General features: G+C 38.1%; 3 protein-coding genes across 6 annotated transcripts; 1 reads left to right on the top strand and 2 right to left on the bottom strand.

Annotated features, from left to right (window-relative positions):
* Positions 1–42287: 42287 nt before the first annotated feature.
* Positions 42288–114106, bottom strand: chd7 (chromodomain helicase DNA binding protein 7). The gene is given in 42 exon segments (XM_030160250.1): positions 42288–45719; positions 46523–46703; positions 46840–46944; positions 47071–47211; positions 47311–47526; positions 47616–47849; positions 48355–48525; positions 49018–49272; positions 49717–49883; positions 50232–51227; positions 51341–51549; positions 51839–52259; positions 52568–52683; positions 53022–53151; positions 55620–55723; positions 57685–57774; positions 59644–59803; positions 60027–60226; positions 61840–62051; positions 63154–63264; positions 63388–63567; positions 64501–64668; positions 65167–65362; positions 65454–65670; positions 65767–65947; positions 66152–66250; positions 66355–66498; positions 66776–66952; positions 68297–68540; positions 69571–69584; positions 69586–69693; positions 71260–71397; positions 71490–71573; positions 71740–71854; positions 72342–72394; positions 73467–73532; positions 74573–74701; positions 75629–75773; positions 87077–87549; positions 92678–93012; positions 93648–95236; positions 113806–114106. Coding segments are annotated over 41 exon segments (9987 nt in total). The 5' UTR covers positions 95116–95236; positions 113806–114106; the 3' UTR covers positions 42288–44685.
* Positions 114107–135911: 21805 nt separating this feature from the next.
* rab2a (RAB2A, member RAS oncogene family) lies at positions 135912–167356 on the bottom strand. Of its 2 annotated transcripts, XM_030160253.1 has the most exons (8): positions 167143–167348; positions 154623–154694; positions 153996–154063; positions 150965–151047; positions 149669–149761; positions 147898–148009; positions 142396–142464; positions 135912–137816 (listed from the first exon to the last, which is right to left on the bottom strand). In XM_030160253.1, the coding sequence occupies exons 1-8, from the start codon at positions 167186–167188 to the stop codon at positions 137721–137723; spliced, it is 639 nt and encodes a 212-aa protein (XP_030016113.1). In that variant the 5' UTR covers positions 167189–167348; the 3' UTR covers positions 135912–137720. The 2 variants fall into 2 exon arrangements, with proteins under 2 accessions (XP_030016113.1, XP_030016111.1); XM_030160251.1 differs by lacking the exon at positions 135912–137816 and having other exon boundaries at positions 141943–142464; positions 167143–167356.
* Positions 167357–177215: 9859 nt separating this feature from the next.
* Positions 177216–220518, top strand: ca8 (carbonic anhydrase VIII). 3 transcript variants are annotated; one of them, XR_003938008.1, is made up of 9 exons: positions 177216–177526; positions 184716–184901; positions 185078–185202; positions 192434–192529; positions 193527–193589; positions 193729–193777; positions 197382–197494; positions 205656–205850; positions 218319–220518. XR_003938008.1 is itself a non-coding variant. In XM_030161411.1 (8 exons), exons 1-8 carry the CDS (start codon positions 177454–177456, stop codon positions 205788–205790), a joined length of 846 nt encoding a protein of 281 aa, XP_030017271.1. In that variant the 5' UTR covers positions 177216–177453; the 3' UTR covers positions 205791–205851. The 3 variants fall into 3 exon arrangements, 1 of the variants encoding a protein (XP_030017271.1); XR_003938007.1 differs by having other exon boundaries at positions 184710–184901; XM_030161411.1 differs by lacking the exon at positions 218319–220518 and having other exon boundaries at positions 184710–184901; positions 205656–205851.
* The last annotated feature ends 33497 nt before the right edge of the window (positions 220519–254015 follow it).

Raw genomic sequence — 254015 nt, 5'->3', positions numbered from 1 at the left:
AATGTATAGTATTCTGGATGGAGGCAGAAAAGCCAGGTGTAGATTACTGCACAAAGTGAGAATTTTATTTTCCTTGTTCAGGAATATGTACAATCAGCCCAGCTTGTATTTCCAAGGCTGACAATTAATACTGAACAAACAAGAACTCAAACTATGAATTATGAAAGAGCTGCAGCATCTGAAACTGACCACAATGAACATTTGACAGATAAACAGTACCACAGTGCTTCAGTTTCAGCTTCACAGTTTGTCGTGTCTTTTATGGATTGTGATTGTCTCTCTCAACTCACCATATATTGTTTATTAGTAATTTTTTTAAAAATTTTTTTATCAATTACAAGAAATTTCAGGTGACCCCACATGGGGTCTTGACCTCAAGGTTGAAAAACACTGGATTATACCATGTATTCTTAAATTTCTCTGACAAAAGCGTCACGCCCATCTTATCTGTGATTGGTTTACTCGGCGCCTGTTAGTCCCGCCTTCATATTTGGATTCAAGCCCTGTGATTCCAGACGGATTTCTCATTGAGAAAGACGGCTGGCTGGCCAGGCTTGTCCACCGTACGGCCAAAACCAGCCCACCAAAGGTTCCTATCTGGTCCACGGGATGAATTTTCTAAGTGCAGAAATTACACTGAGGATAAAAACAGTTAAAAATATGTTTAAACTCATTGTTGTTCAGGGGCCACATACAGTCAATTTGACCTCACGTGGGCTACACCAAATAATAGCATAGTAATCTATTAAAAAAAACCTCAACTCCAAATTCCAAACTCCAAAATGTTAACAATATTATGCCTGTTACTAAATGTTTTCTGCTTTTCTAGACCCACTGCAGTGTGTAAGTTGTAATACACATGTGAAAATGATAAGTTGAGGCACAGTATTGTTAAAATTGCACTTATTTTTCTAAAGAAATTTCAAGTGGTTCATGGTTGCCTTGGTTCACTTTTTTTTTGTTTATTCACTTTTTGTCAAAGGACAGTTTATAAATGTAAACATTTTCATAATTTATTCTTTTACCTTTTTCCCCCTAAACAAAAACAAATTTGGAGTGGTTGTTATATTTAAGTGATTATGCTATTATTTTCCTGGTCTGCCCCACTTGAGATGAAATTGGGCTGCATTTTGCCACTGAACTAAAATCAGTTACATACAACAGCCTATGACCAGTCGAACAAAACACAGCAGTTCTTATTTTTAAGTGACTACATACTAATGAAACCACATTATATTTCAGTTCTACAATTTGATCCTCCTAAATTCCTCTAAATCCCATACACTGGACCTTTAAATGCTGCATGGAGCTAAAGCCTGATGGTAATATTTTCTGTCCCTACACTGTTGTTTTATAGGATTCATATCAAACCACTCATCAGTGTAGATAAATAACTCTTTAGGTTCTTCTTCTGTTAAACTACCATATTACAATCCTTATTTTCTTTAGTCACAGCTTCAAGAATCCACAGCTGAATACCAGACGTGATGGAGTCTACTGTGTGAACACGTGTGCAGGAAGCTGTTGGACATAATCAGTTCAGTCATAAATCTTTTAAGGAGGTCCAGTTTGCATTTTAACTGATCTGGAATTAATATGTGAAAATAGAGGCAAATGTCAGGGTCACACTGATAGTATGTTGTTGTCTGGTGTGGTCACTCTTGGTGATTAAGATGACTGTGTGAAATATTTGTGGGCGAGTGTCAAAACTACTCCCACTGGCGCGGTGCAAGTTTGCGACAGTTGTGACACTTGTACAATAAAGTATTTGAATATATTCACAGCAGCCCTCCGGACAGAAATAGTAATAGATTCAGCATCACCTGGAGCCTCATCTGCAGCCTGTGAATCTGATCCAGTATCTCCTGTTCTTCTGGGTCCATGTCTAGTGTCCAGTGTTTATTCATATGACATCACATTACAAAAACTCCTCTCCATCCTCATATTTTAGTTGTTTGGTGATGCTGCTCCACACCTTGTCCTTCAAGTCATTATTTTTTTTATTTATGCGTTTCATATTAAAGAGTGCGGCTGGAAATAATCAGTTCCACGTCCAAAACAATTTCCTGCAAAGGATCAATAAAGTATCTATCTATCATTGTTGTCACATGAGAAAAATCAACCTTGTTCTGAAAAAACATTGTAATATTCATCCTCTATGTCACAGGTGTCAAACATGCAGCCCAGAGGCCAAATCCGGCCCCCCCAACAAGTTCAATCTGGCCCCTGAGTTGAATTTGTGAAATGCAAAAAGTACACTGAAGATATTAACAATCAAAGATGTTAAAATCATTTTAAGTCATTTCAGTCTAAAGTGGATCAGACCAGTAAAATACTATCACAATAACCTAGAAATAATGAAAACTGTAAATTTGTCTCTTTGTTTTACATTTACAGACTAGCCTTTTACAAAAAATGTGAATATCTGAAATGTCTTAAGAGAAGTATGTAGAATTTTAATAATATTCTCCCTGTTATTTATTGTATTGTGTATTTGTAGATCCATTGTGATCTCCAAGTTGTGATTCACATGTATAAATGATAAACTAAGGCATAATATTGTTAACATTGCACTTATTTTACTAAAGAATTTTCAGGTTGTCCATATTTGTTCATATTATGTTCAAGTACAATTCATAGATGTAAACATTTTCATTACGGAATTTACTTTTTTCACTCAAAAGTTCTTATCCTATTATTTATATTATTTTACTGGTCCGGTCCACTTTATATCATATTAGGCTGAATGTGGCCCCTGAACTAAAATGAGTTTGACACCCCTGCTCTATGTGAAAGTACTCATGATATACAGTTACAACATGAAAAACACCCCAATTTGTAAAGACCTTAAATGTTGCTTTGCACAGCTTTAACTCATGAGTTCGACCTTGAATATATGTTGTGATGCAGACTAATGCTATTGTGTAATGGACAATGTGCAGCCATGATGGACTAGAAGATGAAAAAAGATGCATATGAAATAACATACAAGATACTACGTACTGTATACTACATGCTACTTCCCACTGCAGCTTCAAGTACCATATGTGGTACTAGTACGACACCAGTAAAGTTTTCATTTAAATCTCTATGAAATCATCAACAGCTACCTAATATTAGCTTATTTATTAGTTACAGTTAGCTTATTTGACCATTTAAAAGAAGAAGAAAATTTTGTAGATCATAGTAAATTAGCCCATAGCACTTACACATTCTTTCTTTTTTGTTTGTATCATAGCAACTTGCAATTATGTATAAAAAGTAGAGAACTGCAGTGCATGGTGGGATGCAGAAAGGCAAAGCATCCTGAATCCTTTTGCTTAACAAGGTGCAGTTATTAATATTGCATGGATGGAAGTAAATTAATATGGTCTAAATACAATAATAATAAACTAATATTGTGTTGTTTTTTCGGGTAAGTACTCAGGGTGTGCATCTGTGTAAGATGATTTAATATACATATATGTACATGGAGCTGCAATACGATTCATGAACAATATGTTTACTACTACTGAACATTTGCTAATATTTTCATAGTGTAGACATTCATTTTTCATTATACAACAACATAATCCAATTTCATAGAAAGTGTCCTTATCTTTAAATTAGTGCTGTCAAACGATTCAAATTTTTAATCAGATAAATCACAGGGTAGCTGTGGATTAGTTTTGATTAATCACGATTAAATATCATTCATTTTTAATCTATATTAATCACATTTCATTTTGCATGAACAAACAAACTCTATAAATAAGGGAATATATAATGTGTTTGTCCAAAGCTGTTAGCCAAAGTGCCAGTAGAATTGCCATCTAACATATGCTTTGCGTTAATGTGGTATTTTAAGATGGAAGCGCTTTGTTAAAAAAAAAAAAAAAAAACTCTTTCCTGCAGAGTGTGTATAATATTTTATGTTGGTCAGCTGTTCCATCTTGGGGTGTTTTGTACTCATATTTCCATCCAAAGGGCCAGCGTGCTGTTTATCCAATCCAATTTTATTTGTAAAGCACTTTAAAACAACCGCAGTGGACCAAAGTGCTGTACAGAAGAATAAATACAACCAAAATACAAGAAAAGATTAAAAGTCATTGAACTGTACACAAGGTTGTATGGGTTGGCTCTGCTGCTGTCACTACCAGATCAACTGTCCATTTTTTCATGCATAACGCTAACTCTACGTGGACAAACTGCCCCAAATGTGTTGGCAGAGAGTCAGAGTCATTCTGTGCTGCAGATGAGTTAATTACGTTAATATTTTTAATCAGATTAATCATGATGATGAATTAATCTGCGTTACCATATTAATTTTGACCGCCCTAATTTAAATATACATCTCTTAAAAGGCCAGTGAATACTACATATACACGTTATTGTTTAATAGCATAATAATTTGCTGCATTTGTTGGAGAAATGCTGTTGACTTAGTATCTTGTAACTTGGATCTAATGTCACCATTTCACACAAACCCCACCTCCTAAATGAGCTGTAAGGTCTTACATCCTCAGCTATAAAATGCACTATAGATGCTGATCACACAGTCTTTGTCCTGTGTGTTCTTATCTGTACCAGCTGTATTCGATGCTGTTGTAACTTTCCCCGTTTCACCAGGTGAGTGAAGATCTGTTCTGCCACAAACACCCAGTGTTTTATCCACTTCATCCTCCTTACAAAACCCAAATCTCTTCCAAACTTTGAATTTAAGTCTTTTATGGTGCGATGTAGGCTGTGTCAGCACTGTAGGACACCACTATTCTACTCTAAGTTTATTGTTGTTACTCTTACAGAAAGTGAAAGATCATTGTAAATTGATACAACACTGAACAATGAAGCCAAGGCCAAAGTATTTTTATGCATTGGAGACAATGTGCAAAATTAGCAGCAATGCTTCAGATAACAGATCTACAACTTTAAAATGGTAAATTTAAATCAGTTCAGGAGTTTATGAACTGATGCACCTGTATTTTACTGTGGTTATTACCCCGCCTCCTGAAAGGGAGGCAAGGGGTATTGTTTTTGGTTCGGTTTGTTGGTCTGTTTGATTGATTGTTAACACTGTCACAGCAAAAGTATTGGTTGAATTCATACCAAATTGGGTTTATAGGTTGCCAGTGAGCCAGAAAAGATGTAATTACATTTTGGCAAAAGTAGGTCTAACCCCCCCCCCCCCGTTTCAAATCGCTATAAAAACGTCAATTTTAACTCAATTTACTTAAAATGTTGCAGAGATACAGAGATTAATTTTAGACATTACTCTACAAAATATCTAAGTGATGGCTTGTTTTTCAATTTTTTTGGATAAAATTTTACATCTTTTTCTTTTCCCATTCACTTACAACGGGTGAAATTTCAAATGTCTATAAAAACATCAATTCTGTTTCAATTTACTTCAAACTTGGCTCATATATAATTTTTATATTTAACAAATATTGAATATGGATGAAAGTGGATCAATGCCAAAATAAGCTATGAGAGGCAGGGTTTGTTGTGCCTGCCACCACTGTTATATGCTTCATTTTTCTGAGCCTTTTCCCTTGTTTAGATGTCTGTTTTTTAGGCAGAGATGAGCCTCAGACAAAGTAAATGTTCTGACCTGTGTGTTTGCAAATATTGTTTTAATACCAGAGTGGATGGCTCCAGCAGATACTAGGAACAACATCAGAGACCTCTATCCAAAAGAGCACAATCCTAGGAACAGCTAAGATCCTATGAAGAACCCTCTACCAGGCCTCCGGTAGAGGGTTTATATATACAGGGTGGGGAAGCAAAATTTACAATATTTTGAGGCAGGGATTGAAAGACAGTGTATGACCAATTAGTTTATTGAAAGTCATGAGAATTTATTTGCCACAAGAAAATTTACATAATAGAAAATGTTTTTATTCTATGTGTCCTCCTTTCTCAATAACTGCCTTCACACGCTTCCTGAAACTTGCGCAAGTGTTCCTCAAATATTCGGGTGACAACTTCTCCCATTCTTCTTTAATAGTATCTTCCAGACTTTCTCGTAATAGTTTTGCTCATAGTCATTCTCTTCTTTCCATTATAAACAGTCTTTATGGACACTCCAACCATTTTTGAAATCTCCTTTGGTGTGACGAGTGCATTTAGCAAATCACACACTCTTTGACGTTTGCTTTCCTGATTACTCATATGGGCAAAAGTTTCTGAAAAGTTATGGATAATAGTGTTAGGTATGATTATGACATCAATATATGTTTGGTTTCAAAACAATTGACGTAGTGCCTGCTGAGAAAAAACAACTAAATGTTCATTGTAAATTTTGCTTCCCCACCCTGTATGTGTATGTGTGTGTGTGTATGTATATACATATATACATATATACACATATATACATATACATATATACATAAATATATATATATATATATATATACATATATACATAAATATATATATATATACATATACATATACATATATATATATATACATATACATATACATATATATATATATACATATATACATATATATATATATATATATACATATACATATACATATATATATACATATACATATACATATATATATATATATATATATATATATATATATATATATATATATATATGTACACACACACACACACACAATAGATAAAAAAAAATCTTACTATGAAGACTTGAAACAAGTATATTCTGCTTAGTTTCATCATTCTCTAATACTTACATAGTCTTTTCTTTTTTTAAGAAAACTTGATAAGTGTAATTTTCTTACTGCACTGGCAGATAGTTTTACTTGAAATAAGACATTTTAACCCAATAATGAGTTACATTTTCTTATTTTTGTACAGTCCTCTTTTGCAGTGGGCGATCACATTCATTTGTCCTGTTGGACTGAATGGGACAGGATGGGTCACTGGTCTGGGACGGTGTTGAAACCCATGTGACACCGACTCTTCAGTGAAATGAACTCTTCATACTGTATATTTCTACATTAGTCAAATACTATTTTGGTCAGACTCAGTCAATCAGTAGGAGGTATGATGCCATTTTGACACAGCCAGAGTGTCATTTCCATTTAATCATTTGCTGTTTACTGATTTATTGGTTTACTGATTATTACTCATCACTTCTGCTGAAGCACTGATGGACTCATATGAGATGAACATATTATATTAATGAGATTAGCTCCATCTTCAGCTGTCCATCCGTCCGTCCATCTGTCCCTCCATACGTCTGTCTGGCCACTCATCTATCCGTCATCCCTCTGTCAGACAGCCAATCGATACCTGATGTCAGGATGAAGTAAGTGATGACTTCAGAGTCATTAAGCGATATGATAGGCTGACACGGTGCCATCAGCAGCCGCTGCTGGAAATGGATGGACCCCAGGCACCCTGGGTCATATTTCACCGCTCTCACCCTCTCAGTTACTGTCTCTCTGCCTGTAACACACACACACACACACACACACACACACACACACACACACACACACACACACAGTCCCACAGAGGATCTCGTATCTCCTGCCATAGAAATGGATTTTTCCCCTGCAGACCACACAGGGCTGATTCATATCTCTATTGATTTAGATGAGGAGATGAACTGAATGGAATGAAATGAGATTTGCGTCAGATATAAATTAGAAATTAATCAAACTAATCCGTCCGAGGTTCCACACGTAGAAATGTTGCATGTATCTAACATTCGCCGTTGTGACAGAGACACTGCGTTGTCCTGCAGCTTTAATCGGAGGTGAATTATGAGATAATGCTGCTGAAATTGTCATGAGTCACCCCAGTCATCTGAAGGTCGTCACAATGGAAGCATGTCCAGCAGAGCGCTCAGCTGTTTCACTGCTTCCACCGTCGAGTCTGACTGCACCGTTACTGGAATTTCTCACATCACCATGAATCAGGACAAGAAAACTCATAAACTGGATACGATTAGAGCAGGATGATGAGGACACCGTCTGAAACATAATCCCCTGAAGTCTGATATATGGGGTTCTGTTTTTATTTTAGCTTTTGCTTTATTTCATTTTAGAGATGCATAAATAGCTGTTTTTTTATTTATTTTGTGAATTTGACTAATTTTAGTTGAGTTTTTCAGACAGTTCAAAATTTAGTCATTAACCCTTTCATGTATGGTCTTATTTAAGCTTCAGTTAAAACTATATTTGTAATAATTACTCCATAGTAAAAAAAAAAACAAAATTTCTACCTGGATTGTCCAGTTAATTAACATTTTGTCTGCATGATCAGATAATTGGTAGTTCCACTTATGTGTAACATCAGCTGCAATTACATTTTAGATGAGGTTTTCCTAATTAAATCATTATGATATCTTTTGTAGATGCTTTTGGACACTATGCTAAACAATTTTTTTTTTTTAATCATGTATGGTGTGTTTAAGCAAATAGTCGACTGTAATACATGCATATCACTCAAAATAATCCAACTGGACCTGTTATTTATTTTAAAGTAATTCATGCATGAAAGACTTAATAAAAAACAGTGGTACGTCCTCATTCCTCTGCACTTAATATATATCAGATAACTTCCTGGTTGTATATTGGGTATGTAATCTGTGTTTTGTTTTTTTTTTTCCAACGTGATGTGTACCTGACATTTGTTCATATTCATTCCTATGTCTAAGTGTATATTATGGAAGTTGGTTTTCAGTGTTAGACACAACACTACACATTTAACATAAGGCTGGACAGAACACACCAATGCTGTGGTATTTCACAATTATTGCTCATTGCTCCTCAAAAAGCAGGGCTCAGACCCTTCTCTGCCATTGGCTGGCCTCATGCTCTCAGATATGGGCTGTGATATTGAAGCTGTGGCACCGTGACAGTGGAGGCATCGTCCACACAGACGGTCACAATCTGAACCCGACCTTCACATATGATGTTCTGCCATTTCACTGGAGTTTTGGAACGGCTTCACTTCAGTAGTCCGTCAGCATGAGGATATCGATTCATTTCACCAAAAACAGTGTTATTACCCCACCCTCTGAAGGGGAGGCAAGGGGTATTGTTTTTGGTTAGTTTTTTTTTTGTTTTATTGTTAACACTCTAGCAGCAAAACTCTTAGTTGAATTCATATGAAATTGGGTTTATAGATTGCCAGTGACCCAGAATAGATCTGATTACATTTTGGGAACAGTAGGTCAAAGTTAAAATTTTTTAGGAATTTTTAATTTTTTTTTTCCCCATTTACTTATAATGAGCGAAATTTCAGAGGTCAGTAGCAGCAAAACTATTGGTTGAATTCATACCAAATTGGGTTTATAGATTGCCAGTGACCCAAAATACCGTACTTTCCGGGCTATAAGCCACGCCTGAATATAAGCCGCACCCACCAAATTTTAAAAGAAAAAAATATTTGTACATATATAGGCCACACCTGACTATAAGCCACAGGTGTCCACATTGTAACGTGAGATATTTACACAGAAAGATGGTCAACAGAAAGATTATTTAAATATTTATTTACATACCTTAACTGCTTTTTTTCCAAACAGTGCCTGTAACACAACAGTGAAATGGCAGGAACACGACTGGTTAAAAAACCCAGAAAAGTCATTGATCTCTATCTTCATCTTCCTTCTGCTCATTGAAACCAGTGCAGTCGTCTTCTTCAGTGTCAGAGTTGAGCAGTCTCAGAAAGGCTCTGTCACACACCTTCTACGTCTCTCTTTCGTTGTCTCTCAATGTCACTTCCGTGCTGCAGCTCTATTTCCTTCTTGGACAGACACATCGATTGGTTTGAACTTAAAAGCTGCATCATATGCATTTCTTCGTGTGTTTTCCATGATGAGGGTTTGTGTATGACACGCAAAATGATTGTTAAATTTAAAACTTCTCTTTGCATCACCACTTCCACCTGTCTGTCTAACTTCTGCACTTCCTGCTCGATAGCCCCCTGGAGGCCGTTAGCCCGTAAAAATCTATACTTGAGCCGCATCGTTGTATAAGCCACAGGGTTCAAAGTGTGAGAAAAAAGTAGTGGCTTATAGTCCAGAAAGTACGGTAGATCTGATTACATTTTGGGAACAGTAGGTCAAAGTTCAAATTTTTAATGTATTTTTAAATTCTTTTTTTTCCATTTACTAATAATGGGTAAAATGTCAAGTGTCTATAAAAACATCAATTTTGTTTCAATTTACTTCAAACTTGTCACATATATAGAGGCAATTGACATGCTGACATCAGCTGGATCCATGTCAAAATAAGCTATACTACTTGCGAGGGGCGGGGTTTGTTGTGCCTGGCACCACTTGTTACTACTGTTTTGTAGTTTACAATATTTTGCTCGCATATATGTTGACAGGAACAGTAAAGTACAAAGTAAAAGAAACAGACATGAAGAAAATGTAAAATAAAAGGGCCTCCTGTCCTGGTGATCTCCGTTTTGTGTGTGATGAACTGAAGCAGGTTTTGTTAACCCACAGTTGAATATGTCCTCTAGAACATATAACAAACTCAATACCAGGCTCTACACTAAGAGATACACAACACCCTGGTTTAAGCCAAAATGCATAGACTTCTGTTGTGTCATTAACCCTGGTGTACTCATGTGTGCAGTCCTTTCTGTGAATATTGAAAACTAAATCAAGAGTCATTTTCTATAATTGTTTAATCTTCTTTAGAGTCATGGGGAGGTAGAGCCCATCACAGCTGACATTGGGTGAAGGTCTGGTACACCCTAGTCATGTTTTTATGTTGTTTCTTTATGTTTATATTCAGACATAAACCAAACAGAGTTAAAGCTTCTAAACAAGGTCTGTAATTTCACATTCAGTGTGACATTTACCTCCACCCAGAACTGAGGTAGAGGTGAGTCAAACCGCTGGGTAAAGTCTTCTCCATCACATCCCACAGATTTTTAACGGTGTTCAGGTCTGGACTCTGTGGTGGCCAATCCATCATGTCTCTGATGAATCCTGGTATTTTCATCTTGGAACATGTCTGTGTCATCAGAGAAGAAAAAACAGCCACTGTAGTTCAGTCTTGGTCATTCAGTACATTCAGGTTCAGCTGACCTCATTTTTTGGACACATAGCATTGAACCTAGACCTGACCAACTGAACCAACCCCAGATCATAACACTGCCCCCACAGGCTTGTACTGTAGGCACTAGGCATGATGGGTAATCACTTCATCCATTACTCTAGAACAGGGTCCTTCTGGACTCATCAGATCACATGAAACACAGTCCAGCCTTTATACTCTCCACCAAACTGATGGTTGATTAAGAAATAAGAAGCTACTCTTTGCATCAGTTAAAGTTAAAACATATTAATCACTGCAGTAATTATCAAATGGAAGGATATGAACTATTTACTGAGTTAAGTCCAGGAGGGACTTTCTTGTGACACATCAACACGTTTCTTATATTGTAAATGTATGTGTTACAGTGATTTTTATATAGCAAACCTATTTACTTGAATGCATATAGAGGTAAAGCTGAAGTACGATCTATGTGTTTTACACACACACATATATATATATATATATATATATATATATATATATATATATATATATATATATATATATATATATATATATATATATATATTTTTTTTTTTTTTTTTTTTTTTTTTTTTTTTTTTGATGGCCAAAAAACAAAACCTCCTATCTGAAAAAATCACTTTTTTCAGGAAGCAAAAAAAACCCTTTTAGTTTTATTATAGTATGGTCTTTGTTAAAGACATCCAAGCATATTCTACTGTTCTCAGACTCTCTTTCTATATTATGTGTTTACAATACATGCTAGGTATTTATGCCTCCCAAAGTGCAGTCCATTTAATGTGAAAACTCAAAATCTAAAAATTTGCAGATAGGAGGTTTTGTTTTTTGGCCATATATGTATGTAACATCTGCAGGTGTAAATATAATCAAAATAACAGAATCACTTCATGAAAAATCCTTAAAAGTCCTTGATAAAAACACTTTATAATATAGTATAATGTGCTGAGTTTTGAGAATTTGACATTTTTTAAATATGCCTGTTTTATTTACAAGGTGCCACATGGACTTGACCCTCCTCCCATGCCTAAGTTTCTTAAACCAACAGTGATGTCAGAACAGGGGTTTCCTCTAGAACAGGGGCGGCCAACCCTGGTCCTGGAGAGCCACTATCCTGCATGTTTCAGATGTATCCCTTTTCCAACACACCTGATTCAAATGATAAGCCTATCATCAAGCTCTGCAGAAGAGTGATAATGACCGTCAGGTGTAGTGGAAGAGGGAAACATCTAAAACATGCAGGATAGTAGCTCTCCAGGACCAGGGTTGGCCAGCCCTGCTCTAGAAGAACTACTTTTGGACAGAATAATAAAACAGTCTACAACACACAATAAGAAAATGCTCCACATATCCCACCTTCATAACTCAACTCAAACAGTGGCTAAACCAGCGGCGTTAGAATCATTTTAGTGTAGGGGCCGCATTCAGCCCAATATGACCAAAATATGATTGGCTCAGACCAGTAATCAGAATAACCTATAAATAATGACAACTCCAAACATACAGCCTGCTTACTGTATGTTTGACACCCATCGGCTAAAACCAAACCAGTCTTGTGATCGTTTTTCAACCTTTTATTGTGTTCTTTTTGTATGTTTTAATTGTGATATTTTTTGTTACCTGCAAAGGGACTATAAATTAGCATTTTTGCTCTAATCCTGTATATTTACATCTGATATTTTTAAATACAGATGTTCAATAATGTGCACTGTCCCTTCCAGGTAAACTAATAAACAAGTGGTGCCAGGCACAACAAACCCCACCCCTGGCACATATTGTAGTTTATTTTGGCATGGATCCAGCTGATGTCATCATGTCTATGCGTGTGCTGATGTCAGCATATCAATTGCCTCTATATATGTGCCAAGTCTGAAGTAAATCCAATCCAATTGTTTTTTGTTCTTATTTATCTATTTTATTTATGTATTTATTTTTGTTGTTTTTAATTGTATGACTTTTTAATCTATCTTGTATTTTATTCTTTTATTTGGGTTTTATTTATTCTTCTGTATAGCACTTTTTTTCTTTTTTGTACAGTTTCTATGTCTTTAAATCTATTCTGTATTTTATTCTTCTATTTTGGTTTTAATTATTCTTCTGTACAGCACTTTGGTCCACTGCAGTTGTTTTAAAGTGCTTTACAAATAAAGTTGGATTGGATTGAAAGAAATACTGCGTCTCAGATTTCCTCAACATTTTTACAGAAAAGTACTTCAGTATAAAAAGTTGTGACTTGTTTGGAAGCTTCATAAAAATGTTGAAAAAGTGACTGTGGCTTATCTGTTTTGCTACCTTTTACACAATGAAAGGTAAATCCTAAACAAAAGCATCAAAACCTTAACCCTTTCATACATGAATTGTGAGAACCTTAGTCAATATATTTTTCTTCAGTGAGTTTATTCCTCTTTAGGCATGAAAAAAGAAAAGCAATTGAAATTTTTTTATGAACCTATTTTTCATGGAGTTACAAAAATGTCCACTAAGCTGGACACCATGCATTTAATTTTTGAAGCAAAAAAAAAAAAAAAAAACGTATTTAAAACCATCATCAGAAAGTGATATACTGTGTGAAAACTAGGAAATAAAAACATTTTTAATGCTTAACATACTCTAATACTAGTTATTACTCACTTCATGGAGATATGAAAAAAACCTTTTTGTTTAAGAAAACTGTTAATTACAGTCTAACAGTTAGCAATGGATTTACAATATAACATGTTACTGCAGATCAGGTTTGTCAAGAACAGTAAAGTTACAGTAATGGTATGAATTGCAGTGTATGGGATGGTGTTTAAGGGTCCACTGTGTTGGCTGATATGGAACTAAAACAACAAAATCCATGAATATATAAGAGAACAGCTGGAGAATAGCTGTCCACTGTAGTGACCAGTATGTATGAAAGGGTTAAATTCTGTATTCTGTAGCTTCTATTAAGGGAGTAATGCTACAGAGTCTGCAGTTCTGTAGGACATTGTACTCTGTTTTTACATGAGACTTTTCGATCAATGGGGAAAATCCTCTTCACGAAAAGCAAAACACAGCTAACACTGGAAACACACACACAAGAAGCATGTGAGACAGTGAACTATGCAGGGTTTGACACGACACAAGGTGAAATTTTCCAGTTACTTTGCCAGGGATGACATTCTGTATGATGCGTGTGAATTGTTGTGTGGTCAGACCTGAACATGAGACAGATCCATAAACCATCCAGACCATCCTTTACATCCTCTTACACCGCTGCCCTTCTGTTTGTGTCCCTCAGAGTTTACAGTAACATACAGTATTGATTAATCTACTGGAACTCCCTTTTTCTATGAGGGCACCTTTTGGGCTTGCAGCAAAAAAAAAAAAATAGCTGTATATGTAATTTTTTTCTAAAGATTTTCTATTTTCTATTCATTGAAATGTGAGTAGCTGTTCTGAGCTGAAACTGCCCTTCTAAGTGCCTCAGACAAAAGAAAAGACATGGACAATGCACCACAGAGGAGATTTTTTTGTATGAGCTCTGTCAAACTATGCATGATTCTGTGCAAAAATATTGGAGTAATAAAAAAGTTGTCTCACTGTCATTTTGAAAACAAGGTGAGATGTTGCATTACATCGACTCCTGTTCACTGTGGAATGTGTTTTAACATTTTACTGATTACTTTTACATTTCTTCATGACATGACTTCACTGTTTATCTCAGAACTTCTCAACACTTATTCCCTTAAAGCCAAAACGTATTTATAATAATATTTTTAAAAAACCATTATTTGTGTTGTTACTGTCACACATTAATTTGAATATAGTACATGCTGTTTCAGATATGTTGCAATAAATGGATGTTTTTGGGTTTTTTTTTTAACTCTTTACACTTTCTATATTAACTGTTTTTAATTACACTTTTAGTCTTCTTCGTCTTCGTCTTCTTCTTATTATTATTATTCCACTGTGCTAGTTTTATTGTTAAGCACTTTGAGACCATTGTCTGTGAAAGGTACTACATAAATAAATCTTTTTTACTTAATAATAGTAATTAGCTTTTTTCTCACCCACTAATTTGTGCTAATTTTCACCTATTTACCAAACCACGTTCTAACACTTATAACTGAAGAAGCACAGGGCCAAAACTAATCAGGGACACCTCATTTGAAGGGTAATAATTTCTAGTTTTCCTTCTTCTGATTCCTTCTTTACCATGTGGCTAAAACACAAACTGAACAACATCAGGTTAAATTTAGCGGACAAAGTAAGTGAAGTTTATTTATTGAACACTTTTCACAGAAAGCATTCGCAGTAAAATCAGAAAAAAGTAGTGTAAAATGTTTCTTTTCCCTTTATTTTATCCTGGTGATTCTTTCACTAACTGTGTTCAGTTACTGAGAATCTAAGCTTTTCTTTAGGGTATATCATGCCTAGATTGCCAAGATTTTTACTGTAGAAACTTTGATGCATTTAATACAAAATGGCCACATTTGGAATGTAGAGGATAAGCCAAATTTCCAACCTCAGGTGTGTAGAAAGGTTATACAGTCTACTCTTGTTATACCGCCAACTTCCGTTCACGGCCAAATTGGCGGTATAGCGAAAATGGCGTTACAACGGGTTGCGTCCATAATGTGCATGTCTTTACTATATGATGTCTATGCTGCCTCCGTTAACCCGTTCTAATTGCGTTTCTAAATAAATCTTGATTCTGTTATGTTGTAAGGGATCATTTAAAGTGGGGAAACATTTTAAGCATTATTATACCGTGTCGGGAAATGACACCCCATCATCTTGAGGCTTTGGCTTAATCCCACTTCCTCTTCCCGACATCCTGACCTACTGAGTGTTCTGCGATAAATGAACGGTGGCCGTTCCGTAGACCTACTCGTAGCTTGTCGCGATCAGCGTCTGGCGCGTTTGTTTCAGTGCATTGTTAAAATTTATGTGTACTCGATGGCAATCACGCTGGCGGTATAACGGTCGGGAAATCAATGGTATAAGTGTTGTTTGTGCATGGAACTGGGCTGGCGGATGGCGATAGGCGGAAATGGCGGTAGCTAATGGAATAATGCATTGGGGATTTTTGTGCAATGGTTTTGGTCGGCGGTGAGCGAAAATGGCGGTATAACGGCGGGCGGTTTAACGAGAGTAGACTGTAATAGTATTGGATTTTTAATTATAGTTTAGTTTTATTTAGTTTTGACTTTTTTTCTCTCTAATTCCGTTAGTTTTAATTAGTTTTTAGAGCATGTTTGCTAGTTTTTATTAGTCATCGTTTTTTTCTGAATGCTTAGTTTTAGTTTAGTTTAGTTCAGTTTAGTTTTAGTATTAGTTTTAGTTATTTCATATATTTTATCTTCCTCACCATCCTATTCAAAGAAATTAGTGAGGCGCAGATCAGCGGGTTACCCTGGACACTTTATTTGGGGGTCAGGTTAGGGCGGCTCATTGACTGAGCAGAGACACAAACACATGTACAGTACGATGTATAAATTAATAAACTCTCCAACCTTCACCTGGATGCTTAGTTCAACACCTGCCTGACGCTGTCATTCAGTTCCGCTCTGACTCTGTCACTCACGCACACACACAGTGAGCAAAAAAAAAAAAAAAAAGAAGAAAACCCGACCCACACATCACTAAAGTAAATCCCAGACAGGACTGTGCTGCTGTGTCCCAGCTTTAGTCTGTATGTTCCAGGTAGAGTGGGGACCAGAAGACGACTGGAAACCACGGTGACCAGACATGACGGACTGTGAAGTGTCGTATGGTGCTGCTAGCTCAAATTGCTGGAGCAAAATAAATCAATTCGATATCAATCTGATATTGACAAAGACGAATACTAAGGGAATTTTATACAAAATTTTTATACGTTTTAGTTAGTTTTGTAAGCACACAATACAGTTTCAGTTAGTTATCGTGTTTTTCTTTTAATTAAAGTTTTTATTTATTTCAGTTAACGAAAATGTTTTTTCAATTTTAGTTGTCGTCATTTCGTTTGTTTTTGTTAACAATTATAACATTGGTGTGTAGATTATTCTAGTGATGCTGCCATTGATCAGTCAACAATCCAAACAAAACAAGGATGATCCAAAAATGAGTAGAATGTCATGGAACTGACCCATGAACAGGCCCGGACTGGCTAATCGGGAGGACCGGGACAATATCCGGTGGGCCGGTATAATATTTGGGCCGCGAGGGCCGGAGTTCACTTTAAATATGTATTTAATATTTTATTTATTTATTTTTTGGGGGCCGGTGTTCAGTCATAACACTGAGTTGATCACGTAATCTGCAGCCGCTGTTCCTGGGCCCCACCCCCTCTACTAGTAAACTGTTTGTTTTCTTCCTGTTTTTTTTTGCAGGCACATCGTGACCTGGCGTAGCATGTCCTTGCATACGGTTAGTAGCTCTATACTGTAGCTGTGGAGCATATGCCATCTGTGCTCTGTAGGCTGTGGATGGTCAGCTGTGTTTGCTGTTTGAAACATGGATAATAAAAAGAGCAAAGGTGGTGTGGAGAAGGCAAGAATTAAAAAGAGGAAAGCTCTGGAAGCAAACGCAGCCAAATGTGACAAAATCTGCAACTTTTTCACAAAAACGACCTCCGGTTGGAAACTAATAAGGACGATGAACCGGGTAAACCACCTTTCAAGTTAGTTAATTATCGAGTCAATGAATTGTGTGGCATTGTGACGTGGAACATAACGTTATGTCATTTAAATAATAGTATGATGCGACGCCACATAACTGGGAAACTTTGTCTTGTAGCTCCTCAGAGTCAGAAAGCAGATCCAGCAGCAGACACCAACCATGAGCCCACAAGTCCAGAGTGGGCAGGTAGGACTGCTCAGAGAGGGAAGATTATTAGAATAAATAGGCTCCAATGAAGAGTATGGTGTAGGCCTGTTCAATATGAAAGGTGCTCTGAGATGCTCCATGATTCAGCACTACATGAATGAAACTGACACCAAGGCTTTGAAAATAGAAGATTTGTGCTGAGAATTATGAGCATTTTTAAAATGTGATTTAGTGTCAGAAGCAGAGCCAGGAGCCAGTAGTGATGAGGGGATTGTTCCTGTCAGGATGGAAGGAAAAGGTGAGTGTTGGAACAGACTGTCTGAACAAGCATTAGTTCCAGTAAAACCACTTTCTAGATCCAAACCGTAGTCCTGACCGATTTTATTTTTTATTATTAAAAGTGAGACAGTAAATACACAAAGCCCACAACTGAAAGGCAATAGTATAAAGTAATATCAAATAAGCCTGCATATTTTGTCAATGTAAATATCTTAATTAGTTCAGTAAGTCAAAATGTCTGTAGATATTATTTTTTATTGCGATCCAGGTGCAGGTAAGTCTAGGGAAACTGGAGGAAGTGTGAAAGGGAGAGCAGAGTCTACTGATGACAGAGGAGCAGCTCAGCAGCACAACCCTGAACCACTAGGCACAAAGGAGACAGATGAAGAGGAGTCTGTTGGTAGCTTTGCTTGCTTTGCTCACCCTCAGTCACAGGATATACATATTTTTTTCTTATCATCCTCATCAAACCCCTAATATCACTGTACCAAAAGTTTTCAATAGCATCGATGGAACAAACCGCAAGTAAGTTGTGATGGAAATCTTTTGTTGCAGAGGATACAAAAATAATAGTTATTAGAAAGTGCAGCAAGCTTTATTTATTTATTTTTTTTTAATTTTTAATATTTTTATACTTTAATTTCATTTCAAACATTTTAAAGGTTTGAAAAATGTTAACACTTATAAGAACAAAAATATAGATTCTGTTATTGTTGTGTTGTGAGGAATAATAATGTTGGAGATGTCGATGTGCACTCACTTTTGAAATAAATCCACATTGTGAAGCAACCTTTACTTGTACTGAATTGGAAATATTTTAGAAAATACACTGAATTAGAAGGCTTTGCAGAACAGTGTGTAGACCTAACATGTGAGGTTATAATTCCATGATTTTAATAATAATCGGTCATGATCTAAAGTGGGCCGGTCTGAGGTATGAAACTCCAGGGCTGAAAATGAGTCTCAGTCTGGCCCTGCCCATGTACATCAGGGGTCATGTTGAACAGCTCCTCATCACAAAAACAGAAGAATATTGAGGCAAATTCTGCCTCAGTAAGACTCAGATCGAAATGCTTTAGGAGGTTCCACATTCAGAACTGAAAACACCTGCTCAACATCAGATCAATGGAGTCCGTGACTCATGTTAAACAGCCTTTAAATTCATTTGTGTAATTATTTTATCATGTTTCTTTGATTCTGTTTCCTTTTATTTTAATTGTCTATGATTCACTATGTTTATATTGTGTGGTATTTTATTTTGTAAAGCACCTGGAAACTCTCCTTCTTCTTTTTCTTCCATTTAAGTGTTTGTCTTAGGCCCTGTCCATACGAAGACGGCTTTGGTCATTTCCACAAAAGTTTTGTATCAGATAGGCCTTTAGTCCACACAAAACCAGCATCTTCAGTCACTGAAACCGCAACTTTTTGAAACCAGGTCCCAGAGTGGATTAACTTGAAAACGCTGGTTTCACATCTTCATCTGTGCGACCAAACCACAACTTTTCTAATCTTTCACCCTGGAAGCAAGACACCACTTCACAACAACAACAACAACAACAACGGTGTACTATAGAGTAGTGCTCGTACTATAACAGCTACTGAGGTTAGTGTAAAAACTGAATCAAAATCTTCAGCTACTCTTTCATTCCAATGAGTAACAAACGACCATAGCTAACAATATTCACTACACGCTCTTGGATCGACTGCAGAGAGGGGCAACCAGGAGGACATATTAGATCAGACCCGTTAGAACCACGTAAGCTTTATGCACATGATTCAGGTCTTCTTCATTTTTTTGTGGGACCATTACACCACATACAGGCCTGACCTTTGCAGTACATTGTTTTCAGTAGTTTTCCATAGTTTTGTGTGGACGCAGATATTTCCTGAAACGACACTGAGTTTACAGAGCACTTTTTTTGAAAACAACACAGAAAAAGATTGGAAAGGAAAAGATGCAGTTTGGTGTGGACAAGACCTAATTTGTGTTTCCAGCATTCACACACAAATTCCAAAACAAGAGGGGAAAGAATCACCTAAAACTCTGGTATCTGTATTTCACTGAGGTGGTGGGTTATCGTTGACTGATGAAGTGTGGAACTGTAATATTAAAAATGCAGGGGTTTGGAGGCTGGGCTTCTTTATTTAAGTCATTTGTCATTTTTTAAAAATTTCTACTGGGGTCGAGTATAGGTGCAGCATCATACACTAACTACCCTCCAGCAAAAGGGGCTTACGATGCAAATGATAAAACAAGTGGAGAATACAAATCTATATTTAATGTAAGATAGATATAGATATTTGTGTTAAATATAATTTGTAAAAGAAAAAGTTATCAGAAAAGTAAATGCTCAGGTAAAGTACAGACAACTGAAAACTCCCTGAGCTGTGTTTTGGACCTCTGCCCCTCATGTATTCATTCTGTTTTTCTATCATTTTGGATCAGTCAGCAGGTCAGGTGTGTTTAATCACTTTGAAAGCCCACGTTACATTTTCTTGGTCTGAGAATGTATAATTTTAGCGGAAAAAAGAGTGTTTTTAATGTGAACTCTGACAGAACCTTGTGCTTTTTATTAAGAAAGTCAGTGTTCCACATGATGTTTTTATCCACATAGATGACTTAAAACCATTTAGTCTAACATTATCATGGGTCTTTTTCATGGTATTTATTTGTGTTCATTAATTGACCATATATGAGCCTTAAAAGAGTTATATTATCAACTGAACAAATGCAAACAGTGACGCAAACCTTTTGCCATTAATTCTGCACATTCACTATAGAGCCTCTGAAGATCTAAATGAAACAAAAAGCAGATAAACTCCACTTTACACAGTATATGGAGAAGATGAGAGGTTCAATTATTAGTTTACAGTCAAACATAAGATCACTTCTGGCATTTGAGGCTTAATTACCCCGCCCTCCGAAGGGGAGGCAAGGGGTATTGTTTTTGGTTCGGTTTGTTTGTTTGTTTGTTCATGGGAACAATAGGTCAAAGTAAAAAAAAAAATTGTGAATTTTTAAACACCCCCTCCACACACACACACACACACACACACACACACACACCATTTACTTATAATAGGCGAAATTTCAAATGTCTGAAGTAGCAAAACTATTGGTTGAATTCATACCAAATTGGGTTTATTTCCTGTGACCCAGAATAGATCTGATTACCTTTTGGGAACAGTAGGTCAAAGTTCAAATGTTTTAGGAATTTTTTTAATCATTTTTTTCCTCCTATTTACTTATGCTGCGTTCCAGGCAACCCGTAATTCGTGTTTTTCCAACCTTCTACTAGTGAAAATGCACTGGAATGGCAGTCAAACCTGTGACTTTCCACCCGTGAACTCAAACTAGATCGATGTACTCCCAGTTCCGAGTTCTTACATCACATAGTAATGGCAGCCCCCGTGGATGCGGTGTTTATGCAAATTGTTTATTAAAACAAGGTATTGCTCTAACATTTATCTGCAAATGCTCTGCATAATCAGCAGCGACATTAGCTAGTTTTCAGTCCACTGAGTGCAAGAATAAATTTAAACAGTTTCTCTTGCCTTATGCACTGTTTTTACTCCTCTGTTTCCTTCAAATAAGCACGTTTGGTGATAGAAATGATTGTAAATGAGCATAACGTACGGTCCACCATGCTGGTTTGTTTACATCTAACTACCACAATTCCTTGCGCTCAGGCAGTTTGGTGTGACTTGCCTGGAACGTTACAAAGTCATGAGTCGTGTTTTGAAGTCGTGACTTGCGGGCTCAAAAAATGGCCTGGAACGCAGCACTATAATGGGTGACATTTCAAATGTCAATAAAAACAGCAGTTTTATTTGTTTCAATTTACTTCAAACTTGGCACATACATAGATGCAATTGATATAATAATTGATATAATCTTTCTCTTTGTGAACACAATTGCATTGTCCAATTTTTTAACCTGTCTTTAATTTTCCACTGTTTTATTGCTTGTTTTATACTCTCCTGTTTTATTGTTTTATTGTACGGTGTCCTTGAGTGCCAAGAAAGGCGCCTATAAATAAAATGTATTATTATTATTATTATTATTATTATTATTATTATTATTATTATTATTATTATTATCATCAGCACATGCATAGACATAATCACATCAGCTGGATCATGCCAAAATAAGCTACAATAAGGACTTGGGGGGTGGGGTGGGGGGTTGTTGTGTCTGGCACCACTTGTTTCATTAGATTTTATTTCAGTACAAAAACTTTTACATGTGTCTTTATAAACTTCATTCATTGCAGTTACTGTTTTCTGTTCTCATCAGTGTTTATCCAGTGTTGTGTATCTGATGTTTAATGGCTTTTGTTTGATGGCTGAAGGCAGAGTTTGGGGTGAATAGAGCACAGCAGTCAAATATACAGGTTAATTAGTGCTGTGCAAAAATGACACTGAAGACGTTTATGGTCAAGGTCAGCAGTGGTTAAACAGACAAACAAGTGTTCAGAGAACGCAAACCTCCGCCAAGCACCCCAAACGGTGTGCATGTGTGGGTCGACTATTTCTTTTTAAATTAAACAGTTTCAAGGTTGTTCCATACAGCAGAAAAAGTTGAAACTTGGTACCAGTCATGTGTATGTCAAATTAGATTAAATTCCAATCAGTATTTGTTGAGTTATAATGAAAAATGTGTCGTAAATGGGATTTTCAATGTTCAATTGAAATGTCCACAGAGTCCACATTCCACAGTGGATGTGGACAATTTTGTGCCAGATAAAAGTTATTGTTATAAGCTACGGGTGGATCAAATTGGAGGCTAATCGGAGTCGTTTTGAATTTTTTATGAATTTTCGAAAATTGCTCAATGATGAGAGATAGGAAAATTGTAGATTTTGTGACCTTGAACTTTGGCCTACTTGGACCAGAATTTAATGGGTTTGTCCCAGGGCCTAGGCCTATCTGTGGGTACAATTTGGTAAAAATTGTTGTAATAGTTTTCCCGTAAATTTGATAACAAACACACAAACACACAATCACACAAAGCAAAGTGACCACTATACTTCCTGGCAGAGGTAATTATAAACCCAACACACAACACATTAACATTCCTACACATTAACAGTGATTTACAGGTTAATTACATCACAAGTTGCTTTCTAAATAGTTTTCACAAGTTCTTTTTCTTACCTCGGTGGGACACCTGGCAGTCTGTGTTTTCAGGTCTGCTTTGTACTTCTGTTCAGTGTGTGTCCACAATAAGTGAAAGAGTGAAGTTTGACAAAGTAGGAAAAACAGTCTCCCATGTCTTTGTCCTGTTTCTCTTCCCATTCAGGAAGAAATGTCCTGTTTTCTTCTTCATATTGTCTCTTGGCTTTTCGTTTTCCTGACTCCTCAGGGTCCTGTCAGTAGTGCCTCTGCCAATCGCAGGTGTGCTTAGATGAAGAACACCTGCGCTTCCGCACTCGTTGTGTTTACCTAAGTGTTACCTTCACGAACTGTGGGAGATATCTACATTTTCACAGAATCGTAATTATTAGCCGATTAAGTATTGTATATCTGTGTCATATCATTTCATATCCACACAGATGTCTCAAAAATATTTATGAAATTGAAAAAAAAAACAAAAAAAAAAACATAACCTACATCCCAATATGATATCAAATTGGTCGGACCAGTAAAATAATAACACAATAACCTCTAATAACACCAAACTCCAACATTCTAACAATAATAAGTCTTTTACTAAAAAATTTGGTGTCTTTGAAGATCCACTGTGATCTGGAAGTTGTAATGCACATGTATACATGATAAACTGAGGCATAATATTGTTAAAATTGTACTTCTTTTTCTGAAGAAATTTCAGGATGTTTATGGATGTTTAGGTTTTTCACTTTTTTGTGAATGGATGGTTTGTAAATGTAAACTTTTTCATACTGCTTTTTTTTTTTTTTTTTTTTTTTTACTTTAAGAGAAAAATTTAGAGTTGTCACTGTTAATAGGTTATTATGTTGTTGTTTTACTGGTCCTGCCCATTTGAGATCATATTGAGTTGTATGTGACCCCTGAACTAAAATGAGTTTGACTCCCCTGGTCTAGAATTTTGGGGAACTGGAGTGTTCATTTCAGGAAATATGTCTCAGCAATCAAGAAAAACTGGAATTGTAACACCCCAAATGTCCAAATCAATGACAAAAGAGTTTACTTATCTTTCTGGTGGCTATGACAGGGGTGTCAGACTGATTCCAGTTCAGGGGCCAGATACAGCCCAGTTCATTCTCAAACAGGCTGGACTGTAAAAGGTGCGGGAGATTTTCGTGACTAATTTTTCATCAGATCTGTAAAACCTCAGTCATATCCTCAGTATCACGAATCTGGAAGTCTTTCTGTCATTACTCACCTGAATCTCTTGCATTACGGTGAACAATTTCTTAGTGCCATCCACCATAAACAAACCGTGTGTTTACAAACAGAGCCAGGAGGTCACTCGGGCATCTTCGGAATTTTGTCGTGACATGCCTTGTGGGAAACGGAGGCTCATGCAGCCACCTGCAGTGGCAGCGGCAGCACAATCATATGGTATTATATGGATGAAACAAACATGCGGAAATGTCTGAAACGCGGAAACGGCTGAAGGAATATGCAGGGAAGGGAGCTCCTGCTGTTTCCACGTCGTGTCTTTAGGTGGCTGCGCAAGCCTCCGTTTCCCACAATACACGTTGCGACAAAATTCTGAAGATGCCCGAGTTACCTCCCAGCTCTGTTTGTAAACATATGGTCTGTTTATGGTGAATGACACTTCGAAATTGTTCACCGTGATGCAAGAGATTCAGGTGAGTAATGACAGAAAGACTTACAGATTCGTGATACTGAGGCTATGACTGAGGGTTTACAGATTTGATGAAAAATTAGTCACGAAAGTCTCCCACACCTTTAAAATAACAGAATATGAACTTTAAAATAATGTCAACTCCAAACTTTTCTCAATGTTTTAGAGTGAAAAAAGGAAAAAAAAAAATACATTAGGAAGACATTTACACTTACAAACTATTCTTTAAAAAAGGTGAATAACATAAACAACCTGAAAGTGTAATTTTAACAATATTATGCCTCAACTTATCATTTATACATGTGCATTACAACTTACAGATCACATATACAAAGGCACAAAAACATTTAGTTACAGGCATAATACTGGAAAAATGTTGGAGTTTGGAGTTGTCATTATTTATAGGTTATTATGATAGTATTTTACTGGTTCTGCCTATTTGAGACCATATTGGATTGTATGTGGCCCCTGAAATAAAATGACTTTGACACTCTTGGCTTAGAGTTTTGAGAGTTTTGAATCGCTCAATTCAGGAAATATGTCTCAGCAATCGAGAAAAAATTATAATTTTTGACAAACATCCCAAACGTCTAAATCCATGAAGAAAGAGTTTATTTGTCCTTCCAAACTCATTACTACAGAAACATGCATCCTCCTCTCTGCTGGAGGAGGAAGTCAGGTTGAATGAACGCCATTATGTTGAATATGTGTGTGTGTGTGGGTGTGGGTGTATGTGTGTGTGTGTGTGTGTGTAGGTGTGTGTGCGTGTGTGTGTGTGTGTGTGTGGGCAATTGATGCACTGACTCTCAATGTCACGTTTCTACCATTTGTCTCCCTTGGAAACAGAGAGAGAGAGAGACTTAAAACCCCAGGGCAAACAGGAGGACATCTGGACTCCTCTGTCTCTCCTCCTCCTCCTCCTCTGTCTTCTCTCCTCCCTCCTTTATCCTCCTCCTTCTCCTCCTCCTCTGTGCCCTCCCTCCTCCCTTTTTATCATGTTCTCTCCCCTCTCTCTCTCTCTCTCTTTCTCTCTCTGTCACTCTCTTGGGGCTATCAATCACGGTTGCCGTGACGGCGGCCGGCCGTAGGTGGTCATGCCGACGGCAGATGGCTCTTTATCGCTGGAGCCCTGGCCTCTCCATGACAACCGCAGAGAGCAGGAAGTGACACATCCAGCCGAGTGGAGAGAGATTCATCTGGACAGGAGACATGCACACACACACACACACACACACACACACACACACACACCAGGGATGACGAGGATCAACAGAGCCTCCAGTGTCTCCACAACCAACGTCCTCCTTTATTCAGCTGTTAAGGTTTTCACATTAAAGCTCATTCACCTCAGTTTCACCTAAAGCCTCTTCAAACACTGATAAAACCGCCTCACATCTGTGGTCAGACAACCTCAAGAAACATTCATTTTAACCCATAAAGACCAACAAATATTTTTTTCACAACGTCTAAATGATTTTTCCTTCTTTCCCAAGTGATTTATCACCATTTATTATACGTTATTCTTTGTATTTTTGCATTTTTCAGTGTAAATTATGTATTTTCCTGTTTTTCATTCTCTGATCATGTAGATGATGGTAGGAGAGTAAATTCTGATAACAGCTAAAATTTGCTTAGAGGTCTTATTTATGTCTTTGTGCATAAGAAATCAATATAAGTGAATCCCCAAAGGAACTTTGTGTTGGTAAATGCAAGTTCTGCAAATTTACAGGATTTCAGTTCTGTTGCACCATGTTGATGGTCATATGAACTATGTTTTCAGCTCAAAAATGTCCAATTTCATCACAATTAATGCTATGTTTTCATGTCACAAATGGACAAGTTATATTTTAACTGAATTTAAAGTGTTTTAAGGTGTTTTACTTGTGGAAAGCACTTTGGGCTGTGAATAGCACTATGTTGTTTTTAAATGGCTTTAAATGGATTGGATTGGATAATAGTGTTTCCATGTTCAATATGGAGCCTCTGAACATTCAAATGTGTCAAATTCGGTGGCCATGACAAAGATGACAAACTGCATTTTACCTCAACTATGTACATGTATTGACAGGATTAATGGTTCAACACTTATTAAACATTTTAGATCAATACATGCATTTAATCATTACTAGATTTGAGTGTTTTGCAGCATATAACATGTATTTTGCGTGATGAAATATTATTTTTCTGTTCGTGGCTGCACATTTTCATTTTAACAGGTGGACAAATTAAGAGTAGCTTTAGGCCTACACCAGCGATAGCTAAACGTTCAAAGATAATTGTTATTCATTTTGACAAAACCACAGGGAGCCACTGCACAGAAGCTCAACAGCCACATCTGGCTCTGGTTCTGAAACCCCATGGTCTGAGAAGGGGGTGGGAGTAGAAGCTGAACTTCATCCCGCTCCTTTGTGAATATGTTTTCTTTTTATATTGTTTTTTCTTGTTGTATTTGTTTTAAATGTTGATATTCTAAATAATCAATCAATCAATCAATCAATTAATTAAGTAGTGACTCGTTGAAGTGCAATACTTAAGACATAAAGACCCAGTACTACTTTTATGGTAGTTCCCAAATGAATTATTCTCTTTATTTAATCTTGCTTCAGTGATTTATCACCATTTAATATAATATTATTCTCTGTATTTTGCATTTTTCCAGTGAAAATCAGGTTTTTTCCTATATTTAATTTAGTGATCATGAAGATGTCCATAAGAACTCAGATTAAAGTTGAGGGTTATTATATCAGAAAGAGAGAAAACAGAAGAAATAGTGACTTTTACAGCAAAGATATCAATGACTTAACATAAAAACAAGCATTTCCAATCACTATCATTAATGAAAATACATGGGTTTTACTGGTAAATCTGGGTTTAAGAGGGTGACGGTGATTCGACATTCACTACGAAGCCTCTGAATGTCCTAATGGGTCATATCTGATGACCATAAAAAGATGACAAACTGTATTTTACCTTAGTTATTTCATCATATTGACAGGTTTAGTGGTTCAGAGGACATTAAACATTTTACATCAGTAGATGGTTTTGGTTGCCAGTGGCTGTTTGGGTCTTTATGAGTTAAAAATAGGAAAGAGTCATGCAGGGCTGATGGGAACGTTCAACACAATGAGTAACTCCTTTCATTATACAGTGGTGGAAAAAAAGTTTTTGGACACCCCATGCATTTGTCATATATCACATTAGGAAACACTCTTAAGTCACTGAACCAGGGTAACAAGTATTGTTCCATTCTCCAACCCCTCATGCTCCCTTCTGCACACGCTCAGTTCCATCAAGGTCAAAACTGGACAACAACAACAGCAAGAGAATGAAACACATCCAGGACATGACATGATGAAACTGTTAAGAATTTAGTTTAGTTATTTTTTCTTGTATAAAAAAAAAAAAAAAAAAAAAAGAAAGAAATCATTAGTATTTTTTGTGTTTGCTGTGATGCAGCCACAGATTTTGAAATACAAAAATAATTTTTCTGCAAATATTTCATGATAATATTTGAGATTGTGTAAAATCTTAAGGGTGTCTGAAAATGTTTTTCCACTTCTGTAGATGTTCAAAGATTATTATATCAAAACAGCCAATGAAACCCATGTAGAAGAAGATGATGGTGTTTCCATGTTCATGACAGAGCCTCTGAACGTTCAAATGGGTCATATCTGATGACAATGAAAAGCTGAGAGACTGAATTTTACCTCAATTATATCAATATTTTGATAGAATTAGTGTAAAATTTTAAGGGTGAGTGATAATTCAGTGTTAATATAAAACATTGACTAGAGCAGTGGTTCCCAACCTTTTTTGGCTTGTGACCCCATTTTAACATCACAAATTTCTGGCGACCCCAGACATTCAAAACAGAGACATTTTCTAGCCAAAATTAATTTGTTTTTGATCATGTAATAGTTTGCTATACTATGTTGCAAATAAGCATTAATTGTAGACAACATTTAGTCTATATAATACGTATTATTATGGACGGAGGCAGAAAAGCCAGGTGTAGATTACTGCATAAAGTGAGAATTTTATTTTCCTTGGTCAGGATATGTACAGTCAGTCCAGCTTGGATTTACAAGGCTGACAATTAATACTGAACAAACAAGAACTCAAACTATGAATTATGAAAGAGCTGCAGCATCTGAAACCGACCACAATGAACATTTGAAAGATAAACAGAACCACAGTGCTTCAGTTTCAGCTTCAGAGTTTGTCATGTCTTTTATGGATTGGGATTGTCTCTGTCAACTCACCATAGATTTTTATTAGTAAGTTGTTTTTTTTTTCAATCAATTGCTAGAAATTTCAGGTGACCCCATTTGAATTCCAGGCGACCCCATGTGGGGTCCCGACCCCGAGGTTGAAAAACACTGGACTAGAGGGTGAATGTTAGATCTGTGTTATATTATGCTTAGCTTTCCAAATTAAAACTTTATATACACATATATATATATATATATATATATATATATATATATTATATTTACTGTTATATTCCATGTAAAACCCCGCAACAGTAAGAAAACCAGTACTGCCGTGCTGGTTCTGTAATATAAACACCAGGCTTATCATCAACATTATGTGCAGTACGTCAGAAAATAAGGCTTATCTGAAACATACGCTGGATATTCACTAATCTGGGCAAAGTCATTACAAGTTAGCTGGCAGAGTCCAGCCTGGCAACACAGCGAGCGACGGCGATGTATTGTAGACACAGAACGAGCGGCGGTGCCAGCAGAGCTGCTTCTGACTGGAGAGTCTTCAGAAACAAAGCCAGGCTTCGTCCCAACACGTCACACCACCACACTGACTGTTTGACACGGAGTCTGCTGGAGCTCCACTCGGCTGCTCAACACACTCAAATAATGTGGAGGAAACACAGCAGCGAGACTGAGGAGTGTGATTAGTCGACATTAATAAGCAGGGACTTCTGAATGACTAAAGAGGATTGTGTCATAAGTACAATTCTACTGTCTCAGATCATATGATATCATACTCATCTCATAACATCTCATGTGAAAGGGTTCAGGTAACGTTTCTACCTCTGCCCGGGAGGTTATGTGATCACTCCCATTAGCCTGTCCAGAGGATTACGCAAAAACGACAGCATCGATCTGCATGAAACTTGACAAACCCCTTTAGTTTTGGAGCAGATCTGTGACAAAGGGCCCAGGCTGGCAGTACTTTCACTTACATGACCGATGAGAGCGAAACGCTGAATTATGAGCAATAGATACATGATTTAGATCGACAAACTAAAACCATGACGTTTGTTACCATAGTTACAGTCAGTTGGTAATAGCAAAGGATGTAGTGGCAAAGAGGTGAAACTGATACAGCTTTAAGTCCAACATGGCGGAGGTGACGCTGAATTTGACTTTTCATTTTCAATAGAAGCTGTTCAGTACCAGTGACACAGATTAGAGGAGAAACTTAACACTAGCTGGGTTTCTATTACCCTCAGAGATAAGCAAAGTGTAAATTGTGAAATAGAAAACTGGTAAAGGAAACACCAAAATGTCACAAAACTGTCAAAGATTGCAAAAAACTTTTTATGCTCTTATGAGGTGGTTTTTGCAACATTTCGATGTAGAAGTGTAATGGAAGTGCAATGGAAACACATCTTGCACATTTTCACACATTTGTGCATGGTGGTTATGCTCAGGCCAAATGTCTGACCTTTGACCCTGTACTCAGAACAGGTTCTAGTTTGTTTTCGGCAATAGCCACTCGCTTCTGTGTAGGAACTGCTTCCTGAGGCCATGACAGGTCTGGTGCCATGAGAGGTTCAATAACGTCACAGTTCATTAAACATTGCCCAAGTCATTCAAAAATTCTGGATCCACAACTCAGTGAATTTCTGATGCACAATTCTCTCCCAGAAATCCATTCTGCGTGGTCGCTCCCATAAATAAGGACTTTGCCTTAGGACAAACATATGTTCCCTTCTTCTTTTGTTTAAGGCAGTCACAGCAATAGCAGTAGATGAACCGACACCACAGTACCAACACCGTGGAGGTTTGGCATGAAACTCAGTGTGTCCATCCTCGTTAAACGAGTGTCTTGCCAGAACTATACAGTATTTTATGAGAATTGCGACATGTTGCGAGATGGGACTAGAATCATGCATCAGAAGGCAAACACTCTTCACTGGAAACACCTACAAGTAGAAATTTTACTATGTCCAAATTGTAGAAATATCACTTTTATTTTGCTGAAAACTGTAAAGGAAACCCAGCTACTGATAGTTTTTAGGATCCACTCCCATGCCAAAAATCTTGGAAATATAGTTCTGTTGCTGCATGATTATATTGCAGTGGAACTGCAAACTGATCACTGGCAGGTCCAGTGGTAAAAAGTTAAATAATTTTGTTAAAATGGTGCCTTTCAGTGGCAGGACATGTTAGGCAGGAAATGAATATTGAGTCTATGAATGTGATGTGGAGGAAGAAGTAAAATGGGCAAATAAGTATCTGAGAAACTTTGACCAGGCGCAACGGGGACTTTTAGGTCTTTTTTTTTGTAGGTCTTTATAGTGTCTTCTTAGTCTGTGGTTCATTACCAAAAAATGTCTAAGGAGGGCCAAGCAAATTATGACCCAATTGAGCGTCTGAAGAGTTTGTTGGACCAATAGAATAGAACAGAATAGAACACAACAGAACAGAATAGAATAGAATAGAATAGAATAGAATAGAATAGAATAAAACACAACAGAACAGAATAGGTGTTTTATTGTCATTGTCTGGTAAAAAACAAAAACAAATAAACAAACAAAACAAAAAGATACACTTTAGCAGCTCCTCAGAGTTATTCTTAGACAATGTCGAACAGAACAGAGTGAATTATCATGGCACTAGTTGATAAAAAAAAAAAAAAAAAAACGATAAAACATAAGTCAGGTTTCCATCCAAAAAAAAAATTTTCAATGGCTAATTTCAACAAAACTTTCAGAAAACCTACAAAAGAAATCACTATTACATCAATGATGTTATGCAAATATTATAGGCTGTTTTGTTTTTTTCATTAATGTCATGAGCCAGTCACATACATGATGTATTAGAACACATGAACATACATGAACTGCTGACAGGATGCATTTTGGCAAAAATCTGAAGCTGAGGCTAAAAAGCTGACACCGTCGGCCTCCTGGACTGACCTTCTGTTGTTTCACACTCCTCCACCATTTGTCAAAACCTTTATCCAACATTTGTTTCTGCAGCTCTTTATATATGGTGGTTTTTCATAGTTGTTTCTATTATGACATGTTTTGTTTCTTTTATCAATTCAGTGATTCTTTTCTCATTAATCCACACATGCAGATGCAAAATAATTTACTAAATCTGTTTCCATTGCATGTACTCACATTTACCATTTACCAGGGCACCGACTTTTCTGCTTTTTGCAGTATTTGTATATGTAGTTTTCTTAATTTAAGATTTTTTACCGTACAAATTGAGAATGTGAATTAAACAGTTGGATGGAAACACATTCAGAGATGATCATTTGTGGTTTATTTGTGTTTTAATAATATTGTTTGATTAATAGAATGGATTCCAATGTGGAAACCTATGATCTACAATGAAATCTCAGCTCAATTCCATAGATTTGAATCAATCATAACGTCTACATATCTACATTTTTACAGTGACTTGGCAGAAATGTGATAAATTTGACTGTTTTTTCTTTTTCAAATTCCTGGAAGGAGAAAATGAGGGTAGAAGACAAGGCTGCACGCTGGGTTGCGTGGTTTAGTGTGTGTGTGGATGTGTGAGTGTGTGTGGGGCGGCTGGTGGATTTCACGTCCCACTTCCTCCAGCAAGGCGATTAGGCCAGACGTCTGTCACACACACACACACACACACACACACACACACACACCACCTCTCTCCAGTGTCTGCTAGAGTAAACACACCCTCGCTGATCGCACATTGCTGCTCATGTGAGGACGCTTTGTTCGCCATCATTTATCTCAAACTGACGACAACTTTTAATCATCGTGTAGGTTCCAAGTGGAAGTGTGTTGTTTATTCCCTCCATCAAGTTGGAAAAATGAAAACGGCTGAATCTACTAGTTGTTTTTTTTGTTCTGTCTGCAGGGTTACACAAAAACAACCACACTGATTTTGTGGAACCCGATGGAAGTGTAGAACAGATCCATAAAAGGAGGTGGAGGCTGGAATTGTACTATTTCAAAGCAGATTTGGCTTTTGATTGAATATTCAGTACTTGTTTGGCATCACAGCAAAAATTCCATAATAAGGTTTTTGCATTTTGTAATTGCAAACTGAAAATACCTTGGATAATCGCAAGTGTTTGTAGAATAGTAGGGGAGTTAAATATGTGATTGACGGCTGTATTTACCAATCAGAGTAAGAGTCAGTCAGAAACAAGATGGCAACTTCCATAGCTGGGATGTTTTAGCGTCATTGTTCAGGAAACATTGGGTACGGTTACATGGTGTTTTTTAAATCGATTTTTTCCGGAAGAAATTAATCCGGAACTAAAGTATTTGTTTGAACCCAAATAAGGGTTTATATGAGGAACGTTTATTTGGTTCTCGCAGCCCTTCTGTTAGCTTAGTCACTGCATTTCCATGGTCACACGTAGCCAGTTTTTTAAAGGTGATTTGTTGTCTTTTGTAAGCGATTTTTTGAAATCCGATTCTCCCTAATTATTTCTTTAGATCTGCGACTTACTGCACTCATACAATCTTGGGACTGTTGTGTTGACAGAAGTTGGAAAATCTTTTTGTAGGAAGGGATGCATGCGCTAAATTAGCTTTGCTTTACCGTTTTAGCTTTGCATTAGTTTTTATTTCTCAGGATTTTATTAGTGCAGTAAGTCACATGGCCATGATTTGAGCCTCAATTTGTGATCATATTGACCCCAGCGGACTAAAGGAATGATTAGGGAGAACTGAATTTCACAAAATCACTCGTAAAACACTACAAATCACCTATAAAAGCCTGGCTACGTCTGACCACATGAATGAAGCGATTATGCTAAACTAGGCTAAGCTAAGCTAACAGAGGGAACAAGACAATCGGTGCACTGCAGTGCAAACTGATTTACCCACTTATTGAACTCATTAGTGCATGACAAATTAATGAATAAAAAAAAAAAAAAACAAGTGTTGAACTATTCCTTCAGGGTTTTAGAGGCTGGTAGATCCCGTCAGAATAGCCCACTGGAACGGTTTGGGTTGACTAGACCGCATTGCATGTTCTTCAGAATGTGTGCGTCATCGCCACAGGACAAGACAATGAGCATGCGCAGAATGGAGGAATAAAGTCCAAACGGAATAAAGGGTTTACATGTCCGAGGAATAATTTAGACCGGATTCAAAAGTGGATTAAACCAGCGACTTTAATCAGGTGTAAATTTAATCCCAACTTCTCTTTTTCAACTGGAATAAGGTGTTTACATGGGCATCTGAAATAGGATCTAACCTTTAATCTGTTTAAACCAGGAATAAAAGTTGTCATGTAAACACACGGATTGTCATATCATCTATCTTTGCATTTAGGCCATGTCCACATGAAACTGCCTCTTTTCCTATCTGATCTTTTGTCATTTTCAAAGAAGTGCTCCGTAAACATGGAGTCGTTTCAGGAAATATCTGCATCCACACAAAACCACTTAAAACGATGTAGTGCAAATGCCAGGCCTGTGTGTGGCGTTGTAATGCTCTCACAAAAAAGGGAGAAGATGATGTGGAACATGTGCATAAAGCTTACTTGGTTCTAATCTAATATGTCCTCCTGGTTGCCCCTCTCTGCAGTAGATCCAAGAGCATGGAGTGAAAATTGTTAGCTATGGTTGTTTGTGGCTCATTGTAATGAAAGAGTAGCTGAAGATTTGGATTCAATATTTCCAATAAGCTGAATGGCTGTTATAGTACGAGCACTACTCAATAGTCCGCTGTTGTTGTGAAGTGGCGTCTTGCTTCTGGGGTGAAAGGTTAGAGAAGTGGGGCTATGACATCATTTTAGAAAACTTGCGGTTTGGTCGCACAGACGAAGACGTGAAACCGGCGTTTTTAAATTTGTCTACTTCTGGGACCCGGTTTCAAGAAGTTGCGGTTTCAGTGACAGAAAATGCTGGTTTCCTGTGGACGAAAGGTCTATCCGTGTTACGACCCATAGGTGGGACAGCGTGTCAATCTGTGGGTGTGTCCATTTAGCTGTGCATGAGTGGGTGATGTGTTACAGGTGTGGAGCCACAGCCCACGCACGGATTGGACCAGCCAGCCGGAGGTGGACCTATAAAGACGACGGAGCTGGGGCGGTCCTTGGTCGCTGTTCCTCCACTCCCAACCCCTTCATCATTCTGTCATTGTTCGTGGCTCAGCAGTAGGGGTGGGCTGCCCTTTTCTTTTGTCTGTTTTCTCCTCTGTTTTTGGGAAGGGATGTTAGATTTTGTCCTTTGGTTCCTTTTCTTTGTAGGTCAGCCTCATTTCTTGGTTTAGTAAAGTTTTGTTTGTTATTTTGGCCTGAGCCCACCCTGAAGTTTCAGCTGTTCTTTTCATTCGGTTTTCATTATCTGTATTGTGCACTTTGTAAATAAGTCACCTTTTTTGTTAACATGCACAACCCGCGTCCGGGGTTTTCTCTCTGGCTTGGGAGTGAGGAAAGGTGTCCACACATTTCATTTTATGCCCTTGGGTCCCCTAGCCGGGACATAACAATCCGATCCAAAACTTTCACTGATATGACAAAATCATCTTTATATTGACAGGGCTTTAGTCTTTCACTTTGGATTGGAGGAGATGGCTGGAGGTGTGAAAGGCTAAGTACAAAGGCTGAACCCAAAAGCAAGACCACAACGTACAAATAAAGTTGAGTGTTTTTATTAAACACTTTAACAGGTGAAATAATACAACACAGATAATATTAATTCTGTGATGCCACTGAGTCCAGGGATGAACGTCTGGGCTGCGGGTGGATACGGCTGACGACCGGCTTGGCCGAGCCGGGAAAACCCCAACAGAGGGACAAACAGAGGGTGGTCAAAAAACAAGCCAGGTCATACACGGGGAAGCAATCAAACAAGCAACGGTACATGGGGGACAGACAGAACTCACGGTCAGTAATCCAGGCGATGGTCGAAGCACAGGTAATCGGTGGAGGCTGAGGTATTAAAGGGAGAAGGCAGAGACAGAGTCGGGTACACGAACCAGGTCGTTGACGAGCAGGCAGGATAGGCACAGGCTGAATCAGTGGTTGAAGGACAAAAACAGCAGACAAACAAACGGGATCCAAAAACCGCTGGTGAGTGAGCACAACAAGTTGTAGAACACAAACTGGCAACTAGACAGGGGAAGACACAGGGTTTAAATACACAAGAGGGCGGGAAGACAATTGGACACAGGTGAAACACATCAGGGTGGAGCCAGGTAATCAGGGAAAAGGTGAACACGATCAGGGAGAGGAAGTAAAGACAACAGACAAGACACATGAGGGAAACTTAACAAAATAAAACAGGAAATGACAAACAAAACAGAAAAGACAGACACAGTCTGGGAGCAGACATGACAGGAGGAAAATACCTATTTCTAAATTCTAGTGTTTTTCCTATTGTTCTATCACACAATGAACTTCTAAAATTATAATAATACATTTCAGGTGGATGATCACAACAGTAGCCCCGGCAGACCTCACCCCTCCACTAGTTGAGAAGAAAAGTTCCTCAACAGTGGAAGGATTTATTATATCAAATGTATATAATAAGCATATCTGAACAGCCAAAACTGTCTTGTAGTTTGTAATCAGTATTTTAGATGAGGATTATACATTTATGAGGCTATAAAATACAAATATGGAAATTTCAAGGTCTTCTAATCCATCATAATAAAAGCACTAATGCCTTTTTCTACTCACAATTAGAGCTCAAGGCACAAGCACTGCACAACTCAAACCAAAATCACTGAGTATTTATGTAACTAAATAAAATACCTTACTGCTGCCTTTCTCAAACTTAGAGTTGGAACCCAAAATAGATCACTGAGCTGCTTTTATTGGGTCGGCAATTGTCAGAGTAAAGTACATAACAGTAATATAATATGAGAACTGATTTTCCACATTAAGAGTTGAGGAGAGTGTGATAAAGGGATGTAAAGGCTGAGAGAAAATGAAACAGAAAAACAACAAAATGTAAATGATGAAATTAGGGTAAAAAAAGATGAAACTAGATGAAAATGATGTAAAACAAACAAAAAAAGAAAACAAGATGTGAAAACAGTGAAAGTCATTAGAGGAAAATGACAAAGTAAAAAGATGCAATGAGATGTTTTAAAAGGAAAAACACAATATGTGAAATGAGACTTTCAGACATTGTTTTAGCAGTGGAGGACAATACAATATATCTTTCACAGTATACCAGAGTAAACATGAAGCTGTTCTTTTTCCTTATGGTAGTTTCTATTATCAAGTGTCAGAGGTCATGTTCAGATAAAAATGGATTTATCACTAGCAGACAGAGTTATTTTTGATTTCACTCTTTAACCCTTTCATGCATACTGGTCACCCCAGTGGACAGTTCTTCTCCAGCTGTTCTCTTGTATATTCATGGATTTTGTGGTTTTAGTTCCATATCAGCCAACACAGTGGAGCTTATGCACCATCCAAAACACTGACACTCATACCATTACGATAACTTTGCTGTTCTAGATAAACCTGTTCTGCACTAACGTGTTAATACTGATTTTAATGCTTAATGCTGACCATAAGTTTTCTTTTCTTGGCTCCTCACAACTGTTAGTTTGTAAGACACCTGTGTCCTTCAAAACATGAATGTTTCTCTCAGTCACCTTCTCAATTCTGCATATTGTAAACTACTGCATATTGTAAACTACTTTATCTCTAAAGATAGCACAATGTACAGTTTGACCTTTTAGCCCATAGCAGAGCATGAGCTCTCTCAGTTCTGGAATTCAACAAAGAGTTACTTTCCAAACTTCCCAGAATGACTCCAAGGTCTTACATTCTGTCCTGTGTCCATCTGACATTCTTTCTTTACTTAGCAACAGTATCATACGTCATATTAACCAATCCCATGTAAGCTTAGCACAGCCTCTATAAGTTACACTGATTTTCTTTATTAGGTAGAACTGACCCTTGAGAGAGGGCGAAGCTTCGTCTGTCAGTTTTCTCATTTGTGCACAAATAAACAGATTGCCTGATTGAAGCAAATCCATTCTCCACGAAGTCTTTGTTGTTTTCCAACCATCACACATGTTTGAGTGTAAATCAATTGCTAATTGTTATTAGACTGTAATTAACAGTTTTCTGAAACAAATTTTTGTTGTTGTTGTTGTTGTTTTTGCATATCCTCCTGAGACCCACCCAGCAATGCATTTTGTCCTCTATAGGGGACAAAAGTTTGACAGTTTAACTTAAATGCTGTCCATTGCAAAGGACATTCCATTAAAAAAAAAAAAAAAAAAATCAATAAATAAATAAAAATGATTTTTAAAATGTATCTAAAAAACTTGAATTACGCAGATCAAACCAATCAAAGCAATTTTTTAGTGTATAAAAGCTAAAATTGTTAATTTCCTGGGTCTCAGGAGGATATTATCTTCATGAAATGAGTAATAACTAGTAGCAGAGTATGATAAAATGTGAGAAAACATCAGATTAGCGGCATTAAAAATGTTTTTGTTTCATAGTTTTCAAACAGTATATCACTTTCTGATGATGAGTTTTAAATAAATGTTTCTTTGCTTCAAAAATTAAACGTATGGTGTCCAGCTGAGTGGACATTTTGTAACTCCACGAAAAATAGATTCATAAAAAGAATTTCAATTGCATTGTTTTTTTCATGCCTAAAGAGGAATAAAAACACTCAAGAAAAAATATTGACTAAGGTTCTCATAATTCATACATGAAAGGGTTAAAGGCCTCCATGTATGGATTAATTGTATGTAGAATTTATAAAACACTGTTTTATTCAACTGTAAATCAACCCTTTTCTGAAATTAATCATGACAATTTTCAACTGATCGTATGTAAAATGTTATTTAAGGCTTATGGAAGTAACCACACTGACAGTTACACACATACTTTATATGTTTATACATGTCTTTGAACACAACATACATAAAAGCTTTCAGTTGTGTAGTGAATAGAAAAGACCATCCGATGTCGACACACAGGGCGTTGTATGTTGTGTCTACCTCAGACACACACAGTGGGGTCTGGCTGTCAGTTTGTGTTTTGTCAGCAGCTCCAGTGGGAGAGAAGCCATTTCTGACGGCTGGCTGGAGTCGTCCACGTGCGCACGCGCACACACACACACACACACACACACACACACACACACACACACACACACACACTGGCAGGTTCCTGTTTTCATATTTCACCTCCATTTGACCTGAATTTTCGTTAAACTCAGTGTTTTCCTCTGTAATGCTGACACATACTGTTACATACTGTTTACTGGTGTATAAACATCACACCATATCTTTAACACCACACTCCTGGTTTTTGGTGCAAATAGTTGTAATATGCAGAGTGGTCTTTAGGGGCCGCTAGTGGACCAAAACCCACAGTATGAAAAGGCCTTCATACAGCCCAATGGGATCTGAGGAGGGTCAGAGCAGTGAAATACCATCATAATAACCTATAAATAATAACTATACATTATTTGTTTGTTTGTTTTACTGCAAAAAAGCAAAAGTGCAATTTTAACACTACTTTACTCCAGCTTATCATTTACACATATACATTCCAACTTACAGATCACAGTGGATCCACAGGGGGCTTTACACGGGCATCATGATGTTTTGCTTAAATATAGTTTTTTATTTTATTCTATTTAGTATTTTATTCTACAGTTTTCTTTTTCACTGGAGCACTTCAAGATTCTTTTGAATGAAAAGTGCTTAACCCTCCAGTATCCTGGTGCACCTTTTAGGCACACTTTGCACTTTGTGTCAAAAAACTTCAGATTATTTTTCACAATTTAAATAAGGTTCGAATTCAAAAGTTGTTCATTTTTGCATGATCTTTAAAATTCTGGCCACCAACTAAAATTTGCACATTGTAAACAAAAGAAAATTACAAGACTAGCATCTGTCTCCCAAGTGTGCCTAAAACGCACTGTTTCTTCCATTTGATATGTATGATTAGGGCTGACCTGGATTTACAAAAATAAAATAAAATTAGAGCAGAAAAATAAATCAGTATATAATATTTAATATTTTGATTTATAAGTGTACATTTTTGGCACACTTGGTGACAGATGCTAGTATTTTTGAACATTTGACCTAGCGCCAAAAATAACAATTCAAATTAACCAATGTTGCTGTTAATCATTAATATATGCCAGGCTGCAAAAATTAAATAATATGTGATCCACTTTTTATGTAGTGTATTGAAAAAAAAAATATTATTAGTGTTTTTTGCATCCAAAAAAATGGTTTGTTTACATTACAAACACAGCATTTAAAGGGTTAAAAAATGTGACAATTATTGAGTATTTGGTATTTTTATGTACGGCTCAAGTTGATGAAATAGAAAAAAGTGTAAAAGAATTAAAAACAAACTGTATGAAAAATTTTTTGACATGATTCCACAAGTGTGCGAAAAAGGCACACTTGGTGCTTAGTAAGGGCCTTGCTGGACGGGATACCAGAGGTTAATAAATGAATAAATGCAATTTATTATTATTATTATTATTATTATTATTATTATTATTATTATTATTATCTACAAAGACACAAAATATTTAGTAACAGGCATAATATTGTAAAAACTCCACTTATTTTTAAAAAATATCTTTCAGGTTCTTTATGCTTCTTTAGCTTTGTCACATTTTTTGTGAAAGAAAAGTTAGTAGTTTACAGCTGCCTTTCATTAGAGTAGGTTTTTTTTTTTTTCAGTTCTAATACCTGCACTGCAGCTCAGAAGTTTGATTTGACTGATTTAACATTCAGTTCTTAATTTTAGTCAAGACTGTTTTTATTAGCTGTTGTTTTAACTGTCTCTTATTCTTGTTTTAATTTTCTTCTCCATTTTTTTTAATCTTTTCTCTACTCTCCTCTTGTTTAATGGTTTATTCTCCATGATTTTAATGTCATTTTATGCCTTTGTAAAGCACTTTGAATTGTCTTGTGTATGAATGGTGCTGTATAAATAAGTTCGCCTTTCCTGGTAAATGTAAACTTTTTCATCATGTAATTTTACTTTTTCACACTAAAACCAAAACCACTCCAAACATGCAGGTGGTATGTTTTGTCCTCCTTTGCGCATAAAATGAAAGTGAAATTGGGGTTAAAATTGCACTTATTTTTCTGAAGAAATTTCAGGTTGTTCATGTGGCAGGTTATTCACATTTTTTGCAGAAGCATAGTTTGTAAACGCAAATTGTCCTTTTTTGCACTAAAACAGAAAAAACTGTATCCATCATCATTTATAGGTTATTCTATTATTGTACTGGTCTGATCCACTTGAAGCCAAACTGGTCTGTATTTGAACCCTTGACTGTTAATATCTTCAGTGTAACTTTCACATTTCAGTCTTCAGTTCCTTTTGGCCCACTGGCGGTCTGTTCGTCACTGCTGCTTTAGACAGTATTAGTCTAATATGAGCACCACATCTCTAGTATTCCAGTTGTTGGATCAGGGTGTGAGTGGAAGCAGAAGGTTTCTGAATCACCCTGGTAAACAGTGCTTCAGGGGCTGCTTTTATTTCAGAGCAGCACCATTTCTGTGCTGACACACAGCGCTCTGCACAGGAGTAGAGTTTGGTGGGTTGTTCATTCATTTCCAGTATGAAGGAATAAATAATCAAAAGGAAACATCGTGAACTATCCAGGTGAGGTTTCAGTCATTTTCAGTAAATGACAACAAAACGCAGCCTTTACTTTTAAGACTGGCCCAAAGAAAAGGAAGTAAAACACCAGAGGATTAGCCTTTACAACAACGGCTGATGATGTAACTCATCTTCAACCACCTGATCAGCACCAGTATGAGGTTTTTGGCTGTTAAATTTATCAAATGACCTTAAGGCACCTCTAGTATGTGACAAAATGGAACAAATTTTCACATGTAATAACACCAGCATTTTATAATATTTGGCAGCACTTAGTAAAACAGCACAATTCCCTTGCATTTAGTTATAACTTGTAACAGTGGCTATAAAATGCAGGATTTTTTTTAATTTTTTTTTTTTTTTTTGATGAAAGTCTAATACAGTCCATTACACAGTAAGCAGAATGGATATTTTCATCTGGATACTGTTAAGTGCTGAGTTTAATTATATATCAAATATTGATTGGACTAGTGTTATATATGTTTACCCTGATCCTTGTATACATGGACACAAAAGCTGTAAAACATATTTCTAGCAGGTTGCCAAGGCTCTGTGTGCTGCTCTCACAGATGTAGTAACTTATTACAAAATGTGGAAAAAGGTTGTATTCAGCCTGTTTATTACAAAATGCAAATGTTATTACAGTATTACAGTTATTACATAATGTACTGTTACATACCCTGTAGATTTTTAGGAGTGGGTTCTGATAAATTTGCATTTCTTGTACATTTTCACAAACATTTCACGTGTGAGCTTTAAAGTGAATAAAAGTCAAATAATGAGATGCAGCCTCAAGTTTGGTTTCCTAGGCGAATATCATGATTCACTTTTATTAAAAGCATCATAGCTACAATTCATCATACATGATGTCTCCAAAAAACAAAACAAAAAGACACACACCAAAAAAAGGAAAAAAAAAAACATTTACATGGTATGTCTGTAAACTTCAAGGCTAGATAAGAATTTTGAGGTAATGCTCTTCAGCTTGCTGGCTAAAAGTAACAAAAAGTCCATTTTTTTCAAGAAAAGTAGCTAAGTAATAAAGGTACCTGATTATTTTAACTCTTTAACACCAGTGCATCAACAGGAACAGAGTGAGACAAAATTGATTGCAGTACTTATTTGTCATCATTTACAGTTTTAGTTTTGTTTTTCTATTCATACGACACTTGTGGTTATTCATATAGTGTGTGTGTGTGTATGTGTGTGTGTGTGTGTTGGGTGAGTGATGTTGGAACATTCAAAAGCTGCCTTGGTTATTGCTGTCTCAGCATCAGAGAGGAGAACGAGGCTCTTTGACAGGGAAGGTGACTTCCACAGAGCTCCAACGTTCCACCAGCTCCCACAGACAGAACCGAGGCTCTGCAGTGGAAGCTGTGCCTGCTTTCTCTGCATGTGCTGGGCTGGCTGTGATAGCAAACGTTAATAAGACCTGGCCACAGTATGTGTGAATGTACTTTCAAATATTTGAACAACTCCAGGTGCTTGACTCATCTCAGACACGTGAACTGTCCTCAGGAATGGGCACAAAACAAATCAAGCACCACCAGCGCTTTTCAAGTATTTAAAACTGACTCCAGCGTTGAACTTCATATAGACAGAGAAACGTATGAATATGCAACTCTGTGGAAAATGTGTCTCAGTCCTGTTTTGGCCAGGCCTGGTGTCAGTGTGTTTGACTAGAGCAACAGTCTTTAAGAGAAGGTCACTAAGGAGCAGCACTTGGTCTGAAATTATTGGGATGTGAAGAAAAAAAAAAGTTCTTTAAATGTGGCAGCGACCGTGAAAATCATCTCATGTGCCCCATTTAAAGAATAAAAATCAACCTGAAGCATCACACCCCTGTGTGGACACTGCTCTAAATCCATTCACAGAGACCTCACATTGGGACAGCTGGCCTGGCCTGACCAACCACAAGGCCTGATTGGTGGAAGACCTGCCCACCTGCCAATCACAGGCCAAAACCAGCCACCTCTTAAGGAGAGACAGGATTTAGAAACAGCAGTGGAAAGACTCAAGACTGGTATTCAGACAGTGTGGGACTGGGTTCAACAGTATTGGGTTAGCGTGCATGCACACGCACAAGCGCACACACATACACTCACAGGAAAAGAGCTGCAGGGACGAGTGGGCCCGTACACCAGAAACAGTCACAGAGAGGGTGTCGGGGTTAGTGTGTATTGGGGGATAGCTGAATGTGTGTGCTGTGGTCGTCAGTGTGTGAGACTGAGTTGAGGCCAGTCTGGGTTCGTATTCCTCCTCAGAGTCTACCTGATCTGATATGTGAGAACTTAAAGAGAAAAAAAAAACAAAAACAAATACACCTGCTCTGATCAGAACAGTAAAATTATCTCAATTCCTTTTGCAGCAGCTTTGTCAGACAGACAGCCCCGGGTTAGCTGTAATGCCGTTTTTGAGAACCAATGATAGAAGGGCGCCACCGGCGGGCGTTTCATCCTTTAAATGAGATGCTGCCAGCAACCAACAACAAACAGTCCAGACGAAGAAGAAGGAAGCAAACTTAAAAATAACCACGGTCTGAGAGCTGAAAGCAGCAATAATAATAATAATAATAATAATAATAATAATAATAATAATAATAATAACAATAATAGTACTATTGGAACCTTGTGAAGTCCTACTTGAGGGATTGTGGGAGAGAAGTGTGTGCACTGCTCACAGTACACACAGGCCAACCAGAAAGAGAAACAGTCTTTGAACAGGAGCCGAACTCTGTGGTTGCGGCTGTGAGGATTTTCCCTGACTAAACTATCGATCAGAGGGATTTAACTTAACACACACCTGTCCTCTCTGACGCATAGTAAATATACCTGGCCAAAAAATAAACAAAGAGTGAGAAAAATCAACAATTTAAAGAAGAAAACAAAAAAAACCACAGGTCTTTAATAGTTTGGATATTTCTGTGGAGGTGTGTAAACGTGGTGGAGGGAGAGGTCAGAGGTGAAGAAATGTCCAAGGCCAGTCAGTCTGTGTTTAATTTCAGTCACTTTTGTCCTTCAGCGGAGACGCTTCTGCTGCTGCCTCCTCCTCCTCCTCTCCTCCCATCCCTCCGTCCTCCACAGCTGAGTCGTCTGCCTCGCCTCTCGCAACCTCCTCCTCCTCCGCTCCCCCCTCCTTCTCCTCAGCTAAGTCACTCTCTGTTCCCTGTGCCGCCTCCTCCTCGCCTGATTTTGCGCTCTCCTTCTTGTCCTCGTCTCTTGGGGGGTTTGTGGTCACAGCGCTACCACCCAGCGCTCCGACCATGGCGCTCTGCAGCTCAGCCAAGGTGGAGGCGGTGGGGAAGCCGGGCAGGCTGAGTCCCGCAAGGCCTGGAGGTAGGAACATGGAGGGGTAGAGGAGGCCAGGGGCCATGGTGGAGAGCAGGAAGGGGTTGAAGGCCAGAGAGTTGGCCGACATGCCGGCTGCAGCCAGCAGGGCGGCGGCATCTCCGTTGATGGATGTGTCTGCTGACGAATCTGCAGCTTGGATCTGTGGAGCTGCAGCATCATTTAGTGATTTCTCCACATTTTCTGCCGCTCCTTTGCCTTCCTTCTCCATCTTCCTCCGCTTCGCTTTCACAGCTCCTTCCTCATTTCCCTCAGCCTCCTCCTCTTCCTCTTCCTCTCCCATTTCTTCAACATCCTCCTCTTTTTGCTCTCCCTGTCTCTTCCTCTTTGCTGACACCATCTCATCGCTCTCTCCACCCTCTGTTGTTCCGTTGGTGTTCCCTGATGCAGTGGTGACTGTGGAGTTTGCGGCGGCGGCAGCAGCTGCAGCTGTTGCCAGGTTACCACCAAACAACCCGCCTAAGCTGAACATGTTGGGGAGGGCGGCGGCCATGTTGGGCAGGCCTCCCATGCCGGGCAGCATGAGGGGCAGCATGGAAGCGGCAGCGTTGGCAGCAGCCTGTTTGGGATCAGTGGGGGCCGGGAAGGCCATCAGACCAGCAGCCAACTGGAGAGACTGGAGGCTCTGCAGAGACGACAGGTCCATCCCTCCAAACAGACTGTTGAGCAGCAGAGGGTTGATACCTCCTGAGACAGAAGAGACAGAGTATTAGCAGGCACCTCAGTGACGCTTTCAGCACACACACCATTCATACTGATTCAAAATCAATTCTTTTTCACACTGTGGACTCAAAGAAATGAGAAGTATAAAACTGTGCAAAGGAACAAACAGTGAAATCATCAACTGGTTTGTGACGAAATGCTTTGAAGTCTCAAATTTGGCATTTTGATCATTGCCATTATCATTCTGGAGACAGAAGTGATCATATTTGGTCAAGAGGGTTAAGCTGCGGTATGCTGAGGGCTTAAACTCAAGCTATTTATTAGTGCTACTGCTTACATCAAGCACACCAACAGCTACATGCCAGCAAGTAATTTCAGCCATTAGCTGAATGATAATACACACAGTTGTCTTTGATAATTAAATTAAGTGTAGAAACAAACCAATTAGCAAGCTAGCCAACAGAAATTCTAATGCAATACTGATATAATGCTAACCACCTCATTAAGCTAAGCAGTTACTGTAAATTAAATTATTAATCCATCAGACATTTGTAGTAACAGTAGACTCAGCAGGTGAACAAAACGACAAAGTTCACTAGGCAGACTTATAAGCTTCTATTAGTCCTAAGACCATATTCACAAAGGAATAACTTAAAAAACAACCATCAGTACACCATTAGAGGTTCTAAATAAAGTGACTAAGAATATAATGATTCTTTGTTGTGAACTTTAAGAAAATCTTGTCAACACCATAAAACCCTAGTTGTGTCAAAATACTAGGAGTGGTTTAACTACATGACAGTTTTTCTGTATGTTTGTAAGTGTACCTGCAGATGACGCAGCTGTGGCCAGTGAAGCCTGAGCAGCCTGAGCTGCTGCCGCCGCCTGTGCGGCAGCCGCTGCCTTGGCAATCTCAGATTTGGGTCGTCGCCCTCGACGACGCACACCTTCTTCTCTAACAACAGGGCCAGTCAGAAGGCGGTCAAACATAGCTTCTGGGAGGAAACCCTGCATAAAGGAGAGTTTCAAGTTAGAGGGGAGTGTTCATTCTAGCAGTTTGAAATTATAGTGCTCAGCAACACCTGAGAGACTCGTGAACAATGACCAGTTACAGTAAATTCATGGCTGAAAACAGAATACTGACCGACTGTTTGACGATATCTGTCCAATCTGGGGCAATAGAAAATTCTGGGTTTTCTAGGAGCCATCTGGAGAGCTCCTTCATTGGTGGAGCCATGGCCCCACCCATCTAAAAAAAAAAAAAGGACAAAATGCATCTAGAGTGACTGCATTTCAGCAGTTAGGCGATAATCCTGATAATCTACACTATGGCTGCTGTGAACTGGTAGTCCACTGGTAGTCCACTTCAGCTCACCTTCCGTCCATTGCGTCTGTTCACTACAGGTACTCTTTCATCTCCAGTCAGGGTGTTGATGTCAATCTTGTTCGGGTTTCGACAGCGATGGCGCTTCTGCTTGGGCTTAGAGAACTGAGACAGCAGCAACTCATCGCTCTTCTGCCACAGAAAGTAAAGATATGAGGAGGGATTACTAAAACTGAACATGAGAAAGGTAACAGTTAAAGGTGAACAGAAGAAAGGGAGGACAGGTCGTACTGGTGTGAATCCAGACATGTCCATGGTGTACGTAGGGTGCTGCCTCAACCATTCTCCCAGCTCCTTGTTGGAAACTGCTGACTCTTCTTCCTCCAGGCTGCCAGAGGCCAGAGATCTGGCATTAGGGCTCTGATCAGGGACAGTGATTGGTCTGTTGGCAAGGACCGCTTCCTGAACCCCATCCATGCCTGGAACTTTTGATCCATCGGTATCGTCCTGAATGACAGAGAGAGAATTTAACGTGAATTCTAACGGATAGCTGACAACAGTACACCTGTTAGTGCCTATAACATGTGACTTCATACCCCTCCTGCTCTCTTGTTGCTCATAAACAGGAGCTCCAGACCCTCCACATTTTTCCTGCGACCACGCCTCCTCCTCATAATGGGCAGCTCAGCGTCCAATGAACCATTAGCTCTGTGTCCGGAAGGTGAGGCCTGCTGTAACAACTCCATCTGGGCCTTGAGAGAGGGGCTTGTCACCAGGGAACTGGGGAAGCCCGCCATTGAGGGAGAGGCCTTGTGGTGGTGGTGCATACCCTGAACAGCAAATCACATTTTAGGAGTTAATAACCCAGTTAGTTGGACATTCGAAGTTGTTAAAATGATGAAAGGTTTGGTGCCATTTAAGCTGTCTGGTTAACTTAGATTCACTTTCTACCAACACAAACCTAGTGCTACTATTGCTGGTTTAGAGGTGGTTCACCTTTCAAGCCACTGACCAGTCGAATATGTTTTCACTTTCAGCACAACCACCATGGCACACAGTCTCATCTTTTTATATGTTAAGTCTCTCCCCTGAATTTGTGACCTCACACTGGCAACCAAACACGACTGGTCTGATGTAATTAATAGCTTCGCTAGGTTTTTTTAAATGACAGTTGGTGATGTAAGAAGTTCTTTGTTCCTGATCACCTGACCAGTTAAGTGTTCATGTTGGTCTAAGTAGTTTTCCTCACCATCAAATCAAGATTAGGCATCAATTCTTGAATATTCTTGGTGAAAAGGGGATATTATTGGATTGAGTTTGTGGTAGCCCTAGTACCTTTGTCAGATCGATAGCCTGGCTCTGTGACTCGGCAGCAGCGTGACTCTCTCTCAGCTGAGCCACCATCTCCATCAGGTTGCGTCTCTTGGCTGCTCTCTCCGCCTCAATCTCAATCTTTCTCCTCCTCCTCCTTCTCTGTCGGGGCGCCGTCAGGCTCAGAGCATCCTCCTGCAACATTATATCAGTTGCACTTAACAGCAAGCTTTGAACAGCACTTTAGTAAAAGGGGCTGTCACATTTCATTTGTTTTACTAAGACTTCAGTATCCAGGATCAAGTGACAATTCAACAATAACAGTGGCAATGATGTTGAAGAAATGCGAGTTTAATCTTTTAGTGATGAAAATTGTTAATATACTTGGTAGTACTATTCAAGTCTGTAGTTAAGAGGCTACAGAATGCCATTGACAAAACGTAGAGTGAGCCAGGCACCTACACTGACAAAATTCAGTAATATGCTAAATAGTTCCATGTAAACATATCCCACATATTAGAAAAACCTGGACACACGTATAACACAATCATTATGACCAGCACTTGGATGAACAGCAACAATTAGGTACAGTGATGTCAGCATTGGTTCAGTTCAACACTTGAATGCTAATATGATGATATGTCCTATTCCCCTGTGTGTGCACAGTACATGTTCATTAACACTCACATGAACCTGAGGTGATAGTGTTGTATCTTCACTTCCACTGTAACCCGTATGCATGCCCGCCATCGCTAGCTCGGCCAAGCTCCGCCTCTGAAGCGGACTCTCAGTCGCCGTGGATACAGCCGGCGCAGCTACAGTGGAGCCGTGTCCTGGCAACAGGTTGCTGGGGAAGTCGAAGATGTGGCGTCTGTTGACAGGCCACTTGCCCTTCAGGACGGCTTCACAGATGTTATCCATCCTGTTGATCATCACTCGATCCTAAGGACAGGGAACGGAAAAGGAGACAAGATGATGGACTGTTCTCAAAGTTCAGTGCTAAAGTCATCTGCATAAAACCTGGTTCAGTCTGGGAGCAGCTGTTATTGATTCCTTGATTGTTTTGTAGTTTATTTTTTACAGTGTGATCAATCCAAATTCCTCCCAAAAACAGACTCAACTGAAACTTTAGAATGCCATAATGTAATCTTTACAGACCTGTCTTAATGTAAACAACATATCATACAGCCAAAAATTCAAATTATTAAATTTCAGACTTTTTAAAATTATAACGACCTGTGTAAACTTTGACAGTATTTCTAAGAGTCAAAATAAAACTAATGATAAAAAAAACTGAACTGGAGGAAAATGCTGAGTTTTCCACAGGACAGACTGTGGCACAGGTAGGGAGGTACGAATACCAGATGGCTAATATTCAATACTCACCTTAGGCCAAAATGAGAAGGCGAAAGTACGATCCTGTAAGACCTGCAGTGCAGAAGTTTCAGGTAGGTCATCTGGGCAAAAGCCATCTCTGGTTTCATCTCGGGCTGATGTGCTCAAAGATGCTATGCTTTCCTCATCAAAGTTCTTCTGCTCAGATGCAGCACTCGCTGTACAGGGAGAAAGAAAGTCACGTTGAAACTTAATTAAGAAGGGTTCCCAAATAGTTATCAAGGGATCCAAACTCATTTTATTCTCTCGCCCCTGGAACTAATACTCATTAAAACACTGCCAAGTCATGAGGGGAAACCCCAGAAATAGGCATAAGACCGAGTGAGGGTCAGCAAAGACACGGCCCGACAACCAGGACAGGTAAACAGGTTAAGAGAAGATATTGGGATAAAAAAATAAGGCACAATTAAAGCGAGGTGTAAGGGAAAGAATTGCCTTCGTATGTTGCAGAACTGACGAAGGGTTGAAACAAGTGAAGAAGGGTTGAAACAAGACTTCCACTTTACCTTCAGCCTGAGAGGATTTTTCTGATTTGTCGTCTTCATCCATCCTCTCCTCCTCTTCCTCCTCTGGGCTCTTCTCTATGTCAGCAGACTTTGGAGATTTAGGAGATTTGGCATTATCCCTCTCCTCTCCATCTTCCTCCTCTGGTGTCTTCAGGTCTGATTGTGCTTTCGGAGAGGAGTCAGGCTGCTCTTGGAGATCAGTGCTTGTCTCCTTTTGGTCCCCGAGAGAGTCAACAGGGGTCACGCTCTTCGGTTCTTTGTCTTGATCATTTGCCGAAGCTGGAGTCTTGTCTTGTCCTTCATTCTGCTCCTCTTTCAGCTCTTCCGTCTCAGCTTTTTCTACTTTGTGCTTGGCCTCCTCCTCAGCTTTGACCTCCATCCTTGGTGAAGCAGTGGTTTCATCTTTCCCTTCTCCAACCTCTTCCTCATTTTCCTTCTTTTCATCAGGGATTTCAGTCTTGGTACATGGAATGTCATTGGCTGCCTCAGTCTCCATCTTCACCTCCACCTCTGCTTTCGGTTCCTCAGTCTTCACCTCTGTAACTTCCGTCTCCTCCTTCTCTGCATTAATAGCATCTCTGGCAGCAGCTGCAGCACTTGCCAGCTCTGCAGGAGTGAGAACGGGTGCCGGAGTGCTTTCCATCACTGCTTTGGTGACGTCTCCCTGGGGTCCCATGGTGAAGCCTGCACCTCGTTGGCTGGTGAAACGCTGGTGGGATTCCAAAAAGGCTAAGGTGGGGTCGTTTAAGATGTGATAATCCGTTCGGCTCACACCATGCTTAGAAGCCCCCAAGAGGAGGTCTCGGTCATGGCGGCCACACTCCCACCACTCGGGGAGATCTGGTGAAGGCTGACAGAGCTTGAGGCGCTCAGAAAGCAGTGGATGGGGAAGGACTTGTTCACGGATGCGACGGAGCAGCTCAATGCGGTACAGTGTACGAGAGGCACGCTCCTCCGTGATAGGGTCGATGATCAGGGTCGGGTCTGGGAGTTCAGCTGAGGAACAAGGCAGAAATTAAGTCTTTCACAGAGCAACAAACTATTAAGATGGATAACCGACTAAAGAGTCAAACATGAGGTAATGAGTGTGTAGTGTTTACTTGACCTACCGGAATCGGTCTTGACCTGCATTCTGCACACTCGTTTACACATGGCAATGAAAGAGTAGTAATATTTCTCCAGGCTTTCATCTGTTTTCTTGTCCAGCCTGGCAAAAGCCCTGAACTGTGTCCAATCAAATTTCTGACGCTCTGTGTCAAAGACAACCCCAAAGGTCGACACAACACGGTAAAAGTCTGCTTCCTCACGACGAGTCCATCTGAAAAAAGAAAAGGCAAGGCTCAACTACCACAGAAAAAGGTGATAAAATATGACTAAAGTTTATGACTAAAGACATAAAACATTGACATCAGTGCTCATACATGATAAACAATTTTTTGTCGCATGATTTTGGTGCATGCTCTGATGACACAGTGATCAATTTCTATTCAAGTATCTGGGAAAAAGAAAATTAAGGAAAGGGAAATTAATGAGAAAACAAATCTCCCTCTGGAACAATAAAGAAAGAAGGTATGGCATTAAATTCTAGATTCTTTACACAGTCCTACCTTTGTCTTCGCTCCTTGTAGTACATTGCTCCATCAGCCATTAGAGAACTGGCCGTCATCACTGGTGACGCCTCAGGTATAAACTGACCACCTTTGGCAAAGTAAGCACTTCCCTTGGCCAAGTATGGGCTTCCTTCGGCCATGAAAACTCCTGCGCTATCTTGGATGTAAGCTGCTCCTCCACCTGCCTCAGTAACCATAGCGATGGAAGGCATGAAATCCCTGCGTCGACGGCGGCGGCCATCGGGTCGGTTAAGGGCCTCCTGGCGAAGCTGCTCTCTGCGGTTGGAGCGCTGGTACGCCGTGATGAGACGACGCAGACGGGCAGTCAACGCTGAGGCAGCGGGCCAATAGAGACGCTCATTGGGGCCAGATGCCCCACCCCCTGGGGCTGCACTTTGTCCATTTTCACCTGACTTAGCTGTAAGATGTAAGCAAAGATTGAGAATGGCAAGAATTGTAAACAGTTTAAAGCTAATAAGCCAAATTCCATTCCTCTATTGGATTTTTGTCTCGTTCTGATGGTTGCCTCACTGTAAACTGAATGTTTTTTAGTACAAATGTACAGACTGTATTTTTTATTTAAAAAAAAAAGCATTAAAAACATTTTTTTCTGGAGCAGCTTCTTTACAGAACCCTTCACACAATTATTTGTATGTCTAAATTAATTTTATCTTTTCTGTTGGACCTTGTGTCATTTTCCACATCCTCTTTCCTGTGTTAGTTTACCTTCAGCCTCGCCCTCTGCAGTGTCATCCTTGTCATCCAGAGGGGAGTTGGTAAAATCATCCATGTCATCTTTAAAAGGCATCCGGAGAGGTTTGTATTCTGGATCCTCATCCTCACTGTAGCAAGTTTAAGGACACAAGCAGAGGGGGAAAATTCTCATTTCACAGGGACATAAAATATTGACACCTAAACACTGTAAGGCCAAACAGTTTATATCTACATCAACATCACCAGATAAACATAGAAAGGTGAATTTGTATTTATTTATTTCAAATCTTTTATTTTTCCGTGGCTAGACTGCAAGTGCCAATTTAAAACATAACAGAAAGGAAAAATCAAGAATAAAGACAGGCAAAGTTGTCACAATCTGAGACCAGATTTAAAACAGAAATACTAAATGAGAGAAGGAGGAGTGGAAAAGCTGTTTTCTGGTCAGTGATGCTTGCTCTCTTACCCCTCGACGCCATCTGCCATCATGTCAGTGCCCCTCTGCTCAGCGGCGATAGCCTTGGCGTCCGGCATGCCCACCCGCTCCAAGAAACACAAGGCAGGGTCTGCTCGCATTGAGTTGTATTTCTCATAGCCTGGAGAGAAAGAGGAACTGAAATGTAAAGTGGGATCCAGTGCTGGGAGTCTAGAGATTATACTTGAATTTAATCCGAAACCAATTAGTGACTAGAGGGGAACTCAGAGAGCACAGACCTCTGCCAAGGTCAAGAGTCTGCTCTTCTTTTACCACAATGTTACTCAAACAAATTGTGACCTAGGTTTTCTTTCTTTGTCAGTTGGTGCCACTTTGAGAAAAATGAGAGTGATCATTACGTTGTGTCTGAAATCACTCACTACTCAAAATAGAGGCCAATATACAGATCAGTATTTTGCGACAATTTATTCTAGCCTTTACAGTCAATTGAAAGTAACCTACAAAATGTTGTGAATAGTGACTATGGAATGTACTCTAACATGTAAATCATTGCGTGACTCTACAGCTGACAGTTATGACAAAAAATGTTGAGTGCACCAAAACCCCATTTACTGCTCATGAGGATTGCACAATATATCACTGTAACAATGTGCTCATGTGCAACCGTCACACTGCACCATGTGTCCAAGTTCATCTGCCTTACTTGACATTGCACACACATTTTTAGGACCAATATACACAAGACATGTCTATCTTAAAAGGAAAATTATTTCCTCAGGATTCCCCAGACTTTGTTGTTATTGAGTCTATTATTTATTATTTAGTTTTCTATGCACATACACTCTCTCACAAAAATAACCCTTAACAATAAAGGATTGATTTGGGACATGACAATAATCCCTGGTGAAGCTGAGTAGTGAAGGTGACAGAAACCAAAGTACTGATGGTCAACACACGGCTCACAGCAAACTCCTAAAGAGAGGGCCTGGGAAAAAAAAAGTTGCGCTTTCTAGCTCACTCCTCGACAGAATTAATGGTATACAGTCCAACACACACGCATATGCGCGAACACACACACACACACGCATACACACAGCATCCATATTAAAATGAAGGGACAGACAAAAACAGCAGCAGAAGGGCAGACCCCAGGAGCCAGCTGCTGACAACACAGACAGTCTGTGTGTGTGTGTGTGTGTGTGTGTGTGTTTGTTTCTGTGTATGTATACTTGCCAGCGTTCAGCATGTGCGTGTAATAGTGTGTGCACGTCTATCCAAGTGAGCCTGCAGGTGCTCATTTGTGTCAGAGAGAGGGAGAGGATGGGGGGAAGCAAGAGAGGATGTGGAGGGAAAAGTGAGTGTGTCATGGCGTCCGTGAAAGTGAACTAGTGGGTGTGAGGAATTGTGTGTGTGTGTGTGTTTGTCCGTTAGAGGCATTCAGGCAGAACAGATTAGAATGTGCAGATCCTACTGAGACACATCGGGAAGGAGAAAAGGGGAAAATGGAAGAAATGAGAGGAAAATACAGAGAGCAGGTGAGATTAGGAGGGAGAAAGGAAGGCAAAAGGAAAAAAAAAAAAAAGCAGAGAGAAAAAGGGGAGGCAGGAGATGACAGGAGGGCCGCCATAACACAACCACAGCACCTTGTCTTCAACCTTTCATTCATCCCTTCCACCTTCTTCCTCTAAATCACATTTCAATTAGGAAAGATGTGACGCATTGTTCCTAACCTCCCGTGTCACACCCACTCATACACACCAGGCATCACACACAGCTCTGTGCCCGCAGCCAAACGTTAATCATCGAGGCCTTTATAGGCCATAACTCTTCTGTGTGTGACGCATTGTTTTGTGGGCCTGTGTGTGTCTGCAAGGCTGAGTGTGTGTGTGTGTGTGTTAGTCCCCCTCAAGGGCCTCCCAAGTGAATGAGGATTATGATTAACTATGGGTGAGCCCTTTTGTATTCCTCCATGTGTGTCTGTGTGTGTGTGTGTGTGTGTGTGTGTCCTAATTGAATCATAGAGGGTGGCATTGATGGAAAAATTATGACAATTAGGCCAAATTAATATGAATGAGGGTCTTCATCTGCAGCACACATGACGCCCGGCCCCGTCGGTCTGAGTCACATTCAGTCGCCCAGTGAGCACCCAAAGGTGGGTCACTCGGAGATTAAGGCAATTTACTAATTTTTTTAAATTGGGGATCCAAATAATGAGGTGAACAGCTAAAAGAAACAAGATTTTTGTTATTGTTATTCTAGCTTTGTTCATAACATTAACACCTGTAACACACCAACACAAACACACATACACACCAACCCCACCATCGCCAGCCATCAATCACACTTCCCCCAGCATGCCGAGCATCCCAGCTGCGTACCACGATCACCATAGCAACACCAATCAACTGGTGGCAGCAGAAGTAGGTGGGATGCGTTTGTGTGTGCACACTAACCCGGTCTGGTTGCGTTTGTGACTGTTTGCGTGCTGGAAGCTGCTGGAGTATAGCTGCGGGTGTAACATGTGTGAAGGTGCTGACATGTTATCTGTGTGATGTTCAGTTTTTGTATTCACTATAGCAGACATGTGTGACACAGTGTGTGCACTAGGAGCTGTGGTGTGTTTCTTACCGTGTTTGAAGACACCGATGAGCAGCGACTTGTCGGCTTCGCTGTCCCACCAGTCAGCTGGGACCTCAGCATGGAAGGGCTGGGGAATCCAGATATCCAGCTCACTGTGGGAGAAATAAATCACATATCAGTGATAAACTTAATGCTAATCGTTCTATTTCTGACTGGGCATTATATCCCTATGCCATCTGTTCTTTTGCTAAAATGAAAGTAGCCCTTATATATTCAACCAGAATTTTCATATAAAGGAAAAGTCTTCTAAGTATTCATCCTATGATGAAAAAGTTTAAGAAACACCAATGTAGACAACATCTTGGACAGTATAATGTTCAGTGAAATATCAGCATTACCAATTCAGCAATGACTATATTTAATATGACTTAAACTGATTTGATTTTTGGAAGCACTGATCCTTATCCTCACCATTACTCTAATAATTAGACAGGTCAATTACCATTTAATTTCAATAGTTAAACTGAACAATATGTATACATTTCTTAAGATGTTCCAGTCAGATTTCTAAATCTGGGGACCAGAGATTTGATTTAACATTGACTGATGCCTAATCACATGCATCCTTCCTTCTTACATCACATATTTGACTTTGTAAACTTCCTCTTTAAGTAACACCCTGAAGCTCTATTCTGAAGTGACACCAGAGTAACAAAATTTTAAGAAAAAGGAAGCAACAAAACTGAAATCTTCAAGTAGTTATGGAACCAAAGTTACCTTTCCCCCCACCCTTTTCACTGCACCTGAACCCAACTATCAGCTTGCTGGCATGACTGTAAAATGACAAGAGTCAATCTAAAACTAAGTATTTGGTTAAGAACAAAATTCTTCATGAATGTTAATGACAAATGGAAAATGGTTTCAACGAGAAATGTGTTTTTAGGCTGGATTTTAGGTTTTGGGACAAAAAAAAAGAGAAGTAAATCCTCCATTATGAAAAGAAGGAGGCAGAAATTGTGTTTGCAGCTAGTTATGGAGAGGAGAGTACAATGCACAATGGAAGCAGAGACAGAGGGTGACAGGAGGAGAGAAGGAACCAGGGAAACAGTCCCTTATCTCTGCAAACAGCAGCATGCCCGGCCTTGGCAACACACAGATACGCGTGCGCGCCAAGACTGGCATGCTAAATCCCCCTGGCATATGTTGGCACGATGGCACCCCGTATGCTCACGTCTGGCACGCGCTGACACACACACACACACACACACACAGGGGTCTGCCACAGTAGCCATTGAGTGGGGGGAGGGAGAAACTGGAGAGTGGATGGAGTGGGAGAGATCAGCATGAAGTGCACGTGCTGCACATTATAAATGCATTCACATCTGGGTGAAAGGGTGATGAGAGGGGGATGGGACATGAGAGACTAAAGTGCACTGTGGAGAGGGAGAGAGATGGACAGATGGCAAGAAAGTGTGGTGCGACGGAGGAAAAGGTGCTGTGAAGGAGTTGTCAGAAAGAGATGAAGGGGAGAGTCACGGTGAGCAGTATAGCTAAGGTTCAAACTGCTCTGTGGCGCCGTGTGCAAAATGCTAATAAGCAATAGCATGTCAAAATGTGAAAAAAAGGCTTCTAAATGGGTCAAAACTGCAATAAAAAGCTAATTTTCCCCAGATAATGTCATACCGCTGTGTGTTGTATCTGTCAGAATAGGAGAAAACCTGCCAAAGAGGCCAGTAGAACAGACAAAAATATACTCCAGTAATAATTCATGACATTCATAGAAATATCCATCTCTCAACACATGCTCATAAGTAATCCAGCTCATGAAAGCCTTTTCATTAACTACCATACACACCAAGAATCTTGTAGTCTACAAATGATGTTTATATCTTAAACTGGAGTCAGGCGTGAAGGTCTGACAAATCAATTCATATGAGGAAGTTATGGGATTAGCTAACAACTTGCAGAGCCAGAGGAAGCTTTACCAAAAAAATGACAGGAACCAACTCAGTTTGAGCAGCAACAGGTTTGGTTTGAAGCAAGGAGCTGACATTAGAACAGGTGGTCAACGATGAATTAAAATACAAACACAACAAATGCAGATTCCTCTAACCTGGAGTCAGCTCCTTCCAGGATGCGCTCAGCTTGGTCGCCTATGACCTCCTGTCTCAGATAGTAGAGCATCCTCACCCGCAGCAACACCCTGGGGAAACAGAAGGATGTTAGTGACATAGCTTGATACAGACAAGATTACAGCAAAGATATTCAGCATACTTTACCTCTTTCAATCATAATACACAACCAATATTTTGGATCTAACATTGGTTAAAATGGAAAACATGTTGGACTTTGCTTTTATGGTAACACTTTATTTGACAGGATTCGTCGAGTAGCAGCTCACAACACAAGAGTCATATCTGATCTCCTGACATTGGAAATACTGCTAACTGGGAGATCTGCTTCACTGTAAACATTTGTCACCAGATTTGTCACTGGGATTTAATGCCAATAACGCTGTTTGGAGCAGAAGATGGAGATGGAGGAGGAGGAGGAGAAGGGGGTTGGGGAGGAGGAGATGAGTGGGAGGAGCTGGGGGAAAAAGAATTGAAAAGAGAGTGAGCTGTGATGGAAGGGAGAGAACAGAAAGTTTGGAGAGGCAGAGAGAAAGATCGGGGGAGGGGTGGAAAGACAGTCATTTGCAACTCATTCGGCTGTGTGTGTGTGTGTGTGTGTGTGTGCATCAATGGCATCACAAGTTTTGGTGTGTGTGTGTTTGTTGGCAGACTGTGTGTGCTCATCCATCAATGTGCCAGGCCTGATTAGCCACACAACGCTGTGCTCCAGCCTAGCAGATGGCACCACATAATCACCCCCAAGTGTGTGTATGTGTGTTTGTGTGCGTCTTTCACCCACTTCCAACAGGTCTGCCTGCCTAGCACCTGGCCTGGCACACAGCCACACACACACATACACGCAAACAAACAAACCCCCCCCGCCCCTCCCCAAGATGATGAAAAAAAAATCTTGGAATTGAATCTAGAGGGCAAGGAAGCATATCTCCCTGACAACAGGACAGGGCTGACCACCGAGCTAAAGCACTGAGGAAGAGTGTGTTTGTGTGTTTGGAGGAAGAGTTGAATTAGATAGGGTTTACTGCCCTAAAGACACGGCTAGCTGTTCCTTTCATCATATATAATACACATTCAGACATGCTACAGGTCAAAAGTTTGGATAAACTCCTATTTTCTTGAACGGAAAAGAACTAAGGGTCATAATCATGTGTCTGTCACCGATAAATTTAAGACCTTTTTCAGACCATCATGAATGTAATTCAAGACCTGTTTTATGTCCAAAGTGATGAAAAATACAATACGAGTTTTCTTGCATTAGGTGAAACAGGTCTCTAATTTGCACACGTACCCATTTTAAAGTAATGTTAACAGGAGGAATGTCACTTCTAGAAGTAGATATTTTTAAGGAGAGGAAACACCAGATTTTCACCACAGCCCACACACAAACTGACCGCACAGTCTGCATTACTGCCTACTGGTTTCAAGTGGGTTTTGTGGTTAAAGTGTGATTGAACAGGTCAAATTTCTCCCAAAATACAGAAGTTAAGTGATCATAATAAGACTTGGCATCATATTTAAGACAGGTTGAAGTTGGATTGTTGGATTTTAGACTTGAGCACTTTCCGGACCACTGGAAAATCTTTTTATTTTTATTGCTGCCAGCATATATTTTAACCAAGATGTACTTCATTCTGTAGTGTAATATTGTCCAAATTATTCAGAGTGAAGTAATACAGTCTGCCAAATCAACCAGAGTCAGGACCCCTGTGTGAACTGTTTGCACCCATTTTCAAGGCTTCATTTACTTCCTTTGCTACAGAAAAGCTGCCACTACATAAATATGTTGAACTCTTAAATCTATACATTTGTTTTTTTAGAATTTTTTTTGCAAACAGAATATCAAAACAGCCAGATGTTTAACATAGAAATCATATGAACTTTAGAGGCATACAAAGGTCTGCAGATATCTGTGAGAGTGAAGAAGAGGAGAAAAGCCCTACTTGTTACAGTGATGTTTCAGATGTCTCTTGTAGCTATCCTCTTGCAGCAAGTGGTCAGGATTGCAGCTGGCCAGCCAATCAGCACGTGGGGTCTGTGGAGGAGGGGCTGGAAGCTTCCCCTTTTTGCCCTTCCTGCCTCGGGGGACTGGGGTAGAAAGACCTAGAGAGAGATGACAGGAGAGAGGTGTTTGGTTACCGCTGGTCAGGTGAATGTGTGAACAGGAACAATGTTTTTAAAGATTCACATTTTTTGTAATGATACATCCAAGGGTAACAGCCATATTCTCCATCCCCTCATCTCTATTATGAGTAGCATGGTGAACTGTATCTTCACTCAACGACATCATAGTTTCTTTTTCTTTCTGTGTTCTTGAGTGCAGTACCAGAGTGGTTGGTCAGTGTCTTGGTTGTCCCGTCTTCACTTGGGGTAATCAGGTCCCAGATGAAACTTTTGATGTTCTCGTCTCCACGGTAATGCAGCAGGCAGTAGGCCAGGAGGGCTCGGCAGATTGTTTCCACATCTGCCTCCTTCAGAGGGCGCTTGAAGCGACCATGAGACAGGATGTCACTCCACCTACCCCAACTGAAGAGAGACAGGCCTGTCAGTATTTGATAAACCCAACCTCTAACACAGAATACAGAATGAGTAGACTGCAATAAACTTTGTAAACACTCTGTTAAGTAGTTGAACATCTCTACTCCGCAAAAGACAGACAACATAAACATGAAAACATCTCCGGTTGGTCATGCGAGTACTTTAACATACAACATAGGTAACATGCATCTTTTCAGGTTGAAAACATTTTTTTTTTAATACCACAATGCAAGATTCACATGATATACTGACACAAATAGTCTTGTACATAGTTATATTTCTAGGGCTATTTATTGGCCAGAATCTGGAGATATGGTCTACACTATGATACACAAGTTATGATTCCGCATGATGCTATAAGCAAGGTGATATTTCTAATGAAATTTTAGGAAATACACTATCATGTACATAAAATTAGAGTCAAAACCCAACTTTAATGCCAGCAAAACTGAGGGATCTGCATATGCATTTATCTAGAGTTGGGGTCTAAAAACAGGGATGCACTGATTTACTGGCTAAACACAATACCGGCCATATTTAGACAGTCTTGTGGCCAATAAGATGACATTTCATCAGACAGTGGCTGATGTTTATCAGTTTTGTTATATCAAAGGCTGTTTCATAAATTTCTATGAATAATGTCATAAGAATGGGTACATTATCACAAAACATACCACAATACCAAAGTCTAATAAATGTCTTAAATCATGGGAGAATCTTAAATATGCTAAAATCTGCAATAGAGGAATCCCTCTTTGATTAAATGTGTAATTCTATGCTGCACTGTGCTCATGACCCCGATTCTTCATGAATATATACACAACCCCACATCATACCAACACCCATCACATACACACAGTAGTGAGTGCTGGTCTCATTATACACTTTACCAGTCTGATGACTTAACCGTTACTGGCATCCTAACGAGTGCCACACAGGCGCCCCTCTGTGTGGGTGTGTGTGTCCGTGGATCACAGCCAAACTCCCCCAACCCAGAGACCAAACTGCCCTCGAGGCTGATGTGGTGGGCAGCTTCCCTCAAACTGTCTTGTTCGTCACTCAGAATTTTCCACCACTGCTCCCCAATATTCACTCAACCATGTGAGAAAGTCTAAGGGTTCTCTTTTTCTTTTGATTGCAAAAGGGGTAGAATGGGTAAAATGGTGGGTGAGTGAGTAACAGAGAGCAATGGATGATGGGAAAAGACAACAGAGGACTGAACAGAGAGGACAGGCCCAGTCAGACAGTGTGTTTTTGTGTCCTACAGCCTCAGGCCACAAGACTAGACTGGAACAATAACAACGCTGACATCTCACTAGCACCACTGTTCTTTCTTACAGACACGCATACACACAGCCACGCCAAGTCAGCCATGAAAATGGACGAGCTTGGCCGATAATCACCAACTCTGGTAAGCGTGTCAGTTTGCCTCTGTGTGTTCAGCATTCTGTACGGTATTTGTGTCTTTAAAGGCTGTTTTATTTTTTTTTTTTTACAAGAGAAGTCTGACAATATTCCACTCAAATATGTTTTTTTAACAAATAAAAGCAGTTAGGGGCATCATTTGCTGTGTTTTTTTAAATGAGTGAATTGTGACTGACCCATAGACAAGAAGGTTCTTCTCCACTCTAAAGCACTCAGATCGGGGGTAGCCCTGGGTTTTGTCCTGGGGTCGTCGAGGTTTGGTTGAAGGTTTGCTGTGTTCATCTTCATCACTTTCCAGCTCAGAAAACTCCAGCATCTCATCCTCTTTGACGCTGCTGTAGTGGCGTGTCTGCTTTCTCACCCTAGGTGTGTCGATCACCAGTGTGTTCTGGAGAAAAACAATGAAAACACTGTACTCTTAAGAGTCTAAATGTTCTACCCTACTTTCATGTTTTTTCTCTTCACAACACCTGGTTTAATCTACAGATGGCCTAAAATCCACCAGCTAAAGCAACGTCTGTGTGAAACAATATGCAAAGCACCTTCTGCTTTAGTCATACAAAGAGGCTCATTTGTAGATTTCCTGCTTATTCTGACTTGGATGACTCCTGCAGACCCTGTGAATACATGGCATCTTAGGTACAAAATCTGATTAATTGGATATTTGGCCCCATGCTTCACTCCTGATGCTGAGAAAATTGCTGCCCAGCTCAAATATAAACTGGCATTAATTATGTTGTCTAATGAATTACATTTTTGTTCCATTAATTTGATTTTTTTGCTTGCAATCCCATTAATATGCGCAAACAGGGCAGTAGTTAGTTCCACAATTATCACAGAGAGCTGCAGTCATTTCCATTTTAACATCACACAATAAGAAATCCCAGGGGAGCTGCCTGAGTGGAGCGTATTCAAGCTCGTAGAGCTGGATTAAGTGTTCCAGTGGAGGGCTCTCCAAAGAGAGGCAGCCACAGAGGGGTGAGGAAGAAATCAGGAGGGACAAATACACAACAAGAGAGCAGAAAAAAGTGAGTGTGTAGAGGAGAGCTAGAAAATAAAGATGCCTGGTAGCAGAGCGCTCAGTGTGTGTGTGTGAAAACGTGTACAATGCCGATGACTTAGCTCATGTTTCTGTGTGTGTGAGCACTAGCCTAAGTGATATCTCTGTACCCTCCAGGCATCTGCGCTCTGTTAAGTGGAGCTAAGCAGCTTACTCTCCCTCGCTCAAACACACACACGAGAGCAGGGAAACATGGGTAATTAAGGAAGAGAGGAGATTCCCAACTGTCAATATTAATCTCTCTCTCTCCCCTTCCCTCCTGCTCTTTCTGTCTCTCTCTCAGTCTGTCTCACTTTCCTCTACCTAGCTGGTGCTGATGGCTTAGCTGGACTAATTACTACCGCTAGCAGTCAGTCCATAAGGGGACACAATCAACTGTGTGCAATAATATATTTGCTGTTTGTATGTACAACTGGTGTGTGGTTTGTACCCGTCCATTAATGGCGTCCAGGTCCAGTTCTGCCTTCTTTGCCCATTTCTGCCAGAAATCTGGATCCTCAAGAGAAATGTCTGTTCTGTTGCCTGTTGCAACAAAGCTAGCCTGCAGACAGAGAAGATTTAAGTAAACACCAGGTGATGATGTACCCAAATCTGCCTACACATATTATACAATAGTATGAAACTCAGCCACAGGTTTTCTTTAACATTTGAACTGAACTCTGACCTTTGCAAAGGTGGAGCCCTTGCCCTCAGACTCTATAGTGATGGTGTGAGTGCGTCTTTGGAGGATCTGGTCAATGTCTTCCTCACAGAACTTAGAGCCTTCGTCTTCTTCATCCATCAGTGCTCCGTACGCTCCCTTTCTCAGCAGGTCCTCGATCTCCTTCTTGGACAACTGTTGGACCTGCAACAGAAAAAGAAACAAAAAGGAATCAGAAGATTTCACTAGACAGACAGCAGCAAGCTCAACAAACTGTTTCTAAGATTGAATTAAAATATTGTGATTATTTTGATATGTATTGCAATGACGATATAAAGGCCTTCATTAAACAAAAGCGAAGCATATTTCATTGAATGTTGAGAATGATTTGTATGCCATCTCCAACACCACAACACTTCATTTATATAATACTCTGTATGTTGCAATTAACGCTGCACAATATATCGTTTGAGCATCATCATTGCAATGTACGTGTACGCAATAGTCACATCACAGGTCTTGCAATGTAGGAGGCAAATTAACTCGACGTGTTCTCATCTAATTTCAACCTGGGTATCTGACACACACTGTGCGCAGCAATCCACCAATCACAATCGTTCTTAATCAGTTTGCCAAAGCAGACCACGCCCCTGCACATGGAGTGAGTTGCTGGTAACAACATTGAAAAATGAGCAACGAACAAGAGAAAATCACCAAAAACAAAGACTTGGTGCCAAAAAGAAAAACGTCAATTATTTGGAATTATTTTGGCTACAAGAAAGATGATACTGAGGCACGTGTTCTGTGTCAACAATGTCTTGCACCTGTTGCCACAAAGAAAGGAAATAACTAATGTGTTTGACCATTTATGTCAGCACCACACAGCTATTATATCCTCTTGAGTAGTTTTTCAGATCGTAATATATATTGCAAGGTTAAAAAAAATTGCCAAGTCAGTTTTTTTCAATATCGTGCAGCCCTAGTTGCAATACATTTTATGTTCATCAAAATCACAACTCCTGCATTTGGACTTTGTCCTTGGCCTTACTGGATTTTTGATATTTCCATTAACTGTTCATCCATCTCTCAGTCCTTTTAATAGACAAATATCAAGCAGTGTCTTTGTGAATGTCTCACCCCACTGTTGGCGTTCTCTCGCCCACTCATGCTCTGCAGGACAGCCTTGTCGAGTCCGAGCTTCAGACTGGCTTTGTCAAACATCTCCCTCTCATAGCTGTTCCTGGTGATCAGACGGTAGATCTTCACTGCCTTGGACTGGCCAATACGATGACATCTCGCCTGAGCCTGGTGGAGGACAGATATAAATATTCAAAGCACTATCCCAAAGTAAATTCAGGCTCCTCTGACATTTATGTTCACTCTGTATATTCAGCTGGAGATGTGAGGTTACAACACTATATTATAGTCCAGTAAACCACAGCTAAATGTGGCAAGACGTCATTAAAACAAACATACTGAACGTTAACTGGGCCACCCTGAAGCTGGCAGAGATGCTCTTAACTTGGAGGCACTGTGCAGGTGAAGCATCGTGTGCCATGTTTTTAAAGTAATTTTAAAACAGCTGTGGTGCTTTGGGATATAATTCTGGTTTTGTCTCATCCATTGCAGCTTAGGTCTTTGTTATGCTTATAATTGATAATATAATGTTGAAGCTCCTAACCAAATAATTATGTAATCATTTCCTTAAGCATTTGGGCTAAATGCTTAGTTAAAGATAACATTAAATCTGAATTGCAATGTTTGTACTTTGCAATGGTGATAATTTCCTGGTGCACTGTGTACCTGCAGGTCGTTCTGAGGGTTCCAGTCTGAGTCAAAGATGATACAGGTGTCTGCTGCAGTCAGGTTGATACCGAGTCCTCCAGCTCTCGTACAAAGCAGGAAGACAAATCGGTCTGAGTCTGGTCTTGAGAACCGGTCAATGGCAGCCTGTCGCAGGTTACCACGGACTCTGCCATCTATTCGTTCGTAGGGATATCTAGAACACATTGTGGGAGGTCACATTTATAAATATCATATTGAATTTGCACCAGTTAGGGAAGCGTTGATGCCTTTTCATCTGCTCTCACCGTTTCTGGATGAGGTAGTCCTCCAAGATGTCGAGGCAGCGGACCATCTGACTGAATACCAGCACCCGGTGTCCGCCAGCCTTCAGTTTGGGCAGCAATTTGTCAATGAGTACCAGCTTACCGGCGGACTGGATCATTGCCTGGAGGGCCATGTCAGGCATGTCAGCTCCACCATTGTGGGCCTCTCTGAACTCCTCTGCAATCTTCTCTTCAGCTCCTGGATGAAGACAAATCAAATATCATCAGTGAACAAAATATGAACACATAGATAAACAATTAGTATGATGGATTTTGGAAAGATTTGTGTGAATACCAGTGATGAGGTAAGGGTGGTTGCAGCATTTCCTCAGTTCCATCATGGTGTTGAGGAGGTTCGGGACGCTGGCGCTCCCACCACCACCACCACCTCCTCCTGCACCTCCTTTGGAGAGGAAGGAGAAGTTCTTCTCCAGAATGGCCCGGTAGTATTTCTTCTGGATGTTGGTGAGCTCCACCTGCAACAAGAGCATGGAAAATGAGACTTTCTATACCATTCCTACAATTCCTGACAGAGCTTTTGTCTTGGTTATTTTTACATTTTACTAAAATGGGCCCAATAGGTGAAAAACTTACAATGACATCAATAAAAGTGACCCAGAGAGGCTGAAGATGAATGCATAATATTACAGAAGTAAACTTTAATAGAGAAACTGTCCCACCTCTATTATGGTCTCTTCCTTCGGAGCCAAGTTCTTCTCCACGTCCTCCTTCAATCTTCTCAGCATCATGGGTTTCAATATGCCCTGCAGTTTCTGAACCTGAAGTACAGAATGTATGCAGTGTTAATATTCAGAGTCTATGAATGCAAAGGTGAAAAGAAAACCTCAGGGTTGAGACTTTAAAGACATAAGTGGTAAATGACCTGTTCTTCAGTTTTAAGGTCTCCAAATTCAGTCATAAATGTCTGTTCTGATGGGAATCTCTCAGGCTCCAGGAAGTTGAGCAAGCTGAAAAGCTCCTCCACAGTGTTCTGGAGAGGAGTTCCTGTCAAAAGAACTTTGTGCTCCTGCAGGCAGAGGAAGTGATGGGAAAGAGATATTTAGAGTTCCTAAAATGGAAAGCAGGATGTCTACAGGAATTTACTCCCAAACAGGAGGAAACAACAAGTATATGTGCCAAACATATCAACACTGGAGCAGATCATCCATTTGTTTTTGTAACTGAAACAGCATGCCCTTTGAAGAATGTCTTGTTTAAACAAAATATCACAAAAAGAACTTCAGGAAATCAGGCCAATTTGTTTCCCAATGCACATCCACAGGACCACGGCTGAAATGACTCACCATGTCCATCATTTTGAGTCCTTCCAGTAGTTTGCAGTTGCGGTTTTTGAGGCGGTGAGCTTCATCTATCACCACGCAGCGCCAGGGGATACTGCGTAGCTCTGGACAGTCGGCCAGAATCATTTCAAAGGTTGTTATCACCGCGTGGAACCGATATGCTCCCTTTATTACTTTACCCTACAGTGAAACACAAAAAACAAGCAAGATCATAAAAACTGTTCTAGATGTCTTCACCACTCTGGGTAGAAAATAAAACGGTAGCATCTCCATTACAATGTGAGAAAAAGAGAGATGAAACCTCCTATTGTGGCAGTTAGACTTGTGGTGACCCTAAATCTATATGCATTACACATGTACAGTGTTCTCATTTGATTAAAAGGTTGGTCTCAATGTACGCAAGGACCATAAAAAAAAGATACAGTAACAGTGCATAGCAAAGGAGAAATATCTAGGTATACGGATGAACTGCTGTATGTTGTGAAGAACACAACATCCTTTCATTTTGACCTTGGGGATTACCCAAGTATGGATTAGGAACAAGCTGTGAGCAAGGGCACTGCTACTACAGCTTATTTTCTTCACTGTCTCACTCTGTGGCATAGTTACACTCTATAACACTAGTTATAATTCGAGGCCTTTAAAGAGCTTATACAGCAGACCAGCGCTGTCCACCCCCAGCTGTCTGAGGAGATCCCGAGGGGGAGGAGGTGGTCAGATCTGCTGACGAGCATCTGCACCTTTACAGTTGCCTGAGGCACGTCATTCCTTGTGCAGAACTGGTCAGACAGAACTGGAACTCCTTTGTGTCATATCCTCTCTTTGATTTCTAATTTACACACTCAATAGGGTGCACTGTTTAGGCTGAACCACCAGACAGACTGCACAAATAACAGTTAAACTGAAGACTAGAGTTTATTATGGATTATTAAATCATTTTACCTGCAAATTTCCCATTCTGACATTAAGCCAACCCAGACGATCTATTCTGTTGTAGCACTAAAGAAATTAAATTTTTTTTTTACAAAATTTGCCAATACATTTATAAACCATTTGATCTAGTATGCTGGTGAGGAGTCAAATACAAAAACGATCAATATTTTTTCTCAGTTATGAACAATAATTTTCCCCATTCTGTGGAGTGTACTAACCTTTCAACAAGATGTCTGTGTACCAATTAAAAATGTACAGTTTTATATACACAACTGTGTAGTTCCTGTATATTAACTTAATTATATGTATGTGTATATAACTCCATAATAATACAGAACAATATTCCTGCAGCACTTCACAATATTACTGATTAAAAAAAAAAAAAAAAAAATCACAGATCTCTCATGTATCTATATGTATAAAGGCCAATGTATGCTAGATACATTAGCCTTCATAGCAAGTCACCTTCTCCACATCTTCTGCCAACATGCATCATACATCAGCTCATGAACTGTTTAAACAAGCAAAAAGCATCGGAACATTTCCCAGAATATTCTGATCAAAAAGGAAACTCAAAGTTCCTCTGTTTACCTGTGCGTCTCTGTAGTACATCTCATAGGCCTGGATGGTCTTGCGGCTGGCCTGGCTGCCGTGGTACACCACAGCGTTGAGCTCAGTCCAGGTCCTGAACTCTCGCTCCCAGTTGGGGATGGTAGAGAGTGGGGCGATGACCAAGAACGGCCCCTCAATGCCCTTCATGTAAATCTCATAGAGGAATGTAATGGATTGGATGGTCTTTCCTAGACCCATTTCATCAGCCAAGATACAGTTACGTCTGTTGAGGACAGATGACATGGACAGTCCAAAAAATACATTAAAAAAAACATAACATGCTACGCATTTTTAATCCCCCTCGGCCAAATATAGTGTAAGATTCTGTTGAAAGTTACTGCCCTATAATTTAGATTAGATTGTCTTTGTGTAAAACTTATTACATACATATTTATATTTGAAAGTACTCAGATATTATAACTGCACAAGGCCATTTGACCTTGAAAAAGTAGGTCATGGTCACCTATTTTCAATAAGCTTCTGCTCCATGCCAAGATGCATCCACAGTATAAATTTGGTGCATATATGTCAATTCATTCTTCAGATATTGTGATTATATCGTTGAATGGACAGACAGACAAAACGATTACAATACCTCTCGGCCGAGGGGTAAAAACAACAGGCGACAGTGATTACCCTCTCAGTGTGACTAAACTGGTATTAGTAGTACACAAATTCTTCTCCCACAGAGGCTCTACTTTAAATTTCATCATTTTCACATGATTCAGTCCTTTAGCTCCAATGACCTAACAGATTTTCCCTCCTGCGTTATTAATGCTGATTTTCCAAAGAGGTGGGGTTGTCTGCTTTCCACTCTAGTGATCTAATGCTAAAAATGTGCAACACAGTTGGAAACTACTTTATAGCTGGAAAATGACCTGTTTGTTCATTTCCTGTCATTTTTGGAAATTTAAGTGAATTCCTGTGATTTTTTCCGGGTCTGGATTACTCATGATATGTCCAGGATTTCAACAGTATACATACTTGAGGTGCAGTCCTGCTTGCATGCTACTAAATGAACATATGTATGTAAAATAATGTCTTTTTTGAAGGAGTTCTCATGGGTATCAGATCATTACATTTACAGTATGGATGACATGAGTGGGCAAACTGAAGCCACACGATACTGTAGGGACCCTTAATGTCCACTTTAAAACCCACTTAGGACCATTAAATGGGATGCTATGACATGTGCTGTCACAGAGTAGACTTTAGGGATACATTCTAGCAAAATAAAGTTGATGTTGACTTACGAGTTGTACCAGTTTGAAGGTTAGCCAATTGAGGCCTTCAAGCTGGTATTCCCTGAGTGCGTTGCCGTTCCTGTAATCCCTGGACCCCTCCTGCTTTTTCCAGTCAGCTGCATGAGGCCGATCCTAGAGACACAAAAATATAGTTAGTCAAAGGTTCAAGCAACAAACGTCCTACAGTGAAACTGCCTGAAGCACCTGGAAAGTATCTCTGAGTTTCTGACCAATCAAAATGCCTGCATGTTTTTTTTTTTAAACTGTGCAGACTCAACAGACAATGGCTTTAAGACTCAAGTATGCTTCAAAGAAATTGCACAGTGGATATCTTAAAGCATTTGGACCCCTTTTTTGACACCAGAATTCTGCATTTATGATTTTTTTTTTTTTTTTTACAATCTAATGTCGCCATCATAATTTTTTGTCTAATGGCTGGTTACAATTAGTGGGATAACAGCATTACAGCCACCTGTTCTACTAGAATTTGGATCAGAATTCACACATTAATATGGACATACAGCTGAGGGAATTTAGGAAAAAACAGCCATGCTCTGCAAGGAAGACAAGCAACAACACATGCAGGTACCTAAAACTGATACGGTACGTATTGCTGCAAAATGTTTTCATACTAATGGATATTTGCAGAAAAAAAAGCATAATAATAAGGTTAGCAATGTAACTATGTATGCACAATGATCATTTACAGCATACTACCCTGTATACTCCTGCAGAAAATAATATGCTGTATCCAGGACATATGTATGCAGGGTGTAGTATCCAGTATGTGATTCCAGACACAGCCCGACAGTCCAGTCAGAGTGGAGGATGTAAATTGCATGCTGAATGCAACAACTCCCACAGAGATGCAGTCTAAGCAGAGACCACTGAACTGCCACTCTGTAGCCAGCAGGGTTTCTTCTTCCACAGGTTATGTTTCTTTTCTATACAGCCACTTTTACCACTTATCTGAAAACAACCCCAGGACCATACAGAACATGTATTGCCTTTTGATATGGACAAATGACATGGCTCAGTTCATTCAAAGCCAGTAAATTCCTATTTTTTAAATGCAAAAACATCACACTGAGGTTTAGTTTTTAAGGACTGCTGACATGAACTAAACAGAAGGTCTGTAAACTTGCAAGGAAGTATATTTTTCTGAAAAATGTTACATGCTCTGGAGCAAGGGAATGTATGTATAATTTTTAATGCCATTTCCCCTTTTTTCTGGGACATTATTTCAGTTTTGGACCCACAGAAAATCCTTGAAGCCACATTACTGCTTTAGCTAAAAATAAATGCCTTCAAGTCCTGCCTCTGTATGAAGGAGCACTTCTAACGGGGTCCTTAAGGAAAAACAGTAGGCAGTACTTAAATAGATGGACACAGAGAGAGAAAAGAGTGATGCAGTCAAAGACCACAGCCAGTCAGCTGCTTCTGTTCAGCATTAAACACACTGTTAGTGGTTTGGCCTGGCCACAAGAGTAGGGCGTGTGTGTGTGTGCGAGTGTGTAAGACCACAAGAACGTGGCCCTGTGGAGAGCAGTTAAAGGAGCTGTAAATCTGAAGAAGGAAGGAGCCGGCAGCGGGCCAACACACACAAACACACACATGCACACACCTACTGGCCTCCTCCTTAAAGTGTCTGGGAGACAGATAGCACCCAAAGTACATTCATGTACACACAGGTCTTACCACTCTCTTAGTGTTGGGTGTGCGTTCTGCAATACGTTCATATTCCTCTATCTTGGATTGGTCAATGTCAGCCTTCAGCTCCCAGGTGGAGTCTTCGTAAGGCAGACTGCACCATTTCACCAAATATAAGGTCACTGTCTGCACACACGAACAGGAAGGAATTTTTGTTAGTGTGTCTGTGGAGAGAGAAGTTCAAACCCATGAAAGATGACAGGAGGAGATCAAAGCACCTCTCCGTTTTCATCTGTGCTCTCTGAAACGTCCAGGACACGGTCCACCTCCACATAGTCCGGGTTAAAAGGCTCGTCATCCATCTGGAGAGTAAGAAAGACAAGTTTTATTGTTGGAACCATGCAGTGGTTTTACGGGGGTTCATAATTTCAAGTTCCCAGCGTATAACCGGCCATTCCATTCCATTTTTTGTATTCTGATTTCTTCTCTATTCCACAGGTGAGTGCCTATCTGTAATCTTTGTCTCACCTCAGTTATGAAGTTGTTGAGTTGCTGCTTGGCCTTAAACCTCTTGACCTTTTGCTGTATTCTCTTGTCCTTCTCCAGTTCTTCCAGGTCTGCCCAGCGACAGTGGAGGTATGAACTGAAAGACACACAAACATCACAAGATTCATATCTGTCACATCGTAACAGGATTTCTACAAGTTCCACAAACTTCAAAGGTGAACTAGGTAAACAAGTGTAAAATTCAGATAATTTAACTTTATACTTTAAGACAGTAACATCCAAAGCCTGGTCTGGCCTGGACTCAAATAGCCATTCCACACTTATTTGCAAGTCATGAGGATAAATTTGGGTATTCAATCTAATTTGCAAAAGCTATTTTATCTGTCCACATTGCTATTTGACTAGATTGTAGACACAAAAATGCAAGAGTAGAAGAATCAAACCATACCAGTGTATTTCTTCAACTTTGTGCTAATAAAATGCTTATAGCACCAATAAATTAGTCTGCTAGCGCTAAAACAACTGTAAAGACTTTCTGGCTGACAGATATTTTCAGACTTAGGGCTACAATGATGAAACCAAGCTATGAAAGACAGAAGGAGCAGGGGGGAAATGTTACTCACAAGCCCTTGAACTTGACATAGAACTCCTCCACCTCCACCTCCCCAGACTCAAGCTAGAAAGAAAAAGGGGTCAATAATCACAACAAATATAGCAATGGTGTGGTGAAAGAGCAGAAGCAACCTGTTATTGTTATACAACATGTGGCTGACTTAACAGCAGTGCAGAAGAAGCCTGCATACCAGCTTCACACTGACATGTCAGTCAACACTGAATCCGACTCTGCTTGAAGTCAGCACAGCAACACCAAGAAATGTTGTATTCACATCTGGTCAGTATGTTGTCTATTCAGAATTACGGATTCAGCCAAGAAGTATGTACATTTTTATGAGTTTTCAGGAAAGGAAAAAGAAAAAGAAGCCAAAAAACAAAACACATCTAAATAAAATGTCAGGAAAATATAACATTTCCTGGAAAATAAATTGAAAAGTGTCTGAAAAAAACGAGGAGTAATAACTGATACATGATGTTATAAGTGCACTTCTGTGAGTTCAAGACAAAAACACTAGCTTTAACTTCTAGTACAGCCATTCGCTTCCATTCACTATTCCTACCGTAACACAGACACACACCCACCCTCCACCATGCTACTACTACTGTAATGCCATGAATCATCAATCACACACACACAGCCTGAGGAAACGCTAGCTTGGCGTCTGGCGTAGCTAACGTTGTGGTTTTGGCTGTACGCCAAGCCCGGGGTCAACTCTGAATGGAGCTGTGAGAGTGTGTGTGTGTGTGTGTAGGTGGGGGAGTAACCCATTGGCAGCTGGCTAGCAAAGGAAAGTTGGCTGGTGACTGTGTGTGTGCACGCGTGTGTTGGCTCGGGGATGAGCTTTCTTTAGAACAAGCCGTCTAAAACAAAGCCGAGCAGAGACGGACACACAAACAGTTAATCACACACAACTCTAGGCGCACACACTGAAATTCAAGAACTCTTGTCTCCACTTACCAAGTGAATACACGCTGTCTGCGCTCTGCGTGTGTGTGTGTGTGTGTGTGTGTGTGTGAATGTATAATCTGCTAAGGCCAGCTGTGTAGCGACTAATCAGATGACGTAAACTATGACTAGGGCCAGTGTGTCATGTCAGTCTGTGTGTATTATGCACGTCTCTCCTGAATCTCACCTGTTTCTTGGTGGTGCGCATGCCCATGATCTTCTCCACAACAGGCCCTTCAGCCTCTGCCACATCCTGCAAACACAGAGGAAGTGTGATTTATCCAGCTGATGACACTAAATCCCTATCATAATGAATCAAATAATGTGTACATGAAGAATCTAACCGGTCAATGCCATGTGCAAGTTAATGGTCATTTTTGATACTTAACATACAGTGAAAATGTTACCTCAGTGTAATTTATTGACAGAACAGGCAGAAGTACATGAAGATAAAGTTATTTACACGTGTTGGCATTGTTACATTTAAACAAATTGCAAACACTGTAGCATACATATGGCTTCTATCTGTATCCAGTCTGCATACCTTGACCCTGATTATGCTTGCATTGTGTCATTTCTTAAAAGCCTTGAGACTGTAAGTTTGACAAATAGGCATAAAGACCAACAAGAAGCATTTGAACAAATACTAACACAGATGAAGAGATCAACATGAAAACACAAACAACCAGCACTAATGACACTTAAAAATCAGAATCTTTGGGAACTTGTGCCTTGTCATAAAGCATCTGTTGGGTGCTACTCACTGATGAACAACACAGGGTTCCTACAGGTTTCTACTAGTTAAATTTAAGACTTTTTAAGACTACTTAGAACAGAATTTAATCCATATTTTATGGCCATACTGGCAGAAATTTGTGACTCCTAAAATTTAGGAAAATGTTTTTATTTACTGCCTTGATTCCCACTGTCCCAAGTCATTTCTCACCGGGGGCTGCAAAGTTACTGATAATTGGTTCCTAATGGCAATACAAATTGTCAGGTTGGCACTGAGTAGACTAATGTTACTTTCTTTGCAGTTTGGACATTTCCCCGACAAATTTAAAACCATTTATGGCAGTATATGGCAAGATAACTTAAGACCCCCTGTATCAAATGCAATACATTTTAAAGACTTTAATAAAAAGGTATTAAATGCAGATTTGTTAATTCAAGACTTTTAAGACTTTTTAAGACCCAGCGGGAACTCTGAAAACTTTACCATATGTCGAACAAGAATTGCCTCCATCTGCCTAAGCACATATATTGTTACAGGTATGTTAAAGTAGAACATACCTGTTGTTGGGATGAAGATGGAGACTTCGGCGTTGGCGAGTCATCTCCACTGTCGTCGTCGTCTGAAATCCTGAACTCCAGATCCTCTGTGTATCTCTTCCTCTTCACTTGACGGCTGGAGCGACGCTTCTGATGGACAGAAGGAGAGGCAGACAGAAAGGCTTTATTCATCAAGCTCTGGTTCTATGTACAATTAAGCTTGGCACTGCCTGTAATAAAATCCTCTTATCCTTTATAACCATACCATACTTGTGCCCTTTCACTTCATTAAGTCATTCATTAAATGTAAAGCAAATGAAAAGGACACTGCCTACACCGTGAACAGAACATGTTATTGTGAAATATTACACTACATTAAAAAGGAATTGAGAGAGGAAACTACAGGCTTGTAGCAGGCCATCTCCCCAGAAACAGACTTCATTTTCATTATTCATTATTCTCTTCCATATGCTCCACCATGTTAGCCATATTGACTTTGAAGAAAACATCACCCAATTTGCTGTGCTCAAAATGTTGCCAAATAATACGGATGTGGAGAAGAAAAACCTGCTGTAACAGGCTAAAGAGGATATGCTGCTGCTGCTAAGGTGTGCGCCTATTTAAATGAGCCCTGACTCTTTATACAGCTAATAGCCAGATGCTACTCTGTTTACATGGCCCACATAATTACATTTGCAGATAAAAGGATCAGTTTCAGTGGCGTGCTGCTCAGTCCGGAGACTTTGGGATTTAATAAAACTAGAGTGGAAAAGGTTTAAATTAAATAAAATGTTTTGAATGTAAAGCTGTCATAAACAAGTATGCAACAGCTGAAAATTTGCTGATGGTGCATCATGTGAAATTGGCAGTGGAATCTGTGTGCTTGGTCTGTAAACAGAGCTGGTTTACAACACAAACAGTAGACTCCTTCCTTCTATTTCTACAAGCTGACACTGAGGGATCTGCAAAGCTTTTATGGCATTTTGCTTTTGTTGCCATGACTTTGTGGAGGTGTGTGTAAGACAAGCTCAAAAGCACAGCAATACTTCTTTCCATGTGATCACCCCCCCCCCATACCTGTACGCCATCATCATCCTCCTCCTCAGCAGGTGAGGGGGGCAGGGACTTCACCTCCACGTCATCACCGACTGATGACTCTCTCTTCCTCTTAGAATCCTTCTTAGCAGCGCTAGCCCCACCCTCTGACTCCACCTTCTTACTGCTGTAAAAAACAGAAGAGGACAAAAAATTGGTCTTTGAAAAAAAAGGTCTCAAAAGTACAGAACCATGCCTCAAAGTCTTTCCTCTTTTGCAGTTTCACTGTACACACTCTACAAGCCATTTGTGTGACTGTGTGTGTGTATGTGTATGTGTGTGTGCCTGTCTGTCCCAGGGCGGTCGCCATGTTTGATTTACCCATTTAGAAGTCATTAGTGTGCCTGAGGCTCTGGCGCACAGGGGGTTAATATGATGAAAGACTGCACGGAGGCGGAGGGAGCAGATAGAAAGATACAGGCAGAGAGGGGGCCCAGAGAGAGAGAGAGAGAGAGAGAGAGAGAGAGAGAGAGAGAGAGACAGAGACAGACAGATTCAGAGAGAGGCCCCAGAGAGAGGAGGCGGGAGGGGTTGAGAGGCCCCTAGGCTTCCTCTAATCTCTGGCATGGAAAGAAAAGAGGAGCTGGCTCTGTCTGCGAGTGTGTGCACCAGAGAGGAAGGCAAGAGGACACTCAACACCTCCTCTGTCTCAAACACATAAACACTACCTGGCACTATGCTTAAAATGTTATTACTTCACTAGCAATAGGGAGTATATAGTCAGACAATAATTATGGGTGACATTCAATGTATTTTATTGGAATACCGTCTCCTTTTGAATGACACTACATGGCATACACACATAACTAAACAGACAGATACATAAGTGTTTAAGTTTTTGCTTCTTAGACCCACAAGATACAATTTCCTCTGAAAAATCTTCAGTTGCCTAATGGATCAAGTGGATAAAGGGCACTGACCATGAACTGCAAAACCCCTTATTCGATTCAGGGTCTTATCTCCTTTCTCTGTCCTTGTTTCCTGTCTCATCTACACAGTCCTCTATCATGAAAGTTCACATGTTGAGATTACAAAACCTTACAGGCCTCAAAATCTGATCGTTTCAATGCAAATGACACAAATTTTGTCTTGTACTATAAGGACTAACAGACTTCATCTAGACCATAAAACACTTTTCTTCTGCGGGAAGCTCATGAAACATGAAGTGACATGTAGGAATTATCATGGGCTCAGGAGCTGAAATCAAAGTTTGAGAGAGTTGCTGACAGTTCATCTTACAGCTACAGTAAGTTTTTATTTTTGAATAATGTATATCTGAACTGTCTCATTTTATATTTTCCTGAAAAAACAAAACTAAAACTTACGTGAAAGAATGGTGATTACATCACAAATTTTAGAGTCAAGATGCTGGCTTGAAGATAAGACAACAAGCAATTATCAGTTTAGTTTAACTTTGGCAACTTTTCTAAGTCATAGGTCACAACAACATTTTATAAACTATTGGTCTTAAGAAGTTCACCAATAGTGGCCAATGGCTATACAATAAGGGGAACTTACTGCAGAGAAGTCAGACAAGATCTGTTTCCTCCATTAAAATATCCAAGATGTGAACTGAAATTACTGATGCTGAGGGAAAATAACAGCTCAAGAAATAAAAAACAGTTACACTGATGTTCAGTTCAACGTTTATGCATTTCTGTCAGTATTTATTGCTTTGGGTATTTTCAGTTCAACAGTTATCCAGTTTAATAAAGTCACAGGTTGTTCATTTACAGATGTCTTTCCTGTTTTAAAATGATTAATCCCCATTCAGAATTCCACTATCGCTTATCTTCTATTAAGTTGCCTATTGAATTAATACTAATCAGCACAAGTCCCACAAAAAAACAAAAAAAACAAAAGGGATTTATCTATCGGCTTAGTAGTTGTGAGCCTTTGGTTATAAAATCAAGGAGTTTTACAGTGAAGCAGAGTATTTTGTGAACCTGGAACTGGATTCAAAAGGACTGGACTAGTCAAAGTTCTTCCAAAGTGCTGTTTATTTAGTAAAACGTTTTAAATATTTATACCTACAGTATGTTCTGATATGCAGTTTATGCATTGGGGTCAGATGGTTTTCTGAAAATAAAATACAAGAATGTCTGTTATGTCCTTGTGTTTCTTCCGTCTTGCCCTCTGCACTACTGTTATGCCTCGATCTCTTGCTCTGCCTGCCTTCCTCCCTCCTTCGCTCCTGCTTGCTCGCTCCCTCTCTCTCCCTCTCACTCTACGTCTCTCGCCCCCTCTCTGTCCCTGGGGCCCTTCTCCTTTCATCCTCACGCCAAGAGCAATCACCATCTCCGTGGTAACGGCTGGTCATGTGACCTGCACCTGTTCCTCTGGCTGGTCGCCACACGCTGGAGCCATCTGGCCACACACACATGCACGCACATACACACACTTCTCCACTTGGCTGCCTTCTCCCCTCTCTTCCTCCTGGCTTCTTCATGGCCTCACTTCTGTTCTCCGTCGCTCCATCACCTCAACTCTTTCACTCATTCGACTCCCGCTCCCATCTTGACTTCAATGCACTGTTTTCTGTCAGGTCCAGACATTCCTTATATAATACTATAAAAAATTTTTAACTTACACAAAAGTTAACATCCAGTGCTGTCCCTCTCAAGCAAAGTTTTTCATGTATGTATTATAAATAAATACATGGTTGCAATGCATTTATTGTAAAAACACTGCCACTATGTCCTGTGGGGAAAAAACAATACCATTTATTAGTGTTGAAGTCAAAACCAATTGAACACCACGTCAAGACTGAGACACGAGTGAATCCAGACCAAGAACCTGAGGGGTTGAGACCAAGTTGTGAGTAAGACAGCGAAAAGACCAAGACCAGAATAAATACACTACAAGAGCATTACAGAAACCTAGTTTTTTCCAGATACTATAGATTAATATGGTATGAGGGTTTAGATGATTCCCCTTAACAGTGAGTAACGAATGGAACATTGAATCAAGACTTGGCAGCAAAATCTTTGGAAGATTTTTTTTTTTTTTTCAAACCACAGAGATGATGTTTAAACCAAAAAACACACCAAAAGTTGACTGATATCCTTATAGCTGTGGTCTAGAAATAAAATCCTGAGTCAGCTTTGGCTTGGAACAAGACAACACAGAGCAAAACTGCACTAAATCCAACTTAAGACTGGCAGCCTGAAATATCCACCAAGGTTTTGAAACATGCCACAGATACTGGATGCTTCAACAATAAACCTCATCACATAAGGGAACCTGATGAATTTAAGCAGGCAGTGGTAGCCAAGGAGAAAGGTGAGTGGCAGCATCAAACTTTGGAAAATTAGAAACTAGAGCTATGTAAGGGCTTCTGACAAGGAGGTACACTGTTCACAAGTTGGTGCTAAAGTCCTCTTCATTCATTATTATCATTTTTTTTAAAGTCACAGCATCATTTGTTAGCATCCTCACTGCTAAGACTTATCATGGAAGAACCAATTTTTAACAAACCAATCAGCTCCAGAGCAGATGAGTTCATGATGCTCATCATTTGTAGAGTTTTGACTTCCTGTCAATGGGTCCAACTAGCTGCAAGTGAAAGATATTCAGGGGAAGAAATACCACAATTTTAAAATGCACACGTTTCTTCTTAAGCCCACTCATCTGTGTCCAAAAGACAAAAACAGGTGACAGTGTTTCATGTCACTATGGAAAAGTGAGGCCAAAACATCATGGGTGTCTGAGCTAGATTGTAGATCTTCTACAACCTGTAAAAACTTAGGGCAGAAGTCTCATTTCCTGTCAGACCACTTGAAAACAATGACATAAGGGAATTTTTACACAGCTGTGCCAAAAAACAATTGTGCATAGAAACTTCAACTCTTAAACTTCAAGATTATCTCACTCTGTCCTTACACATTTCCCGCAGCCTCTCCTCTAATCCTGAGTCCAGACTCCTACTGCTTGCCATTTTGTAGTTAAAACATTTTTGGCTTCATTTCTGACTGGCTGGGCACGCAACCTTTACAAGAAAGGTTGAGAGACTTCTTAGTCTGAATTCCTCAAAACTATCTACATACATTAGGTTAATGATTTAAACCACAGAAAGCCATAAGATGTGGTAAGCAGCTACATCTGCTTAACAGCTTACTGTTTTGCAGCCAAGACATTAACCAATCTAAGAAATATCTTGGTTTGATATTTTTGACAAGTGCTTGTTGTCTGTTTTGAAATGGAAATGAACAATCAATTGAAATACTATCAAATGCAATAACCAAATGGCAGGAACAGAAATGGATCCATAAAGGCAAAATATGAAAAAAATAAAACACTGCAGTACTACAGTGATGCCTCATCCTACAAAGTTTGGTACAGACCACAACAAAATAAGTTTAAAAAAAAAACAAAACTGAAATTAACATCCTACTAAAATCGCGAATTGCAAAACTAACAAAGGTAACTGGAATTTTTGGGCAAATCATCGTTTAGCCCTAATGTGTGATAAACTGACACTAAGCAAGTCATTTCCTTTACTTATTGACAAAAATATCCCTTTGTACAAGATGCTCAGAACCACATTTACAACAAGTGGGCAGAAAGTAAGAAGTGGTTTCTGACACCAAACTGCTAAAAAAAAAAAAAAAAACACAAGTAATTTGATAATGAGAATCTGACATGCCAGTAATCACAGATGTCTCCATATGAAGCTAGTCCTGGCCAGGTGTAAACAGAGGCTCCTCCCTCTCCTCCTCAGTGTATGTCATTCAGTATGCACTAGACTCCTGGGCTTCTAGGCTGGCATTCACACATGCCGGCCAGCTGTGGAGTGCTGTCTCTCTGTGTATGCTCTTTTCAGACTGAGGAAAGGAGTGATAAAGGAAAGACAGGAAGCAGAGCAGGGGGAGTTCAAAAGGGGAGGGAAAAGAGAAGAAGTGAAGAGGAAGAGGGGAAGGGTGGGGTGTAAGGGACACCTGCTGCCGTGATGAGTCATACTACTGAACCCCCATACACATGAACACACACACCCCGTGGCAACAATAAAAGCACCAATGGCCAGAAGGCAATGCACACACTCTCACACCCTCTGTGTGTTCAGAAAGTGCTTCATTTGCACACAAGTCAGCAGACACACACAAAGCAAAGTAAGTACATGCATGTCTGACTTCTTTGTGTGTACTGCAAACAAATCACCCTTACGCACACACATCGAAGGAAGGGTGTGGCAACAGAGCTGGGTTATTTATAGATGTACTTCCTCACAGAGAGGTAGACACAGAGAGAGAGAGAGAAAGAGACAGGGGGAGAGAGGGAGAGAGCGAGAGAGAGAAAGAGAGATAGAAAGAGAGGGGGAAAGCGGATGAAGAGAAAGCAAGGTCAAAGGAGAGGAGTGAGCTGACTGGACAAGTAAAGCGCCTGATTCTCTGTGTATTGTGCGCACACACACCTGCCTGCAGCCGCAACCACTGAGAACACCTGACATTTACAGGACCAACAAAAAAAAAAAAAAAAAAAAAAGCAGCCAGCCTGCACTAAACAGTCTTCATATCAAAGGTGATTCGCTCTTCCAAAACTGACTGAACATCCAAATTAGTACACAGTCCTAAGAGTCTGTTGTTGAAGAATAAACACGTAAGGAAAACATAAAATAGGTTCCATACAGATGAAGACTTTACCAAATTTGTTCAATTCAGAACTTGTGTAGTATCGACAGTAATCAACCTTATTTTCTGCACATGCACCAAGACTATAAATTGCAAATAACTGCTGGTAGTTAATGCAGCATGACATGTTGGTGCATATTCATCCAAATATAAAAACCATGCTCAAACATTGCTGTGAAATAGCAAAATATGTTGATGGTATAACAAAATACAAGTCGAAGTGTTTCAATTTAATGGCATGCAATCAAGTTTTGACAGAAGCTTCAATCATATTCACTTTGGCTTCACATATTTGCTGTACATTGAAAATGCAGCCTGTATTAAAAGACAGATGTAGTAAAAGTTGATGTCAATGACTGGTTTGCATTGGAGGCACCTGGAAAACTGGAGTTGTGGCCTGTGGTCTGATCTTTTCTGGACCAGGACTTCCCAGATAAGGAGATCAGGGACTTTACAGCTGTGGAAACTGATCCCTAGGCCTGTTACAATTATTACTATTGCTTTATCAGTTATTTCGCATAAATGACAGTTGTCTCCCTTCAGCTAGATGAAATTAACAAGTGTCACATTCCTCATCACCGTTTTCCCTGTGTGTGATTTGACTAGGGCTCTTAAAGTCATCTGGACGTGCTTAACTTCTACAGGTACCTGTGATTATAATTTTTTTTTTTTTTTGTATATTTCAGTTAATAGACACCTATTCAAGTTATGTTACAGTGTTTACAATACTAAGGCAAACACCATATGCATTTGTATATGCACTATGAGGTATATGTGTTCCAGAGGTAGGGTTGTAACAATGTCATGGTGTTACGATTAATCATGATTTTAAATGTCACAGTTAATTAATCATCAAGGCTGCCAAAAACCTTCTCATAAAGTGCAGTAGATCAAGAGCAGAACCAAAGACACGCCAATATGCGCTTACCACACAGAATGAAAGCAACGTTACACAAATGCTACATTCAACATTCCACAAGTGAAAATGGCAGAGAAGGAACAAGCTGACCATCTGTCTCTATTCGCTTTTATGTTCAGACACGAAGTCCACAGCGAATTTTGCCCAGTGAAGGTTTGCTGTGGAGGGCGGACACATTTCTGAATTGTCTTGAGGGGAAATATATTTTCCGGGCAAGCTTTCTTTCGTTTCCATAGAGTCTGCATTCGTTACCGTTATCTACGCAGCTTCAGGCTACCATTGCGCAACCCATTCACAACAACCTGGCTGCATAGCTTGCGTAGAGTAGCCATTCTTCTCCCGCACTTCAGACTATCACACAAGCTTCGGGAGGGTTAACTTGTGAATTGATGCAGTAAACATGCCCTGTTTGATCACAAGGCAAACTGCATAAAATAGCCTGATACACCTGTAGAGACTACAGCCGACATTTGAACAGGTAATTAATTACAGTTGGAATTTGAACTTTTCACCTCATGCTCGAACAAATGTTCTTAGTTCAAATAAAAAGTGACAGCCCTACTAAGTACTAGGGACGCAACGGCACAGTTTATCCACAGTTCAGTACGTATTGCGATTCTTGAGTCACGGTTCACAGGATGGTACGGTTCAAACGCAGAGCCCGGCTGTGTGCCAAAACGTAACAGAGCTGATGGAGAGCCTTAAAGCTCATTTATATTTGCTTTACATACCTAAATAGGTTCATCCATTTTTAATGTTGTCATGTGTCACTGCCTTCATATCTCTATGTGTCATGTACATTGGAATAAGCAATTCTCCATCAATCCACCAGAGGGCGCCACTCTTAATTACCATACTGGCCAAATACCACAAAGAAGAGTAAGGCTTTTTGAGAAGAAGAAAGTCAATAATAACAAACATGGCGACGACAGAGGAGGTTTTACTAGGGAAGAGTAGTTTGAAGTAGAAGGGCTGTGCTCCGCATCCAGCTTGAGCTAGGTTCTGTTGCGTAATGCTTGGACGGGCTCCACATCCAGCTCTAGCTGGGCTCCGCATCCGGCTCCAACCAATGACAGTAGAATTCCATAAGTCAATCATCTTGCTAAACTCTAATATAAACCCAAGTTGTCCGGAAATGTCATTTGAAAATGCCAAAAGAGCCATACATGCTCATGCTCGTACTGAACCGTGAGGGGCGTACCATTGCACCCCTAATTGGCAATATTGTGAAATGAATTGGTGCAAAATAATCGTAGTAATCATGAAACCATAATTATTTCTGACAATAATTGTAGCACCAAAATCTCTGATTGTTACATCTCTATCCAGAGGTCAGAGCCAATAAATAGCGCTACTTAATAAAGTGTACCGGACAAAAAATACAAAAAATATATATTTTTGAGCTTATACCTTGCTAGCTGCATAAAATGATAAAAGCACAAATAGTTAATGGCCTATATACATGTTAGGTAATGTGTAATATGCAATATGCTAAACATTGCAGAAATAAATTCAGGTGTCTATTAAATATTAAAACATATAGAGATGTGTGAGAACAGTAATGCCAACTGCATAATATACAAAAATAATGCAATACTAAAATGATAATTTTACCCAACGAAGGCAACAGGGCTGGCACTGTTGTATTATTATGTAACAGTAAACTTCTGTTAGAACTTTGGAGACAACATCTAGTAGCCATTGGTGATATTGCACCAAGACAGTTCAGTAGTGGCTTCATTTTGCAGGTTAGTGCTTTTCCCTACATTATAAAACTACAGGCATACAGGACAAATATACTCAGCTACTTCAAATGGTCCTGAAAAATGCACAATGCCACTAACAACAAATACATGGTATACCTAGCTAAGACATGTGGTGACAGGGCTATAAGCCTGTAAGTAAACAGTAAGGTCCCAAGAGTTAGCAATGCAACATATTGGTTAGACCAATGAAACAAAAGCTTCAGTCTGCTCTGTGGTGGTTTATTTGTTCATACAGAGATGCAAATAGACTGAGCTCAGAGAGAACATACTGTCACATACTATGGACCACATGAAAAACCTTTGAGCTTTAAGACTCATTTCTCCACCCACTCATGGAAATCCTGTACAAATCCCCCAAAATGCAAAGAACTTATTTGTTGGTGGACGCAGGGGTTTTCTCCACCCAGGGGGAGAATTTTTTTCTCTAAAATTTTTAAAACTAGTAAAAAGTCACAGTTCAAAGAGATAACAAGAACTACTTCAACTCAAACACACCTCCTCTGTTAGAAAGACACAGAAAGGAAGAGGGGAGTGGGGAGGAAAGATGAAAGGATACACTTCACTTCAGCAGGAAGAGGTGGAATTAGAGGGAGGGGAAAGGAGGAGAAAGAATAAAAGAGAAGATAGTTCGGTGATTGCACCAGTCCACCATTTTAGAGTAGCAGTGAATGGCCGGCAGCCATTATTATGCTAAATTAACCTGGGAGCTCCAGGCCGCTACTCAAGATGGAGGAAAGCCTGACAACAGATAAGAGCTAGTTTACCAACACACACACTTGCATGAGGGGCTGAAAATGAACTCCCCCACCCCCACATTTCCTCTGCCCTCTCACACACAGAGTTGTGGCTGTGGAGTGGTCAGCAGCATGGCCTTCATTATCATTAGACGCCATTTTCTGCCACAAAGATTACAAACGACCCCTCCCCCAACACATGCACACGCACAAAACGCCTGCCCCCTCACCCTCACTCTAGGTCCCCCCAATTCCCCGCCCCCTGTCTCTTTTCCAGTGGCCAGTGCATGCATACGCGCACACACACCTCCCCCAGCGCTGACCCCTGCCTGCTGCTCTGGCCCTCCCTCTTCCTCAGGATAAAAGGAGGCGAGAGGAGAGGGAGAGAGAGAGGAGAGACAGAGGGAGAGAGAGACATGGGGGCCGTCCTGACACATTCCACAGTCCGATCAAGTTTCCACCTTCACAATGAAAGCACCTCTGACTCTCTCACACACACACCAACACTCAACCCTCTGCCTCTCCGCCTGTCTCTGATCTGACAGACTGAGGGGGACAAAGTGAGAAAGCTTCCCCACCAGCAGAGTGCACTCATCAAGCAAGGGCAACAAGATGGAGACAAGTGTTGCTAGTAAACACTAAAAAGGAGAAGTGATGAGGCCAGAGAGGAAGAGTGAAAGGAAGACAAGAGAGCGATAAAACTATGTAAGCAAAGGGAACCAAAGCTGATATTGTAAACACTGATAAGTGGTAAACCTTCAGTCTACCTCTAAAGAAAGCTTAAAGATCCCCTAAAGTTGGGTTATTAGACATGTGACAATATGTTGTACCAATTCATAGTTTAATTGTGATATAGATTTAGCATAAGAAGTTCAACCTCAAAAAAAAAAAAAAAAAAAAAAAAAAAAAAATCAAAACAACAATCCATTCTGGCATCTCAGTGTACATAAATATTGTTCAAGAGTAACTGTTGAATGCAAAATATTTCAGAGATGGCTTCAAATTTCCACAACACACTTGTATAAACTACTTAATACATCATGAATGGCACCAGAATGTTTCACCAAAGACAAACACCAACCTCTACAAAGATATCACTTGGCAAGAACTTTTACAAAAACTTAAAGAAGAAACTTTAAGTGGATTGATACTTCACACTCAACACTCCTGTCATAATTATACATTTCATATGAATACATCTGAATAATTTAAACAGGAATAAATCATTAGTATTAAAAATGAATGAGATGAAGGCAGGATACATTTTTGTTACAATAATCTACAATCTCATACATATCTACTGTATTCTTCCATCATTGTCCAAACACTAAATTCAACATACATGGTTCTACTGAACCAAAATACTCACTAAAGCTTCAAATGTGTATTAATCAACCACTGAAAATGGTCTGCAACCACTGCGCGCACTCACTTTCATTTGATTAACGGTACAGGTAAAGACCTACAGATTCAGTTGGTTGAGGAAGTAACAGAGGAAGCAATTAAAATTGTGGACAATTGTGGAATTGAGTGCCACAAGCAGAGTAGGAAAATCAGCTCTGATCTTATCAAAAGCATTGTTGACTGCAAATAAGGAATAAAAACCAAACTGAATAATCATCCATTAAGGAGATGAAGAACGGAGTGCCAGAGAGTCACAGAGCAGTCATTGTAGTCAACACACTGAAAAGTTGTCTCTTGGTTGTGAAGGCCAATAGTATTTCAAAGGTGAGTACCAAGCACACATGGAAAAGAAAACAGTGATTTTTGATAAAAAATATGACCAAATCAAAGGCGACTTTTGTTGTGATCTGCATGAGCTGACAAGCTCTACTGAAGAGCATCTATAGAGGAAGAGTGATCAGTCTTAATATCCTGGTGTGTTGCAGCTCGAGCTGTTCGCTTCACTAAGCCCTGTGATCACACACACATTCAGTGGCAGGTGGGTGTTTCACAGCTCAAGGGTTGTGACCTCTTCGGTTTCCCCTGGTTTATCATGTGGGTGATGTGTGTGTCAACATATAGTCTCCTCAGCAGTTACTAAGGGCTTTGAGAGTTGTGCAGTGTTAATTGTTAGAAGCTACATTTGAGATTTGTAATGGATATTTGAAAGTAGGCATCTCTACTACAATGCTTTCATTTAACATTTGTCAGTGGTTTATAATCCACTTGAATCCACTGGTTACTGCCTGGGCTGCACATGTATATGGAACTGAAAATTTCACACTTCCATTTAGTGGTTGGTGAGGCACATTGTATTTGAAGTTGTATGGGTATCAAATCAAGTACTGCTACAAGGTGATTTGGGATTTACTCATTCAAGAAGGTAGTACAGAGTAGCTTGGAAAGCATTCAAATCCACAGAAACAAACACTGGTTCTTACCTGGTTTTCTTGGGGGTCTTAGATTTGGGTGTGGAGTTCTTGGGTTTTTTCTCCTTGGGCTCCTTAGGCTCTTTGGGGGTCTTGGGTGTTTTGGGCGCTTTGGGCGTCTTCGGGGTCTTGGGCTCTTTGGGCTCCGTGCCCTCTGCCTTCTCCTTTGGTTTCTTTTTCCGCTTTTTCTTTTCCTCCACTGGCGGCAAACTTCCCTCTACAATTCCTGTGCCAGTAACCTGTTCTCCTGCGTCACTTCCTATTCGGGGAAATTCTGACTTTATGTCTTCCTCTCCTATTTTCTTTCCTCCCTCCTCTTCCTCTCCATCTACTACTTTTGCTTTCTTCTTTTTCTTCTTTTTTGGCTTGGTCTCCTGGTCGCTGGGCTGCTCTGTGCTGATAGGCTGACCGGAGGCACCAGTGCAGACTGTCGGCCTGTCAGGAACCATCACTGAGGCATCGCCTGACGGGTCTGTGGGGGAATGCTGGGGATAAGGAGGTGGCAAAGAGAAAGAAAGAGAGTTGAGTTATTTTGAAACTTTAAATCACATCTTGCGGAAGCAGGCAAGTGGCAAAAACAAAAATCTAACAATGTACTTCCCATAGTCAGTTGATAGTTGCACCTACACAAATTGTATTTCAGCCGTTATCAAATAACCACAAAGACTTAGGTTATCTGTCACACTCGATCTGTATGTTTGACTTTAGAGAGCAGAGGGATGCAAGATAGTTAATCATAATGTGATTGACTATAGATGTACTAGCCTGACATCGTATTTTACATAGCAAAGGTTGTAGACCTTTCTGTATGGCACTGCCAACTGGTAAAGTACCCCTTCAAAATCAAATCTAATGAACAGTGAAAACCACACACAGATGATACTATGGTAAAAATAATTAGCTGCAGGGTATCTTTTTTTTTTTTTTTAAATAACAAATATACCAAACCATGTCAAATCTGAATCAGTCCGAACACATTTGCTATTAAAGTTGTCTACTAATATGCCACTGGTTCTGCTGCCAGCCTGTCAGTCAACACTGAAATGTCTGCTGCAGGCTGGAGGATGCATTTGCCAGTGATGCCAGACAACAGAGCAGAGGGGAGAAGAGATGGGGTTCCATCTACCCATCCTTCCATGCACATGGCCACCACCTCCTCTCCTCGACTCCCCGTTGATACAGTTTCCTGCCCCCTTGAGCAGGCTAACCTTCGTAAACAAACTGGCTGACACCTCATTTTTCCTCCTCCTTTGCTCTCCTGCACACTAAAGCTGTTCTCCTTTCTCCTTCTCCTGCTCCCCTCCTCCTCCTCATTGCTCTCAAGTAAGCTTTCTGTGACAGGAAACTGGTTACCAGCTGTTGGGAGGCTCTCCAGCTGCCTCTCTTCCCTCTCCCTCTCTCCCATCCCTCCTTCTCTCCCTCTTTCTCTCTCTCCAGCTGCTCAGGGTCCCAGTAGCAGATGGGAAATCAGGCATCATGACACGAATAAATTATCTCCATACTTCAAAAAGGCGCAGCGAGGGAGTATGTGTGTGTGTCATACGAGAGCGGGAAAGAGTATGCCTTTGAGAGTGTGTGTATGTGCATATGTAACACATGTGTGCACTTCTGTGTGGCAAAGTGTGTCAATGAGGTGTGTGTGAGCATCAGCAAGTTTACAGCAAAATGCCACGGCAGCAGCTCCGGTATGTACACACATTTAGCAAAGCTTTGGTGTTCACGTGGAGGAGGACAGAGTTAGGGTGCTATCACTGAAGTCCACTACCATCAGGAGAATGCTAATGTGCACACGCGCACTTCACACCAAACTACTGCAAGGTCACGCATGCACACAAACACCTGCTGACACACACGTAAACTGAGCCATTTAGACACAAATGGGGGGAGAGAGGGAGATGGTTGAGGGAGAGAGAGAGATGGAGGGAATGACAGAGAGACAGTCAAAGATAGAGAGCGAGAGAGAGAGATGGGGGGATGCAGTGCCAAGAGATAAATCTGTCCTCCTGCCAAGCTTCCTAGATAATCAATCACACGAATGACAATGGAGACACACACAGTGTATACACAAACAATCACGCACACACAAACCCTCGAGTCCTGCGTCAGGTCTGGTGTTCTGCAGGGTGGATTTAGCTTGCTGGTGTGTTGAGTTATACTGGTTTAAATCCAGCTCTCCGTCAAGAATGGAAAATATCATCGGTCACATCAGACACGCCACCCATCCACTCAGAAACAGGTTGGAATAACAAAAGAAGTGACATTACGAATAAGGAAAAAAAATGAAGGAAAGTGGGGGTGAAGAGGGGCGAGGAAGCTGCAGGAGGGAGGAAAAGCTAGGAGACAGAAATGAAGGGTTAAATGCAGCAGGCAGAAACACTTAACACTCCCCAAGGATGGAGTGAAAGGAAATCCTGTTGTTTCTCCCCTTGCTCTGTCCATCCATCCATCCCTCCATCCTTCTCCAATTCTCAACAGACGGCTGCTATATGCCTCCCCTCACTTGGCGTGTTACAGTAGCAATGTTATCTAAAGAAAGTCAATATCCTTCATCTTGCCATCCAGAAGTTTAAAAATCACTCATTACCAAGTTGCCAGTAAAAGCTTGATCATGTCAGATGGACTTCCTCCCTTATATGAAATCCTTTGTGCACTTTGCTGTATCATTGCTTTTTGGCAAACTTGAGTTCACCTCTAAGGTATCTAGGTAAATTAGTAAGTACTAATGCAAATAAAAACATTCTGTTCAAATAAAGAATTGAAAGATGTTTTCCTAAACTAAATACTTTTGGAAACATGTAGTCATAGTGTCTATCTACTGTGAAATAAATGCCACCGCAGGCGTTGGGCACAATTTTTCCCACATTAACCAACATTCCATCCATGTCTCCTATTGCTTTGTTATTGGCTTTCTTTTGCCTCCTCTGTGAAGTGATCCATAAATACATTAAAGACATTAAGAAGCAAAGTATACTTAAACTTAACTGTTCTATTAATAGGATAAATTTAATACCAATTTCTTAATTGAAAAGTCTTTATGCAGAAAGAAATGCCAGTGTTCAAAGATCTCACATAATAGAGATTTCTCATATATTCTTCAGCTGCACAACGTGATGGCAAATGTGATCATCTCATCCCTCAATGATCAAACATCAAAGAGTCATCTAAAGTATCTAAAGGAGGAAGTGCCTCCTCTCTGTTCAATGCAGCAGCGGCACTTGCATGGCTCAGCTCTTTGGACGAGGTGGGGTTTCCAATAAAAATCACTCAACCACCAAAACCAAGATGAATCAGTTTACTGACTAGCTTGGCAAGTTGCCCACACTAGTGCTCCTATTATCTGTCCTCAAAGGATTATGAAGTGCACCATCTTTCAGAACAAGGACGCATCCAAACTGAAGCTGCTGTGCCTCTCCATGGGTGATTTTCACTTCATTTTCAAGAAGGGGTGCTGCATTTCTCACTGATGTCCACCTCTACCATGTTTGCATATCGTTAGCTCTAAAGGTCTAAACCTGAACTTTACAAGAAAGAGAAACGAGGGAAAACTGGTTGCATAAATTTTGAATATGAAGGTCTGAGAAAATACTAACAGACTTGAGTAATGCAATATAATTCTGTGATATTGAACAGACAATGAAATTCTCAATTTCAAACACTGTATTCATTATTTAAGAATTCACATGATACATATTCCCTTCAGATTTTTTGCAATATGCAATTTAATTTGCTTACAGACATTTCTGAAACATGCTTTTATGTCTGCAAGTGCAATTTGGATGAAACACCTGAAAGAAACTGCTGTAAAGTTGTGAGTTTTCATTTACTGCAATCTGTGAAAACTACACGGAGTCAATTGAAGCATTTCCTCCAAGCTGCAGAGCCACTGAGGGCTGTATGGTATAGTAGCTCACTGACAGCACACATGAGTGGGGGAGGGGCGAGACAGCCATGCTATATGTCAACTAAAGTGCGGCACGCAACACAGTGTGTGTGTGCGTGTGTGATGTAGAATAAAGGTCACAGCACAGCACTCTGCCGGAGCTGTGACCTTGAGCTGCTGACGAAGGCATGCGTGTGTGCGTGCATGTGTAATAACCATGCTTAGTGAACAGATGGAGCTTAGAGTACCAGACATACAGTCATCATGACTGACTGACCAGCGTGGTGTGTTTGTCTCTTTCTAACAAGTGCATCATGAGGCAAAGAAACAACTCCCTTGCTATGGCCACACACACACACACACACACCCTGTACCGAGTACTCCACTGGCTAGGCTATCCTATTTCCCCAGGCACGTTTGCCATCCCGTTCCAGACCACACTATCCCAAGCCACACTGTCGACATGTGTGTGTGTGTGTGTGTGTGTAATGACAGGGGCTGCCGGGCCTGGAGCTAGAGTCAGGACGGCGCATGCAGTCAGTGCGCCCAGGCGAGGAGCCGGGCTCACCAGTCAACCTGGCATCTAGGTCAGGAGTGCTGGATAAATTAAGTGTGACGGCTGAAATGTCAACCACAAAACGCAGCAGCACAGGGGTGGAGGTGGGGGAGTAGTAAGTGAGGAGAAGGGAGTTGTGCGAGTGAGAACGGAGGAGAAAAGTGGGACTGGATCTGTGTATTTGTGTGTGTGTGTGTGTGTGTGTGTGGCCACAGGGCTGCTATTGTGTGTGAATGGGTCAGTGGAGAAAGGGGGCTTTGAGCAACAAAACAAGCTAATGGAAGCTGAGGGCACGTGACGCAAGCGGCGGAGACTGAGCACGCTCATGCACAAGCATGGAGGTTGCCATTGAGACGGCTAACCTCTTCCCATCAACCCTCCCCTTCTTCTTCTTGTCTCCTCTGCTACAGATCCCAGACTCCCTCTCTTGAGATCTTTGCTTGTTTTCCCACTTCTGTCCCCTTAGTGGTTTCCCCCTCCCCCAATCTCCTAATCACCCCCAAGCTTTTTTTCCTTCCTTCTCTGTTTTTAAAATGTCTCTGTATACATCCGGCTACACAACCACTAAGAGATGAACCCCTGAAATGGTTAAGACAAACAGTAAGATGCAGACAGACAGAAAGACAGACAGACAGGCAGGCAGGCAGAGAGCGGAAAGAGAGGAGACGGGAGGAGGGAGAGACAGGAAGGGAGGTTTCCTCTACTGAGAAGGGGGAGATGTGGGAGCAAGAGGGTGGAGAGATTATGCTGGTGGCGCCTCTGTGTGTGCGCGCAAAGGTTCATGTGTGTGTGCATGTGTGTCAGGATATGCAGCTCACAGGAAACAAACAGCTGCAAAAATCCATTTCCCCACACACACACGGAAACACAACCACACACGAGGCCGACAGAAGACGACACAAAAGGCTAAAAACACACACTGATGTGAACAAACACACAAAAACCCCACTGAAACAGTGCCCAATGCACCGCTGTGTTCTCAAATGTCATGTACACACACATTTATGCACACACTGCACACTTCCCTTACACTCCAAACACACACGTTCCCCCACCCACATGAAAAATAAACATTCACATGAAATACACCCACACATGAAAACAAATGCACAAGTCTTGATCTCTCAAATACAGAGTGCTGCTACCACATCAAAGGGTTTGTTTGACGGCGACTCACCTGTACGTGAGGCACTTTCTGTGGGGTAAGAGGGGGTGAGGAGAGCGGGTGGGAAGTAGGAGGCGGAGGTGCCCATGGGTGGGAAGCCTGGTTGGGGGGAGGGGGCGTGCTCTGCAGGTGGTGTGGATGAGGGGGTAGGTGTTGATGCTGTGCATGAGCATTCTGAGCAGGCGGTGCTAAGGCCTGGTTTGTGGGTGGTGCTCCATGTTGACTGACAGCAGGACCCTGGAAACCCATGGATGAAGGCGGAAGGGTTTGTCCGCTTCGCGAGGCCTGCTGTTGGGCCTGGAGCAGGCGCTGGTCACCTCCCTGACCAACTGGGGCTTCATGAGGCCCTGGGAGAACAAACAGGGAGAAGACTATAATATCAGCACCAATCATATCGATATATGATGTTAAACAATAGTAGTATAAAACAGATTACTAGTTAGTAGTAGTAGTGATTAAGTATCCTGATTACTTCCATTAGAGTGTTTGCAGGTTTCAACAAGTTAAATTCAATTACGTGAACGTGTGTCCTATGTCTACCAGGGCTGTGAGTCAAATACACAGCACGAACAGGAAGAATATGTACTTCGTTTACATTTCGTCAACAAAGACACCTATAGGCATTAATATATTGGTGCTTTAGAACGTAACAGCTGTGAAAGAATACAATTACGATTTCCCCATTTCATTTCTCTTGCCATCAGCCTAGTGCTTACTCAGCCACTGCTCTCACCCTTCCATGTTTGAGAAGAGAAGAGGAACAAAGTTTGAGTAGTCTGTTTAGAAATACAAATAAGAAATGTTATGTACTTCACCCTCAACTTAAACCATTTAAAACCTGTCAAAATAATCAGTGTGGCTATCCTTTTTTCTCCCTGTGATTTAAACTGTGAAATACAACCATTAACAAGAGAGAAAATCAGAGAAAAAAAAAAATAAGTAAGAGCTGTGACGTAGTTAGACCAAGGTGTTGTGTGCTTACCTTGCGGTGACTGGAGCTGAGGCCTGTTTGGGCCTATTTGCAAGCTACGCTGCGGCCCCATGCCTGGATACATCTGCCCTGCATTGGGAGGCATATTGTGGGGCTGCTGGTGTTGGGGGTGTGTGGCAGATAGGGGGGTTTGGGGAGTTCTTGGTGGGTGTGACACAGCATTGGGTGGGGACTGCAGGGCTGTGTACCCTGAAACCTCTGGGGGCCCAGCTAGTCCTGCACTAGGAGGTCTACCCTGTTGGGGAGGGGGGGTTGGGGCTCCCAAGACCCGCATGGGTGACATGGATGAGGGAGAGGGGTAGGATCCCTGAGCTGGGGGGGCAAGGTGGGACTGGGGCTGGTTTTGGGACTGGGGGAGATTCTGAGGGTGCTGGGGGTGGCTTAGGGGATGCATAGGTTGACCCTGCTGCCCTGCCTGCTGCTGCATTGGGGCAGAGTGAGCCTGATGGGGTGGTCCAGGGGGGTATCGCTGAGCCTGCTGCCCCCCTCCTGGGCCAGACCCCTGGTTGAACCTCTGGCCGAGCTGCCCTGGTCCCATGGCCTGGCTGGTGTTTGCACTGACGTTAGCATTAGAACCCTGGCCCATCCCAGGGCCCATGGCCCCATACTGGCCCTGATAACCAGGATACTGGCCTCCCCCAAATCCCCCCATGCCCTGTTGGTGTTGGTGGGGATGTGGAGGCTGTCGGGAAGGAGAGTGTGGGTATCTGGGTGTGTGACCCATGCTGGGATAACCCTGGGGTTGTTGTTGGGGCTGGGGGTGTCTCATTTGGGGCCCAGCCATCCCAACATGTCCCAAGTAGTGAGATGGGTCCTGAGCAGGAGGGGGCACCATGCTCTGTGAAGGGTAGTGTTGGTTCATGCGTGCTGCACTGGCTGCTGGTGGGCCTTGCATCCCACCATAGTTGCCTTGAGACATCTGGTAGCCTCCCATCTGGTTGGGACCACCCCCTGTCTGTGTAGGAGGCTGCTGATAAGCTGATCGGCTCTGCTGCTGCTGCTGTTGTTGCTGGCCCCAAACTCCACCCCCACCACCTCCTCCCCCAGCATCACCCGGGTACCCATGGTGGGGGTTGTTAGAGTTAGCTGGGTTATTATGGTAGTGGGAAGCCATGCCATTCATGGCTGTATTAACGTTGGGTGGCCCCTGGCTCGGACCATTCTGGGCCATCATTCGTCCACCAGGGGTTCCAGGTTGTTCATAGCCACCATATGAGCCATGGTCGTACATCTGCCCCAACTTTGGCTGCCCTGGGCCAGGTCCAGCGCCATGAAGCATTCCCTGGTGGTATGCCCGGTTTCCCTGGTGCTCATGGTTCAGAGTGGGATTAGTCTGCTGGGCTAGAGGGTTGGACTGGGCTGGGGCAGGCTGCTGAGGGAAGCAGTCTAAACCATCTAATCCATCTGAGAACAACCCTGCATCATCCCCAAATAAACTCAGCATCCCTGGGTCCGCCATGGTTGGTTGAGGGGCCCACAGATGGAGGGGACTGGATGGAGGGAGGTGGGTTGTGCAGTGAGGAGCTAATCAGCTAGCTGCTAATTTGAAGCTTGCTACTCCATGGTCCTCATTCAGGTTTCTAGACAGAGAGAAAAAGAAATACTGAAATTAATTTTACTATTCAAAAACGTCTAAAAAATAATATTCACAACATGATTAAAGCAAAGTTTTGAATCAAGACAACTTTTCCACATCATTTTCCACACTTCTGCTATGAAAAGGTTTCAAATGCTTTGTTTTCTGTTCATAATTACAAAGTCAGGGTTGAGTCTAAGGACTGAAAGGTATAGCACTAATTTGATGGCAGTTTACCTAAAGATGAAATACATGCAATATTTATATACTGGCAAACTACCAATACTCAATGTTGCATTCAAGGGTATGGGTGATATGTAAATACAGGCAGAAATCAGTCAACTAAAGTTAGCTGCTGAAAGCACTAGTGGGTGTTAGGGCTGAACAATCATGACTGACCTTAACTTATCAAATGATCTACTCTTCACGAAATCATAAAGGTTATATCTTAAAAAAAAATTAGATATTAGCAACATCAAAACTTTCCTGCTCATTTAACATTTGTTTTGAATAGCCTGTTTACCAGTGCAACTGTAATATTTTGTGTTGTACTAACCAGTGCGGACATAGCATTAATGTTGCTAACACAAGTCAGAAGGCTTTTGAGTTCATTTCAGTCCATTTAGAGCAATACTGTAGCATCTGTCCTCACAAAAAAGCTTCAGAATTAGTCTGCATTAACTAGCAGAGTTTGAAATGTGTTTTGCTGCTGCTGAAGACATAATGACAACAAATTATTTTAAGACCACGAGCTGGCAGAAACTGAACTCCCGTATACAGTGGGTGTCGATTTACACATAAGCCTTACAGTTCTGTAAAGTGTAAAATTGTTTTTTATTCTTTACAAAACCTGGGCTGGACAAATCAGTCCAACCACTCTTGTAACTGATGGAAACACTGCAAGCCGTCACAGATGTGAATACAGGAAAGTGCCAAATAGCATTTACTTCATCTAGATATTGTAAAAAAATAAATAAAAAATTATAATGTAATGCTGCTGATCTAGAAGGATGCAAATAATGCAGGGTTTCTAGTCGGACAACATGGAGCTATTGCACAGCATACCACATCAGCAACAAGTAGAGGAAAACTTTTAGTTTAGTTGACATTTAATAAGGTGAGATAGTGTGACTCTATCTCAGAAGACCACTAAATGACCTTCTGGCCAAATCATGTCAGTCAGAGTTTTACAGATGACATACATCACCAGCAGTTTGTCCATGCTGAATTTCAATTTGACACAACAGACTAGTAAAGTAGTAGAATAACCTTCATCTAATGACTTATGTTGGAAGCTCTTCTATAAAATTAAACTACATTATTTAGACTTGAAGGAACTTAAACCAATGCAGCATAAAAAGTGATTACAAATCTTAATATTGGTTTGGAAAAACGGCCAATCCATGTAATTCCCATATCATTTAGTAAGATGGGGCATCTTCCAAATTACTTCCTTTGACCACTGCAGCAGCCTTATTAGTTGCTTAGCAGATGTGCATGTTTAGCAAGTTAATCAGTTCTGGCCACTCCAGAAAAAAACATGCACCCATTGATTTAAAAAAAAAAAAAAAAAAAAAGGGGGGGGGGGGGGGGGGGGGGGAGAAAAAGCCTCTTCACATACCCCGAAACACACACATTTCACATTAGCACTCCCCCTAAACCCTCCCCCACTCCATTTAACTACCAAACAAAAGAACTTCTTTCTTTTCCAACACACACTCGGAGTCATTGAGTGTGTATGCATGTGTGTATGTGTGTGCTAGAACAAAGGGCCAAGCAGATGCAACTCTGTTTGAACAGCAGCAGCTGCCATCCAGCCAGAATCAGCCAGCCAACAAACCAGAGATTTTCAGCACACCACTCAGTCAACTAAACAGTTAACTACTCTCTTAGGCAGCCGTTCAGTTGGGTAACTAACCAATCAGAACAGAAAGCCAATCAGTCAGTCCTGGCAGCTGTTTCCCAAACCGGGAGTTAGCCACCTGCTACCATCTCAGGCTCTGTGCAATGACATCGATGTTCATCTCCCCAGATACAGAAGACCTTGTCTGTTGTGTGAGTATCTTAAACCACAAAAAACTTAGGCTGTATGTAAGAAATTACAACACCCCAATCCATATGGGTAAGAGGGTGAAGGTAGGTGGACCTGAGCCGTATCAGAGACTGGGACAGGGAAGAGGTGGGGGAGGTCTGCTTGTTGCTTCTACGCAATGCAAAAAGAGAAGAGGAAAAAAAAGCCAACTTGTACCACTGCAGCGTTCCCCTCCCCTCCCCCCTTCACTTCATTTCTTTCCTCCTCCTCCTCCTCCTTACGCTTCTCATCCCTCCCACTAATTTTCCCTCAGTAAGCTACCGAATAATTACAGTGGTGAAAAACTGTTGAAAAATTCACATAAAAGTGTTTGCATGAAATAATAACTTCCTCTTCCTGCCAACAATTTGGGGACTTGTACAGAACAAAGTGGGTGAAAATCAAGGATTGCCGTGGAAAACTTGATGACCTATCAGAACTACAGTATCATGTTTTTTAATAGTTTCATTAACAACATAAACCATGGAAAATAAGTGGTAAGTTGTGCTTGTTATTTACAGTTCTTTGAGAACGAACCTCAAATCAAGACTGCATTTCACATTAATCATTCTGCCTGCGGTCACAAGCCCCAGATGTTTTTTCCAGCTTTACTCAACAGGATAAAAATGTTGGAACTGATACGTGTCCACCAGCCTTTTGTCTTTTACACCATTTTGTCATTGTCCAGAAATATGTTTCTTTTTTTTGGTAACCCAGCAACAATGTGGATTTGGTGTATCCTGACCAGAGCCAAATATTATCATTGATTCTTTCAATATTTGGACTGCTGATTGGTTTAAAAAAAAGCCATCTAAAGACATCACATAAGAATCTTCAATCCAAAAAATAGTCAGCAGATTGATCATTAACGCAAATATTTTTTTACACCCCAATTGTCAAGATTAGACATCTTATACTGATACTCTTTTCTTCCTAGCAGGTTATGTCTTCATGGATTTTAAAGTAATTTAATAACAGCACAAAACTGAGACCAAACTGAATATTAGCACAAAAACAACAAAAACATCAGTGGCACAAATTCCAAATGAGATTTACAGCAGCCACTTTACTGAATTTCCATTAAAACCAACTTTAATGTCTTGCTCTTGGCTGCAAATAAAGAATAGCCATTTAGTCAGCTGGAAGCCAAAAGGGTCAGCATTAGCATGACACAGGATTACTGTAAAACAACCTTCCTTCAGGCATTTAGACCCTCTGTTGGGAGCCTCTATGATGCCTGATGGTAGCGTCGGTTGTTGTTGTGTAAATAACAGTTAACAAGCCCTTTCCTCCAAATCTCTCTGAACCATAAACAAGCTCCCCAACACAGAGACAGGAAGACAGGTGCTGCTCTACTTTTTACTATGTTATGGTCAGTAACAGATCTGGCAAGCTCTCACATGTACACACCCCTACATATTTCTGTGAACAGTAAGCCTTGACTCATGTTGCTTTGTGCAGTTGGGAAAATGTAAATCATTACTTCAGGACACAATTTATTTTATCAATGAGAAAATGTTTCCTTTTCTTCTATCCAATATCTAAATATTCCAATGACAAAACTGCAAAAATATAAAACAGCAGTGTTTCTTGAGGGAAGACCAATAAAACCCATGATCAAACAGCCCTCTACTCAGTGATGAGGCTATACAGAAAGCGAGAGAACAGGTTTCTGGAGGACAAAGTCTCCGTCATAACATCCAAGATTCTACCACCAAGTTTTGCTGCCTTTGACTTAGCAGGCCAAACTGCTGCATCAAACCACACCTCCACTTTCTCCATCAGCTTAATGGGTAAATGTCACATGATGAACTGTGCACAAGAAACAATTTTACAGACAATTATGTCCCAACCAGTGGGTAAGAAACATTCACCCCTTTAATAAATTAAGGCTAGAGCTTTCAAGCAGATATCACAGCACTACAGTTTACTGGAAAAGCTGATAAGACCGACTTAATTTGACTAATTCAGAAGACAGTTTTCCAAATCTAGATAAGATTCACTGGGTAGCACTTTATACATAAAGGGGATAAAAGAGCTAGATTGGGTGATGTGGTAACATACGTTTAAGGAAACCAGGAATGTTATTTTGATCAAATTAATAGAAAGAAAAAAAAAAACTGCTCTTCACTGATCACACAAAATGGTCAATTCATGGAGGGGACATGCAGGTAGGTGAGTGACAGATAACAGCCTATTCAGTTGTGGAAAAAATATTAGACCAGCCTTGTTTTCTTCAATTTCTTGTTCATTTTAATGTACATCTAAAGGTACATTTGTTTGGACAAATATAATAACAAAAAAAAAAATCTCATGAAAGTTTAATTTAAGAGCTGATATCTAGCCATTTTCCATGGTTTTCTTGATAATAACCAAAATCACTTGAGTTCTTCTTACATCAATAGCTATGGCATTGTACTACCAAAAACAGTGCTTTTAGGTATTTCATGTTTTCTTTTCTGTCTATTTTAGTCACATGATACACACAGGAGTAATTACATGATTGCATAACCATTGTTTTTGATGACTCTTGATGGTCTCATTTTTTTTTCCACGACTGTACATGTCAATGGACAAAACATTTAATATTATTCTGTTTACATTATAAATAATATAATTTAGATTGCTTTTTTTTGTCCTTCTACATGGATGCTGGTTGGAAATTTGCTTGAAGGCAATTCATTCACAAAAGTGAATGTGACACAGAACAGGTCTGAGCCAACAGCCACAAGAAACTGAGGAGGTTGGGTCTAAAGAAAGGCTACCTCTGTCACAGGGATGTATTCAGGTTATGAGAAGTACAAGACAGACCACAAACGTACTAAAGAGTTCTTCAAAAGTATTGTGCTTGGACTTAATATTTTTGATGATATTTTCTGATTTATATTTTATTTATTTTGTTCACAAGTGCAGTTCAAACATGTTTTTCCATTTACACTTTGTAATTTACTTCAATATGTTTGTTCTGACTATTTTGGCTTGATTTGCTTAATTGAAAATTTAGCTAAAATTGCCCTTGTCGAATATTAGTCAAAATAACTATTCATTGAATTTACAAAAAATGTGTTGTAATGCATAACTGGAGGTGGCTGATATGACAGGACAAGTAAATCTTAACTTTTTTCAGTGTAATGGACATTTCACGGTTTTAATTGATGGTTTCGGTCTCCATGCACTGAAGACAGAAACTGATGCCAAAATAGTCTTTACTAAAACTGTATATGATTGGAGAAATGCACTCACATTACACACAAAAACAGGTTGCATTTTGAATTTTTGTTGAGCCAGAAGAGTCTACACACACACACGACTTAGTTGAATGTGGACATGGAATATATTGGGATATGAGGGTTAGGGTTAGTGTCGCATAGTCCTACAACAAGGAGAAAGTTACTACAGTATAAATAGTATACTTATAAATAGTAGGCTATATAAGCTCTTAAGTTGATTAGGACATCCTTTGCCAGCCTTCCTGTCTGCAATTAACTGGCTTTTGTGAATCTTTCCCAGCAGTTTGTCATAATCTAGCCTATACTCTTAGAAAAACTAACCTATATCCATGAACGAGAATCAAAAACAGATTTCTAAACAAGTCTGTTATCCAAACCTAATGTATAACACAATACAATATTTTTAATACAATATTATTTAAATATGTTTGAGCAGACCACAGCTCTTTTCAGTTCTTTCTAGTAAGGAACTTGATTTTGTAGCAAACAGCATTGAGTAAGTGTCAGCAATGAAACACTGTTGTGTTACATCACTTCCTGCGCATTTCAATCACTACAGGATGAAAAAAAGTTTTCGCATGCGGGTGCATATGTGTGTGGCAGGTGAGAGTAATTGAGTGTAATTTCACATCCCCTGCAGCAACCTACTATGAAAGCAACTGATTTCCTGTCAGCTCTGGCAGACGCACACTAAATAAGACGGTGAATGCTACAATACAGAAGAAATGTAGCTGGATGAGTACTTGCAGGTTGATGTTTGTGTGTATTCAGGGCCATCATCAGATCAAAGTTAAAGGCTACAAACACAAGAAAACCTTTTCCATCCTCATTCTTGTTTTTCACCTGGCATGTTGTAGTTAGCTTCCCCAAACACATACAGTTTGACACTGAGTCCCAGCTGTCACTGCAGAGGGAATTAGGTGAACGGTCAGTATGCCGCTTTAGACACCAAATCGCATCAAAGGATGAGGTATTTATCCCACCCCTCCCCCCACCACAACATACACGCACGTGGTGAAGAGTCGCACAGGGGTTAAGACCTTATCAATATGGAGGTGGTCCTCAGGTGGGTAATGGTGCCATTGAAATATGCAGGATCCTCAAACCAATGTGAGAATCCAACAGAAACAGCACTTAACCAAATCTGATCGAAAATCATTCTAGCCCTATGTGTTCTGGAACAAAGCAATATATCAAAACAAGTAGATTCAATGGAAGGGGACAAACTTCAGCTGGTATCACAGAAGCCTTTACAATTTGTGGATCCTTATTCATTTTTTTCAAAAGTACCTGTAGCAGTAAATTTGTGTTGTCACCGTTTGGTTTGTTGTCAGTGGTTTGAATGACGTTTCAGTGCAGCGCCACACAAGTGACTTCAGCTAGCATTTATGAACAACACCTGTATCGGTGTTTAATATTTGTGCACATTCTCTGATGTCACAAACGGCACATGCATACAATCTGATCTGAGCATCAGTGTCCATTCCTCTTCCAGTGTGAGCTTGCATTCATTATCAGCAGCCTAGTCACCCTTCCAACTTCTACTCTGCAGTCTTTGCCTGGGCAGAAACACCTGAACACATATTACACATTTTAATATTGTACAGGTATAAAAACCACAGGAAGTGCCATTTCCATCACTATTTGCCACTGATCCAGTCTTTCCACTTTGTGAATTAGGATTTATGCAATTTTAATGACATCCATTTGATTGATCATATTTAAACTATTAGATTGTCCATTGAGATAATAATTAAATGCTATGCAAATTAAAAAAAACTTTCAAGAGCATGAAAGCCCCATAAATAACTCACTCAGAGACAGAAATAGAAGGAGAAAGTAACACAGATGAGGAGTGACTTCACTACTGTGGCTTTACAAGACCACATTGATCTTTATCATGTTTTCGGAGGGGACTGCTTTTCAAGCTCAGGCCTCTAACAAAACAATCACAGATGAGTAAGAAGGTCGATGACAAGTCAAAAACATAACATGCCCGCACTTGAAAACCCTCAGCCTTCAGTCCACACCAGGGTTTCTCAACCCTTTTTGAACCAAGCCCCACTAACACCATCATTAGTCTACCCCCCCCCCCCCCCCCAATGTCCGAAAAAAATTGTGGGATGGGGGGTGGGGGTGTACTTCTAGTAGTATCACGACGGTCCTGTATGCGGAAGATTTGATGGGTTATATAGCTCTATAGATAAAGCTGTGACCTTATCATTGGTTACCTGCTGCTGCCTCTGAAAAACAAATTTGCAACGGTGGGGGGGGGGGGGGGGGGGGGGGGGGGTGCCTCCCTCCCGTGGTTGAGAACCACTGGTCCATGCCAAAGTTTTTGGACGGATCGACAGACAACGAACTGATGACAATACCCTGCGGCAAGGGCCAAGGGTAAAAAGCTCTTGCTGCTACCTCACCATCAAGAGTTGGTTAACGTAGCTCTTTTCCAGAACTGATACCAAGTGCATCATTAAATGGATTGCTTGAAGCTGAGTAATCTAAGTACATATTAGTCATTCATGCTGATGTCATGAAATGAAACACTTCGTCCTTCACATATCATTACAGTCACAGCTCATACTTTAGAAACATAAATGCTAAAATCTAAGGGGAAATAGCCATGTCATTGACAGGTGTACTCAGGAAAAGACGATTATATTGCCAGAAAGGGTATGTAAATGTTGTTGTAGGTTTCTACCAACAGACACCAGTGTAAAGCACTGGAAGGGTGGATGTAACATGCAAACTAAAGGCTCAGTGTATAAAAAGGATCTTACTTGGATGACAGGAAAACAAATGCAACTTACTGACGCGACTGATTATTCCTTGGCAATAAAAATAAAAGGCCTGTGGACAACTGAGAGGATAATGTGAAGAGATCCGGCATCAGGACTTTGACCTTTGAGAGTTTTAATATACAGTTACAACATGTGAAAATAAAAAGGGTGTGGTTCGATGACTGCTTCACATAAACCCGCTGCATGTCAAACTTCAAAATGAACTGTTGTAAAACATCAACCCCACCTGAAACGAGAGGCCTTCACTGAGCAGCCATGGCACACACACTTTTAGCTGACCTAATAGATGAACTGGCAATCACCAGCTAGGCTCAGGAATTCACACTGACTGCGCAGCTCTGTCAAACCACAATTATCAAGGCCGTACGTTCAGCCAAGCCGAAACCACAGAATATCACTGCCAAGTCAGTGCAACTGAATGGCCTCCCTGGCAGTCAGCAGTATTACAGTCCTCCTCTGTAGTGCATTAGAGATGGGCCTCAATTTTAGCACAAACCCAAACAGGAAGTCTAAGTGAAAATAGTCTTTAGTGCTCAGCCACATCAATCAAGTTCTTCTCACATTAAAAGCACAGGAATCTACCAAAACTTTAAACATATGACGCAAACACCAGAAAAGTAATCACAGGAGGAAGACAGTGATTCCCAACCAATGAAATCATGATTTTGTGCAGTTTTCAGGATTGCTCGTGAAGAAGATGCATTTTAAGATGAGGAAAAGAAAACAACCAAACTGAATTCAAAACTGATGTCATGCTCATATTTATAGTAACCAGTCAGTTGTCTGTTAACTTTTAACACCACATGTTGCAAACCTAAGTTCAGTAAAACCAATCATCTAACAAGCAGAGAAGTTGTATTGTGTCATATAGCAAGTGAAGAGAAAAAACCAAGGAGGAAACTAATGACAGGATTATATATCACTTTTACATAATTGTTAGTGTCAATACATTTAGTTTATACTGCAAGTGAACATTAAATTAGCTGTTTAGTTAAAAAAAAAAACTGTACTTGAGAATAGGACTGTATTGTGGAAGTACAGACAAAAAATGTCGAGAACCACTGCAAAATTCATGACTCATGCCAATGCGTTTATCGGGCAACCATGTGTTAGGATGCAAACAAAAAGCCAAGCCCAACATCAGGTGACGCAATTGTTAAGTTCCCAAGTCTGACACAAGGTGTGGTGCATTCACTGAAGTCACGTGCAAAAGCGCTGAGACTTTCAAGTGTCTTTAGCTGTCATCCAGAAAGGGTACATGCATAAAATTTGTCTCTAGCCCATGTTCAATGGTGGCTATCTTGTGAAAAATGTATGTGATACACCAACTATGATCTAAGCTAAGGATCCTTTTAACAAAACATGAACATGCTATATTAAAGGGGAAATGTGCCAAGTTTATGTGTGCCATCTAATTTCATACATTGGCATAGCTGACCAAACACCTCCAAAAAAGTCAGTGTATGCAGTGTTAGTCTATGGTAAAGGAAGGAAGAGAGATGAGCCAACAGTGGCTCAATGTAGTCCTGTCTGTGCTGTCGACAGTTTGGCAGCTAAACTGTCTGTAGCCTCCAGGCTTTACTACAGGAAATCTCTGCCATGTCAACAACACCATGTTTCCTTTGAGACAGACAGACAGACAGACAAGCAGGCAGGCACACAGGGACAAACAAAACCAACCAAAAGAAAGAAACAAACTGCACAAGAAGCGTAGTAGACACAGCCGAACTAGACACCTGAAGTAGTAACTGATCTCCCTCTTCCTTTGGTGAACACGTGCACACCCACCCACCTCCCATTACCACCAGGATCTAAGCCGCTATAATTTATACCTTTGTTCCCAAATGGAGGACAGCGTGCAGGAGCTGGCTAGCTGTGTGTGTAATTACGCTCAAGTGAGGGGATGCAGGGCCGTGTGTTTGGGGCTGGGATTTGAGGCCCGGAAGGAAGAGAGAAAGGGGGGGGGGATCAAGAGAGCGAGAGAAGAAAGAGAGAGGCAGTGAAGCTAGAGAAAATCTGGTTATTTTACGCACGGCTGCTTCGTTAATGGACAGTGTGTGTGCGGAGTGCATGCCGGGGTGTGTGTGTGTATGTTTGGGGGAGGGGGTGGAGTGGATGGGTCAGCAGGAAAGGGCTGTGTTTATCCAATCTGTTCCCTGCCTTTACCATGTGGTAGGAAAAACCACTGGCCAGCTCTCAGTCTGATCCCAGAGGACACAGGACGAGAGACACACACAGGAGAGGAAGAGAGAGAGAGAAGTAGGCCACAGGAGGTGGCCAAGAAACCAGAGAGTGTGTCTGTGTGCATGGATGTGCTCACTGAGCTAAAGAACCTGTTATAGAGCCCCTGAAACTGGCTCCGAGTAGTCTCTGGAAATTCAACTTACAGTCAAAGGTGAAAGGTGTAGGTATGCATGTTGACAAGTAAGAAAGTGCAGAGGAAACAGTATGTTCACAGTAATAATTATTGCCTGACATTTCTGTGATGATGTGTATTTGTAAATGAAGTCTCCTCAACTGATGACCATCCTTTTTCCAATGTGCACCATTGTCTTGTAAAATAGAAACTAACTGATGATTTATAAAGGCAAATATAATGAGTATAGTTTGGAGCAGGGAAAAGCCAACAACCTATTCATCAGCCACTATGATCTTCTGCCCTTCAAAGATTTTGACAATGAAATGACAACATGCATCAACTGCCTTTCACAACTGAACATCCAAGTCAAAGAAATTACTAAATCTGGATCACTGAACATTAAACAGAGTAATTGATCAATAAATGTGGAACTTCAAAAGCATGACCAAGTAGGAGTGACTTATCTTTTGAGCGACATTTTCCAGTTTTGAACCCAAATATAAGTTGTCGGTCACTATTGGTATCTGCTTTTCTCAACACCAATGATTTGTAAAATGCTACATTGGTATGAATTGATCTGTAATGTGCATGTTAAATGTTGCCCATTCAAGTCTTCACTAGCTTGATTTAACATCAAAACAAACACTATGCAAGTTTCTATTTTGGCACACCAGAACTAAAGTCTTAAAGCAAAGGCTAAATGGAAATTTGTGTCAACAATATTTGGTTTTAAAAGTAAAATGGAGTGTCAAATCAGTTATGACACTTTGATGAAGAGATAAACTGCCTGTTTTAAGGAGAATAATGGGACACAAGGCTCAAACTGTTTGCATTAAGTTGTATATATTGCTATTGATGTTGCACACTTCATGAACAACCGCCCCTACACATTTATAAACTCTAAATTGCAGGTAAGCTTTAAACAAACTGACCCATGAGATCTGAAATGCAACTATCCAATCATCACATACTACTTAAGAAGTGGATGTTTCTCCCAACAACTGCATTACAGGGGTACATGTGACTGCATTGCTGTGAAATGCTTCTTATGTGTTGCAATAAGCTGACTGGTCTGCTCATTTATCTACATAAGATAGTGCACAGTGTATTCCAAATCAACTGCATATATGTCCCCACAATGCAGATACAGTTTAATATAATGAGTTGATGCTAATGATCAAAAATATGCGAAGCATACTGCTCATATTTCGTTAATAGGCAAAAGAATTAAAGGAATGATTTTAATCCTGTAAAGTATTTCTTAAATTTACAGCATGAGCCAGAAGGACATCTCCAGCTCTGTGCAGGGCTACAGTTTAGATTAGTTCCAGTATCATCAGTTTGTTTGCCGTAACTTGACAATTTAATTCTTTCAAAATTATATCTTAAAAAATCTGCTTACATTTTCTACTCTTGTCATGATTACTTAACATTTTGGCTGTGGTCTGAAAACTGATTCACCTTCTGTATACTGAATCTTAATGTGTACTCCATCTTCTCTCAAACAGGAGGTCAAGTACAGTGTGACTATGCTGAATATACACTTGCTGCTGTAGTGGACAACTCACACTCCACTCACGCTAAGGGGAGGTCATGAGGCTTGGTCTGATGATGTGTAGTGACCCCTTCAGGATGACAGCCAATGAGAGCTGCAACAATAACTCCATTAATATTCTCATGACAATAGGTCTGAGTAACATTTTAAGGGGGAAAAAAGGCAAAATTCTCAGCCTCTAAAACTTGATGGACATACAAATCAAATATAACATTTGCAGATGCCATCTTAGGCTGTGGGAAAACCCTGACCAATATTTTCACAACCTTGAAGACCAAACAACTAATCACTTAATAGAAAAAATAAATAAATCTGAAAATTAATAGGTGATGAAAAGATTCATTAGTTGCGGCTCTACAACCCATGAAGTTTAACCCTTGTCCACGACTCTTTAGAACTGACTTGAGTATTATTACCAAACAGTGACAACTTCTATTCAAAACTTAACTTCTATTCAAAACTTATCTTAAAACTCTTGTCACCCCACAACTACACAGTTTGCCAACAAGAGGCCATGTAAGAGCTATGTGAACTAGGCTATACGTAAACGATTGTGTCCCTCTGGAGTTTTAATTCATTTCTATCCTCCAACATCAATTCTCCAAATTGGTTCACAGAGTGACACCCTGAAACTCAGTGCGCATTATGGATGGGGTTCTAAACAAAAATGAAAATCAGAAATCAAACAGTTGCAGGTGAGGGGGAAATTGTTGCTCAGTGATGCAAATGAGGTATCAGAGAGGCACACTGCCACCGCTACAGACATTGGGGAAAACCCTGCAATTCTTGTCAAACTTTCAAAGGGGTAGGCTTTTCAAAAAAATGACAGGATTTGTCACTAACTGGGAGACACTTCAGCATGTTCATAAAAACCACCAGTGGTTTTTGCTTGTGAGTGATTTGTCAGCCCCGACAGGGAAAACAGATGAGGTTTTGGAAACATCTCATGCTGTACTTTCCTGATTCTCTCCAGACTTTCATATTTACCAAAAAATGATTAAAATATAGGTTTCCAAAGAACAGCTTTCATAATAAATTTCCCATAATACTGAACAGACAGAATGCTCTTTTTAAACAGTGAAGTGCTCAGGCAGTAGAGACCAGGCTCTCCAATGTACCACCCCCACACCTCCATAATCAATCACTGCTATTGACATGCCCTTTTAGACCAATGGGACAGGCAGGTCTGGACCTTGTCCCCAGAGATTGGTTGGTTCCCCCTCCCTGCCCCGCCTGCCTGCCTGCTAACCACCAATTAACTTCCAGAGTTCTTCCCATAAAGCTGTGGGGTAACTTCTCCTATGGATGCACACATGCAAGACCCCTTTCTCTAGACTCCATTTACACTGGAGGATCTGAAGTGGCTCTGTTGTGGGTTTAAACGCAGCTGATGATCAATAACATTTTTTATCTGATTATTATTTTCAGAATATGAGTATTATGAAAAAATTACCACTGTTATCTTAAGACAACAGAGAATGACGGTACTGTTGGAGGAGGTGCAACTGATTCATACAACTAAAATCACAGTACTATGTTGCTTAACTATGACTACTCATCCACTCTTCCCTTGCATGTGGTTAACATTATTCCATTTTACCCCGCTCCCCTCTCTGACCTTGCATCCATCTGCATCTTCCCAACTGCATGTTGACGCCATGAGCAAGCAGCACTTAACCTTTCATCAGCCATCTGATTCACTCGAGGAGAGAAATGGTGGTTGAAAAGAGGAGGAGAAGTGGAAGGATGCATGAATGCCACAACAGTGCCATTAAACCACAGTGTGCACTATAAAACTGATGAGATCTTCCAGCACTGGCGCCACTTTTCAACGCTGGAAGTCATCAGCAGCTGAAGACACAAACTATGACATATTTTCAGTGGAGACTCCTGCGTTTGTTGTCTTTGCTTATTTCTTATTGGCTTCCCAGCATTATGGTTAAGGCTATGAGCTGAAGGATGAAGAGGAAAAACAGGATGTGACACACATCAACACTGGGAGAGGTCAAGAATAGATTAAAAGGCGCACACACATATGGGTCAGAGATGTACTTGACAGGCCGTCTCCTTGCGCATGCTGAAAACACATACAGCCCACACACAAACACTTGAGAGCTGCATTATCGCCAGCTTCTCTTCTAGGCACAGCTCTGGGTCCAGAAGGCCGTCACTGCAGGAGGAGGATGGGGGGATGGGGTAGGCAAGTGTGGAGGAGAAGGAGGGTGGAGGAGGGAGCGCCAGGTGAGAGAGAAAGCGAGAGAGACAGAGAGAGAAAGAGAGAGAAGGAGAGAGAGAGAGAGACAGTGATGACACTCAGTTTTGAATGTCACCACGGTGCTAAAGACCCCCGCTAACCTTTTGGCTGGAAATGAGAGGACTGGAGGGAGGAGGAGGGGAGGGAACAGACAGGCAGGCAAAGATGGAGAGACACACAGAGAGATGGAAAGGGTGAGAATGAAGAGGAGGGAGCTCAAACATGGGCAGAGGAGGGAGTTGATGAGTGGGTGGGTGAGGGGGTGGAGGTGGAGCGATGGGTGGCAAGATGAAAGAGATGGGAGACAAACAACAGCACCACTTCTCATCTCAGCTAACAGGGCTGCTATCCACGACACATGATGATAGGAGACAAAATGGCCACCCTAATAAACACCAGTACTCTGTGTCAGATACCCAACACCCAGCTTTTAACACTCAACTGTCCAACAGTATAGCTGCAGCACCTGGTGGGACCTATCATCCAGAAAGAGAAGCAGCAGAGTCTGGTCAGTCAGTCTCATCCACCAAAATACAACTTCCTACCTAAAGAAAATTCTTTACTTGAAAATCACATTTCTGACCTGAAAAATGACCAGATGGTGGTTCAGGATCACCTACAGTAACCACAGTGCACAGTATATAAATCAAAAAGTTCTATTATCAATATCAAAAGCCATAACTGAGACATCTCCAAACAGGCATTAGATAAACAAAACACGGCCGCCAATAATGCACTAATAACACAACTCATCATCATATCTTACATAATTAAATTTAAGAATAAAGACTGAACTAGAACAGGCAACAGGTTTAATACATCTAGTCAAGTAACTTAAATCCATGCTGGGTGTAAAAGCACATTAAAAAAGAACAACTGAGAAACTGCTATATGTGACCTTAATGGTGAAAATTAATGTGGGTTTGTAGGGGTGTACTAAATGTTTCGTGTTTGAGTAAAGCAAGGGGAAAACATGCTTTCATACAAACGTCTTCTCAGCCTCTGGGAAAAGGCAACATCTAATCTACAAGGTATGAGAAATATAACTCTTCAAAAGGATACATACATGCCAACAAGTTACACGTTGCTCCTATAGATTTGAAATACACTGTGCACTAAGGAGCTGATGGGAATTTTGGTTAATGTTTAGATACCAAACAACAGATTAAAAGATCTTCTTCTGACATAATGGAAAAAAATTACATGTATAAAAAAAATTAACCAGAAAGGGGTAGAGAAGGGAGAGTTAAATGACAGAAAACCACTGGCAAAATGTTGTTTGGGCATATAACACCTGAATTCCAACAGTGACCACTACTGATTTTCTCAGTCCATTTTGCACAATGTAATTTGTATTTCTCCCATCTTCACCTAGCCGATTTTTACAGTTTCTACTGTGAGCTCTGCTAACCAATGTGAAATTACCAGGAGTTGACTGAAAAGTTCAGTAGAACATGGCACAACATCAGCAAAATATTCAGTTGATCACAGTAATGATTCATGAGTGAAAATAAGACACAGCTTACTCAAACCATGAGATACGGTTTGAGTCTGTTGCCCTTGTGTTGTGTCATTAGAAGTAATAATGTGAATGTGCTGAGATTATATAGGCATACATTTACAGAACAACCATAAATGAATGGATGTTACACTACAAATGTAATTGCATCATTGTGTGAAATCCTAATTAACTGGCACATCTTATTCTTGTGCTTAAGCTTTTCGTGCAGTGTGTCACTTTGTGGCCCCAGTTAACCCAAAGCAGTTAAGTGATAGCTTTACAAACGGCAAATTCACTCGAATGTTGCGTAAATGGTGTAGTCTTATCAATAGCCAGTCAATTTGGATGATAAATTTTAGGTCATTCCGTTGAAATAATTATTGTATTACTGACTGAAACATGAAGACTGTTAAATTTTAGGGCTCTCTATTGGTTATGACAGTGGATATTCTCCTCCCCTCTCGTGAAAGTCAAGAGTTTTCAGGGTTGTTTTTTTTTTTTTTTTTTTTTTTTTACCTCCATGCCTGCCAGCCAGACTTAAGGCAAGCAACTTCAAGGTCACCACAACTTGAAACTTCAGGAAAAACTAGAATGTAAAGTAAGGGGAAAAAACAGCCCTGCTCAGAAAACACAACAGCCATGAGTGTAGCTGCGTAAAACAAAAAAATTAGGTGTTAATTAAAGAGATGAGGGAGGATCAATTTGGATTACCAGTTTTAATCAGAGTGGAGAGGAGCTGCCTCAAACCACGGCAGCTTTGTGGCTGTAGGGGGAAGAATGCTTCAACTTAAACCACAAGAAAAGACAGAGAAAGACAAACGGGAGAGGGACCAAATAGTGCTGAACATCTGTTGTGTGCTGTGTGAGTGTGTGTCTGCATGTGTGTGTGGTCGGGGCCTCTTATCTCTCCCTCTGTGGCCCGCTAAACATGACTAGCTGCCATCTTGGCTCACAGACACAAGGTGGTGGGGGTAGCAGCTCCTGGCTCTATGGCAATCAGGAGGAAAAACGAAAACAGCACATTTTCATTGCATTGCCTCTTGCGCGGTGGATAAAACCACTCTCTGATAACGAAAAGCGACTAAATGAGAGTGTTTTCCCCGGGAGAAACAACCCGTATTTTCTCTTCGGGGCTTTTAAAGCTGCCAAAGTTGCGTGAGAGCGGCAGGGTAACCATTATGCAAGTTGACCGATTACAGAACACATAATGGAGAAAGAGGGCAGGATCGCACAACAGACACGCACAGTAAAGTTAAACTATCAGGATACAAAACACAACACAAACGCCTGAGATCTGTATTGGTGTATTGCCGGAACCAGGGAGCGATACAAGGGCTCACAGGCAGGTGTTTTGGGCTGCATTTCCCCGGTCCAAACCGAGTAACAAGTGTAGTTGTACTGGTTCCTAAACTTCGCTCCGCGGATACAATGTGACACCAAACAAAAGCTCCCAAAACAAAAGCCAAAACGCCGAAAAACATATGAAGAGAAGGGAAATCGGAGTGTTTTCCACATCAACTAAAAAAGTAAAGCGACAGAAGTTATTTTCCCTGCCTATGAGCGATGAACAGACTGATAACCGCCCGGAGCAGGTTAGAAGCTAGCTCGGGGGGGGCTAATAAGTGGTCTTCGTCCATACACAATGAGAATAGTTGGCTAACAGGCTAGCTGAACTTCTGTGTCCTCGCGCTGGGCTAACCTCCAGCGGCTAGCGCGGCTAATTAGCCTATCAGCGGTATTTCGCACGTCGTTCCGGACCGGGGAGCGACTCTCTCATCTCGAGTAATATTGGAGCGAATCAGTTTTTCGCCACTTCAGAGGTGCACACGAGGAAATGAGTGTGTTTTAGACATTTTAACTCAGGTTTGATAAAGTAAAGCGTAGTGAAACAACCTAAAAAAACACGGTTGTATGGAATGACCGCCTGGCCTCACAGCTCCCCCTCCTCTCCTGCACTGCTCTGTCCCTTCCGTCCAATAAAACTAGCGACTACTACGAACACTTTACACTCGTCCCCTTCAATAAAGCGCAATTACACCGAGAAAATACAATTGGTGTTTTTAAATTCACACAGAAAAGCTTATTTCGCCCTAAAGTAAGTGTTTTGGGGAATAACTGCCAAGTATTGTCCGTTGGGAATCTCCCTGTGAGAGCTCCGTTCATTCAGTCGGCCAGTGACTCACCTCTACGCTCGAGCCACCTCGTGTCTCCTAGAAGCTTCAACACAATTAGCTAACAGGGCTAACACTCACACTTTTAAATTAAATAAAGTGAAAATCTCATTTTACACACTTCAACAAGTTGTCCGAGAAATTGGCTCGAAAACACAGAGACTCTCCGGCTTGTGCTGGGAAATTTTCTTTCCACTTTTCAACTAAGTAATGGGACTGTTGTGCGTGTGTGTGTGTGTGTGTGTGTGTGTGTGAGCGATGCAGCGGGTGGCAAAGCTAAACTTGCTATTGTTAGCATGTCGGCATGGCAGCTACATGAACCTTCCAATGACTTTCTGATGAAATGAGAAAATAAAACAGAAGCTTCATAAACGAACAGTGCGACGGGCTACAAAACATTTCTAGTGAGTTTGCTCTGAATGTGGTGCGTATCTACCTGAGAACCCAACTCGCACGGCGGATTAAGGAGTCCGATTGGGGTGAAAAAAGTATGGAAAACTTGCTATTCAGAAAGAATATAAATAGATTTGGACCAGACTCAGTAATTTAAATGAGTACATCCCATTTGGACTAAATTCTGCTCGATAAAATATAAAAGCACCCATTCAAAAAGAGGCATTTGTTAGCTTACCCACAAGCTCGGTCACTTCGGGCTTTTATCAAATCAACTCCTCGTTAGTAGGGTTAGTATCTCCGCTTGCTTGAAAAAAAAATCCACCGTGGTCCTTTTCGTTTGAAATATAAATAAACAGAGGAAAAAAAGTTCAAGTTTTATATTTTACATGAAATGTTTCTCCGGCGTGCCTCGCAACTGCGACCTCGCCGACTAGTGTGCGTTGCTCTTCTCTCCTTTGTGTTAATTTCACTCAAATCGAGTTTAATCCGATCGATCCCTCGGCTGGTCGCGCTCCCGAGTCCTCCCCTCCAGACACTCGCTCACCTTCCTCGGCCAGGGGGGGCGCGCTCCCGAGGACCTCTCATACACATAAACAGGCGGCGTGCGCGGTCACTGACCCCGCCGTGCCCGTGTGACGCTCTCTGAGTTTTCATCCAGGGATGGGGGAAAATAAATGGGCGTCATTTGGGCTAAATGTTGACTAATCTTCGTAAAAAATAATCGTAATAAGGTGGAATAATTAACAGGGCAGATACCAGCTAGGCTATGTGCGTGGAAGCACAGCAGATTCATATAGGTCTAACCATGTTTTCCTTTTTCTTTTTGCTGTGTAAGATGGATTTTTAACATGTCTAAATATTAATGTTGCTCAGCAGTGCAGGAAGATGTGAGATATTTCACTTAAGGCCATAAATGATAAAACATTTCATATTACTCAATAGCTCTGATTATTATGATAAATATAATCATTATTTTTTCCAGTGTAACCCTTTATTAACCAGCTGACTAATCAAAAACACCTATTGATCTAAAATGTTAAATAAGTTTTAATCATTAATCTTGTCAATGCATTGAAATAATTCATGCAAAACGCAGTTTCTCGGCTTTTCAGTGGCATCAGACATGTCTCTTTGGACATTCAGAGGCTCCATAGTGAATGTGAAAACATTGTCATCATTCATCAATAAAACCTATGTATTTTTCTGAAAAAGTCAATTTTCTTCAGTTTTCTCTGTTTTGATACAATAACCTCTGAATGTATTAAGATTTTATGAATGTCTACATGGACAGCAAAATAAATATAGGAAAACACCTGCTTTACACAGAAAATGCAAAATACAGAGGACGATATTATAATAAATGGGGATAAATCCCTTTGGAAATATTAAATATAGGTGAAATATGCATTTGGAAGTTGCCACAGAGATACTCCTAGGTCTCAAAGGGGTAAAGGCTGCTCTTTATTCTTGAGTGAAAGCTGCAGAAGAAGCCGGAATGATTATTTGCCATTTTAAACTTTTTTCATTATAACAAAATGTCTACAGGTTGGACATTGAATGCAATTAAAATGATTGAATACTAGGCAAAACATGCAGGAGGAGTATTAAGTCAAATAAACCTGTCCACACTTTTTTGGAAATTACACTGTTGTCCATAAAGATTGAATGAAATATTTTTTACCTCTCCTCATGAAATGACTGACGTGATTCATTTTTAACAGATAAAGTGTAACTGGAACTCAGTATGTAATCAATGCACCTGGTCAAAGGTGATACTAATGTGTATAAATAGGAATAAAAAGAAGAATGTTAAATTATTCCACTTTGGGCACCAGTGTATATGTAAAATGTGTTAAATCTTATGTACTTCTATAAGATGAACTGGAAAGCAAATGACAAAAGTACTGGTTGGTTTTCTAGGTAGGTGATAAAGTGTTATTACACATATGCATGCTGCAGGTTTATGTACATGTTTATAATAGATGTATAAATCTAACACTATCAAGAATCTGAAAATGTGATATATTTTAAAGTGCAGATGTTTTGAAGTAGAACTGGTAGCTCAGGGACAAACATAATATCCACTCTCTTATGAACTCTTAGAATTTCACATTTTGATCCTTTACTGTAACTTAAAAATTATAGCCAACAACCACTTTTCACTTTTATTTATTAGTTTCACTACTTTTACTGGAAGTATTCTCTTGTCAACCAGTAGTATCAAAACACTGAAACATTTTCTGTTTTATTTGACAATGTAAACTAAATCATCCATAAACCCAAACAAATGTAACTATAAAATCCAATTGTCTTTGACGAAAAGGATCATGACAGAGTATAAACTGACATCATTCACATTTTATCATTCAACACTACCTTACTTGAGCATAAGTAGCAGTACTGCATTTTAAAAGTACACCCAAAGTCCTGTATTTAATTTCTTGAGTAAAAGTACATTGTTATTAGCATCAGAATTGAAAGTATCCAAAGTAAAACTGCAGACTGTCCTATGTCAGAATAATATATAGAACTGAATCGTAATATCATAAACTCATTCATCTTTAATTACCTCCGCCAAGGAGGTTATGTTTTTGCCAGGGTTTGTTTGTTTGTTTGTTTGTTTGTTTGTTTGTTTGTTTGTTTGTCTGTCCGTGAGTGTGCAACATAACTCAAAAAGTTACGGACAGATTTGATGAAATTTTCAGGGTTTGTTGGAAATGGGATAAGGAAGAAATGATTAAATTTTGGTGGTGATTGGGGGGTGGGGGGGCCCACGGGGGGGGGCCACTGATCAGCCTTGGCGGAGGTCTGCGCTCTCCGAGTGCTTCTAGTGGTTATAGCTTCTGTCTTATTTAAAAATGAACCTGTAAAGTAACTTAAATTTCTTATAATAAGGGTAAAAAGTGGCTAGGCATTGTAAAATTCTAGCCTGATATGTGACTGACATTGATATTGTTTGTTTATATTGTTGCTATTTACTTTTCCTTCTGTGCTAAGGAAACAAGGAAATCTTCATCATTAAAACAAAACTTTACAAATTACAACCTTTAATACAACAGCAGCCATTAGTGAAGAGTCACCATTAAGGCTAATATATCTGTGTATCGCAAGTAAAAAGTATTGACTGACTCAAAAATGTAACAGAGTAGCAGCAGTTAATTAGAGTACAAGTATCTACAAAGTGTGCAGTATCAGATAGATAGATAGATAGATAGATAGATAGATAGATAGATAGATAGATAGATAGATAGATAGATAGATAGATAGATAGATAGATAGATAGATAGTCTTTTTGCTCCAGGGTTACAGATCTAACAAGTGATAGTGACAGAGTGAGCTGATAAATGTTTTTATTTTAATATTTATGTGCAGTTAAAGCAGACAAGAGCACTGTCTAAATCAGGGGTGTCAAACTCATTTTGGTTCCGGGGCCATATTTAGCCAAATTTGATCTCAAGCGGGCCAGACCAGTAAAAGTAAAAGTAAAAAAGTAAAAGACCAGTAAAACTTAATAACTTATAAATAATGACAGATCAAAGTTGTTGTTTTTTTTTTTGTTCTAGTACAAAAAACCCCCAGTTAAATTATGAAAATAATTACATTTTACAAAAAAGACGTGAATAACCTGAAGACAGAAATTTCATCTGAAAAATTAGTGCAGTTTTAACAGTATTATGCCTCGACTTATTATTTATACATGTACATTACACACAATGTTACATAAATGTTTGGTAACAGGCAGAATAGTTAAAAATTTTGGATTTTGGAACTAAAATTTGAACAATTTCTACAATATTACATCTCTTATTATTAACACAACTACAGATCACAGTAGATCCATAAATGCACAAAACATTTAGTAACAGGCAGAATATTGTTAAAATTGCACATTTCGGGTTGTTCATCTTTGTTTTTATTTATGTATTTATTTGCATTTTATTGTGAAAAAACAGTTTTATAAATGTAAATATTTTCACAGTGTAATCTTATTTTTTTCACTTAAATTTTTTCCACGTAATTTTTCACAAAGAAAATTTGTAGTTGTCATTATTTATGGGTTTTTGTGTTGTTATTTTACTTGAGATCACATTGGTCTGTATGTGGAACCTGAACCGAAATGATATGGACAACCTGGACTATTCAGGTTAATTTTTTGCACTTTCGTCCCGTGGGCCGGAATGGAACCTTTGGCGGGCCAGATTTGGCCCCCAGGCCGCATGTTTGACACCTGTGGTCTAAATGATATAAAATGTGGCTTGTAAATCACATCAAATATATGTTGAAGAAACATAAGAAAGCGAAGTTCATGGAGAGAAAATCCTTGTTTGTGGTCATTGGATTAAACAAGTCTGTCCTTCCTGTATTTTATCAGTTCATTTATCTGGAATTTTAAAATTTTTAATGTATTATGTATTGACCAAATATATTCAATGACATCTATTCCGCAATTAAACTACAGGAAGATTTGAGGTATCAAAAGCATGGATTTATCGTAATTACAAGACAAATCTGCAGACTAAATTAGATTAAAATTGCACCATAAAAACAGATGGTTTTAAAATAAGTGCTTGTATTGAAGCACAGAGGATTTCAGTGGTACTTTCCTGTTTGAATCCACTGCTTATTTACAGGATGAAAAGATGCTTTTTGCTGGAATATGAAGAACGGCAGTAATGCAGATGTCCCTGACACGACCGCTAATTTGCTTATGATAACAATCTGGCCCTGAGGAGAGAGGCCTTTAAAGACAAACACAATCCCCATCTCCTCTCTTGACTCCCTCCTTCAGAAAATGGACATTCACATCCTACTAGCATTAAATATACTTTTATAAACACAACACATATTAGCATACGTTCTTGACATAATAAACTTACAGGAAAGTCATCTATACCATCCTCCTCTTGTCACATTGTTGTGTCTCTGCACATTCATTAAAGACTGTGTTTCTACAAGTTATAGCCTTTTACTAAAATGTGTATACATAACATTTTGTGCAAACTACAGATTCTTAGACATGTAAACACACTTTCCCACCTTCAGACAGCCCCTGGTTTCGTCTCATTTTAGTAGGTTTTGAAAATGAACATGCAGGAACTTGAAACTTTCTTGAACAGATATAATCTATAATAACAGAACTCTGTGCCTGCTTTTATTCTGCTCAGACTGATGTTCTTGTAACGTGACTTTGAAGCTGAAAACGCATTATATGAAGAATTTTATTCATGTTAAGTATTACATTCAGATATTTACCCTTTTCACATTTTCAAGACAAAACTGTAGGGTGTTTAGTTTTCTTGGGTGAAACTAATTGTATTCTTTTTTGGTACTTGGTATGTGTAATAGATGATCAGACTTGGCCACATTTGGACAAATATCCAGTATCTACCCCTATTCACATCTAAATTCTGCCTCCTATTTATCTGCATGTATGAAAAAAAATATTGCAAAAAGTTTTCTGAGAAGGGTTTTTCTGAGAATCACACACTGAGTGAATGAGCTGATAATGATTCCATGTCACTACCCATCATACAATAAAACATTTAGCCATTGTTGACCACATTCATGTTTCTTTTTTCCACCACCTGTGGAGAGCAAACCAGTCGCTCAAAATGAAAATCTGAGTAGTTGATACAGATGACTGAAAATCAGCATGAAAATCAGCATGAAGCAGGGATGAGCATTAGCATGTGCATGAAAAACATGTAAAGGAGGGAACAAAAGGTCTCTTAACACTGGATTACGCCCATAAAATGCCAATTTTTTTTTTTTTTACTGTTTTTGCAGTTTGGTAGTTTAAGGTATAGGGTAATGGGGTCAAATAAAGGCAGTATTCACAACAGACTGAAATTGTCTTTTATCATAAACATCAGAGTCTTTTAAAAAGGGGAGAATGAGCAAAAAAAGCTAGTTTTTTAACAGTGCATATTATTTTTCCCACTCTGATATCATGGTGAAAAAAAATTCCAAATGCAAGTTGAAACTAATAACTTAAGATGAAAAATAATGAAAAAAAACTTGATTAAAAAAAAAGAGTGGAAAGAGCATCTTGACCGTTAGGACGGATTCTGATCCTGTGTGTTCCAGCTCTGCAATTAAAATTCAAATTTTGCAATTAAAACATGATTTGTCTTATGTGTGTTGTATAATGAAGACTTAAAGCACCATGACAGTAGTAATTATTTATGTTGTAAAACCTCATAATGAGATCAAAAGTCATGCTCACGCATCTGTTGTTTTTACATTTTTTCTCACTTTGCACCTTTTTACCACCATCTGTTTTTGTTTCCGAATGTGTCGCTTTGGGATGTTTGGGATGCATCCACAGTATGTATCACGTTGTCAATTTTTAATTACCTGTGGAACATTTTTTGCTTGATTTTTGATCTCATAAATAAGGTTTTTATTCGTTTATTTAATGAAAAATGGCATGATGACACACCCAGGAACGCCAAACATCTGCAAAGCTGACTCAATTACACATGTATCACTCTTTCCATTTCAGTTTTAACAACATAATAGTAAGATTTCTTTGTTTATGTGAGGAAACTTTGCAAGTATTGATTCCGATGTGGGCTGTGGGAACGCTGCCATGTTCCAGCAGGCTGTTGAGATCTGAAGCGGTGTTGGAAGACAGATGAAACAGGCCTTAACTCACTTCAGTCGCTGCAAAGCTGAGCTGCTTGTACACCTTCAAACATAAAACTAACAAATGGGTCACATTTCACCTCCGGCCTGGTAGAAATTAAATATGACACCATACATTCAGATGCTTGATTATCCATTGCCAGTACATGTTGAAAATACAGCCTATACATACTTGTCATTAATCTCAATCGTGATGTTCAGCAACATTTCAAGTGTTAGAGGCTGAAGAAGTGCAGAGATTTTCTGTATATTGACAAACTATAAAGTCACCAAACTGTAACTTTGGCAAAGTATCTTCCAATATTAAAAGATTCTCAGAGTAGGATCTTAATCTAGCAGTTGCAGAAATATTACTCACACCTGTTTTCAGCTTTGTGACAATGCATAAGGGTTTCAAAGTACTTGATTTATCTTAAGGAGGAGAATTTTCTCAACCCATCATGGGATATTCAGTTCATACAATTCAGTTTTTCTACAAACATTTGGAGATTTGTGGAGTTCACTGGATACGAACAGGATGTGAAATTTTAATCTGCAGTTACTCAAGCTGTAAGAGAAACACAGAGGAGTAACAATACCTGTGAGATGTGGGAAAAATCCAAATACATAAGAAAAATAGAGGTACGTTAGTGTGATACATTGACCCTGATACACTGTAAAAAAAAAAAAAAAAAAATCGTAAAAAAACGGTATTATTCCGGCAGCAGGGGTGCCAAAAAAATACTGTTAAATAATGGAAAATAACCATCTCATAAAAATACGGTAATTTTCCATAACTAAAATACAGTTTTTTGCCCTAACTTTACATGAGATTTTACTTTTTTTTTTTACTTTTTAATGTTTAATAAAGAATATTTTCACATATTAAAACGATCAAATTACCTATATATATATATATATATATATATATATATATATATATATATATATATATATATATATATATATATATATATATATATATATATATATAAATAATTTTCAAAGAGACTAAATTGTACAATCCAGTGGTAAAAACTATATTTTTGACAGTTTGTCAGTACTTATACATGTTATACATTCACAAAAATACATTATTTCAACATTTTTGTTGTGAAACCTCCCGTAATTACATAAGATATTTGTCAATTAACAAACAAGTCTTGTTAAACTTACAGAACAAATACTTCTTTTATGGTTAATTGTCAGCAATTTTATCTGGTTTTAATATATATATATATTTTTTTACAGTATTAAACTTTAAATCAACAGTTTAATCTCATAAATAGAAAATAAATATTTGTGAAACTACGATACATTTACAAATGCATTTTAACTGTATTTTTCTGTGAAAAAAGAAAAAAAGTTCTTTTAAAAATGGAAATTTTATGGTTATTCACAGTTTTTTCATGTTACTTTACACTTGACATGTAAAATCACAGTCTATTTTTGCAATTTCATTGATATTTTCCTGTATCTTAAAAATAAAGGAAAAATCTGTAAAATAAGCAGTGAAAATTCTGTTAAATTACAGATTTTTTTTATAGTGTAGATGATTTACAAAAGAATTCAAGCTACAGAGATGAGATGGTTCAGAAAAAAACACCATATTTCAAACAAAAACCATGAAAACAAAGAAGAAATATGTAATTGTATGAACCAAACCAACTCAGTGGAGATTTTTATGAGAAACTTCAAGACATTTCTTTGTAGTTTGACTTTTAATTGATCAAACCTTTTATTTATTGTCTCACTTTGCTCATTTTTACATTTGATGTACTGGTTTTATTACTTCTCATGTATGTGTTTTGTCTTTTTATTCCATTGTTGCATCCTTTTATATATTTGTATGAGTTTTAAGTATGTAAAAATGTGCTGTTTATCTTGCTCTGTGAAACATTTTGGGCTGAAATTTACACTTAAGATACCATATAACAGGGGTCTCAAACATGAGGCCTGGGGGCCAAATGCAGCCTGCCAAAGGTTCCAATCTGGCCCGTGGGATGAATTTGCAAAGTCAAAAATTCCACAGTCTTGAATTGAATTAAGCCAAAAAAAAAAAAAAAAAAAAAAAATCAGCTTGAATTAAGGAAAAAAAAAAGTTTTCAATTAAGTAAAAAAAAAATCTTGAATCAAGCCAAAAAAAATCTTAAATTTAGCAAAAAATCTTGAATTAAGCAAAAAATCTTGAGCTAACAACTTCAATTTTTTTTCTTGTTTTAGTGCAAAAAATAACATTAAATTATGAAAATATTTACATTTACAAACTATCCTGTAACAATGAAATGTGAATAACCTGAACAAATATGAACAACCTGAAATGTGTAAAGAAAATTAGGCACAGTTTGAATTATTTTCTGCCTGTTCCTCAGTGTTTAGTGTCTTTGTAGATCCGATCCATAATGCACATGTAGAAATGATAAGTTGAGGCAGAATATTGTTAAATGTGCATTTATTTTTCTTAAGAAATTTCTTTTTTTTTCAGGTTATTCACATCTTTTTTGTTTGGATAGTTTATAAAAGTAAGTATTTTCATAATTTAATGTTTTTTTTTCTTTACCCTGAAATAAAGACAAAAATTTGGAGTTGTCATTATTTATCAGTTATTGTGTTATTATTTCACTGGTCCGGCCCACTGGAGATCAAATCGGGCTGAATGTGGCCCCTGAAAGAAAATGAGTTTGAGAGCCCTGCAATATAATGTAAATAAGTTAAAAAGAAGTCTTTCGGTCGGATGAAGGCTTGTCGACCACTGAGTAAAAGTGTCACCTGATGTGGTACAAGTACATCTGAAGATCATCAGCCTTTCTGTGAGGCATGATAGGCAGTAGAAGAAAAAAACACAGATGAAGGAAACAATGTGAAGGCAATATCCAAAAGTGGAGGACGCTGACTTCTGATGAAACCCAGAAACAGAAACAGACCAGAGTGTCAGAGGACAGAGATGGAGTCGGCCTTGACAGTTCAATGTTAGTGCACTTCTCTGGAAAATTAGAGTTTTAAAGACTTATGTTTCCCAGACATCTTTTGTAAAATGAAAAGCCAAAAGTAGTTTATTCACTCATAATGGACAAAATGGCATGCAAATTTTTTTTTTCTTCTGTCATTTGCAGAGGTGTCAAAAGTGTTCACATTCATTAACCAGGTAGAAGTATAAATATTAGGGTTTAAAAAGATTTCTGCAGAAGTTAAAGTTTCAGCTCAAGCTTTTTACTCAAGTAAAAGTGTAAAAGTACTGGTTTCAAAACTACTTAAAGTATAAAAGTAAATGTAAGGGGAAAAATGCCAACAGGACAAAAGCTTAGGCGGTGCCACAGGGGTCTATAGTGCACTACCCCATCTCCCCAAAAACATGTTTCTAAAGGTCATAATGACTATAATGTTATATTAAAATGTTAATGTTGAAATGTTTGGGATGCACTAGTCTACCTGTTTCAGCTGCATATAAGCCCATTGGAAATGAAGGCATTTTAATACAATGCAAATGCACCCCAGGCCACTAGTCACTCACGTCCCTCCCACTCTTTCAGACATTTAACTTAACTAATACCGCGCTTTTAATTGAATGTGCAATAACCTGTTCTACCTCCCAGGACTTTAATCAAATGCGCAATAACTTGTTTTACCTCTTAGTACTTTTATTTATTTATTAATTTTTTTCTGATACTGTGCTCTATTTTACAAGTGTGTATTTGTGTCTGTCTGCAATAACTGTTTTTATATGTTTTAGCTGTGTTTATGTTTTCTTTCTGTTTTTGTTCATGTCTTTTTAGGACTCCGTGACTCAGGGAAACAAACAAGAATTCCAATGTACCTGTACTGTGATGTATCTGTGCAAATGGCAAATAAAATCTATTCTATTCTTTTCTATCCTAAATGTATTAAAGAACCATATATGTGCACTACTGACCATTAACATGTGTTTCATGAAGCAGAAAATATGATGACTAGTTGAATATAAGTATTGGAATGGCGTAAAAAGTCAGGTGTGATAGATCACGTACAAACCAACAGGGTGTCGGAATGGTATATATTTATACTTCTCATCCAGCCACAATCAAATTCACTCTATCTGGATGGTGCGATTTACCTGGATATATATATATATATATATATATATATATATATATATATATATATATATATATATATATATATATATATATTTTTTTTTTTTTTTTTTTTTTTTTTTTATTGGAACGATGACAAGCCGAAATGAAAACAAACCCAAATGAAATAGGAGTAACAAGGCTATTTTTAAAATGTGAGGAGTAGAAGTAAAAAGTCAGCTGAAAAATAATTACTCCAGTAAAGTACAGATAACCAAAATTTCTACTTAAATAAGGTAACCAAGTGTTTGTACTCCGTTACTTGACATCTCTGGTCATTTTTGGTTTCTCACTGACAACGTTATTGTAACGCTCAGATGCTCGACTCGAAACTCTGGTCAGCCATCTTTTACTGAAGCTGAAATTGTGGTATTGCATAGAACTGAACACACCACATCCATTCTTAAAATCAGCCTGGGCTCTTACATTCTTACGCTGCTGTTTGTGTGACTTGATATCATGAAGTTTGCATAAAAATCAGCATTATCATCCTTGTTCACTTGTCCTTCAGAATGAGTGATCAATCCCGGTTCTTTTTACCTCTGCCAGGCGAATCACATTATTGTGATCACTATGCTTTGTGTTTGTTTGTTTGTTTGTTTGTTTGTTAGCAACTTTACGGGAAAACTATTCCAACCATCTTTACCAAATTGTACCCACAGATAGGCCTAGGCCCTGGGACCAACCCATTACATTTTGGACCAAGTAGGCCAAAGTTCAAGGTCACAGCAAGGTCACAAAATCTACAATTTTCCTATCTCTCATCATTGAGCAATTTTCGAAAATTCATAAAAAATTCAAAACAACTCCGATTAGCCTCCAATTTGATCCACCCGTAGCTTAGAACATTATCTTGTATCTGGCACAAAATTGTCCACATCCACTGTGGAATGTGGACTCTGTGGACATTTCAATTGAACATTGAAAATCCCATTCACCACACATTTTTCAATATAACTCAACAAATACTGATTGGAATTTAATATAATTTGACATACACATGACTGGTACCAAGCTTCAACTTTTTCTGCTGTATGGAACAACCTTGAAATTGTTTAATTTAAAAAGAAATAGTCGATCCACACATGCACACCATTCGGGGTGCTTGGCGGAGGTTTGCGTTCTCTGAACACTTGTTTCAACATGGATCTGAAGCTGTAATTTGACCTCATTCAGAACCACACATTAATCATTGCTCTAGATTACCCAGACCATCACAGGCATCGGTCTGGAAAGAGATGGGGTTGTTATTGTCTCCTTCCTTTACCACTAAATTCTACTCACCTTTGTTGTGGAAAGAAGACACTTGAAAGTCTGGACAAATAAACCCAAACCTGTTTGGATGAACAGCCCATGACAACATCTGCAGACACTTTAACCCATAAAGACCCAGTGCTACACTGTAAAAAATGACCGTAGAACTAACACCAAAAAGTTGTAAAATTGCAACATAAAAAACCTGTAAATGATAATACAATGCAAAGTTGTTTATTTGAAAATATTTTTGTGTTAACGATTAAATCAAATATAGCTGCAGTTTTTACAGGAAGAGTATGTGAACAAAACCAGATTTGTATGTAGAAATAATGTATTTCTATTGTTTTGAGAAAATAGAACAATGTGGTGCCATTTAAATTGCAAGACCACAATGTTGAAATAACAGCCTATTCTCATACTTAACTAAAAAAGTAATAAAAAAGTAAATTCAACATTTCAAAGATGTAAATATCATTGAAATCCAATGTTGAATTCACATGTTTAAAATGTTAAATCTATGTGTTACTCCGTAAATATGCTTACGGTTTGAAGTGTTTTTTACAGCGTTGTTCTGGTAACCACAGCTGCCAGTTTTTTTTCTGTAAAAACAATGGGATTTTTTTTACAGTGTACTTTTGTGGTAGTTCCCAAACACATTTTTCTCTAGATTTCACCTTTTTTAAGTGATTTATCACCATTTATTGTAATATTATACTCTGTATTTTGTATTTTTTCAATGAAAATCACGTATTTTCCTAGATTTAATTCACTGATCATGAAGATCAGGGGTGTCAAACTCATTGTAGTTCAGGGGCCACATTCAGCCTAATATGATATAAAGTGGGCCAGACCATTAAAATAATATAAATAATAGGATAAGAACTTTTTAGTGAAAAGAGTAAATTCCATAATGAAAATGTTTACATCTTCGAATCATATTTGAACATAACATGAACAAATATGAACAACCCGAAAATTCTTTCGTAAAATAAGTGCAATGATAACAAAATTACGTCTTAGTTTAACATTTATACATGTGAATCACAACTTAGAGATCACAGTGGATCTACAAATACACAAAACAATAAATAACAGAGAGAATATTATTAAAATTCCACACACTTCTCTTAAGACATTTCAGATATTCACATTTTTTTGTAAAAGGCTAGTCTATGAATGTAAACATTTTTGTGTCATTTTACTTTTTTTTACACTAAAACAAAGAGACAAATTTACAGTTTTCATTATTCATAGGTTATTATGATAGTATTTTACTGGTCTGATCCACTTTAGACTGAAATGACCTAAAATGATTTTAACATCCTTGATTGTTAATATCTTCAGTGTAATTTTTGCATTTCATAAATTCATCCTAGGGGCCGGATTGAACCCTTTGGCCCCTGGGCCGCATATTTGACACCTGTGATGTAGATGTTTGTCAAAGCTCTGATTAAAGTTGAGAGTTATTATATAAGAAACAGAGAAAACTGAAGAAAAAGTGACATTCTCAGCAAATATATCATTAACTGAACATAAAACAAGTGTTTCCATCCACTGTCATTAACCAAACTCCATGGGTTTTACTGGTGAATCAATGTTGTAGAAGATGACGGTGTTTCCACGTTCACTACAGAGCCTCTGAACATCCAAATGGGTCAAATCTGATGACCATGGAAAGATGACAAATTGCATTTTACACCAATTATTTACATGTATTATTAGGATTAATGGATCAACACTTATTAAACATTTTATATTAGTACATGATTTGGGTCACTGATGGATGTTTGGGTCTTTATGTGTTAAGCATCTTCTTCTGATCAGTAAGTTTGAGTTCAGAACGACATGAATCTACAGACAAGAAACAAATGCAAAGACAAATCAGCACTAAATAGTCTTGGGTTACATCAGCTTTAATGCTTGATACTGAGTCCAACTCTACTGCAGCAAGAAACACCATTCTAATAGATATTCCCTCATTTCGTGTTTTGGTGATGAAGAGAGAACACTATCACATGCATCAGTCCAGAGCCTCCCATAGGTGTTTAATGGGCCCAGATCTGGTGACTGAAGGTGATAACATATGATTAATATCCTTCAAACTATTCACTGATGCCTCATGAGCTATGGACAGAGGCCTTATCATCTTAGAAGAAACCACTCCCATCAGCCGTTTCCTTTGATTTGATACCTATCTGCAATGTTTCTGATCCCCCACTAACACAAATGGCTTCATCGTAAACAAGTGGATTACTTTAAATGCACAAAAACTGCTGCACATATTTTCTAAAAACTTGGTGGTCGGGTAAGAAGCTATGGACGAATCCTTTAAATTTAAGAGCAGATGCATATAAAAGATGTTGTATTTTCCCCCACTTTTTCTAGCATTGTGAGATAGGACATTGAATTGAATTACAGGACAGTATGCACTCTCTGACAGCTTTTTCTTATGCATATTTTTCTATCAGATTGTCCATTTCAAGGTATATTTTTCTTCAGTGAATGTAAGACAGGGGTGTCAAACTCATTTTAGTTCAGGGGCCACATTCAGCCCAATTTGATCTCAAGTGGGCCAGACCAGTAAAATAATAACAGTGAAAAAAGTAAAATTATATTAGGATCAGGTTTACATCTACTAAGTTTCCTTAAAAATCTGAATAACATGAACAACTTGAATTGTCTTAAGAAAAACAAGTGCAGTTTTAACAATATTCTGCCTCGTTTTGTCAGTTTATCATTTACACATGTGCATTACAATCGCACAAAATATTTAGTAACAGGCAGAATATTAGTGAAATGGCATTTACTTTTCTCAAGACATTTCCATTTGTTCATATTTGTTCAGGTTATTCACATTTTTTGTAAAAGTATAGTTTGGTAATGTAAACATTTTCATGTAATTTTAATTTTTAACATCAAAAAACCAAAAAGAAAATTTGGGGTTGTCATTATTTATAGATTATTATGATAACATTTTACTGGTTCTGACCCACTTGAAATCTAATTGAACTGTATGTGTCTGTATGTGGAACCTGAATTAAAATGATTTTGACACCACTGATTGTTAATATCTTCAGTGTAATTTTTGCATTTCACAAATTCATCCCACAGGCCAGATTAGACCCTTTGGTGGGCTGGATGTGGCCCCCGGGCCGCACGTTTGACACCTGAGATGTAATAGGTATAGCATCTATCAAAAGTCTTTTTTCTTGTATCTTTGTTTGCATGCAAAAAATGAAAATAAAGATTTATTTTGGCCAAACACATACATTAAAATTCAGATATTTGGGGCAGATTTGGTTCTTTCTTCCCATTTTGGAAACTACAAACACTGCATAACATATGCAAATGGTTTCTACACTAACCTGCATCAATGCTGAACCATCAAACTGTTCTGCATGGATTTTCATGCATCAGTGCATTCAGTCGAGGTCTGTAGGGTATTTAACCTATATGTACAGTATATAATGAGTTTGCATGTTATCCCAACCTGTTATGAGCAGAAATCTTTGGAGTATAACGTGATATAGTTGCATACTGTATATTTAATCTAAAATCTGCTGTTATTGACTAAGGTGTTTTGTGCACCACTACCTGTACATTTATGTTTAGTCAAAATAAATCTCCATTCTATTAAATAACTTAGTTTGTCACAGTTGCGGAAAAAATTATTAGACCACCTTTGTTTTCTTCAGTTTCTTGTTCATTTTAATGCCTGGTACAACTAAAGGTACATTTGTTTGGACAAATATAATGATTACAACAAAAAAAGCTCATAGTAGTTTAATTTCAGAGCTGATATCTAGCCATTGTCCATGTTTTCTTAATAATAACCAAAATCACTTCAGTTCTTACATCAATAGCTATGGCATTGTACGGACAAAAACAGTGCTTTTAGGCATTCCATGTTTTCTTTTCTGTCTGTTTTAGTCACATGATACACACAGGAGTTAGTACTTGATTGCATAACTATTGTTTTTGATGACTTTTGATGGTCTAATCATTTTTCAGCGACTGTATGTTTGACACCCCTACTCTAGATGTTGTTTTCATTTCCATCGGTTCATTTGTTGTATGTTTTAATGACTGTAGTTATTCTCCACTGTATGTACCCTACCGGTCAAAAGTTTTAGAACACCCTAATTTTTCCAGTTTTGTATTGAAATTCAAGTAGTTCAAGTCCAATGAACAGCTTGAAATGGTACAAAGGTAAGCGGTGAACTGCTAGAGGTAAAAAAAAAAAAAAAAAAAGGTAAGGTTAAACAAAACTGAAAAATAATGTACATTTCAGAAATATACAAAGAGGCGAACAAGAAATAGGTTAACAACTTAAAGCAGTTCTGCAGCAATGGAGGTTGATCAAGCCTGGAAAAGTTGGTGCTACCAATTCCTACAGGTGTCCCAACGTTTGTGAATTCCTTCCAACCCCCTCTGTCTGCATAAAAGTAGTGTTGGAACACACTTTGGTACCATACCGTTGGGAGCATTATTTGAACAGTATTGTACTGCAGAAAGTAGTGTGTTACTGTAAAAATGGAAAAGAGGAAAAGACAATTAACGATAGAAGAGAGACAGACCATCAGAACACTTAAAAATGTAGGTCTGTCCTACAGAAAAATGTCCAAGAAAGTCCAGGTGTCAGTAAGTCCAGTTTCCTTCCCCATCCAAAGGCACTCAGAAACTGGAGGAAATGCTGACAGGAAGAGGTCTGGCAGAGCCAAAGACACAACAGAATCAGAAGACAAGTTTATGACAGTCAACAGCTGGAGTGAGAGGAGACTCACAGGACAACAGCTTCAAGCACAGTGAAGATAGTGGTCGTAGTAAGCAAGTCTGAGTTTAACTGTGAACACAAGACTTCCAGTTGCAGGTTTGATCAGTCCATAACACCTTCTTCCAGTCTTCAGCAGTCCTCTGGCAGTGTTTCATGGCCCAGGCAAGCCTCTTTTTCTTATTCTGAAGTGTCAGCAATGGCTTTCTTACTGCAACTCGACCCATCAAACCTGCAACTGGAAGTCTTCAGTTCACAGTTAAACTCAGACTTGCTTACTATGACCACTATCTTCACTGTGCTTTCAGCTGTTGTCCTGTGAGTCTCCTCTCACTCCAGCTGTTGACTTGTCATAAACTTGTCTTCTGATTCTGTTGTGAATGTGTGTGTGTGTGTGTATATATATATATATATATATATATATATATATATATATATATATATATATATATATATATACACACATATATGTGTGTGTGTGTGTGTGTGTAATTTTCAATGAGACTAAGTTGTACAAACCACTGATAAAAACTATATTTTGACAGTTTATCAGTGCTTATACATGTGATACATTCATAAAAATATATTTATTCAACATTTTTGTTGTGAAACCTCCTGTAATTACACAAGATATTTGTCAATTAACAAACAAGTTTTGTTAAACTTACAGAACAAATACTTCTTTAACAGCTAATTGACAGTAATTTTATCTGGTTTTAATATTTTTTACAGTATTAAACTTTAAATTAACAGTTTAATCTCATGAATAGAAAAAAAATATTTGTGAAATTATGATACATTTGCAAATGTATTTTAACTGTATTTTTCTGTGAAAAAAGAAAAAAATTCTTTTAAAAGATTGAAATTTTATGGTTATTCAGTTACAGTTTTCTTTGTGTTATTTTACATTTGATGTGTAAAATCACAGTCTATTTTTGTCATTTCATTGATATTTTCCTGTATCTTAAAAATACAAGAAAATCTGTAAAATAAACAGTGAAAATTCTGTTAAATTGCAGATTTTTTTTTACAGTGTATAAAAAGTACTCTAATTTGCTACAGTTGGAGCTGCATTAAGCTGAACAGTGGTGTGTTATTAGAATGAAACTCTAATAAAGGAGAACGAACATCATTGACTTTCCCAACCTGGCAACTGCTGTTTTAATCAGTATCTAATTCATTAATCATAAGTTAGTACTTGAAACACAATTAAAAATGTGGCATCAGGTTATCTGTACTGTAGATCAGTGGTTCAAGTGTATACTTACATTAGCCTACACCTTCCTTCCTTAATGTTTAACCCTTTCATGCATGAATTATGAGGACCTTAATGTGTCAAAACACAGTAATGTCCCGTCAGAGAGCGAACTTTAATTGATTGCCATTCCAACATTTATTTCAATATAAAGTAGCTCCTTGTTTTAGATAATCCCTTATGTCAAAAGCAAAAATCAATTTAAAAGTAAAAATGTGGGTCAAGTTGTCTCTAAAATGTCCCGTCAGAGAGATTTTGAATACCGTGTTTTGACCCTAATCAAGATATTGAGTGTTTTTATTCCTCTTTTGGCATGAAAAAAAACAATGTGATTGAAAAATTTTTTATGAACCGATTTTTCATGGAGTTGCAAAAATATCCACTCAGTTTGACATTATGCATTTAATTTTTGAAGCAAAGAAACATGTATTTACTGATACACTGTGTGAAAAGTATGAAATAAATTTTTTAAAATGCTGTTAATCTGATGTTTTGTCACATTTTAACATACTCTAATATTAGTTATTATTCACTTTATGGAGATAATGTGCAAAAAAACCAAACCTTTTTGTTAAAGAAAAATGGTTCATTACAGCCTATTAACAATAATTAGCAACTGATTTACACTTAAACATGTTAGTGCAGATCAAGTTTATCAAGAACAGCAAAGTTACAGTAATGGTATGAATGTCAGTGTATGGGATGATGCACTGTGTTGGCTGATATGCAAGTAAAACAGTAAAATCCATGAATAAACAAGAGAACAGCTGTAGAATAACTGTCCACTGTAGTGACCACCATGCATAAAAGGGTTAACAAAGTGAATTTCTCCCTGGGGATCAATAAAGCTAATCTATATCTGTTAAAGTTTCTAGATGTCTGAGATGTATAAGTAGAAGTGGAGGTGTAGTTATCATGTGTTGCAGGCATTTAGTCCAAAAACTCTCCTTCCAACCATCTAACTCCCTAAAAAACCACAGTGGTTTCATTTCAATCCAGGATAAAACTAAAGCATAATGTACACACAGGACATTATTCACACAAACCTTCCCGAGTTGAAAATGTTTGATTCATTAAGCGAGCTCAGAGTCCAGCTGACCTTCATCAGGGAATACAATCTCCATGACTGCTGAAGGTCAAACGGCACGAATCCACCAACGCTCAAGTGACCCCCCCCCTTCACATTTTAATGGATACATCAGACAGGCTACAGTACAGGGATTCAGAATGATTGATTGATCCATTCAGTCACTGAAAAGTCTGCGCAGGACCCGCCTGCTGCTCTATACGCCCATTATACACTGAACAAAAACATAAATGCAACACTTTTGTTTTGGCTCCCATTTTACATGAGCTGAACTCAAAGATCTAAAACTTTTTCTGTGTACACACAAGGTTTATTTCTCTCAAATATTGTTCACAAATCTGTCCAAATCTGTGTTAGTGAACACTTCTCCTTTGCTGAGATAATCCATCCACCTCACAGATCTGGCATATCAAGATGCTGATTAACCCTTTCATGCATAGTGGTCACTACAGTGGAGTTATTCTCCAGCTGTTCTCTTATATATTCATGGGTTTTATTGTTTTAGTTCCGTATCAGCCAACACAGTGGACACTTATGCATATGTAACTTTGCTGTTCTTGATAAACCTAATCTGCAGTGACATGTTTGAGTGTAAATCAATTGTTATTAGACTGTAATTATTTTTTCTTCAACAAAATGGTTTTTTTGTATATTATCTCCATGAAGTGAGTAATAACTAGTATTAGAGTATGTTTAAATATGAGAAAACATCAGATTAGAAGCTTTAAAAGTGTTTATATTTCATAGTTTTCACTGTATATCAGTAAATAACGTTTCTTTGCTTCAAAAATTAAACACATCGTATTCATTTGAGAGGACATTTTTGCAGCTCCATGAAAAAAAAAGGTTGTCAACTGCATTTTTTTTTCATGCCTAAAGAGGAATAAAAACAGGAGGGAAAAAATCATGATTAAGGTTCTCATAATTCATGCATGAAAGGGTTAAACACCATGATTATTGCACAGGTGTGCCTTAGGCTGGCCACAATAAAAGGCCACTCTAAAATGTGCAGTTTTATCACACAGCACAATGCCACAGATGTCACACGTTTTGAGGGAATATGCAATGGTCATGCTGACTTCAGGAATGTCCACCAGAGCTTTTACCTGTGAAGTGAATGTTCATTTCTCTACCATAAGCCATCTCCAAAGGTGTTTCAGAGAATTCATGAAGAAGACTGTGTGAGGAAAATGGTGGTCACACCAAATACTGACTGGTTTTCTGACGCCCCTGGACCACCCAATACAGTGAAAGTGCACATTAGAGATGTAACAATATGAAAATTTCATTTCACGGTTATTGTGACCAAAATTATCATGATTATCATTATTATCGCGATATTGTTGAAATTGTGCTCAAAATCTTCAAAAAGTACTTATGCACACACTGAAATAATATAACCAAGTTGTATTTTGAAAAATAAATAAATAGAATTAAATAATAGCCACAATGTACTTTGTTGGCAGAAACATTCAAATATTAACATGTAAACAATCACATACACAAATGTGTATTAAAGATGTCACCTTATGGAAACTGTTTGACCAGTTTCCGTGTCAAGTTTGAGTTTCTTTTTCAGAGATAGATAGATAGATAGATAGAGAGAGAGAGAGAGAGAGAGAGAGAGAGAGAGAGAGAGAGAGAGAGAGAGAGAGAGAGAGAGAGAGAGAGAGAGAGAGAGAGAGAGAGAGAGAGAGAGAGAGAGAGAGAGAGAGAGAGAGAGAGAGAGAGAGAGAGAGAGAGAGAGAGAGAGAGAGAGAGAGAGAGAGAGAGCCTAGAGTGCTGCTGCTTCTCCAGGAAATGAGCAGTACCATTGGTTTTCAAAGTGCGGTAATCAAACACAGTTATCATGATAATTAGAATTCAAACGGTAATACTAACCGTCAGGAATTTTACAGCAGTTTATCATTATCCCAGTAATCGTTACATCCCTAGTGCACATTTTAGAGTGGCCTTTTATTGTGGCCAGCCTAAGGCACACCTGTGCAATAATCCTGCTGTCAAATCAGCATCTTGATATGCCACACCTGTGAGGTGGATGGATTATCTCAGCAAAGGACAAAGGAGAAGTGTTCACTAACACCGATTTAGACAAATTTATGAACAATATTTGAGAGAAATAGGCCTTGTGTGCACATAGAAAAAGGTTTAGATTGTTGAGTTCAGCACATGAAAAATGGGAGCAAAAACAAAAGTGCTGCATTTATATTTTTGTTCAGTGTTTATAATAATAATAATAATAATAATAATGATAAAACACAGAAAATACAAATACGGATGTTTTTTTTTTTTCAAACACTGTATTTTTCCCATCTCCACATAACCATCAAAATGACATGTTTAGAGTTTAGAATGTTTTATTATAGTTTATTGTGATAGCATTTTCATTTTTTCTTTTTTTTAAGTTTTATTTTTTCCAAAGAACAAACACAGCAAATAACGTTGAGGGGGAGGAGGAGAGGCAGGAAGAGGAGGGGAGAGCGAGAGGAGGGCCACATAGATTAGATAGATAGATCAATCCATAGATAGATAGATAGATAAGATAGATTGATAGATGCGTCAGGTTTGGCTTGATCCTCCCCCTGTAACCCCTCTGAGTCCACGCACACGCACACACATACGCACTACATGTCGCTTTTACAAAGAATAATCATCATCAGAATAAGATTAATAACTGTCTGAATATATCTAGGAATTCAAAAATAAAACTAAAACAAAAGAGGAACACGTTGCTGAGGAAAACTGCAGGCTTCCAAACAGATTCATAGGCCCTGCTGTGAAAGCCCAACACTCCCTACAGTTGCACAGTTAACCTGGAGAGGACACAGCTGGCTTAGGTTGACGGGGGATTATATGTATGCATCATCTACGTATGCATGCATATCCTGAACGCTGGCTGGGTGTGTGTGTGTGTGTGTGGGCACGGAGGGGATGGGAGTCATGAGTGTGTCCGACGAGAAATGAATTCAGTTGTGGATGTGGATTCATCTAAAATGCCCCAAATCATAAACAATTGAGTCAAACTAGTTACTATGACTTTACATATCACTCTACGTGTGCATCTGTGCATGTGTAACGCATTGATAACTAGCTAGTTAGTGGTAAAATGCCTATTTGCTCATAAAAAGGGTCGGTTTAATACAATTTAGCAGCTGTCCAAATCTCTCAGAGGGGTGGAGTTAAGGCAGACAGCTGATCTCAGGTCAGATCTAAAGGGGCTTGGGTGACATTTGTATTTTTTTTTTTTTGTTTTTCCCTCCAGTTTCTGACAAAACACAGGTAAACACAATAATTTGGCATTAAAAGTTGGTAGAGCGCTAATGGTTTGATGGTCTGAGAGGAAGAGAGAGCGAATCAGAGGGATGAGACGAGAAGGAGGGAGGGCAGGAGGGAGGGATGGAACGATAAGTAACTCAAAATATGATCATAACAGTAAAATGGTGCCGGTTACATCAGGGGATCTCGAAGCAAAAAACAAAGCAGCAGTCATCGATCAAGCTCTAAACAGTATACATTATATATCTGCCTGCTAATTCATGGTGGAAATCTGGGCTTAGAAGGGAGACGCCTTGACATTTTCAGCCGGAGTCTGTCCTTCACCAGGGACTCAATGCCTCTACGTGGTCCTGTTAACAGCCTGTTATCATTCATACTTGTCATTTAAAAGAAAGGGCACCACCAACCCGAAAGTAGCAGGGGCCGCTGGGTACCTTTGGGTTTAAATGAGTTTTGTTAAAAATGCTAAAAAGCTGTTTGAAAGGCCTTTTTTTTCCAGCTCTGATGAGGGAATGACAAGACTACAACAAGCCAAGCCTCACCTTTAACAGCCAAAAAAAAAAAAAAAAAAAAAAAAAAGAAATAACAATAAGCTACAGAAAATTAAAGAGCCATATATACACAGAAACGCACCCGATAAATACAGTTATCAAAAAAAAGATTGATTTTTTTTTTTCCAAATCTACTGTCCTCTGTTTAACTTCATATTGGCAGCCGCTGCTCTCAACATCCCCTAACGTTTCCACTTTACGCTTCTTTTTTTTTTTTCTTCCTGCAGTCCCAAAAGGATCCATTTTCACACTCAACAGTTTGGTCTTTTATTCTCTCCCCAGACATTTTAAAACACTTTGTAAGCCACAACCAGTTTATAGTGTTCATTAAATACAAAACATCTGCAAGTCAGACAGAGATAGAACATAATAATGTGACAAAAAACAGGGAAAGGAAGCACAAAATAGCATCATACGCACATTGTTGGTTGATTAACTGACTTGAATGCCTCCTACAGCGTACAAAACTGACATGCTGGAATACCTATATCATCCGTATGCACACAGGCACAGTATGTAAACTCACTCGACGTGTAGAAACATGTCCTGCTGTCAACGTGCTGCATCATTTTCTTTAAAAACATGAACTGATGTGTGTATATAGACACAACATAGCGCATGGTTTATTCCGTACAGTCAGTTCTGCCTCTCTGGACAAAGTCAACTCACCATTTACAAAAATATCGTTTTTAATGACTTGGAGGCGCTGAAATATCCCAACAGCCTCATGAATGAATGATAAGGGATGTGGAAATTAAACTGCTGGAATGTAACTCTGCACATTCCAGCATTTTTATGAATAAAATGATTAAAATCTAGTGAGAAAAAAAAAAAAAAGTGCAAAACTTGAGAATACGGTGGATAAATCTGAAGGTGAAGCTGACTCTGTCCCCGTTAAGACTGTAGATATCACGCTGACTTAAAGGGACACAACCCCTTGACCCTTAAATTTATGGTCGAGAGACAAAGGAGGGACAAAACTAAGAGACAGACAGAGAGAAGAAGAAGATACAGAGAGGATGAAAGAAGGATGGATGGATGAAAGAATGGAGCAGTAGAGAGAGAGAGAGGTTAACAAACTGTTAGTGAGCCTGGACAGTTCTGTAGAAACGAGAGGGAGGGTTGGAGAGGGCAAAAAGGTGGAGGGGGAAGAGGAGGGAGGAGGGGGGGGGTCACGGTCAGGGGAGGAGGAGGAGGTGGTGGTGTGTTCAGGAGCTTCAGCAGCAGCCCCCTCCAGCCTGTTGGCCTCCCTGGCTACCGGACAGTGTGGAGCTGGGGGTAGGATGCTGGGGTCCAATCTTAATACCATTAGCCTGTGAAGACAAACACAGAAAGACAAAAAAAAAACACTCAGTTTTCTTATTTATCACAAGACTTTTCATCAACAGCGTATTAAGATTTGGAGGTTCATTATGCAAGAGTCAAACGCCCTTCAGGTGCAGATGTGAAGCTCATTTTATAGTCAGTTTTTTGTTGATGTCATCTAACTCCATTTCATCCTAACACCCACAGTATAGTGAATTTTATCCACTTTAGATGCTTTATGCACAAAATCCTTCGTCAGTGCCTCTCTTAAGCTCCCAGTACAACACAGATAAACACAAATATACCAGTCAATCATACATTAACCCTTACATGGGTTTATACTGTATATTCTCTAGTATCTCACCCATCAATGACAAAAAAAATGTTTTGAAACTATTCTTAGGGTATTTTAGAGTGTCATTTTCTGTTTCCTGGAAAAATGTAACAATACATTTGTTGATCCTGCTTTTGGGAATAATGACACATGCACACAAATACTGATATTTAGCAAAATGATTGGGCCTCTTAACCAGACCTAAACTGCATTTAAGATCATGAAAACAAAGGCTGAAGACAGTTAAAAACTGAAGTTTATGTGTATCTGTTGACAAGAAAAATGGAAAGACTGAAAAATGATGGCAACACACCCAATTTTGTGCATTTCTATATGCTTTTTGTTATGAACCTGTGCCTGACATATTAAAAACAGGTGTCTAAATCAGTGTATGACCTGCAGTAGATCGAAGTCAGGATAGATTATTTTGGGAGAAAATCCAAGTAATGTAAATAATAATCTTAGACAACCACCAACTAACACTTAATTTTATCATTTATATCTGCTACATCCAGTATTATCCAGTGTCCACAGTTTTAAGCCCAACAGAAACACTTATCCATCTGAGTGTTTGTACCACTTCATAGTTATTTTTGTGTTGTCATATGGACAGAGATATTCCATTTATTTTGCAAATCATTTATCAGTGAACTTCCTTGTTTTTATAATACTGTGCTGTCCTGTTATAAAGCTTCTAATGAGTCGTCTGCTGTGTAATGGGCCTTGGACTGACTTCAGGCTGTTCAACAGGTTAATCCAGCCACAGAAAATAAATATGCTATTGTAATATTAAGGGGAATGTCATGAGGAAGACATGTCTTCCTTTTCATGTACATTATTTATTAAGGATCACTGGCTGAAATTCTGGGCTGATGTGCCAGGGAACAAATTATTTTACAAAAAAACATGTAATCATGAAACCTTTAATATAAATAAACAGAAACATCAGTCATTGCAGTCTGAAATGAAATATTTGCTGTATAAATAACAATATGCATTCCTTTTATTTATGTATGATTTGTTTAATGAACTCAGCAAAACTCCATGAAAGAGTTTCTATTAAAAAAAAAAAAAAAACACAGCGCAGCCTAACAAATTGTAATTATAATTACTGACTTAAAAAAAGAAACAACAACACTCCAAAATGTGTGTCATTGCTTTCACAGCGAGATTAACACTGTACAGCGCCTGCAGGGGCTCCTATTAGATCACATCATAAGAGAAGCAACAGGTGCTGCTGTGTTGCACAAAGGCAAAGGAAAAACCAGCAACACTCAAGGACATGGGCAGAAAAAAGGAAAGCGTGTATAAAAGATGGGAAACAGGGAGAGAGGGAGGCAGGTGGGTGGTAGAGAGAGGGTTCTTTCATCTCTCTCTCATCCCTTCAGACTGGAGCTCTCCCTCTTTCTCGCTTTGTGTAACGTAGGCCTCGCTTTCCCTCTGTATTTCATCATTTCTCTCTCCACACTCCGACCCTGGCTCGCTCACTCCTCTGTATATATTTATCTCTCTCTCTCAGTGTAACTCCCCCTCCTACACTCAGTAGCAGTAGTGCCTCTGGGAAACACTGTATGCCTTTAAATCACATTTATTGAGCTAAGGCCATGTGTGAGTGTGAGTGTTTTCTCATACTGGCTGCCAACATTTCTGGTGGGGCTTCCCTCTCGCTCTCTCTCTTAGCCAGTCAGCTGATGTGGTTTGGCTGGCCGGCCTGTCTTCACTCCGTCTAACTGTTACTAATAACAAAAACACTCTGTGGCTGGCTAAATGCAGTCTCGTCTGTGTAACACTTGTGCTTTCTGGCTGGCTTCGAGGCTACAATATGGACACTGCGCCTTTGGTAACCATTTGACATCCAGTCATCCAGATAAAAACATCACTGTTTGTAAACTTGATACTACAGTAGGTAGTGCAAAAAAACAAAACAAAACAAAACTGGATGTTGTTATTAACAAGCTATTAATTAGAATACAATTATTTAGAAGGGCTCACTGGAACCAAGATCTGCTCTCAAGACCGACCACGAGAAATGTCCTGAAAATGACAAGGTTTCATGTCATAAATCATGAGCTGCACGCAAAGATATTCCCATATACAACTGTGAATGTGAGTAGAAATTACCATCATGGGAACTCTTGCACCTATGCAGAAAAGGAAAGCACATTTCACACATAATATTAACTTTAAATGTAAACCTTTGGTTTCTGTTTTTAGTCCTTTTCTCCGCTTAAAGCTATATGCTCCAGCTCCTTTGGCTGACAGAGAAATTCAACTCTTGACGTGTTACTCACCTCTGCACAGCCGACAAAGCCCTGCATTACAGCAGGTGTGAACTTCTGATTGTCAACTGACGAATGTAGACCTCTTAATCAAACAATGGGAATGTGTGGAGGAGGGTGTTAAAAATGTTATTTGACCATCTAATTGGCACATCTCAGGGTTTTCCCTAGTTTTCGGAGGGGTTTGGGGGCGGTGGTCGCCACAAGTTGGGGTCTTCGACAGAGTAAATTTATTTTCAATTAAAAACTATGCAGCTTTGGACAGACGTTAAATAGAGCATTTTCTAACTTCAAAGATATGGTAAAGATACTGTGTCGTACTGATCTCAATTAACATAAACATATAAATCATATGTTAGATGGAAAAGCAACCTGTTAACATAATATATAAACTAGAAGCACTCGGAGAGCGCAGACCTCCACCAAGGCTGATCAGTGGGCCCCCCCGTGGGCCCCCCCGCCCCCAAATACCACCAAAATTTAATCATTTCTTCCTTATCCCATTTCCAACAAACCCTGAAAATTTCATCCAAATCTGTCCATAACTTTTTGAGTTATGTTGCACACTAACGGACAGACAAACAAACAGACAGACAAACAAACAAACAAACAAACAAACCCTGGCAAAAACATAACCTCCTTGGCGGAGGTAATCATAAAAGTGAGTCAAAACCAGAACTTCAGGCACTGCAACTAAGTCTTATGATTTTTCCCAGCTCCTAATCCTGGTTTGATAGTTGCATAACTCCACCCACAAACCTGAAGATGCTGATTTTGTTGCAACACAAATTGAGCCCTATTCATTTTTTGAGGTATGAGCGAATTTCTTTGCAATGCAACCAAGTTCTAGCTCTAAACAGTGTTACAAAATTTTAAGAATCTGAGAGAAAACACTGTACATTGAAGTATATTTTGCAAAATTCTATAGAAGAAGCTTTGTGATAAGACTCGAATGAATGGGAAAATACCCACAGTGGAGAATAACTGGTGTCTGAGATTTTCAATCTCAATATGCCCCTTTCATACTAGATCCTAAAGTATTTTTTGAATGAAATTTTTTGTCACACAATACTGAATCGGAGATCCTAAACCTTGACTCGTTATATACAACTTGTGTTTCTACACATTTTTCCAGATTTCTACCTGCAGAGATAGATCCTTATCTACATTGTGACGTAAATGAATATACGTCCCCACAGTCGGCATAAGCAACAGGTGATGAGGTGTGGAGGCGGCATTGCACATTTGCCCGCTTCTAGTAATTCTTCACTGATAGACTGTTGCTTTGAAGCGGAGAGGCCGCATTCAGTCCAACTTGCACTGTGTGTGAAAACTCACAGCCCTTTCATTCATATGAAAGGGCTCATCAGTCAATACAGCAGGGGGCCAATGCAGGGGGATAAAGCAAAAGAGAGAGAGAATGTACAGTGCACATATGTCCTTCTCAGATTTAGCGGCCTAAATGTGGTCATGGTCTAACACTTGTACACGCTAACTGGCTAGCAGGCCGGCCGGTGGACATTCCTGCCTGGATAACTATTCCAGAGGAGATAAGCATCTGGCTGACTGGATAGCAAACTTACAGACTGACTGGCTGGCTGCATGTTTGTTTTCTTGCCGAATGACTGAGACCTTGTGGGATGTGAGGAATTTATGAGTTGGCAGAATGCCGAGAGAGAAAGAGAGAGAGACAGAAAGAGAGCTGAGGAGTGAAGACAGAGTGAGTGGAAAATAGAGCAGGGAAGGGGAGTTTTGCTTGGCTGGAGTCAAAGGAAGCAGAGGGGACGGGTTTTTTCCCCTTCTTTTTGAGGAGAGAGGGAGCGTGGCAAACCACACACACTGCTGGAAAACCACAGTAAGGAGACAGAGGAGAGGACAGGGGGAGAACAAAGGGTGGGGGAGCTTTAAAAAAAAAAGGTTGGAGAAGAAGAAGAAAAAAAATATGAGGGAACAAGCTTTTCTAGTGCGTCTCACCTCATTGTTGATATCAAACACTCCCTCCTGGATCTTCTCATAGATCTCCTTGGCTGTGTTGATGAAAGCCTGAGATACAGACAGGAAGAGACAGACAGAGTTTTACAGCACTGAACATTTTTCAGGTGTTGAAATGGACACACCTAGAACTGCCTGCTAAATACTGTTTAAACATAACTTTGGTTTAGTACAAAGCTTTGCATACTTAAGGCTGTGCATTCAGTACCGTACATCCAGTCCTTAACATGAACCATCTCATATAACACCCTGTAGGATCTTAAGAATAGACCTTCTTTAAAATCACAGATGATTGCAGGTTTTACTTTTGGTCAAAATGTGGCCAGATGATACAGCTGAAAGTTCAAATTTCCACATTAGGTGTGTCCAATGCCCGACAAGAGGCTTAGACATTCTTCATATTAGAGTTGGCTGCCAAACAGCAAAGCTTTCTTTAGTTTTGTTAATAAAAAAACACCCTAAAGTCAAACAACCAAATATAAACGTCATGAAAAGAACCTGTGTGTGGTATCATCAGGCAGATTGAAATTCCCATCAGCTTTGAACATATAATTGAAAAGTTTTCGACACAGAACATAAGCGTAACTGTAGTAAAATGGAAATAGGCTAAAACACAGGTATAGAGTCAATAAAGTCAGTATCAAACCATGATGCTATGTTCACACTGCCAGCCTTAGTGCTTATCTCTGATGTTTTGGTCAGCTGATCACACTATTTTTTTTTTTTTTTTTAAAACATGGCCAAAATTAGATTCCAGTGTGAAGTGGTAACTATCCTGAACTGATCAGAAGCAAAAAAGCAGTGACATAACAAGCAATCACATCATTTCCTTCCATAAAACAATATTGTAAGACATACTGAAATTACTCAGCAACTTAAAGTAGTGCTCTCAAACCTTAATTTAGATTAAATGTATAATTATTAATCTTCATTGCACAGTAACACGGTCCCTGACATTGTTTTATGATTATATAAGATGTTTTACAACTCATTCCAGTGCAGAGTTGTGAGTCCCAATGAATTTTAATCTGACTCTTTAGATTGAGGTCTCATTTTAAAGATCAGATCTGTATGTGTTTCAGGATCACACATCAAAGTGTCCCAGACCAGAATTGAAAAGATCAGATTTCATGTGATATGTACTTTTCACACGGTCAAGAAGGGAAAAAAAAACAGACCTCAGAGTTGTATATGAGTGAAAAGATCATATTTGGGGCATGTTTGCCTTTAGTTTGAAAGTAATGAACATGGTCACAATCCAGAGTTATGGCATTGACGTCATGTGAATGTTTGTGCCAAATTGGAAGGAATTCCCTCATGGCTTTATGAAATTTCTTGATGGATGGACTCAAGGACAACCTGAACAATGAATTCCTCAAGCTGGCATCAAAAGCGCATATTTCAGATTTTGTTACCTTTACATAGCACGTTTACACATTTATAACACGAAAATACACTGAAATACACTTTTTTGGGGGGAAATCAACATGTCTTTATTCATACTGATAAAAATAAATATTAATAAATTAAATGTATGTGGTAAGTATTATCTTAATGGTTCATATTATCAAATGGTCCCACAATGCTATTTAGCTCAGTATCTTCTATAAAGTCTAAACCATTTTCTATCTCACACACAAACATTAGCTTACTGACTTAGTGCTGTGAGGATCAAAGATGTCGGCATAAAGTGGAATTAAGCTCCCTGAGTGACGAGGTTACAACCACGGTATCACAGCATTTGTCTCTAGGGATGTTCTTTATGTGGTAGAGTCTCTGGGGCACAAACCAGAGAACAAATGGGATAAACTACAGCTAGATAAAAAATGAATGAAATAAAAAAACAAAACAAAAAATGAGTTACTTAAATGTGGCATTAGAAGTAAAAATAAGTCCTGAACTCCTACCTGGCACCTTGTCTGAAATAGACAGAGGAGCCCAGGGGTGTGTTCTACTGCACTCATCCTCCATCCTGTCCTCTTTCCATCTCCACATCACCTGTTCTTGTACTTTTTGTGATCTTGGTTCATGGAAATATTAAGTATGAGCGTGTGGATTAAGCTGAAGGACAGCTAAGGAACAGAAATGACCAATATGGAGAAGGAGAAAGCAGAGAAAACAACACAACAGAAAAGAAGAAAATACAGGAAAAAAAAAACAAGCAAAGGCTAAGGAAAATGTCATAAGTAAGGAAGGATGTAAGGAGAGAAGAAAGGACAGGAGGTGAGAAGATGAGAGGATGAGAGGATGCTTACAGGAATCTCTCTCTCTATCTGTCTCTCTAAGGACCATCCCATCAGCCCCGGTGTCCACCCACAGACCCTGACGACAAACCGAGCGCACTGATTGGCTGCCGGATGTCGCTGAGGGGAGGCAGGGTGGAGGTTATGAATATGTATGAACTATAACTGGTTGATATACTGCGAGAGAGAGCGAGAGGGGGGACATGATGGAGAAGTGGGCGGGGGAGGTGGGGAGAGAAATGAATGGGGGAGAATGGAGAGGAGAGCGTGTAAGCGTGGGGGACACGCTGGGGGGGAGGGGGAGGAGAGGAGAGGAGGAAATGGATGGAGAGTGGGAGGAGGAGGTGACGGGAGGATGGGAGGGAGGTAAAGAGCAAATGATGGACGTCGAGGGATGAGGAGGGATGGAGCGAGGAGAGATGAAGAGAAGGGAGGAGAGGAGCGGTATCAGGAGGATTCAGAGGACACTAATGAGACAAATTAATCATAGCATGCACACACACACACACACACACACACACACCTACACACACACACGCACACCCCTCCCCCTCATCTTAACCCTTGAGAGAGAGAGCTCGACAGCGGTGTGGGTGTGTGTTTGCATGATATAGGCCAGGAGAGTGAGGATAGAGAAAAATCAATGTAAACACACATACACACTCATACACACACTGTGGTGCCCTGGGCTGGCATGCTGTGCTGTGTAGGATGGGATTATTTATGTGATTGGATAAGTGAGAAAGGGGTCCCCGAGGACAGCGCCATGCATCCATTACACACAGCAGAACCAGGGGTGTGTCTCAGCGAGGGGTGGAGCACGCTCTGGGACCTAAGTGTGCTTCATGATGCTAATGTGAGGGCTCCAGTGCAATCATCCACGATGCTACAGGTAAATGGTGAAGCCAGCTGGAAATCAGCCAGTTTGGTTCCATTCTAGTCTATTGGGAGGGGGGTTTAGACTTAGAAAATTAAGAAAGTGGCTGTAAGTGGTAAAAGGTTCTCTATGTGAGACATCTGCGTATGCTTATGTGCTTGTGTGAAGTTTGTGTTGGAGTCTGTGTGTCATGTATGGAGCTGGATGTGTCTTAACATTCTATGCTAACAGAAGCCAATATTGCAAACTACTGCAAATTTAGAGGAGAAGAAGAGAGGCATTGATGAACTGAAGAGTGTCAGGATTTTCATCAAAAATCTCAAAAAATCTGGATATTTGTGGGTCTAGGCATCCTAAACCATTTCAAACTAAGTAATGTAGTTAGCCAATGTCAACTAATGTGTAGCTCAGCATAAAACAGACTCCAAAACAAACTTCACATAAGCATGAGCACTTGCAAGTCTTACGCAGTGCACGTTTAGACAGGAAATACTCTGTATGGTTTGACAAGTGGGTAGAGCATGGTGGAGACAGGACATTAAATTAAGAACTTAGGTGTGAAAAAACTCTGCTTCTATACAAGAGCTAATACTGGGTGATGTCGGACCACGAAGTGATTAAGTCATTCTCAATAACGGTCTTGTTTCTTCAGTACTGATACTGAATGTGGTATCATCAGAGATGTTGATGACTTTTCTTTTTTTTCTCCTCTGAATACACCATCCATATGATCATTCGCTTGGTGGATCACCTCCTGTTGTTCATGTATAAACTCATCCAGTTCATCATCATCACCTATGAATGTTCACACAAACCACTGACCCTCACATTGTCTGGAAAGTGTCCTGAGTTCAATTTAAGTGTGGTTTAAGTCAAAACACATAGTTACAGCAACTAAGTAATACATAAAAAGGACAGTAGTCTGCTATATATGTCATTTAATGAGTACAACCTAATGATTAATCAGATGGATTCATTTTGTCCAATATATTTAGTGCAAACTGTAAACTGGGCACATGCTAGTTAATGTCTACAATAAAGGGTAGTAAAGAGGAAGCTGGATGTAAAATCAGCAGTCAGGGGATTCCCACAGAAGTTTTATGTTTTTATTTATAGGTGAATGTTGATCTCACACAAGCTTAAGCCTATCCAGAGCAGGATGAGGACCCACCCGAGACCAGATGACACTGTTATGTTTCTACTGTCCACTGTGAGTTCTCTGTTTCCTATTATAAGTCTGTAACAAAAATGTATAATGACAAAAACAGGCTAGTCCCTCTACATGTCCATGCTTAAGTTTCACCATCTTCATATGGAAGGTTTTCTTCTTCTCTCCATTTCTGTCTGTTTAGTTTTTTGTATTCGTCCGTGCAACAACTGAGCCATACGCAATTTAATGAAACATGCATTCATGCCATATATTTTTTTAGTAATACATTTGCAATTACTGTAGCTACTACAGATACTTCTCCATATTAGTAATGACAGATTCATTATTCTTAATCCAAACGCAGCATTACAAAGGCCTGTTCATCTCCTGTGTACTAAACCTTTGGATCATTATGATGATGACTAATGGTGAAAAAACATCACGGCTTCAAAGAGCCTCGCTGATGATTATAAACACATTTGGCCATAAATCATATTTAAAGATGTATTATTGTCTTGAGCTGGGGATGTTTAGCTTTGAAGAACAAACATAAGCTTCAGATGTCAACAAGCAGCACTGATATCTGTGAAGTAACAGATAATATGTGTGAAATTCTGGTGTGGTGCTAATTCCTTAAGAATTATTACTGGGAAATGTCAGTTAATGTGTTGACCTGCAGGGGACAGCAGATGGGTGGAGATTATGCGTTTTGGACAGCTCTGATATCAGTACATCAAATGATGCTCAAATATTTTAATGCATCATCCCATTTGTCTACAAGTTAGTCAATCCATTGCCTCCGGTGGGTTGTGTTTACAGTCACGGAAAAAATTATTAGACCATCAAAAGTCATCTAAAACAATGGTTTTGCAATCAAGTACTAACTCCTGTGTGTATCAAGTGACTAAAACAGACAGAATAGAAAACATGGAATGCCTAAAAGCACTGTTTTTGGCAGTACAATGCCATAGCTATTGATGTGAGAACTGAAGTGATTTTGGTTATTATCAAGAAAACATGGAAAATGGCTAGATATCAGCTCTGAAATGAAACTCTTATGAGCTATTTTTGTTGTTATCATTACATTTGTCCAAACAAATGTACCTTTAGTTGTACCAGGCATTAAAATTAACAAGAAATTTAAGAAAACAAGGGTGGTTTCATAATTTTTTCCGCAACTGTATATGTTCATCTGTACATGTGTGGATCATTACCTCCTCTACATTAGAGGCAGTCTTGGCTGAAGTCTCCATGAATATGAGGCCATGTTCTCTCGCAAATGCTTCACCTTCCTCTTTCTTCACCTCTCTCCTCGATTCCAAGTCACTAAAAACACAGACACACACATTCGTGGTAAAGATCGTGGTTACAGAGGGCTGTTTCAGAGAGAAGTGAATGTCCAAGCAAACTCAAATGTGGAATTGTGTTATATAAATTACCTTGAGTAATATCTGCATGTAAGTAAAGCCTGAGTTTCTATCAGTGGTGGTGATGTAGTATAATATAGCTGGGCACAATACGAGGAAAATCTGCTATGTATGACATTGCACTGACTTTGTTCAACACGGGGATGATGATAGGATTTCTAGTAAACCTCACACTCACAACTCCAAGTTGATTAATGTGATGGTAGTTGACAGTTTGCTGAGGCTTCATCTGATTGGTCAAATGGTTTGAACATATGGTCTGATAGGTCAAATGTTTACGTGCTAAGTTTTAAACAATGCACATGTAAATTAGATTTTTTTTTTTCTTTTCAGTATTTATTGTATGTTCATAATGTGATGACAAAGAAAATGCAGTTTATCAAGGAGCATCAACCCTGGCTTTTCGGGTCTCACACACTGAAGCAAAACATGACGCAAAAATACTCTTTTCTTTACTAAAACTGCACTATATTGAACTGAAGAAAGATCTTCACAATGAACAAATTACAACATACAAAGAGGTTGCAGTTTGAGTTTAACAAGAAAGTTCTCCAGAAGAATAATCTTGATTCTGTGATTCAAGCATTTTTCACCATTTTCAGAGAGCAAAATTTCAATTAATGAAATGAATTTAATATTGCCCTGTTCTTTGTAGAGCTAATGCTAAGTTGCTAACTCAAACAGTACTTTCTAAGATTTGAACTTAATAACAGCACTGTTTTGCTATTACTATTATCTATAAACTGTTACTACGTGAAGCACTTTCAGCTGGATGTTTGTATGAAAAGTTGAGTTGAGCTGAATTTATATTATGTAACACTGTTATGTCACCTTGGATACAGTGTGAGCCGTTAGTATTGTCAGTGACCAGCTGAGATTAGTTGCAAAAGAGAAGTTCCTCATTTAAACATAACAATAGCACGATATATAGAACTTCCTTGGTGTTTAACATTCAGTCAGCATGTGTAGACAAAACTTTATAACATGCAATGATATGTTACGTAAGCTGTGGTGCAGTATGAGCTAGCTGTGGTTTGGAACTTCCTTATTTAGTATAAACAATGTATTCTTGGTGCTCGCCCCTTGCCTGCTCAAAAGGCAAATATCGTGTTGTCTGTGCCTTCCAATCCTGTATGTTTGGTTTGGTGCGAGTCCACTAAAATCAGCAATGTGGTCTAATAAATTATCATCGATTTGTCTTTATGAAAGGATGAATATCCAATATATTGCCAGGAAATGTAAATGATTTGGTAAAGGAGTGGTGCCCCATCAGTATATGCAGCGGTCACAAATAGGAAGCAATAACCCAGGCTGGACTAGATTGATCCTAATTTACTCAATAAGCATTTTCTGCTTCTGCAAATTCCTCTGTCTTCTGTTTTTGCAGATTAATGATTAAGCTCTCTGAGTGTTATTTGTATTTTATCTCACAACTCATTCTGGAACAACACTATAAAAAAGGTGTGTTTTTAATTGGACTGCATGTGCATATTACTATAAACATGTAACAGCATGTATCCACAGTGTGTGATGCATGTTGCAGTGAGCATGATCCTACCTCTTGTTGCCAATAAGCATGATGACCATATTGGAGTTGGAATGTTGGCGAGCGTCCTCTAACCAGGTCGTCAAGTGGTTGAAGGTGTCCCTTCTGTTAAAACATGCACAGAATAATATTAGTTACTATTCAGAGATAAAGCAGCTGCTGAAGTCAAATATAACTGTCCGCTGTCAGTCACAGAACGCTGTCCTTGGTAATGTCTTTACTAAAAACACTAAATTAAACAATTACTGAAATTGCTATCTAAGATTTTGACCTTTACATTCTATTCTAGTATATATTTATTTCTTTACACCCTCTCGTATACTGCTCACTGGAGTAAAATGCCATATCACTGTGAACTCTATTCCACCTCTGGTCTAAAACTACTCTTTCTATTTCATTCTTTCAGGAATTACAAGTGTGACACCCTGTAATGACTGTATGTGTTTGTGTTATTTTATGACTAAATTCTCAACGCTGTGATGCTAATTTACAAGATCTGTGTTTAATCCAGGTGCTCACAACTTGGAAACAGGAACATAAAAAAGCTTTGAAAAAAACGCTGCCTTCTGTTGGGGAAAATGCACAAAGTATAGAAGACAGAAGTGAGAAATTAATACTTTTGGTCAAAGTAACTGGTCCTAACTTTACACTGAAATTGTACATTTGATTTTTGTTGCATATTTATTGTTCATTGTTCACTGTTTATAGAGTGTGGACATTTTATTTCTTTGTTTGTACCATTTGTATTTATTATTGTTACAGTGTTCACACTTACTTTTAATATAATTCTAATACTGTGCAGATATTTAAAAACAAAACAAAAAAAAGCTAAAATCCAAAAATCCAGTAGCATACCAAGGGCCACATGGCATTTTTTTGTGACAGAAAAGCAATGGCAGGTGTTGGGGTAGTGCTTATGGGGCGAGGGAAAAAAAAGAACGATGCCCAAGATTTCCTTTCTAAAACAACACTCAGGGTCTCACCAATCTGCTCCACAACTGAGCTTTTCCGTACCAGTTCTGATAACTGCTAAGCTCAGGATAAATGGACAAACTTCATCATGTGTTTGTTTCCAAGGTACATGAGTATCACCCAATCTAAGTGACTGTGGGTGACTGGGTGTGGGTGGGTGCCTGTCCTCACACATTCACACCAATTAACAAAAAGGGGAAAAAAAGATGTTCAAAGAACACCCTTTGTAGACAAAGGCCCTAAGGGTAGATTTATGTATGAAGCCCTCTGGCAGCAGTGTTAACAGTGTATCTGATCTTCTTCACAGTGGCTTAGGCAGGTCCACCTGGCCTTTACCTTGTGATGTCATAGACTAGCAGTGCTCCTGCAGCTCCTCTGTAGTAAGACCGGGTGATGGACCGGAACGACTCCTGACCAGCCTGGAGAAACACATACATATATTAATAAACAGAAATTGAAATGTGAATAATTGAAATGAACACAGAAATGATCCTGATGCAGCCATGCTCTTGCTCAATAGATGTCTTTAAGTTCTAGAAATATATCCTCAAACCAGCAACACAAGTTATTTGGTCCTGATGGCATCCCCTGGTCCTTGTGCGAACTGTTTACTGTTAAAGTCCTGATTCTGTAGCAGAATCCAGCTCCAGGTTTTGAGTCAGCTGGTAAAGGACAGGACAGAGCAGGGCCTGTAATTGGATACAATGGAGTTCTCTCTTTCTTTCTCCATCTATCTGTCACAGTCCCTTTTCTTTCTCTCTGCTCATGTGTCTAACCTCCCAGTTTCCCTATCTATGAACACACTATGAAGGTCACATTAGCTGAGGTGTTATATGGATTAAATCTGTAACAGTCATGCCATACAGAAAGTCACCTTGTTCGTTCACTCCCTCTTCCTTTATTACCTCCTTATTGTCTTACCTTCACCGTCTCTCACTTTTCATTCTTTCTCTCTTAATCCCTGGGCCTCCCTTCTTCCCATCACCCCTTTCACCATGTAGTGTTCTTACCACCCCCACCACTCTGAAATGTCTATTCATCCTCTGTCTATGTCCAGTGTACAGTAACAATGTTGTCTGTGTTTCAGCCAGGCCAGAGGAGAAAACAAAACAGGACTCTATCCTAGCAGCTGCAGCTCTGACCTCATCTGAACAAGCAGTCAGTCAGTCAGTCAGTCAGTCAGTGAATCATTCAAGCAGCCAGAGGAGCAGGCAGCCAGTTCGTCATCGAGGAACCCAGTCTGTTCAGGGAACCAGTCAGTCACCAGAGTCACAGGACTAGTCGGTGAGCTAACAGCCAGGTAGCTGTGGCGCTGTTACAGTCCTTTAGTCATTCAGGGAGCAGCCAAGCAGCCAGTAATGCTATTAGTGAATAAATGATAAATAAGGGTGAAAGAGAAGGAACACTGTGTCTGTCTGCCATCTGGCCTTCAGGCTTTTACACACACACACACACACTCACACACACACACACACACACAGGACATGTGCAGCCTACACAAAGATCCAACTGGTTTCACTGGCCATTTGGTGGTGATGGGGGGTCATCAGGAAAGCAACGACAAGTCACAGAGCTACTCTTTCAGTTTTCAAGTATCCATTAAAGACTGTTTTACTCTGAGGAAGATCAGTAACTAATGTGAGTGGTAATAAATGACCTGAGGAAGTGCGAGAGCGGAGAACCGTGGCCGGTGCTGCTGTGAGCGCATGCTTTCACGGCTTTTCAAATGGAGCAATGACTCCACCTGCTGGTCTACCAGTGAAGTGCATGTTCAGGAAACCAACTTTATACACTGTCGCCGATAAAGGTGGAATAGTTTTGTTTTCAGATGCATCCTTCTTTTTATTCCTATTTACATACATCAGTAATTGCCTTTGACCAGGTGCAATGACTAAATACTCTAGACTATATATACTCCCAGTTGCACTTTATCTATCCACAACAAATTACACTGATTCATAATCACAATCATTTCATGACGAGAGGTAAAAATACTTCATCCCAACTTTATGGGCAACATTGTATTTGTTTTCTTTGTAAATATACTAGAAACGTCTATACAAATGCTAGCAGTGTAATACATACAAATGCAGTTTAACACTTATGTAAAAATGTGTTTGTTGGAGTTTTACCATCATTGGCAATGTCTTTTATTTTTGCAATATTTAGTGCCACATTCATTCTCTTTGACAAATACACAGCTGGAGAGGAACATAGATCAGAAACACACTTTAAAAAATACAAAAAAAACAAATAACAAATACTGACATATCAATCAGCATTAGCAAATAAACAGTCACTTCACTGATCACAGCAGTCGATTTTTAATCTTTTGTCACATAAAAGGTTGTGTCACTAATTTGTATGAATGAATAAATGTGTTGATTCTAAGATACTGTGACACAGACCAGAAGTATTCTATAAAACTGTACTTTTATGTTCATGTGATGAGGATGTCTTTGTTTACTTGGCACAAAATTCAAGTCCAAGACAAATCAAGCATATTTTAGATTCAATTGTGGTGTGGTATGACACGTATGTACATACAGATTTTTATGTTGTCTGACAACATTGAACACTGGGTATTTTTTTAACACTGATATATTCTTTGCATATTTATTACTTTTCACAGTTATTCATTTAATTCTTTTGTGTCCAAAATGTTATTTGTATCGAGCCAAAAATGATTTTGTTCCCTGCCGACTTCATGAATGACAAGTCTCTGCAGCTTTATTTGAGGCACAAATAAAGGTCACAAATGATGTGAAAATGGACAAGTCAAAATATCAGACTTAAATTTCCTGTTTCCTAACCAATTTGCAGTTTTCACCTGCACAGAGCAGGTCATAAGGCCAAAGGAAATGAAGAATTCATAAAGGTGCTGAGCGAGATAATGTCAGTAAGTCTTACTGTCAAGCTCAAACCTCATATTAAAATTCAGTGTATGAATAGAAATCTGCCAGTGGAGAATGCCTCCATTGTGAGTCACCAGTCTCAGTGAAATAACTGACGGCTATGTTTCCTAACAGGACTAGAATCAAAATAAACTGAGCACTCGGACTCCTCCAAGATTTCACCTGTTGACGTGCTAAGATGCTCATAAAAATTAACAAATATACATGGAGGAAAATATGATTTTTGAAGGATTCAAATGAGTAGCTAATACATGATTTTGATGATACATGAAATAGGAATGAAGCACAGGAAGTGATAAGCAGGATGGATAAGATGGTGGGAAATCTGTACACGTCATACGTCATTAGTTATCGAAGCTCATTCACAACTCAGCTCTATTTTTAGTGGACAATAAAAATGTATAACAAAAATGAAGTAAACTTTTTGTTTCTAAAATAAACAGATATATTACCGTATCCCAGATCTGCAGTTTGATCTGTTTGCCATCTATAGTGATCATCCTTGCTCCAAACTCCACACCTACAAACACACAAATGAGAAGGAGTTAATAATACTCAAACACTGACTTAACTGGGACAAGATGATCACATTTTTGACTCATCTCTCCTGAGATCATATTGACCGATATGGGAGTTAAGCAACTAAAAAAAGATAATATTTATCCATATTTTATTTTTACCTGACCATATAATTTAAAATATACCCATTCTTTTTATACCACTTAGAATGAATTGAAAATAACATTTGTTCATTAATAAATTCAACAGATGAAGATGGAAGTTTCATGTGTGCACTGAAGACAAAAAGTGACATTTTGTTTTTAAGAGTATGACGTGAAACTACAGCATCTTTAGCTACAACTGAGATTAATTAAATTAGTGTCTAACAGTGAGTCTAAGCTAATTGTTTTAATTAGCTCCATCTGAATGGACTCTGTTCCACTAATAAGCATTGGCGTTTAATGCTGTTAATCTGTAAGTGAGGACATCTAAAAATGACATTGTATGCTTATGTGTACTTGTGCGTCCTGTGATGGTGCTGGCTTAGTGACGAACGTGTAAAGGCCAGATGCTCTTACCGATGGTGAGGTCGTGAACTGGCTGAAACCTCTTGTCTGTGAACTGTAGTAATAGACATGATTTCCCCACTCCTGAAACACAAACACACACAGTATAAAAGAAGGTCTCGCATCACATCACATGCACCCAGGAAGAAATACCATGCATGCCATCATGATTGTTGGTGATTCTGCAGCTCTGAACTACACAGAGCAGAGACTTTTACAGGAAAAGACTTGCTGTATCATTCATTAAGGAATTATATCATACACTACATCCAGCCTAGCTCCTGTTGGCTCAGTTAACAAGAACTAACTGTTAGCGTTCCCACTGACCAGCTGGAGCATGTGTGATGATACTGTTGTTCTTCTGAAAGGGCATGGATGAATCTGCTCTGTATCAACACTACTCCACACAAGAGTACGTTATGACCGCCACAGATACACAAACACTACGAGGGATGAGCTTCTGCTAAACTGATTACCATTCAGTCATTGCTTTTTTTAATAGCTTTAGCAAGTCAAACACATCAGAACAACCAGGGCAATAATTCCGCCAATTACAAAATCAGATGATGATGACAGCAGATAAAAGAGAGACTCAAAACATTTCAGGGGTTTTAAATTAATAGTATCAGGAGATAACTGCTGGGGAAATGTCAGCAGAGCCAGTAGGTTTTTTACAGAAATCAAATCAAGAAATAATGAGCGCAGGTGCAGAAAACACTGGAAGCAATAACATACAGGTTTGTGCAACATGTTTGAGCCCTGCCGGTTTATCCTCAGCCAGAGCAAAAGGGAAAATAACACTAAACAGCTGAAAGAAAACACTTATTTACAATGCAATTATGAAATGGGTCTTCACTTTTGGCAACAAACCAATACCAAACAAACATGTGCTGAACTAAATTAATCTATTATTAGTTAAACATGAGATTGTCTGTCCTGTTCGTATGTCTGTGTTAACACGAGTCATGATTGTAATCATCCCTGCAGTCCAAACCGGCTGTGGTCACTGACACAGATGGAAGAAAAATCTGCAGATCTCATTCTGTGTTAGAGCATTATAAATACTGCACTGTTGAGCATAAGGTAATGTGAGGGTTAAGCAGTCTGTGTTCTACTCACTACTAGACTAAGTCAACAAAAATTCAACAAGTTTAACATTTAGTCACTGTAAATCATTTACAGTTCTCTGGTATAAGCTTTGCAAAAGTACAGTTCTGTTTTACAATGGTAAATGAGCATTTCCATTATTGGGATGAAAAGATCAAAAGTGGCAAAAAAGGTATATACTATGGGTCTTCTTGAATATAGGTATCACAAAGTTCAAATAGTTCCAAAAGTCGTACTTCTGTATGTGGTTACATATACCTTCACTAAAGTTGGTAGATGGCATTAGGGCTACACGACACTGGAAAAAACTGACAATTGCAATATGAAAAATACTCAGGAAGGATATAATATCTGTGTGGTGCTGACGTAAATGGTCAAACAAATTAGCTGTGTTCCCTCTCATTGTGGCAACAATTGCAAGGCACTATCGACACAGAACACGTGTTTCAGTATCATCCTTCTTGTAGCCAAAATTCCAGATAACTGACGTTGCTTTTCTTTTTGGCACCGAGTCTGTGTTATCTGTGATTTTCTCTTATTCGTTGCTCATTTTTGAATTTTGTTCCCAGCGACTCACTCCATGTGCATGGGCTTGGTCTGCTTCGGCAAACTGATTAAGAATGATTGTGATTGGTGGATCACTGCGCCCAGTGTGTGTCAGGTACCCTTGAAATGAGATGAGAACACATTGAGTTCATTTGCCTCCTATATTGCAGGACCTGCGATGTGACTATTGCGCACACATACATTGCAATGACGATGCTCAAACGATACATTGTGCAGCTCTAGATGGCATATACTGTGCTGCTCTCAAAGACTATATTAGAAATGGACAAAACCACTGTGATGTCACCCATTATTTTTAAACCACCATATTAAAGCCAATAATTTATGTTTTTGCCATGACCATCCTGGTTTTTAGAGCTAGAAGTGATCATATGTGACAAAAGGAGGAGCTGGGGGAGCACAATAGGTGATGAGTGAGCTAAATGCTGCTAGAATGCTAGCTACTTACTATAATTTGTTAATCACAAGTCAAAGTGAGTAAAATAATAATTCAGAAATGTACCAATAAAACAGCTCTGAATGAAGGAGGCGAGACTAGAATGACTCCTGGAATTTACTGACTTAATATTTTTAGGGAGAAGTTCCATGCAAGTCTATGGGAGCCATGCATTCAAGCCAAATAACTAGGCTACAATCTACAGGCACCTTCAGGTAGAATTGGTCATTTCCCATTTTTATTAGCTTTTGTAATATTTAGCCCAATTCTGTAATCATTCCAGTCACATCAGAAAATTCACTGCTTTAGCAAACAATATATCTTGGCATTTCCATCTTTAATAAAACAATAGGACTCAAACTGGGATTGACTGGACTGACTGGGAAAAACACTGGAATAAAATGGTTGTTTGTAGCCTCAGTAAAGGGCTACTGGAAAAAACAGAGAATTTCAGAAAATCTTATAATTCAATGCAACCGGATCAGTAATGAATTAACTGTTTCCTTCTGTTTTGATGCATATGTACAATATATGCAGATGGTACTGACAAACCTGTATCCATTCACTCTAAACCAAGTATTATATATATCAATTAAAATGCCACTGCCTTACTTAACAAAACACATACTGGCATTTATAACTGCTAGCAGACCTGTATTCATTACTTAAAGTGTGATATAATAAAGTGAGGACTTTTTGGAGGAGAAGGGAAGGGAAAGGAAGGGAAGGGAAGGGAAGGGAAGGGAAGGGAAGGGAAGGGAAGGGAAGGGAAGGGAAGGGAAGGGAAGAGAAGAGAAGAGAAGAGAAGAGAAGAGAAGAGAAGAGAAGAGAAGAGAAGAGAAGAGAAGAGAAGAGAAGAGAAGAGAAGAGAAGAGAAGAGAAGAGAAGAGAAGAGAAGAGAAGAGAAGAGAAGAGAAACTGACAGACATCCAAAGAGGTGACTGATAGGGACTTGGTCTTCCTCCTTCGTGGTTTCCAAGGGTTACCATTGCTAGGCAGAGGCGTTGCTAGGCAGGGATTGTGTGATGATGATGATGATAAGGGATGGAGGGGAGGATAGAGAGATCAGGAGGAGGGCAGCTATAAAGAGGCACAACAAGCAGTCATCATTACCTCCGTCACACATCACATCAGACACCTGCTTACAACACATCGTTTTCTGAAGCCAAGGCTCCGCTGATGATATGACAAACCATATTTAGTTTGCTTTTGCCATATTTTCCCAATTTCATACATTAATCCTAATCGTTCAATTCACAAGTCATTCTTTTAGCACACAACTTCCAATTTCAAGCCATGAGGTCAACAATGAGACACCTGTGGTTTAGAGCATGAGCTAGCATCCACAACAGCCCTCAATCATAGCCTGCTGAGCCCTCAAATGGTGAATGACTATAATCATAGTTATAGTAGAAAAATGTGATACCATACAACAAAGCCCTTAGCATGGGGAGGTAATTCAACATGTGGAATGCCTGCTGGCCTATCAGAAAACAGAATTTCAGTCAGCCAGGTGACTAAGTAACTGGTTATAGAATATGACTGACAGGTAGACTGGATGATCTCAGAGTCTTAGGTTATGATCATATAATCATATGGTTTACTCTTTACAAGGACTGTGCACCAATAACCACACTGTCAAAACTTTTCTACTTTGTTATTTGTTTTTACCAGTGTAACGATAACATTTTACACAGTGTGTGGCACAAAGATATTACATATGTTGTAGCATTAATGTCACTAGAACAAATCAATAGGTTATTGAGTTAATTTCAGTCCATTTATAGTCATACATATCCAGTTAAAATAGATACAGATAATACAGTTTGTACATATTAACGCAATATGTTGTTTTACTGCTGCTGAAGAAATAACGACAAAGCATTACAGTAGCCCCTTTTACACAGCACTTCTGCTCCGGGAATATTTCACCTTTATTCCGGAATGATGTCTGTGTAAACAAAATGGTGGGATCATTGGGTCCCACCTCTGTCAAGGCTCTGTAACACCTCTGGAGGTAGTAACAGAGCCGTGATAAAAAGGGGAACCTTGATCCCAGAACGCTATTTAAAATGAACACCTCTCATTCCACAACCAAGGTGTGACGTTTTGATGACGTATTGCGTGTGTGACCCCAGCACCGGGGAGGTTAAAAAATGAGCGCAGGCTGTGTACAGTAAACAAACATATTGCTGCAACCAGAAAGATGTCGAACAGGGGCAATGCCGAGATCCGCGATCTGCTGTCACTTTGGGTGGAGGACTCGATCCATGCTAACATTGTGGAACGATGAAAGGCAGGCCAACTTTGGAGAGGTTAGCAACACCACTATGCTCGGGGTATTCCTGATACACAAGTTACACGTCACACTTTACACTGCGCTGCATCACCACCCCTTTGTTTCCAGAACGCAAGTCCGCTGTGTAAAAGTCCAGCCTGTCTCACCTCAGTTACTCTTTTGGCTTGGCTGTGGAAATCAGTCAATAGTGCCAAAAAGGTGGGATCACTAGCTCACCTTTTTTCTGGGATCTGTGTGTAAAAGTGGCTAGTGAGTCCATAATCAGTAGGGTCCAAAATTGGATGAATTAGTCCTCCACAGTCGAGCTGATGGAAATACTGCATCTACTACAGACACCCTGTACGAACAGGAATGTGAATTTGTGCTTATTTCATCTAGATACTGTTAGCATATTGTGGACAACAAACCGGAGGAAACGCAAGGCTTCTTGCAGATGCAATTCACCTACATTTTACAAAAAGGCAAGAAAATTGTGGTTCAGATTAAGAACTGTGATTCTACGTCAAAAGATGACCAAATGATCTTTTGGCCAGATCATCCAGCCCTTCTCACAGGTGGTTTCATTTAGCTGCTCGAGTACGCAAACACCTGCACTGTTCAATACATGCAGACCAATGAAATCAGCACTGCATCCTGATATCTTCCCCTTTATTATGAGTGAAGAACATGGTAACAAGCTACACACCAGGAGGTCATTTTCACAGGAAGTATTCTGACATAACAAAACTAGGAAAAGCACAGGTGGAAAAAATAAAATGAAGGATGACTGTGTCCATTTCAGGTCCTGGTGCTACAGGTTGGCTCACCATCGCAAAGTAAAGCTGCAGTGATTAAATATATCAAATATTCTGAGAATTGCCTAAGTCAAGTTTTCTGATTCCACCCTCTCAAGATTTCTTCTCTCCTCTCTGATAATAAGCTGGATATTTTACCAAACAAGACATTTGACATCAATGGCACATCTTGTCATTTTTTTGGCATTTTACAAACAATATAAATTACTCATTAAATGAAAAAAACGAACAAACAAACAGTCAACAGATTAATCACAGATGAAAATAGTCATTAGCTACAGCCCTGCAACGAAGCCATTGTCATGCTTTTAGTAACACCTGTGCTTGTCCTACCTCCCTTGTGGCATTTGAGCCTTTAACAGAATATTCAATTAGAATATTAGTGAGATAAGAGCATTTGGATCCGTCCTTCCCAATTACAGCTTGACAGATTCATAGGGATCTGCTTGAGAGCAAAGCAAACATGACAGATCTGGTAACGTGAGACTAGCCAAGCAGAAACCACGCTTTTGTTCTTCATAAAAAAGGACAGATGGTTAATTGCCCTGCTGCTGTTGCCAAGGAAACAAATCCTTTAGCGTAACCCGGTGTAGGTGCAGGATTATTGACAGTTAGCTGGATAATGGCGTTTTTGGTGAAAAACTCATACCATGTATATTGTGAATGATTTGTGACTTATATTGATATACTGATACTGATATAACACACAAATGGTATCTTGAGTCTAAATAATAGGTTATAAATGTAAATGCAGATTACCTATCATTTTAAATGTGTTATAAACCCAAAGCAACAAACTAGTGAAAAAAGCAGGACCTGAATGGTTCCTTCATCATGTTTGCATCTAATGGACATTTTCATCAACTGATCATAGAAATATCATCAGATTAATTGTTTTTTCCTCAAAATGCCAGAAACACTGAAAAATGTCAGTTTTATCTTTGCAGAGCACAAGAGTTATCCCCTCTGTCTGTTTTATTAAAAGTATCACTCAATCAAAAGCCAAATGTATTCCATTAACAGAGATACATGACAAGAGAGTTTCCATATTTTAAGACACCAGATCCAGAAAATACTTGGCAATTCAGGCTCCAAAGTGTCCTTGATGTATTAATCAGCTACTAAAACAGTTGCCAATTCATCTTCTACTGAAACACTCATGGATTATTCAGATAACTGCTGCAGAGCTACTTTGGATCTCAGATAAACAGTTTCTTGGTGGACCCTGAGGAGGAATAATTCGCCGTCTTACATCATAAGTTCTTGGTTTGTGTTGCAGATGTGTTGAAGAGTCCAGCAGACCAATGAGATGTGTCTCTCCTCACTTACAGCGGTAACCCGAAGCTTTGCGTGGTCAGCAGACTGCACCACAACCCCCACTACCGTCTGCTCACATCAACTGCCCTCCCAAACCAAATACTATTTAGGTGCCTTGGAGTGCAGTGACTTATCTCCAGCTATCCCACCACAACTGTAGAGGAAACCAACTTTTTGGTTTTCAATACTAAATTCAATCTCTTGGTCCTTTAACTTTCAGTACTAGAAATTAAATAATGTAGGGCGTATTAACAGACACTCAGCCTCAATAAACAGTGTCTGGAAATGACTGAGTGCAAGTCAAACCACAACAGATGGGAAAGTCATTAGTTCTAACAACCAAACAGCCAGTAATTACCTTACAATAACTCACTCTGTAAAGTAACACAATAATATACACACTAGAGATCTTCGAATCAGTCAGTCATATTCATTTCTGTTAAGTCTGGTCATGTGAAAACTCGAAGGCCAAGCATACCACATCCGAGACTCGGCGAACATTCCTATCATTTTAGTAAGGTTCAAAGTACAGTTATTTGATGATGGAAACATATCAGCCCTTCTCACCAGTGAGCTACAATGCTCACCCTCAAAATTCTGACTAAGGGTAGAGTCAAAGCTCTCTATAAAAGTCTCCACAAAGCCAGGTCTCTGGAAACTTGTAGACCTACGGGCACTGTTCCACAGAACAGACTATTTTTGTACAAAGACTATAATTTTCCTTTCAAACTCCATCGGTCTTTCTGCCAACAGGATTGGCGTACAGGCCAGCCTGAGAGAAAAACCTTATAACACAATATTAAAAACTAATGGCAGTTCAATTAGCAATTACAGTACATCACATATCACATTCAGTGTTCCAGCCACAGCTCTTAAGTTATAAAGCAAAGTGTCAAACCACACCACAGTCCCTTCACGAACACTGAATACAAGTCTACATGATTTCATAAAATTAGGACAGAACACACACTGAGACTGGACACTAATATTAGAAAACACCTTTGATAAAAACTTATGCCAGGTTTTCACTGATATGGATACTTTTCTAAACAGCTATTTGTCCCTTCTGTTTTTTTATTCATCTAACGTACATTTTACAAAATATCTCTGGATACACTGCGATGGAAAATATACTACGAACTGGTAAAATACTTAGAAGAACCATTGTTCCTTCAGATAATATTGGACACACCAGAAGCAGATGCTTTATTCTAGCCCCTTTAACACAGCACTTCTGTTACTGGAGTATTTCACCTTTATTTCGGAACGTCTGTGTAACGTGAAATGGTGGGATCATTTGGTCCCACCTTTATCACGGCTCTGTAACACCTCTGGAGGTAGTAACAGAGCTGTGATAAAGGGGGAATCATGATTCCAGAATGCTATGTAAAAGGAACACCTCTCATTTCACCACCAAGATGTGACGTTTTGATGAAGTATTGTGTGTGTGACCCCTATGCTGGTGAGATTTAAAAATGAGCCTGGACTGCGTACAGTAAACAAGCATATCAACGTGACCAGAAAGATGTCGAACTGGGGAGACACAGAACCCGCGAGCTGTTGTCACTTTAGGTGGAGGACTCTATCCATCCATGATAACATTTGTGGAACAGTGAAAGACTCTGGAGAAGTTAGCAACACCACTATGCTCGGGGTATTCCCGATGCGCAAGTTACACATCTCACTATACGCTGCTTTGTGTCACCGTCCCTTTGATTCCGCAACGCAGATCTGCTGTGTAAAAGTCCAGCCTGTCTCACCTCTGTTACTCCTTTGTCTTGGCTGTGTAAATTGGTCAATGGTGGAAAAAAGGTGGGATCGCCATCTCACCTTTTATTCAGGATCTCTGTGTAAAAGTGGCTTGTGTTAGTCTGTGTTATTGACCTAAAAAAACATTTACCTGTGGATGAAAGGCCCAAAGCTAGAGAAAGATATTTGCTTTACAAAATATCTGTGTCCATTTGATGTTTCTTGATATCTTAAAATCAGACATATACATATCAGAAATATTATATTCTGTGATACTATATAAATTCTTAAAAACTTTGATTTGAAAAAATTTCAGTGTACCCAGATTTAATGAATATCTGCATGTGCTCATTTGTCAGAAAATGCAATTAAAAATTTTCTTACATTAGTGTAATAAACTGAACTCTCTCTCCATCATGATACATGCTGTATTGCCAGCTCATTGCTAGACAGCCATAACTACTGGGTTCCTGCTGTATCAGTGTAAAATGAATGCATGTATGTATGTATGTATGTATGTATGTGTTTCATAATCATGGGGTAAATTAACTGGTTTTCAACTGTAGTAAAAGGCTGAAGAGCATAAAAACACCGTGGCCTGAATATCCATCAGAAAGAGCAGCTAGAGAAAAAATACAATATATCATCACTGACATTTTCTGTTTTAATAATTATGAGAGATCTAAGCCCACAAGATGAGTCAAAATGATGAAATTTCCCACTGCATTTCCACTCATCACATCCTAAGGGCAATTAACCAACCAAAATCTCAGCAGCATACTGTACTGAATGTACGTATCATGCCACTGAGACCCCTGGTGAGTCTGAATGAACTCAGATGAACACAATTCTGCATAGAGATTGGATGAAATTTCTAGTCTAGCCATACACTTATTTGCTGTGTGAAATCCGGACTCAACGTGGCAACTACTCGGGTGCAAATACCACACCCGACTGACACATGTCAAACTACTGTAGGCCATACCCAACCTCAGATAATGAAGACAGATAACACCTGGCTGTGCAAAGTAACAACCAGTGAATCGCAGTTTGTCTGCAGGAGAGGCAGACAGGTCATATCCTACTGGGAGAGCAGACCTTTCACAATTATTACATAATCATCAGATTGAGATTACTTTAGCTGGCTGCAATCACTTTTCGTAATTGTTCGTTTCATTTACCTGTATAAACACAGCCCGATGAAATAAACAGAAATGTCATGTCCACATCATTACATCCATGTTGTTCTCCACTGTTTATCTGAAGATATCTCACTTATTAGATACCATAAGCATCTATTGACATTGGGCATAGACTGCCATATGTCCGCACTAAGGTCTGTATACTGAGTTAAATTTACACTGGGTAATTTAGTTTACATAGCCTAAATGGCAAACTGAAATGTGATTTGTATTTATGTTCCTATGTTTAATGACCACAAAGGCTCTTTGGATGAAATTAATAGGAAAAAGACCGGTATTAAAATATTAATCACTTTTTTTTAAATCACAATCATCAACTAAAATGTGTGTAATCATGACAACCCATGTAGGACAGAAAACATTAAACAATAAATAATTAAGTTACAGGAATGTGATCATAAATAATGAATCTAATTATTCACAACAAATGGTTACCACTTGCAAAACTGTAATTTCTGCAACTTTCATGAAATCACACCAAATCATATCCCTTTCTCTAAAATACGAGGCTCATGTCATCAAGTTTGTAAAATAACTCGCTCACTGAACTCTAATCAAATTCAAGAATTAATCCAATGTTTACCAGAACCGGATAGACTACTTATTCAGGCTCACTAAAACCATCAGCAAATAATTACTCAGACATTTTCACCGACACAAATTCACCAGCTTTCATCAGAAACAGACTGAACATTGATTAAAACACACAGCTCCAACCTCCAGGCCTTTTTTTCCCGTGTATGTGTGTAGTTTACATCTGTCCCTTCGACTTATCTTTGTTGACAGTTTGCAAACATCCGCCAACAGACCTGGTAAATACCTGCAGGCCTAAAGGTTTGGGTCGCAATATTTTTTTTAGGAGTTTCTGACATTAAAATGAACATAGTGCATGAAAAAATTATACAGGCAATGTGTCGTTTGACAGATTTCTCCACTGTATGTTTTTCTTCTTCTTTTTCCTTTCTTTTTCTTATACCAATATCATATTTTTAGTATAACATCAATTCATCATACGTTTACTAACCAAACCCAGACTAATAAAGAGGAGATGCCCCATTAATTAAAAAAAAAGCCTAATAATTTTAATTATTGAAATGTCCTTGTAATGATTTCAGTTAGGTAACAATGACAATACAAACTATCAAAAATTATAACAATAAGAACGCAAAATCTTAACAGTGTCGACAGCAAAGTGTGAGTTAGTCATCGCTTCCCAATATGAGGTGGAGGAGCCCCTGAGACTAAAACCCTCCACCCAAATTACTCACGGCATAACTTTAAGAGCCACTGTTTTAATCAAATCTAATTAGGTTACATTCCATTTTCCAGGAAATATGTCATAGATTATAACAGCTACTTTTATTACATGTTCCTCAACACTAATTGTTGTACGTCCTGGAAGTCAAAATACCATAACCTTATCATTCAAAACAATCAGACGCTATGAGGAAATTGTGATGGTTAATGAAGTTAATCTCCTGTAATAGTGTTGTTAATATTCCAAATTGACCTGGGCTCAAAAATCAAAGTCTGAACAGATGTTTGGGTTTGGAGAATCATTAGACATACGACCATGTACACACACCTCTACTGTTTTTAAGGACTTGTGACATAGTGCTGCTTGTGGAAGAGCATCAATACAAATGGTGATTTCTTTAATTGCAATAACATTTAGTGACATACATATTCCACTGGTCACATCCTGTGACAGCATCTTTGCCTGTCTGTGTAGTACTAGCATGTGCATTGCAATAGTTAAAATGACAGGTTGCTATTTTGGATGTGCAAATCCTTCTGTTTCTGCTCTGAACTGATACTATCAACAGCAAGAAGATTTCACAGTCAAGACATTTTAGCTTAGCATAACATGTTTACGAGAAGTAAAAAAAAAAATTAAAAAAAGACATACACATAATCACAACAGAACCTTGGCTGTACCTCAGTTCTGTCACTGATAAACAACATCAGCAGGCACAACATGAACCTGTTTCGCAATAGCAGTGTAGTAGTCTGCTTTAGCACACTGATATGCATAATAGAAAGCTTTTCTCTATTTATTCCATTAGTTTTAGCTGTAAGACTGTCTTCTTGCTGCTGACTATTTCACTATCAATGTACACAACAGAATAAACCTATTACAATAAGGTAATTTATGCTTTGTTGACTGATATGATTTGTTCCTATGTTTACTTCTTCAAATCATTGGTTAGGTTCACTTTGAAAACCATCCTAAGACATCTCGTATAGCACCTCAAAAACCTGCTGTTAGTTTTGTCTTTTTTAATCAATACTAATGGCATATCATTAAAATCCAACACCTGCCGCTACAGTCCAAGCTAGCTGAAGGCCCTTTTGTCAACACAGATGACAACATTACCCACCGATCCACCTGTTCCACACTTAAGGGGAGACACAACAGAAAAAAACTACAAATCTGTAAAAACGTAAGGAGAAAAAAAAAGCTGTGTCCAATTCCGTGACAGAAATTAGCTCTAACAACTGTTCTACGCCATTTCAGGGAATATTGAAGGCTTTAGCTTGACGTTTTGGCCTTCTCTGTCGAAAAGCTTAGTTGACGACAATATATGTAAACACAATAAGCAGAAAATGAGACACATATTATGACTGTGGCCGTGTACGAAAATGTAGTTAATGTACTGCTCGTTTCAACGTCGTGACAGCTGAGTGCTTAATATTTAGCAGAGCAGCTAACACTTGCTAGTTAGTTAACAGGCTAGCTAGCTTAAGCTAACACCCCCACCCTGGACGCAAACGGACAAAAGGCCCAACGTGTATTTGCCAGTGTCAACAACAGCTACAACAAAGTGGTTTACATGCTGACTTTGATATGACACCTATAGCTAAATGTGTGGTACTGTCAGGGTGTTTTAAGCGTAATCTAAATATGTTACAGTTAAGAAATGGAGCTGTCATCCCACCCCTTTCGTCTCTGCTTTTACCACGTCATTGGACTATCCAACACTGCGGAAATGGACCGCTAGCTAGCAGCTAACACTAGCCGAATGCTAACTGGTAGTCAAGCTGGTCGTGTGCGGCTTACCCGTGTCTCCGATGATGATGTATTTGAAGAGGTATGCGTACGCCATGGCCCTGGTTTGTGCAGTCAGCTGTCTTGACCGTTACACCTGCGTTAAACAGACTGTGAACCGTGTGAAAAAGGTAGCTGACAGCCTGTTAGCCTGTTTTTCTCTGTCGGTGCTGGGGAAGGAACAATAAACAGCCAGAGCCACAGCTCTACGTCACACGGTCCGCCCTCGCCACGCTACACGATGATGTATTCACAGTCTCCTCGGAAACCTTATCATGCTTTTATTATCCGCTTTTTAAGCAAAATTAATTAGCAGTATCTCATGAATAAGTTGGTTTAACACGTTTCTTAACTCAACCACGTCCCAGTAAGATTTATTTAAGTGCATAAATGTATCTGGGATCCATGTGTTTCAGTGTGGTCTCTCTGGTGGCCTCTAGTGGCTGTAATGTGTTTCACATGTGTTTTACTCCAGCCTGTGGAACAAGAACAAGGGGCAGCAACCTTTGCAATTTTAAGAGACAAAAAATCTGCCTGGAGCTGTAAAAAATATTTAACCCCCTCCATATTTTACTCAGCTTTGTCTCAGCTTGTCATTTGGTAATTTGTTTTTTTGTTTCTTGAACCATGCATTTCCATTACAATAATGCAATGTTTGTGTGTATCAGTGTGTGGGGTCAAGCTTTGGAATGGGTTGGGGGTAGACCTCAAGCAGTGTCCAAACATTCAAAAATTAAAAAAAAATATATATATATATATACAAAGAATTTTTTTTTTTTTTTCACATTATTTCAACATTATTTGGATTGTCAGGTTGTTCTATTGTATGGTGTGTGTGTGTGTGTGTGTGTGTGTGTGTGTGTAAACATGGGGGTGCAGATGTGTGTTGGTGTACAGCTGTAGTGATAAACGGGTGTGTATGTACAGGGTGGGGAAGCAAAATTTACAATGAACATTTAGTTGTTTTTTCTCAGCAGGCACTACTTCAGTTGTTTTGAAACCAAACATATATTGATGTCATAATCATACCTAACACTATTATCCATACCTTTTCAGAAACTTTTGCCCATATGAGTAATCAGGAAAGTGAACGTCAAAGAGTGTGTGATTTGCTGAATGCACTCGTCACACCAAAGGAGATTTCAAAAATAGTTGGAGTGTCCATAAAGACTGTTTATAATGGAAAGAAGAGAATGATTATGAGCAAAACTATTACGAGAAAGTCTGGAAGATACTATTAAAGAAGAATGGGAGAAGTTGTCACCCCAATATTTGAGGAACACTTGCACAAGTTTCAGGAAGCGTGTGAAGGCAGTTATTGAGAAAGAAGGAGGACACATAGAATTAAAACATTTTCTATGATGTAAATTTTCTTGTGGCAAATAAATTCTCATGACTTTCAATAAACTAATTGGTCATACACTGTCTTTCAATCCCTGCCTCAAAATATTGTAAATTTTGCTTCCCCACCCTGTATATGTGTATGTGACTGTATGTGTATGTGTGTATAGGTTTATAGGGGTGTGTTTATGGGTAATCACAATCCTATATTGTATATCACAGGTGTCAAACATGCGCCAAAGGGTTCAGTCCAGCCCCTGGGATGAATTTGTGAAATGCAAAAATTACACCAAGATATTAACAGTCCTTTTAGTTCAGGTTCCACATTCAGACCAATTCAATCTAAAGTGGGCAGGACCAGTAAAATACGATCATAATAACATATGAATAAATGACAACTCCAAATTTTTCCTCTTTGTAAATATAAATATTTTCATGTATTTACACTAAAACAAAGTATAATTTCACAAAAAATGTGAATAACCTGAAATGTCTTAAGTTAGTACAATTTTAACAATATTCTGCCTGTTATTAAATGTTTTGTGTATTTGTAGACCCACTGTGATCTGTAAGTTATAATGTACGTGTGTTGATTATAAACTGAGGCAGAATATTGTTAAAATTACACTTTTTTTCAGTTTGTTCATGTCATTCATTCACATTGTTTGAAGGGATATTTTGTAGATGTAAACCTTTTCATAATGTAATTTTACTTTTTTCGCTGTAAAACATGGAGAAAAGTTTGGAGTTGACATTATTTATATATTATGTTATTATTTTACTGGTTCAGCCCACTTCAGATCAAATTTAACTGAATGTGGCCCCTGAACTAAAATGAGTTTGACACCCCTGTTGTATATCAAGTGATTAAGCACTAACGGTCTGAGGACTGGAATTGGGGGGTAGAACTGGATAAGCAATGGCTTCTTCCTACTCCCTCTCAGGCACAACAGTGGTTCTTTTTTTCTATTATTTGATTTTTTATTTGTGTATTGTTTATTATTTTTCTTTTTTTTTTCTTCCATATGTTTGGTATTATGTCTGTGTCTGAAATAAACTAAATTAAACTAAACTACAACTAAAAATGTGCAGAAAACAGTTGAGATTTTCTGTTGTTTTTCATTGTGAGGTGCTATTTTCAAAACACAGACCTGATCTACTGTATAATGGAAAAATAACTCTGCAAGCTTCTGTAGGCTTACTTATAATTTGTGCTATTGAGTATGGGGAAAATGTTGCATATGACACATTTTAGATGTTATAAATTGAAAAAATGTGGACACCCAGTTTGTGCTGCACATCTTTATGGATGGAAAAGTTCAGGCCAAACAATGGCTGCAACATGTTCTAATGGTCCAGCCTCAGGGAGTCACTGGAAAGAGGCACACCTGGCACAACCTTTTTTTAAAAAAATGTTTTTGTTGATTTCAGAGGAAGTAGAATGTGTAACAAACGATAAAGCACCGCCCCTTTCCAGGAACAAAAATACAATAATCCTTTGTTTAACACACAAATACACCTATCTCTTTTTTTTTTTTTTTTTTTTTTAATAACAAATCATCAAGACAGTTTTCAAGAGGACTTATCTGAAGCAAATCTGTACATTTCAACATTTCACTATCATTTATACTTCACTTTATAATACTATAATACACAACACTGTTTTATGCACATGTAAAAGAAACCATATGATATTATATCAAATGCATCATGAGACCAAATAAATGCATTCAGACAAAGGTGACGGGCGTCCATTGTTTTTTTTTTTGTTTTTTTCTCTCAGCAAAGCAAACATACCAACTTTCAATAAACGAGATAAAAGTGTACTGCACAAATACATCTTAAAAGACTTGTTTTTTACATGTCAAACATTAATTGTCCCTGTCTTTGGGAAGGGATGAGGCAGAAATTTTTACAGCTTTAATGGCTTATTTTTAAACTTACAAGACAGACTATGCCATTTGTCTAAAAACATTGTACAATTTGCACTAAGTATGCACCTCTTGCAAGAACAAACAATTCTATCAAACGTGGCAAACTGTACACACAACAATCACCTGGATAAGTTAACAAAGCATTAAGCACTCTTGTAGCTTTCACTTCTTTCAGGACATAGCAGTATGTGTATCCATAGCACAACATAGTAAAATAAATCAGTAAAGGGGAAACTTATAGTAATATTAAAATTAACAATAAAATATCTGCTTATGGAAGAGTAGTTACTACCTTTATGATGACTAATGGGGATAATAATTAGTTTTTAATTCCGATAACACATCATGACTTTCACCATGTGTTGCTCAATCACCTACTTGGCCATTTTTCAGACTTTTTTCATCTTATTATAATAAAAACAAAAACGCACACTAGGAAGCAAATTGTGTTAATAGGCATCATGTCTTGATCACCTTTTTTCTTGGCTTCTTCTGTCTTGCTTTTATATCCAATCATAAAACATCAGGTTTATCAGAGTATTATACAACAGAGGCACAGATGTCAAGATGAACTCTAACCATGATAAACTTTGATAAATCTGATATATCTGTCCTGTTTGTGACAGGGCATAATGTTGTCAACCTTTAATGTATGCAGAATAGATATTTTTAACTATTTAACTGATGGTAAAACACATGGTTTAGCAAATTTGAACCAAATGTTTTAAAGTGAGAGACCATGAATGAATGAATGAATGAATGAATGAATGAATGAATGAATGAAGGAAGGAAGGAATTTTTATTATTGTGTCCTGCATAAGAATATGCCCAGCCCTTACATAGGCTTATAAGACACCAAAAATACAAACCAAAGACCAAATACCAGACAATAGGCACAACGGATATAAACAAGACAATGTACTGACCTATTTAAACAAACCTATCTGCTGCTTTTTCCAGGTTTTACAAACAAATAATGCTCATTTATATACATTTGAACAAAACAACCATTTCATCTCATCATCATCAGTACTCCAAAACATATCACAATTTCGGATAAACATGTCATCAAACAAAGAGGCTCTCAGTTCATCTTATAGAGGACAATACAAAAGAAAATGGGATTGATTTTCCACTTCCCCCAAATCACACAGTCCACAAAGTCTGTTTTCGTCTGGGATTTGAGTAAATCTCCCAGTTTCTAAGGCCAAGGGAAGGATTCCTGTACGCAGCTGAGCAACCAGGGACCTTTGGTGCCTCGTCAAGTTTGTGCTGACATAAAAGTGTGTTTTATATGTGTTTTTCAGTTGAATGTACGAGGGGGGGCTGAAAAGTTCATAGCCTGACTAAGAAGGAGTTATTCCACAGCAATGAAACTTGACATACATTAAATTCAACCTCTCCTGATACAAATTGCATGGTTTCCTTCCAGATAAACCCACACTGGATAAATAATTTAGGACTTTGAAAAGCAGTACCAGAGACATTTGGTGAACCATCCGTGGCACAGTGGTCTTATCAAATGTCTGCAGAAAAAGGGGTTAGCCCCCAAGGACATTCATGTTGACATGGTTGCTACAGGGGATGATGCTCCAGCTTTATCAACTGTGTAAAACTGGGAAGCTGAATTCAAGAGGGGTAGGGAGAACAAGGGAGGGGTGAAAAGCAAGCATTTTCATGAAATGTCTGTAGTACTACTTTTCAAAGTCCTAAATTATTTATCCAATGTGGGTTTATCTGGAAGGAAACCATGGAAGTAGTATTAGGAAAAGTTGAATTTAATGTATGCCAAGTTTCATTGCTGTGGAATAACTCCTTCTTAGTCAGGCTATGAACTTTTCAGCCCCCCCTCGTATGTCCGCAGCTTCGGTTTAGCCAGGATCCCCTTCACCCATTTTTCCATGAATCATAAGAGGTGATTATCTTGTGACTATAAAGCTGATAATGATCCATATTACTGAATAAACTCTCTGATGCGTGAAGGTTCCACTTGATGGCAGCAGGTGAACAGGTTTTTACTGTGTTGAATCATGCCAGCATGGTCCCAAAATATCCCTGTACACATCTGTACACATCTAGAGGATGTTTTGCAAAATTTAAGTTCACATCCCAATTAATTCAAGAGATGTAAAGGCTAAATGTTTTGGGCTGGATTTCTATATTAATAAAATAATACAGACATCTGGAATATATGGATTTTCTCAGAGTCTAGAGCCTTGAAAATGCAGTATTTTATTTATTTATTTATGTATTTATTTATTTTTATCATTGCATTCACTATAAAAATGTGAAACATCAATAAATTGACATATCATGTATTCTTTCAAAACGTGCTGAAGAAAAAAATATACAAAAGAACTTAATGAGTGTATAATATTTACATGTGAGAGTAGATAACTACATATAACATGTATACATACACACATATTTGTCAGAAAAGGAGTGGGAAGAAACTTATATATACCCATACAGTTTTATCTTGCCTACTATACATTTGTTCAGCTGCTTCCATCATATCATCATACAATCAGAATCCCTGGTGAAAGTTCCCATCTTCATCCCAAGTCCTCAATAAAGAGTTGATATAAATCTATAATCTCATGAGGTGATTTTTTTCCAGCCTTATCCACGGATTCTTAACCCATAAAGACCCAGACCTACTTTTGTGTTAGTTCCCAAATAATTTTTTCTCTCTATATAACTTTTCTTAAGTGATTTATCACCATTTATCATAATATTATCCTCTCTATTTTGCTTTTTTTTTTTTCATTGAAAATCAGGTATTTTCCAATATTCATTTTACTGATCATGTACTTAAACCAACATGCTGAGATTACATTTGAGGGTTATCATACCAAAAACAGAGAAAACTTGAGAGAAAGTGGCTTTCAGTAAAATCAATCAATAACTGAACATAAACCAAGTGTCTCCATTCACTGTCATTGATCCAACTCCATGAGTTTTGCTAGTGAATCAATGTTGTAGAAGATGACGGTGTTTCCGTGGTAACTACCGAGCCTCTGGACGCCCAAATGGCTCATATCTGATGACCATGAAAAGATGATGAACTGCATTTTACACCAATTATTTACATGTATTGTAGGATTAATGGCTCTAAAGTGATTAAACATGTTAGATCAGTAGATGGTTTTGGTCACTGATGCATATTTGGGTCTTCATGGGTTAAAGGCCGATTAATGTTGAACTTTGATCCTCCAGGTCAACGTTTAGCTGTTGAGCTGTAGTGACTAATCGTATCCTGCAGAGAGAACCAAAGGACCAAACTCACACTCAGAGGTGACGCGTTTGTGTGTTCTCAGTTCTCAGTACTAATCTTTACACACTTTTATTGAACAGGAAAGTCAACAAATAAATGTTTAGAGCTGGTGTATATCCAAAATTATATAATGTAGAAGGTGAGAGTGTTTGCATTTTTGTCCAGATTCTGTAAACAACTATTTTTGAGGAAATTGTGTGTCTTTGTTAAATAATACATAGTAGAGATGAGACATGACATGAAAACGCAGGGAGGAGAATGATACACAACAAAGGCTACCTAGTTTAAGAATCAAACCACAGACATTTGGTTCATACCAGTTTTCACTGTTTCGTTAAAGAGTGTAACACAAACACTGGCAAAGTAGCATGCTTCAATAAAAGTTCTTGTCTTCATATAGTTATTAAATACTCATGGTTCTGCTGTTAAACCCCAAGTACAAAAACAACTAAATCCTTTCTTGTTAATGCAGTATATGGTAATTGTTTCATACAGTCATTTATCAGATGATGTATGTACAGTCGCAGTCATCAAAAACAATAGTTTTGCAATCAAGTACTAACTCCTGTGTGTATCATGTGACTAAAACAGACAGAAAAGAAAACATGGAATGCCTAAAAGCAGTGTTTTTGTCAGTACAATGCCAAAGCTATTGATGTAAGATCTGAAGTGATTTTGGCTATAATCAAGAAAACCATGGAAAATGGATAGATATCAGCTCTGAAATTAAACTCTTATGAGCTATTTTTGTTGTTACCATTGTATTTGTCCAAACAAATAATGTACCTTTAGTTGCACCAGGCATTAAAATGAACAAGAAATTGAAGAAAACAAGAGTGGTCTAATATTTTTTTCCATGACTGTATATAAATGAAAATATTCAATTATTTAAATTCTGTGTCAGATACATTCACTTGTTTTCAATTCATGTCTGATTCTCAGGTGATACAGGTTACTTTGAATTTGATTTTTTTTTTTTTAAAAAAGTGGTGGTTAGAATACTACTTAGGACCACATTAATACTCATCAAATTATTTTAGGAAACTTCAGTGTCTGCAGGAACAAACGTACAGTTCATATATGTTTGGACAGTGACACAAATGTTGTCCTTTTGCCTTTGTACACCATCACAGTGGACTGGAAATGAAGCGATGAACAAATGAAAATATTGCATTAGCCATTTAGGAAATACAGCCAATTTAGACCAAGACCCACAAACAAGCAGCGACTGAAGGCGGCTGTAATAAAGGCCTGATAAAGCATCTACAGGGAGGAAACTCATGGGATCCGGACTTCAGGAAGTCATTGACATCCAAGTATTTACATCACTCCCCATGTTTGTGATTATCTTAGTCTGTCCAATTTCTTTGAGCCTCTGAAAATAGAGGGGAAATGTTTAAAATATTTGTAATTCCTAAAGAGTTAATGTAATATTTTGTTAAACCCTGAAAGTTAGAGTCCACATTTCAGTCATATCTTGTTTCTTTATTTCAGATCCGCTGTGGTGGTGTACAGAGACAAAACTACAGAATCTGTGCCACTGTCCACATACTTATGGACCTGACTGTGTTCCCTGCAGCACTGGTATAAATTTACCTGTTTCTTAAACTTACTTAAAGGCTGGACCTGCATTTTAGACTACGGGCCTGTTTCTGTTCTCCTGTGGTTTTAGTGATTTCACATAAGGATCACATGCAGAAAAAGTGAGTGCATGTACGTGTTAGAAACGGGGGAGTTTGTCTGCATTTAGACGAGCTCCAAGGACAGTTTCCTGATAAGGAATGTAGGGCAATTAACATCAGCAGCCTTGAGGACATGGATTAACAAAGAAAGAAATTAAGCAAGGAGGAACAATGGGGACTACAATCTATTTGTTCCCCTTTACTTTCTGCATTTTTTTTTTTTGTGTTAACAGGGTCAAAGTACTTTTCTAAGGTATCAAACACACTTTTTTTTGTTAGGGAGAATAAATTAACCCTTTCATGCATAGTGGTCACTACAGTGGACAGCTATTCTATGGTTGTTCTATTGTTTATTCATGGGTTTTGTTGTTTTAGTTCCATATCAGCCAACACAGTGGACGCTTATGCATCATCCCATACACTGCAATTCATACAATTACTCTAACTTTGCTGTTCTAGATAAACCTGATCTGCAGTTACATGTTTTAGTGTAAATCAGTTGCTAATTGTTATTAGACTGTAATTAACACACAAATTTTTTTTTAAATTTTTTTTGCATAACCCAGCAATGCATTTTGTCCCTTATAGGGGACAAAAGTTTGACAGTTTAACTTAAATGCTCTCCATTGCAAAGGATATTCCATTAAAAAAATCAGTCAATAAATAAAAATAATTTTAAAAATATATCTAAAAAAAACTGTTGCATTATGCAGTTTCCAATCAAGACAATTTTTTAATGTAAAAAAGCTAAAACTGTTAATTTCCTGGGTCTCAGGAGGATATTATCTTCATGAAATGAGTAATAACTAATATTAGAGTATGATAAAATGCAATTTAGCAAATAGCGGCATTAAAAATGTTTTTATTTCATAGTTTTCACACAGTATATCGCTTCCTGATGATGATTTTTAAATAAATGTTTCTTTGCTTCAAAACTTAAACACATGGTGTCCAGCTTAGTGGACATTTTTGTAACTCCATGAAAAATAGGTTAAAAAAAAAACAAACAAACAAAAAAAAAAAAATCAATTGCATTGTTTTTTTCATGCCTAAAGAGGAACAAAAACATTCAAGAAAAAATATCGACTAAGGTTCTCATAATTCATGCATGAAAGGGTTAAGTAGTGCCAACCTTTTAAAGTCTTGGTGAGGGAGTTTTTATGAGTGCATGTGCAGAACTTATTTATTTTTTGGCCATATTACAGTTCTGGATTCCAGTGTTTAAGGGCTTGGATCTCTGTTCATCTTGAAGTGATCAACACTGGAGAACAGTCAGGCCTTTCACACTCTCCATCCTGCTGTTTTCTGCCTGTTTTCTCAACCACTGCTGTTTCCTTCACCCATGGGTGGGTCTGTGGGCTCTGAGAGAAACACCAGCATGACCTTCCTGCCAGGCCCGAGTTCCAACACACAACACACACACACACACACACACACACACACACACACACACACACACACACACACACACACACACACACACACACACACACACACACACACACACACACAGATGAAATACAACCCCAAACAACTAAAAGGTTCTAACACACTGACACCCATGAAAAAAGTGGACAAACCAATACTCTCACAGGTTTTCTTTTCAGTCAAGTGTTTGGAATAGAGAGGCCGTATAGGGACATAGTATGAGAAAAAACTACTGATCAGTCACTGTTTGGATGAAAGCCAGGGTGAGCGAGCACACCTGCAGTCTGCAGAAAAGAGAGAGAGAAAAAGAGAAAGAAAGGAAGACAGAGAGGAAGGCGGGGTGAGATAACACTGCAAAGCAAAGTGGAGAGAGAGAAAGAGGAGGAGCGAAGGATAGTAAAGAGAAAGACAGACAGAGAGTTTCACATGCATCACTTAGTGGTTTGAGAAGAGAGGAGTAACATAGAGAAAAGGAAAGAAAAGAGTCCAGGAGAGGAAAAGAGGAAACTCAAGCTACAAAGGGAATAAGTGAGAGGGCGAGGGTGTTGTTTTAAAGCTGGGAGTTCATCCAGAAACTGCACAGACTTCTGTCCAAGTGTGACTGGGAGTCTACTGGGAGGCCCGACTGGTTGGTACCACAGTGAGCGGACTGTCAAGCACCATGGCTGACAACGTGAACGAGGAGTCCGATTATATCCCAGGCAAAGATGAGCTGGACTGGGGATATGAGGAAGGTAGGCAGCTCTTCATCAGCATGTGAAGGATGAGGGAATGTGTTCATAGGTATTAAAACATTTACCATCCACATAATTTGTTACATAGTCCACAAACCTTGAAAGAACTTGACTTGGAACGTCAGCCTGTTTCTTAGTTGAGTTTGTGATTTAATTGGAGATATATATATATTTTTTTTATTATTTGTATAATGTGTTTAACCAGGAGAATATTCTTTTTGTTTTGTTCAGTTAAAAAATGTCAGAGCAAGTTATACATTTAAAGATACTTTGAAATAAATAAATAAATAAACTCCTCAGTCATTTATTAAAACTTTATACAAATTAGAACAAACAGAACAGAGATTAAATCTGAATCTGAACAGTCAAACAACAGATTTCCTGACATTTTATCTTTAATACAGTAGAGGTAGTGGGCCATGTCCTACATTTCCCATCATGCAACTCAGCTTCTGTCTCTGGACTGTGTCTGAAGCTAGTAACTTTAAAGACTAACTATTACTTACTATTAACTAGTTTTAAGGGAAAATTGGAACTTGAATTCAATCAAAAATTCAATGAGATTATTTTTCAGCCCTCTACTCCTTCCAGAAGCACAGATGACTTAACTGTTGTTCCAGGCTGAGTAAAACTAAAAGAATAATTCATCTTTACACAAGTTAAAGGTTTAGTTCAAGCTCAAGTAACTGAGAGCTTTTTTGCAGTATTTACTGTCAAGTCAGTCTATATTTAGGCTGAAAAAAAGAAATATGGCACTGATAAAAATGATTAATATTAAAATTTGTTTCTATAAAGAAACAGGGGTTTTAGGTATATTATATAAGTGACTAGTTTGTCCATCTTCATGTCAATAAAGAAAACTAGAAGCAGAAACACAAACATCACATAAGAATATTAAACATGTTTTACAGAGGTTAATTTAGATTGTTTTTTCTCATCATGTTTTCTCTTTTTTGCTGCCTTTACTGAGCACCGAAGGATGTACTGTGATTAAACCTTTAATATTCTCACTGTAAGTACACTTTATATGCACAAATTAGACAATAATGAATGGCTTGTAAATAACATTTAATATAGCATTTAAGATTTCAAAATCATTTCTATTGGTAACGACACATCAGGAAACATTTTGTACATGACCAAATGTACAGGACACTTGTGATCCTAGTAGTTTATAAGGTCTTTGACTGAACAGATGATCAGGAATTGTAGACTTTTGCTGATTTAAATTGAGAAATAGCAAACATTAACTGGAATATAACAAATAATTCATGATTTCTCAAAAAGACCTTATAAACTATTTATGAAAACAGTTATTTCATGGACAATATCTTTGTAACAGATGAATATAGTTAAACTTAGCACACAACACCTCCGCCAAGCACCAAAAAAACACAACCACTGTGGTTTCAGCTGTCACTCTACTGTGTCGGTTTCATTTGACCACAGGTAGAAGGATGCTGCTGCAACGTCTTGTTTTTAATTCCTCCTCTATCTACATATTTCCATTTTATCTGGCATTTATATTGTTGAAAATACACTATATTGTCACCACTTTACTTATGCATGAAGAACTAACATGTTAAACTCAATCAAACTGTCACAGAGTCTCTGGTTTGATATGTTTTGACATGCATAATACTTCCTGTTGCTTTTTAGTTCATCCTCTTGGTTCTCTAGATCAACAAACAAATGGTACCACTTTATGTGCAAGCAGAATCACACAGTATTCATATAAAGCATGTATACACATTTATTTTTTTTCATTGTTAGAAGTCAGATTCTCCACAGTTGTTTATCCATATGATGGATTTTGGGATTAACTGGACTATGAAGACACCAGATTTTTCTTTTGTTTGCAGCAGAAAGGGATCTGTGTCACGATACAATAAGAAATGAACTGGCAGGTGATCAACACTGCAAGTCAGCCATTCAATCACTTGGTCAGTAATATTAAATGATTATAAAATGGGATCCTCTGGTGTCATTTCACATACAGCCACCTAAACCCACACAGATTTTTGCAGAGCCCTTTTATGAGAATAGCAGCTTCACTGAAAGACTCAGTGCCTGAGGGAAATTGTTGTCAGGGTTTTAGTTGCTGAGGGAAGGGGGAATGTGATGGTCTCCCCACCCCTCTTTAGTGTGGAGTGAATAACCCACCAGTGTGAAGTGTCTGCTCCTGCTGTGGTTGAGGAGGAGGAGGAACAGACTGAAAGTGGCTAGCGCTGAGTTCATTTTTGGTAAGACGTATCCTTCCTGAACATGACACTTTAATGTTTATTTCCTCCTTTTGAGAATACTTTGGGTTCTGCACATCTTACAATGTGATCTTTGTCACTTTCTTCACACTTTTTTTATCCCTCAGGGCAGGAGAAGTTAAAATAGCACCAACTTAATCTATACTGTTGTTTCATCACATTTCATTGTCAAGTGAACATTCCCATCAATGTTCTGTGTCTTTGTCCTTGTTGCCCCCAGTAGAAATTCTGTTCACACAAGAGGCAGAGATGAATGAAAGGATACAAGGGGGAAAAGTTACTCTAAACTTGCCCATAACCTTAATCCTTACCCCAGTGTTTTTCAACCTTGGGGTTGGGACCCCACGTGGGGTCGCCTGGAATTCAAATGGGGTCACTTGAAATTCTAGTAATTGATAAAATAAATAAAAATAAATAATACATGGTGAGTTGAGAGAGACAATCACAATCCATAAAAGACATCACAAACTGTAAAACTGAAACTGAAGCACTGTGTTGCTGTTTATCTGTCAAATGTTCATTGTGGTCAGTTTCAGATGCTGCAGCCCTTTTATTATTCAAAGTTTGAGTTTTAGTTTGTTCAGTATTAATTGTCAGCCTTGTAAATCCAAGCTGGACTGACTGTACATATCCTGACCAAGGAAAATAAAATTCTCCCTTTGTGCAGTAATCTACACCTGGCTTTTCTACCTCTGTCCATAATAATATACATAATACAGACTAAATGTGGTCTGAAATTAAAGTTTATTTGCAACATAGTATAGCAAACTATTACATGATCAAAAACAAATTAATTTTAGGAAAAACAAATTCTCCGTTTCGAATGTCTGGGGTCACCAGAAATTTGTGATGTTAAAATGGGGTCACGAGCCAAAAAAAGGTTGGAAACTACTGACTTACCCTGAAACTCTTATTCCTCAAACTTAATGATTTGCATTAGGGAGCTGCATCTTGTCCCCATGAAAGTCCTTATAAATATATGAAATATATGACCACACACACACACACACACACACACACACACACACACACACACAGAGGAACTGACCTCAATATGTGAGTTGAAGATGATGAAAATAGCACGGAAAAGAAGAACAAGAACAGGTGATGCACTGACTGATTGAAAAAACAAAAGGTTTAGGCCTGTTGGAACCTTTTCTGCATCCGTCTGTGAGGTTCAATACCATTTCTAAGCTCAAGAACGAGTTAGAAACTTTAGTATTATTAAAGTAAAAGAAAAAATAAAAATATTATTAGGATTTTTTTTTCCTGTGATGTCATGTATTTTTCATTTTTGATGTTAGCTAAAGGTAGGTAGTGTTGCACACTGCTGCTGCTGTAGAGGAGTGGGGGTGGGGGTGGGGGGGGGGTGAGTTTACTGACTCAAATCCTCTTCATAGAAGTCAATGTATTGTGGCTGTTACCACGAATTTAAAACAACAGACACAGTTAGTAATAGAATCTGTTGACGTCAACAGATGAGGACAAATGTATCATTAGCACACAACCTTGCACACCTCTTACCTCAGGAAACTCATATATAAAGAAGTTTTTTCACTTGGTAGAAAACAGAAATGTGTATGTGATCATTGTTTATCATTCTCTTCATCAAGATGAGCTTTAAATAGAACTTCCTGTAAATGTCAGAAGTGTCCAATACCTCACAAACCTGTTTTCTGTGACTTCAGGTTTTCCAAATGACAAAAAAAAACAAAAAACAAAAAGTAATTCACAATAGGCCTGATTTGTTACATATGAACTTACTTTTTCCATAAATTAACATTCCTGCTGATTTTTACTGTTGTTTCTTCATTGCCTTATATGATATTTTATGCATGTGTTTCCAAAGACAGATACATGATAAGACCAAATGGATGTATTGAAGCAGAGTAACAGGCTCCATCATAAGTAAAACAGGATGTATGCTAGCCTTCCAATATAAAATGTACTGTTCTAAGTAGGTATAGTATTATCAAAAACAAGCTTCTTCCAAATAATCCACCAATAGGTCCTGACCCAGTGTTTGGGAACAGATGTACTGCATTACACATGTGCAGACCTGCTAAGACAGTGGTTCCCAACCTTTTTTGGCTCATGACCCTATTTTAACATGACAAATTTCTGGCGACCTCAGACATTCAAAACAGAGACTTTTGGGTTTTTTTTTTTTTGCTAAAATTAAATTTTTTTTGATCATGTAATAGTTTGCTATACTATGTTGCAAATAATTGTTAATTTTAGACATTTAGTCTATATAATGTATATTATTATGGACGGAGGCAGAAAAGCCAGGTGTAGATTACTGCACAAAAGGAGAATTTTATTTTCCTTGGTCAGGATATGTACAGTCAGTCCAGCTTGGATTTACAAGGCTGACAATTAATACTGAACAAACAAGAACTCAAAGTATGAATTATGAAAGAGCTGCAGCATCTGAAACTGACCACAATGAACATTTGAAAGATGAACAGAACCACAGTGCTGCTGTTTCACAACCACAGTTTGTCATGTCTTTTATGTTTTGTGATTGGCTCTCTCAACTCAGCATACATTACAAACAAAAAGTTAAGGAAATTTCGGGGGGGGGGGGTTGTCATTTTTTTTCGTCATTTTTGCCATTTGTAAATAAAACCATGTCTGGTCATTGAAAAAAATGTTTCAATTCACACAAAAAAAAGTAAAAAGTGCTGTGCAAGAATCCCAACTGAAAAAAATAGCCCAAAAATTAAAAACATCCTTAACTTTTTGTTTGTAGTGTATATTTTTTATTAGTGTTTTTTTTTTTTTTTTTTTAGCAATTACAAGAAATTTTAGGCGACCCCACGAGGGGTGCCGACCCCAAGGCTGAAAAACACTGTGCTAACATGTTCACTGGTGTCTCGTACTGGACACTTGTATTACATTTATTTTTCCAGTTTCCAGTTTTTCCAGTTGTTTATTGCTTATATTCATATCATTTACATTTACATTGATCAGTACTAATAGAATTTATAATTGCACCACCAATTTTTAAATTTTTAGTTATTCATTAACTTTTTTAGTCACTGAAACCATAAATGGGTCACACTAATACATTTTATTCCACTATTAACACAACACACAAATGAGTGTTAAGTTTACAAATTTGTCTTTCTAGCCTCTGAGTCAGCTCAATAATGATTCTGGCCCCATTTGCGTCAATAACTGTCAGAATCCTCCTCCTTATGGACAGACACATTTGGATTGGAGGTATGGTTTCCCCAATATCAGACTGACGGGTTGATCAGTGACAGTTCCACTGAACTGTTGGAAATGCACAGTGGTGGAATGACTGACACTCAGCTTCTGGATCTGGTTCTGGTGATCTGATCAGATTGAAGAAGATTGATAGCAATGTTACCTTCTGCTTGCATCAGCTGTGTGGCATTTGTGGAGATGTGGATGTTATTTTGTGAAAAACGGAACAGATGTTACTCGAGGTCATGTCAGCTCAAAACTTCAACTTCCATTTTGCATCAAAATCAAAACCACTAAACTGAATGAACTCAAAGTTTTCTCATTCAATCTAATTAGCCTGATCCTTATTTTGCTTAGATAAGATAAGATAAGATAAGATAAGATAAGATAAGATAAGATAAGATAAGATAAGATAAGATAAGATAAGATAAGATAAGATAAGATAAGATAAGACTTTATTTATCCCACCATGGGGAAATTTCACAGTTAACAGCAGCAACATACAACAAGCAATTGCAGAGGGAAAAGACAGGGAGAAAAAAACACACGAGTGAAAATGAAAAGCATTGAAAATTAAATCTTTACACCATCATCATGGCTGTGCATGTACATGGTGTGATATGGGGGTGGGGGGTGGGGGGGTCACTGGTCATTTAGTCTAGAATAGTTTTCACCTGCAAAATACATGAGGTACTTTTTAGTTTCTTAGTATCTTAACCCTTTAAGATCTAGACCAGTGGTTTCCAAACTTTTTTGGCCCGTGACCCCATTTTAACATCATAAATTTCTGGTGACCCCAGACATTCAAAACAGAGACTTTTTTTTTTTTGCTAAAATTTATTTGTTTTTGATCATATAATAGTTTGCTATACTATGTTGCAAATAAACGTTAATTGTAGTCGACATTTAGTCTATATAATGTATATTATTACGGATGGGGGCAGAAAAGCCAGGTGTAGATTACTGCACAAAGGGAGGATTTTATTTTCCTTAGTCAGGATATGTACAGTCAGTCCAGCTTGGATTTACAAGGCTGACAGTTAATACTGAACAAACAAGAACTCAAACTATGAATTATGAAAGAGCTGCAGCATCTGAAACCGACCACAATGAACATTTGACAGATAAACAGTACCACAGTGCTTCAGTTTCAGCTTCACAGTTTGTCATGTCTTTTATGTATTGGGATTGTCTCTGTCAACTCACCAGATATTTTTTATTAGTAAGTTTTTATATTTATCAATTACTAGAAATTTCAGACGACCCCATCTGAATTTCAGGTGACCCCACATGGGGTCCCGACCCCAAGGTTGGAAAACACTGATCTAGACCTATTTTTTGACACAACTTACTTTTAGTGATTTATGACAATTTATTATAATATTGTCCTGGTAAAATTTACCATCAACTGAACACAAAATCAATTGTCTACAGCCACTATCATTTGTCAAACTACATGGCTTTTATTTGTCAGTCAATGTTGCAGAAGATGAAGGTGTTTCCATGTCCATTACAGATCCACAAAACTACAAAATGGGTCATATCTGATGCCGCTGGAAAGCTGGGAAATAGCATTTTAACCTGAATTACTTACATGTATTGATCATATATTGATATTAGTGGTGCGTTAAATCCTTATCTTTTGGGAAGACAGAGCTGAACTGCACACCAAACTCACCATCTATTTGTGTTTTTTTTTGTCACAGGTGTAGAGTGGGGACTCCATTTCCCAGCAGCCAACGGTGAGTACCAGTCTCCCATTAACTTGAACTCCAGGGAGGCTCAGTATGACCCATCCCTCCTGGATGTCGGCTTATCTCCAAACTACGTGGTGTGTCGGGACTGTGAGGTTATCAATGATGGACACACTGTTCGCATCATCCTCAAGTCCAAATCAGGTGAGACGTCAACACACATTACACTCTGAAGAGACACACTGTGAAGACAAAGTTGTGTATCTTATTTAGGATCACCTTTTCTTAAACTTCCATATTTGCACAGACCTCTTTAATCTATACCTTGTTTCCTGTATGTGTCTGCCCATGATGCCTTGGGTTTCCTGTGCTGTTGCTAGTGGTTACCGGGGGCCCTTTGCCGAGTGATCATGAGTATGAGCTTCATGAGGTCCGATTCCACTGGGGAAAAGAAAACCAGAGAGGATCAGAGCACACTGTCAACTTCAAGGCTTTCCCTATGGAGGTAGAGTGGATAGGGAACACACACACACACACACACACACACACACACACACACACACACACACACACACACACACACACACCTACACACACAAAATAAAGCCTTGGAAAACAGCCTCTAAATGACTGAAGAAATACAGTGTTTAGACACTTAGACATGTGGCATTGACGTTTGTCCTTCAGATAACAGTGGAAGGCCATGAGGAGTGATACTTTTTGGTGGCAGATTTTTTTCACAAGACTGAAAGTGTTTCTCCACGGGCTGTAAACTGGAAACAAAAGAATTAACACAGAAGCAAAAAAAAATTATAATAATTGTAGAAGCAGGTAGTCTATTTGTATCCTCTCATCTTCATGCTAACCTATAGGACACAGGTGTCAAACATGCGGCCCGGGGGCCAAATCCGGCCCACCAGAGGGTCCAGTCCAGCCCTCAGGATGAATTTATGAAATGCAAAAATTACACTAAAATATTAACGATCCTTTCTGTTCAGGTTCCACATTCAGATGAATTCAATCTTCAGTGGGCAGGACCAGTAAAATATTATCATAATAACATAGAAATAATGACAACTCTAAATGTTTCTGTTTGTCAAGTAAATATTTTCATGTATTTACACTAAAACAAAGTATAATTTCACAAAAATGTGAATAATCTGAACAAATATGAACAACCTGAAATGTCTAAAGAAAAATAAGTACAATTTTAACAATAATCTGTATGTTATTAAATGTTTTGTGTGTTTGTAGATCCACTGTGATCTGTATGTTATAATGTACATGTGTAAATGATAAACTGAGGCAGAACATTGTTAAAATTACATTTATTTTTTCAGTTTATTCATGTTATTCACATCTTTTGAAAGGATAGTTTGTAGATGTAAACCTTTTCATAATGTAAATTTACTTTTCTCTAAAACAGATAAAAGTTTGGAGTTGACCTTATTTATATATTATTATGTTATTATTTTACTGGTTCGGCCCACTGCAGATCAAATTCAGCTGAATGTGGAACTGAAATAACATGAGTTTGACACCCCTGTTCTAAAACATAAACAAAAATTTGAAGATGATATTATTTATATATTATCTTGTTGTTATTTTATTAGTCCGGCCCACTTCAGATCATGTTGGGCTGTATGTGGCCCCTGAGCTCAAATGAGTTTGACACCCCTGCTATAGGATAATAGTTAAACCACAGAAGTACCTGATACTCTGAGCTCACTTGCATAAAATCTAAACATATTTTCTCCCAAAACATTCAGTTATTATCTTAAATGTCATCCTTTTGTGCTCAGGTGCAGACTCTCAGAGTACATGTCCCAGCACTGAACATCTGGCATTTCGCTGGAATCAAAGGTCAAAACTAAAACCTTACAAATGTCAGTCTGTTCTAAGACAACATTCATGTGAACAGTGGAATTCATGCTGTTTATCCTGGCCCTCTGTGTAAAGCTGGGCACTGATTTAATAACTGTCAGGTTGATTATGAGTGTGATGTGGATGTGACGACTGCACAGGCCCTGTTCCACCTGGATTCAGCCAACGGTAGCAGATAAAAAGATAAAATCTGATGTTGGTGATTGTGTGATGAAGTCCTGTCCCTTCCAGTTGTGCCTCATGAAACCTAATTATGAAAAAAAAACAAAAACATTATAATCAAGTTATTTGCAATTTCATTCTCATATGTAATGCATCATTTACACTTATGATCTTTGTCAATTTAAAAGATAATTTTATAAAGTCACAGTTGAACTATCAAACTGTGAACATACATAAATAAAGGTTAACTTGCCTTATTATTCCCATGGGGAAATTCAGTCTCTGCATTTTATCCTTCCTAATTTACACATAGTACCTAGCATTAGCATCAGCATCAGCACATACAGTGACCCTGAAGGCACTCCTCTGACCTACATGGACCTGTTTTTAATGATGGGGGAAACTGGAGCACCTGGAGGAAGTTAGTAAGTGTGAAGAGAACAGGTTTACTCAAGACAAAGAGGTTTGACTCAGAGTTGAACCCAGAATCTTCTTGCTGTGAAGCATAAGTGCTAACCACTACCCCACCGCATAACTACAAATGTGCTGAATGTACATTAAGTTACAGAAGTGACTGCAGAGGTCATTGTAACTTTATTTCGACACAATCTGCTCAGTGTCAAGATTCAACTTGACCAGACTGTAGTGCCGTGTTTTTCAACCTTAGGGTCGGGACCCCATGTGGGGTCGCCTGGAATTCAAATGGGGTCGCCTGAAATTTCTAGTAATTGATAAAAAAACAAAAAAAACATACTAATAGAAAATATATGGTGAGTTGACAGACATACTCCCAATACATAAAAGACATGACAAACTGTGAAGCTGAAACTGAAGCACTGTGGTACTGTTTATCTTTCAAATGTTTATTATGGTCAGTTTCAGATGCTGCAGCTCTTTCATAATTCATAGTTTGACTTCTTGTTTGTTCAGTATTAATTGTCAGTCTTGTAAATCCAAGCTGGGCTGACTGTACATATCCTGACCAAGGAAAATAAAATCCTCCCTTTGTGCAGTAATCTACACCTGGCTTTTCTGCCTCCGTCCATAGTAATATACATTATATAGACTAAATGTTGTCTAAAATTAACGTTTATTTGCAACATAGTATAGCAAAGTATTACATGATCAAAAAAAATTAATTTTCACCAAAAAAAAGTTTCTGTTTTGAACGTCTGGGGTGGCCTGAAATTTGTGATGTTAAAATGGGGACACGAGCCAAAAAAGGTTGGGAACCACTGCTGTAGTGGTTTTCACGTCTTAATACTTAAAGGTGTGGGAGACTTTCGTGACCAATTTTTCATCAAATCTGTAAAACCTCAGTCATATCCTCAGTATCACGAATCTGTAAGTCTTTCTGTGATTACACACCTGAATCTCTTGTATTACGGTGAACAATTTCAAAGTGCTATCCACCATAAACAAGCTGTGTGTCTGCATTCAGAGCCGGGAGGTCACTCAGGCATCTTCGGAATTTTGTCGCAACGTGCATTGTGGGAAACGGAGGCTCGCGCAGCCACCTGACAGTGGCAACTGCTAAAGACATGACGCGGAAATGGCAAGAGTTCCCTTCCCTCTATACATATTCCTCCAGCTGTTTCCGTGTTTCAGACATTTCCGCATGTTTGTTTCATCCCTATAATACCATATGGTTGCGCTGCTGCTGCCGCTGCAGGTGGCTGCACGAGCCTCCATTTCCCACAATGCACAATGCGACAAAATTCCAAAGATGCCCGAGTGACCTCCCGGCTCTGTTTGTAAACACATGGTTTGTTTATGGTGGATGGCACTTCGAAATTGTTCATCGTAATGCAAGAGATTCAGGTGAGTAATGACAGAAAGACTTACAGATTCGTGATACTTAGGCTGTGACTGAGGTTTTACAGATTTGATGAAAAATCGGTCACGAAAGTCTCCTGCACCTTTAATATATAATACTTTTCCCTCTCACCCTTGAAGGGTGAGGTAAAATGTACCAAGGCAGTGGCTGTTTTGGTGTTAGCTTTGGTGTTGTTGTGTATCACATGACAAAAGATGCAGTCCACTGAGCTGTTCAACACAACACTAGATATTTACCTCCGCCAAGGAGGTTATGTTTTTGCCAGGGTTTGTTTGTCTGTTTGTTTGTTTGTTTGTTTGTCTGTCCGTTAGTGTGCAACATAACTCAAAAAGTTATGGACAGATTTGGATGAAATTTTCAGGGTTTGTTGGAAATGGGATAAGGAAGAAATTATTAAATTTTGGTGGTGATCGGGGGTGGGGGGGCCCACGGGGGGCGCCACTGATCAGCCTTGGCGGAGGTCTGCGCTCTCCGAGTGCTTCTAGTTCTGTACTACTGTTCCCCACAAACCATGACTTTCTTTAAAAAATTATCTATTAAATCGACAAACATGATATGTATGATATAAATGGTGGCATAATTCAATACGGATCAAAAAAATTACCAGTCTCTTTCACAGTTTGTCTGAAGTTAGGTGTCAAAAAATGGAAGGGGCAGGACTTCAGTTTTCTATTGGTGAAATCACTGTCTGAAAAACAGTAAAGAAACTCAAGCTAAGGATAAAAAAGAAAAAGGAAAACCAAACCTAAGCTAAGAAGCTACGGTAAATTACTGAACTCTGGCTGAACCCTCATTTGGAAAGATATACCATTAAGCTCTTCTACATTACACCTGGTTTTACTACACAGGCTGATAGCTTTACCTACTATTTTATCACATTACTATTCTCTCTAGAAATGATGCAGTCTTCATTGCTTTTACTTTTTCGTAAATCTCACTGAAATTCTGCAATTTTCCCAATTATTTGCATCTAAGTTGACAAACACCACATGAGCTGTTTATACATTCCATGAATATCATTAGTGTGTTCTGTGTTTTGTCTCAGTGCTCTTCTCTGACTGTCACAGATGAACATTTTCTCCAGTCTTTGGATACAGGTTGTATTCATGCTGTGTCCAGAATGTATCAGGTCTAAGTGAGGGCCCACAGAATCCACATTCCTTCCTCTGTACAAGATTTTTTTTTTTTTTACAAGTTATCTTAAATATGGGTGTGAGACATGTGGGTTTCCTCAAAATGACCCTCTTTTTGCACCACATAGCCTCTCATTTTAACCCCACCCACCCTGCATCACAGTTCAACATAACAGAGAAAAACTTAAACTAATAAAGACTTACACAATAACAACACCCTGCTACCAGTTCAATATCCTTTAATGTGTTTTCAATCCAACTGTTGTGGGACAAAACCCCACATCAATTTCACTAAAAGCACATTAGGAAGAATTCTTCAATAGTCCATATGAAAGGGAGGAGTGATTCCACTGAGCAAAACTGTTTCAGTCATATGATACTATAGCTCTACGCCTTTCCATTGCATCCTTTTTATTTGTGTTTCAGTGGGTTGATGTGCAAATGTCCTTGGTACTTTAGCACAGTTACTTGTTAAATATTTGTCTGGTGATTGTTCAGTGGTGTACAGTTTTCAATGTAATTCAAGATTATGCAGAAAAAAGTCATGACCAAGATGCAGCATAACTTATCTATGTACAGGGTGGGGAAGCAAAATTTACAATGAACATTTAGTTGTTTTTTCTCAGCAAGCACTACGTTAATTGTTTTGAAACCAAACATATATTGATGTCATAATCATACCTAACACTATTATCCATACCTTTTCAGAAACTTTTGCCCATATGAGTAATCAGGAAAGTGAACGTCAAAGAGTGTGTGATTTGCTGAATGCACTCGTCACACCAAAGGAGATTTCAAAAATAGTTGGAGTGTCCATAAAGACTGTTTATAATGGAAAGAAGAGAATGACTATGAGCAAAACTATTACAAGAAAGTCTGGAAGATACTATTAAAGAAGAATGGCAGAAGTTGTCACCCCAATATTTGAGGAACACTTGCACAAGTTTCAGGAAGCGTGTGAAGGCAGTTATTGAGAAAGGAGGAGGACACATGGAATAAAAACATTTTCTATGATGTAAATTTTCTTGTGGCAAATAAATTCTCATGACTTTCAATAAACTAATTGGTCATACACTGTCTTTCAATCCCTGCCTCAAAATATTGTAAATTTTGCTTCCCCACCCTGTATATCAAAAGCAAAACTGTTACTCAGGAGCAACAGTTTGACACATTCTGTCACAGAACTAACACTGCACCTACATAAACTACATCCATCTGTAGCAGGGGTCTCAAAGTCATTTTCTTTCAGGGGCCACATTCAGCCCGATTTGATCTCAAGTGGGGTGCACCAGTAAAATAATAACATAATAACCTATAAATAATGACAACTTCAAATTTTTGTCTTTGTTTTAGTGAAAAAAATAAAATAAAATAAATTATGAAAATACTTACTTTTATAAACTATCCAAACAAAAAAAGATGTGAATAACCTGAAAAAAACTGACATTTCTTTAGAAAAATAAGTACAATTTTAACAATGTTATGCCTCAACTTATCATTTCTACATGTGCATTATGGATCAGATCTACAAAGACACTAAACACTTAGTAACAGGCAGAAAATTATTAAAATTGAGCTTCATTTTCTTTAGACATTTCAGGTTTTTCATATTATTCACATTTTATTGTTACAGTGCAGTTTGTAAATGTAAATATTTTCATAATTTAATGTTATTTTTTGCACTAAAAGACAAAAATTTGAAGTTGTCATTATTTATAGGCATAATGTAAGATTATTTTCACATCTAACCGAGAAAAAAATATGGAGTCATTATTTTTTGTAGGTTTTTATGCTGTTTTTATTTTACTGTAGATCATATTGGTCTGTATGTGGAACCTGAACTAAAATGAGTTCACAGCCTTGACTGTTGAATTTTTTGCACTTTGCAAATTCATCCCAGGGGCCGCATTGGAACCTTTGACGGACCGCATTTGGCCCCCGGGCCGCATGTTTGAGACCCCTGATCTATAGGTATTATTGTGCACACATACAGTGGTGGCCAAAATTATTAGAATACCTGACAGATGTGAAAATATTGACCTTTTTTTGCTTCCAGAACATGATTTCATTTCATAATGTTCATGAAACATGCAGATGGTTGTACAACAAATATTAGATGAAGAGAGTCCTAATGTTTTTATCCACGTTTAACTTTAATATTTACATGTTGAGCAGGATAGGCTTTGTGTATTCTGCTGAATCACAGAAATGTGCACCAACACTCACCATCACCATCAGTTTAACCACGATCACACCTGAATATGATTATACAAGGAATTTGGCTTCATCTGTGAAGGAGCATGGTTGTGTGGCAGTGAAATAGGCCTAGTTTGTCTCTACATGCTGTTTTGATCAGTTACATGCTGTATTTTTCAGGATAGTTTGTAAATGTAAACCTTTTCATAATGTAATTTCACTTTTTTGCACGAAAACAAAGAGGAAAAATTTGTTGTTGTCTGTGTTTATATGAGACCTGTATGTGTTCCCTGAACTAAAATGAGTTTGACACTCATTTTATAGTCATTTATAACTATTGGACCAACAGGTTTTATCCCTTCTCAGATTATTTTGATAAAAGAGCGTCAGTGCAGACCATAAGGCTCCTCCGTCACCACCAGCTGCTGGGTCCACACACTTGGTCATGCCACTGTTCCTTCCACCTGTCTTCAACAACCACCTCTCACATACAGGTTGTGTTTTGTTTACCTTTTTGCCCTTAGCTCCATCTGATCCACTGGAACAGCACACTCTTCAATACTCTAGAAGACGCACTGGGGAAAAAAAATGGAGTCCTCATCATAGCGCTATTTGTGCAGGTAAATGTCTACATAAGACAAGAGGAGCTCTACTGGAAGATTTTCAGAAAATTTGTTGTATATTTTCTAATTTAATAAATATGTTGTAATAAATAAATTGAGGAAAAATATTACTTACAGTTTGCACAACAGTGTAATAGGGTAAGACCACATAAGGAAATGGATAGAAGGAAGATATTTTCTAGGAAAAATGTTTTAGATTTCTGATATATATGACTATAAATTTGCAAGAAAATACATGAAAATTCTCAGGGAAGTGGCAAATTTACAAGAAAAAATTAAATTCTAGCTGAGTGGTTTGTATAGAGCTGCCATATGGGAATTAAGGGTTTATGGTGGAATTTTCTAATTAATTTACAACTTTAATTTGGAAAATTCTGACTCTTTTCCTTTAAATATTACCCCCTCCTCATGCTCCAATTTCTTTTTTTATTTCACCTAAAGTGGCCCTGAAATGCCAAGTTAGAGCTTAAAATAATTAAAAACCCATCCACACCTTTTCAGGGTGTCATTGTTTTTCTTCCTTGAATTGTAATTATTGTTTTGTTCTATGGGAGTGAACATGTTTAATTTCAGATAAGTTTTAATCAGTGTGTTGATGAAAGTATGACACAGGCTGGAAAATACCTTCTGGTACAATTACACTACATTTTTCTCTGAAGAAAATTTGGCTTAAGCTGATAAAAGGTTCGACGTCTGAGTCACAGCAGTTGAATCACACCCGGTGAGAAAACACCCGCTGGGTATTTCCTCCAGGTTTCACACCAGACAGTCCTGACCTCCTGAGGCCTCAGTCTTTACACCACAAACCCAACGATTCCTGTGTTTGACAGATCCCGTCGTCTCCACATCCTTTCCACTTCCTGTCAGGATACAGCTGATAAAATCTACTATGTTGTGACTTTCAAACAATCGCTGACGTCTTTCTGAAGAAGATCCAAAATAAGTAAGTGGGGACAAACTGACCACGTACCTGAAAAGTGTTGTGTTTTTTCAGATCGGTAAAGAACATCTGGGACTAAAGGCCATCACTGAAGTTCTACAGGACCTGCAGTACAAGGTGAGACAAACACCAGACGGATCAGAAGAGGTTGGCATCACACAGGTTTAGTTAAAGATAAAGAACAACTGATCAATGACTCATATTGGATGTGGATTAATGCTGATAATAATACTGTTGTGATATTTATTTTCATTAGGGGAAGAGCAAGATCATCCCCTGCTTCAACCCCAACACTCTGTTACCTGGTAAGAAGAAAATAAAAGTACATAAACACAAATAAAAACAACTGGTCCTAGCCACAAGAAACCCCACCCTTCGCACATATTGTAGCTTATTTTAGCATCAGTCCAGCTGATATCATCATGTCTATGCGTGTGCTGATGTCAGCATATCAGTTGCCTCTATATATGTGCCAAGTTTGAAGTAAATTGAAACATAATTGATGTTTTTATAGGCATTTGAAATTTTGCCCATTATAAGAAAAATGGGAGAAAAAAAAGATGTAAAAAATTCATAAAAAATGCTAACTTTGGCCTACTTTTTCCAAAATGATACCACATCAATTGTGGGTCACTGGCAATCTATAAACCCAATTTGGTATGAATTCAACCAATAGTTTTGCTGCTACAGACATTTGAAATTTTGCCCATTATAAGTAAATTGGGAAAAAAAAGGTTTTAAAAATTCATAAAAAATTTTAACTTTGACCAACACTCTCCAAAATGTAATCACATCTATTCTGGGTCACTGGTAATCTATAAACCCAATGTTGTATGAATTCAACCAATAGTTTTGCTGCTAGAGTGTTAAACAAACAAACCACACCAAAAACAATACCCCTTGCCTCCCCTTGGGTGGGCAGAGTAATAAAAGTTTTATTACCACAGTTTATGGTGACTGTCTATCATCAATTCATTCATTTATTCTTAAAGTGTCAGTTTGTAATATTTAGTGAAATCTAGTGGTGAAGTTGTGCAATACATCTAGTAGACCACCCCCACCTCCAGCCAATGCTTGTTTGGTCCATCCTGGGCATTTTAGTTTTAGATATATAAAGGCTGGTCCACTCCAAGACATAGAAGATGACAGAAATTAACCATAAAAGTAGATACTGGCTGCTCTAAAATGTAAATAGGAGAAGAGGAGTCTATTCTGATCCAATAGAAACACAATAATGCAACATGGTGGTCTCTGTGGTATAGAAACAGCTCATTCTAAGGAAAACAAAAGCAGCCAAATAATGAAAATGAAATTCCACACACCCATTACCCCCTCCAAAAACAATAAACTAAACGCTGTCTAAGACTTTTGCACAATACTCTACATTATAGTAATATTATTGTATATTATATTATATAGCAATTTTATAGTATATTATAGCAAAAAAAAAAAAAAAAAAAAAAAAAAAAAAATATATATATATATATATATGTGTGTGTGTGTGTGTATATATATATATATATATATATATATATATATATATATATATATATATATATATATATATATATCCCCCTTCCTCAAAGTTAAATGAGGGAGGTTAAAATACCCAACAGCCGGTTTCACAATGTGAAAAAAAAGTACAAGGATTCCCACTTTTTCTTAAATCTGCTCTAAATTTTAACTTAAACTTGGGCTGGTTTCTACTCCTCAACTAAATGTAATGAAAATCAGTGCAGTGGTTTTTGTGTAATCCTGACAGTCAGACAGATAAATGCAGGTGATCACTAAACCTTTATGGTAGAAGTAAATATTGTTCATTTATAAAGTTTAAGTACTGGGCACCTGATGTTTCCTGCTCTGTTACATGTTACTTTATCAACTATATATCCTGTAAAACTTATGGTTTCCAAATCACACTTGTAAAAGCTTTATATTCGATAAAATACTAGTGTTCCTGCTGGTAGGTTCTTCCCTTAAACTGATATTTTATGTGGCAAAGAGAAACAGTGATACTCGGAGACCAGAGGGTAGAAATATAAGAAAATACAGATGGATTACCATGATGCATAAAGAATCTAAGTAGTTCCTTATACTTGAGACTTTTCCTCCAGCCTAAACATGACAGTGACTACAATTACATGCACATAATATTCTGTTTTTTGCACTTCTTCAGAAAAATCTAAAATCCCTATTATGCTGTTTATATGACTAAACTAAAATGAATATTCCATTAATAGTCCTGGTTACATTCAGTCATGCATACCCTGATTAAAGCCAGTGTTTTTCCACTGGTGGCAGATGTTCCACTGTGTGAACTCGACCACCCTCTTTTGTACCTTCAAACACCTTCTGGAAAAGGTCAGGTTTTAGATACTTGCTCACATCCAAAAAACCTGTTTGTATTCTCTGTCCTCATGTTTAACAGTAGGTGTGTTTCTCATTCTGAGCGGATATGTGGATCCATATGTGGGTGTTTGACTTCAGTCCAGATGACTGTAAACAGGGGTCATGTGTCGCAAGCTGCAGTATGTGCACATTGGATTAATTTTCCAAATGCGCTGCATTACCGTTCAAAGAATCCTCATTAAACAGAACTAACATTGGCCTATTCCAATTCTCTTATTTGGAAATGGTCCATGAGTAAAAAACAGCCTAAATCAGAATATCCAATGGAATGTGCTGTTTATAATTCGTCTGTCAGTCAGAGTATTGTCATGTCATGTTTAGAATAATAGTGGAATAATACTGTGGATGTAGACTAATCCTACTCAGTGACGTGTCCATTACAGAAGGACATATAAAACAACATCTGGTCCACAGATGTCAAACATGTGGCCCGGGGGCCAAAACCGGCCCACCAGAGGGTCCAATCCGGCCCCTGGAATGAATTTGTGAAATGTAAAAATTACACCGAAGATATTATCAGTGAAAGATGTTGAATCTAAAGTGGTAAATCAGTAAAATACTATCATAATAACCTATAAATAATTTTAAAAAAGCTAATTTTTCTGTTTTGTTTTAGTGTCAAAAAAGTAAAATTACACAAAAATGTTTACATTTACAGACTAGCCTTTCACAAAAAATATGAACAACCTGAAATGTCTTAAGAGTAGTATGTAGTATTTTACCAATATTCTGCCAATTATTAAATGTTTTGTGTATTTGTAAACCCACTGTGTGATCTGCAAGTTGTGATGCACATGTATAGATAATAAACTGGGGTGTAATATTGTTAAAATTGCACGTATTTTTCTTAAGAATTTTCAGGTTGTTCATATTTGTTCATGTTATGTTCAAGTACGGTTCATAGATGTAAACATTTTCATTACGGAATTTTACTTTTTTCACTCAAAAACATGGAGAAAACTTTGGAGTTGATATTATTCATAAGTTCTTATCCTATTATTTACATTATTTTACTGGTCCGGCCCACTTTATTTCATATTAGGCTGTATGTGGCCCCTGAACTAAAATGAGTTCGACACCCCTGATCTAGTCAGTCTAAGCAATGAACGTAGACAGATCCCTCCCTATAGCAAGGTTAATACTAAATAAAAATAGCTATGAAAGATAATGTTTTATTATGAGGCTCAGTATACTCAGTTTAGATAAATAAAGCACATCACTGTCACATCTGATTGTTTTTTTTTTTCTCTTTTTGTTATACTCTTTCCTGCAGCTCAGAGGCACAGCTTAAACAAAACAATAGTAATATTAGGTGGATATGGTCACTCCTCACTTGCATTTGAAGTGTTTATGACCATGAGGAAAAAACCTGTTTCAATGTTGATACGATCACCTGACTATTGACTTATGTTCATTAACACCTGAATTTAAACTTATTTTCATGTGCTACATTTTTTCTTCCGAGTGTTTTATTGTGTTATAAATGTAATGTGTCCTCAGACCCGCTGCTGAGAGACTACTGGGTGTATGAAGGGTCTCTGACGACTCCGCCTTGTAGTGAAAATGTGACCTGGATCCTGTACCGTTATCCTCTGACCATCTCACAGTTACAGGTAAAACATACGACACAGACATGTTTAAATCTTCACACCGTTGTGGTTGTATCCTTTTCTGTTTTCAGTATGACCTTAACTTTTTCCAACTACCTTTTTTGTTTTTAGTTTAATGATAAATAGCATCAATGATATAACGCTTCCATCTGAGGATTAACAGACATTATTACAGTGGATAGTAGCAGGTGTGTCAGTAGCAGGTTTCTTTTGTAAATCACCTATACAAGCACAAAAATGCAATTTCAGTGGGTTTATATATGTATATAGTACTGACATTCTCAACTATTAAGGGCAGGAGCCTATCATGTACCAGAATGGAACCACGGCTATACGCTAACCACGTGTGAAGTAACACTTCATCTCCACAAATTATTTCACTTAATGTGAATAAAGTGAGAAGCTATAAAATAATGTAAATAATATGTAAAGCCAAATTAAAGTTACTCCCTGTCTGTGTGCAAAGGTTCTTCTCAACACATGAGTCTAAATATGATTTGCGAGATGTTTGTAAATTTGTTGTACAAAAAGCTAAAAAAGAGACTAAAAGAAGATGTATATCTGTTGTTAAACTATGGAATGAGGCCAGCATGGATTTAAGAATGTGTAGCCTATTTTTGATATTTAAAAAAAATTGGTACATATGGCAATTTTTGAGGGATACAGTTGTTAAGCTCTAATAAGTAATAGGTAAATCATTTATTTTTGATTCTACATTAAATTATTATTAATTTGGTTGGTTAAGTTTTCTATTTTTCTGGTTTATTTTCACCTTTTTATGTTTTTGCTTGTTTGTTTGTTGTATGCATTGTTGTTTTTTTCTTTTTTCTATATTGAATGCTAGGTAGCTGAATTTGTTACGTAGGACAGACATTAATATAAGCATTCTGCCTCTGCCTGGGCCTTTTCAGTCATTAACCTGTTGGTAATGTTTGTAGTGTTGACACTGGTTGTATTATTATGTAATGGCTGAATAAAGAATTTCATCATCATCAAGCTTATTGTTCTATTAAAGGTTTCTCCTTCAAACAAACATTCCGACAGCTGGTTAATGACTGTGTTTTATAATCTTCACGTGTTTCATCAGCTGATAGTTTACATTATAGCTCTGTTTTTAGACAGAAAACAATAGTAAAACCTCAATCATTTCATTTTTTATACAGTTCATGTTGTCAATAGCTGCCATAAAGATAAGTTTCGAACAGTGATACTCGAAGTGTGGTCCACGAGAGGATGTCATAAAAAAGCCAAATTTATATCAGTGTTTCTCAAATCACCCTCATCTGACTTCCAAAGCTAAGTTACAAGTACAGATATTTTTTTCTAAATTAAAAGTGAATCAAATGTATCCTAAATAAGCTTAAGAGTAGACTTTTATTGAATTTGTCGATGCAAACCCACATTTTGCGTCACCATCTCTTTACAATTAGGTTTCCTAGGTTGTCTATCGTCATATCAAAGACCTCTTGTGACTTGTGAATTGTGGTGGAAATGAAGTAGAATAGCTAAATAATCAGAAACGAAGAGTGAAATGAAACAAAAGGAAGAGTGACTTGAACAGTTCTAAAATACGACAATGGATCGGTGACTGAAGCTGGAGATACAACAACCAATGTTTGCAAAAAGGTGCAAAGACATTCTGTTAGCATTGAGCTGTTAGCACCATTTGTAATATACTGCAGACTTAATTTGTAATATATAAAATATGATAATATTGTAATATAGGCTTTTTAAAAGTTTTTTTTAGGGTGGGAGTGGGAAACTGGCCGGCTGGTTAGGTGGTCAGTGATTTTTTAAAAATTTTTTATGATAAAGTGGTCCTTGGTGTGAAAAAGTTTGACACCCCTGGTTACTGTTAATAGAATAACAGTAACATTGTATATTCAATGCTTTTGTTTTTGACACGTCTTTAACATTGATTCTCATCTTCATCTCAGTTTTGGCATTAGTTTTCGGCTTCATAAGAGACCAGCAGAGTGTCTCACTACTCCCTCTAGTGGTCACATTCAGTCACAGTTACTTGTCGGCTAGTGACTGAAGAAATTCAGTTCGGTGTCTTTAGCAAAAAAATCAAAATTCTTTACTCTTGACACTCTTAGGATACCTTTCCCCACTTTTTTTTTTTACTTTATTTTTATTATTTATTTTATGTACATTACAAAACAAGACAAACATAGGGGGCATAGTGGATACATTGACTACAGTAAACCTGGTGACTAACAATTGTTTTAGTAGTGTGACGTTGAAATGAAAATTGTCCATTTCTTCCATTTATCATGACACTGTTCTTCTTCAGTCCTCAGTCTATGGGTCAGAATCTCCATCTCAAATATTCCAATCACAGTTTGTATCCAGTCGTTAGTTGTAGGTGGTTCTAATCTGCACCATTTTTTGGTAATAGCCTTTTTACAGGCTGCTAATAGTATTTTAAACAAATATCTATCATTTTTTCTGACATTATTACCAATAATACATCCAAAATACATCACCACAAATGTTTTAGGAATTGCATAACCCAATATCTTAACAATTGTTGAATATACATTATCCCAGAATGATGCAAGTTTAGGACATAACCAAAAGACATGTGCATGATTTACACTGATATCAACCATTCTCTCCAACAAGGTTGAACTCTGGACACATATTTAGCTGTAATTTTAGGAGTTATGAAAAATCGAATTATATTTTTCCAGAAATGTTCCTTCCATGTTCTTGAAGAAGTGGTTGACTGTTGAGTTCTCCAGATATTGATCCATTCCTCCTCTGAGACACATATTCCTAGTTCTGTTTCACCTTTCCCCACTTTTAATACAAATGCTACAAATAGATCCTTTAATATAATTGTAACTGACACTGTTTTAATGAGAGCACCTGTGGTCAGTTTCTGTCTTTCCACATCCTATTTCAGATTTACATATAATTAATACAGACTGTCAGGCTGTGTGGTTTTCAACCTGACCTCAGGCCCTCTGGCATTCTCAGTACAGGAAACCTTTGCACTCGCTAATCATTGATCATGTCACCGTGGCTCTAATAGATGTAAACTCCACCTGACTCACGGCTCCCTTCAGGCAGGTTATTGTAAACGATGATCAGGATAATCTGCTGACATTTATTAGTCTTTCATATGAACTGCCCTCTGGCTATTGGACCCTCTGAAATGCTAAAGAGAGACAGATGAAGGCTGTCCACGCTGATTCAGATCGACTTTTTATGTATAAAATCCAGATAAATACTTGTTTTTTATCACTTTACATTGGATGGGTGAATTAACACTGCAGTATTAATTCATCACATGGCAGAAAGTGGAGCTTTAAGTATAATAATTATTGTGTTTACCAGTGATATAAGTGAGAACAGAAATATATGTGTCTATTGGAGTGTAGTTTTTTTTCATACCTGTAATGTAAAGTCATGTTCAGAAAAGACGGGGTTAAAACACCAGCTTAATCTGGGAAAAAAAAAATAGAAACGGATGCTTTCTTTTACATCCAGACCAGAGAGAGACCAGATTTTTCTAAATATAAAACAATATATTATGTAATTATCGGAGACCTAGTCACAGGTACATGCCTGTGTACAACCTGGACACAGCTCCTTCTGTTGTTGTAGTTTTCAATGGTTTTAACAGGGAAAAAGAATGTAAATGGGCTAAAATTTACTTAGGGGGTCAAATGAGTGGCCATTTTTGCCAAAAAAAAAAAAAAAAGTTGTAAGAAATGTATAGAACTGTGTTGAAATAATGCTAATACATTTGTGCACAGACTACTGATATTATTTGACAGTGGAAGCTACATTTTCAGAAATATTGAATTTTGAATAGCATGTGTATGTGAAAACTTTTGCTGGTGGACGGACGTGACATTACCCATGATGATCTGGTCAGTACCAGTACTTTATTAGTAATAAACTTATATACTTACTATTGTTAATTATCCTCTTATTCATAAATGTTAGTATAGTGGATCTAAAACAATAACAGCTGACACAAAAACACAAAATGTGGCAGTGGACGGATGTGACATGGTTGTTACAGATCCCATCATACTGATGCTCGGCAGCCATGTCACCGTTTCCACAAATGATCCCTGTGCAAAAACTAGTATCGGAATTATTTATTGTATAGTTTATCATCATACTAAAGAGTAAATAACAATATAGAATTGTTATTTCTTTATAAAAATGCTTATTATTAGAAAACTGTTGATTTAAAAAGTGATGTGTGACATTCTTAATGTATGTATTGGTGTAACATAAGCAGGATGGATCAGCACCATACTCCATATTGCAACCTGTAAAAATAAAACATGTGATATGTAGGATATAATCTTGTAAGAAAAATTTGGGAATCTAAAAGAAGAGAATATTTGTTTTTCAGGTAAATTCAGTTAAAATATAACTTGGCCATTTGTGACATGAAAATATAGCATTAATTGTGATGAAATTGGACATTTTTGAGCTGAAAACATAGTTCATATGACCATCAACATGGTGTAACAGAACTGAAATCCTGTAAATTTGCATAACTTGCATTTACCAACACAAAGTTCCTTTGGGGATTCACTTATATTGATTTCTTATGCACAAAGACAGAAATAAGACCTCTAAGCAAATTTTAGCCGAAATGCACATGTTATACTATAATCACATGTGGCATCTGAAGTCCCTGGTTGCAAACTGCTAGATTAGATGCATAAGTACATTACAAACTAGATCTTTATGGAAAGTGTGAGAAATATTGAAAATTCAGAGGAAAAGACATGATAATCTGATAAAATATACAAACATATTCCAGTACAGTTATTGCAATGTGCTGGAACACACAATCTAAACATGCAGTCAGTTCTGAAAGAGTCAATAATTCATCTTTTAAAGCAGCAGATCCTGCTTTCCTGGTAAACACATCCGGCTGTGAATAACTGCTGCTGGACAAAGTGTGTGTGCACAGTGCAGATGTGCATGCAAGTGTGTCTATCATATAACAGTTGCTATGCCAACTAATTTTGCGTTTTGACAGCGGGCTATAAATCCTGCTTCTGTGAGCTGGTGGCTGTCATGTAATCAGCCATTGTACACGTGGGTAAAGGTGATACTATCTACAGCTGCCACATTTATACACCAGCAGGAAGTGACATTTTGGATCTTTTGCGTCACAGTTCACAGAATCTGAAGTTTTTGGTCAAGAAAAAAATCACCTCTGTTGCAGAACAGACTTGATTGAGAGTAAGTTATTTCCTGCTAGAATATGCAAGCTTTGATCACCAACCTGTGGGGTTTGTTTAGAGCCTGTATGTATCTGTGTTATACATATTACAGAATACATGCTGAAAGTGTGAAAGCATAGCAAGTTTTTCCATCATCAAGAGTCTTTGGGCAGGTTTGAAATGAGAGTTCAGTGCTTCTCACTTGATCATGTCTTAGCTACTCAGGACATTATGCTAATTTATGTAAATATTAGGAAAAAAAATTATCATTCTGCTGCAGACTGAGTTTGATTCTTTGGCTCTGGATTAGATTCAAGCTTTATAAGCACAAATGTGTCGCTATGTATGTCCTAGAAAACTGTAGAAGTATTTGAGAGCTGAGAAAGGCAACAACTTCCCAGCCACTGAGTATGATTTCTGAGCTTTCAGAGTACACTCTCATTGTTTTGGAGCAGAAAATAGTCCTGATTTGTTTCAGTTCTGAACCTAATTCTATGTACTTCCTAGTTTTATAGGTATTCATGAGTAGCCATGTGGTTAATAACACTACTCAGGACACGTGTATCACTGATTGATACAAACTTTAAGGAAACAAACAGGCTAGAAAGGATGCAGATTGATCAAGTAACTTATGTTTCCACAGCTAAGAAAACAGTCAGGAGTTTTTGGATGATCATATTTCTTTGCCAGACCGTCATTATATCATTACAGGGCATCTCATGACATGTGCCCCCTTCTTTTCTCTGCCAGACAGGTTCCTTTTATTTTCCCCTAATAAAAACTCAGCTCTGAAGGCTTTACCATCTGAGTGTTTAACAGCCTGAGGATACACTGAGTGAAGAGCAAATATTTAAGTACTTAAACAGTACTGTTATAGAAAAGCTGCATGTCAACACCACTGTGTAGTATCGTTATGATGGGACGAGGCTGAACTTTACATCTGTTGCAAATATTTTATGGATTTAAGCATTATTTTATGATGGAAGATATTAATGGACTGTTTTTATAGGAATAGTAAGTCAAGTTTTAGTAACTGTGCATTTGTAACAAGGAACATCCTTATCCTTAGGGAATTTTACATTTTGGATTTTCTCACATTTTCCCTCTAGACCAGGGGTGTCAAACTTGTTTTAGTTCAGGGGCCACATACAACCCAATTTTATCTCAGTAGAATAATAGCATAATAATTTAAAAATAATGACCAGTCTAAAATTTTCTCTTTCTTTTAGTAGAAAAAGGTAAAATTACAGAATAAAGATATTCACATTTGAAAATGATTCTTAAATAAAAATGTGAATAACCTGAACATCAATTAACAACCTAAAATTTCTTTAAAATAAGGGTAATTTAACAATATTATGCTTCAGTTTTACACATGTGCATTACAACTTACAGATCAAAGTGGATCCACAAATGCACAAAACGTTTTGTAACAGACATCTGGAACTGAAAAAATATAGTATTTAACTTCATCAAAACAACTTGTCCAGACTCAGTGACACTTTAGACTGTTCATGTCTTACTGTATGTGTAATTTTTGCACTTTGAAAATTCATCTTGTGGGCCGGACTGAACCCTTTTGGAGGGCTGCTTTTGGCCCACTGGCCATACAGTCATGGAAAAAAAAAATAGACCACCCTTGCTTTCTTCAATTTCTTGTTCATTTTAATGCCTGGTACAACTAAAGGTAGGGATGCACCAATACCGATACGAGTATCGGCATCGGCTCCGATACTCAGTGTGTGTACTCGTACTCGTAAAAGATATCCGATACAAATGCACCGATACTACTTATGGCCGTGTGACATTCACAGTTCAGTGCAGCAGGTACGCAGCGGTGGAATAATGTGTGGGGAGTGTGAAGAGTGTGGAGATTTTTCAAAATAAATGACGGTGATAAAAGTAACGCTGACTGCAAGTAACATTAAAGACACAGACAGATACGGATGCAGCGTTCTGTCCGTCCTCTGCGTACATTCCATCCGTTTTCCAGGTGCTGGTGGATGCATAAATAGAATGAGAATACCACCAGGAGTACAGAGCGGTGCGGACCGCCGCCAGCGGAAGTGAAAACCAAACTTACCACTCATTTCTCTTTTCTCTACCTGCTGAAGCTAAGCTGTTAAACCTTACCAGTGAAAACGCTGCAATATTAGTATCACATTAGTGTTAACTCTGTCGTCTCCATGTTTGTTATTTCTGACTTTCTTCTTTTTCTTCTCAAAAAACTTTACTCTTCTTCGTGGTATTTGTCCAGTATGGTTAATTAATAGCGGCGCCCCCTGGTGGATTAATTGAGAAATGCTCATTCCAACACATTAAATGTCAGTAGCAGCACTTTGTTCCAGTCAGACTAATGACAACGACAATAAAGCACATTTACAAAAGGAACTAAGAACTGGAATGGGTTATTAAGTACTCGTATCGGTACTCGGTATCGGCAAGTACTCAAATGTAAGTACTCGTACTCGGTCTGGAAAAAAGTGGTATCGGTGCATCCCTAACTAAAGGTACATTTGTTTGGACAAATATCATGACAACAACTAAAATAGCTTATAAGAGTTTAGTTTCAGAGCTGATATCTAGCCATTTTCCATGTTTTCTTGATAATAACCAAAATCACTTCAGTTCTTACATCAATAGTTATAACATTGTACTGCCAAAAACAGTGCTGTTAGGCATTCCATATTTTCTTTTCTGTCTGTTTTAGTCACATGATACACACAGGAGTTAGTACTTGATTGCATAACCATTGTTTTTGATGACTTTTGATGGTCTACTAATTTTTCCTTGACTGTATGTTTGACACCCCTACTCCAGATGTTCTTTTCATTTTCATCGGTTCATTTGTTGTATGTTTAGTGACTGCAGTTATTCTCCATACCGTTCAGTTCCTTCTTGTCATGTGTGGAACCATAAGATGTGAAACTGTCCCCCGTCTGTTTCTGTTTCTGCAGATCGAGGAGTTTCGGAGGCTGCGGTCCCACTTCAAAGGGGCGGAGCTGCCAGAAGGGAATGATGGGATGTTGGGGGACAACTTCCGTCCCACTCAACCGCTCAGTGATAGGACGGTCCGTGCTGCCTTCCAGTGACACCAGCTGTCCATGGACAACCTCCAACAACTTTGGGATCTAGTGATACAAGTGTAAAAGGTACAACATGTTGCAGACTGACACATAGGACATGTTCACTGAGGTCATGTAAGTGTGATTATGGCTCTTTAATGATTTTCAACATGATGCCTCAGGTGAAAACCACACCTCAGAGACTGAATTCTTGTCAAAGCTGCAATGCTTCATAGTTTTTTTGGCATCACTGGGCAAACTTTACCTTTCAGTACATTGTAGTTCATGTGGTCTGAGAGGAAACAACAATTCTACCCATGTGGACTCTGTTTTCAGGCTGTACAAAATGTAATCCGTTGCACAGACTTTAGCTAATCACAGTATTTTCAGACAGGTAGGGGGTTAAATACATCAATGACACTGTTAGGATTTACTCAGATGTGTCTACAGCTCTGCTCTGTGGAATCTGAGAGAAGTGGCTTGAGGTCTTCTGTGTTAGTATGAGGAAATATTTACTGTAATATGGTGTCAGACTTGTTTAGTCTAATATTTTAAGACTAGTTGACAATTCAACTTGAATTTTAAGAAATATTATCAAGTACAAATCAATTAAACACAATCCAATCTCAAACATTTAAGGGTTAGGGTACATAGATCTGTATGTATATGTCGTATATCTTGTGACAATGTGATTTATTCTTGATTGAAAAGCTTGGACTGAGTATGTAATCATTACACCTGGTCAAAGGTGAGTACTGATGTCTATAAATAGAGGAATGTGTCTGGAAGCAAAATTATTCCAACTTTATGGGAAACAGTGTATTAAAGCAAAAAAAGCACAAAAAGTTACATTTGTTTCCCAAACTTACAGAGCAGGGTTAAAAACATCAACCAATCATTTGTGTGAAACAGATGTCACATGACAACAACGATGAACCTGGGCCTGTTGATTTCTCCCTAAACTGTTTTGTATAAAACACACAAATGAAAAAGATAATGAAGTGAAGGACAACATGTGGAACAACAGTGACAGTGAGGAGTTGTGTAATGTGAAAATCAAATTAATTAAATCCAGTTTGTAAGATGTGTGTGTTTTTACCTGGATGCTGGACCCAGATGAACACACTACGAATGGAGGGGTAGGAGAAATTTCCCATAATTTTGTTTGAATCATCAGCAAGATGGAAGTAAACAGAGCCAAAAAGTGCAACAGTGTGATGAAAGAAATACACAAATGTACATATTTTCTTCATAAACAACTTAATCATTTGATAGACTGTTTAATGCACAGGTATCAAACAGGCAGCCCAGGGGCCAAATCCGGCCCACCAAAGGGTCCAATCCGGCCCGCGGGATGAATTTGTAAAATGTAAAAATGACACTGTAGATATTAACAATCAATGGTGTCAAAATCATTTTAATTCAGGTTCCACATACAGACACATACAGACCAATTAGATTTCAAGTGGGTCAGACCAATAAAATATTATCATATTAATCTATAAATAATAGCAACCCCAAATTTTTTCTTTGCTTTTTTGGTGTAAAAAAGTAAAATTACATGAAAATGGTTACATTACCAAACTATACTGTTACAAAAAAATGTGAATAACCTGAACAAGTATGAACAAACGGAAATGTCTTTAGAAAAGTAAATGCAATTTTACCAATATTCTGCCTGTTACTAAATGTTTTGTGCGATTGTAATGCACATGTGTAAATGATAAACTGATAAACCGAGGCATAATATTGTAAAAATTGCACTTGTTTTACTTAAGACAATTCAAATTGTTCATGTTATTCAGATTTTTAAGGGAACTTTGTAGATGTAAACCTGATCATAATATAATTTTACTTTTTTCACAGTTACCATTTTACTGGTCCAGCGCACTTGAGATCCAACTGGGCTGAATGTGGCCCCTGAACTAAAATGAGTTTGACACCCCTGGTTTAATGCTATTTCAATGTGTTCTAGATCGCATTTCTGCGGTTTATTGTTGATAGCCGCAAAAAGATGACCAAAGCCCATGCAACAGAGATGGGTAAAGCTACTGACAGCATGGAGAATACTTTCGGAAACAAAGTTTTCGTATCTGTTAATAGCAGCACTCATGACTGCTGATGACGTAACAGGTCACGAAAGGTTGTCCCATTTCATAGGAGAATATTTCAACCCCTAACCCTTGCATCTTCAAGGGGCAGTGTCAAGTGCAAGGGCCAAGGGGGAGGGGTATTGAAGACCCTGGTGCTGAAAGTACTGAAGGAAAATTTTTGGACAATTCAAGTGGAGCATATAAACATGTTGTATTTGTTTAGCTAAGTCTACCCTATGAATATTTTCTACAGACTTTTTTTGTGACCTCAGTACTTTTAGCACCAGGGTCTTCAATTAGTGAGAGCATGTAAAAATATTGCTTATTGCAGCTGTAATTTAGCATCAAAATGAAACAGTTAAAAATACACACAAAAAAGAATGTATCTGCAGTTCTTTGTACTTTAGTCAGTTCAGCACATTTCCTCACAGGGGACAGACTTTTAATGGGAGTGTGCATGTGGTCCCTGGAGTATTTGGATCCTCTGAAACCACAGAGTAATGGATCAAACCCTGGAAGATCTAACCCAGTTCAGTTACTAATCTGAGACTAGCCTATATACAGTATGTAGTGTATGGCGGATTTAGCTCAGCAGTGCTGTGGCTCCAAGGAGAACCTGTTCTTTTGGAGTTCAGAAGGGATGAGGAGGGTAACTGGGACTTCAGATAGGAAGGAGGGCACAACACCTTGAGTCAGATTGAGTCACTGTATTTAGTTACACGTGTTTAGAGTTACAAAGGGATTTTGGAGTGTTTTTAGCTTTATCACTGCAGATACTGAGTCATGTGACTACCAGAGAGCCTTAGAGAACATAATGTCAGAAACAGGAGAAACACAGTCTCTGCTGGAGTGCACATCAGTAAGAGCTTCATGTAGCATCTGCACAAACCATATAGGCTACCATATGTGTTGTCACCCAAACATCCACTGGCGACCAAAATCATTTACTGATATAAAAAGTTAAATAACTGTTGAGCCACTAATCCTATCAATACATGTAAATAATTGGTGTAAAATACAGTTTGTCAGCTTTTCATGGTCATCAGATATGACCCATTTGGACGTTCAGAAGCTCTGTAGTGAACATGGAAACACCATCATCTTCTACAACACTGATTCACCAGTAAAACCCATGGAGTTTGATAAATGACAGTGGATGGAGACACTAGGTTTATGTTCAGTTAGTGATATATTTTACTGAAAAAGTCACTTTTTCTTCCATTTTCTCAGTTTTGATATAATAACCCTCAACTTTAACCTTTTCATGCATAGTGGTCACTACAGTGACAGTGTATATTCATGGATTTTGTTGTTTTACTTGCATATCAGCCAACACAGTGGCTGCTACTTGGTCAAAACACAGTAATGTCCCATCGGAGAGCAAACTTTAATTGACTGGCATTCCAACATTTATTTCAATATTAAGTAGCTCCTTGTTTTGGATAATCCCTTATGGTCCAACTTAAGCAAAAATGAATTTAAAAATAAAAATGTGTGTCATTTAGCAACACTAATCTGTCAAATTGTCTCTAAAATGTCCCATTAGAGAGATTTCGAATATTGTGTTTTGACCGTTATGCACCATCCCACACACTGTAACTCATACCATGACTGTAACTTTCCTGTTCTTGATAAACCTGATCTGCACTAACATATTTGAGTGTAAATGAAATGCTAATTGTTATCAGACTGTAATTAGCAAGTTGTTTTTTTTTTTTTTTAACAAAAAGTTGTTTTTTTTTGTTGCATATTATCTGAGTGAGTAATAACTAGTATTATAGTATGTTAAAAATGTGAGAAAACATCAGATTAGCAGCATTAAAAAAATATATTTCATAGTTTTAGTTAGTAAAAGCATATTTCTTTGCTTCAAAAATTAAACGTATAGTGTCCAGCTGAGTGGATATTTTTGTATCTCCATGAAAAGTAGGTTTATAAAAAAAATTCAGTCCTATTATTTTTTTCATGCATAAAGAGGAATAAAGACACTCAGAAAAAAAAAGATCTTGAATAAGGTTCTCATAATTCATGCAGGAAAGGGTAAATTTGAGCTTTGATGGACATCTACATGATCAGTGAATTAAAGGTAAGGTGGTAGGAGATCCTCGAAAAATGGTTAGAGCAAGCTACATTTTGAAAGTACACAATTCAGAAGTCCAAACCCCTTTCTTCAGACTTCCCCCCAAAGCCACGCCTCCAGAGTACTGGATCGTACTCACAGAGGGGGAGGGACAAATGGCAGTTGAATTTTATAGACATATCACCATTCAAACATTTCGACAAGCCGGTTAAAATTATTAGATGGTGTTTTTTCAGTGCTGTCCATTCCAAAGGGGACTAAAGTTTTTTATTTTTGTGACAGAGCATTTAATTAACTGGTTGCAATTGGAGTGTGAAGGGGATTTTAAGCAATATAGTAAAAAATACTCCAGGAAAACATCTCATATCCTACCTTTAAATATAGGAAAATACCTGATTCTCACTTAAGAATGCAAAAGACTGAGCATAATACTAGAATAAATGGTGATAAATTGCTTAAGAAAAGTTAAAAATAGAGAAAAAAAATCATTTGGGAACTACCACAAAAATAACACTGGGTCTTTATGGGTTAAAGGACATCCACCAGGTTAGTACAGTATATTTGGTTTTCCTGTCTCATTAGATTAGATTGTTTTAAGGCCCAAGTCCTGGTATGTAATGCAGATTGCCAAAAAAAAGTAAAATAAATAAATAAATAATTAAATAAATAAATAAATAAAGCTGTGGCCTTTTAAAAAAATCACCACCTATTTCCAAAACATATTTTCTCTATGTTTGCACTTGAAACATCAAATCCAGGCGGATAAATCAGTGTATGACCTGCAGTAGATCAAAGTCAGCATGGTAACCTTTAGGAGACGGACCAGCATTACAGCCAAATCCACAAAATGTACAGAATACTATTCCACAACCTGAACCAACACCTAAGGCAGGGGCGTCAAACTCATTTTAGTTTAGGGGCCACTTTCACCCTAATATGATCTCAAGTGGGCAGGACCAGTAAAATAATAACAGTGAAAAAAGCAAAATTACATTATGATAATGTTTACATCTACAACGTTTCCTTAAAAATCTGAATAACATGAATGACTTGAAATGTCATAAGAAAAACAAGTGCAATTTTAACAATATTCTGCCTGTTTATCATTTCCATATGTGCATTACAACTTAAATTACAATTACAAATACACAAAACACATAGTACCAGGTATAATATTAGTAAAATTGCATTTACTTCTCTAAAGACATTTCAGGTTGTTCATATTTGTTCAGATTATTCACATTTTTTGTAAAAGGATAGTTTATTAATGTAAACATTTTCATGTAATTTTACTTTTTTTCACTAAAACAAAGAGAAAATCTGCAGTTGTCATTATTTATAAGTTATTATGATACTATTTTACTGACCTGATCCAATTGAGATCTAATTGGTCTGTATGTGGAACCTGAATTAAAATGATTTTGACACCATTGATTGTTAAAATCTTCAGTGTAATTTTTGCATTTCACTAATTCATCCTACGGGCCGGACTGGACCATTTGGCGGGCTGGATTTGGCCCCCAGGCCGCATGTTTGACACCTGCGACCTAAGGTAACTTGAGTTTATAACTGAACTTGTCGTTGCTGCTCACCCTAATGACAGACTACAGCTGTTGCATGTACATTCAATATTATCCCCAGTTTTAAGTACAAGAGAAACAATGGTTTGTCTGAGCATTTGTACCAACCAGTTTGTCATTGCTTTGTGTTGTCACGGGGACAGAATGGGCAGATTTTTTTTAAACAGAGGAAGAAAATATCTGTTTAGAAAAAGATCTATATTCACATAACACAAAGAAAAAAATCCTGTGAGTTGGCCTCTCCATGCAGCGCTGCAGTGGCATGATATATGAACTTTGTATACATTTAAAATACTCTTATATTGTTATAATGTTATGGATATACTTCATACTTCATCCAGTCCTCCGTACAACGGTTGCAGATAGTCCAAAAATGCAGTCTTCTGTCTGGACGCAGAAGACAGGACCATATCACCCCCGTATTGGCTTCCCTCCACTGGCTTCCTGTCACTTACAGGATCCAGTTTAAGATTTCATTGTATGTTTTTAAGTGCCTGATTGGTTTGGCACCCCCTTACCTTTCAGAGCTTTTAACTGTGCACGTCCCAGCCAAAGAAACACATTCCTAAAATTGCCTGCTTTTAGACGTACCAAGAACTCGCCTGAAGACAAAAGGCGACAGAGCCTTTTCTGTAGCAGGTCCAAGGCTCTGGAACTCTGTGCCCCAACCTGTCACATGTGCACAGTCCACTGAGCACTTTAAATCTACTTTAAAGCCGCACCTATTTGCACTGGCTTTTAATACAAGTGTGTGACTTTTATTTGTTTTATCTTCTAGTTGTGTTTATAGATGCTATTTATCTTGTTACTGTGTATCTGTTTGTTTGTTTGTTTTTATCAGTTTAGTACAGGGGTGTCAAACTCATTTCTAAATTTGATCTGAAGTGGGCTGAACCAGTACAATAATAACATAACTATATATAAATAAGGTCAACTCCAAACTTTTCTCTATGTTTTAGAGTGAAAAAAGTAAATTAACATTATGAAAAGGTTTACATCTGCAAACTATCCTTTCAAAAGATGTGAATAACATGAACAAACTGAAAAAAATAAGTGTAATTATAACAATATTCTGCCTCAGTTTATCATTTCCACATGTACATTATAACTTACAGATCACAGTGGATCTACAAATACACAAAACATTTAATAACAGGCAGAATATTGTTAAAATTGTACTTACTTCTCTTTCAGGTTTCATGTTCATATTTGTTCAGGTTATTCACATTTTTTGCGAAATTATACTTTGTTTTAGTGTAAATACATGAAAATATTTACATTTAAAAAGAGAAACATTTTGAGTTGCCATTATTTATATGTTATTATGATAGTATTTTACTGGTCCTGTCCACTTGAGATTGAATTGGTCTGAATGTGGAACCTGAACTAAAAGGACTGTTTGTATCTTAGTGTAATTTTTGTATTTCACAAATTCATCCCAAGGGCCATACTGCACCCTTTGGCGGGCTGGATTTGGTCCCCGGGCCGCATGTTTGACACCTGTGGTTTAGTATATCTTGTATTTATTCTTGTTTTACTAGTTTTTAATATATCTTGCATTTGAATCTGCAGATTTGGACAGCACTTTGGGCACTTTGGTTGTGTTAAATGTGCTATTTAAATAAACTTGACCATAACCTTATATATCACAGGTGTCAAACATGCGGCCCGGGGGCCAAATCTGGCCCACCAAAGGGTTCAATCCGGCCCTTGGGATGAATTTGTGAAATGCAAAAATTACACTAAGAAATTAACAATCCTTTTAGTTCAGGTTCCACATTCAGACCAATTCAATCTAAAGTGGGCAGGACCGGTAAAATACTGTCATAATAACATATAAATAATGACAACTCCAAATTTTTCTCTTTGTAAATGTAAATATTTTCATGTATTTACACTAAAACAAAGTATAATTTCACAAAAAAGATGAATAACCTGCACAAATATGAACAACTTGAAATGTCTTAGGAGAAGTACAATTTTAACAAGATTTTGTCTGTTACTAAATGTTTTGTGTGTTTGTAGATCCGCTGTGATCTGTAAGTTATAATGTACATGTGTAAATGATAAACTGAGGCATAATACTGTTAAAATTACACTTATTTTTTCAGTTTGTTCATGTTTTCACATCTTTTAAAAGGATAGTTTGTAGATATAAACCTTTTCATAATGTAAATTTACTTTTTTTCGCTCTAAAACATAGAGAAAAGTTTGGAGTTGACATTATTTATATATTATTACATTATTAGTACTGTACTTGAACTTGATTATTTCCATTTAATGCAACTTCCATTTAATGCAACTTTCTCTTCCACTATGCAACTTTTTCACATCCTGTGGTCCTGTTCAGTGACGAATGCATTTTTATAGTGTGTTGACGTGGAATGTTTATAATGAGAAAATGCTCCTGTTCCTTTAAGTGAATAATTTCCTTAATTGGATTCTTGGAGTCACAGGAAAATACATTGTCACAAATCTGAAACCAGGTCTGTTTTTCTGAACTCATGACTTTTTAGAGGCGTGTGTTTCTCACAGGACAGTGATGCTACAAACATATGATGATGTTAAAGAACAGCATTGATTAAACTACCAACAGTCTATAGCAGGGGTCTCAAACATGTGGCTCGGGGGCCAAATGCAGCCTGGCAAAGGTTCAAATCCGGCCCTTGGGATGAATTTACAAAGTACAAAAATTCCACAGTCTTGAATTGAATTAAGCAAAAAAAAAAAAAAAATTAGCTTGAGTCTAGGAAAAAAATCTTCAATTAAGCCAAAAAAAAAAAGTCAAATTTAGCAAAAAATCTTGAATTAACAACTTCACATTTTTGTCTTTGTTTTAGTGCAAAAAATAACATTAAATTATGAAAATACTTACATTTACAAACTATCCTGTAACAATTAAATATGAATAACCCAAACAAATATGAACAACCTGAAATGTCTAAAGAAAATTAAGCGCAATTTTAACTATTTTCTGCCTGTTACTAAGTGTTTAGTGTCTTTGTAGATCTGATCCATAATGCACATGTAGAAATGAAAAGTTGAGGCAGAATATTGTTAAAATTGTACTTATTTTTCTTAAGAAATTTCAGTTTTTTCTGGTTATTCACATCTTTTTTGTTTGCATAGTCCATAAAAAAAAGTATTTTCAAAATTTAATGGGGTTTTTTGCACTAAAACATTGACAAAAATTTGGAGTTGTCATTATTTATAGGTTATTTTGCTATTATTTTACTGGTCCGTCCCACTGGAGATCAAATCGGGCTGAATGTGGCCCCTGAAAGAAAATGAGTTTGAGACCCCTGATCTATAGCATTAGAGTTAACAATGAGTTTGACTTTAAACATGTGAAACAATAAAATGACACACACTAATATGAATCAAAAAACATCCATATTTGATAGAAAAACACTGACAGGGACCATTTTACAGCAAAATTACTAACTTTTCATATTTCAGGTACAGTTTTGAGATAATAATTAAGGTTTTAACTGTAGAACTTTTGTTTGTAGTGTAGTATGGTATTAGTAGTTTTACTTAAAGCTGCAGGAGTTGAAACTGTAAAAACAAATACAGACCTTCCTTCTGCAGCTTTCTCCTCTTGGTCCAAATCAAAGGACTAAATATAAAACACCTGATGTTATTTCATGTTATAGAAAAGTGCGAATCTTGCACCTTGTGGTGTATTTAACCCTCACCCTGTCTGAAAACACCTGTGATTGAACAAAAACTACATGGATAGATTTCCTACAGCCTGAAAACTCATAGATGCAGGCGTCTTGCATTCTTTCAGGTCAAGAAAAACACAATTTTTCCCAGTGATGCTAAAAAAAATATCCATATACCACTGCAGCTTCTAGACACAGATCTGAATAGTTGTTGAACCACTGTAGCTGTGGGTTTGCGTGGTGACAAAAACACCCTGAATGATGCTGGTCGGCGACAGTTAGTCTGTGAGTCATTTCACACGTCTCACTCCCAGTTTACTTTAAGCTCTGACCACCTTAATACCTATTCCAGACACCTACAGAGCGTCTAAGTGGAAGAAGTGAGTTGATATGAGGGGGATCGAGGGGTAGCGTGATGAGGAGGGGTGAGAATGCCAGAGGGATGAAAGTGGAGAAAACAGAGGCAGGGAAAAGGAGAGAAAGAACAGAGGGCTATTGTTTGTAGTGTAAATGGACACTGATCCGGCCCACCAGCCCAAACCCACCTGGGATGAGGCTTGCGAAGGAGAGAGGAAGGTGAGCAGAGGTCACACTGTGAAGTAACACTGAAAAAAAAAAGTGTGAGTGTGACATTTACAGTAAAGCAGGAACATTCATGGTATATTATTAGTACCAGAGCTGCTGTAAATGTTCCAGGAGGCCGTTTACCTTCAGTCTGCAGGGTCTCATAGACGTCCTTCTCCTGAAACAAACCAGAACGGCCGGTGATACCTGCATGAATCAGCTCTGACCTGCATCTGTGCATGAAAATAAACAGACGGTCACCTGCTGAAAATAGTAGATAGTGTTGTGAAAATAATCATCCTGTCTTACCACCTTTAATTTTATACAGAATTCATAAGCACTACAACTACACAAACAGCAGATGTACATACACTACTATACTTACAATGTGTATTTGTATGTTTCTAATGTTTGAATTCATTTGTAACACAATGGACAAACCTACACCTGATAGAATAGAATAGAATAGAATAGAATAGAATAGAATAGAATAGAATAGAATAGAATAGAATCAAGTTTATTGCCATTTGCACATTGCCTTCAAGGTATAAATATTAAAAAAAAGGCATAAAAAACATAAATATTAAATAAAACAATTTAAGTACAATCAAAGTTACAAGTGCACATCATAAATTCTCTTTTAATTTGCTGTTTTTTAATGTTTACTTTGACCGTAGGCCAGGGGTGTCAAACTCATTTTAGTTCAGGGGCCACATTCAGCTAAATTTAATCTGCAGTGGGCCGAACCAGTAAAACAATTATATAATAATATATAAATAATGTCAATTCCAAACTTTTCTCTACGTTTTAGAGTGAAAAAAGTAAATTTACATTATGAAAAGGTTTATATCTAAAAACTATCCTTTTCAAAAGATGTGAGAAACATGAACAAACTGAAAAAAAAGTGTAATTTTAACAATATTATGCCTCAGTTTATCATTTACACATGTACATTATAACTTACAGATCACAGTGGATCTACAAACACACAAAACATTTAGTAACAGACATAATCTTGTTAGAATTGTACTTCTCTTAAGACATTTCAGGTTGTTCATATTTATTCAGGTTATTCATATTTTTTGTGAAATTATACTTTGTTTTAGTGTAAATACATGAAAATATTTACATTTACAAAGAGAAAAATTTGGAGTTGTCATTATTTATATGTTATTGTGATTGCATTGTGCTGGTCCTGCCCACTTGAGATTGAACTGGTCTGAATGTGTTAATTTCTTAGTGTAATTTTTGCTTTTCACAAATTCATCCCAAGGGCCGGATTGAACCCTTTGGCGGGCCAGATTTGGCCCCTGGGCCGCATGTTTGACACCTGTGCCTTAGGCCAATATATTTTACATAATGTAAAAATTGCATATTATCCTGAAACTTAGAAAGTGTCTATCCAACAATATACAGATGAAAATCCAAAAAGGGAATGATCTTTTCCAGCCCAGGTTATTCACTTGGAAAAACAAAATCTGGTCTTTGGGGTTTTACATTTTATGGGTAAAAGAAGCAGTGGCAGCTCCGTAGTTATCAAAACAAGAGGATTATGTTCTCAAAAGGCAAAAAAGAGAGAGATGACAGTGTTTTTATAGTTCTAATACAGAAGATTAAAAAAAGAAAAGAGGAAATGTGAAAAATGCCGATAGTTTAATTTGGTTTAGTCTGTATTTTGCATTTCTTTGATTCTTCTTCACTCTGACTCAATGTCACTGCACATGAGGGTTACCCCTGACTGATTTCTCAAGTACTGATTGATTATTAGAACTTACATTTTGAAACGTGCAAAGTATTACTTGTTTCAAGCTGATGCCGAACTCTTTTTAACAGCAGCCAAGTGTAAAAATGCAGAACTGCTTTGTGCTTGATTTGTCTGTTGATTATTTTTGACAAATGTGGGTTTCTCATTTCTATAAAACTAACTCACAGTGTCACTGCATTTTCTCTTTGGTTTGTTTTTCATAGTTTTGCTCGACACAGAACACAGTGGCTCTGAAAATGTCATGATATCTGATGAGGTATTAAACATGAGCTGGTGAGATGGTGACTAACTAAACTGGAAATCATCATTTACTTGAAGGAGTTTTGCTCAAAATGCCAGTAATAGTCCTTCATTTGACAGAAATTTTTAGGAGAACCTATAAACTGAGAGTGATGGCTGATCTGAGCTTGTATAAAGGGTAATTAATGCTCAACGGCTCAAGAAATATTACAGTAAGTGTGTGTGTGATTTATAGGAAATGTGATGATATAATGTAGTTTGAAGTCATTATATGCTTAAAATGTACTTTCACTAGCGAACATAGTCATTCAATAATACCAGAGATGGAAATTTCATTAACTTTTATAGAGTTAACACGCACAAGGAGTGTTGTTACTGTTGAATTTGTTCCAGGATGAAATAACTGGCACCTTATAAAACAAATCATTGCATCCCAGCATATAATCACACCGTACTGTAATTCCCTCTTCCCTCTTTGTCCTTCATTTCAGAATTCACCCTGTTTCACAACATATCTGGTTTCTAATTTCTTTGAGGTTTGATCTATGTTGTCTTTGATTTACAGGAGAAAAGAAAGAAGAGAGTGGTTGAGTGGAAGCAGAAAGAAGAGAGAACTGATGTGGTTTTACAGTTGGTCAGCTGCCGACCGGAGGTGGACGATGAAACGACCGATCTCTCCACTTTACCATGTGTTTGTGTGTCTGTATGTGTACAGTAGGTGTGATATGCTTTGCTCTGTTTGTTTAACGCTCTCTGTTGGCCTGAGTGAGTGTGTATTGTTGGCCACTTTACTCTGTGTGTGTGTGTGTGTGTGTGTGTGTGTGTGTGTGTGTGTGTGTGTGTGTGCGCATGCGTGTGTGTGTGTGTGTGTGTGTGTGAGCTCTGATTAGGTGATAGGAGGCTTTATAAATGGCCCATCGCTGCTGTCACAACAACAGAAAACATGAACCCCAAACGTACCTGAATACACACATTCACAAAACACACAAACACAGACAGGCAAACACACTTACATCACATCACATTCTGTCACTTTTGTAAAGGTTATCTCTGAAATGTAATAGATTACATTAAATAGCCATTCTGTTAAAAATGGAATTGGTTCAAACTAATGAAACTTGCATCTGAATACTTCGATTATTTTACAAAGATACATTTCAATAAAATCTTTAAAGTATTGTTATTCCAAACTCTCAATAACAGGAGGAAGTTGCATACTAGAATATATATATGAGATTACCAAAACCACCAACAAATCACTGCTATGTATCCACAGACTGTATCACTCACTGAATAAAGTATAAATCTCATTGTTTACACACATCTGTATTATGGTATCATCAAGTTTTCTTCTTCAAACTAAAACTCATCTACTTATTTTGACAATTACTCAAACTAACACAGTGTCTTCTATTCATGTACTGCATCAGCTGATAGTTTACATTAGTAATATTAGCTCTGGTTTTAGACTGAAAACAGACACAGTAAAACCATAAATCACATCCATTTTCTGTACAGTTTGTGTTGTCAGTAGCTGCACTAAAGATCTGTTTGGAATCGTACAAACCAGGTCAGAGGTTTAATCTGAACTGTGGATCAACAAACAGCAATTTAGCAAAGATAATAACATCACATAATAGCTTTATACCTTCATACCCTCATAATCAAACTCATTCATATAAAAGAAACGCTGCCGTTTCAGCATTAAACTCAATTCTTTTCACCTAGAGCTGTGTCCAGAGGTGAAAACTACTACAGTGCTTCTAGATTTGAACACTTTCTTTGACTCTAAAAGTTGTTTCTTTGTGATTCTCACCCCATCGGGTCACTTTCTGATACTTCGATCGAACCTTGTGGTGTTAGTTTTTCTTCATCATGGGAAGACGACAGAGTGACTCACTACTCCCTCTAGTGGTCACATAAATCTGCCATACTGTCAGTACAAAGACATTCAGTTCATATCTCAGCAATCCAGTATATTGGTATCTTTGGCATAATTAAATTTTTACTAAACACTCTAATGTTCATTTTAGGTTATTCTGCAATACCTGAAAGTGGGGATACTACATACAGCCCCTTTAAAACATAAATTAAGGCCAGTCTTCTCACTGTTGACTATGTTGATCTCACAAGCCTCACACTTTGCAGTTTATCTCTGATTTCAGAGGCAAAATATTCAAATACCCAAATGAGACCCAACCAAATGTATTTACAGCAGAATGACAGTACTTTTATTGTTCTAGCTGTTTATGATAAAGCTTTATGTCACAATGAGGGAATGTAAACAGGAGCATGAGGTGTAATATTAATCTCTAATGATAAAGTACAGATAGATTGTTCTGTTGTTTGTTGTTTGAAACTAGTTTTATGTTGACATAAAACAGGCCTCATAACATGACATGAACACATAGTGATGGTCCCTGTTTGTCCAGACAGCAGTAATGATTGCTTTAATGAGCAAAATATAAAGCTGCCATGTGTATGAGTCATTTTCACAATTTCTGGCTGATAACGTTCGTCAGTGTGACTTAAGAGTGAGGATATGAGACAAACTGCACGTACACTTTTAATCATGGAGTATGGAAGCCGTACAGATCTATCAACATCAGAGGAACACTACACTCAACCCTCTCTTTGTATTGTCTGAAGGAGCTATATGTGTGTGTGTTTGTTAAAGGTACTGTGTCTGAAGAACTGAGCATAAATAAATAAACTGTGAGAACTGACGACTGTTACTGTAAAACAACAATAAATTACAACACTGACTCACTGAAAATGTGTTTTTTCCTATGTTGAAACAAAAATACCTTCAGTTTGAGCACTCTTCAGTTCAGTTATTAAAGAATGAGACTATGGCTAAGGTGTTTCTACTATCAATATAACATGAAAACAACATGGAACTGTTAGATTTAATCAAGTATTATACATTTCATCTGCTTTTTTATGACTTTGACACATGGATTGCGTTAATTCCAATACGTGGACTACAATGACAGTGGACTACAGATTCTATTCTAAACAGAAACATCCCTGTATGAAAGTTTTATTTTTATCTCAGACATTATATCTTACAGTTTTTAGTTTCATCCTCCCTCATCCATTGTTGCCTCACTCATAGATGCAGTTACGATTAACATGACCAGCCAATACAACACTATAGGCCTACCTTGCTACTGAAATGCAATATGTTGGATGCCAAACTGAGCCAAGTCAAATCTAGTCGGGAGAAGTTATGCTGATACTCTGTGGAAAAGCAGCGTAAGTCTGTTACCGACGTCTATTCTAGAGTTCTTTAGTTACTCATTTGTTCCTCTCCAGTTACAACACAAGACAATGATAACTTACAAATACAGACAGTTCATGTCAACAAAAGTCAGACTTCCAGGAAACCCAGACTCCAACACAAACTACAGCACATAAGTGGGCTCATTTTTTAGTGAAAGATCTCTATTTTATGAAACTTATCTTTTTTAAAATACCCCTTGTGGAAAAAAAGTTACAACTGATTTTATCGATTATACTTTTTACACCATAGCCATGCCTCAGACATAAAAATATAGTTTGAATATGACGCAAAACTTATATCTAAAAATTTAAAAAATTTATTCAATCTGTAACATTTAAAAAGACTATCTGTAAACTGTTACCGAGAAATTACTCTTTATTTGTAATTTCCTATATCAGTATGGACCAGCCCAAGTTGTAAACAAGAAAAGCACTCAGAGGGCGCAGACTTCCGCCAAGACAGACCCCCCCGATCACCACCAGAATTTAATAATTTCTTCCTTGTGCCAGTATCAACATTTCCTGAAAACTTAATGAAAATCCATCCATAATTTTTTGAGTTATCTTGTTAACAAACAAACAAACACGCAAATAAACAAACATGCCAACAAACAAAGCAAAGCGATCACAGTACCTCCTGGCGGAGGTAATAACACTGTGTTTGTGTTAAATACATTAAATAAAGCATTGGGATTATATTTGGCTTGTTGTTTTAAAAAATAAGTCAACATTTTGAGTGACGCATACAATGGTAAAGAGTTGTCCACGTGTTACTATGGCAACCCATCCACATGTTACCACATTGTCATGTCAATAAAACAGAGACTTTTCAATATTTTAGTCCAAGAAATTTTTTTCAACATAGTTGAACATAATATCTAAAAGGTTTTGTCCTACTTGATAGCAATTTCTGTTGAGAACTGCACGTTTTGAATGTTTGCGTAAAGCTTAAAAACTTGATGTCTGTTTCAAGTCCACATGTTACCGAACAGTAATTTGACATTTTTTACCTAAAAATTTGATCTCCCCAAACTTTGTTATACATAATGTTAAAATGTCCAAAATGTAGAAAACATGCATATAAGCTAACCTGCTTACATGACAGAGACTGCTGAACACAAAATGTGTCCAAGTGTTACCGCTTGACCCAAATGCTACAGAGTATGAGGGATGAACAGTATGAGTATAGCAGAGTCAAAGTTCAGAGTATCATTCATTCATTTTCTGAACAGTTTAATCCTCTGGAGCACATGTGTCAAACATGCGGCTTGGTGGCCAAAACCAGCCCACCAAAGGTTCCAATCCAGCCTGCAGGATGAATTTGCAAAATGCAAGTTAGGGCATCAAACTCAAAAATAATATTATAATAAACTATAAATAATGACAACACCAATTTTTACTCTTTGATTAAGTGCAAAAACATTAAATTATGAAAATGTTTACATTAACAAACTGTTCTTTCACAAAAAAATGTGAATAACCTGAACAAATATGGACAACCTGAAATGTCTAAAGAAAATTAAGTGCAATTTTAACAATATTCTGCCTGTTACTGAATGTTTTATGCCTTTGTAGATATGATCTGTAAAGCATATGTATGAATGAAAACTCAAGGCAAAATATTGATAAAATTTTACTTATATTTCTTAACAAATTTCATTTTTTTCAGGTTTTTCATATCCATTTTGTTTGGATAGTTTGTAAATGTAAATATTGGTATAACTGAATGTCATTATTTATTGGCTATCATGCTATTATTTTACTGGTCCAGCCCACTTCAGATTAAATTGGGCTGAATGTGGCCCCCGGAAGAAAATGAGTTTGACACCCCTGCTCTGGAGGGTCGCAAGGGCACTGGAGTCTATCCCAGCTACCAGAAAACAATGGTAGGACACACCCTGGACGTGTCTCCAGTTCATCACAGGGCTGACATACACTGACAACCAACCATTCAGTCTCCATTCACATCTACAGGTGATGTAGATTTACTCCAAGTATAATGTTATGTACCATGAGTGTGTATAGAACATGCAACAGCAGGTACTTTGTATGGGCAGCCCCAGCATGTACACAGCTACTATAATTTCTCGATTGCCCACTCACACCATGGGTTAGTGCTTTACATATGTTCTGGTAAAAAATAGTTGTAAATACTTTTGTTTTTTCTTTTTGTCTGAGTTTTTTTTGCTACAGACAACAGTGTCCAGCTACTGGAAGAAATGACCTCTTAAAGACCAAGATATGAACATTTATATTGTCACTGAGTGCCAGAGGAAGGTAAGCCACAAAGGTATTAAGAGATGGATTAACACATTAGCAGCACAACTTGACATAAATCTAAAATATACCATAATAACACCATCTTCATCCTTTTAGTAAATTAGGAGGATTAGCTCCTTAAGACCCGTTCTGTTCAGTGTTCTGTGTCTGGTGAAGTATGTCAAACATCCCAAAGGCTTCCTCAAATATTTAAAGCCAAATTCTGGTAGATTTATGAGGGTGTGGATGTGTGGTGTCAGCATGACTTGAGGTTGACGTTTACTTTGCTTGATCCAGTGGGATGAAGTAAGCATTCTGTCAAAATCACCTGTTAGTATCAGATGTCATGTGCTCTGTTTACACTCACGTATTCTATTGAGATGAGATTATCACGCTCACTTCTACTGATATCACATGATGCATAGCCTTTTTCTCAAGGATTTAGTTTAAGTACCAAGATAATGACTCTACTTCTAGTGATTTAAGAACATCACATGAATGTAAGATACAAAATATAATAATGAGAAGGATTTATACAGATATAGATTTTATTTACGTCATTCCACAGCAGCTGTTAGTCCTGTCAGCTCAGTTCCACTTTCTATCTCACATGAGTTTCTGGGGTCAAACTCATTATTCATTTGACCAAAGTGTCCTTAAATGGGACAGACTCTCCTAGTTTCAGAGCTGAAGTTGTGTCATCATCTGCCCAGACATTCACCACTATAAAAATCCACCAGAAATATATTCAAATATTTTATATAATGTCAATAAACCTGCTGATAGCTCCTTAAAGGCCAGCTGTGATTTGCAGATTACTAGTTTTTATCTAATTGACCATTAAATCAATGAATAAAAATAAAAAAATAAAATAATAATATCCCAAGGGTATGCAGATGATCTACAGCAGGGGTCTCAAACATGCGGCCCGGGGGCCAAATGCGGCCCATGGGATGAATTTGCAAAGTGTAAAAATTCCACAGTCAAAGCTGTTGAGCTCATTTTGGTTCAGGTTCCACAAACAGACCAATATGATCTACAGTAAAATAATAACAGCATAAACATCTACAAAAAATAATGACTCCATATTTTCTTCTCGGTTTGATATGAAAAAAAATTTACACTATGCCTATAAATAATGACAACTTCAAATTTTTGTCTTTGTTTTGGTGCAAAAAATAACATTAAATTATGAAAATATTTACATTTACAAACTATCCTGTAACAACAAAATGTGAATAACCTGAACAAATATGAACAACCTGAAATGTCTAAAGAAAATTAAGCACAATTTTAACAATTTTCTGCCTGTTACTCAGTGTTTAGTGTCTTTGTGGCAGATACTTCAGGCCAAAAATAGGGCTGACAAGGCCACTCCAGGACCCACAAAAACTGAAGTCAAAGTTGTCATCGAGACTGATGGACGAACAACAGTATCTTTGTAGATTCAATCCATAATGCACATGCAGAAATGATAAGTTGAGGCATAATATTGTTAAAATCGCACTTATTTTTCTTAAGAAAATTTCAGTTTTTTGAGGTTATTCACATCTTTTTGTTTGGACAGTTTATAAAAGTAAGTATTTTTATAATTTAATGGGGGGTTTTTTGCACTAAAACAAAGACAAAAATTTAGAATTGTCATTATTTATAGGTTATTATGCTATTATTTTACTGGTCTGGCCCACTGGAGGTCAAACTGGGCTGAATGTGGCCCCTGAAAGAAAATGAGTTTGAGACCCCTCATCTACAGTATCTACGTAACACTAACAAGTAGATGACAATAAATACCAGTTCTTGTTTTCACGTGACATTAAAAGCTTTACTAGTAACATGCTTCAATGTCAAATTACGCTTGAAGAGTTTTTTTCTCATCTTATTATGTTTTCATTCCTTTTTGAGTCTTTTTATGAAGTTCCCTCTTGTAAAACAATGAATATGTGACTGCCTCCCTCTGCTGTTCTAAACAGGACATTACAGAACATGAATACTAAGACACAGTTTGTGAAGTTTGTCATGATCAACTGTGAAGTCTATGAGGACACGATCATTTAACTTGATATTTTCATCTCATGCCTGACATTTAAAGGTCATAATGGATTCAACATGTGCATATTCACACTACAGGCTCAGAAATGTTTATTAGAAGCTTTTTTTTTTTTTTACATTTATCTGTCATTTTTAGTATTTCTAATAAAAACCAATGGTTGTCACAGCATCAGTTCTTTGTAACAATGTGAGCGTATTCCTTTTTTTTTGGTTTTTGTGTTTATTGTGGTTGTTGTACTGTGTGCAGTGATTACTGTGCAAACCAAAAATAAACTATTCATCCATTCATTCATTCATAATTAACTCACCATGTCAATAAAAATACATTTAAAAAAATGACCACTATGGCCATTATATTTTACAGTAACTGCTATTATTTCTGTGGTTCCACAACATGATATTTTTTCTGCTTTGGATCTTCATAGATTTTACATTCATTCATTCATTTTCTGAACCTGCTTTATCCTCACTAGGGTCACGGGGGTCACTTGGAGCCTATCCCAGCTACTTATGGGCGAAGGCGGGGTACACCCAGTTCATCGCAGGGCTGATATATAGAGAAAAACAATCACTCTCAGCTATGGGCAATTTAGATTAACTGATTAACCCACAGGTGTCAAACATGCGGCCCGGGGGCCAAAACCAGCCCGCCAAAGGGTCCAATCTGGCCCCTAGGATGAATTTGTGAAATACAAAAATTACACTGAAGATATTAATAATCAAGGATGTTGAAATCATTTTAGGTCAATTCAATCTAAAGTGGATCAGACTAGTAAAATACAATTATAATAACCTATAAATAATGATAACTGCAATTTTTCCTCTTTGTTTAAGTGTAAAAAATTAAAATTAGAAAAAAAAGTTATTTACAGACTATCCTTTTACAATAAAATATGAATAACCTGAACAAATATGAACAATCTAAAATGGCTTAAGGGGAGTATGTGGAATTTTAACAATATTCTGCCTGTTACTAAATCTTTAATGCACATGTATAAATGATAAACTAAGGCGTAATATTGTAAACATTGCACTTTTTCTCTTAAGAATTTTCAGGTTGTTCATATTTGTTCATGCTATGTTCAAGTATGGTTTGTAGATGTAAACATTTTCATAATGGAATTTTACTTTTTTCACTCAAAAACATAGAGAAAACTTTGGAGTTGACATTATTTATAAGTTCTTTTCCTATTATTTATAGCATTTTACTGGTCCGGCCCACTTTACATCATATTAGGCTGAATGTGGCCCCTGAAATGAAATGAGTTTGACACCCCTGGATTTATTAATATCAGTGCATGTTTTTGGATGGTGGGAGGAAGTTGGAGTACCCGGAGAGAACCCACTCAGGGGAGAACATGTGAACTCTACACAGAAAGGTCCCACCCCCATCAACTGGTGTTGGAATCGAACCAAGGACCTTCTTGCTGAGAGGTATGAGTGCTATCCACTGCACCACCCCATAAACTTTTATCATCTTCTTCTTCTTCTTCTTCTTCTTCCACAAAGTGAGAACGTGTTGTTTGTAAGTCACAGACATGGGTAAAAAAAAATTGTTTTGATTCACATACTATTTGCCATTAGGGAAACTACACCTCACTACTACAACTACACCTCAGGTTTTCATTTTTTGTTCTGATAAAAAGCAGAAGTTTGAGCAACAAAACACTTGGACATAAAGCATCACAAAAGCAACTAAAAGACTGTATGTAACCTTATGTTTTTGTTCTTGATTTCCAGTGACCTATAGAGACAGCCTAAATAAAATATGAATATTTATATTTCCACTGGTAGCAGTTCCTCCTGTGACCAGCAGGGAGCTCTGTGACAACGTGAAAGAAACAAGTCAGTGAGGCGTGATCCTGGCAGTCACAAAGAAAAAAACCCAACCTTGATATGTTGTATAAGAACATGTGACGCACTTTTAACACACATTAGGGTAATATTTCATTTTGATCCTTTAGAAAACATTCTGAATCTAAGACATGTATGTTGATGTTGCAAAAATCACCTTTACATGTAAAAACAATGATACAGATGACACAAACAGATACAGTGAGGATAAGAATAACACTAATTCAATAATGAGGCCACTGCAAGTTAATTACGTTTTCTGTATCACTGTAGAAATCTGTTTGCTTGTCTTTTTAAAGTAAAGTTAATGCTTATTTTCTCAAATTCTTATGTACTTTTTATTAGATAGATGTGTTCTGGTCTGAACACTGTCATCATAAGAGTCTGGTTTAAAGATTTAACACCAACAGTTTAGAAATTTAACTGGAATTAGGCTCAAGTTCATAAAACTGTGCAGATTTTGGTAAATATCTCACAAATGCAATGTGCACCATAATGGTGTTTCCTCGTTATGGCCGAATTCCCCTGGTGTTTCCTGACTTGACCATCTGTCTGACCCTTTCACACTATTGACCCTGTGTGTGTCTGTGTGTGTCCATTGTGCCCTTGGCCTCGATCGCATTAGGCATCATTAACTCTTGAATGACCACAGCACAATGGATGAGTCAGGGGTGAGGAAGATGTAGGAAGAGGAGCTAAAAAATATAGCGTGGGTACAAAAGAGAAATAAAGATGGAAAGAAATAGGTGCAGAAAAGGTTGCATCTGTGGTTCAAAATGACTGATATAGGTGTCTATAAATTGTTGTATGAATTGAGTTAGATGAAAGTTCACTGAGACACCTCTGAATATCAAAGAATGAATAGAAACTTCCCTGTCAAACACCTTTTGTCATCCCATCCGTTCTGAAAAATCCTCATAAATCAAAGTAACAAAAAAGCTGTTCCTTGTTGCACAAAATGATTATACAATATGTTCCGTCACTAAGTACAGGAACAAAAATGGTTTTCTGGTTGAACATTTAATAGAATATGATGTATGTTTCTACAAAATATGAATACCTAGAATCTCAGCATAACTTGCCCTTGTTGGATCTAGTTTTTTTGGAGGGATTTTTTTTTGGTTTTCCTCAACAGGGAGAAGATTTTTGGGGTGTCTAATAAATATGTAAAATCCAGGACTTGGCCACCAGAGAGTAGAGTTTTCATCCCGACTCCCAGAGGTTTTTAGCTTTAGGCAATGAAAGTGCTTTGGTGAGGAATTGGAAAAGGATTTTGGTTTGACTGAGATTTTACCAAATACACTGTCAGTCATTTTTTGTCAAATATTGGCAGACTTATTTCTTTTTCGTATCTTTTCCTAGTTTGGTTAAATTTCAGATTATTTGAGGTCTTGAACGTGGTGCAGGTACAGTTAGTTGGGCTGACTGAGCAGGATCTGGCACCAACCGTGAACTTCATTATCCCTGCTTTATCTCATGGTCTGTTTACTTTGCACATCTTCCAATTTTCCTGTTATAGTGTATCTACATATAAATGCATCTATGCTAATGCTCATATTTTTCTCTACATATGGGCTTCTTGTGCACATGTAACCCTTTATCAGGCAAGAGACTATTTTTGGTCATTTCCTCAAACATTAAATATGTTGCCAATCCTGTGCCTCAGTGAGGTCCAGAAGCATGTTGGTTTTTAGAAACACTATACAGGGTGTATATATAAAAAAAAAAAAAAAACTACATATTTTGAAAAATTACCCCCAGTTCCGCATTTGATAGTTTTTGGAATTTTCTTTTATGGACATCAGTAGGTAGTGTGGTGGATATTTGTTCAAATTTACAGACCCAGGTTTTCATGCATGAGTGAGCAGGGGCAAATTGCACAATCCAAGTTAAAACTGGTTTGCATGAAGTAGCGGTGGGATTTAAATCCAATCAAAGATCATGGGAGGGGACAATGGGCATCCATCTTGTTTTCCACAAAATTGCCAGGTTACAGCATTAACATTTTGGCCACCATGTCAATTTCATTTCTTTACCCATGGCAGCTGTTCCTGCCTTTTAAAGTTAATTCAACTTGTTTAGGCCTGAAAATGTCACTGAGGAAAGGCCAAGTTAGGGTTAGGGTTAGGGTTAAATTGGGTCTGTAAATCTGAGCCTGTAAATTTGGATAAATATCCACCAATCCCCTACCTACCGACATCCATAAAAGAAAATTCCTAAAATCATCAAACGCGGAACTGGGGGTAATTTTTCAAAATGTGTAGTTTTTTTGATACATCCTGTACAGTGATTCTGAGAGATTTTATGGACATTTTGAAGCTGTAAATAGTGAATATGAGTGATTTTGTCAGTTTATGACCTTATAACAGTTGTTTTATTGCATGTGTTTACTTTTCAGCAAATACCGCTCAGATGTTTTATGGAGGTAGATGACGATATCCAATAACACACTATGGTTGAAATTTTGAATTTCAGAGTATTTCAATGAATGCCCTATAAAGGGTTAAAGGTGCAAAAAAAGTCTGATATTTTCCACAAGAGCTTTGAAACTCCAGCTTGTGTGTATATACAGTATGTGGACAAGAAAAATGAACAAATTAGAAAATGATGGTGTCACACCCCAATTTATTCATGCCTACCGTTGCTTTGTGTAATGAACCTGCACCTGAAGCATCAAATATAGGTTTATAGGTCAGTGTTTTTCATGTAGTATATCATAGTCAGCTCAGACACATTTGGGTGACGGACGTGTACCAGTGTTATGGAAAGAACTATATAAAATGAAGAATACATTTTGACTCATACATTTCTCATCTCAGTGTGGACCGGGTATAAAAGCAAAGTATGTCATCTCTGCCTCATCCTCTGCACTCAGCAAATGTGGAAGGAAGCATTAGACTAAATTGCAACACGAGTGGCATAGTGAGAAAAAAACAAGTGAAAATGAAAAATAAAACATTTTCTGATTTTGTAACACCTGTTCTATTCTAAAAACACAAAGAGCACAGTGCTAATAATGACTATTTTTGCTGGTCTATAAACATGGGCTGCTAGTTACCTTATATGTTATCTTATACGATTGCTGTACTGCTGTATAGGCTATTGTTTTGTAGTGGATGCTGCCTTGATGAGGACCATTTGTGGCTGATATTCCTAACCACTTGGTCCTCAAGAGGGTCGCATGAGTACCAGCTACCAATGGAGACATGTTGACCTTGTAACCAGTTCATCACATGGCTGATATCGACAGACAAACTAATATAGATTGAACAATTACCCTGTTTTAGTGTGTGTCTTCAGAGAAGCCATTGAAACATGTTTGTTTTGTGTACAAATCAAGGTTATAATAGTTTTGGGTTTTTAATTATAGTTTAGTTTTAATTAGTTATGACTTTTTTTCCCCTCTTATTCAGTTAGTTTTAATTAGTTTTTAGAGCAGGTTTGTTAGTTTTTATTAGTTATCGTTTTTTTCTGAATGCTTAGTTTTAGTTTAGTTTAGTTTTAGTATTAGTTTTAGTTATTTCATATATTTTATCTTCCTCATCATCCTATTCAAAGAAATTAGTGAGGCGCGGATATGGGTTACCCTGGACACTTTATTTGGGGGTAGGGTTAGGGTGGCTCATGGACTGAGCACAGACACAATGTACTGTACAATGTATAAATTCCCTATAGCAGGTGGGGGGGGGTGCAATCCATACACAATGTCACTTACGTGAAACAATGAGAAGATGTGCAAAGCATGAGAGGAGATGCACAAAGCAGCCAGCAGTTAAACCAGATAGAAACATATATAACCAGCTAACCAGCAGTTAAAGCAGATAGGAACATATAATAAACCAGCTAACCAGCAGTTAAAGCAGATAGAAACATATATAAACCACTTATAAACATATATAACCCAGTTCCTCATCAGTAAACCACACCTTAGCAGATCTCTCATATCTTAATCATCTCCAGTTCCATTATTAGCTAACTTTGCTTCAGTTCAGTTCAGCTAGCTGTAGCTAGTAACATCAAACATTTTTTAACATTCTAACAGGTTCCATACCTCTGTAATTGGATTAGTTTTCATCCTCCTCTTTTCTCCTCTTCTAAACTGTGCAGTTCAGGGCTTGGAAGGCCTTTTCATGGTGATAAACTCTCCAGTTTTAACCTGGATGCTAGTCCTGTCTGACTCTGTCCTTTAGTTCTGCTCTGTCTCTGTCACTCACGTGCACACACACGGTACGCCAAAAAAAAAACAAAAAAAAAAACAAAAAAAAAAAAAAAAACAACCCCACTCATCACTAAAGTAAATCCCAGACAGGACTGTGCTGCTGTGTCCCAGCTTTAGTCTGTATGTTCCAGGTAGAGTGGGGACCAGAAGACAACTGGAAACCACCAGTGACCAGACATGACAGACTGTGAAGTGTCGTATGGTGTCACCAGCTCAAACTGCTGGAGCGAAATAAATTAATTTCATATCAATCCGACATTGACAAAGACGAAAACGAAGGGAATTGTATCCATAATTTTTATACGTTTTAGTTAGTTTTGTAAGCTCACGATACAGTTTCAGTTAGTTATCATTTTTTTTCTTTTAATTAGAGTTTTTATTAATTTCAGTTAACAAAAATGTTTTTTCAATTTTAGTTTTCGTCATTTCGTTCGTTTTCGTTAACGATAATAACCTTGGTACAAATCAAGACTTTTTACACTGCCTTCCTTTTTTCTGTGCATTTGACAAACTGTTACTCTATGACTCATTAAAAAAAAACAAGCAGTCACCATTGTCTTTTCTGAAATATGCCCAAAACTCGACAGCAATATTCTGGAAGTGATATACAGCCGAAACACAAGCTTCCTCATTTCTGCTGTGTGAGTCGTTGACAGGTGTTCTACTGGTGATAGGCTGAAGGATCTATGTGAATGTGTGTGTTTTTCCCAGAGTTTAGTCTCAGACAGAACTGAGGGGTAAATGGGACGAGCAGAAAGATGTGAATGGTGGAACCGAGGCGCCTCGATACCCAGATGTGACCCATGGATTCTGGTCCTCCACCAGTGACTCAAGAACCTAGGGTTTAGGACCATGTATCCTACTCTCTACATCCTATGCTACTTTGGCTCCTACAAAGGCTCCATGGTGGTAGTTTTAATCACCATGGGAGACCGGCAGAGTTACTCACTACTCCCTCTAGTGGTCACGCAATTTCACCAGACCATCAGTAGTGGCTTTTCCATTGGACATCTGCGCAGAACTTTACTGATAATTTACTAAATGTCAAAAAAACAGAAGTGCGTATTGTTAGATTTTCCATTAAATCACAAATGCGATGATTTGTTTATTATTATCGCGAGATGACTAGGGCTGTAAGAAAATATCAGTTCTGCAATATATTGTGATATTTCATTTCATGATACTGTATCGATATTAAAAAGTACTGTATCAATATTTTTGGTATTTATTCAAATGCAGATATTGTGGAGGTTCATTTTGGTTTTTTGTTTATATCTCATTCATTATTATTTAACACTCTTTTATTCAATAATGGTAGTTCCTTTGTTGGGATTGACCTAAAATTATGTTCTCATGTTAGTTCTGAACTTATAGAATATGAACATTTGAACAGGATCTTAAACTGTAATGTCTGTAAAACAGAATTTCAGTTTGAACACAGGAACATTTTGTGGTATAACATTAGATCCTGTTGGGATCAAATAAAAATGTGTTTAGTATTTGTGCAGATTTCTGCTGTAATTCAATTCTTCAAGGATATGATCATTTAAAAACAAACAAACAAACAAAAATTGCCTTTTAACAGTATCATGGTATATCATGATATACCGTATTGTGATCCTAGTATTGTGATTTGTATCGTATTGCCAGATTCTTGCTGATACACAGCCCTAGAGATGACACAAAAAGTCATTCCATAAAAAGGTGACGAATGTAAATATCGTGTTGATTTACAGATGTTCATTATTATTATATATAACCCCTCTACCCTGTACTAAATTAAAAAATGATTCGGTTTCCTGGTGTGTCCACACATACGCCGTGTTTCTTTTAAAACACTTCTTCTTCGCTTGTTGTAACGTCTGTCAACATCTGGTTTTTTTTATTCACGTGACTCTTTCCATTACAGTTTTGTGTGATATACCAATTGTGCTATGCCCGAAAAACCACTTCTTGCCAGTGGAAAAACTTTTAATCGAAAAACGAGAGTTTTGGCAAAACTGATGTTTTGTCCATTAGGTAAATTTTTATGCGCAAGCTATATTCACGCAATTTGAGGGTAAATGGAAAAGCGACTAGTGTTATGTACAGTCAATTCATATTTTCATAACTCTTTATTCTCCACACTCTAATGATAGTTTCAGGTCATTTTTTATACTTGAGGTTTAGAAATGTAAGCATAATACTATATGACTGTATTAGGAATTCAAACAAATGAATAGTACAGTCCATGAAGCCAGAGACTCCAGTCTATAATCATTTTACATTCACACAGAAGCAGAGTAGAGAGGTCTTAAATAAAATAAATATGATCACTGCAGTCAAAGGAGTCTGTATTTAGTCAAGAATGCATTTTAATTTACCCTCACTTATAAATTCCCAGAGAGACATTTTCATCCAGTGCTTTTCAGATTTATTTAAATGAACCCCTGCTGACAGTTGACTTGTTTTTAATTGGAATTTGCACAAAATAGATTAAAGCATGCTATTTTAATCTAAAAGCAGCTTTTATTTGCAATCTAAAGAATTGCTGCCCCCCAAAAAAATAAACATCAAATATAAATTCAATCCTAATAGGTTTGTAAAGAGCCTTTGTAATGTGTGTGTGTGTGTGTGTGTGTGTGTGTGTGTGTGTGTGTGTGTGTGTGTGTGTGTGTGTGTGTGTGTGTGTGTTTGTGTATCCATTCCAGGAGTGCAGTGGAGCATCCTGGGAGCTGATAGGAGTTGAAGTGTAATTGTGTCAGAGCAAAGACCCAGAAAATACAGAAAGACAGACAGATAGATAGAGACAGGAAGAGAGAGAGAAAAGAGAAAGAGTTCCCTCCATCATCCTGAACTTCGCTAAATGTCACCCATCGGAGCATTCTACTCTTCTATAGTTTGGCCCAACACACAAACCCGCACGTCATTACATTATACTTTTTACATTTTGCATTTTAATAAAGCCAGTGGTGAAATAAAATGAGATACATTTACTCATGTACTTTGGTACAAATATGAGGTACTTATTCTTCATGTGTGTCCATTTTCTGCTGTGTATTATACTTGATATCTTACCAGTAACTGTAGTTGATAGTTACTTGAAGATTATTTCTATATACAGAGCTACACATTTTTTCTACCAAATCATGACCATTTTCATTGGAGACTATGAAAACTGAAAAGCAATTTTAGGTATATTGTGCTTTTTTTGTCTTTAGTGTTTTTTTGTTTTTGTTTTTCTGTTTAATGAACCAAGAAATATCTCAATGTTTTGTTGTTTTACTTAATTTTACTTTTTTCATACTTCTAATTTTACATGTGCTGATAAAAAGATTGCATCATTACAATTATTTTGAATGTTCAACCCTTAGATTTCAGAGGTGTTTGTCGTGTGCTTGGCCATTAAAACACAAATTAACCCTTTCATGCATGAATTATGAGAACCTTAATCAAGATTTTTTTCTGGAGTGTTTTTATTCCTCTTTAGGCATGAAAAAAAAAAAAGCGATAGATTTTTTATGAATCTATTTAATCACAGAGTTACAAAAATGTTCACTCAACTGGACACCATGCATTTGATTTTAGAAGCAAAGAAACATGTATTTACTGATATACTACATGAAAACTATAAAATAAAAATATTTTTAATGCTGCTAATCTGATGTGTTCTCACATTTTAACATACCTGCATGGAGATAATAAGCAAAAAAACAAACAACTTTTTGTTTAGAAAAAAAAAACAAAAAAAACCTGTTTATTTCAGTCTAGTGACAATTAGCATTTTTTTCCATTCGAACATGTTACTGGAGATCAGGTTTATCTACAGTAAAGTTACAGTAATGGTATGAATTGCAGCATATGGGATGATGCAAAAAACAACAAATCCATAAATATTCAAGAAAACACCTTTGATCAGCTGTCCACTGTAGTGACCACTATGCATGAAAGGGTTAAACCACAAATAATGATTTGGTTTGAAGGGAAAAAAAACACAGAAATAATGGGTGCAGTGGATTAAAAGCAAAAACAAGTACACAAACAATACAAAAAACACGCCACGTGGTGGGTGGGTGGGTGGGTGGGTGGATGGATGGATGGATGGATGGATGGATGGATGGATGGATAGATAGATAGATAGATAGATAGATAGATAGATAGATAGATAGATAGATAGATAGATAGATAGATAGATAGATAGATAGATAGAAAGAAAGAAAGAAAGAAAGAAAGAAAGAAAGAAAGAAAGAAAGAAAGAAAGAAAGAAAGAAAATATGGACACAGGATTAAAACACATCCAAAAACCAAATGAGAACTAAACAGCTTCTGCAGGTAAAGTCAGTATTCAGTGTGACCTCCATTTGGATTCAGTAAATCTTCAACTCTCTTGGGTCAACTGTCTGGATGTTTTCTTATAATCTTGTGTTATATTACACACCTTCAGAATGTCCCAGAGGCTTTCATGGTCTTTTATGCTTTTCTCTGTCTAGATGATCCCTTATTTCGTTTACAATATTCAGATTTTTTTCAGAAATGCATGATCACACTTATGCATTTCTCAATCTTTGTCAGTAGGATTAAAAATAAAAATGCATTACATTTTTCCATTTTGCGCTTTTATCATTGATGCTTTATGTACATTTTGATGCAAATATTTTTGTGCTTTTCAATATAGTAACTTGTGACTATGTTTGACTGTACTGTCCCTGTCAAATAAAAAAACAAAACAAAACAGTGTATATTATACTGTTTATTGTTTCTTCTACTTAGGTAAAAATGTGATTCCTCCAGCTTTGTTCATGGCAACACAAACAGTTAATGTATATAAAGATATGTTTAACCTTCACATTACTAATCTCACATTAGCAGTAAGAACAGCCAACTACAGCTTCCTCATTTACAACTGTATGAAGATAAATGCTTATTCTGAATAATCAATGTCGTTAATTCATGAAAACACAAAGAGAATAATAGCTTTCCTATAATTTAGTATTTTCGTTTGATCAAGATGTTTGACCTGATGAACCTTTCAGGGTTTTTAGATGCATGAGAATATCTTGGTTTTAAATAACACCCACAGATACACACTTCCTAATAGGGTCATTACATGTTCCCATCAGCCTGCATCGATCTCAACATGTTTGAGAAAATAGAAAATACTAGACGGATGGAAGGAAGGAGGGGAGGGGAGGGGAGGGGAGGGGAGGGGAGGGGAGGGGAGGGGAGGGGAGGGATAAGGCAGAGCGAAAGAAGCAGAGATGGGTTTTTTTCTCTTCGTTTGTTTCATCTAATGTGTTTTTAAGCAATATGAAGTCTGAATACAGCCTCTGTATTTAACACAACAAAGAAAAGATGGAGAGAATGACTGATAGAGGGTAAGAAAGACAAAGAGAGAAGGATTAAGTAATAGTGGTTAGGATTATAAAGATGAGCATGGAATGACAGTTCTGATGAAAAATAAGACTAATGCACGGGTGTAATGTACTTATATTTAAAATCTGGGAATCAGTACTGCACATTCAAACAGATCCAATTAGATTTGGCAACAACAGCGTTTAGAGCTTGATGATGCATATTTCTCATCAGTGACTGTACTACTAATAACAGTAATTGCTGAATTTAATGATCAGATGCCACAAAATGTGTTTTCATTGCTTTCAAATCAGTGTCATGGCATTAGAGCTAAGGTTTCTGATAGGACTGAAGCCTTTAAGTGTAGTATAACATTGTATTCATAAGCTTCTCACTGATGAGACTGAGTCACTTAGCTGTAAAATCAGGGCATGAAATGAAATGATAAATGATAAAAGAAGAAAATATAAATGGCAAGAGCAAATTTTTGCTGCAGGAAAAAAACATACATGTTTCATCTCTTTACATAGATCAAAACCAACCAAGAAAAAGGGACAGAACCCCCAGTAAAGAGTCTGTTATCTGAAAATGCCCCAGTGCATGTTGATTTTTCTGGCATCTATGTGAACTGTGCCCACTGCACAAATCATTTCTACAACTAAAAATGGACTGAAACTAGTCATCTTAAAGGGAAATTGTAATTTACTTATAGAGAGCTGAAGTCTGGATGCCAGTCCAGAGCACCCTCTGTTCCACCAGTTTCTGAAACTCAGTCCAATATCTCACTGAAGATGTGTTGTCTGCAACAAAGCCCTGAATTTCCCAAACTCCTGGGCTGCCGACAAACAGTGTGACTGAGGGTTTCTTGCTCAGATGATGAAGTAGCTTATCTTGAAAGATCAGTTTGTCCTTTTCTTGATTCATCTGATAAATCTCTTCAGGCCATTTTTATTCCACTGAAAAGCTTCAGTGTACAACAGCTGAGGAGAGTTAATACCCTGGTGTTTGACGAGACATTGACCTCACACTATTGGAGTTAGTGTAGCTTTGGTGGCGGTGGGATCAGTTTGTTTTGATCCGGTGTCAATAAATATTTGGTGTCATCAGATAGTCACATGTGAATTCATTCTGACACAAAGATGCTTAACTTCATCATTTCATTTCAACCCTCCACAGACACCACCAGTGTTACCTGGATGATCACACCCTTCACTGACCAAATCCAGTTCCTTTGGGCTTAAATGGATCCTCTTTTAAAGCAGCATATGACATTCATCCCAAATGCTTTTTTCATATTTGTAAAACCCGAGTGACAGCCTAATTATCACTAATTCATTAGTATTTCCGTGCTTACACACCTGAATCACTTCCCTCATGGTGAACAACTTTGAAGATGACTCCATCATAAACGCAGTCCGCTTATTGACATAAGAAATCGAAACCTCACTCGGGCCTTTTCGGAAATTGTGTCATAAAGTGCATTGTGGGAAGCGAAAGCAGTTTTTCACAGATTCTACAAGAAAAAAATCCAGATCACTACAACATAAAATTATACAGTTCACCAGCGTTGTTTTAAAGAATAAGTATAGTCGGTGGATGGAGGTAAAGGCGGCATTTGGGTTCAGCACTCACCAAGAGACAGCAAAATAGCTGCTGTGTACTTTCCATTACCATAATGAACTTTGCAACAAAATTTCCAAAAAGGCCCAAGTGACGTTTCAGTTTGTTATGTAAACAAGTGGACTGTGTTTATGATGGAGTCAGACATATTATAAATTTCATTCTTTTGTATCATTTCTTACCTTGTGTCTCTAATGGTGGTTGTCTGTTGGGATGGGTCAGTGTGTTTTTTTTTACTGCTGTCATAACCAAATAATTTCCTGCAAAGGATCAATAAAATATCTATCTATCTATCTATCTATCTATCTATCTATCTATCTATCTATCTATCTATCTATCTATCTATCTATCTATCTATCTATCTATCTATCTATCTATCTATCTATCTATCTATCTATCTATCTATCTATCTTCATAGTTTTTCACTGTGAGGGAGGTGATTGAGGTGCACAGGCACAGAAAGACTAATGGATTAGTGATAATTCGGCTGTCACTCAGTTTTTACAAATTTGAAATAAAAATTGTGATGAAAGTCATACGCTGCTTTAAGGACCTGCTATGTTCTAAACCAAACACTGGCTCTACACATCAGACTTTGCATTTTTGCATTAAAATGATGCTGTCTTACATACGTAGGGTGGGGTATTCAGTCTTTATTATTACTACTCTGTTACTTGTGTTTTTTACTAGTACTTTTCCAATGTGCAACATCCTGTTTTTTCACTACTGTTTTTAGAAGTGTTTTATAGTTATTATATTACAATTTTCTTTTAATGTTTCTTATACTGTGCATTCAGTGTTGCGCTGCTATTGGAACGTCAATTTCCTGAGCGCTCTGACTAAGGGATCAATAAAGTTCTATCTAATTGAATTGAATCGAATCGAATCGAATTGAATCGAATTTGATCTAATAAACACCAACACCACATCTAACAAATAATGAAGAAATCAAACGACCAACCAGGAGAAATCAGATCATTTGAAAGAGAAGGCTAAGAGAAAAAAAGGGAAAAAATTACATGTCATTTCAGATTCATCTTTGCCAGTCAACGTCAGTGGAGAACCAGTAGAACATGCAGAGGAATTATCATATCTCAGGAGAGTTATAAGTATAGATAAAAGTGCTCACGAGGACATTAAGGCCAGGCTCAACAAAGCAAGTGCACATTTAGTCGACATCTGGATGTCTAAACAGTACAGTCTTCACACAAAAATCTGTACTTCCATCACCAATCTTAAATCTGTTTCTATGTGGCTCCAAATGTAGGAGGATTGTCAAAATCGACATAAACAAAGTCAGCACTTTCTACAACAGCTGTCTGTGAAAGATCTGCAGTATCTAATGGGCTAATAACATTTCCAATGATCACTTGTATCAGAAAAAGTGGAGTGACTGGCACAAGTTTGGAAACAGCTCGTCTTTTATTATTTTTAAGAGAAAAATGCATGTTCTTATTGTTGCAAAAAACATATTAATTTAGCAATATGTTTTATTTTTAACCCAACAAATATATAAATGAAGATACCGGTACAAATGTTTAATACTGTACAAACAGTCACCTTAGGCAAAGGAAAAAGATGAAGTACATGTAGCTGTCACAAGTTTCTGTTCATAACAGGTTTGGAGAGCATATTAACTCATCATATACATGGATAGACACTATGATAGAGTGCACTGAGGCATGAAATATAATGAAGAACAGTATGATTGTTCAGAATCTATACAGGTCACTATATAAGACATGACTACCATTCTGTACTTGAACACTGACTTCGCTATGCAACGAGACAGCGACAACACTGTGTAAGGGTTGTTTAAAGAGAAAACAGTGGGATGGGGTATTAACTATTATGTAATGTCCTGTCCAGTACAGTCTGACCTAAATCCTACAGAACTGGATCATAAGGTCAGATAGAAATATCCAACTAGTCAAAAGCACCTTTTAGTTTAAGTATAAGTAAGTATTGTAGGAAGACAGTTTAAGTTAGTGAAACTGTTAGAGCTGCTAAGGATACTAACAATTTTTATACCAATATCTGTACATATGTTTCATTGGTCTGGTTAAATTATCTTGTTTGCTGTATATAAACAAAAGGAACATGCATGTGTTTCTCTAAAGTGGTAAGATTAGGTGTTTCCACATTTCTGACAAACACTACAGCAGTGGTTCCCAACCTTTTTTGGCTCGTGACCCCATTTTAACATCACAAATTTCTGGCAAACCCAGACATTCAAAACGGAGACTTTCTTTTTGCTAAAATTAATTTGTTTTTGATCATGTAATAGTTTGCTATACCATGTTGCAAATAAATGCTTATTTCAGATGACATTTAGTCTGTATAATGTATATTATTATGGATGGAGGCAGTAAAGCCAGGTGTAGATTACTGCACAAAGTGAGAATTTTATTTTCCTTGGTCAGGATATGTACAGTCAGTCCAGCTTGTATTTACAAGGCTGACAATTAATACTGAACAAACAAGAACTCAAACTATGAATTATGAAAGAGCTGCAGCATGTTAAACCGACCACAATGAACATTTGCAAGATAAACAGTACCACAGTGCTTCAGTTTCAGCTTCAGAGTCTGTCATGTCTTTTATGGATTGCGATTGTCTCTCTCAGCTCACCATATATTTTTTATTAGTAATTTTTTATTATTATTATTATTTTTTTATCAATTACTAGAAATTTCAGGCGACCCCATTTGAATTCCAGGCGATGTGGGATCCCGACCCCCAAGGTTGAAAAACACTGCACTGAAGTGTATCTGCCAAGAAATCAAGCAATGTTTATTTCAGATGTTTGGGACATGTGCTATGAATGCTGCCAGATCATATAACCAAGGATGCCCTTGATAGACCTCAGGTGGTAGAAGGAGACCAAAAGAAAACCACAAGGATGAAAACCATAGATACCACATCAGAAGTATGAAAGATGGGTGAAGGACAAGGCTTGCTGGCAGCCCCATGCTTCACAGACGGCTATAAGACCATGAGAGAGAAAGGTGCATGTAAAGGGCAGGAGGAAACATCCACTAAGGGCCAACACTCGTCCTTTGTTTCTGTGCCATATTAGACTGAGGATGGCTGCATCAGGGCGCAGGTCAAGATTTGAAGACTGACTCCAAGCCGATACCAATAACAACAATCACTCATCCTCTGCGATGGTGGAAAATCGTATATTCAGGTCACACGAACATAGCCTGTGATGACATCCTTGTTGCTGGATTGGATTTGTCACACAGCTATTTGACATTTGACCAGAAACAGACTATTACAGTGGGAGAAAATCTCATGCAAGATAGAATATGCGTTAGAATTTTTGTGACAATGCAAGAGAAACAATTAAAAGACTCTCCATGGTTTTGAGTTAACAAGTGTGTTCTGTTGTATCTTCACTCAGTCGTCATATTACTGTGCTGCATATATTTCCCATTAACCACCATCTGTTCCCATTAGAAACCCTGTAGGTTTGGGTGTGTTGGTAAAACAGCGCCCTCCTTCTGCTCGCTGAGTGCATTACAACACATTAGATACTCCTTTAATGACAAGAAACAAGTCTAACACAATGTAGAAGATAACAGTCATCTCATCTTTTTATGACTCACATTACAGTAAAGATTAATATATGTACGACTGCTACATATAGCCCCATAAATAAACATGAGTATTTTGTTATGCGCATTTTCTTTTTCTTTTTTTTTTTGCTTCTGCTTTCCTTCTCTTTTCAGTTTCCTGCCTTTTTCTCATATTCATCTACACTATCTTTACCATGCCTACTGTGGCATTTAAGTGCATTTAAATTGATTTGAGAGAGAAAGAGATGGAAAGGAAAGGAGGGAGAGGGGGGATGGGAGTATGTTGCCATGACAACTGCCATAATAATCATCCTAATGATTGATGTGCTGCGCTCCATTTCTCCCCGTTAGCTCTCTCTCTCCCTCTCTCTCTTTTTTTTTTCTCTTTTTTTCTCTGTCTGTTTGTCTGTCTGTCTCAGAGCATGTCCGTTGTTTTTATTCTGCTGCTGCTATCACACTACAAAACTGACACAGTAATGAGCAAATAAACCAACAACACAGATGCAAATGTTGAGTAAAAGAAAATCCAAATGGGACAATGCAAAGATTACCCGTTTTCACTAATTGCTATTTTGCAAAAAACTAATGTTGTAGTGCAAAAGAAGAGAAGAGAAGAGAAGAGAAGAAGAGAAGAGAAGAGAAGAGAAGAGAAGAGAAGAGAAAGAGAAGAGAAGAGAAGAGAAGAGAAGAGAAGAGAAGAGAAGAGAAGAGAAGAGAAGAGAAGAGAAGAGAAGAGAAGAGAAGAGAAGAGAAGAGAAGATTATTTAATATGAAGGGATGTGGCCTGTTTAGGAGCCTGAATCAATCTCTCTGTGTCATTGCATTAGACCATTCAGGCGTTGTGTGTGTGCATGTGGGTGAATACAGTGTCATAATAGATAGCCCTGTAATAGACTACAGTCAAATTGCTCTATAAATGTTAAAATGAATTACCTTACTGGCCAGTCTGGTCTAGATGTAGCAGGCATCCATAGGAATAAAACGTAATCCTCCACGAGAAAAGAAATACGACTGCTTCTGAATAGAAAAATCTGTTCTATTTCTTGCACCAACTTGACTTTTTGGATGATGAACATTTGATATGAGATGCTATTTATCATTTTAGTATCTTAGATTTGCATTGTCATTTAAACATGTTTACTTTTGGATTGTTAGTTTGCACTTTCTAGTCAATTCCATCATTTTCAGATAAAACAAAAAAAGAAAATATGACTTTCCCTTCATGTCTAACATACTCTTTTCACTTGTATATGCAGTAAAAAAGGCTCCCATATTTTCCAAGACTACACTCCAGACTCTATTCTGATGCTATGGCTCAGAATATTAACTTAGAATAATGCAGTATATGTGGAGATGTTTACATGTATGAATTCCTTGTTTAATTCCAATGTGTGTGTTGACTGTAATGTACCTTTAAAAAGAGAGGTTGCAAAAATCCAGCAATAGCTAAATCCAAATGGTGATGTTTGTGCTGTGTTATGTCAGTCTCTGTTCTGCAGTGCAGTGGTATTAGAGGACCCCAATACCAGCAAAAAAACACCTCTCAGAAGAACACATTGAAAAAAAAACTTAATGTTAGCACATAATTACTCACTCTTAGGGCTTTTACCTTGTATTCTCTGAGTCTTGTACCTTTAAGCTACAATGAGCAATATGTTTTATTATAAAAGACGAATAAATGAATAAGTGGAGTGGATACAGTAATGGACTCCGACGGCAGTAAAACACTGAAACCTTATAAATTGCTCTAACTTGTCAATGCCACAAACATGTTTATGTGGGTGCAAGTTTGTTACATTCATTAGCAATTCCCTTAAAAATGTAAATGTATGTGGAAAAGAAATTCAATATATGTCAGAGTCTTAAAATCAATACTGTGATGCCAGCTATTACATTAACTAAGAAATGCCTAAATCATTTATTTCATGTTTTCAGACTACATGCATAGTATCGTGTGTGATCTTGTTTTAATTAGTGCTTTACTTTTAACCAATCAGTTCAGTTTCATACTGTCAAAATAAGAGTCCTTTACCTCCACCTCTCTGTCTGGTTTCTTATTTTCACTCTGGCCTGCTCTCTGTTCATTTGTGTGTTAGTTTTTAACCCCTGAGAGGAGGTCCTCACCTACAGATGGTTGTTCAAAGAGCTGTTTGAAGGTTACGACTTAGGGTGAGTGTTAGAATTAGGTTAAGGTTAGGCAACTTGTCAAAATGGTGCAGACTTCATCCTCACGTTGTTGTTGATGTGAACTGACAGGCTGTCACCAACATTATCCCATTTCCTTGTACTTTTATCAGGTTTTGACTGTCTTTCTTTCTCTCTAATACACAAAATTAGTCAGTTGTGTTCTACAATCTTTCATATCTTATTTTTTATTTCAGCACTTTGTTTGTGTATTAATTTTATGAACGTTTATGTCCACTGAGATCTGAATAAGTACTAGTGTGTGATTTATCACAGATAAGAGCCTCCTTCTTTTGCATTATAAGCACACTAATACATATTAATGCACAGTGGACGTGAGTAACAATGTGTGAAATCTGCTGTGACACCTTTGGTTTCAATAATTTGGTAGATGTTTTAAAAATATCTGAATGTTAAAGTTATCCGTTAGCGCTATTCTTCTCACTCTCAAACAAAAAAAAAGATTGGACATGAAATTTTCATACACTTTCCTTATACGGTTTTAACATAAATGGATGAATTTGATATGAGGCATATTATTCCTGTTAATACATAAATGAAACAAAAGTAAGAATGTGGTTAATTGAATATGTTCAACATGTTTTAAATGCCCAGGGTTTATACATACATCCAGGATTTTATGTCTTCAGTAAATATCAGAAATAAATTCATTTTGTCCCCGTGTCTTTTGACGTGTTTGTGCCAATTATTACATTGTTATCACAGTTTTCCAAATTGTCTTGCTGGAAGATGTTGTAATCTAGCTGCATTTTTCATTAAACCAGCTACAGCTATAATACAAGAGCATCTCTGACTCCTCTACTTTGTTTTTTGTCATTACGAATTATTTGAATTCCTGTTAAGCAACTTACATCCAGTCCTGAACAAACAGGATTTCAGTGGAGGACATGTCTGTCTCAGATTCTGATTTCTGTTGTCATTCATGGCCTAAATAATAACTGATGTGTGTGTGTCTGTGTGTGTCAGTTCAGCTAAAATACCAGATTTTGAGGAAATGTAAATGTACTTCTGCTTAGGGAATAAGTGAAATAGTGAGAGACTGCATTTTAAAATGAAGACATGAAATCAGTACCAGTAGGAGTGCATACATTTTTAAATGGCAGAGTCAGTGCTCCTCTGCCATATTCACTGAGCTTTACAGGACCTTTAGAGAAGCAGAGTTCAGAGCAGGAGTCACGTCATTTTCCATTCAGATCACTTAAAAATGCTCCACTGCAAACTGCAACTCATTTCCTGTCATACAGACTTCACTGTCTGCCATTTGGTTGAAGATGAAGATGCCAAATGACAGCCTGTACATGATACTTTTCCAGCTAAACTCTGAGATGTATTTATTTAAGTGCTGAAAATGAAGGCATGCAGATTTGCTAATGACTTATGAACACTTCACATTCAGACCCTGCCAAATGTAGAGACACTGTATGGAATTACAGAAGTTTAACAGGAAGTCAGTTTATATTTTTGATGCTAGCTTTCGTGCCTCTTAAAGCACAGGACATTCTACTTCCAGTTGCACTGTATGTATAGACCAGTTACAGTCAACTTCTGAAACGTTCATTATTGAAGATTTGTGTTGTCATTTGAGTTTGTGTTGAAATCTGTCTTGCGCTGAGAGCATTTTGACCTTATCTCACTGCATTTCTAGCTAAGGGCAAGTAGAGATACACATTAATGTAGTTGTAGAGGAGCAGAAGAGAAACAATGATGAAGTCAAGAGTCAGCAAAAGGATTTTCCAGGAAAAAAAACGTCTCCTACGTAGAAATCAGCGTAATGGGGCCGTTATCATGGGTGTTTATGGAAACAGCCATTAGTTTAGTAATGGAGTTAGCTAATCTAATCTAATCTTTCATACTGAACCTTTAAATTGACTTATTCGGGATAACCACCATCATGTGTCTTTAGACAAAACTCTGAGCATAGATATAAACCAGAGAATAGAGGACTATGATATACAATCCAAACACAAACAACTTTCAGAATCATCGTCATGTTTTTCAGTTACCTGGTAAAGTGAAGACTTACATTATAGCAAACTTCAGATACTTCATTAAAAAGACCATTGTGTGAATATCAACAGTTTTGATGGAAGCTAATGCAGTTAAAAACATTATTCGTACAATGTATGTTGCATCTTAACATATTTCTGTGAAATATGTTCATGCATTGGGTAATGTACCACTCACACATAGAAGGTATAATTCATTTATTCATTTTCCAAATCGTTTAATCCTTGTGAAGGTTGCAGGGATTCTGGAGCCTGGAGGTGGGGTCGTTTATCACTAAGCTGACATATAGAGACGAACAACCATTCACTGTCACATTCACACCTGTTGGAGATTTATTGTGACCAATTAACTTATTAAGGTGTATGTCCTAAAAGAGTGGGAGGAAGCCGGAGTACCTGGAGAGAACCTACACACGGATCTCAAGATTATTCAGTTTGTCCCAAAAATGGACTCCCAAGCAAGATGGTGACAAGATGAAACCTTCATTCCTCCTGGTTGTATTTTCATCTCTGAGGCCCTGTGGTAACACAGAGGATGCAATCTTTAATATGAGGTCAGTATTCCTGGTATAGAATATATGGGTGACTGGGTCCAATTCTCCTGTAATACCACACAGTAGCATCTCTTATTAGAAAACCAAGGTGAAAAATTTATTGTCATGCAGCAAAAACTTGGAGATGGATGATTTTTACCTCTGCCAGGAAGTATTGTGATCACTTTACTTTGTGTGTTTGTTTGTTTGTTGGTTAGTTAGTTAGTTAGTTAGTTCATTAGTTAGTTAGTTAGTTAGTTTGTTAGCAACTTTGCGGGAAAACTATTACAACCATCTTTACCAAATTTTACCCACAGGTAGGCCTAGGCCCTGGGACGAACCCATTAAATTTTGGGCCAAGTAGGCCAAAGTTCAAGGTCACAACAAGGTCACAAAATCTACAATTTTCCTATCTCTCATCATTGAGCAATTTTCAAAAATTCATAAAAAATTCAAAACGACTCCGATTAGCCTCCAATTTGATCCACCCGTAGCTTATAACAATATCTTGTATCTGGTACAAAATTGTCCACATCCACTGTGGAATGTGGACTCTGTGGACATTTCAATTTAACATTGAAAATCCCATTTACGACACATTTTTCATTATAACTCAACAAATATTGATTGGAATTTAATGTAATTTGACATACACATGACTGGTACCAAGCTTCAACTTTTTCTGCTGTATGGAACAACCTTGAAACTGTTTAATTTAAAAAGAAATAGTCGATCCACACATGCACACCGTTCGGGGTGCTTGGCGGAGGTTTGCGTTCTCTGAACACTTGTTGGAATTTAGGTCCTCGCTTAATCAAGCTCACATTGTCCAAAGGTGTGACTAGAAGACAAATCATCTCTACAAAATCTTCTAATCTGAAGTTATAATGTCAAGTCTGAAAATATGAGTTTATTTTCTCAAACTTTTCCAGAGCTGCGGAAGACACCGCACCGTAGAACTTGTCACAGCCTGAATACTACTCTTCATAACAATTTGTGTAAAAAAAAAAAATAGTGGAGTGTCTTCTTTTGTTCTTCTCATGTACTTGACTAAAACTTCTAGTTTTCCTTTGTGCTTCCAGTTTAATGCACCCACACTTAGAATAATTAAATGCCGCCTCCTATGAAGGTGAATATGAGGTTTCTTGAAGGCCATTATGACACTGATAGTACATGTGTGGTTCTTCCTGTAAAGTAGGTACAGAGATAGAGTGGATCATTTGACAGGCCATATGGTTTACTAATTTGCATCTGCTGTCTTTACATTAACAGATACGTATATTGCTCTTTTTATTCACATGTATTTCATGAAGCCAAGCTGAATATATCTCAAACAACTGTTAATGAAGTTATTAACGTACATTCAAGAACAAGAGCATGTTTCAGATAATCTAATTTCCTGTGGTTACCTATGGAAACCCCCCCCCCCCCCCTTTTCAAGGGGCCTACAGCTTTCAGAGAGAGTTCCTAAACACCACAGTCCCATCACCTTCAGCCCTTCTCATTCCTTTCCTTCAAGTCTTCATCTATCATTCTCTGTCCCTAAGAACCTGTTCTTTAACAAACCATTTAACATATAACACTGCAGCATGTTCATGGTGAAATACATGTAATATCCACCCTACAGACACAGTCAAAGTTTTCCATGGATTTCTTTACTGTATGCTGAACCCTATCATTTAGGCTTAAACACGCCTTGAATTTTTCTGCAATATGTCACTCACGGCATGTGTGTGTTTAAGTCTTTGCATGTGTGTGTGTGTGTGTGTGTGTACATTGTACAGTAGCATAATAAATAGCCCAGTATGAAATAATGATGAGATTGGGTGTAAAACAGTGACAGCAGGGAAAAATAGCTCTGAATGATGCATCAACCCTCTGCTAAAAATGTGCAAATGAATTCAGCGGACTTGACATACATCAAATATGAGGCTGTCAGATCATAGGAGCTGTGTGTGTGTGAGAGAGAATGAGAGATAAAAGCAGAAATGCAAGAGAGCAATGACCAGTAAAAGATGGCGAGAAAGAATATATTGTTCTGCACAAGGGTCATAAAAGTTAATAATAAAAGTGTTTGTCTTCCTTTTTCAATCCTAACTTCTCCTTTCCTCTTCTTCTGATGGGTATTTCCTTTCCTTTCCTTTCCTTTCCCTAATCTTTGATCCTATGAATCGTAGTTGCAGAAAATCTGAGTCTAATAATAATCTCTTTTAAACCTTAAAGAATAATCCCTCGGTACAACATCTCAAATCTTAGTTCTAATTCAGTTCAGTACAGTAAAAAAGTAAAAGTATTCAGGTTGTTGACTTATTAACAAACCCCCAGTTCAGCCAAACATATTTGGAGGAAAATGTAAGACTAAAATTACTACCAAAACATCCATTTCATCTTACACATAGGCTCTCTATTTCAACCTTGATCTGGTTTACTTAGCTTCATTTTAAGTAACTTTTTTTTTTTTTTTTTTACATTTATATTAAATATATTAAATTGTCCCCCAGACAAGATCAGAAAACACACTAAGGATGGGACCTGCTCATTGGTCTCTGTTCCTACTGGAGGTCATGCTACACAGTGGTTTTATCAGACCAGAGTCATAGATGAGTCCACAGGGGTTTGAGTCCCAGCTGAACTCTACAGAGCTGAGCCTGGCAGGTCCTGACAGCATCTCATCATCTCTGATTTACAAAGTGACTGTCGAAACAAAGGCCTCAGTCATTAAATGTATGGATTCTAAGGGCTTACTTTAAAGAAAGACACATGTTAATAATTGAAATCCAGTGGGAAAGAACATCTATGACAGCCACAGTATGAGAAACGCTGAGGTACACCAGTGGGAACACACATCAGTGAAATGTCTAACTCAAGTCATATTAAAAAGAAGTCTCTCTGCTCTGTGTACTTTCCTGTGCTGCATTACCGTAAGCAATCTAAAACTGTCACATAAAGTTAGAGACTAAATTAAGCAAAGAAAATGTAATGGTAAGTAAATGCAAACTGATATTGCTTCCTCTTTTTACATGGTGTCAGAGTCATGAACAGACATGAAATGTGAGACAATACTGACACTTTAAACAAAAATTGTATACTCACTGGAATGAAATAGAAAAAATAAACTAAATCGACTCTCGTGGATTTATCTGCTACTGCAGAAATACAGGCAACACGGTGCTGAAACCTTTTTTTTTAAAAACCTTTATAGGGCAAGTGACTATTTTTAGTAATTTGCACACACATTACAAGACAGTGACAGCAACAGTTACAGTGAGGACAGTGAGTCGACAGTCTCAGGTCTAATGTGGTCTACAGGGTCTGTAAGGTCCACCTCTGCATGAGCAGTGAGTGTACCTGCTTTGTTTGGTACCATGAGGTAATGGTACTAATGTAAGGAATGATATTCAAAGGGATAATGCAGATGTTGACAGGTGTCTGGATCAGCACTTATGATGTTTTAATGTTCTAAAAGTGATGTTCCACTGTTGTAAAATACATGTTCCTAGCACCTTACATGTGTTTTTTTTTTTTTTTACATATACTTGGATATACAGTATATATACATATTTTGCCACTTACGGACAAGGAACCAAATATGGTAACTTCATTGATCTTGATTTTCTACATGACAATAAAAAATGTTGAAAAATTTTGCAAAAGTAATAAAGTCTTGTTATGTCCTTAAATAACACACTAAGGTTGAAATTTTGAATTTCTGAATATTTCTATGAGTGCCCTATAAAGGGTTAACTCATGACACATTCTTTAATATTTTTTTTCCACATTTCTTCTCTTCCACCTCTAGGTTTTTATGTGCAAATTGCAAAAACAGGTGGAGAGCCAGATGTTTAATAATCTATGAGTTCAATATTCGCTGCATATAACGACCCACAGTGAACTCTGTCTCTTGGCCATAAATGTCCTAACAATGTTCAAATACTCTTAAAATGAAAAATGCTAAAAAAAAAGAAAAAAAAAAAAAAGAAAAACAATTACATCACAAACAACCTTATTTGAGAATAGTGTTAAAAGTACTAATGTACAGATTGCCCTGCAGTTAAAAGATCATAAAAATGAGGGCCGAGTCAGAAAAAGATTAGTGTTACTGCTGCACTGAAGTCATGTTTTCTTGGTTTTGAATTAAAATGTGTTATAGTTCTTAAAGCATGGAGCTGAATAACATGAAACATCTAACTGTACATCTAGATTATGATTCAGACTTTTTTTTTTGGAACTTTGTGTGGCTCCTGTGGCTTATGTGGGTGGTTTTAATTCTTCTATCACTTCCTGTTTTGGAAATAGAACTCTTTAAAACAGCAAACACCAGAGCAAACTGTATTATCCTTCTTTCCAATCAAATATACTTTCTACAAAAATCATCTCCATTGTCTGAGTAACAATGAAGGTAAAAACAGAACATATAGCATGTTATGGTAGCAACTGAACATCTTTCTTTAATCTCTTAAAATGAGGAAAACTCAACTTGCATGAGCCACATTTATGGAAAATTCAACAGCTTCTGAAAACTGTAAAATCTTTAGTTGAATATTTCACTTACTCTCATTTACACCTAAAATTCAGCGAAAGGCTGTGACTCAATCTGGGTTTCTACTTGAGATACAAGTGCTGCCTTTCTTCCGAAGCCAAAAAGAAACTTGTTGCAGCAACATTTATGTCTGTGCTAGACTGCGGTGATGCGCCATATATTCATGCATTTTCTAATTGTTTACATTTTCTGGAGCCTGTGTACCATGGTGCATTGAATTTTATTACAAATATTAAATCTCCCACGCATTATATTTTTGTATGCTCATGTTGGATGGCCTGCCTTGTCCAACACAGACTAAAACATTGCTGTTTTCTTATTTATAATTCTGTTTAGGTCTCCTTCATCATAGTTTAAAAACTGCATCAATCAGAAAAGTACAGTAGCTATGATTACTGGTCCTGAGATTTACTCTTATTGTCTGTCCCAAAGGGTTGCATTGAATTAATGATAGAAGTGTGTAAATATACTGCTCTGTCTGCTAAATGACCCCAAAACTTAAAAGATCTGGATTTTCAAAGTGACTGCAAACATTGGAGGCATAAAACTAAAAAGAGACTGAAATGTTTTGCTTGATTTAGCTGTGTATTGATAATTTCTTGATCAATATTTTTTGATTATTTGTTGTTTCATGATTCTTAAATGCATTTGTTATCATGATTTGTATATAAACCCTGTTAACTCAGCTGCTACCTGTCTTGCATTAGAAATTTCCATTCATATGGTTAAATAATGGTTAAAAAAAAACAATGTAATGTTATATAGCTTTACTACAGAGAAAAAAAGCTGAGAAACTATATACATTGTTTATCAAAAGATGAAATATTAACAACCCAAAGCTATTAATGGGAAGTATAAAAAAAAGGGAAGCTCAATGGCACTCCTTTCACATTGGTAATTCCATCCATTGTTAATATAAAGATATTGATTCATGCAGTTTTATATTATCACAAGATTGACTCACATCAGATCCTACAAATATAAACATAAAAAAAAGAAAACCACATTTGGAAACAAAAGTAGGATATGAAACACTTGACTATTCCCAAAGGGGGGAAGTTAGATTTTTGAGCAGCTGAAAAGACAGAGACAAGGATACAAAAAGCATACGAACATAAGAAAGACAATAGAAGTGCAGCATTAATTAAATTAAATTAAAATAAAGCTGCGGAGAAATGCAGAGCGAGTACATGTGAGAACAGGAGGCATTAACAACATGTTTAAAAATATTTCACTATTCTCACACATTTCCAGTTTTAAAATGCTGTATGTATTGTGTGGTGACTTTCTTTCTTTTCACCTTCATTTAACAGGAAGTCCTACTGAGGTCACAAATCTCTTTTATATGTGAGACGTGGCCATGGTAGCAGCTGTGCAAACCCACAACATATTAAAATGGAACATATACAACATGATAGTGCAAGAGGAATTATTTAACAGAAAAAAAGCACATGCCATCTTTACTAAATTCTTTGTCCTGCACTTCATGGATCATTATCTACAGTAAAACATTATGGATAATGTTTTAAATCTAAAATCTTACCACATTCTGATGTAAAATTTAACTTCTTTTCTACTTGTAAGTTTGCTCAGTGGATGCTTTTTTCTTTTTCTCTGATTCTGGATAGCTATAGGGCTCTTTTATACCTTAAGGGCTGGCTGATTTTACCCAGGAGTGGATTGCTGTGCTATGAATCTATAATGTAATCCCCCCGACATGAAGAGACACACATCATTCAAATGCTACAGTACATTACAATTTCAACCCATCAGATATGTTGGAAAGCTCATGCATGGAAATCTGGGAGCTGTATGAGCTAGTGTGTGTGTGTGTGTGTGTTAGGGTTGAATTGTGCATATGTTTCTGTGTGTTGAGAAGCATTAGCATATACTAGTGTGCATATGTTGTGGATTTACGTGTGTGTGTGTGCGTGTGTGTGTGTGTAGAGAAGCATTTTAGTGTACGTGTGTGTTTGATTGGTTTAGTGCGCATGTGGTTTTGTGTGTGTCTGCAGTGTGTTTCTGCAGAGTTTTATAGAGAGAAACTGTGTGTGGGGGAGGAGAATGTGGAAGTGAATTATGCCTTTTTTCAGAGGGGAGGGGTGCATATATGTATGTGTATATGTGGGGGAAGGGCAAATCATGCACTGTATATATGTGCACTAAGTAATGTGTGGGCTGGTGTGTGGCGTGTGTGTGTGTTTGTGTATGAAAAAGAGGGAGATTGCTGAGAATGGAATGAAAAAAGAGAAAATGCATTTTATGGCATGTACAGCAAACTTCATGGTGTGTTGGTGCATTTATGCTTGTTTGTATGGGGTGTTTCCTTAACGTGTGTGTGTGTGTGTGTGTGTGTGTGGATTTGTTATCATATGTGTGTGTTTGCATATGTATGTGAACAGGTGCAGAAGGTGTACTGTATGCGCACAAACAGTGTGTGTGTGTGTGTGTGTGTGTGTGTGTGTGTGTAAATGTGTGGGCGGGAGGCAGAGCATCTCTTTGTTTACGTGCATCTGAGGGTATGTTTTTATTCCCAGATAATGGAAATGTGTTGTTCTGTCATTAAAAACCTACCAGACAGACTGAAAACAACATCCAGTCCGCTTTTGTTTTTATTCTGTGCTTCCCTTCACCCTTAAACACACACAGACAGGCTCACAACCTGTTTAATCTACTAAATATATATATAAATATCTCAACCCTACTGACTTGTTTACTGATTTTCAATTTTTGTAATTAATTTCAGTAAATTAAATAACTACTGCCAGTATTATTTTCAC

The sequence above is a fragment of the Sphaeramia orbicularis genome, chromosome 17 (assembly GCF_902148855.1).
Source record: "Sphaeramia orbicularis chromosome 17, fSphaOr1.1, whole genome shotgun sequence".
Taxonomy (NCBI): Eukaryota; Metazoa; Chordata; class Actinopteri; order Kurtiformes; family Apogonidae; genus Sphaeramia; species Sphaeramia orbicularis.
This window is presented reverse-complemented; position numbering and strand designations above follow the sequence as displayed.

Excerpts from the sequence above, each read along its gene's own strand:
- rab2a (XM_030160251.1), bottom strand. The coding sequence starts at position 167,188 with ATGGCGTACGCATACCTCTTCAAATACATCATCATCGGAGACACGG. Across the intron at positions 151,048-153,995 it reads AACTGCAGATCTGGGATACG|GCTGGTCAGGAGTCGTTCCG; the intron begins GTAATATATCTG and ends GTGTTTCTCCAG. Across the intron at positions 148,010-149,668 it reads ATGCTTATTGGCAACAAGAG|TGACTTGGAATCGAGGAGAG; the intron begins GTAGGATCATGC and ends CTGTGTTTTTAG.
- ca8 (XM_030161411.1), top strand. The coding sequence starts at position 177,454 with ATGGCTGACAACGTGAACGAGGAGTCCGATTATATCCCAGGCAAAGAT. Across the intron at positions 177,527-184,709 it reads GGACTGGGGATATGAGGAAG|GTGTAGAGTGGGGACTCCAT; the intron begins GTAGGCAGCTCT and ends TTTTTGTCACAG. Across the intron at positions 185,203-192,433 it reads TCAAGGCTTTCCCTATGGAG|CTCCATCTGATCCACTGGAA; the intron begins GTAGAGTGGATA and ends TTTTGCCCTTAG.